Here is a 288,358-nt window from a genome sequence, read left to right on the forward strand (position 1 = left end):
GTTGGCAGCATACAGTTCAAAGTGGGCAGCAGTTTTGAAAAGGAGGGCAGCAGGCAGATCAAATGTGGGCAGCATACGTTTCAAAGTGGGCAGCATACAAGTGGGCAACAGGTGGCCAGCATAATTTTCAAATTGGGTACATACATTTCAAAGGTGGGCATCCCCGATTCAATGGTGGGCACTGGGCATTACATGAAGTGGTCAACATAAGTATTACTCAAACATTTATAGGGGGCATGAGCCTATGTAACAGGTAGTTGTAACGGGCAGCTGCATTTTCCAGTGTGGGCAGCAGGCAGGAGAGGCGATCTAATCCGGGAGGGCAGTAGTGTGGAGATCCTACAGCAGGCTGGCTGGTTGAGGGGAGACGATCAGTGCTGTGAGGTATAAGGTAGGTAGGAGGCGGTAGAGGTCAGAAAGGCATCTAAACACTGTTTGTATAGCTGATTGATAAGATGGGGTAGCAGGCATCAGCAGGATTGGCTAGTTGCATGGCATCATGAGGCAGAGCTCAGTTAGGTTTTATAACGATGCTAGGCTTTTATAACGATCCCTGTAGGAGCTAGAATCTAGTTTAAATTATTAACCATATGCCATAAGTTCATTTTTGGTAATGCACCAGTTTATTTGAAAGACAAAGTTATTACCTATCAGCCTAAAATAAATCTGAGATCAGCAGAAGGCTGCTTAATGGTATCGCACCGGGTAACACGAGCCTGTGGCTTCAGTCAGGCTTTTCACACTCAAGGAGCCAAGGCATGGAATGCCTTACCCTTACTACTGCGTAAAACAGAAAACCATCTTGCTTTTAGGAAGCAGCTGAAAACGTATCTTTTTAATTAGTATTATTATCTGTAAGCAGCTCTCTTGTCACCTATCTGTTTCTCAGTGCCTGGATGCCCACGGGCTTTGGCGCGGTATAAGTATAGTAACATGACATAACATAGTGGGAAGAAGCAATACTTGGCCCAGAAGCGAATGTCAACACTACAGTTGTGTGGAGCCTGATATGCTGACGAGAAGGGGCATCTAGTGTAAGGCGGGTACGCCTGACATGACAAGCGCCGGGAGTCTGAGTCGAGTAGCTGGGTGACTAATGTCTGGTGAGGGTATGTTAGGGAGCTCAGATTACAGTGTATGCCGTCCATATGGCTAGTTAGTAACAGACATAAGTTAATCATATGAATCAACATTACCAGTTCGTAATAATGAAGAGCGATAATCACGGCAGCTCATATATACAGATTCATGTGGCACACAATGAGATCATAGGAGGCAGATGGTCAGAGAGCAGCGGGGTCCTCGTTCGGCGCTTGGACGCGAACGTGAACAGCCACCAAGGGCTAGGAGGAGGTTGCGAGGCAAGAGTAGAGTGCTGTAGACGGGGAGTTTAGTCTTTGGGCAGGTAAATGTACCTTGGCGTAGGTGGGTGATGAATGTAGAAAAGGTCCTGGGTGAAACAGCCAAATCAAGGGGCTTGAAGAGCAGAGTTTCTGGCTGACGGCATGTACGGCTGTGGACAGGCTATGGACACGAAGCAGCCTTGATTCCTGGGCCTTGGAGACATGGGTCTACTTACGCCTGCCGGCAAGTGATTGGTTCAGAAATTGCACACCGTAACCAATCAGTGCCTAGCTGCACAGCCTGGGCCTAGTTAGGCAGAAGGTGCAAAGGCAATATGCCGGGCGGCCATCTTGGAAAGTGCAGCCTTGTGGTGCACAATGGCGAAAAGAAGGTACAGGTGACTGTACTATCAGAACAAAATCACGGATTTGTGATAAATAGTGGTAGGAGTGCTTTTCTCAGTAGCATACTTCAGGAAATGCAATTCGCAGAATTTTCTTGCAGAAATCTGCTGCTTACAGTATTAAGGCATAATAAGCCACACACTTACCATGTATGTGCTGATCGTCTCGCTCTCTTCTCCTGGAAATAGCCACTGCTCCTGCAGTGGTCGGACGGAGCTCCTGCTCCTCCGAGGGGGCTGAACAGATGATTCTCAGGCTATTCTAATTAGACTACACACTTAAGCATGGCTTTGAGAATGAATGGTCTCCTGCCCCTACTCTCCAATCACTCTCCTGACATGCAAGTACTAACACCCCATCCCGATTTCAATTGCCTAAAAATGTATGCTTATGAATGCATGATGCAGCTTAGCTGCTGTTGCATGGAGGCCCCGCGGCCCAGTGCACGCGGGGGGCGGGCATAGAGTGAAAGATGGCTGCGTGGCCTGTGTTGCAGCTCTGGCGGGAGCTGAATAAACACACAGCACACACTGTGATGATCTGCCCGGAACTGCCTCCCGTACTCGGGGGCGGGGCTTTTATTGGAGCGCCCTGCGTCACCGCGTAGCGGGACGCAGGGCGGATGCAACATTCCTCCTTTATTTTAAACAAAACAACAATAACACACATGCACTAATATCAACTCACAACAAATACCCAAATGTCAGAAAACCACCAAGTCCTTACTGTTCATAATCTACGGGGGCTGACTACCACACATAGTCATTGAGCCGGGCAGGAGGTTTTGTAGCAGTTCTCAGACCATACCGCCGAACTCAGGGGCTAACCCCCGCTGACCCAGTGGGTGGCTCACCTTCACTGTCCGGGTCCCCCATGTCCGGCTCGCTCAACTGTTCCCAAGTTCTGTCACCCGCTCCTGCCTCGTCCTGGATGGACACGGGCTCTTCTTCGCTGGGCTGAACTTCTTCATCTTCCTGGTGGCACTCGCCATCGGTCCACAGATTCCGTGGCACCGCCTTGAACCATGACGCATTTCTCATCACCTGGCGGCGTCCTCTTGTCACAGTCACCATGGTTCCTTGCCTGCCACTGACGGTCCTTGGGAGCTCTTCATACCTGGTGTCCAGTTTCGACTGTTGGATTACGCAGCATGACCACTTGGTCACCCACTTGGTGATTGGATGGCCTCCCCCTCCTCTTGTCGCTCATGTGGACGTTGGTGCTCTTTCTCTGTGCGCTCTTCGTTGACCTCATCCGGGGTCCTGCTAGGATGATGCGGAATCGAGGATTTGATGACTGTTCCAAACATGAGGTCCGCAGGTGGTATGCCTGTCGTGCTGTGGGGGGTGACTCGATAGTTCTGTAGGAAACGGTAGAGGTCAATCTTCCACGGGCTGGCATTCGCCCTCGTCACTCTTAGCACTTTGTTTATGGTCCTCATGAATCGTTTACATCCCCGTTTGCCTGTGGCCACCTCGGCATGATGTGATGGTATTTTACATTGAGTTCATGCAGATACTGTTTGAATTCCTCCCCCGTGAAGGGGGGCCCATTGTCACTTTTAATGGAGGTTGGCAGACCATGGGTTGCGAACATTTTCTCTATGGCCGGGATGACCACCTCCGCTGCTGTGGATTCAACTATTTCGACTTCTGGGTAGCGGGAGTGGTCATCGATTGCCACCAAAAGGTAGAGGCCTTCCCGGAGCTTGCAGAAATCAATGCTAATGGCCTCCCATCGGGCGCGGCCACGTTCTTCTGACAGAATTGGTTCTGGTTCCGGTGGGGCCCCAGTTACCTGGCAGGGTAGGCACGTGCTTATGAGTGTCTCAACCCAGTCATCGATCTGTGGGAACCATACCCTGTGCCTGATCCGAGCTTTCGTCCGTGCCATCCCTTGATGTCCCTTGTGGGCTAATGCCACTATCCTGTCTTGTGTGCTCAATGGGATGACGATGCGATTTCCTCTTAGCAGCAGTCCGCTCTCGGTGATTGACAAATCTTGCCGGACGGTGAACATGCCGGATATAAAACCTTTCGTTTCCACCGTTCTGTTGTGTGTGTGCTTCATGAACGTCTTCCAATCGCCTGAAATGATAGCATCCTTCACTAGGTCACAGCAAGGATCTCTGTGAGTCTCCGACTCAATGTCCTCGATGCTGACGGCCTTTGGCCTCATGGCGCGTACCACCTGGCATATATGCTCCTCGGTCTCTTCGGCCACTTGGACTTCTTGTGGGGTTGCCGCTCGAGGATGCCTTTAGAGGAAATCTGCCGGGTTTCCGCTGCCCGGCTGGTAGACCAGTTCAAAGTTGTACTGCTGAAGGTGGAGCAGCCATTTGGTGATCCTTGCCGGCGGGTGTGACGGCGTACCCATGAAAATGAGTAGTAGGGGTTTATGATCAGTGATCGTCGTGAATCGGCGTCCATATAGGTAGAGATGAAAATGCCGACACCTCCACAGCACGGCGATGGCCTCCTTTTCAATGTGGGAGTATCTCTGTTCTGTCGCCATGAGGGCTCTCGAAGCGTACGCGATGGGCCTTTTTTTCCCCTCTTTAGTTACTTGCATCAGGATGGCTCTGAGCCCTACTGGGCTCGCATCCACAAACAGTTCTGTGGGGAGCTCAGTGTTGTAGTACGCCATTTTTGTGTCGACGGACAGGGATTCCTTGATGTTTTCGAAGGCCTCCTGGCACTCCTGCCCCCACTCCCACTTGGTATTCAATTTGGTCAGTTCGCGTAGGGGCTCAGAAAGAGTGGCCAGGTTTTGGATGAACCTGCCGCAGTAGGTGGCCATGCCCAGGAAGCTACGTACTTCAGTGGGAGTCATTGGCGGGCTTGCGGCCTGAATGTCTGCGACTTTCTGGGGATCAGGGGAGATGCCTGTGCTGCCGAATTTGTAACCAAAAAAAGTGATTTCAGATATGAGGAATTTGCACTTTTCCCTGTGGATGGTTAATCCAGTGTCTTCTAGCCTGCCCAGTAGGGTCTGGAGCCTCTTGAGATGTTCTTCCCTGTCAGGAGCGTGAATCAGGATATCGTCGCTCACGTTAAGGACACCGGGTATGCCCCTGATGACTTCTTGAATGGTTTGTTGAAAAACTCCGGCCGCTGACGATATCCCGAAGCTCAGGCATTTGTACCTTCGCAGCCCTAGATGCATTGAGAAAGTCGTAATGTAGCGAGAATCCCTGTGAAGTTTGAGCTGGTGGTACCCCGCCTTCAGATCGACTTTGGAGAAGACACACGACCCTGTAAGGTCGGCCACGATTTCATTGATCGTCGGTGTGATGTGGCGTTCCCTTTTAATGGCAGTGTTCGGGAGACGCATGTCTATGCAAATCCGGACTTTTCTGGGCTGTTTGGGCTTCCTTGTTACCACCATTGGAGAGACCCATGGTGTGGGCCCTGTGACCTCCTCTATGATGCCGGCATCTTCCAGTGCTTTGAGTTCTCTCGCCACTTGTTCCAGCATGTGGAATGGTGTTCTCCTGTGCCTTACTTCTCTCGGTTGTACCGATTCATCAATATGCAGTCTGATGGTCTTGCCTTTCAAACACCCTATCCCGTCTTGCAGCTTGGGGTATTGACTTAAGATGTTTTCCACCTCTTTTACCTCATCGACTTGGCAGATGAACTTGACCACCCCCAGATCCTCTGCTGCGTCCCCACTCAGAAGGCTCTCGATCCCCGCCTTCACGACGTAGATTTTCGACCATAGCCTGTTTTCGCCATGGACCAGAGTGGTGCGGAACCTGCTAATGACTGGTAGGGGCTTCTGGCTGCGGTACGCAAACAGCAGTGTGTCCGTGCTCTGGTTGTGGTTTTAGTGTCTGGAATATGCTTGTGGGCATGACGTTCACCGAGGCACCCGTGTTGATGGTCATCAGAACCTGCTGGTTTTGGATGGTGACTACGCACTTACGCCTTCGGACAGTCTTTCTCTGTGGTGCTTGACCTTGGTTCAATGCAGACACCAGGTAGATCTTCCTCCCTTTTCTGTCTTTTTCCTTACCGAGGTCATTGTGCATGCCCGAGACATCATCGCTGTCTTCCTCCATTGAGGAATTGGCTGCATCGACCCTCCAAGCTGGGCTGCGTTTTCTTCTTGGTCGCGTTCTTTTCCTGAGGGTTCTGTGAGGGCTGTGCCGTGGTGCCCACTGACCTGCATACTTTCGCATAGTGGTCCTTCCTGCCACATGCTCCGCATGTGGTACCTTGCGCGGGGCAGTTTCGTCGGCCATGTCGCGGTCCACCACACCAACCGCATTCCGTGGGCCCTGGGACACGTGGTTTCCACCGGTTTTGAGCGTAGCCACCGCCAACCTCGTCCCTTGTGAATTGTCTGTTGGTGATCTGGGACACCATAGTTGTGGTGAGGGCGGGTTTCAGTTTGTGTAGCGTGGCCCCTATGTTGGCAGCCCTGGTGTGTGCCAGTTCCCTTTGTCATCCCAATTCGAGGATCCATTGGAGGGGAATGCCTCTCTCACTAAGCACCATCCGCCTCAGCTTTTCCGATGCCATTAATGATTTGCCTCCGGATCTCTTTCTCGACGTTGGTAAATTCACAGGACATGGCCAACTTCCTTAACCGTGTGTGGTAGGCATCCAGTGTTTCATCCTCTGCCTGAATAGTAGTGCAAAATATGAATGTCTCATAGTCCGGGTTTAGTTGTGGGAGGAAGTGTGCCGTTAGGGCATCTTTTGCACTCAGATATGCGTCCTGGCCATCGTCAACGTTTAGGGAATTGAAAATGCGGAGTACCTCATCGCCCACGCTTAGCAGCAGGTGCGCCTTCATCTTCCTAGCAGTCGTTATGTCCTTGCATTCCATCGCCATTTCGAACTTTTGGATCCATAGCTGCCACCTGGGTCCACTTGACGACGGGTCTGTGAAGGGGTCGAATGGTTGGACGAGTGCCGATGAACCTCCTTGTGGGCGAGGCTGTGGTGATGACATTGACAGGTTTGCCGCGATTCTTGATGGCGTGCCGGGTCCAGGGGTGGATGTCCCGGTCGCCATGTCGTAGTGCACTTGTTCTTCCTCGGTGCGGGTCCTTGGGCGAAATCCGCAGATTGTACCACTGCGCAGTGGTGGCCAGATCCAGTGCTCACCTCATGTGCTCCCGTCAGGTCAGGCACGTTATGCCAGTTCCAGGCCTCCCGTGAATTTCCCTGGTGCTCCAGGTTCCTGGGGAGGTGGATGGGGGACCAGGTGCTTCCACGTCCGGATGGGGGAAGGGGAACTCCCTTCACCTCGTGCCTGGTGGATGCTGGTGTGTTGCATCTGCCCTTGGTGAGCGGATGGCACCGAGAGAGAGAAGGACATTTTTTTTTTTGGGGTGGGGGGTCACGTGTGTGGCCCCCCCCACCGGGTGTCCAAAAATGTATGCGCGATGGTCGTGGGCCACCTGCATTCCGTTGTTCGCCGAGCGCGTGTGTCTTACGAGCTCCACCTCGTCGCCATTGTTGCATAGAGGCCCCGCGGCCCAGTGCACGCGGGGGCGGGCATAGAGTGAAAGATAGGCCGCGCGCCCTGTGTCGCAGCTCCGGCGGGACCTGAATAAAGACGCAGCACACACTGTGTTGATCTGCCCGGAACTGCCTCCCGTACTCGGGGGCGGGGCTTTTATTGGAGCGCCCTGCATCACCGCATAGCGGGACGCAGGGCGGATGCAACAGCTGCTAACAAAAAAAACATTTTACATTAGTAATAACCAGGCAATTGTTAACTGCTCACCGTGTCTGTGCACTGTTCTGTCCATCAATGGCTCGTGTTCCTCTTATCAAACATGATGAACGGGAGAGGGGTGATCGCTGGAGCCTACATTTATAAGTGATATACGGGCGGAGAGGGACCTAATGGGGTTTCATGTGTTTTCTTAAGATTGTGAGAGATGAAAGGAACCTCGCGGGTAGACTTCCAAGATATAAGTTCTGTGTTTGGGTATGCTTTGATATGGGTGAGAAGTGGTCGTCATGAATCACAGCCCTACAGTTCTCGCAAGAAAGCCCTCGGACTCGGCAAATATGTTTAATATTGTTGCGAGCTCTGTCACTAACAGGCCAGGGGCAGACAGTGGGTTATCCAGCTGCAGCTGATAAAGGGGTCATTTAATGGTCCCCTCTGCATCTCGGAGTCAGAAACTGTTTTCAAATAATATCTAAGTGTTGGCCACTCTGTCAGGCCTGCTGAGAATCAACCACATGTTGGCCTGTATCTGACTGTATCACCAGTCCAGTATCACTGAAGGTGATCAGGGATATTTCCCTGGCCTAAGCTCCATTTGATTCACTCAAGGCGGGTGGGTGGAAGGATGGAGAGATGGAGCGAGGGTGGGCGGGGAGGGGCCAAGGGGGATGTAGCCATTCTTACTAAAGTATTAAAAGCAATCTAGGAGCCTACCAGTGGTCACATTTCTCCTACCAGAAATGTGATTTTCTTGTCTTTCAGTGACAAGTATAGCACAGGCAGAAATGTTAATAGTTGCCTTCTAAATATGGGTTGCTTCTGAGGTCAGTAAGCTAAGCCGTCCCCCATCCTTACCTTGCGGTATTAGTAACTCAAGCACAACTTCGCAAGTGCGGCTGTATTCGGCCAGCCCAATCAAACACCCTAACTCTGACTGTCTGTGCACATGCACTGAGGAGGAGGCACGTGCTGTTGGGTCAGGCATGGGCACTGAAATCCAACAAATGTTGCTTTTACGGCCCGGCATCCGAGGCTTGCTTGCATAGATCCCAGGAGGGGCTAGTCTGGATTTGCCCAGCCGCTGCAGTGTCAGAAATACTGCTCATACAGAGCGATTACTGGAGAGTCTGACTATTTAAGGTAGCAGCACTTTACTTTATTACCAAACATCAATAATTAAATTATGTATTATGCATTGATGACGACTATGATGGTGTTGTTGGAGTTGTACTGCTGACGCCCGCTAGAGGCTGGCACCTCAGGCAGCCGCCTGCACTGCCTGATGCAAAGACCGGCCCTGCCTGGGGATGTCAAGAACAACGATACCCCAAGAGAATCATTGAACACGCATATATCAAAGCACGGTTATGCGACAGATCGAGCCTCCTCATAGCATCTAATACTGTCAAGACGTCTGACTCTGAGAAAACAGTCACACGACTCATACTAACTTTCAGTACTGAGGCTCAATACATCAGATACATACTCAAAAGAAATTGGAAGATTCTATTGGCTGATATGGATCTATCAAATAGACTCAATGCTAATCCACACATCAACTTCACAAGGAATAGCTCCATCAAGGATACTCTTATCGGTAGCTTCATGAAACCTGAAAGGAAGGGAGACAACAGGATGTGGTTGCATGACCGGAGAAAGACATTTTCCAAGTGCACTAGGTGCAGGATCTACCAATATGCATGTAACTGTTGTTCTTTCATAAATCCAGTCCTGGGACTCAGCATTCCCATAGCCGATAAAATCACATGCAAGTCTATGTGGTGTACGTCCTGCGATGTACATGCAAGAAATAGTATGTTGGGAGCACCAAGTGCAAGTTAAAAGTCTGCATAGAGCAACATGTCAGAGCGATCATCAAGAATGATACTAATTATCCCCATGCCAAGTATTTTGCTGATTTTCAAAAAGGCTCCTTGGAGGGTTTTAGCTTTTTTGGCATATGCAGGATTGAAATTGGGCAACATGGAGGGGACAGAGAACGCACCCTCATACAACAAGAAGCACATTGCATCCTGGACTTTGAGAGCAAATTTCCCAACGGTCACAACATTGATGAGGAGCTGTACACATTCCTAGGATAATGATATACCTTTGATTGGATTGTCACCAGTGCCATTGCGTCACTGAAATTGCTTCATAGTTGTTAATTATTAATTTTTGTTCCCCTTAATATTAATGTCCATCCCACGCAAAACTGTATTTCTCTTATTAATGTTCTTCTTTTTCTTTTTCTGCTTCTTCGACTTTCACTTTGGATACTGATATCTGTCTGCTTTTGATTTGAGTAGGCATATTTCTTCACTTAGTCCTATTTAGAGGTAACACTCACATCATTACGGTATTATGTACAAGGGTTTCTTCTTTTTATACTTTATTTGTTTCTATATGTATTGAGGATAACCTTTTTATTTTTTGTCACTGGTGATATTTGGTTTCATACTTTTCCCCTTATCGTAGTCACTCATTTTCGTTTCTCTTCTCTCGTTTTCCATTCCTTGTGTTGTGTTTATTTCTATATAGGAACAGGAGCTGGATTGGCCATATGCTTGCATTGTGCGTTTGCATTATTGTATCATTGACGAGATGAAATGCGACACCTGTCAGTACAGTTTTATTCCACCCTGTACATGACATCATGCTTTGCATGTGCATCACCCCGTAGGGTTGTCCAGTATTTCTCCCATTAGGCAGTTATAGGTCCATGCCATAATGGTCCATGATATCATGTTTTGCATTTGCAAAACCGTGTGGGTTGTCTAGCATTGCTTCCATTGGGCAGATATTGGTCTTTGCACTGTGCACTTGATAGCCGGCATGTTGGGGTCTTTTTGCCAGCATACGTTTTTAGCCATTATGACAGTGTTAGTGACATGCAATGGGATTCATACTTTAAATGTTAATGTGTGCTTTTGTGGTTCGATACGTGCTTGCATTAGCCCTTTTTATTATGCCACATGTTGCACAGCACCATGCACTTTAGACCAGCATTCACTTTGAGAGCATTAGCACTTTATTATTATGCCGCATAGTGCACAGCACAATTGCACCTTGGAGCAGTTTCCACTGGGAGTATGCCTCGCCGTGCACCACTTCGGCAAGTTATTTTCCGCAGCCCTTTTGAGGCTCCGATATGATAATGTATAGGCATTTTGCATCTATGCTACATGGTGCCCAGCAGTTGGCGTTGTAGAGAAGTATCCATGTTAGGAAATAAAAATGTTACTAATTCCCTTACCCAGCTACACCTCCTCGCACGATGAAGTGTATTATTTGCATGTGTGATGCTCCACAGCTTATGAGGATGTTGCACTGTCAGCACAAAGGTCCTGCACCATTATTCTATTTTTCATCGAATAACACCATAAAGACCCTTGGGGTTGAACCAGATGTCGGCTGACCACCTTTCACAGACAATGGGGGTCATTACGAGTTGGGCGGAAAGGGTTAACGGTCACCGGTAATGATGCCGGTGCCGGTAAACCCTTACGGCCCTATTCCGAGATCCCTTAGCGGGTCCCAGCAGGAACGGCTAGTCTGACTATCCGTTCTCTGCGGGTCCCGTTAAGGGACCTTGGATCTAATAACAGGCCCGCAATTTGTGGGGCCGTTATTAGCACCTTCCCCATTCCCATTGAGCCCTATGGGGGCTCAAATGGGAATGGGGAATGGTTTACTGAATGAGGACTTACCGGGTCCTCCAAGGTCGGAATGACCCTGTAAGTCCCCATTCAGTCAAACCGGACCCAGTTTTGGACGCAGCCATGGTGCTAATAGCACCATGGCTACCTCCAAACTCGTAATGACCCCCAATGTGTCTGGACCATGTTCCAATAAAAACACACTTGTTAAAACCACAGCAAAATGCGTCAGACCCTTTTATACAAAGTAGGGTCATATTGGCATACTCTAACTGCAAGGTAACCAGGACTCTTCTACAAACTTTTACTATGAGCAACTACTTTCTTCACTCGTCACTCCTCCCATATATGTTCACGGGTTTAAAAGGCAGTTGATGTGATCAATCGATGTGCAAGTCGCGAAACACGTTATGCTGGCGAACGTTCAGATTTTACTGCTTGTGGGAATGCCATGTGCTGATGGCTTTTACATTGTTTTGGATGCGTTAATAAAGGCTATCTTCCACCATTTGGACTCCAACTCCTGTATGCTAAAATTGCATCTGTTGTTTCTTCAGCAGTATTCTGACATATCTCTCTAAAAATATTAAAGGGAAAATGTGTGTATGTCTGTCCGAAATGTTCAGCATACTTCCCAACATGCTTCAGACCTGAAATGTGCCATGTGGGTAGGTTCCATGGTGCAGACAATGTAAAAAGTATACAATATACATGTTTTAAGAGGTCTGCAATTTTTACCCCTGCCATATGTGGATATATTTGTGTGTCTGTTGTAAATGTTCAGCATACTTTGCAACATGCTACAAACCGGAAGTTTGGAATGTAGGTAGGTTCCATGGTGTAAACCATGTCAAAAGTATAATGATAAGCAGTCTGCAATGTTTACCCCTGCCATATGTGTATATATGTGTGTGTCTGTTCGAAATTATCAGCATAATTACCAACATGCTACAAACCAGAAATTTTGCATGTGGTTAGGTTCCATGATGCAGACAATGTTAAATGTATAAGATATACATATTTCCAATTATTTTCTTTTAAAACGTCTGCAATGCTTACCTCTGCCATATGTGGATATGTGTGTGCATGTGTCTGTTCAAAATGTTCAGCATACTTCCAACATGCTACAAACCTGATATTTGGCATGTGGGTAGGTTCTGTGGTGTAGACAATGTAAAAAGTATACAATATACATTTTTATATTTATTTAAACGTTTTTTTAAAGCGGTCTGCAATGCTTGGACATGTGTGTGTTCGAAATTTTCAGCATACTTCCCAACATGCTACACTCCTGAAATTTGGCAAGTGGGTAGGTTCCATGGTGTAGACAATGTAAAAAGTATATATTTTATAGGTGGTCTGCATTGCTTACCCCTGCCATATGACTCTGTGCTGTAGTTCTGCTGCAGTTCTATGTAAACTTCAGCAGTTCATTTATGTTGTTTATGTTTTTTATTAACGTTGTTTGATGTATATGACTTCATGATGTTGTTGTGTATGTTTTTTATCCACTTATGTGTCAATAAATTAAGTTGAGTATACTTTGACTGACCCATACCATTCTTCATATTTGATTAGAAAGATGGTATTGCCAGTTGCATGTCAATGATGCTTTCTCTAGCTATACGTGCAACAATTGGGTAGTTTTTGGGGAATTTGCTTATATTTGACTAGCACAAAAAAACACTCCTGTCAATGGGAGTTATAATTTAACGGCCTTTTATCAAGAGCAATAACTACAAGTAGAGAGTTCAAACACCAGTGTGTTCGGGTCCAAATGTTGTTCAACCTCTACTTGTCAGATATGGCTATCTGTCTAAGGGAGACAAACACCTTTCCCCCGAAGAGTGGGGCGTTCCATCGTAAAATGGCTTATCTACACAGATACTCTTGTTTTATATCAAGATGCGCTTAGATAGGTTTGCAGAGAACACAGGACAGAATTCATTAGAAAATAAAATCAAATGAATTGGAAAGTAACATGTTAAAAATGGAGAGGCAGCCTGATTCCAGGTGGTGTTTGCAAGGTGTACTAAGTTAAATAGTGCCTTTTTTAAATCAGGAAAACCCTTATTTTAATAAAACATCTTAAAACTAATCCAGGGATTTACTATTCCTCTTGAGGATTGAACGAGAAAGACGGCAGAACCACTTTCTAAAACAATTGAGGGAATGTGTTAATGAATTCATTGACGATCTGGATTGGTATTTAGACATCACCGGCCTGCGAGAAAATGTACAAGTGAAATCAAAGAGAAAGTTAAAAAAGGGGCTGGATTAGGAATATTCTAAACATTACTGACAGCTCATGTGTCAGAGAATGTATTACATTTACACCATGCTGTGGAATGAAGCAATGTTATGTTTTCCTCTTCCCAGGTCACAAACCTATGATACTATTTATGAAATCTCACCTGAATCTGTCGAAAAAAGAAGTGATATTGGGTGTGTGAAAGAAGATACCATGAAGTGAAATCATTTGAAGAATATGAAGATTTTTTAACAAGGAGATGGTAGAGACCGTAAGATGCATTGTAACAGAGTGCTCTGAATTGCAAGATTTTAGAATTCATTATTTTAAGAAATGTGTACAAACACAAAGTTCTTGGGTACGGATTTCGGTGGTCAGTCAAGTGTCGAAAAAAAATGTCGAATGACAAAAATGTCGAAAAAAAAATGTCGAAAAAAAAAAAGTCGAATCTATTTTTTTTTATTTATATGTATTTTTTGGGTTTGGTAAGTATAAAAAATGGGTAAAATAAAAAAATAAAAAAGGGGTTTGGGGGGGAACCCCCCCATTTGAAAAAAAACCCATTTGAAGAAAATACATTGAAAAAAAAATTCGACTTTTTTTTTCAACATTTTTTTTCTACATTATGACTTTCGACATTTTTGTTTTCAACATTATGACTATAAACCACGGATTTCTTTTGGCATTTGGATGGAACTTCCATTGGTGAAGGATGTCTGCAAATGTCTGTCCTGTCTCGATCCAGTGTCTCAGTGCACTTATAATGCCTTGCATACGTGAAGGTGGAAGGGCTAAACAGCATTTCTATCCTGATTGGTTAACATGACATTTCCATAAGGAATGCGTATCAAAAGACTCATTAGGAATGCAAATCCTGTGCTTTATGCCCATCTTGGGAACCATTGACCGCTCAGTGTTGGGATGCAACAATGGTACCCCGCTGACTATGCATGTTTTCTAGCAGCATGGGCTGTGTGGGCACCTATGGCTGATGGGAAACTGCCATTTGTGACTGGCACTACTGAGAACCCATGTGTAAAAGCCAGTGATGAGCTCAGCAGCCTTATATGTCCTGGAAGAGTGAGTGCTATATATAGTCATGAATTCTGCGTGCCTTGTAAAAGTGAGGGGGCCTGCAAACTAGGGGTGTACTGAATAGTACATTTACTATTCGGCCGAATACCGAATAGTTAGCCAAAATATACGTCCGAAGCCGAATAGTGAGCCGAATAGTTGGTTAACTCGTAGAAGTTTCTGTTCAGGGACGGTTTCTGTGTTGTCACGCCCACGTATTGTGTGTTCATGTATGTGTGTACAGGAACTAATGGCTAGGCCGTGGTGTGTGCTTTGAATATGATTACATCTGAGATAAGTGCTCCTGAGTAAAAGAGTTGGTGGTGAGGGAGGGTCCAGAGTGGCCTGTCACAAGGAAAAGTGTCATAGGGGCAATGCTTACAGGAAGAGAGTCTGTGGGCAGCAGCAATAGCATGAATACTCTCAGGGTACAATGCCAGCAGGAAAGTGGGGAATGCCTCCAGACACCATACAAATGCAAACGGCCAATAAAAACATGAAAATGGGCCAGGCACAATGTGATCAGTGAATAGGTTTTGAGGGGGGAAAAATACCAAGCAAAGCCTGAGAGGTGACAACCGGCAAGACATTGGTCAGATGGGAATACCAGCATTAAATGGGTCAGGGGGCAATGCCAACACAAAGAGCATAACAATTCAGAGTGTACTACCAGCACAAGCAGGGTGAGGAGAAAGCATGGAAAAGGACCGAGGACAGAAGCAGCCCGAGAGCAAGAACAACACGAAAAGGTCACATGTCCATGTCGACATAACTAGAAGCAGAGAGCACTAGTACGGATATTGGGAAAGGTACATTCCAATGGCAAAGCCCATCATTTTGGCTTTTGTAGACTGAACATGTTTTCAGTGTTGACAGGTGTCGTCATATAGGCATATACTTGCATCATTAACCAAGTATTGTCGTCCTTGTTTGCTCAGGTACGAATTCAATTCATCACACGCACTAAAGTACTATCATTACTTTCCATGTATTGACATGGCTAACTCTACTCGCATTGTATGACCATCACTACCCTCATTCGTCAGACAGTTTATTTAAAGGGCTAAAGGCTGCCAACACACCAAAAGCCACCCAAACTACTTTCTAGCCAATTCAATCATTTGCCCAGGAAAGGAAGTTTCTCAACAAATGCTCATTTTTGCCATGAACAGGAAATACTTAGAGGTCCAGATGTAGTCCCTTAATGGAAATATTCTTGGGGGTGGGCCGGAACGAAAAGTAGCCCAAACCTGTCCTCAAGCGGCCCGGTAATACATTGTGTGAGCGAACGTATTGACCAAGACCAGTCCCCCTAATGTTATACCATCTCATTGTTTGGGAAGTGAAATGTGAACTGCCGCTCAGTCCTTAATCAATTAACATATTCCTGCATTCCGATTTGCCACAGCATTTTTGCATACACCCACTCACCCATCCATTTTTCAAAGCAATAATGTGTATGTTCACAGTATCTTGATGATTTAAAGGTGGACACTTACCTGATGCCGCCTCGATCACCGTCTTTCCTCGATCCTCTTCTGGTCGTCTTCTCCCGGTCTCGGTGCACTGTCCCAATGCTTCCGGGTATTTGTCCCTGCAGCAGCCAGTAAGCCAACTGCTTACTGGCTGCTGTTGCTTTCCCACGGTTTTACTTTCTAGGATTGGCTATCGTCTCTCACACCTAGAGAAGATAGCTAAGCATAGAAAGAGGACTTAAAAAAAATGTATTTTTTTTTTAGCTTCCGCTTTGAGTAAATATTCCAGAAACATTCGGCCGAAGCCGAATAAGTATTTTTCTGCTGAAATTCGGCCGAATACTTACTCAAAGCCGAAGTTTGGTACACCCCTACTGCAAACCCACAGCCAAATCTGGCTGTATATCTGAATAGTGGCTGTGATCCTGGATGTAATCCACATCAATGGGAAACCCTTGAAAAATCTGTAGAAGGATTGAAGGGGCAGTGTTTAGGCAGCAACCAAAGGCTTGACGAGATACAATTCTATAATTGGGAGCTGAGTTGACATCCAGCTCTTAAGATTCCTATCCAGCTCGAGGATGAGTTCCCTTATCCTTTCTATCAGCAGAAGCTGAAATGGGGTAGTAACTTATCAAGGGAAGAACAAGCTGACGCAAGACACATTTTGATCAATCTCTGTCTGCATGAATTCTTCCAGGTCTTTTTTCTGTTGTGAATCTCTAGCAGTGTTTGTATTCACATCTTACAGAGACCAAAGAGAGGCCATTATGATGCACTGTTCCCTTGGCCCGTATAGACCAACCACTTTATAATCTATACAGATCCTTTGCCCAGAGACTCTGTGTTGTCACCCCTGTAGGAATCTTGACCAGAGAAGGGATCCACATTGGAACCCTGAGCAACAACAGCCATAAATATCTGCAACTTCTGGCTGTGAGATGATATTCTGGTCTTCTGTGATCTGAAGAGTGCAGCTTCCAGTCCCTGTGTGATCCATGTGGCCATCTCAAGCATCCCATTGTCAACAGAGTTTAGAGGGAACATATGAAGCTGCCACAGAAATTCCGGAGAACAATTCAAAGGCTTTTGTGAAGAGAGTTGGTACCACAATGCCACAAGAACCCTTTGAACGCCTGAACCTGCTCAATACATCTAAAGAAAATATAACATGACATTTCTAAACTGAAGCACTACACTAATACAAGAAGCATCAACCAAACTGCTGGCAACTGCATCGAGAACTTTGTCTAATGGCATCTTCTGAAAGTGCCTGAGCCCCAGTTCAGCTGTGTAACATTGCACAGTTCGATGAATAGCCGCACCAGTTGAAAAATAAATGCGTGGTCCTTATACTGGGAACCTGGAATCCCAAGTCACAAACGGAAGCACACGGAAGCACTCCATACTGCACATCTGGAATCCAGTTCCCAGTCTGCGGTCTGTGACGGGAGCAGCTGCAGCCAGAAGTAGGTAAGTTAGGAGTTTGGGGGGAATGGGGCTGGGTAAGACTTCACAGTGGTGAATGGATATAGGGAACCCACCCCGAAAGGGATCGAGATTGGGCTGGGAACAAAACGCCACCCTGCTGGTGCAGCCTTTTTCAGCCTGGAATCTGCAAGGATGGCCTTTTGTTCTAAGGTCCAAAAGATAGCATGAACGAACTGTCAGCAACATGTCACCTTTGTGTCTATTGGTAAAGTGTGGGTTACTAATACAAAGGGAGTCCCAGATGCACAATCCATAAAAGTAGCAACCAGTGAATGCCTTCATAGGAGTGTTATTTTGTGAACACTGCAACAATCAAGCAACTGTTGCAGGACCGCAACGCTGGGTTTCTATGCTTTACCTGTGCATTTCCCGCTAACCCGCGTTACTTGCTCTTGTAGATATTCCCATGCTTCCCTAAATCCATTCTATTTCCATATATTGTGTTTATGGCTTCCCACATAACACTCCAAGCAATGTGCTTTGGCTGTCCCACCACAGCTATCCTGGGTGAGCAGGGAGCAGGAGCTGTTCAAGAGGACCCAAGCCTCCTAAACTTGCTGAGAGCCCTCCCCAGGTGCCCAACACAGTGCCTGGTGAGATTCCTTCTAGTCACATCATTGTGCATAAGCAGATTTTAATTTCAGCACGGAATACAACGCAAATGATTCAGATCGCAAATTCATTAAAACTGTCCTTCTTTAGTCTTAACAATGAAAGGGAGACTGGGCCTGGACATTCCATCAGACCCAGCGGTATGGAGCCCAAGTATCCCCAACATGCAGGTTTGCACTGTGAGTGGCTTCCATTGGCTCCTCTAGCCCAGTGGCAGATGGCAGTACGGGGGTGGCGGCATGGTGGCCCTAAATCCTCAAATCTGTCCCTGCTATAAAAAGGGGCACATAAAAGTGCTCTGTCTGGAGTTTACAAATACTGGCCTCACCCCTGAATCATTCTCTACATGTTTTTTAATATGTATTTTAATGACAACATCCACTTGAAATGGGTGCCTATTAAACTATATGTTGCTACTCTGACTGGAACATATGGGTTTGCTTAATTCAGCCGGGAATTAAATGTATTTCTAAAATGAACACACGGCAGAGTAATTTATTATGACTGCATTTTGAAAACCTCCTGGGTGCTGCATGTTTAATTGGAAGAGGGTTGACTTCCTATATAAACACTGCTACACTGCAGGGGTAGCACTGCTCTGACAGCCAAGTCAAGGTACGGATACTCAGTACAGGAAGCTGTACTTTCTTCGTCCACATCTGTGCAACATGCTCGCTCACAGGGACATCTTGCTTAGGAATGGCAGCCCCTCTGAGAACTCGTCTTTGGCCAGTGACGTACATGGGCTTCTCGCGGCCCATATCAACAATGGCGGCTTCACGTTTCCACTTAGCACAGCTGTAGTGCTGACTCTGCTGATGTGTGCAATGAGTTTAACTACAGTGTTGGGGAACATTTTGGTTATTGTGGCCTTTGCCGTCGACGGCAGTTTAAGGAACCACAGCTGTTATTTTCTGCTCAATTTGGCAATTTGTGATTTTCTTGTAGGTAAGTTATGGTCTAGACAATGTTATGTTTCTGTGTGGTTATTCATCTGCCATTTATGGACACTTAAGATTAATGAAACTAATGTATGTGAATTAGATATTTCTGTGACATGTATTCTAGTTGCCATATTGTGTTTCCCAAAAGTGATTTCCACTTGCCGCGCATATGTTTTATCATTTGTACATTTAAAAGTCTGTTACAAGGAGTGTTTTCATTATTTTAAATGTCCCTGCAAACATGAGTGATAGTTAACCACATTTCTCCATAGGATATGGTCACTTTTTCCAATAATTCTAAAGAAGCTGCACCGTTCTCCATTGATTGATGACTAAACTTGGCACATGGAGAATGAATAAAGTAGATTAACAAGGTGTCTATTGTATATTCGGACTCTTGTAAATCTGACTTCATCTCTGATTAGTGTGAAACTGAAGTACATGTGGGTTTACTTTTATAATGTGCACCAATGACCTTTTCAATGTAGATTTAATTAATCCCGCTGCACCATTCATCTTGAAATACTTGCCATAGCAAGCAGAGGCGGACACGTACAGTGCACTGGAATCACCAGCCTTTGTGTTAGCAGTGCTGCACGTCCTGGGGAGCACTACACATGATAGATCATCGTCTATGATTAGCACTTCAGAGACTCTGGCATATGTGTGCATGCAGGACGTTGGACGGATCCCTCATTAATTAGCAAGACCTGCATTGCATGTGGGCATCGAGGACCACCGTTGGAACTGCAGTGTGCATTTGCGTGACCAGGCACAGGAGCACTCTCAGGGTGGGAAGTTCTCACCCACCACTTCTGCTGGAATTCTGGGCCTCCTCACAGTATTGGAGGGAGGAATGTAGGGCCCTATCAGCTCGCTGGGAATCCTCCCTCAGATGCTGGGCTTGGGTATGCATCTTTGCAAACCTCGACTGCACGACCCCAGCCACAGCACTAGGACTTGCAACGGTGACTAATTGGGGTGGCTTTCAGAAAGGGAAAAGTCCCACCACTCATTAGGGTGTCCCCTGAGATCCTCCTGCTTAAATACCTGCCACGATGGTGAGTGATGAGGCATGTAGCCAACTACACAGAACCTACCATGGGTAGACCAGTTCCTGGGTGGTGTGCATTCTGTGGTCGCTGGGCTATGTTAAGCCCACAGCATACGTCACAACGTTAGCACATGGCCAATGCTTTTCCTTATGTAATAACTTATTACACTAGACACTGGTCCCTTACGGATCAGGGCCGTTTCACTGTAGGTGATAATCACTCTCTTTCCTGTCTTCAGAGACAGTGCCACATAATAATCCTTCATTAGCATGACATAATGTACCCACTGTAACTGCTATTTTGCCTTTCGATCGCCCTCTCATCAATACCATCTATAGGACTGGCTGGCTGGCAGAGCAATGTTGTCAGGTTATGCTGGTTGCTTGTACAGTATTGTAAACTTTTTAAAGAGACCTGAAAGCACGGAAGGAAGGAAGGAAGGAAGGAAGGAAGGAAGGAAGGAAGGAAGGAAGGAAGGAAGGAAGGAAGGAAGGAAGGAAGGAAGGAAGGAAGGAAGGAAGGAAGGAAGGAAGGAAGGAAGGAAGGAAGGAAGGAAGGAAGGAAGGAAGGAAGGAAGGAAGGAAGGAAGGAAGGAAGGAAGGAAGGAAGGAAGGAAGGAAGGAAGGAAGGAAGGAAGGGAGGGAGGGAGGGAGGGAGGGAGGGAGGGAGGGAGGGAGGGAGGGAGGGAGGGAGGGAGGGAGGGAGGGAGGGAGGGAGGGAGGGAGGGAGGGAGGAAGGAAGGAAGGAAGGAAAGAAAGAAAGAAAGAAACTGGCAAGGTACAAGGGAGGGATTGAGAAAATGTTTGAAAGGAAAAAGGCATACACAAAAAACAAGAGGTTATGGAAAGAGGGACTATTGCGGAAGATGAAGTAAGGGAGGAATGGGGAAAAGAGAGGATACAAAGTCCAGTAAACAGAACTGAGAAGGGAAAGGGAAGAAGTGGGCATAGGAGGGAAGAGGAAGAGATAGAGGAATACAAAAATAGGGGCTTAAGAGAAGGGAGACAGAATCAAGGAAGAAGGTTAAAGGAAGGGGGGAATTCGCAGGCACAGTTAGAGAGGAGAAGAAAGAGAGCGGAGAAGAAGAAAGGAAGGAAGTTGGCAAAAAGGAAGCCGGGTAAGATGTGCGAGAGCAAGGGAGGGAAAATGTTCGGGAAGGTGTTGGGGTGGGAACAAGCCATTTTATTTGATTTGAGTTATTTATAACGCGCATGTCCGGACAGATTAAACTGCATCTGGGCGCAGGTGATTCAAAATAAACTGCAATTATTTCGATCAATGAAGGGAAGATTGGAGGAAAGGGAAATATGAATAGCGCCTGGAATGCCATAGGCTCAGATAGGCGCGGGGGCAGACAGAGTAATAAACCAGCATGTGACATGAGGCCGAGTCTCCCTTCCACTCCTAGCATTGATCGAACATGAAGTACAACCCATACACCCGAATAAGATTGATCATGAGTAGTATGACAGTCGGAAACAAAACATACATGAATTGCAGAAAGCGGAGTGAATGATTAGTAGTTTGTTTCTGTGCCCGACCTTCTGGGAATATTGACACAGAAAGTGGCACACAGTGAGTGGAACAGGGGTGGACTGGGATCCAAAAGAGTCCACGGAAATCATTTTCAAAGTGGCCCCATATTACACAGTGTCGGCAAGCCCAAGCCTTTTCCTATGAGATCATTTGGAAATAGAATAGGCTGGCACATACAAGAGGCCCAAGCTGCAGAGGCCAACCAGGAAAGCTTCACTGTTCTCTACAGGCCAGTCCACCCCTGGAGTGGAATGTGGTGAACATGTCACCTGAAGACCCACCTCATGCTGCTCCGTCTGCTGATGCCATCTTATAGAGGTTTTCTGTGCTAGAGAGTTAACAGCATATAGGTGCAAGCGTTCAATAAAGAACATTACTAACTCTAGAGTAACTATGTATACGCTATCCAGCACTTGAAGCAGGCGTTGAACATTTCTTTCCCATTAAGGTCTGGCTTTTCCCTGAAGTTAAATTGCTTAGCTTCACCTATACCATTTTAGTGATGATTTGCACGGTTAGGGCCTTATTTACAAAAATGTTTTCAATGGGAATTTCCCATGTTAAAAATATTTGTAAATCAGGCCCTTAATGTGTCTACAGGGGAGAAGCACTGAGACACCCTCTGCTTCAATGTTTAACCAATGGAGACTGATGGCATTGCAAAACACTAGCCCGTGTGATCACAAAGAGAGAGTGGGGAGCTACATGTGTGGTCAAGTAACAGTAGAAGAGTAAGCAACAAGGAGAAGCAGTAGAGCATGACAGATTGGGAAACCAGAACATGGGTGAGCTGGCCGTGGAAAAAGGCTAAGGGGGTTAGAACAGTGGTGGCTGGTGTATCATCGGCAACCAGGCACAGCCCTTCACATTTTCGAGACTCTCTGGGTCCCACAATTGGATTATGGAATGAATGTCATTCACTTGTTCAATGATGTACCGGGTGCTGCAGTGCAAAGTCTTTGGAATTACAAAGCATCTACACATATTTCAACTCTTTGCAAATACCAAACCAGTTGGGCCCAGTCACCTTGCACAGTCCAGTGCATGGGCTACAGGTGCGGCCATTGCAAGAAAGTCCAGACATTAATGCACGTACAGCAATGTGCAGAAAATCAGAGAGACCTGGGGGCCAGCAATGGTGACATTGAAGTTTTTAATTGTGTTTTATGGTTGTCAAAAATATGCAACCTCATAAAACACATTGAAGAGCTCATAATCTCTCTCTCTCACAACCTCTATTAGACAGAGGGTGGGGGTCAGAATGCTGACTCCAACACTGGTCTGATTCAGAGGGGGGGATCGCACGAGAGAAGGGAGGAAAATGGCCCTTCACCCCGGGTGCAGCTACAAAAGGAGTGTTGGTATACTGAAGGGAAAGAGAAAAATAGAGCACCGCTCCTGTGATCAAAATACATGTAAACAAATGTTCTGAGGATTGGGTGCGAGTGTATTGTGCTGTGAAAGTCCTAACGTTTCATTTGGTTTGAAATCACTCGATTTGGACAGCACTACGAGCTGAACTCTTGCTGCTCCCCCTGCTTCCTGGAGGAGGCGGGGCTCTACACGGACACGTGACACATCACGTGACTGCCTCAACCCACAAATTGCTGGCCCAACCACCCGAGCGGCACTGTTCTGAGGTTTGGGTGCAAGTGTATTGTGCTGTGAAAGACCTAATGTTTCATTTCGTTTGAAATCACTCGATTTGGGCAGCACTGCGAGCCGAGCTCTTGCTGCTCCCCCTGCTTCCTGGAGGAGGCAGGGCTCTACACGGACAAGTGACACATCACGTGACTGCCTCAACCCACAAATTGCTGGCCCAACCACCCGAGCGGCGCTGTTCTGAGGATTGGGTGCAAGTGTATTGTGCTGTGAAAGACCTAACGTTTCACTTCATTTGAAATCACTCGATTTGGGCAGCACTGCGAGCCGAGCTCTTGCTGCTCCCCCTGCTTCCTGGAGGAGGCGGGGTTCTACACGGACATGTGACACATCACGTGACTGCCTCAACCCATAAATTGCTGGCCCAACCACCCGAGCGGCGCTGTTCTGAGGATTGGGTGCGAGTGTATTGTGCTGTGAAAGACCTAACGTTTCACTTCATTTGAAATCACTCGATTTGGACACCACTCCGAGCCGAGCTCTTGCTGCTCCCCCTGCTTCCTGGAGGAGGCGGGGTTCTACACGGACATGTGACACATCACGTGACTGCCTCAACCCACAAATTGCTGGCCCAACCACCCGAGCGGCGCTGTTCTGAGGATTGGGTGCGAGTGTATTGTGCTGTGAAAGACCTAACGTTTCACTTCATTTGAAATCACTCGATTTGGACACCACTCCGAGCCGAGCTCTTGCTGCTCCCCCTGCTTCCTGGAGGAGGCGGGGTTCTACACGGACATGTGACACATCACGTGACTGCCTCAACCCACAAATTGCTGGCCCAACCAGCCTTGCGGCCTTGAGCCCTGGAGGCAGTAAGGGCTGGAGCCGCTGTTGTGCTGTTTGGCTGTGACCTGTGAGTAAATTGGTCTGGGCTCGAGAGCTGTAAACACATTTATACCAGCTTCTCCAGTATTCAGGGTTAGGGGTGGAGAGTCGGACTCTGGCAGTTCCATAAGCTGTCGGGCGTTCCCTACCCTGAGACTGAGTGCTTCACCGGGTTCTATGGATGAATGAATTTATTTTTAAATTATTTAACTTGATCTTGTTCTGATAAAAGGACATTCTTAACACTAATACACTTTATACTATATTTGTTTTCACACTTTTCTATTTGACACGCATAGATCCATTTTTACTTGCAATTTCTAATTTTAAGAGTGCTTTCGGGGCAGTTTTAGACTTGTTTGATGTTGTTTCTGGTTTCAGTGCAATATTCTACATATTAGTGTTTACTATCTTATTGACTGCTTTATATGCTATTTTTTGTTTATCTCTATTCTAACCGTTATATACTGAAACCTAGTTTTATAGTTTAAATTCCTTATTGTCATCCCTCTACTCCCCCTATCTATCCCTGGGTTTTGGTTTTGTCTGAATGACACGTAAGGGACTTCGAAGTCAGACAGCTATGCAGGCTTCTCTTGTCTCTACTCCTTCTGCTATGGGAAATCTCCCTTCTGCTTCGCCAGTCACTATTGCTTCAGATGTTTCCATCCCTGCTGCTTTGGGGAATTCACATCATGTATTAGTAGATGTTCCCCCTGATTCCTCTCTCCTAAAAACCCTGGCTCAGGCCCAAATTCATGCCAGGGATAGGTCTGAGGTATTTAATGCTATGGGTATTATTCCACGCACAACAGCCTATAACAGTTGCATTTTTATCGGGAAGGAAGACATTTCCATGGACACACAGGAAGAGCGCCTAGCAGCCACTATAGCCTCTAATCTTGAGGAAGGCCTTAGTTTACCAAGGGTTAGGGGCCTTATGGATCATTCTAACAACAATATGGTCAATAGTGTGCATTCAACCCCTGCTCAATTATATCCCAGGACGCCTACACTGCCTGGTATGGTGGATGACTCTGTAGCTAATGCTACAGACACATCGGTGGTGACAAAAGAGGTTGTTGATCGCCTTTCCCCTCCTGTGGTCAATGGGAACGATGCTATTCCCCCCACTAAACTTTTGCCAGTGGTTTATTCCTCTGTTAGGGGTGTAAATCATACCTCCTCTATTCATGTTAATCTTTCTGCCAATCTAGCTGGAACTCCCAATACTCCTACAGTGAAATCCATTGTGTTTAAAACTCCACTTAATAAATCCTATAATCTCACCCCTAAAACAAAATCTAATTTGAGTACCCAAGGGAAACCTATTCAAGGGAAAAAAATCTCTAATTTTTTTGGAAAGAGGACTGCAACTAGTACCTTGGTCAAATGTCTACATTCACTTCCTATAGTTGCCACATTGGATCACTCTGATCTAGTCCATGTAGCTAAGATACTAGTGATTGACGACCCTCAAGCTCAGGATATTGATGATATTAGCATAATAGAATGTGCAGATAGGGCAATCGCTGATAGCCATCTGGGTCTCAAATCTAATAATACAAACAATGTCACTCAGCAAATTTGTGACGATTTCTATGTGCGCTTTTATTGATGAGTATACAGAAAAACAAAATTGGCTGAGAGAAAGGGGTCTACTCCCTGACTCAAAAAAGGATCATGGCAGCGAGTCCATTCTGCATCATACTCTTAAAGAGGCAGATGACAGAATTAAACTTTCCCAACCTACTCTTTCGGCTCTGAACATGGTTCTGAGCTCCTTTGTGAGCCTGTATGATAACATTTGGTCAGAGGTTAGATCACACTCACTTCTTCTCTCTGAAATGTATTCCAGGTTAGAGGGCCTTGATAGATTTGAAGAGTTAGTTAAAATTATTAAGGAAGACCACCCTGTAATGCCTACACATGGCTCTGAGCCCATCCTCTCTAACCAGTTAACTGTTGATGCCCATATGGCAAATCAAGGGCTCATTGGGAAAACGTTGACTACACAAGGGGTAGCTTCAGATATGGGTTCGGGTACCATTGTTCCCCGATGCTCGGATCAGGTTATCTGTGATCCTCCTTCGATGATTCCTCCAATGACATCGGAGGGTGTGCGAGAGGTTGTTGGTATGGAGGTAAAACTCCCTATCCCCCACACCAAAATCATTACGGAATTAATGGAGGAGAAAGTCCAAGAGGAGTCCTCAGGCTATCCTCTTAATTCTATTGTTCAAGTTCTTCCCCTTGTAGGGAGGATTGTAGAACTGGCCGAGCCACTTAAGCCTCTTCTGTGGACCCTATATCCATTCCGACTGTAGAGAATACATCTGATCCTCCTATTGACCTCACTAAAGAAATGATATTCCAAAAAGGTTTTCCTTGTATAGGAAGGAAAAAAAAATCATTCAGCAAATGAAGAAAACAAAAAATCAGAAGAATTTGAAAAACATCAATTCATATACTAATCAATTTATTAAAAAACTTTTTCTGGCAAACACTTCAGCTTCTACAACCCCTTCACTTGTTTCCAAGGTGACTGGGAATCTTGCTGAACCTGCAGTTATTGTGACCTTTACTTTACTTTACTTTACTTTACTTTATGCTTGTTACGCGCCGAAAGCCCGCAGGCATCAGGGCGCAGTGAAGCGCAGTTTTGGTCCTTTGCAATTTATGTCTCTCAATAATTCGCTGCGCTAACTTATTGGAAAAGTCTAGTTTTCAGAGCTTTCTTGAAGGTAGCGTAGTTTTCTTGTTGTCTTAGTTGCCTGGGGAGCTCATTCCAGTATTTGGATGCTTTGACGGGAAAGGATTTGCCCCTTCCTGATGCCCGTTTGGCTTCTGGGATGTTTAGGAGGCCAGTATCAGCAGATCTTAGGCCTCTACGGGGGGCATACCAGGAGAAGTGCTTCTTAAAGTAGGCAGGCGCCTTTCCAAAGAGGCATTGATGGACAATCGTTAGCGCTTTAAATTTGACTCTATCCTCGATTCTGAGCCAGTGTAAGTACCTCCTACTGTCTATTATATGGTCCTTTTGTTTCTTCCTTTTAATGATGCGGACGGCATCGTTTTGCATGACCTGGCATTTAGCTAGCTCCCTTTTTGATGCTCCCAATAACAGCGCATTTCCGTAGTCCAGGCGTGATACCAGAATAGCTCTGGCGATGGAGGCTGCGTTGATCTCATTAATGTATGGTCTGATAGCTCTTAGGAGACGCAGGTAGTACAGATTATTTTTATATAAGTAACTAACCTGTGCGCCTGATCCCAAGGAAGCTTCGACCATCATTCCTAGGGTTTTTACCTTGGGTACCAATGTTATGGCTGCATCTTTAATACGGAAATTCTTATATTGGGGATCTAGCTTGGACCTAGCTCGATTCAATCCAAATATCATTAATTCCGTTTTGGTGTTGTTTAGGCACATCCAGTGCTTCTGCATCCAGGTGTCGATAATATTATAAACTTTCTCGATCTGCGCACTGTCCACAGCATGGTCTCCTGTTAACCCAAATAGTAGCTGAGTATCATCAGCGTAATTGGTAAAAATCACGCCAATTTTTTCTAACAGCGAGCAGAGGCTTCTTATATAAAGGTTAAACAGGAGAGGGGACAAACTGCACCTTGGGGAACTCCAAACAGTATTGGGGTTGCTTCGGAGAAGTTTTCGCCCCAGTGTATTCGTGCCATCCTGTCCTTCAGGAAATAGGCCAACCGGGCCTGTGCTTTAGTTGAGCACACTACAAGTTTATCCAACGCTGACTGTAGCAATTGGTGGTCTACTAGATCAAATGCAGCGCTGAGGTCGAGCAGCATGAGTAACCCAGTCTTCGCTTTCTCTGTCAGTTCTAGCATATGTGTCTGTAGGTCTAGCATTGCGGACTCTGTACTGTGGGCCGCTCTAAAGCCAGATTGTTGGTCATGTAACACGTCTGCATTTTCAACATGTTTCTGCAGCTGATTGGTTGCAATTTTATCTAAAATTTGTAAGATAAAATTGGAGTTGGTAATCGGACGGAGGTTATTGGGGTCCTTGGGATCCAAGCCTGCCTTTTTTACGAGCGGTGTGATGGTCACTTTTTTTAAGTCCTTCGGGACTACACCTTCTAGGAAGGAGGCATTGACTAGCCTTGTCAGTACCGGGGCAAAAAGTTCTTTGTTATCCAGGATGATCTTAGTGGGAAGAATGTTTTCAGCGCAGGAAGTGGGTTTCACGCCTGCCATTACCCTGCACATTTCTTCCTCTGAGACTTCTGCAAAGCTAAAACTTTCCTTTCCTACGGATAGGAGTTCTTTCTCGTCGGGGGGCTCCAAACTGGTGTTATCTCTAGCCAGGATTATATTGTTCCTGGCTTTGGTTATTTTTGCGGCAAAACCCTCTTGAACCCTTTCACAATCCTCTTTAGTGGGGATGTGAGGAGGGGAGAGGATTTTGGGCTTTTCTATTTCCTTAAGAATATCAAAGAGTTTTTTGTCGAGTTTGGGGCTGCCTCGATTTCCATGTTGTAATAATTTGACTTTGCCTCTCTAATAGCCTTCCGGTACACTTGGTCGGCACGTTTCCAGTTCTCTCTGTCTGCCTGCGTGTGGGTATTATGCCATACACGTTCTTTGGCGCGTTTACTCTGTTTGAGCAAATTTATATGTTCATTATACCATTTCGCCTTACAGCTGTTTTTCCTAACCATCTTGTTTTTAAGAGGTGCATATTTATCGATCATCTCTTGTATGGATTTGGTATATTTAACTAACATGTGTTCGCAACTGTCGTCTACTAAAAAAGAATCCTCGATCTGGAGTAGGCACAGTTTTAACTGCTCAGGACCGATTACCTTAAAGTTTCGGTTTGTGATTTTCACATGTGGGTTCTCTAACAGCTTGATTGGAGAGTTTAGGGTTATTTCCAATGTCACCAAACTGTGGTCAGACCAGATACATGGCTCTGTCTTAATCTGAGAGGAAACTAGGTTATTGGTGCAGACCAAGTCTAACTGGTTACCTTGTGGGGTGGTGGGTTCCTTATTTACTATTTGAAAAGACGAATTGTGCAAGTTATTTTGCAGAGCAGTAGCCTCTTTGTCCTCAGGGTTTCCTCTCCATCTATTCATGTCCCCTACTAACAAGGAGGATGAATGATCAGAAACCGGTTTGCTTAGTTGCAAGCCTAGTTCACTCTCAAAATCGGAGGTCAGGGAAGGGGGTCTATGAACAACAATAATGTTAAGGCAGTCATTAGGTGTATGAGTCAAATTTAGCTGCATGGTGTCACATCTACTGCAGTCAAAGTTAGCTTTAAAAAGATGGAACACATCTTTTGCTATAACTGCTACACCTCCACCTTGCCCCAACTCTCTGTTTTTGTTATATAGAATATATCCTTCTGGTGTAGCATTACTGCCAGTTGGACATATAGGGTCTTTGAGCCACGTTTCCGTGATGCACATAATATCCAAGCCTCTTTCTAGGATGAGATCATGGACACTATGAGCATGCTTGTTCAAGGAACGCGTGTTAAGTAGCCCTATTTTCACCATAGGCGAGTCCCGTGAGTGGTTTACTTTCACTTTCAAACCACTGCACGGCATAATGCTTTCCAGCTCAATTAACAGATTAACCAAGTGCTCAAATGAGCTAAGGTAATTAATGCACTTACACTAATCTGATCAGAGCACAGGCGCTTATTTGCTTATTATTATCACCAGTAAAAGAAATGACAAGGGTTTAGGAAGGACTCACCTCCCTTTCACCTCCTTCACAGACTGCAGCAGACTGTGCCTGTCCGTGCGCGCCGGCGCGTTCGCGCTGGGTTTCTAGGAAAGTTGGAGTTGGGAACTACAATCCTACTGGGGATTGTAGTTTCTATCCCAGATAGCGCGTGTGTGGAAAGTAACTTCACTTTCAATTGCCAAAACAAACAAACATGAGTACTGCAACACTAATTCTAGATGGCCTAAAACTATTCAAACACTTCCTAAGTTGTTAACAGGATTTCTTGATACTTTTAAGCAACAGATTCTGAAATTCAATACAATTCTAAAATAATTAAAAATAAGTCCTATGGGCAACGAGTAAAATGCTAAAAATTACAAAGACCTCTATTCCCAATATGGTGGTCACTCCGGCCACAGTCAATTCACTTCCCACTACATTAGTACTATCTAGCTCATCTGACGCTTTGGTAGATGGCCCTACCACCATCAATACTGTCCCTTTAGAAGTGGGGCCTAATACTGAGGGGGTTGTGGACATTTTGGTCTCCAGCCCTTCTACAATAGTTTCAGCTTTACCAGAATCTACGTCCACCAACGCTTCAGCTGAATCATCCGCCAATACTATTACCAAGCCGCAGGATTCCTCCGCAGTTGGTGAAATTCTAACTATTCCATCTAATTCCATATCTGGGGAGGATTCTCGTCTTCCAGAGACCACTATCGCGTCTATCACGGCAAACTTGGTTAATATTGACATGGTTAAACATCTATTCCAGGCGCTACATGTTCCTAAAATTGCTAGTGGGGCAGTGCCTAATTCAATTATAATCCCATCTCAGGATGGGGCTCCATCTACTCCTTCTTTATCTTTGGACCCCCTTCTCCCTGCCGTTACTGAGGGTCATCCTGCCAATATCGAGCCTACAATGAGGGACTGTGGTATGGGAGCACGATCAGTGGGGGGTCCTTTCGCACCTAACTCTCTTAATTTAGCTCATTCAAGTATGTCTAGTGTTGGCCCCGCCATGGGCAATGAAGGTGATCGTCCTGGGCCTGATTTTGCCCATTACAGCAATTCTTTCAATTCATGTGAAAGATTCCCTGTGGGTCCAAACGCAATCCAAAATAGGTCTATATTAAGGGGTGCAAGGGGCACCGACTTGGAGGCTCAGTTTACCAAAAAGATCACTGATTCTTTACCTCAATTAGCAGAAGTGAAAGACCCTCTTGATATTCTTCAGCTTTCAAGTCTCTGGGGTCAAGACATGCCAATCTGTCTTAACCGTGGCAATATTTTAAAGATTTTTCACCAATTACCCCCGCCCTCTCTCATCTCTAGTTATGACATGGATAGTATTTTCTTTCCTATTCAGGGTCGGGTAGATGTTAGTAATATCGTTCTTAAATCAAGAGTGGTCCTGGAACTGATTATGGGGCATAAGGAAGGGTTAAGGCAACTTTGTTTTGAAGCAAACCTACTAGAATCCACTCAGTTTCCCAGTAACAATGGAGGAGGTGCAGACTATAAGGGAAACCTCACTATGGTATATCACCCGGAAAGAGTTCCACAGCCCCAACGGAGGCAATTTACGCCCAGATTTAATGGAAACTCTCGAAACTGGGCACAGGTTACCGCAGGTCTGTGGAAATGAGTACCATCCGATTCATTCGGAACTTTCTACCAAGGTTTCCCCCTCGAATAGTTTTGCGTTTCTATCTTGGAATTCCAGAGGTAATTCCCATCTCTTTACGAATCTGGACACTGTAACTATGATTAGGGCATCACACTGTTTTTTTCTGCAGGAAACCTAGATGCTTTCAATTCCCATTCTAGATGGATTTGGTATCTTTTCTCAAAATGCTAAACCTAGTTTGGGAGGGAGGCCCTCTGGGGGTCTTCTTATAGGAATTAGAACCTCCTTTGGCTTTAGGAGTAAGGTTCTTCCGGATATGCCTTTTGGCATCTTGGCCCTGGATGTTACTTCTCTTGATTTAATGGTTTGTCTCCTCCTCATTAACATATATTGGTACAAGGGAATCTCTGCACTTGAGCCGTTTCTACAAAGGTTAACGGATATGCTTTCCTGGAGATCTCTGTACCCTAGAGGGAAAGTGATTCTTGCAACTCTGACTGCTCTATTTTTTCTGAATCCAAATATGACGACTTGGGATTGGCTATGGAGGATGACTCTCGCCCAGGCCTGAAATTTGTACGGGGCCGTCTTTGGAATTTCGCTTTGGATTCGGTTGTTCTAACCTTTCTTAACAGCTACTATGATGCCATTAACTTACCTTGTCCTACCTGGCGCAGATCCTTATCAACATCTCCTCTAGACTATGTCTATGTAGATCATTCTCTGTCTCCTCTCTCGTCCGAAGTCGAGGTCTCTTTTAATTCATGGAGTGATCATGGTATTCTCCGGGTTTCATTTGTCTATCCTTTTCCCATCAAGTTTCTGCCCGCTGGGGGTCCAAGCCATCTCCAAACAGTGGGATAAGGGACAGGGGTACGTTGGTCACCTATAAATATCAGTTTCCTAAATCGCAAACTGATATCTTCCTTTAATCATACCTCTTTCTCTTGGAAATTAGCAGTTTTCAATTCAGTTTATTTTGATAGTTTCCTTAATGCTCTTCACAGTAGTATTCATGGCCAGCTTAGGAAGACCGTTTTAAAAACATCTCACCCTCATAGATTCGATCAAGAGTTGGCTATTGTAAAGGCCCTCACTCGGAAACGTATTAGAGGTGTACAAGCTCTAGACACTGAGTGGGTTGATAAAAAAATAAAAATTAAAGCCATCCGCCAAAAATATAAAAATTACTGTAACTCAAGAAAAGCTATTATGCTACAAAATGACTCGGAACATATGCTGGCAGTACTAATCAAACGAAATCTGAGGGCATTCTGGGTTACTTTGTCCAGCCTAGACGATGTGGCGGAGGCCGACCAGTTGAATGCCATCCCAGAGGTTCAGTGGGTAGCGCATTGCACTGAATTGTTCGATACAGGGGCTGAGGGATTAGAATCTTGTCCTTCTGGGAAGAATTTGTTTAAGGACTCCTGGAAGCCTGTAATTGATTCTGAGATAGTTTTTGGACTTATTTCTAAAGCCAAGAAATCTAGGGCTGCGGGGCCTAATGGCCTAACTAACAACACATTTAAAGCTGAACCAGATCTTTGGGCCAACCTCCTCTCCTTACTTTTCTAAGACGTTGTTAATTCTGGGAATGTACCCATTAGCTGGCAAACCGCTCACATTGTGCTCATCTTTAAGAGAGGCTCACGTACTTTGGTCAAAAATTATAGACCTATTTCTCTTATCGATGCGGACTGCAAGCTTTTTGCCTCTATGCTTCTGTCCCACCTTAACGTCTGGATTAAGGAAAATCATATTCTCCCGAAACAACAAACAGGTTTCAGGGCGGGCCACTCAACTAATCTTAATGGTCTCATCATAACTGCCCTACAAAGTTCTACCTGGGGTAAATATGACGGCTGTCTCTACGTTGCTTCAATTGATCTGTCAAATGCCTTTGATTTGGTAATTAGGTCAAGACTCTGGGAAAAGTTAACCAAATGGGGTATTCCGGCTGGCCTTCTTACTCTTATCATGGCAATGTATGAAAATTCGGGGGTCCATATTGGGCTCGACTTGGCAGGAACTCTTTCTAGAAGGATAAGGACCCGTATTGGGGTGAGACAGGGTTGCTCTTTAGCACCCTGTCTTTTTATCCTTTATATGGCAGATGTGGGCGACTTTTTGGGAAATACAGGCATGGTAAGCGCTAAACTGGGGGATCTTAGGCTCTCATGGTTGGCATATGCCGATGATTTTCTTCTCTTCGATCACACTAAAGTTGGACTGCAGAGGCTCATCTGTAAATTTGAAGAATACGCTATTCTTAATGGGTTGAAGATCAATCCGAGCGAAATCCGTACTATGGTCTTTTCAAAGGGGAGAAAAGGGAATAACAAAGTATGGAAAATAGGTGGTGAAAATATCATCAGAGCACACAAAATCGTCTATCTTGGATTTCTTATTCTGGCTCAACCCTCGGCAATTGAACTTAGACGATTTCTTAGGCACAAACTGCTCCCACTTATCTCCCAATCCATAAGACTAGACAACAAATATTGCATGTTCTCTCTCAAACCTGTAGTAGACTTTTTTAAGGGTAAGGTCACCCCAAAGCTACTTTATGGAATGGAACTTCACTATTCGGCACTTTTGACTTTTTGGGACTCTCTTGAGGGTATCTATTGGAGGAAAATTTTGAAACTGCCAAATTCTATTCCAATAGTAGCCATAAGATATGAACTAGGGCTAGTCCCATTGCGAGCCAGGATTCTTTGGAGGGTCCTTACTCTTTTTTCAGTTCTACTTTCTCCAAAACCCGATACCCTCTATGCTATTGTGGATCATATGATTCTCTCCCAGGGACCTCTGGATCGTAATCTTTATCTTAACGCATTCAGTGATCTCTGTGATAAGACCCTGTCAGATATTTTCACTGATAGGGACACTCTGCTAACGAATCCCAATAAGGTTAAGGAGTGTCTTTTTAGTCATGATTGGAGTAATACCATTGAAAAACTGCATTCCTATCCCTCTCTTAGAGACCTACAATTTGACCATAAGAAAAGAGGTCTGTTGTCTTTTATTCTGACTCAATTCCCTAATCGATATTATCGTTCACTTCTCCTCAAACTCAGATGGAATCTCCTTCCCACCTTGGAAGTCTTACAAAAAAGGAAGGAGTTTTCTGAATTAGATCTTACCTGTCGCGTCTGCAAAATGTTGGGGGTGAGTGAGACTTCTTGGCATCTCTTTCTAGAATGCACTGCTCTGACAACTCTAAGGGACAAATATTTAGCCAGATTCAAAATAACGGGTCAATTGGGGGCTGATAATCTTATCTGGTCACACTGTCTTGCTATTACTAATATCAAGGATGGACTTGCTGTGGCGGGTTTTATTAAAGCTCTAGATTTGTATGCCCCGCTTTCATGATTATGCATGTTTACATGAAATTTTCAATTCCTGTTTAGTTATTTGAAGCTCTATTGTGTATTTTCTATATTTCAAATTTCTATGTCGAATTGTTACTGCATTGAATCTTTTAAATGTGTCCCTTACTTTCTGGAAATTGGAAATATGTTTTTAATATGTTTGTATACCAAAAATGTGGATGTAACAAGTGTTTTTTTTTCTCTTTTGAACTTTTTTGTAAAGGTTTCTTTGTAAACCATATACAATAAATAATTTTTAAAAAAGTAAACAAATGTGTTCAAGCGTGTTGTGCTTGTATGTGGGCATGTATGAGTTTGAAAGAGTATGCGTGTGTATACTTCTGTGTGAGAGCTTGAATGATTGTGCATCTTTGTGTGTGTGTTTGTATGTGCATGCAAGTACGTGTATCTGTTTGGTGAGGGAGGGGTATAGTCTGGTGCTCTCAACAACTTCCCTCCCAGTGACCTTGCCTGTGGCAATCACAGGGAAAGGACTTGATAAGAGAAGTGTGTGTGGAGTTTGAGAGATGCAAGCAATGTAATGCTGTGTGGCTCCGTAGAGCTGGAGCAACTCTTGGCCACTCCGACCACTGGTACATCTGTTCCTCCACATAGCCCTCAGGGAAAAGCCTGCATGGACAAGGGCTTGTGGAGTTTGGGAGAAGGAAGCATCGCAATGCCATTCATTGGTCGGACTGGAACACCACTAGACCACTCCTACTGCTGGTACATCTGTTCCTCCAGATAGTCCTTGCAGCAAAGCCTTCTTGGACAATGGTGTGTGGAGTTGGGGAGTTCAGTGAATCGCCTTCTTGGAGCCTGTGAGGAAGCTGATATGGTCCTACAGGTGCTACATGTTGGATTGTACCTATTAGTTTGAGCCAACCAGGTTCTGTGTGGCACTGTGCGGATTAGCAGTGGTTTAACTGCATTTAATTCTGCAGCTTTATTCAGCTTCACAGGTTGCCTGCCTCTGCTCCTCATGTGGTGCTGGAGCGGTGGAGACTGTTAGCTTGTACACACCGTTGTGTGGGTGGGCTGCCGTTGCAGCCTTGGTGCGAGACGTCCAGGACGTAACGTCAGCGGAAGGGGTGGGACGAGGGAAAAGTTGCAGCAGTTGCCGCCTGTAAATGAATAAAGCAGGTTGTGTTCTGACCCGGCTCCTGCGTATCATTTGGCCTAGCAACCTGCGCGCTTGTGAGTCCCCTGGCGGGGACCTAACAATGGCGATGAGCGGGCAAGTGACCCACCAGCGCTGTGTCTAGGTCTGCAGCCGAGCAGTGTAGCGCGTCGGCGCGCCTCGGACATGGTCACAGCTGGCAAGCCGTGCTGCGCCTCAGGTTCACGAGGCACCGTGGAGCGGCGCAGTGAAGCACGCAGCCGTGGGAGGGGCCCAGGAGATCCGCACCCACTCCCCAGTGCAGAGAGAACAGCCCGCTTCCCAGCGTGGCTCAGCACACCAGGAAACCACGCGCAGCGGAAGGAGCCGAGGCCAAGAGGGCCAAAAAAAAAATCAAGGCATCACGCGGGTAAGCACCGCCCATGCCCAGTGACTATCGTGCGCTCCACCCAGCACAAGGAGCCTGCCGCTCAGAAGGCACGTGTAACTCCCCCACGTGCGGCCAAAGAAGCGGAGCACCGGCACGGGCAGAGCAGGAGACTGAAGCCCCAGCCCATCAAAGGTGGGGTGGAGAGAACACGAGGAATTTAAACCCATAATTCACGCTCTCAGAAAGTGGGAAAAACACCGAAGCACACCACAAGAAGCAGCAACCACCCACCACCAGAATACAGGGTTTCAGGACACCAGCCATAATGTCGGACTCAGCGAGCACCACAGCCTCATCCTCAGGAGGAACAGCAGCAACAGCAGCAGCATCGTCGGGATGAGCTGATGCCACACAAGGCAACAACCAGCCCACACAAAATGAAGGGGGCACATCACAAGTCATGCACATGCCAAACCCCTTTGAAATACGGGACACCTCAAATCTTTGGCTCCGGGATTTCAAATGTTTACGCTGGTGCCATAGGTCTACAGACGATACAACGATACAAGACTAAAGAATACACTATTTATGGCAGTGGGACCGGCAGTGAGAGACATTGCGGGCGAACTACTTAATGTAGACACCGTCACATATGGAGAACTACATGCCAAATTGTCAGACTATTTTGCACCACACACGAATGTTGATTATGAACGCCACATATTCCACACGACCAAACAAGAAAGAGGAGAGTCCATAGACAACTTCGTAATGCGCCTTCGCATTAAGTTGAAAGACTGCGAATTCCACAAATACTCCAATGAAGAAGCGCTCAGATCGCAAGTGATGGCAGGATGCCTCTCGCAACCATTCCACAAACAACTCCTACAAAAACAGAGATCCCTGGAAGAAATCCTAGCACTGGCCCGCATGGAAGCCACAGTTGACTCACAACTGGACAACCTAGGCAAAGTGTCCTTACAACAACACGTTGAAAACACTGAAACAGTCAACAAATTTTACTCAAACCCGACTCAAGGAGGAAAACGCCCCGAGGCCACATGCAACAAATGCGGGTACGAATACCCCCATGCTGGGGAATGCCCGGCCATAGGACAGCAATGCGCCGCATGTGGGGGCATGGATCACTACAGGGCCATGTGCAAAAATGCACCGATACACACACCAGGCAAACCCCGAACTCAGGACTCGGGACAGGCGCAGATACATCCGCCAGAGCTTACCCAGGTCCAGAGGGGAGACCGAACGAAAACCCACAAGGAGAGAAGACAGCGATCGGAAAAGCCACTACACTCGGGAAGACAGACGCTCCTCCGAGGACACGATACGCTCACACAGAAGGCGTTTCGTAAGATACATTGAGACACAGTCCTCCACCAGCAGCGACACCCCATTGTCAGAGGAAGATCAAAGGAAGATGGGCCACGACAACACCGCAGCTACCCACCACAGCCCCGTACTGACACTACATGTGAACGACACCCCGTTCATCAGCGAACAAGCGTCTGAATCGCTTGCGCCGCAGCCAAAAATCAAGAAAGCCGCGGTGGACATCTACCCCTATGGCACTCATAAGGAGCACACAGCAAGGATCCCGTTGCACATTCTAAAAACCGAAGCTAACAGCGGGTGCATTCTAAGCTTCAGAACAGCTGTAGAAATGGGACTGGGACACATCTTAATTCAATTGATTCAATCTTAGAACCACTCTCCATTTTTGCTGATCACTATTTGAAAGGACATGTTCATAAAATGCGATCCTACCTCAAGGATTCTAGAGATGTCATAAATAGTTATGAGAATTTGGACTTTGACTCTACCAAAAATCTACTCATAGGCCTTGATGTTATCTCCTTATACACTAACATCCCCCAACAAGCCACATTGGACACCATCGAAGAGATACTCCTGACCCATACAGATCATGATCCGGTCCCGACCTCATTCATCTTATGGTGTGTAGAACTCGCACTGAAATGTAACTACTTTGAGTTCAACGGGAAATTTTACCAACAAATTGAAGGTACAGCCATGGGGGCCACCATGGCTCCGAGTGTGGCCAACCTTTTTGTGGAAACATTCGAGAAAAAACACATTTATAATGACGATAATCCTTTCAACAGTAACATCACGAAATGGAGTCGTTATATTGATGACATTCTAGTACTCTGGAAGGGCACACAGGTTGAGGCCAATAACTTTTTCACATGGCTAAATAGTCTGAATCCCCATTTAAAATTCACTATGACTTCAAGTAATGAGTCGACTGATTTTTTGGATCTCACTATCTTTAACCAAAGGGGAGTAATGAAAATAAAACCATTTCATAAATCCACAGACAAAAACTCCCTTTTGGATTATTCTAGCCATCACATTAAATATCTACGTGACAATCTCCCTTTTGGTCAATTCCTCCGTCTCAAAAGGAATAGCTCTGATAAAGAAACCTATGAAATGGAAGCCTCCATACTCAGTAAAAAACTCAGACAAAGAGGTTATCCTAAAAAGTTAATTAAAAAATCAGCTAAAAGGGCATTCAACAACAATCGAGAAGCCCTACTTGAACCCAAACCAACTAAACCTAAAGATGATCGCATTGTCTGTGTGACTACCTTTACGGACCGGAGCTTGGAAATCACCAACATCATTAAGAAAAACTGGAAATTTTTCAGGACCACTACTTTACCTCTCTCCACACCAGTGTTTGCTTACAAAAAAGTACCACTATTGGCAACAGAGTTAGTAACAGTAGACTAAAATCAGTTAACACCATGGAACCCAAATTGACCACATTATGGGGTCTCCCTGAAGCCACCGGGCATTACCCCTGCGGTACATGTGGAGTTTGCAAATTAACAACTAGAACAAAAGAAGTTGATGTTGGCCTATCTAAGCTCTGGACCCAAAAGAGTCTCACCAATTGTAATACTGATTACGTGGTGTATATGATTACATGTATATGTGGTTTGCATTATGTTGGGAAAACAGTGAGAAAAGTCAAAACACGCATCATGGAACACCGGAGCTGTTTGAAAAACAGAACTGAAAATGCCCCTTTGGTGAAACATTTCAATCTTCTGAAACATAAATATGAGGACTTCACATGGACGGTCCTTTTGGCCCTGAAGGGAACGAATAATACAACACGGGAGAAGAAACTATTGAAAATGGAGCAAAAGATGATCTTTACCCTTCACAGTGATGAGACGGGGCTCAACGAGTCGATTGACTGGTACAACATCTAATAGCCTCCTGTCACCCAACAATAGTATGTTTCTAATATTTGTGTAACATACTGCCTTTTACCCCCGCAGATCATTTATGTTGATTCTGGTTGTATTTATTTAGGCTCAATATACTTATCATTTTTAAGATCCAGCAGCTGGGTGTCTTTTACCTTGTCACCCGAGTTTGCAGGTTATATCTGGTCCCTCTAGTTATCAGTATCGCTGATAAATTAAGGGTCTTTTGCAGTCCCATGTTTCTAGTTTTACCTCTCCACTCCAAGATGGCCGCTGCTCTTCCCCTATTCACGGTACCGTTTGGTGGTTCCGACATAGTTGGAGGACTTCTCATGGTTACCTAGACTACCAGGTAGCACCGGCCGCTCTGGGTAGCCACTGAACACTCACTACAGGCTCCTCCGTGCGCGATAGATCGGGACACTTCTCACTCCCGCAGGTGGTAAGTGTTATGGGGTTCTCTTTACATAGATTAACGGTTTGCGGGGACCGCTCATTTGCTCTACTCTGTCTTTGAGTAAACGCGCCGGAACCTTACAAAATTTGCTCTGTTTGTATTTCCCTGCATTAGTGCGGACCGCGAGGTTTCACCATCCCCGACCACTGCAGGTAATAAACCAATGCTGTGCCCTTCACTTCCTTGCACGCTAGAGCTCCACTTTAAGTCACCGCGGTAGTCCTTCTCCTTGGGGAGCCACTCTGCACACCCTGCACTTTCTGACTTAGTGAAGTATAATGTATGCCACCCGGGCTAAGTCCTAATGCGAAGCCCTTCCACCTTTCGCGTTTTCTAGGTTCACTGGACTTTACCTCTCTTTCGCGTTACTGGGTCTCCTACCCCCATACAATATGAGCTGCGTGCCTATAATTCACCCCCTGTAATTGCTGTTGCACTGTATGTACTAATGAGCTTTGTGAGATTGAAGCTGTCTTTCTAGCTGAAATGCGTTTTTTCACTTCTCTCATAGGGTAGCGATGTTCGAGCGCCCACCCGCACCATGATAGGTAACTTTATCCTTTCATTGCTGCCGAGCTCATTTTTACGAGCACCCCAAAGGACTGAGTTATTTAGAAGCTAACCCTTTGATGATTGTTTTTTGTCTCCCACAGGTGCACCTCTAGTACCTGTGTTTTAACTTTGTCTCCATATACACTGACACATCTTATACCTGCTGATGGCTCATAAATATTTTGCTAAACCAGAAGCGATTGAACAATCTTTCCCGAAACTATTCACCGGCCTTGGGAAACTAAAGAACAGGAAGGTACACCTTCACATAAATCCACTCATCAAACCCGTGGCCCAACACTACCGAGGGACTCCGTTCAATATTCAAAGGCAGGTGGAAGAGGAACTTGACAAACTAATCAAAATGAATGTAATTGAACCCGTATCGAGACCCACACCCTGGGTGTCACCCATCGTCCCTGTCCCCAAGAAGTCACCGGATGGGTCCATACGCCTGTGTGTCGACATGCGCAGAGCCAACATCACCATTGAGAGAGAGAGTCACCAGTCACCCAGGATCACGAACAGGATCCATCTCCTCCAGCAAGAATTTTCTCAAAGCTAGATTTGACGAAAGGTTACCACCAAATTCAAATCGCGCCTGAATCTCGATATATCACCACGTTTGTAACCCACCTTGGCCTTTTTCAATACAAAAGACTCCGTTTTGGCATCTCCTCTGCCGCTGAAATCTTTCAAGAGGAGATTCACAAAGTGATTCGACATGTCCCAAACTGTTTAAAACTATTCAGACGATTGTTGTGCCTTGGGGAAGCCCTGTGGTGGTGCGTGGGCCTCCCAGGGTCCGGACGCCAGCGCGCGCCGGCAGCGCGCAAGAACACACGCCGGAGACGTCTGCTTGTTCCGGTGCTCCGGCGCGAACTGCCCGGGCACCGCCTTTATTAACTAGCGCGCATGCGCCGGCCCGCTGTGCCGCGCATGCGCGCTTCGTGTACACAACATCCCTCCTTTTCCCTCAAACAACAAACACACTAAACAGGGGAGCCAACGTGGCTCAAATCAAACTGTACTTAACAGGGTTCGTTACTCAGGCTGCCGAGTCCATGATGAAATCTTGGAACCTTTGCGGTGGACGGCGTCCTTCCCTGCGCGGGTACCTGGGCGAGCCTCTCTCAAGGTCTTCTGGCCCCCCGGGGTCCCCAGGCGGTTCACCGCCTTCCTGCGTTGCCTCTGCTGCTTGCCCTTCGGCAGGACTGGTCTCTTCCTCCGGGGCCACGGGTCCTATGCGCTTAAAGAAGGACGCGTTTCTGGTTACCGTCCCTCGCGCATTCGCACTCGTGACCATTGACCCTTTGACATGAGTTACTCCCATTGGCTGGGTTTCGTAAGTCATCGAGAGCTTCCCTTCCGGTTTCCTGTTCCGGACTAGGACGGTATCTCCTACTGCTATCTCTTTTCCTGGCAGCCTCCTCCTTGTTGTCTCGCTCTCGTTTCTCGCTGCTCTGTCTGCTGTCACCCGTGCGCTGTCGATCACCCCTGGGCGTCGGTCTCCAGCCTCGGGTATCAGCCCTCTGGGTATTCGCTTGAACAGTGCCTCAGCGGGTGCGATTCCGGTGGATCGATGTGGGGTGGACCGGTACTCACGGAGAAAGTCGATTAGGTTGTGTCGCAGGTCCTCCCCTCCATCGACAGAGATACGGAAGATTTTGTTTAGTGTCCGCATGAAACGCTCAACCTCTCCATTGGCCCTTGGCCATAGCGGGGTTACCTTCCGGTGCTTGATACCTCGTTCCGCGCAGTATCTAGCAGACCGCTGTCCTTGGAACGGCGCTCCATTGTCCGAGCAAATCTCAAGTGGGAACCCATGGGTGGCGAAGATTTTATCCATCGCCAGGATGGTGTGATCGCTGGCGGTGGATTCCACGAGTTCCACTTCCGGATACCTCGACCACTGGTCGGTGACCACCGGGAAATATAGGCCTCTTCCTGTCGAGCCGAAATCTGCGTGCACCGTTCCCCATGGCACGTTGCTCCGCTCCATGGCCTGAATGGATGGGCCTCTTTCCACAGGACTCGTGGCCTGGCAGGGGATGCAGGTCCTCACAAACTCGGCTACCCTGTGCTCCAGATTGGGGAACCAGACCTTCAGCCTGAGACGCGCCTTCATCTTGGCCATGCCCTGGTGCCCTGTGTGGGCCCACTGGCGGACCCTCATGACCAACGACCTGGGGATCACAATCTGGTTCCCTCGCAGAAACAGGCCGTCCGTGGACACCGAGAGCTCGTGCCGAGCTTTCCATAGCAGTTGTAGGTCCCTTTGTACCTCGGGGTTCTTCCTGGCATTGTTTAGAAGGATGTCCCACCACTCTCCTGTGGCCACCGCCCTTTTCACTCTTAGGAACGCCTCGTCGGAGTTTGAGTCGTCCGCAATGTCCTCTCTCGACAAGGCCACTGGCAGGGCTGATTCAATGACGAGATGCACGGCGTCTCCAGCGTCTGCCACCTCTACGGGATTCTGGGTGTCCCTCGTGCCAGGGTGGCGAGAAAGGTAGTCGGCTGGGTTATGGGTGCCTGGGAGGTAAACTAGCTTGACGCCGTATTCAATAAGGGACAACATCCATCTTTCGATGCGGGGAGGCGGTTTGGATGACGTTCCCGACAGGATAGGAATCAGGGGTTTGTGGTCCGTAATCACGACGACGGGTTTGCCGAGGATGTAAATTCTAAAGTGTTTGCACCCCCACAGGATGGCCAGGGCTTCCTTTTCTATCTGGGAATACCGCTTTTCCGTGTCGGTGAGGGCTTTGCTGGCATATGCTATGGGCCTCATGACCCCTAGTTCGTCCGCCTGCATGAGCACTGCCCCCAGTCCCACCGGGCTGGCATCGACCACAATCTCCGATTCCCGGCTGGGGTTGAAATAGGCCATAGTCTCCTGCTCTGACAGGGCTTCTTTGATGGCTTTGAAGGATCGTTGTTCAACCTCCGTCCACTGCCAAGTCACGTCATTCCTCGTGAGTGCCCTCAGTGGTTCCGACAGAGAGGCTAGGTCTTTGATGAAACGGCCGCAATAGTTGACCATCCCCAAGAAGCTCCGAACTTCCGCCGGTGATGTGGGCGGAGGCGCATCCCGTATGTCCCTCACTTTTCCAGGGTCTGGGGATATGCCCCCCGCATGGAAGGTGAACCCAAAGAATTCCAGTCGGTCTTTGAGGAATTCGCACTTTTCTTGGTGCAGGGTCAGGCCCACCGCCTGTAGTCTCTCAAAAGTCTTTTCTAGCCGTTTAAGGTGTTCAATTTCCGACTTTGCGAAGACTAAGATGTCGTTGGACATGTTAATGACACCTTTCAGTCCGGACAGGGCTCCTCTGATGGCGTTCTGGAAGACCTCTGCCGCGGACGAGATTCCGAAGTTAAGTCTCTTGTACTGGTACAACCCCTCATGAGTAGTGAATGTCGTAATGTACCTCGACTCGGGGTGTAGCTCCAACTGGTGGTACCCAGATCTGAGGTCCAGTTTGGAGAAGACTTTGGCACCTTGGAGTTCTCCGACGATGTCGTCTAGAGTGGGTGTGAGGTGACGCTCCCTTCTGATGGCGGCATTTGGGAGCCTCATGTCCACGCAGATCCGTACCGCCCCCGGCTGTTTCGGCTTTGGGGCTACCACAATGGGCGACACCCACGGGGTGGGGCCTTCCACTCTTTCAATGATGTCCCGGTCGACCAGCTGTTGCAACTCCTCTTCCACTTGGGCTCTTAAGTGAAAGGGAATCCGGCGATGTTTGAGGGCTGTCGGCCTTACGGACTTGTCGATGTGTAAGCGAACGGGCTCTGCTTTCAGTTTGCCAATGCCATTGAAGAGAGTTTCGAACCCGTGCAGCATGCTTTTCAGATCAGCGTGGTATACCCCAAACGTAAAGTGGACAATGTCAAGTGCTTCTGACGCCGCACAGCTCAGCAAGGAATGTGGGCTGACGCTGGTGACAAAGAATCTTGCTTTGATGGTGTTTTGTCCATGAGAAACCGGGGCAATGAACACGCCTTGGATGGGAATGGGCGTATCCCCACCGAATGCGTATATTCGTGCCATGGACGCTGACAGCTCCGGTGGGCCAGGCAGGGCCTCATAATGTTTGGTGGCTAGCATGCAGACCGAAGCCCCAGTGTCATTGAGAATGAGGGTGGGGACGTCATCGATGTTGACAGTGCATGTGGGTTGCCGCCTCGTGCCAGGGCCTTCTACGATGCTGGAGATGAAGAAAACTTCTTCCTCCTCCTCTTCTTCTTCTGCGATGTCCAGGTCCTGCAGGCCCTGATCGATCGAAGAGATGCCTCTCACTCTGCGAGCGCCTCCCCGTCCAACTCTCTCCGGTGCTCTTCCTGCCGCAACAGGGGAGGCAGCCCGGCACATCCTGGCGTAGTGTCCTGGTGTGCCACACCGGCCGCACGTTCTCGACTTCGCCTGGCATTCACCGCTGTGGGGGAGGTCATACCCACAGTAGGAGCACGATGAGGCGTTGCCTGGCGTGGGGGGGGTATTAGGCCTTCTCGACGCCCACCTTGACCTCCCTGCTGCTGCCCGCCCCACGACAAATGCGTCTTCGTCGTTCTTCGGTCGCGTGGCAGCGTCCATTTTCGCACCTCTGGCTTCCGCTAGCTCATGTGCTCTTCCCAGGTCCAAAATTTGCTGGAGGGTCAAGCCAGGTTCTCTCAGTACCTGCCTTCGAAGTTTGCCGGAGCTGTACCCCTGCAGTAGTTGGTTGCGGACCATTTCTTCCTCATCGACCCATCTGCAGGGGGTCGCCAGGTGTCTCAGACGGGCACAAAATTTGTCTAGGGGCTCGTCGTCTAGTTGCCTTTCGGCACCCATGACAAATCTATCAAAATCCACGTTAGCCATGGGGAGGAAATGGTCTTTGAGTGCCTGCTTGACTGCGTCATACGTGACCACGGGGATGACGAGGGAGTCATAGATCTTGTGGACTTCTGCGCCTGCCGAGTATATCATAGTCGCGATTTTGGTGTCATCATCGTTCACCCCTGATGCCCTGAAGAACATATCTAGTCTCTTGACCCACAATAGCCACTTTGGGCCCAACTTGGAAGGGGGGCCAGTAGTATCGAATTCAGGCATGGGGGCTAGGGAGCTGCGAGATCTGCGGGGGATTGGGGCAGCGGCACCCTCATCGTCGGTCTCTTCTCCCATTTCTGCGTCAGGTACTCACAGTTGTCTTTCTTGAGAGAAGGGCGGCTTGTCCTGGTCTCGTGGTAGTATTGGGGTGTAGAACCCCACTTCTTTCTTCTTAAATGCCACAGCCCTGCGCCTGCAGGACTGTGGGTTTTCAAAAAATTGTCTGTGACCCCCAGCACAGCTGGTATGTGGCGCACGAGCACCCTTTCGGGCCGCAACCACTGCCGCCGCGTGTGAAGAGGGGAGGAGCAAACTCAAAATGGCCGCCGGCGCTCTGCGGGTCCGTAATACGGAAGACTCTCCGTCTCTCCGAAGCTGTCGGAGCACGGAAGCAGTCCGTACCTCCTCGTCGCCAGTGTTGTGCCCTGGGGAAGCCCTGTGGTGGTGCGCGGGCCTCCCAGGGTCCGGACGCCAGCGCGCGCAGGCAGCGCGCAAGAACACACGCCAGAGACGTCTGCTTGTTCCGGTGCTCCGGCACGAACTGCCCGGGCACCGCCTTTATTAACTAGCGCGCATGCGCCGGCCCGCTGGGACGCGCATGCGCGCTTCGTGTACACTACAACGATGTTCTAGTATATGGCAAGACACAAGAGGAACATGACATGGCATTACACAGAGTGTGTCAGGCACTGGAGGAAGCAGGACTAACGCTAAATAAAGCAAAATGCCAGTTCTCGAAGGGATCACTAAGACTCTTTGGTCACATTTTCTCGGACAAAGGAATGAGACCATATCTGGAAAAGTCAAGGCACTCAACTCAGCCACCCTCCCCCCCGTGAACACGACGGACCTGCGCTCATTTCTGGGTTTGGCCAGTTACTGCTCTAGATACCTGAAGGACTAGGCCACTGTGAGCAACCCATTATGCCTGCTCACGTGCAAAGACACACCATTCGTATGGTCAAAGGAGTGCCAAGAGGCATTCAAAGCGATCCGAGGTGCCATATCGCAGGCGGAAGACATGGCATACATACGACGCCAGCCGAGACACCGAAATAATTGTGGACACCAGCCCCGTAGGACATAGCGCCATACTGACCCAAAAGGACCCAGAAGAACCCAGAAGAACCCAGAAGAACCATGCAACATCCACATAGTGGTGTATGCCAGCAGAAGCCTGAAGACCACGGAACAGGCGTACTCGCAAGCGGAAAAAGAAAGCCTGGCAGTAGTATGGGCCTGCAAGTATTTTCATCTGTTTCTGTTCGGCAAGGAATTCATGATAGTCACAGATCACCAGGCACTGCTCACCATCTATGGCAACCCCAAAGCCAGGATGCCGCCAAGAATAGCCAGATGGGGCCTACGGTTACAAGACTATAAATTTGCAGTAAAGCACCGACCTGGGAAAGAGGAAAACCCTGCGGATTACCTTTCCTGTCATCCAACGGCCTCAACCGCGTCTCAACCATCGCAGACGCATACATAAACTATGTCATACACCACCTTCAACCGCTGCCAGTAGGATGGGCGGAGCTGTCGGTGCAGTCGGAACTAGACCTAGCACTCTGAATTGCAAGGCACTGCCTGCAGACAAACAAGAAGACCCTCATGAGACAGCAAGCAAGGGCAGAAACGGACACGACACAAGAAGACGTCAAGTGGCTCGACCAAGACCGAGAGGAATTAACGGTGGTAGAGAACAATGTACTGCTGAAAGGCTGCAAAGTTGACGTCCCAAGAACTCTCCGGGAAAGGACAGTACACATAGCCCACGAAGGACACAGAGGGGTGGCTGCCACGAAGCGCCTTCTCTGCCAAAAGGTGTGGTTCCCGCAGCTTGACCGCCTGGTAGAAACCATCGTGGGAGGCTGCCACATCTGTGCACAAGTAGCCCCACCTCCACACCAAAATCCCTTACAGGCGTCACCGCTACCGAACAAAGTGTGGGAGGAGCTCGCAGTAGACTTATTTGGACCGCTGAACGATGGCACACATGTGGTTGTGCTCATGGACGAACACTCACGATATCCGGACACGCAGATCGTGGAAAGCAGTGCAATATCAAGCGTCATCCCAGCACTCGATCGAATGCTATCAGCGTACGGAATTCCCAAGGTCATAAAGTCAAACAACGGTCCCACCTTCATAAGCCACGACTTCCAGCTATATGGGGTTTCAACACCGAAGAATAACCCCTCGCTGGCCACAGGCAAATGGCATGGTCGAAAGATTCATGTCCAGTGTCAAGAGGACCCTACAAATTGCCCATGTTAAAAAGAAAAAATTTGAGCAGGCTCTCAACCAACTGCCCAGGGAATATAGATACACACGCCATAGCACGACGGGAGTATGCCCCGTGGACCTGCTATTCCGGAGGCCGATCACCATGAGGTTACCAGAGGATCCGAGACCAAAAGAACCAACAACTCTGGAACAAGAGGCTAGAGTAAATGATGAAGCAAGCAAGGCAAAAGCGAAGGAAGTCACCGACAGGAAGAGATGTGCCAGCGAGAATTTAATGCAACCAGGTGACGAAGTATGGCTCAGACAACCAAAAAAAATCGAAAAGAGGAAGCCACATTCGCACCCACCCCCTCATCGTAACACACAACAAAGGTACCATGGTTACGGCACAGAGGAGTGACTGCTCGTCGGTGACCAGGAACAGCTCGCATTTCAAAGGCATCATGCCGCACCAGGGAGATGGTTGGGAAATGGACATAGACAGTGAAGATGACAGAATCCATGAAGAACCCTACCAGGGAGACGGGGAAGAGTCGGGAAGTGAAGCAAACACCTCAACACCCGCGATGGAGAGGATGACCCGAGCAAGTCTTGGCATCCCCAGAGGAGCCGCATGAAACCACTTCGCCTCATAGAAGAAATGGGGTAAGAAGAAAGACAATGGCCTCGCATGTTAAAAAGTGGGGAGATGTTAGCTGGTCCACACCGTTGTGTGGGCGGGCCGCCGTTGCGGCCTTGGTGCGAGACGTCCAGGACGTGGCGTCAGCGGAAGGGGAGGGACGAGGGAAAAGTTGCGTCAGTTGCCGCCTGTAAATGAATAAAGCAGGTTGTGTTCTGACCCGGCTCCCATGTATCATTTGGCCTAGCAGCCTGCACGCTTGCTAGCTAACTAAACCACTTTTGAATCTAGGTGATGCCCACTGTACTCTAGCTAACTGTACTACCTGGAATCTAGGTGCTTCCCACGGTATTCTAGCTAACTGTACTATTTTGAATCTAGGTGATGCCCACTGTATTTTAGCTAACTGTACTACCTGAAATCTAGGTGCTGCCCTACTTCATTTTTTAGCCAATCTGTACTATCTGATCCAGGTGCTGCCCGCTGTAGTCTTTTGCCAAGGGTACTATTTGAATGTAGGTGCTGCCCCACTGCATTCTTAGCCAACTGCACTACTTTGAATCTAGATGTTGCCGTACTGCATCTTTAGTAAAGGTACTCCTCTGAATCTATGTGCTGATCCACTGCTTCTTAGCTCAAGCACTCTACCCTGAATCTAGAAGCCGCCCCAGGTTAAGTGTCTAACCTTGACCCTAGAAGTTGCATTACTACACTTCAGCCTGAGTGATCTCGAATCCAGCTCTCCTTACTAGCTCCATATCTGAGGCCACCAGCACTGTGTATCCTCGTAACCAGAGAAAGAAAGGACCTAGGCTAGTAAGCCATCGGTGTGGGCTGCACTCCTATTTTACCCAATAGGGTTTAAATCATTTGTCTTGAATTATTGATAACAGTAGAACCATGTTCCAATAGTTTTTCTTCAAAGTGCTTTTATTTTGCAGAATTATCTTTTTGTTTATATTCTTTCGTTCTTTAAGGTAACGAATGGTTAAACTTCACCAATTCGTTATATGCTGATACATTGGCAAAGGAAGAATAACCTAGGGGTAATGCATTTCGGAAAAATAGTATTTCCTTCTTCAGAGCCAGGTTACATTCACAAAAATCTTACTGTTAGAACATTTAGAAAAACATCAGGTATGTATGCATTCAGTAAAGCAGGGTACCCACATTTGACAAACATGTACCTATAACACAGAGAGAAGAGAACATCGGATTGTCAGTGAATTATATGAATAACATTACGCATATACAATACAAATTAGTTATCGTTATACCTAGGTTCCGAAAAATTACTTTAGTAAAGTCATTTAGTTTATCCGATTCCCATTATAATTCACTACTCCTCGTGATGTTATCAAAAGTGTAACTCCAGTGACGGTTTGCTCGAATCTGTGCTCCCGTCTTCCTGTGCATATCTATCGTTTCTGTGGCAGCGTTGATACTGAAATGGTGGATCGCGTGCACGCGAAATGGCCATATTGGTGTGGGCTGATGCCGATTGTTGTGGAATTGGGCTGCAAACTATTAGCAGATTATTGGAAGTAAAATGATGTGGAGCTATGTGTTGGAAATAAGAATGGTATTGTCAGTGAAGAGAAAACCTCTTCTACGGATAGTTGCTACGCTTACGGCAACTGTTTCTGTTAATGTTAGTGTAGATCAGCAAAGTTATGGGCAATGTCTATAGTTAAACAACTGAGGATAGTAAGCCTCTAAGGGAAAAGCTAAATCAACGATTAGAGTCATTAAGGTACGTGCTGAGTAGCTGTATAAATCACTTTAAGCAAATTCAACATGTTGATGGACAAACAAAAGATAAACCACACACGAACCAAGGCATATGTCGAATCACATTTACAAGACCTGATGCTTATGTATGTAAGGCGAACTGTAAATGCCAAATTAAGGCCTCCATAAATTACACGGGGTAATTTGCACTAAATTCATATTCCTCTGCAGGTCATATAGTGCTTTGTTGGTGCGTTGATCGAAGGTACTCGGATGCTCAAAAATATCATGTCCAGAAAACAGATTGATTGGTTGTGTTATAGAAAACAATTAAGGTTGAACTCCTCATTCATTCCTCGAGGTAAAAATGCTTCCAGTCTATCAATCCAAAAGGATTCTCTTTGTTGTCTCTTCTTCTTGGTATCCATGGAGGTATTCTCAATAACTTCTAATACCTGAAATTTGATTTGTGAAATGTTGTGCTTTTTTTCATTAAAGTGTTTAGCTACTGCTGAATTTGTGTTCTTGTTTCGTATGCACGATTTGTGCTCATTGATGCGAATGCGCAGTTTGCGTCCTGTTTCCCCCACATAATACAGCCCACAAGGACAGCGTATGCAGTATACACAGTTCTCTGTGTTACATATGGCGTAGAATTTTATCAGAATTTTCTCTCCTGTGTATGGGTGTAGAGCAAAACAACCTTTTATTACATTGTTGCAGTTGCTGCAGTTTAGACACGGATACGTGCCAGTTTTTTTTGTTGAGCCTCTTCTTGGTTTATCATCACGTGTGTTCACAAGGAGGTCTCACAGGTTGTTGGATCTCTGATATGCAAATGTGGGTGGATCAGTAAACAGATCTTTAGTTCTCTCATCTTTGGTGAGAATTTGCCGGTGTTTGTTGATGCACCTCTTGATTTGCATACTCTGGGTTGAAAATTTAGATACATATACCAGAGATGGTGATGTTCTGGTGTCTTTAGGCGTCAGGGTGCTTAGTCTTGTTTTGGATGCTACTTTCTCTGTGGCCATTTTGATATCCTCCCCGGGATACCCTCGGTTCTCTAATTTCTTACTCAATTTGGTTAGTTCTTGCTCAAACTCACTCTGGTCGCTGATGATCCTCTTGAGGCGAAGCATTTGTCCATAGGGTAAATTACGTAAAGTGTTTTGCGGATGAAAACTCATCCGGTGCAGTAAATTGTTCCTATCTGTAGGTTTGGAAAAAAGAGTTGTTGTGATCTGTTGATTATGTACTTTGACTTGTATGTCGAGATAATGTATCCCTGGGTTCCCTATTTCAGAGGTGAATTGTATCCAGTGATCAAGGCTGTTGATAAATTGAAGAAATTCATCCAATGTTTCTCTCGTATCCTGCCATATACCGAAAATATCATCGATATATTTTACACACAATTTGGGCTTGTCCTTCCACTGTGCCTTTTCTAAGATATTCATCATTTCAAAGCGTTACATGAAGGCATTAGCGTAGGACGGTGCCATGGGTGCACCCATGGCTGTGCCTGATGTTTGGATGTAATAGTCATTCTTCTATCTAAAGTAGGAGTTTGTTGAAATGATAATCAGAAGAGACATTACAAATTCTTTAGCTGCCCCTATCTCACCTTCTTGTAAGAGGAGCCTCTCGACCGCTTCTTGACCCATGTTATGAGGAATACTCGTGTGGAGGCTTGCCACATCAATTGTAAATAGGATGTCGTTCTCAGACAACTGTGTCCTTTCCAAAATGTTCAGGAAGTGTGTGCTATCCTTGACGTAAGCTTATGTTTTTTGTATTATCGGGTTGAGAAAGATATCAATCTAGGTGCCGAGTGGTTGCAGGATACCCCCTGTTGCCGCCACTATTGGTCTTCCGGGTGGGTTTATCAATCCTTTATGTATCTTCGGTAAAAGATAAAAGTGTGGAATAGTTGGTCTCGGTGTCTGTAGGAATGCACTGGTTTTCTTTGTGATCATTTCTCTTTCTTCCGCCCTGGTTAAAAGGATTGCCAGATTATTGCTGATGTCATTGGTAGGGTAATGCTCAATTCTCAAATAAACGGACTGATCATCCAGTTGTCTTTTGCATTCTCTTTCGTAATCCTGTGTGTTTAGTATCGCCAATGCTCCCCCTTTATCGGCTGGTCTTATAGTTATGCTGTAATCAGAGTCTCGATTGCGTACTAACGCCATTTCTCCTCTGCTCAAGTTCTTCTTTTGTGGTGTTCCATATTTGATTTTCTTCAGGTCAGAAATTACAATGTTTTCAAAAATATCGATTGCAGGTACACTGGTAGGTGGAACGAATGTACTTTTTGGTTTAAACTCAACAAATTCTGCTGGTTCACGTTCATTTGCTTCGTGTTCCATTTCTGAAAAGAACACTTTTAATTTCAATTTTCTGGTTAATTTATGAAGTTCGATCTTGGTGTTGAATAAATTGGTGCCAAAAGTTGGTAGGAATTTTAGACCTTTTTGCAATACTGCCTCTTCTTGTTGACTCAGTATGCGTTGCGAGATGTTGACCACTAACTTGTTCGAGCTTGGTGTTGTGTCTGTACCCCGGGGCCTTTTCCTCTGCCCCCTCATCGTTCGTTTCCTCTTTGGTTTGCGTCTAAAAAAGTAGAAGGATGAGAGGATGAGAAGTGGTATGGCTTGTGCCTGGTCTTGTGAACCCTCTTGCACCGTCCTCTGTTTCTGTTGTTGTTGCTGTTGGAATATGCCCGTCTCTGCTAGAATCTGTGTCTGAGCTGCTATTGTCTGAGTTGGGGTTGGTGTTCCTTGGACGTTGTGGTTGATTCTGATATTTGTCTGCCCAGGTATAGACTTTGTCCCGTAGATAGTCGAAGGTGTCGTGTCTAAATTTCCTTATTTTCCTAGCTTCTAAATCTGTTGTATAGCTTTCCAATTTCTTTTTAATGTCAATCAAGATGTCCTTAAACGTGTCCGCGCTTGTGAGTGTAGTGATCTCAGCTGTGAGATCCTTTATTTCTTGCTCCAAAACTAATAAGTTTGCTGACAATTCTCTGATAGTCAATAGAATTAAATCCAAAGAGCACTTATTGAGAATCTGTTCCAATTTCTTCACAAACTCTTTACTTTCTTTGCATAAGGTAGGTTTTAAACCGATTCTAAGTCCTCGTGGAATTCTCTGTGCCTTGTAGTAACGTCCTAAAGTTACTGCGTGCAGCTTACGGTTGATGTTTTTCCTGATGGCATATTCTAAGTGTTTGATCTTTTTGTGTGGATCAGTATCCTGTGTGGTTGGCTTCCTTTATGAGTCCAAGGATTTCATGTGCCTCTTCAGCTGAGAATCCTAATGTAGTTGCTCTTACTTCTGTTAATTTCTCAATTTCATCATACGACAAATCTGCGTGCTACTCCTCAATTGGTAACACGGAAGTGGAATAACTAGAATTGAAGAATGGGAGAGGGTGCACAGCTAGTTTCTTTTGTATTTGTTGAATTGATATATAGTTAGTGTTCACTTCAATTTGCTTAAAAGGGTGCAGCCCATTATACAGTGCCTCCGTGTCGGGCACACATTATGTGCTGAGAAAGAAAGGACCTAGGCTAGTTAGCCATCGGTGTAGGCCGCACTCCTATTTTACCCAATAGGGTTTAAATCATTTGTCTTGAATTATTGATAACAGTAGAACCATGTTCCAATAGTTTTTCTTCAAAGTGCTTTTATTTTGCAGAATTATCTTTTTGTTTATATTCTTTCGTTCTTTAAGGTAACAAATGGTTAAACTTCACCAATTCGTTATATGCTGATACATTGGCAAAGGAAGAATAACCTAGAGCTAATGTATTTCGGAAAAATAGTATTTCCTTCTTCAGAGCCAGGTTACATTCACAAAAATCTTACTGTTAGAACATTTAGAAAAACATCAGGTATTTTGATATATCTGGTTTGGTTTTAAGTTAATTTTACATTTTGATATGGTGGGATATGGGGTATGGTATGAAATTCTGCTGTATTGATTCCTGCTATTGTATATTTTGCAGTTCAATGACTTATGATGATGATACTGCTTGTTGAATATTGTTGAAAATGAGAAATAAAGAGTTGAAAAAAAAGAAAAACATCATGTATGTATGCATTCAGTAAAGCAGGGTGCCCACATTTGACAAACATGTACATATAACACAGAGAGAAGAGAACATCGGATTTTCAGTGAATTATATGAATAACATTGCGCATATACAATACAAATTAGTTATCGTTATACCTAGGTTCCGAAAAATTACTTTAGTAAAGTCATTCAGTTTATCCGATTCCCGGATACAATTCACCTCTGAAATAGGGAACCCAGGGATACATTATCTTGACATACAAGTCAAAGTACATAATCAACAGATCACAACGACACTTTTTTCCAAACCTCAGATAGGAACAATTTACTGCACCGGATGAATTTTCATCCGCAAAACACTTTACGTAATTTACCCTATGGACAAATGCTTCGCCTCAAGAGGATCATCAGCAACCAGAGCGAGTTTGAGCAAGAACTAACCAAATTGAGAAAGAAATTAGAGGACCGAGGGTATCCCGAGGAGGATATCAAAAATGCCACAAAGAAAGTAGCATCCAAAACAAGACTAAGCACCCTGACTCCTAAAGACACCAGAACATCTCTGGTATATGTGTCTAAATTTTCAACCCAGAGTATGCAAATCAAGAGGTGCATCAACAAACACTGGCAAATTCTCACCAAAGATGAGAGAACTAAAGATCTGTTTACTGATCCACCCAAATTTGCTTATCAGAGATCCAACAACCTGAGAGACCTCCTTGTGAACACACGTGATGATAAACCAAGAAGAAGCTCAACAAAAAGAACTGGCACGTATCCGTATCTAAACTGCAGCAACTGCAACAATGTAATAAAAGGTTGTTTTGCTCTACACCCATACACAGGAGAGAAAATTCTGATAAAATGCTACGCCACATGTAACACAGAGAATTGTGTATACTGCATACGCTGTCCTTGTGGGCTGTATCATGTGGGGGAAACAGGACGCAAACTGCGCATTCGCATCAATGAGCACAAATCGTGCATACGAAACAAGAACACAAATTCAGCAGTAGCTAAACACTTTAATGAAAAAAAGCACAACATTTCACAAATCAAATTTCAGGGATGAGAAGTTATTGAGAATACCTCCATGGATACCAAGAAGAAGAGACAACAAAGAGAATCCTTTTGGATTGATAGACTAGAAGCATTGTTACCTTGAGGAATGAATGAGGAGTTCGACCTTAATTGTTTTCTATAACACAACCAATCAATTTGTGCTCTGGACATGATATTTTTGAGCATCTGAGTACCTACGATCAACGCACCAACAAAGCACTATATGACCTGCAGAGGAATATGAATTTAGTGCAAATTACCCCTTGTAACTTACGGAGGCCTTAATTTGGCGTTTTCAGTTCGCTTTACATACATAAGCATCAGGTCTTATAAATGTGATTCGACATATGCCTTGGTTCGTGTGTGGTTTATCTTTTGTTTGTCCATCAACATGTTGACATTTCTTAAAGTGATTTATACAGCTACTCAGCACGTACCTTAATGACTCTAATTGTTGATTTAGCCTTTCCCTTAGAGGCTTACTCTCCTCAGTTGTTTAACTATAGACATTGCCCATAACTTTGTTGATCTACACTAACATTAACAGAACAGTTGCCGTAAGCGTAGCAACTATCCATAGAAGAGGTTTTCTCTTCACTGACAATACCATTCTTATTTCCAACACATAGCTCCACATCATTTTACTTCCAATAATCTGCTAATAGTTTGCAACCCAATTCCACAACAATCGGCATCAGCCCACACCAATATGGCCGTTTCGCGTGCACACGATCCGCCATTTTAGTATCAACGTTGCCACAGCAACGATAGATATGCACACGAAGACGGGAGCACAGATTCGAGCAAACCGTCACTGGAGTTCCACTTTTGATCGAGCGCGTGAAGCATTCACTAGGTAAGCAGCCTCCGCTTTCACATAGATAGGCACACGATAGAACAGACCATGTGCGGTTGCAGCTAAACACATTACATTACTTTCTCTTGCAGCGTTCTGCGAACGAACGTTAACAATACAACCTCACGCTCGAATCGAGTAGTATATCCATCAGCCTCAGGTCAGTGACACCACAGGGTGGAGGTGGATGACTAACTAGACACTACCTGACTTTTCAGACATAGGAATAAGCACCCGGTTTAACACGTCACCATGTTATTTAACATCACGAGGAGTAGTGAATTATAATGGGAATCGGATAAACTGAATGACTTTACTAAAGTAATTTTTCGGAACCTAGGTATAACGATAACTAATTTGTATTTTACATGCGCAATGTTATTCATATAATTCACTGACAATCCGATGTTCTCTTCTCTCTGTGTTATAGGTACATGTTTGTCAAATGTGGGTACCCTGCTTTACTGAATGCATACATACCTGATGTTTTTCTAAATGTTCTAACAGTAAGATTTTTGTGAATGTAACCTGGCTCTGAAGAAGGAAATACTATTTTTCCGAAAATGCATTAGCCCTAGGTTATTCTTCCTTTGCCAATGTATCAGCATATAACGAATTGGTGAAGTTTAACCATTCGTTACCTTAACCTTAAAGAACGAAAGAATATAAACAAAAAGATAATTCTGCAAAATAAAAGCACTTTGAAGAAAAACTATTGGAACATGGTTCTACTGTTATCAATATTTCAAGACAAATGATTTAAACCCTATTGGGTAAAATAGGAGTGCGGCCCACACCGATGGCTAACTAGCCTAGGTCCTTTCTTTCTCAGCACATAATGTGTGCCCGACACGGAGGCACTGTATAATGGGTTGCACCCTTTTAAGCAAATTGAAGTGAACACTAACTATATATCAATTCAACAAATACAAAAGAAACTAGCTGTGCACCCTCTCCCATTCTTCAATTCTAGTTATCCTCATAACCAGACCATGTTTGGCTGGCTCGCTGCTATCATGTTCCCTTTCTGCGTCACGCTGGACAACGTACCTTGTAGCAGCAATAGCTACATAGCCTACAAGAACGGCCTAGCCAAATTTGGCTGTCCAAGACACCACCCATCCCATGCCCCACAGCCTTCCTACCACCCCTGCCCTCTTCCCCTCCCTCTCACCACCTGCCCTCCACATCCCCCAAACTGAAGACCAAGTCTCTGGACACACCCAAGCCTCCTGGACCGTCTTCCCCCTTCACCCCCGTCCTCACAGCCCACAACAATAGACTAGGCACTAGGCTCCCCATTACAATTAGCAGGCCCATTGCCAAATCCTACTCCAAAACCAACAAGAAGCACAAGGCACTTAATAAACCCTTACTACTCCCTCTAAAAGGAGCTTTACTCAATGTTAGATCCCTTGCTGCCCACCCGACTGAAATCGCTGACATCATCCTAACCAACGATCTTGATTTCCTAGCATTAACAGAAACCTGGCTTCATGAAGTGTCCGGCCCACACTTATCACTAGCCATCCCCGACAACTACTCTATCCTCAGAGTTGATAGACCTAACGCTAGGGGAGGAGGCGTAGCGATCATTTCCAAAACTTCCTTAGACTTCAGATCAGTCTCCTCAGTGTCTCGCACATCCTGCGAGCTACTTACAGCCAAGCTGCAAACCTCCCCCACAAGTACAATCACATTTCATCTCATATATAGACCCCCAGATCCCCCGGGGTCTTTGAAGAAGACATCACATCCCTCATTGCTGAAAACTCCAAGCCATCAGCACAAATTATGATCCTCTGAGACCTCAACCTTGGCTATCGCGACCCCAATGACGCACCTGCTGCATCCCTAGCAAATGCCCTAACAGAACAGGGCTTTGCACAACTCAATATCCTCCCCACCCACCAGAAGGGCAGAATGATCGATTGGGTAGCGAGCTACAACTGCATCACAATCTGTAAGGACCCCCAACCCCTATCATGGACGGATCACCACCTCATCCCTCTTGAGATCAATACTAATCATGTGATACCTAAAAAGTGCCCCATGGCACTAGCCTGCCCCACTAGAAACAAACGCAACATCAAGGCTGAGGCCCTACTACCCCTAGTCCTACCCACCCTCAATGCACTCTCAGACAATGCTGATTTAAACCTATTATTTGACACCTTCAATGACTCCATGGAAAAGGCGATGGATACCATTGCCCCACTGAAACTACGTAAAGATAAAACAAAAGCTCATCTGAACTCATGGTACACCCCCGTTACTCAGAAAAAAGAAAGCTAAGGCACAACTCACATGGAAAACTAAGCCTTCTGCTGAAAATAAATCAAACCTTACGAATATATCCTCATTATATAAGAGTGAGATAATTCGCACCAAAAAAGAAATTTATAACACCAGGATTGATCAGGCAGGATCCTCCACCAAAGAATTATTTAAAATTCTAAAAGAACTAGAAAATCCCAATCCACCTTCAGAGACCTGCTTGAAAGACAAACCTTGGGGCACAAGCATCCAAGACGCCCTTAACAACAAAATAACAGGACTCCAAACTAAAATAAAGGACAAACGCCAACAACTCTCCAACAACATGTTTACCAACCCTGACGCACCAACGCCCACGGACGCCAAATCGGGCTTCACTTTCAAGCAAGTAACTATGGTAGAAGTTCAAAAAATCATCACCTCCTTAAAACCCTTGAACTGCCCAGATCATAAAAGGAGACAGCTGTCCCGCCCAGATCATAAAAGACGCAGCTAGAGACCTATCCCCCTTCATCACTAAATGTATTAATCTATCATTCATCAACAACTCAGTCCCTAGCAACCTAAAACAATCATAGGTTCTCCCACTCTTGAAAAAACAATCACTACACCCAGCCATACCCACCAACTATAGACCCATCACCACAGTCCCTTTCCTACTAAAATCCTAGACACAGTCGCCTACATCCAAATTCAGCATTATCTGGAATCCAACCAACTGCTAGGAATACGTCAATCTGGCTTTAGACCTGAGCATGGTACAGAAACTGCCCTTGTTGATCTCAAAAGTCAGATTGATGAAATCAAAGACAAAGGCAATGCACTCCTCTTAGACCTCTCAGCAGCCTTCGACTTGGTCGACCACAAAATCCTCTGCAGCCATCTAGCATCCGCAGCTCACTTCTCCTCCTCTGCTGTCACTTGGATAAACCATGCGGGTCTTCTCCATTACAGCTGCAGCTGACCCCATCCCCATCTCTTGCGGGATCCCACAAGGTTCCTGCATCTCCCCCACTTTGTACAACATATTTACAAAGCCACTATTTGACCAACTGGACCATCTGGGTGTCACCTACACAAATTACACTGATGACACCCAGATACTCCTCACTATCTCTGGCAACTACCATGAAGACGTCACCCGGATTAACAAAATATTCTCCATCATTCAGGCATCGATGGCCTCTCATGGCCTCTGCCTGAATGATGAGAAGACAGAGCTCCTCCTTGTCGGCTCTCCTAGTAACTTGTCTAAACTTAACCCTAATTACAACAACATCATCATCGATGGTCACACCATCCCTATTGCCAAAAGCGTGAAAACTCTTGGCTTTTACCTTGATGCCAACTCTAACCTCTCCAATCAAACCAACATGATAGCCTCAGCAACCGCCTACACCAGCAAGCTTATCAGGGCCATTAGACACTTCCTATCACCTAACAGTTGCCTCACTCTTGCTAGAGCCCTCATACAGTCCAAGCTGGACTATTGCAATAGCCTGTACCTAGGTGCCAACCAATCCGTAATTAACAAACTACAGGTTCTTCAAAACAACACTCTACGTTCAGCACTCAACATCCCGAGGCTAGAGCACATCTCCACGACTAAGAAATCATGCAAATGGCTCTCCATTCGACAAAAAATTGACTTGAAAACCATTTGCCTCACTTACAAGGCTCTGAATCACCTAGCCCCACCTTATCTCACCAACAAATTCACCATGAAACCTGCTGTTAAAACCACTAGATCCTCCAACACCTTATGTTTGGCAGCGCCTAGATTCTCCTTAAAAAGAGCTGGAGGCCAGCTTCACAGTACTTGCCTCCCTCCTCTGGAACACACTGCCACTCAACATTAAAGCCATTGAATCCTTTCAGATCTTCAGGAAACATGTTATCGGCTGGCTCCTGAATAAAGAGTAGCCCCATAGACCCGTAGCTCTCCTCCTTCTGCTCAAATATGTCTATGATCTCTGCTAACATTTGCTGTACTTGTAATTGTAGTACCCCGCGATTTGGGTGTACACCCCTCTACTACTTAACCATGACTGTATATTCTGGAACTGATGTACATTGAAACTGTATATATTATAATATGTAACCGTCTTCTTAAGTGCCCCTCTACCTACGGGTTTGGAGCGCTATACAAATAATAAAAACAAACAAACAAACAAACAAGCAAACAAACAAAAGCAGTGCTTGCTGAAAGAAATCCGAAATCTGCTTTTAAATATTTTCTTGGTTGCTAAAAAATACAAAATGCTGGTCCCAAACACCCGCAAACATTCAATCTTTTTGTTGGGTGCCCCATGCTATGGAATACAAGGAATTATTGTGCATTTGCAATATCCAGGAAAGTTGAATTGGTCACAAAAACACCCACAGCCAGTTTGCCTGCCTGGGAAAGCTGTCACAATCTGGGCGCAGTACCATCGGCCGCCTGTGACTGTTTCAAAAGCCTATTTTAAAACTGTAAAAGTTGTACTACTAAGATCTAATATCTCAAATCTAAGTGACTTGTTATCAAGAGCAAACTAGGTTGTCACTATTTAAACTCCATGATTTAGAGCCTAGAATCAGTGTTCTAGATGTTGGTTTTAGAAATTGTAACTTTATTTTCAACAAAGAACAATGTAACAATTGACTTTAAAGTAAGCTGGATTCAGCAAAACTACAAACAAGCTTCCTCCACTGGGGAAGATGCCTCCCTTCTGCTTCCCACCAAAAGGCCAGGAAATCACATTCAGGTGTTGATGAAGAGAGGAGGAGATTTGGGATGCTGCTCCTGGGAGAGACAAAGGACCTTCCTGGGCTGAAAGGATATGCAGATTAAGGTGTCAACAGTGCTCTCTGCCAGAGGAAGAAGGGCGGGTTTGCTATTGAGCTACAAGAAACCTTTGGAGGCGGAGATAGAACGTTTTGTTGATTCACAAATGGACAAAAATCAGATTTATAATAAGACTGATAATTTGTTGTGGACAATTGTTAAAAAAATAAAAACCCCAGAGTTCCGAATCTAAATTTTGGGTGCACATTTTAAGAGGTGCCAGAACTCTGTGCTATGTTCCGGGACATAACTGTAGAAATTGTGGTTTTATAGCAAATGCATTGATGTCAGAAATATGAAACTTCGCACACGTATGCCCCTATGCAATGCGCACATGTGTACCAAGTTTGGACAAAATAGATATTGTATCCTGGACAAAAAGTGCGAAGAATTGTCAAATCCAGACCCAAGTTCCTACAGAGACGGGGCTTGGATGAAAACTTGCTCCACAAAATATGTGATCTAGATATGCTATTGCTATCAAGTTTGTACAATTGTGAATATGTATTATATGAAAAGTAGATTTCATGTACAAAAACAAAGGGGAGTGTTTTCCTGCCGCATAAACCACATCGGCATGATGACACTATGTTTTTTTCTCCAATCAAGGGAGAGGAAAGGCCCTAGTCAATAGAATACCTAGGGGGTGTGCTTGGGATAATCCAGCATACCCACCGCTTTAGTAAATACATAAATAGAGACAGTTGAGGGCTCACAAAGACAGACACATTCACCCACCAACCAATTGCTGGCGGAGCACTTTGCAAGAGAAATCCATATTCCAGACTCCAGATTCCAGAAACTTTGAAAGCAGAAAGGCCCATTTCCAAAGCTGAACCATTCTCAGCTTGGCCTTTAAAAATCCAGAAACCAGATTTTACCTCAGACATCCAAGGGGAACCAAAGAACAGCCTGGCTGTGCAGTAGCTGCTTTCCTGCTAAGAATTATTGACAGAATCCAAAGATCCAACCCAGTAGAGCCGTGCTGTGACCAGATAGCTCTGAACCAGAACCAGAGCAGATCCAGTCCAGTCCCACTGTGCAATGTCCAGAGCGCCTTGCTGTCCAGAAATCTTGACTGACCTGAATCCCTGACGGTTCCGTCCAAAAATATATAGTGAGTATCCCTAGTATAGGACTGTCACTAGCATATGTACTGTCCATAAGTCATCCCTATCTAACCCCGTTCTCTTTCTATCCAGAACTGCATTGTTAGAATATTTTTCTCTTGCCTGAACTCTCCATTTCATTCCCTGTTATCTTCTGTACTAGTAGCGTTAAAATAATTTTTGCACTGATATATTTTCTGAAGAAAGCGAGCGTCTCGGCAGGCAAAAACCATCCGGTGACGTCCTTGCATGGTGGCTGTGCTGTCGTGTAGTTAGCTTCTTCATAGTCTACCCCTAGTGTAAAGAAACCTTGTTTGTAATTTTAAAAGTGCATTCTTGTTTTGCAATTTCGCCTCTTTCTGAAAAAAAAACGACCTCCAGAAAAACCTCCATAACTTCTTCACCGTTTATGCTAGAAACAAAATTTAAGTGTCTACGTGAAGCTAACATCCTAACCGCATCTCAATATATGTTTCCGAAATCGTGCTTAACACACGCGGCAAAGTTTGCCGCAAATATTTCATTTGGTTAAGCCCCCCCTCACGATTTGACTTTTTACCGCCCGTCAAGGGGAAGTCACGAGATTGGGATGTTCAGTTTTCTTTTTGGTCCAAGTGGAAAAAACATTTTCTGCTTCTCCCATCAGTGATGGATCGACAGGTTCTCCTCGCCGGTTCCAGATGGAAGTGTCTGGAGTGATACCCCAGGCCCCTTGGATCTTTCCTCCTGGTCCCCGAGTGGTCCTCCTTGGTTTTAGTATCCATGGTTTCAGTCCTAGGATGACAAAACAGAGCATATTTGTAGACATTTGCGCACCACTATTCATGTAGTGGGGCAGACACATACATTTTGACATATCAGGACAATCTTCTTTTCTGTTTACAATTGTTGCTAATTATAACAGATGGAATAGTTTTATGGTTGGAATTATAGGGAGCTGGAATGTCCCCCTCTCAGTTTCCAGATGAATTCTCTAGTTGCTGCAGAGTGTGCCTAAAATGGCAACACTTCAGTTGGTTGATATGGACCCACTTATCTTCCCCTTCTGACAAACTGCCTTTGGGGATACAGATTTTGTAGGCGACTGGTGAGATTTTGTCTACAATTTCAAAAGGACCCCTCCAGCTAGGCAAACATTTGCGCTGTTTGGCCTGGTTCCTTTGGAAATTGTATAAGTAGACCCAGTCCCCTACTTGGTATTCTTTTCTAGTAGTCTTTAGGTCATAGTGGGTCTTCATACTGTCTGCAGATCTTTCTAGATTTCGCTGAGCATAGGCAAAAGCATGGTGAAGGTGTTTTCTCAGATTTTCAACATACTCATAAGTTGTGGAGGCATTCATCAATGTCTGCTCTTGGGTCGTGTAGAGCAGATGCTGGGGAAGCACCATCCTTCGTCCAGACATCAGCTCAAACTGTGACATTTTTGTTGCAGAAGAAGGGGTAGATCTGATGGCCATCAGGACAAGAGGTAATCAAATGTCCCAACTTGGCCCAGAATCTGCCACAAACTTTCTAATACGCTCACAATTTTCTTGTTGTATCCCTCTACTACACCACTAGAGGCTTGCCGGTAGGCAATGTGTAGTTTCCTTTTGACCCCAAGTATCTCCCACATCTTTGTCATCACTTTGCTAGTGAAGTGGCTACCTCGATCTGACTCAATCCTTTGGGTAGTCCAAAACGCGAGAAGATGTGGTTGATCATCAGGGCAGCTACTGTTTCTGCCTTGCAATTTGGGGCCGGGAGACATTCCACCCATTTAGTAAACAAGCATGTCACGGGCCCGATAAAATTGACTTGGAAATCTGACCAAGGCAGTGTCATTCCCCTCTTTTGGAGGGGTGCATGGTATGTGAGGGATGTTGGCTGAAGTTGTGCACGCACAAGACACCCCTTCAAGTATTGGTTGAGGTCCTGCCCCATGTGTGGCCAGTAGGCAACCTCTCTTAAGATTTCAAGTGTTGTATGAAACCCCCTATGACCGGCTATGGCCGCATCCTGGGCGTGAGTTGGCATCAGGCTTTGGAATGAGGTAGAGACCACCCACTAAGCATGGCCAGCTGGGGATCTCCTCATCAACAAATTGCCTTGGATTCAGAACATTTTTGGACATGTCATCAATACTCTGAGGTCCTCTTTCCCTATGGAATCGGTATCCGTCAGGAGAAAGTTCTCGGGGTCCTCAATGTGTTGATAAAACTTACCAATTATTGGATCCCCTTTTTGAGCCGTCATCAAATCAGCATCTGGGGTCTCCTTACTCCATTGTGCAGTTGAGAGTTCATTGTGAGCATTTGTCTGGGACCTAGTGATAGCAGCGACCTGGATTTCCCCCAACAGGGACTCGATCTCAAGTAGATCCCCTTGGATGGCTCCGGATTTGGCCAGCTTATCAGCTAGGTCATTTACAGTTTTGTCTGGTCCCTCTACTTTAGAATGACCCTTGATCTTTTTCCAGTAGATGGTCATCTCATTCGGGGTGACCATATCATCAATATTTTGGATTAATTTTCCATGTTTCAATGGTTTGTTATTAGCACATAGCATGCCTCTGGTTTTCCAGTTAACAAGGTGCTCCACAAACCCGTTCCGTACATAATCCGAATCAGTGATTATGACCTGTTTGTGGAGTTGGTGTTGGACAGCAGTGAGGATGGCTTTATGCACAGCCATCAACTCTCCCACTTGACTACTTTGGGGACCGATTTTGTACCCAGCGGAGGGTTCTGGGGCATCATTCACCCATGCATTCCCTACGCTGGCCACAAGTTCTTTTTCCTCGTTGTTGTCAACATTGTAGGAGCACCCATCGACATAGACAGTGGGCATTCCCCTCACACTTGTCTTCTTCAAAGACTTTGTGTGGGGAATTAAGGTATGCCTCCATGTTGTCCTTGATTTTAAGACTTCCGTCCTCGAGACAGTTTTCTCTGGCACAATCATGCAGACCTGAGCGAGGGGACTCTTCTTGTTTTGGTCATATCTGACCTCCACAGGAAAGTCTTGCATTGACTGAATCCAGGAAGTCATTTGGGAATTACTCACATTTCTGGGCCAGATTCTGTCACTTTGGAGATATTGCAGAGGTTGGTGTGGAGTCTCCACTATGATGTGTTCCCCCTGGATAAACGGGCGGTAATTCTTCAATGCCCACATCGTTGCCAGGAGTGCCTTCTCACAATCGTTGCATTTTTCCTCCACAGAGGATAAAGTTTTATTCGCATAGGAGATTACTTTATTGACCTTGCCATGCTTTTGATATAATACTGCAGTCAAGCATGTATTTGAGAATCTTGTCTCCAAGAATAACTCCTTGTTTTTGACAGGGTAGGCTAGGCAATGCGCTTGTGAGAGGCTTCTTTTGAGTTGTCTTACTGCCTCCGCTTGTTCTGGACCCCACTCCCACTTGACCCCCCCTTCAAAAGAGGGATCAGGGGCCTTATGATCTCTGCGTAGTCCTCAATGAACTTTCTGCTGTAGTTAGTCAGTCCAAGGAGGCTCCTTAGTTCCCGCATAGTTGTGGGGTCTTTTAATTTTTGGAGTGCTTCCACTTTCTTCGCAGGATGTCATTCCCTAGTAAACAAGGTGTGCCCTCTGGAGTCAAAACTATGACTGGGATGCTTTACCTTGTGTCGCCCAATTTTAATGTCCAAATCCGCAGTCCCCTCGACAGGAATTTCCTTCCTGTTGAAGTTCTGAAGTTGTCCAGGAAGAGGGGTGAAAGGAATTTGGTATTTCTCTCCCCTTCCCGAATTCAGTTGATCAAAGGCTCTTTTTGACAGAAGGGTAGCTTGGGATCCAGTGTACACCAGTGCCAAAATTGTACACTGCCCCTGTATTTGGACCGGGGCATAAAATCTTCCCTCCTTCTCCTCAAGGGTGCAAAGATAATGTATATTTTTGGAGAACTGGTGGGTTAATTCTTGGGTTTGGACACTGACAGGAAGGTGATTTGGGCAGGATTCTGTTTGGAGTCTTGGGAATCTGAAAGAAAGAGTTGACAGCTAGATATGGGGGAAGTTTTGGGTTCCCCTGGTTCTGATTCTGGGCCACCCCCCCTTTTTTGGAGGCAGTCACCAGGATGGGTTTGAACCAGGGGATTTCTATGCTGATGATTCTGGGGTTGGATGATGGGCGGTGCTAAGTCAGTCCCCGCATCTAGCCAGTCTGGATTGGGATCCTTTGGGACCCATTTTTCTTTGGGAGGAGTTCCCCCATCTCTGAAGGAGAACATCCTTTTCCCAGGATCCTCTGAGGACCCCTCTCCTTCAAACTGGAAGACTTGTACCTCCTCCACAAAATGGGTCTTTTGGGGCTCTTTATTTCTCCTACCCCCCCTGCTCCTTGGGTTGCAGACTTTCAGGGGCAGGAGATTTTGGTTCCGGTTCCTGGGTTTCCAGGGTTTTTTTACAAGTGGGGAAGGAAGCTTCCTCCAAGGCTTTACACCCCCTTCCCCTTGTGATCCGGCAGCCCTCAACTGTGTCAGAACATAATGGATCTCCGTTATGTGTTCCTCCACAGTTGAGCTTTTGACTAAAACATCATCTACATAAGCCAGGTAACGCCTTTCACCCAGGTCGGGCATGGCCTTGTGTAGAAAAATGTTAAATTCATTGCCGGAGTTGATGTATCCGAAAGGAGTCCAGGTCCATGTGTACTGCTGCGCCCCGAAGGTAAAGGCCAGCTTATATTGGTCCTCCCTACTGACAGGTACAGTCCAGTACCCATTGGTCAGGTCAATTGCAGTGAATACCTGTGACCCCTGGATCTGGGCCAGCCCTTGGTCAATGTAGGGAAGAGGCCATCGGGAAGTATGGACCCGTTTGTTGAGCTCCCTAAGGTCGGCACAGAGTCTCCACTGGCCATTTGGCTTCAAAATCCGCAGCACCAGATTATTGAAGGTGATGTGGACTGGACGAATTATCCCATGGGACTCAAGGTTCTTATTGATTTCAGTAAGGAACTCCATTGATGCGAGAGGCAAGCGATATTGCTTCACAAACACTGGAGTCATGCCAGGGTCCGTGGGAATTGTTGTTGTGTGGATGTCGGTGTGACCACAGTCATATGAGTCCACCGCAAAGAGATCTTGAAAATGTAAGAACATTTTTGCTTTTGCTCCAGAGTCTCACATGCATCAGCTAGGTTTACTCTCTCTTCAACCATATGCCTGAAACCTGGAAAGACTTCCGGTTTTGCTATCTCAGCGGCCTCCTCCAGCTGGGTACAGAAGTCCCTGGGCAAAGTGCTGATTTGGACTAGTGGCTTCAGGTGGGGACGGCAGTCCTCGCAGACTTGGAAGATCACCTCATCCCTCCAGAAGTCACAGTTCACATCTTCCTTACCATAAGGGCAGGAAGTGTACACCAGGAAATTTCCCCCATACCGGGTAAAGGTCCTGTCTGGTTTTGTGTCATCATCACTATCACTGTCAAAGCAGTCCTTGGGGATTGGTCCTAACAGTTCATTACCTAGATCCATGGAAAAATGTCGGTCATCAACCGCCATTCCAATAATGGTGCCTGCAGCTAGATTGATACTCTTTAAGTCACTGTTATCCACCTCTATTGGAATGGTGTCATCTTCTATGTTGATTAGTGGTGTTAGGTTTACCCCCAACCCTTGCTGTTGGATGTGAGCATTAAGATGAATACAGGGGTCAGTGTTTTTCAATTTCTGTCCTCTTAACTTTCACTTCCAGGGAGAATTGTGGGTCCTTTCTGGGATGGTGACTTCCTCTCCAATCTGAATTTCAACTGCATAAGGCAGCAGTTGAGCTGACCTAAATGCTTTCTCGGGGTCATCAAAGCCCATGGGATTACCCGCTAATCGGGACGAAGCTTTGAAGTTTAGTAGGTCCAAACTAATGGCAAAGCGATTGAGAATGTCACTGCCTAAGTAAAATGCGGCAGGGACATCTCGCACGACCCAACAATTATGGACTATGCTCTTGTTGCCTATGGAGATTCTGAGCATACACCTGCTAGGCAGGAGATGTTTGGAATTGGGTGTTTCCAGGTCCATTTCCCATTTGTATATCAGTTTAAATGTGGGAATGGTGGGATCTTTTGGGAGTTTGTGGAACATGGCTTCGCTGATGAAGGTCTTACTGTTGTTCAGACACACTCGGGCGAGAACAGAATCCTTCCCTTCATTTAACTGAATAGGGATGAACAACTGCTCTCCAATTTTCTGAATAGCAGCCAGGCTTTGAGCTGATTCTTTCTGGACTGTAGGAGTGGGATTTTCTGATTGTGAATTTGTAAAGAATTTCAGAGAGTTTCCTTCCAGTGTGGAATGCCACCTTAGACTGGAAGGAAGGTTGATTTTCAGAAATAGAGAGGACCCCCCATTACCAGTTTGCTGTCCTACTGCTATTACTGTCACATCTGGGATTAGGTTGTTCTGGAAGTGAAATTCTATTTGGTCAAGTTTTTGTTGAACCATGTGGCATGTGCCGTTTAAACTAACATGGTTGACACTCTGTTTCAACTTTATTGGTCGGTTAGTCTGGGTCCAGAGGACCTTGTTTACACAATCTATTTGGGGTGACAACCTTCGCAGGATGTCATTCCCTAGTAAACAAGGTGTGCCCTCTGGAGTCACAACTATGACTGGGTGCTTTACCTTGTGTCGCCCAATTTTAATGTCCAAATCCGCAGTCCCCTCGACAGGAATTTCCTTCCTGTCGAAGTTCTGAAGTTGTCCAGGAAGAGGGGTGAAAGGAATTTGGTATTTCTCTCCCCTTCCCGAATTCAGTTGATCAAAGGCTCTTTTTGACAGAAGGGTAGCTTGGGATCCAGTGTACACCAGTGCCAAAATTGTACACTGCCCCTGTATTTGGACCGGGGCATAAAATCTTCCCTCCTTCTCCTCAAGGGGGCAAAGATAATGTATATTTTTGGAGAACTGGTGGGTTAATTCTTGGGTTTGGACACTGACAGGAAGGTGATTTGGGCAGGATTCTGTTTGGAGTCTTGGGAATCTGAAAGAAAGAGTTGACAGCTAGATATGGGGGAAGTTTTGGGTTCCCCTGGTTCTGATTCTGGGCCACCCCCCCTTTTTGGAGGCAGTCACCAGGATGGGTTTGAACCAGGGGATTTCCATGCTGATGATTATTGGGTTGGATGATGGGCGTTGCTAAGTCAGTCCCCGCATCTAGCCAGTCTGGATTGGGATCCTTTGGGACCCATTTTTCTTCGGGATGAGTTCCCCCATCTCTGAAGGAGAATATCCTTTTCCCAGGATCCTCTGAGGATCCCTCTCCTTCAAACTGGAAGACTTGTACCTCCTCCACAAAATGGGTCTTTTGGGGCTCTTTATTTCTCCTACCCCCCCTGCTCCTTGGGATGCAGACTTTCAGGGGCAGGAGATTTTGGTTCCGGTTCCTGGGTTTCCAGGGTTTTTTTACAAGTGGGGAAGGAAGCTTCCTCCAAGGCTTTACACCCCCTTCCCCTTGTGCCTCCTCCCTGGGAACCGGTGGGTTGTCGGGGTTCTTCCCCTGTCATTGCTCTGGAGCACCAGGTCCTGGGTTTGAGGCCTTCTGCACCGCCATGCTCATCTGAGTGTTCTGTTGAGCCCTCAGAATGCGACCCAGATCCTGTGCCATGTTTGGAACCTGTGCTCTAGTTGGTACACCCGCTATGGCTGGTACGGGGCCCTCATGTCTCCCCTGGGTTGATCCCGGGAAGGGTAGCTATCCCTTCTCCCAAAATACCCCAGGTGAGTAAAGTTTGGGTACCCCTCCACCCTTGGCCTCCCCTCTCCCGGATTGGGGTGTCTGGGCTCAGGAAAGTGGGGAAAGAAGGATGGATTGATTTGGGGGTTAAAGTTTTCTGGGTACCTTGGGAAGAAATTCTGTCCAGTATTTGGGGGATTACTGCACTCCTGGGGCAAGTGAGGTGGGAAGTTCCCTGGGTTAGCTGCTGTCTGGCTGGATCCCCCCGACCCTTGGGCTGGAGGAGTCCATACATAACCCAGGATGGGACTATTGCCCTTGTAGCGAGGGCTGATGTAGTCAGGGGAGTTAGGGATCCCATTGGTTGGGTTGCCTCCCTGGCTCCCTATTTGTGATAGGCCCGAGGGCCTTCTGGGCTTGGGGTTGATTTGATTCTGTGCAGGCAGGTTTTTAGGCCCGTCATCTCCAAATCCAAAATGGGGGCAACCTTCACTTCCGCCACTTTAGCAGCAGCAGGCGTGTTGGTTGTTTTGGGGTTTTGGGATTATTTTTGTTTTCCACAGGCTTTTGCAACTCATAAATGTGTGTGGCTTGTTCAATGACCGAGTCTACTGATCTTTTCTTGTGAAAGTCTCTCACTAGCTGGGTCATGATGTACTTGGGGAGAGCATGGAAGAAAGTATTTACAAACTCTTTGCTGTCAGTGCGCACCCTCCTAGTGGTCTGCGCAAAGGCACGCTTCAATTTTTGAACAAATTCTTGTGGGGCCTAATCTTCCCCACACTGCAAGTTATAGGCTGCCTTGCGTGCCTCCTGAGGATTCCTGTGCACAGAAAAGTGTTTCAAGATGGCCACCCTATAGGTGGACCATCTGGAATGATTCTGGTCCTCCAGCCCTGCAAAGAAGCTGGAGTACTTGGGAGAGAAGGTCTATTTCACATATTCAATACAGCTTTGGCTGTCCTTCAAATGGAAAGTTTCCATTATTTGTTCAAAGAGCTCAAGGTGCTCCCAAACTGAATATTTTGTGTTCTTATGATAGGGCGTGATGATGCTCCTAATGGCCTTTATTTATTTTAGGGGATTCTTGAGCAAGGCCCTCTTGACCTTGTTGGATTTTTTGGTTCGGGTAACCCTGGTCCACTCATCCTCTGACTCAGAGGCACTGCTACCAGAGGTACCTGTCTGGTCTTCTAGGCTCTCCCGGATTCTGCGAGCTTGGGAATGGCTGGCAGAATGTTGGGGCCTAGTTCCTTGAGTCCTGTGGTGCTCAGAGGAGTCGCCTGATTCCTCCTTGCCCCCAGGATTTGCTGAGTACCTCCCCACTGCCCTAGCTGGGCAGAGGTTTTCAGGATGCCCTTAGTGGGCCTACTCTCATGGAGTTCCCCTCTAAATTTTACAGCACTTGGGAACCCATACCCAGATGCCCGCCCATCCATTCCTGGGAGGTGCTGATCTATGAGCCCCATATTCCTCATTGAATTGAAGTCTGCCATCCCCGTGGCCCTTAGCTCATGTGCGCCAGTGGACATGGGGGTGGCAGAGTCCATGGGGTTGAAGAGATGAAAGCCTCTGGAACTAGGGTTCCTGGGTTATGCTCAGGTGTTTCCCTTTCCCAGCGGACTTCATCTCTCTCAGTCCCTGCTCCCTGTTGCCATGCAAGAACCTGACCTTTCTGTTCCTCTATCAAGGCCTTGCTAGTCTCTATCAATTGTTCTTGCATGGCTACCTGTCTGTGGAGCCTGTCATTCATTGTCTCTCTGTGCTTCCTGTGTCATTTTAGAGTACTGGGCCAATTTTTGCTGCAATGGGTTACCTCCTGAGTCCTGTCCTTACTAGCCTGGTCACTTTTTTCCAGAGCATCTTCCATCCTCCTGGAGTGCTCTATTAGTTTTGTGTAATCTTTTTGGAGCTCATCCAGTCCCTGAAGGGCCAGGTGATTTTCCTCCATCTTATCTTTTAAATAACTAATCTCCTGGCCCAAGGTGTCCCTTCCCTGAATAAGAGTATGCCTCTGTGCAGCCAGGTCGTCCCTTTGCTTTTGGAGTGCACAAGCTTTCTGGTGCTCCTCGTCAAATTCTGACTGGGTGTCAAGATCTTTCAGGATTAATTTATTATTCTCTTCTTTTTCTTGGTCTAGGCGGTTTTGTAGGTTAACACATGCTCTATTAAAAAGTATTTGCTGTTCCAGCTTTTTCTAGCTCTGCAGTAGAGAGTCCAAACTTTCTTGGCACTCCTTCTGCAGCGCCAGCACTTTGGTATCCTGCTCTACCTTCTCCTGCTGCAGGATGTCCATATCTTCTTTTATTTTTATCAGGTACTGCCTGGATTCATTTTCTGATTCATGGCTCTTTTGTAGCCTTTGCTCTGCAGAGACCAGATCAGTTTGGGCCTTTTCTAATGATTGTAGTTGCTTGTTTGCCAGATGTAGGTTCTCAGCATATCTCTCCTGTATTGCTCCAATGTGGAGGTAGAGATATGCCGCTATTTTGGCGATCTTACTTTGCTCTTCTTTTACCTTAGGGGCCATATACAGTTCACTCAGTGCCATATGTAATGGATCTTGATCTTGCCATTTATTTAATCCTGTTGCAGTGGACTGTTCTTTAATTTCCTGCAACCACACATTATGATACTGCTCTGTCCATTCACCCCTGACAAATAGTTTGTGCAGTAGGTTTTCTTTTGCCATATTGATTTCTACCAAGGTCGCCATTCCTGAAATATTAATTTCCTTTCTGATTTACAGAAGTTTATTTTATTTTTGCAAAACAGACCAATTCCTTAGAGCGATCCCATTGAAGGGTGCTTTTCACAGTGTAACACAGGGTTTATGTACCCAGTTAGTTAGCACGCTGTATTAAGCTGTCACAAGTGGTATGTCTAATTCAGAAATCCCGGCCACGAGCCCTCAATCTTGTAAGTGATTTCAACCCGGCACTTCACCTAAGTCAATGCCTAGCGTGTGATGCACAGCTGAAACCCTTAATTAATTATTTGTGTCTATAAGTTCTTTTATTTCTGAACGATGTACCACTTATATCACGCCCCTCTCTTTGAATCCCCCCACCCCCCAGTCACACTGAACCAGGAATCAGGCTGGTTTGCAAAGTTAAAATATTTATTTTATGGATTGCACAATATATAGCACACTATTTTTAATGGTTAAACAATGATCACCAATACACTAAACAATCTCTTTAATCACAAGGAGTAATGATAGGAAAAATAATGCAGCACAGAAATAATACTTTTCTGTGTGTTCAATCAAATGACAATGTGGTCAATATTTCCCCCTGCACAACCTTCAATCCCCCCAATATACAATATAAAGAATATAGAAGGAGAGAGTACAGGTTTCAGGAATGCAGAATTCAAGCAAATAGTATCAATCCCAATTTCCCCCAGCAAACACAGAGAGAGAAACAGGAATGATTGCAAACTTGTAAAAAATGTTTTTAAAGTTGGCTTAAATCTATAAAGTGTGAAGTAGCTGTGCATTTCACCCGACCTCAAAATTAAGTTTTCTACTTGCTTCTCACTCTCTAATCATTGTTAGGGTTTGTCTGAACCCATACAAAGCGGCTCCCATTAGTATTTCAACAATTTTAGTGATTTAGACCATTTTTAGTGTTTTCACCATTTCATTCAAGCCAACTTTAAAACCATTTTAAGTTCATACGTTTCTGTGCATATACATTGGCGCATTGCCGCAATCTATTCACTACATAGCAAGCCTGTTATAATACTTTGTCTACTTGCGTTGCTGCTTCTGTGCAATTATAAAATAACTTGATATCTACTTCATTATTTCTGTAGCATGATCAGCTTCATCTCGAGCCCTAAATGTTGCTCATCCTTAACACCTCCTCTTTGAAGCCTATAGACTATATATGTTCTCTCGTCTTTGCATCTCTTCTGGGTATGTCAGCTCTGCTCTTTATGACATCACCAGTCTTCCCTTTTGCTCAGTTTTCACATTTCCTCCAGGATTTAATTCAAATGGCCATCATATCGTCATGAATGCATGTATGGCTTTCTCAATGGGAATCTTACTTCCAGGATTCTCCTTGGTATAGGTATTTTACAGGTACTGCACGTGTCTCACACTCTGGCTCCGAACATATAGGCAGCATGGGGGAGGAGCTTCGGGTGGGGGTACTTTGCTCCACCTCTACACTACCCCCTCTGGGCGATTCATCGACCACTCTCTCATCATTCTTCACATCTAGACATCCTTGTCTAAAGAAATGCTTCTTTGGGACCCATATCTTTATGACTCCTTTCAGGCATCCTGCTGATTTCATATACTCATCCTTACTTCAGGACATAAGCATGCATTGTCAACTTAGACGGCAGTAAATCCATTTCCCCACGTACTTCTTGTGGTTCTTTGGGTACAGCATTAGCATCACTATCAGGGCTCCAAGGAATTTGAACATATCTGCCATCCATTGTAGAACCCAAAAAAAGTGATCCAAACCAACTGTCATCAGTAATGTCTTCCACTTTGTCTATCATCTGGACGTGTAGCTTTGTCAGCATCCATATGGCCTCTGTCAAGGTACCATTCTCGTCGTCATTAGAAGGTATGATGGTGCAACATGATTCTCCAATTTTGGCACAAACACCTCCATCCATGGCTGTGATCATGTCCAGGACATATCTATTCTGAAGAGACATCTGTCTTATGGCTCTCAGCTCTTCCTTGATAGCATTGAATCCCTTGATAGGTGTGTTGATTGTCTGCAACAACTCCCATCTGGTTATTTGTAAACACTTAGTATTGGCATCTGTCAGAATCCTGGGCATGAAGTTTATCGTGAATATCGACAAAGTCTTACTAAACAATCTGTGTTAATATGGGATGGAGTCAAAGGCTTCTATGGAGTAGGCTGAGACATAGGTCTCTCTCTTCATTCGATTAAGGAGTTCAGCAGATTTCCTCTTCCTCAGATGAGCATCTGATTTAGGAAACTCGCAAATGTTCAGGTCACTTTTAGGAATCACCAATGCTGGAACATGGACATTCACTATAGAACATAGTCCTCCCCACTCCTTGGGCAGCTTCATGTAAGCTCTGGATCCACAAGCCCATTACTGATCCATTATACTGCTGTTCCGATGCTCATTCCTGGTACGTTAAAGATTTGGCCACAATTCTGATTTTCTCCAAGCTTTCTTGTGCCATTGTTTCTGAAGCACAACTTTGTACTTCCAAAGGCGCTATCTGTAAGGGCCCTCATTTGTCTTTGACCCATGTCAGTAGTTTAGCAAGTCTTAGCCATAATGGTTTGCATACATTTTCTACAATTTCAATAGTCAGTTTGTAGCATCCAATAACTACCTACTCTCTGCAAATAACCACTCCTTCCTCCGATCCATCTGGAGAAAGTACTGATCCCCAAATCTGCATTTGGCCTCTGTTCTTCCATCTTTGGATTTCTCCTGCAGTTGTTCCTGGACTCTCAAGTCTTCTGTTTACTTCCCATCTGATTCCAGCCCCTCTCACTCCAGGCTACTCATATATTATCACATGATTTTTGGTATGGGCTCTTGCTCTTGTCTTTGTGTCTTGAACATAATCATAGTCATCTGGATCGGTCCATTCAGTTTCCCATGCTAGATAGGCTGTTCGGCCCATGAACTGATTTCTTGCTCAGCAAAGTGCAATGTGAGATATGCAATGTGCTGTTTGAACATCTATTTCAATAGCTATGAATATTTTAGACTTCCCCATACTATAAGGCAGGAGTGGACATACATAGCATTCCTCCTTTGCCCACCCCTTTCATGTGCTGATACCACATATTGTTTCCCAGATGTGCTCTGTAGTCTAGATAATCATTCAATTCATGATCTTCCTCCCTTGTACGTCTTGTAGGGCTCCTCCTTGCCTCATGAGCTTGTATGATCATCTCATGAAGTATGTCAGCAGCAAAATTCCTTCTCACTGGGAGAATCATAAACATTGGTCAGTGAAATCGGTGTCTTTACATGTGCTACTGGTTTGGGGACATTCAAATAAGGTCTCCTCCTATTGACATAACACAAAGGTAGCCAAGAATCAAGAAAAACTTGCAAAGCCGACCTCCCACCAAAGGGAAGCCCAGACCTATCTGTCACAGGACTAGGTGCTTTCATATGCGCCACTGGAGTAGGGACAATCACATAAGGCCTCGGCTGCCTTATAACAGCCACTTCCGTACCCTCCTTCTGCATAGTAAGATACACAAGAATTACTGCTTTGTTTGGATGTACATATTAGACAGCACGTACTGTGAGAGAGAGAAGAATAATAATGAACATAATGCATGTGTAGATTATGTACCAGTAAGTCCATTTTACACAGCAATAGCCTCTTGCACGTCGTGGTGCTCTCTTGTTGTTTGCCACATTGTTATTGCTATAATTGTTGCCTATTTTCTACTTTTATTTTTAAGGAAGAAAAAAAAAAACTTTAATCAGCAATCTCATAAAATATTCTGGCAATTGATCTATCTGCTCCATGAGCACCACAAGCAACTGGCTGATGTTAGGACGGTTGATAGGGTTCCTGATGAATACAAAAGAGTCAACTTTTCGCCAAACCAATTGAAGATGTGCTTCCAGAAAATAGTAAAGGTCCAATGCCAGTAGGTTGTGAATGTACTCATTCGAAAAACCCATCCATGTGTTCAAGGAAATGTGTCAGGCAATAAACAGATCTGCCTGCAAATTTCAGGCATCAGCCAATTTATCACAGGTCGATTTCTAGGATCCCTCAGAAATACACTTGTGTTGGTTTGTCATCCAATAATATAAGGATAATCTTCAATCAGGAAATAAAAGACCATTCCCAGTAGTTTATGAGCATCTTCATCAGACAAGACCATCTGTACTTGCTGTACTATACTCTGGTACTTGGAGGATTTGCTCTATGATAGCTGCAAGCAGTCTCCTCACGACTGGACCATTTTCAGGATCTTGCAGAAACAGGTGAATGTCAGTAGTTCTCCCAACCAATGTAGGATACACATGAAGAATGAAGAGAAAAACAGTAAGAATGAGCTAATGAACATTGCCATTAGGCACCACCATGGGCACCTCCAAAGAGAAACTCAGTGAGAACAGAATCTGGGAACTGCTCCCTCTTCCAATCGTCAAAGATAAACTCTACCTCTGGCATTTCCTTTCCCTTCAAGACTTCAATATGTCTCAGTTCAATGTCAACAAGTTCATGTGGCTCAAGAACAATAGCTTTTTCTTTCACCCCTTGTTTAGCAGCTACAAAGAGTGTCTCAAATGAACCACAGTCCAATTAACTCTTTATATGTCTACTGGACAGTCTCTGCATCCTTATTCCTCATCATTTATCTAGTCTGCACATGCTGAACTTTTTCTATGTTGCTTGCTTCCGAACGGGTTTGGGGTGAAGTGGCCTCGCCTGTGTAGATTTTCACTTCTCCCAGGAATATCTGAGCGTGTCTTCCTAGCACCTTGACTGCTGATGGAGTAACGTCCTTGCCAATGAACGTACCGTTAAACCTGGGTTGATGCCATTTGCGGTCAAAGTTCTGGGTCAGAATTTGATCTTCGGGAAACAATGTAGGCAGTAGTAGTTCACTTGATCTGGTTGCTGTGTGGTCTTCATCTATGTTCTGAGACCGACACCCTTCCACTTGACTTGGTCTGAAATGACAAAGATACTTGTAGTCATACATGTTAAATATGCACGTAGCTCATCTCCTAACAATTCTACTATTTTCTGGGCATCACTTCTAGTCCACGATGGAGGAGTGAGAGGCATTCTCATTCACCTCGCTGTTGCTCTTTCATGGGGCGCAAGATGGCCAGAGCCGGGTTGATTCCTCAATGCATATAATGCAAGAGGCAGGCAATGCTGCCATCCTTTTTTGAACGTTAGTTTAATTTGGCTATCCTTTCCTGAAGCAGGCCGTTGAGTCTCTCGCATACCCTGTTAGTTCTCAGGTGATAAGCCAAAGAAAACATTAGCTTTATACTGAGCAATAAGCTAATTTGCTCAAACACTTCATTCACAAAATGTGGGCCATTATCTGATCTTAATACCTCACATGTTCCCCATCTAGGAAATACTTCTCGGACTAAGAATTTCTCAGCGCAAGTGGCATCTGGATGTGTGCATGGACCAGCTTTGATCCACATAGAAAAGGGACACATCCCCACTATCATATATCTATTTCCATTACAGACTTTCAGCATGTCAACATAAGCAATATGTAAATGCTGAAAAGGACCATTTGGTCGAGGTATAACTCCTCTTACTGCTCGCAGCATGTGCCCAGCAGTAAACTTTTGACATACAATGCAATTTACCACATGAAAAGCAACGTGTTCTAACAAATTTGGTACAGACCATACCTCCGCAATAGTTTCTGTGAGGCTTTCCCTAGCGACATGCGCAGGATAGTGTAGCTGGTCCAATGCCACCCTTAACAAGGCTACAGGAATCACCAGTTTACCAGTGCTTTCCTGTCACCACAATGCCTCAGAAGGGGAAAAAGAACACACCCTCTGTGTCCACAGATCTTTCTCATCCTGTGGTGCTCCACCTTGAACTTCCATCAATAGTGTCTTCGATAAGTTATTAAAACGTTCATTTATAATCACCAACACCATTCTTTCATTCACATCAGTCATATCAAAGCTCATAATCTCTGTTGAATATGCAACCCTTTTTGCTGCTTCATCTGCTGCTTGATTCTTAGTGTGCGCTGCGCACTTAACGATTGCAATGGCTACTGGGAGCTATAGTGCCTTAATAAGTCAATCCAATAGAGCTGCGTGTTGCACTGGAGTGCCGTCCGCTCTGAGGAAGCCCCTCCTTTTCCAACATGCTAGCCCTACATGCACTGTCGACATCACATAGGCAGAGTCACTGTACATGGTTACTTCTTGGTCTGCGTGTTTCCTGAGCGTGACAATCAGCGCCACTAATTATGCGGCGTGTGCTGAAAAGTGAGACATAGTCGTATACTTGTCGTTACTTCAAATTTCCTGTTAGCCATGTTCCTTACCACAGAGATACCTGAATATCTTTGCTCATCAGTTTGATCGATCTTTGAAGACCCATCAATAAAGAGAATCTCCCCAGCTGCCAGAGCATTTTCTTTCACTCTCAGAATCTCATCATAAAATTCCTCATAGTTTGAGCAATCATGTGCATGCTGGTCTTCTGCCTGTGGTTCAGCTACAAACGTGGCAGGGTTCCCTGTTTTACATCTTACTATTTTAATTGCTGGATTCGATACGACCACCTCATAAGTAGAAGCTCTTTGAGACATCAGTGTACCTTTAGGTTTTTCCAAAACAGCAAATAATGCATGTTCAACAAACATCGTCATGGAGGCTTCTCAATAGCGAATGTAGAGGTTGCCAAAGATTGTTTGCAGGCGAAGTGACCCCTCATTACTGGGTCCAAAATCCCACTATAATATGCTAGAGGCTTATACCCCAACGTAGTTCTCTGCGTGAGTACTGCCGTCATAACCGTTCCATTTGAGTGCAAAAATAAAAAGAATTCCTCCGAATAATTCGGAATCCCTAACACTGGGGCTGTGCAAATGGCCTTTTTCAGTTCATCAAACCCTTCCTTCATTTCCTCAGTCCATACAATCTTTTACTGACTTGCTTGAGCCTTTTTCAGGGCATGCAACAATGGCCTTGTGTATGAACTATAATCAAATACCCATGCTCTCACATGACTACACTGTCACAAAAGTTGCTGCATGTGCTTTACTGTGTGCGGTTTCACTGTTTTCAGATTTGCCTCAGCCCTTTCAGGTGTGGTTTTATTTCCCTCATGCAAAATGAACTGACCTATGGCAATACTGCAATTTTTGTTTGTCCACCTTATATCATTTCTCGGCTAAAATAATCATTAGCTGAACTGAGTCTCATCTGCACTCTTCTTCTGACACGCTGCAGATCAAAATATCATCTACGTATTGCAGCACAACACTTGGCAAATAAATATTGCTTAAGTCCATCTGCAGGACTCTATTGAAAATCGATGGGTGAGACTCACAGTACCCCTGGGGTAATCTTGTGCTTTTTAACTTAGTCTGTCTGAACGTAAATGACGACGGATCTTGAGAATCTTTATACAATGGCATTGAGAAAAACGTGTTTTTCAAGTCAATCACAGTGAAATATTGCGCCTCAACAGGGATACTACATATGATCGTCACTGGATTAGGAGCTAGAGAAAACTCTGCCTCTACAATCTGATTAATTGGGCACATGTCTTGAATTAAACGTCACAACACACCCCCTTCAATTTTTTCACAGAATACACTGCAGTATTGCATGGTGACTCTGACGTCACTAAAATGCGTTGATCCATCATGGCAAATATCATCTTAAAACACCCTTGTCTGCCTCTCGAGACATAGGATACTGTGGTGTTCGAGGTAAAATTGCTCCTGGCTTCAGTTTGATCTTCACTTCTCCAACCCCCTTCAATAGGCCTACGTGATAAGGGCCCATGGTCCATAAAGAAACTGGCACTTTTGACATGTCTTCATCCAAAATGCAGGACGCTGTCTCACTATTATCATTCTCTATTGGACCTCGCATCGTTCTGCCCTAACCCAATATGTAATGCTCATGTCAAACACCACTTCGTAATCAGATGGGTCATCTTTAAATATGTCCTCATCAGTGACATCAGTTAATATGTAACCCTCTCCAATAGCAATTACTGTGCTCCATGATTTGCCTCTATCATCAAATCCTATAAGCATAGCCAAGACCCCTCGTACTGCAGCTGCTTGTAACTCTAAGGGAAAAATCCTTCCCTCCTCTTCGTCCATGGGAATCTCTGGTTTAAAGAGAAACTCATCATGTATTCTCATGGTATTACCTACTAAACAAGGCAGCCATGTTAGCAGAATACGTTCCACATAATGAAACACTTCTAGTTCTAATGGTACCCCTCGTATGGCTATGTGCCCCGTAAATGCCATGATAAATTAATTCACATTTTTAAATAATGTATTCCTGGCATTGATCACACTATGCCTTCATCAGCAAACAAAATTGTCATATTTAGCTTCATCATTAAATCTCGACCCAGTATATTCACTGGTGTCTGATTTGAATACAACAATGGAACAGACATATTGCATTCTCCTATAGAGACTGGCAATTCTTCAGTGAAAGGAACTCTACTTGTAGCTCCTGTGAAACCTTGAGCATTCCTGGCATTACCCAATAATAAACTTTTTCTCTCCCGTATACATGAGCGAGTTCCATCCGTGTCTACCAAAAAAGAAAAAGATCTGCCTCCTATTGTGACGTAAACCCTTGGTTCCTCTTGGGGATTTGGCATTACTGATAGTACTGAACAAATCATGTCACCCAGTGAGCTGTCCTATTGTTGGTACATGCTTATTCCTGTGCCCGTGAAAGGATTCCCACCCTCGAAGGTGAAACCCCCTATCCTAAGAGTCAATAACTGTCCCGTGTTTGCGCTGTGCTGTATTTGCATGGGTGCATGCTGTGACTGCCCTTATGGCAGATTCAATGGTGCTTACTGTGGTTACAAGGCATGTTGCATTCTCAGCGCTTCTGCTTGATACACTGTCTGATCTTGGGCAAATCCATCCCTACGTTGTGGGCTATAAGCAGGTGGATAAAGGCCCCTCCCTCTTGAGAAAGGCCAATTCTGCACATTCCCTTGGCTCCCACATGTAAGTTCCCTTGATTATTCTGAAAACCTCCTCTTCCGCTCTTCCGCTCAGGTTTCCTCTTCCGCATGGTATAAAGCCATTCCCTACTTGATCGAACTGCCATTGGTAATTCACCTGTGGCATACCTGCTGATTGCTGTGATCATGACCCTACTCCACTAGTTAACATTGCCCCTTCGATTGCAGCATACTTCGATAGCTTTTTCTTTACCAACTTAGCCTCCTCAAGCTTCCTACCTTCTTCTTTCTTTTGTCTCTTCTCCTGCAACTATCGGCAATGATGCGCAATTGTCAATTGCATTTCTGGCCATGGTTTTTTCTCCATACCCACCGGCTTCTTGAGCAGTCTCTGCACCTTGTCTGCCAGCCCTTGACATAATATATGATTGAATACAGCGATAGATTTCTTTCACGGTTTGTGCGTTTCCAAGCTCCACTGCTCTTGGAAATTCTGAATGTAAATAAGCGGATCCTCCCCTTCCTGCATCTTATGTGTCATTATAGCTCCCATATCTGACATATCAGGATACTGTACTCAAAGCACTTTCCAGACTGCCGCTCTACAATTATTTAACGGTGCTCCATCATGAGCAGTGTTCTGGGCAGTGACACCTGTGTTTCCTGCTCTCAACCAAATGTCATCAGCTCTCTACCCAAATATAGCTGCTAGAAGACCCTTAATGTCCCCTATTGCTAATGTAGAACCCGAGCACCCTGAATTCCGTCCGGTGGGCTAGCAGAATTCCAGTCCAGAAATCTTTGACCAGATCCCTGACGGGTCCATTCCAAACAGTGGTAGTGAGTATCTATAGCATAGAATTTTCCTTAGCAAGTATCTTATTCATAAGTAATCCCATCCAAACCCTTCTATCATATCCAGAACTGCATTGTAGAAAATGTTTTGTCTTTCTTGAATCTTTCTCTCATCCCTATAGTCCTTTGATAATAGTAGTGTTAAAATCATCTTTGCGCTAATATATTTGCTGAAGAAAGACAAGCGTCTCGGCAGGTAGAAACCATACAGAGGCGTCGCTGGGTTGGTGGCTGTGCTGTCGTGTAGCTTGTGGCTTCATAGACTCCCTAGTGTAAAGAAATATTGTTTGTAACGTTCAAAAGCGCATCTTTCATTTGCAAATTTTGACTCTTTCTGAGAAAAACTGACCTCTACTAAAACCTTCATAACTTCTGTACCGTGTATGATAGAAACATAATTTGAGTGTCAAATTGAAGCTAACATCCTCAGCTTTCCAATTCCTTCTAGTTTTTCTGCACGTGTAAAACAGCTGTTCCTTGCACCCGACCTGAGAATTAAGTGTTCAATCTGCTAGTGACTCAATAATCATTGCTAGTGTTTATTTGATACCATACAAAGCAGCTCACACTAGTTTTTAATCCAATTTGGTGAATTAAATCAATTTTTCTGTGTTTTTAACCATCCATTCAAAGCCACATTTAAAATATTTTGACAAGTTGCAATCATTCCTGTTTCTCTCTGTGTCTGCTGGGGGAAATTGGGATTGAAACTGTATTGAGTGTGTATTCCTGAAACCTGTTTTCTCTCCTTCCATCTCTTTATGCTGCGTATTGGGGGGGATTGAGTAGTGTGCAGGGGGAAAGAGTGACATTGCATTTGACTGAACCCATATGCTACATTATTTTTCCTATCCATACTCCTTCTGATTAAAGAGATTTATGATTGTAACATCACCCCATTGGTGATCATTGTATAAATATTAAACAGCCTGCTTCCTGGTTCAGCGAGACCGGGTGGGGGGATTCAAAAAGAGGGGCATGATATAAGGGTACATCATTAAGAAATAAAAGAACTTATAGACATAAATAAATAATTAAGGGTTCCAGCTGTGCATCACACGCTCGGCATTGACGTAGGTGGAGTACCAGGTTGAAATCACTTACAGCTATTCCCGCCTTTGTATACTCTTTTTTTTGGCCTTGTCTTCTTTCAATTGTTTCTCTCTTTCTTTAGCTTTCTTATCCTGTTCGTCCTGATCTTCCTTTTGTCTGACTTCCTTGATGCTCTTTCCATCAAGTTTGAGCAATATCTGACCGCCCATCCATTAATTCTTTACGAGCGCTACCTCGTCAGCTTTATCCTTCTATTTTTTCCATCTTTTTATTTCTCTCTCTATATCTAGAGACATACCTGGTCATTCACTTCTCTCCTTGTCCCGTGGAATTTTAAGGATCACATCTCTTTCTGGAGTCTTTTCGGGACTCTCGTTGCTGCTACATGCAGGCGATGTATACGTCTGGTTACTCTACCCCGTTGCTGCCTTGAGCTCTCTCAAAGGATATAATCCTTCATCTTTCGTACTATCGCCATTTACTTCAGGTGCGGTAGGGGGAGAAGAAGGCTCTTCACCTCCCTCTTTGCAATGGTAAAGCATCCAGTCCTCAGGAGGCGGGTCTTACCGTTCCTTCTGGTACATTTTCCAGAGCTCTAAGCTCGCTAACCTCTTCTTTAACTTTTTTTCCTGTATATGCTGCATGCAAACATGGTGTCATATGCTGCAAAACTACATTGGACAGCGATCCCCCTTGTGGCCATGACATGAACATTTTATCTGCCATTCCAATAGCCCATTCTGCACTGTCCTGCTTAAGCTTGGATGCGTGTTTCGGCAGTTGTATGCACAAGTATGTTAGCGGGGTAATATTCTCCATCATGACTTAGTCACAATTGACTGTCACTACTTACCGTTATCTTTTACACAAATAAATGCTTTCCAAAAAATAATACAATATGAGTGTGCACCAATCATTGCAGCTCCAAACCTCTGTGCCACGTTTACTTCAGTCTACCTATTCACTGAACGTTATCAGTCAACTTATACAAATAAATAATTACATTTCAAATATCAACGTTTCCACCATACACCCTCTACAATATTCGGACAAACAAACAAATTGACAGACTGGCCGGCCCACATATATCTCCGTCAACCCTCCTCGTGACTATTTCTGCCCCTAAAATGACTCTGATGGAGTATGAGCTGTCCTCTTTAACGACCCTTGGTAGTTCGTAGCCTATATATGTCCACTTGGACTTTAGGATGAGCTCCTTCTCAATGTCCTTGACGTAGGTCCCCAGACTAACTATATAGATTGCTCCTCGTCTATATACCTTAAACTGTGACGCTCATAGTGTTACACTATTTTGCTCCTCACCTTTAAATAAATAATAAAATACCCCAATTAACCAACCCTTCGTTACTCTATTCCTGTTATCACTCTTCCCCACTCAGTGCTCATTCAGTTTGCCACCTCACTCAGCCTACTCGCCATTTTTGTTTTCGACTGCCGACCCTCGGGATCGTCTCCTCCTCAACCAGCAGCTTCAACCTTCCTGCCGCTCAGCTTCCTGCAGAAGTCGGGAAGGGATTCTGCTTGCAAATGAGGTACCGTCCCACCTGTACTTGCAAGGTTTTTTAAACTAACGCCTGCTATCTACAGGGAGCTTCATGTTCCTCCAACTAAATGGCGGAGGACGTCTGATATTTCCGGGACCCCAAAGCTTACAAGGTCGATGGATTTTTAACCATCAGCTCTGCTACCATATGAACTGGGGTACCTGACCCAGCCCTTTAAGATGAGATAGCTATACTTTGAGATGGATGGAGATGCAGAATATACTCAAACATCAATAATCAAACTGACTCAGGAAGTTGACAAAGCGCGTCTGTTTTAATATCAATTATCTAAAACAGGGAGTTACAACAAATATCAACATATTCGCTCGATCTTCTCACTAAATGCGTTACATAAAAAAGAAGTTCATATAGTAAAAACTTGTCATCATTGCCGTCAATCTGCGTGGCAAACTACAAAAATCTATTTGAGAAGCTGATGGACTTACAGGGAACATCTAGGTGTACATTCCATACTTGTCAAGAAAGGTGATTGGGTATCTAACATCAGGTGCAACTAAGCCCTCCTCTAGTGCAGGTCACTATGAACGTCATCAAATACACAACGTCCCATTGGTTATACAAACTATAGGGCTCTTTATTACGTGGCCCTCTATATTTGGTTGGCACCCTTGTACCCCTCTGTAATATTCCAAACATGTAAGCAGCATACAGGCTGGCACCCAGGTGCTGGTGACCTGGTCATAACCATAGCTTCCCACCAGTTAGCCTGTCATCTATCATCACTCTTGCAGTCTGCTAGTCAATTAAGGCGTTTAGCTTGGCCTTGGAAATGTCCCTTGCTCTGGAGAATATGAGGGACCATAGGTATATTCTGTCTTCTTGGTTTCGATAAAGTTCGTCCCACTGTCTATTTCCATCTGAACACATGACTGCAGACCATGTTTTTGAGTCTTGCTGCATTTAAAATACTATTAAATTATGAACTGCTGATCTCTTCAATGTTCTCGCTCCTCATCTAAGACAGAATTTTTTTCTTTTCACACATTCTGTAACTGTTGTATGCACATTCATGCCCACTGTTGGCCTTGATTTCCTGGTTTTGGGCCAACCAAGGAATTCTTTGATTTACCTCCATGGTTAAGTTTTCGATTTCTAACTGCGAGACACTGAAAAGCCTTTCTGTCTTCTGGGTCCAGCTCTGCTAAAGTGCGTTCTGTGGAATCATCCATAGTTCATATCTTCCTATGCATATACGTTGGCGCATCGCCGCAATCTATTCACTACATAGCCAGCCTTTATGAATACTTTTTCTACTTGTGTTGCTGCTTCTGTACAATTATAAAAATGACTTGATATCTTCTTCATTATTTCTGTAGCATGAGCAACTTCATCTCGAGCCTGAAATGCTGCTCATCTTTAACACCTCCTCTTTAGAGCCCAAAGACTTGCTCAGTTTTCACACTTAATCTGGGATTTCATTCAAATGGCTATCGTATTGTCGTGAATACATGCAAGGCTTTCTCAATGGGAATCTTACTTCCAGGATACTCCTTGGTATAGGTATTTTCACAGGTACTGCACATGTCTCACACTCTGGCTCCCAACATATAGGCAGCATGTGGGGGAGCTTTGGGTGGGGGTACTTGGCTGCACCTCTACAAATGCACCCCTAACAAGGGCCATAATAGGAGTGAGAATTAATTATTGTGGAAGCCTTCTCGTTGGTGTAACCGATAACAACCTTTCTAGGCTCCAAGTGACACAGAATCATACGGTCAGGGTTGTGGCTGGCCTTAAGCACAGGGATTATGTGATGATAGCCAGGAGGTCATTGCATTGGCTCCCTGTGAGGGAACGCCATAAATGTATGCTGCTAGCAATCACACTCAAATGCAGGTTTGGCAAGAATCCTGTATACCATAAACAAAAACTGTGCGCCAAACAAAATACACATACTCTCAGATCAAGCAATAGCAATCTACTTGCAGTACCACGTGTGAAGTTAGATTGAGCTTGTAAACGCTCATTCAACTACCTTGCCGCAATGTTGTGGAATGGCCTTCCTAACATTCTTTGTTTGGAGACTTCTATTGAAGTTTTTAAGAAAAACTGAAAATCTTTACTTTTACTTTTACTTTACATAACCTGCCTGCTCCATCTTGGTCTCTGTGCCTGATTGTATCCCCTGATTTTAACTCTGCATTTTATTCTTTTTTCTGCTTTTATATTTACTCTTGTGCTTTATATTAGATGTGTGTTATGTTCTTTCAGTCCCTCTCTCTTGTTATCTTTATTTGTTGACGGCACCTATTCATGCTTAAATAAATAAAATGGTAAGAGCACCCCCCTGGGAGGAGCCTGACATGTTTCTTTACGTAAGCTGGAACAAGAATTGTTACAACGCTCGACCACAGTGAATTCTGGTTTAAATACCAGCATTGAATGGGCATCGTTCTTGTATTTTCCTCCTGTGTACCTCAAATGATTGTTGCATGTCCAAGGGAGTTTATCTGCAGGCTGAGGCTCAGAAGCTGCGTGTCGCTGCTCCTATAACCAGTCGCTCCGTAAGTTCAATCTCCTGGAATTACCTTTGAGTCAGTCTTTGCACTATGTTTCTGTGTTTCTGTTTTTTACTGCATTGCTTTTCGCTGCAGTTGGAATCCACCAGAACCCCTGTCCCGGCTCACTCATTCTCCTTCATTTCCAAGTTCTCCCTGGATGCACACCAGTTGCCTGGCGACGGTACATACAACAAAACCTTTGTTCTGTTAAACCTTTTTCCCTTTGCCCCAGTTTCCCTACATTTGCTAACTATTCTGATCTCTTCAGTTTCCATAGCTTCTCACGTATATATCCCCTTACGGCATCTCCCCTGTCCTCCTCTTCACGTCCTCACCAGACAGCAATATTCCAAATGGCAACTACACACTGTCCCGATCCGCTCGACTCGGCTGCGACAAGGTAGGTTTCTCTATTTTTCTCTCTCATGCTGAACTTTATCTGCTTCTGTTACTAAACTTCTATTACCGGAACTCCAGCTCCACAACTCCGGTCTCTTCAGTATGGATCCATTGCATAACAGAACGGGACAAGACGCCCTGGACATTCCTGACATGTCCACTCCAGGGTAATCTCCCTTTCCTTTGTATATTCCTCCTTATCGCCTATCCTGGCAAACCTTAACCGCTTCTCCTCTCTCTATTGCACACAGAGTATGCATTGGGTAAGTCTGATTGCAGAAGAAGAAGAGCCTCCAGAACTTCTCCTCCCATCCAGAATATGACAACCGTCCAACAATCACTAGAAGACAGCACTCCTTCAGGGTTTTCTTCCCCATAGGGTTTCCCTGGGGGTTCTGTTCCCTCCACCCTGAGGAACGGAGTGGGGGGTGCAGGACCACTGGGGATTTCCTTCATTCTCACAGACAGCCCATCTGGTCGAGGTTAGTGCACGTTTCCTTTTGGCTTGAAATTATCTCCGAATTCTTAGCACAATTAGCACAATGTTTGGACAATGATAATCGAATTTCCCGAATGCAAGTTGAAGTCCTAAGGGGTCTTATTAATCAAACCCTGGCCATTTTATTCACGGATTCTTTCAAACAGAAATGTGTTCTATCTAAGAATAATCCTTTTGTAGCTAGTATTTCTTGTTGGCAAGGCTATATAGATGATATAGTGTTCATCTGGTCTGGCTCGTCAGAAATACTTGGGGATTTTTTTGACTGAAAACAACCTATGCGATGATAACATCAAATTCACGATGGAGTTGGGTAAAGAGCAGATCAATTTCTTGGATCTGATCATTAAGAACAGCCAAGGCACTCTTTGTAAAAAATCTACAGAAAGGAATACTCTCTTACACTTCACAAGTTTTCACCCTAGAAGTGTTAAAGATGGTCTACCTTATCGACAGTTCTTAGGTCTGTGACGTAATTGTACCAGTATACAAGGATTATTACCATCACGCAAAATATCTGAGCGTCAGACTTCATGCTTGAGGATACCGCAAGGAATTGGATTCCCATGCTCTAAAGAGGGCATGGTTCACACCGAGGGAGACACTTCTTACTCCCTGCATAAAACCAACCTAGGACAAACTGATATGTGTTTTAACACATAGCACAAGCTCTGTTGCCCTAAAAAAAAGCTAATTAAGAAGTGTTGGCCTCTAATACAACTGAGCCTTACACATGAACCCTTGCTGCTGTTTGCTTTCCAACGTCCTAAAAATCTAAAGGACAATTTGGTACACTCTAAATTTCAAGAAGGTTGGTTTGGTGCTGCCCACTGGGACCCATGCCCATTGCGTGGCCAATTCCCATGTGGTACATGTCAGTTTGTCGGTTTTCAAGGAAGATCAAGTCTTTTGATATTGGGGACAAGACATGGCACCTGAAAAATGTCACAAATGTGGCAAACCCACGAAAGTGGTCTACTGCATTGAGTGCTCCTTTGGTCTCAGATATGTGGGCCAAACAATGCAGGCTGTCCATCACTGACGACAGGCCTTGAATTCGCTGTAAAGACATCACAGCTTTGCTGGTTTCCCATTTCATGGAATTTCAACACTCTGCTGATGACCTATCATGGTGGGTGTTGGACATAGTCAAGAACGTACCTAGCCTGCAATGTACACTGCTCTTGAAAGAGCGACATTGGATATAATGGCTTGGCTCCCAAAAGGGAGGTTTTGAATGATTCACTAGTGCCATCAGTATGAGTTGTCCATTTTACTTTAGTTTCTAATTGTCTCTGCAGTCACCTGGGATCTCTCATCTATTAGTACATTCATTTGCATGTCACCCATTTGGGACAGGTAGATGAGAGTCCTTTCTTCGTGACTTTATACTCATATTGATATTATTCCTGGAGGTAAATGGCACCATCTTGGGATAGCTGGATGAGATTTATTAGCTTGTGACTCTACATTGATGTTGATATGGTTTATAGTCATAATGTCGACAGTCAAAATGTCGAAAAATAAATGTCGAAAAATAAAATGTCGACTTTTTTTTTCAATGCATTTTTTTTATATGGGGGGGTTCCCCCCCCCAACCCCCCTTTTTTAATTTTTTTTTTAATTTTTCCCTTTTTTTTAGCTCCCAAACCCCTAAAATAAATATATAATTAAAAAAGGAGAAAGTCGACATTTTTTTTTTCGACATTTTTTTGTCAACATTTTTGTCTGTCGACATTTTTTTTTCGACATTATGACTGCACACCGTTGATATTTATCCTAGATGCATATGTCTTTTCATGAGGAAGGAGATCACCAACATGTTTGCAGTATTACTTTTATTTCATGTGAGGTACCCACAGGCCCACACGTGGTATCTCTCATTCATTACTGTAGGGTAGTATCTCACTACCTTTTCAATCTGTGCCTATAGGATCAATATTTGGTTCTTTTTCATTATTACTTTATATTACAATCATTAGTTTTACTTTATTAAAAGGACATATGTATATGCCCCAGCATCTGTTCCAGTAGGTTAGCAGTGGGTCCCCCTTCACCCACTGTTTACTCACCACTCCAAGATGGCACCCATGTGTTTTTTTATGAAGCCACTTGAGTCACTTGTCTCACCTCTTCTTTCTTCCTTTCTAGAATCATCCTCTTTCTTTGACTCTTTGTTGTCAGGTTTCCATCCGGGGCGGGGTACTTCATTCCTTTCTGAGAGGAGTCACTCACTTCCGCTCTCACCTTTTCTCTCTTTGCCACATGGTCTCATTTGTGGTATCCCCCAATGCTCTGCCTTGTCCCCCATGCTTTTCAATACCTATGTTCAAGCACTGATCCGCCTCATCCACTCCTATGGGTTTTGCTGCTTCTCGTACGCCGACGACACATAGATCCTGGTCTGGTTGGACCAGGCAGGGAAGTCGTCTGGCCTTCGGGAGTGTCTTTCTGCAGTCGGGGAGTGGATGAATGTAAACTAGTTGAAACTTAATGGGGATAAGACAGAGGTCCCAGAGGACAGTCCTTCCTCTGAACCTGGGCGGTGGTCTTCTTTACTCTGGCCTTCCGCTTTGGGTGATCTCCCCACTCCGATGTCAACTGTCAATAAACCTTGGGGTGCTTCGTTCTTCTTCCCTGTCTATGTCCCCTCAAATAAGTGTGCTTTGTAAGGTGGGTCACATTATGCTTAGAACTCTGTGCAGGGTATTTCTGTTCCTGACTGCTCACTTAAGACCACTGGTGATAGTGTCATTGATCACAAGTTGGATAGACTACTGCAATGCGTTATCTGGCCCAACCTTTAGGGGTCAATCCACCGACTTCAACTGCTGCAAAATCTCACTGCACGTGTGGCAACCAACTCCCGTATGGAGCCCACATTAGTCCAGTGCTGCATGATCTCAACTGGCTTCCGGTTGCCCAGAGAATCAAGTTTAAATCTCTGTGCCTGGTTCACCGGGCAGTGTCAGGACATGGGGCTGAATATTTGAGGGAAAATTCTGCTGCTATTCCCTGGCTTGTCTACTCCGCCCGAGTGTGGTCAATTTGTTGATCATACCAAGAGTTAATCTTTCCTAAGTGGGAGGGTCGAGTCTTTTCGTTTGTAGTCGGCAAACTATGCAATGGCCTCCCCCCATGTCTGAGGGAGATGGAGAACCATCTCTCATTTAGGCGTGCTCTGAAAACCCTTCTTTTTTAGCTGATACTCTGTGCTATGACCTGGACAATCCTTGCGCCAAGATGCCTTCGGGTGAACGTGCGTGCTATAAATGTTTCTAGCCTAACACATTCAATGCACATAAGTTCTGCCGGCAGCCATGGTTAATGCAGAGGGCCTGCCTTTTTTGAAGTGTTTAAGGCACTTAATCTCTCTCCAATGGGCTTTGGACGCTCAAACAGCCATGCATTGACATACACATCCAACCCAGTCAAGCAAAAATATGACTAAACACATGGTTTCAAAATCTGCAAACTAGTATAATCGCATGGGTGCAAACATGTATGTAATGTTGTTATGTTATGTTGGTGATTTTCCACGCAGTTCAGGCATTACTTTGTAATAAAATGACTTATACATATGCTATGTCAGCTATGTGAAGCAGATCAAGGACACCCTGTGAGCTGGGCAGTGGTAGTGTTAGAAGAACATGCACGTCCTATGAATCATCTACATGACAGAACAATAGCGTAGTGGGCTGAGCACCTGCTCGAGAGACATTGGGCCTGATATTCAAAACCATTTTACAATGGCACAATTCAATTGGAAAACGCTTTGTAAATCATGACCATTGTATGTGAACAGCTGGTCACAAGATTAAAATCCTTTTCGACCAGAACGACTTAAACTTGTATTCACTAAACTCCAATAAAAGGAATGCAAATTGAGTTATTTCTGCAATCACTCTTTTGCCACTGGAAGTTTCCCCTCTCCCCTTAAGCACTTCCTTGTGCAGCCCCTCCTGAAGAAACCTTCAGCCGATTCTTCCTGTCTGGCAAACTACCGCCCGATCTCTATCCCTCTATTCCTGGGCAAACTCTTGGGAAAACTGGCCATCTCCCTGCTTACTCTTCAGATTGAATCTGTTGGTTGTCTCCATGACCATCAGTATGGCTTCAGAGCAGCCTGAGGCATGGAAACTGCTCTCATGAACACCCGTGAAGATCTCCTCACTAAACTCCACTCTAGCCTTCCTTCTGTCCTCATCATCCTTGATATTTCCTCTGCTTTCGACATGGTCAATCATGCCACCCTGATCAATCGTCTCTGTGAGAACCTGAGCATCATGGATCAGGCCTTAGCATGGCTGACCTCCTTCCTCTTGGACGTCCCTCTCAGTTCCAACTGGGGACCTTTCTCTCCACCACCTCTCTCTCCACATGTGGCATTCTCCAGGGCTCCAATCTCTCACCCTGGCTTTCTCAACATCTACATGGTCCCTTTTCCCACCTCATCTCTAGCTTCTCCTCTCGATTTCAGTGTTATGTGGATGACACTCAGCTCTTATTCAGGCTCCTCTCTGGCTCCTCTCCTCCCTTGCTCATTCCTGACTGTCTATCCGCAATTCTGGAATGGTGCACCTTCAACTATCTCTACCTCAATGCCAGCAAGACCGAGATCCTCCTCATTGGGAGCCTTGCTCTCGCTTTCCCTCATTCACTCTGCCTGCCCTTCTTTGGCCCTCCCCCTGCACCTTCCTGTGAGGCAAAATACCTTGGGGTCATCTTCGACCCCACGCTCTCCTTCTCTCGTCAAATCACGGACCTATCTAAGAAGTTCCACAACCAGCTGCACCTCTTCAGAAGTATTCCTCCTTTTCTCACTTTCCCGCAGAAGCTCATTGTCTCCAGAGCCTGGGTTCTCTCAAGGCTGGACTACTGCAACAAGCTCTTTCTCAACCCGCCTTCCTCTACTCTACGCCCTATGAAACTAGTCCAGAACCTGCATGACTTGTCCTTGGCCTCAAGCCCAGGGATCGTAATTCGCCAGCCCTGAAATATCTCCACTGGCTCCCGGTTGCTGCAAGGATCTAGTTCCAGACCCTCTCCATTGTCCACAAGGCTTTCTGGGGCCGGTGCCTGCACTACATGCAACTCTCTTCCTAGACATCTTCTTTCTCAAGCCCTTCGCTCAGCTACCTCCAACTCTCTGATGGTCAGCTGATTTTTGAGGCACAGAGTGGGATGTAGATCTCTTTCCTCTGCAGGGGCCTCCCTCTGGAATGGCCTCCCTGACCCTCTCAAACTTGAGGAGGACCACCTCAGGTTCTGGAAGCAGCTCAAGGCCTTCCTTTTCGCTTCTGCTTTCTCTACCTTGCTGACCCCCTGTATGCTGTGCTGACTGGTCGCCTGGCTACCTTCATAACCCAATGGGCACCAGGATCCCGCATGGCCTGTGAAAACCTGCATTGCCTCTGGGCCTCTGTGCACTTAGGGGTTGTATCTGTAACCCTACAATCCCCTGCCTCCTTGCACTACCCACAGCAGACTCCCCCGGCTGCACTTACTCAGAGCAATGCTGCCCTGATCGCACTTCCCCCTTTCCCTCCCTCTGGCACTTCTCCTCTCCCTCTCCCCCCACACTTGTACAATCTGAATGACACAAGGCCTAGTAAGATTGTTTTGTTCATGCTCTCTATGTCTCCCTAGCTTGTCTTGTGCCTAGAGTACAGGCGCATTATAAATGACTCATCATATCATATAATATAATTTAATATTTATTGTCAGCCCCAAATGACAATTTTGTGGTGTCAGCCAGCAGATGCTAAATCAGCTGAGTGTTACTATTGGTTGTCAATTACTGCAGAAGAGCAGTTGTGGGAGGAAGTCGCTGAGAGCCAAGTCACCTACTGAGCCCAGAAGGGAATATATTCAGTAACCTTCCTGAAAAGAAAGTCCTATGCAACCCACAAAGCAATGGCTAATCCATGGTTTATCAGTAGCCAAGTCACTGATCTTGCAGGATTGGAAAGGCTCTACATCTGAGGAGTGAATGGTGGGTTGGAAATGTCTTTGCTTGCACAATTGGAATGTCTGCACTATAATACTTTTGGACAGATGCATCTTCACAAAATATGGCCACCCTTTCTGTATTTATACAATTTTTTAACACTGTCCTATGTAATGTTGGACTTTGTATTTTTCTTTCTGCCTGTGAAATTCTGTTATCCTTCTTTATATTCTGCTGGGCTTGTTTTTGGCTTCAAGTCCTACTTTCAGCGCAATAAAGAGATTAGATTAGATCCCCAAACCCGACTGAGGGAGACCTGGAATGTAAAATAAGTTAGGGTAAGGGAACCCCTAACGAATGTGAATAAAGCTTGGGGAGGGAACCCCTGCAAGTGCTGTGATTGCGAGTTCAGTGCCTGGCTGAGGGAGATCTACGTTGAGTCAGGTACTTTTTTCTTTGAGAGGTCCGAGTCCAACAGAGGGAGACCTACAGGAAACCTTTTTTTGAACTATGATTTATTGAGAGGCCCGGCCTGACAGAGGGAGACCTATGCGAACTTTCTGCTTTAAGAGGTCCCGAGCCCGACAGAGGGAGACCTATGTGAAGATTTAATTAAACTGTAAAAGAACTTTGGTGACCTAGAAAACCAGTGACTTTAATGAGGAAGGCCAGGCGGGTCTCAACTCACATTGTGAACTGCTTCTTGATAACCTGAGCCAAAGTGTGTCATCCTGCCTATGGGTGGGGTGCCTTATTCCGTGCTGTCCAACGTGGGAAGGAGAGCTGACTCGGCCATCTTGATTCTTTATGTTATAACACTGGCTTTTCTTAGCATACATATTCCCCTTTACACACTGTTTGTATAAGAGATAGGGCAGGCATTAGGTTTTGTTTGTATAGGCCATTTTGATTTTGCAGAGACTGACTAGGACTGTGTTTTCTTTATTATTTGATGAGAGAGACTACTCCCATCATAGCTATAGGGAAAAGTAGGCGTTTTTCCAAACCCCACAAATCTAAAAAAGGTTTTGGAAATTGTATCTCTTGGGTCCGTGTCATACTTGTGATACCATGTCTTCCTTACATAGTAATCCACAGCCAAGGTGCAGAGCTCCTAAAAGAGAAAATAACCATCTACCCTCCGACAAGACCTCTCAGATCAAGCAACCACATTTGCTTAGAACCAAAACCATACAATAAAAGAAACATTTAGAGGATTATCCTTCTCTCACCTGGCAGCAATAACCTGGAATCACCTACCAAAAAACCTACGCAACACAAACGACAATCTGGAATTCAGAAAACTACTGAAAACTTGGCTCTTTACCCCAGAAACAGGAAGAAAGGACTAGGACACATGAACCCAATGGGAAACAAGAATCCCAAGGAGGAAACCATGACCCTTAAGTTAATCTTTCCTAACCAGAAAATGGGGGGATGCCCGACCACCCATGTCCACATACCGCTAATCCACAGAGTACACCTAGGTAGGTAAGATCATCACACGGGATAGGCAGGGAGGGATCAGAATCCTCTAACCTAAACATCCCCAACCCTAGGGTGGAGGAATACACTGGCATAAGCAAACTACATATACCACTAGAGTAACATAGAGGAAAACTGCCACTCCTCAACAGGCCTGCCAACTAGGCAGACAAACTACAATTCCAAAGATACTAGATAATCATAGTCTCGTGCCAAGTTGAGTGCTGTTTGCTGGCTCAGCTAACCGGCGGCAGCAACAGCAAACCCTTCACCTAGCAAACCCTTCACCTGTCTAAGCACAAGTCTTTTAGTGTTAGTATGTTTGTGTCACTGGTGCAGTTTTAGTATCCATTCTGCTGTATCCTGCAAGCACCTATCTGCCCTCGGCCATTCCCAGCCTCTTTTATTTTCTCACGCAATTCAATTTGGTTCCTGCAGCCTCTTGAACTGCGATGGCGAGCTTCCTGCAGCATCCGGGAAACGCTGGCGAGTATTCGCTCACTCAGCATATGACCGAATGGGTAACTTTTAAAGGACCCGGTAAGAAGGTGAGACTGTGATAGTCCTATACCCCCGCGAGTGAAGCACTTTGTCCTAAGTAGCGATGTTAGGGATGCGTGTGACCATGTAGTGACACTCATTCATCACGTCGTATACATATAAGCTTAAAGACAGAACCCACATACTGTGCTCAAGCGTATAAGTATTCTAGTGAGGCAACACATATGGTGTAAGACAAGTGTACGGCACAACACCGAATATCAAAGAGTGAAGTGCAAAAACTAAGGCAGAGATAACAAACGAAAATCTGCCAAAAGATTGCTGAGTACCTCACATTGTCGCACCCGATATAATCAAAGCGTACCTGCGAAGTTGAATAATAAGTGCATTCGCCAACTTAGAGTCAAAAAAAATAATACCAGAGTGGATGTGCGATCCGTGCACAATGTATATTACAAAAAATGAGTGTGAATATGGAGAACATTAAACAGAAGATTGCAATGCATGAAACACTACATAATAGACATATATGCATTCCTAAAGTCATCCCTAAACCCAAAAAGACCGAAGCAGAGAATAAACAAATGACTGAATACTGTGGTAAAATTCAATCTGTCTCCGCATCGACTAAGGAATCAATTAGAATATACAAAAAAGGAGTAAGTGAAGAAATCGCAGAAGAACTCACAAAAGATTTGGGTTGCCTTAGCAGCAAATTACTGACAGTTGTAATGTGCTGCGCTACTATACCACAAACCATAATAGATAATAAACATATGAGTAGACATATGAGTACGTTAGAGGATCTGAAAACAGAAATAGTAAATAAACTTGACCCCCATGCGAATAGTTTTCTGCCCGAAGTAAAAACACTTAATGTAAAGCCATATGAGATAGCAGTAAGCACAGTAATACATGATGTAGTTCATGTCAGAACTATAGATAATTAACTCCTACCAAAATTGACCTATCACAATCTAAATTAGTCGAATATGATAATGTAGAATACACAGGAATTGCACAAGAGATGTCCTTTTGTGATGCCAAATATATACTGAATACAAATGATGAGAACACGATAAAAAGTGCAGTCAGTTTCTTTGAAAATCATGCAACTACAATTAAACATAGTTTCGAATTTACGAAAACATTACCATTTCCTAATTCAGGTGATACTACAGAACCAGGCTTACTCAAGATATAAACTCATGTTTATGATAGTAAAATAACAAAGCAATCTGTATTCGAATCTACACCTGCTAAAAAGAAACACGATAGGCGTGCGAGCGATACTGATAACAGTATGTCGTCAGAAGAAATGTGGCAAGCATTAGGACATCTACTTACCATTTCAGTAGCGGAATGTGAGCGGCTGGAAGCCAAATTAGACATCCAATCCTTACTGGTTCATGAAAGCATAAAAAAGAAATCCGTAGTGCTAAGTAATCAAGCCACTAATACGACTAATAGCAAAGGAGTTAACATACAGGAACTGGTTACACCTAATATGGTTGAAATAACTGAGGCAACACATAAGAAACGTAATAAAGTAAGTACACATTATGCTTTCATGTATAACAATAAAATTAGATTACGTAAAAAGTGAACCTACTTGAGGAAAACATCCAAAGAAATGGTTGGCATTACTCAGAAAAGGGCAGGAAACATATCCATAGATACCACAGATATAGACCCAGCATCAACAGGGCCTGTAACTATAGAGTCAAATGTAGCCGCATTCACTAATGATGACATTGTAATGGAATCTGTAGTTGCTAAAGGAATAGGAGTAATAGCTGAGGAACTACCTAAAATAGGAGATAAAATGGCAAAAGGAACTCCAGACAAACGTGGTCAAGGTACCATTTTGGATTTATGGCCCAATACGACTAAAGGAACATCTCCGAAAAAATATGTAGCAGAAAAACAGAACTCAGATAAGTCTGAGTTAATGTTTAAGGCCCTGCAATTCCAACAAGTACAACAGGATACAGAACAAACACTGTTAAATCGCAGAGTTGGAATTTCAATATTACACTCAATAGTACCACTTAGTTAATTGAATACTCAAGATATTCGGTTGGTAGACCAAGTCGAAATGCCAAATCTGTATATCACTAATGTATGCTTTGTATCCGACCAGACACTTGACTAAATATGCACATTTTAGGTAGATTTACTGTGCCTTGGTTACCACATAAAGACAGTATATATACCGCAAGTGAAATTATTAAATGTGTTGAGTGGAGAAGGTGCTCTCCCCAAAAATGATATAATGACTGAAATACCTCCAAAACAAAAAGGAATATCAGCTAGAAATCAAGAGAAACATAAAATGACACTTGTTGAAGAACCAACAGCAACTCAAAAAAAGTGGCAAAGATGTAAGTCTAGAGGTAATTCCAGATGGCTATTGGCATTTTCTATCAGTACATGACTGACAAAAATCAATCACCATTATGTATTCCTGGAACACTAGAGGCCACTCCCACCTATTTGAGGAGGATGGCTTGATAAACTATATGGGTTTACAAGAAGCCTGGCTTATTGATGAAGTCTTATTCGATGGTTGCAGCACCATGCATCAATTTGCATCAAAAGGCAACAAAGGCAGATCAAAGGGAGATTTATTAATATCAGTTCAACCCCCATGGAAGATCGGTCCAATCAAAAGGTCCTTGGAGGAAAGCTATCCTGTCAAAACGTGGTGATCATATTGATAAATATCTATAATGAACCAGGTATGATTGAAACAAAAACTAATGTGAAAGCAGTCAGTGCCATACTTAAATTGTTTAATGACCATTATCCTATATGGTTAATGGGAGATCTTAATGCAAATATTGGCACGCTGCCTTTAAATGAAAATAACTATAACCAAGGAACGGAACTGTTGGAGTAAAATAAAAGAAACAACAAACAGGGACAAGTATGGTATCGAGTATTAGCTGCCAACGGGATGATAAAACTAAATGGTTTTACACTAAATGATAATAGAGCAGCCTTCACACATATTGAAGGTAAATCAGCTTCAATATTAGACAATGTTTTTACTAATAGTAGTGGCTTAGTATTTCTGAAAGATATGGGTATTGTAGGATGAGCAGAAAGCGACCACCTCCTGTTATGTTCCCTATTAGAATTTCCGCTTAACATCAGTAATACTGTGGAATATGAGGCGAATGGCGACATATATATATAAATTAATCAAATAATCACATACAGTGGAACCCACACAATTTTGACAAAGTGAATAGAGCAGTTGCTGAGCTGGTACCACACTTTAATAGCGAGAAGCAACAGAGACTGCACAACGCAGTTAAGGTGCTACATGATTTCACTGTTCTGATGTAAAATATTCACAAAGAAGTAGAAACTAAACATGAATATAAATCGTCAATGGAAAAATCTAATAAGATCTTAACAGCACTCAAAGGCAATGATAAGATTATTGCGGCTAAGAATGTGATGGGTAAAACAATTTCCATGACAATTACGCAGAATACTGGTCAGGATAATGCTTCGATGGTAAAAGTGATAATAAAAGCTGCCAAAAAGAACTATAGAGAGTGGTTGAAAAACCATAAAAAAGAAATTGAGCAAGAAATATGGAAGAAACTTGCCAATACGGCTATTCTGAATAACTCTATAGGAATATGGCAATTACTACAAAGTGATCATACGCGCAACTTGACTATTAATTGCATATCAGAAGCTAGATGGGGAGAACTCATAGCAATGAGATTAGGGCGATCAGATCCAGAAACGGTAGAATACCCTTTGCCATGTGAAAAGTGGAAGTGCAGTGCATCTATATCTGACATAAAAGGTATTATCGAGCGCCTAAAGAAATCCTGAGCCGCGGGTCCAGACAGGACATGTCATTCCCTATTGAAAATAAGCCCAGAGCTATGGGCGGAAGCGCTACACTTGTTATTTTCACAAATAGGCGATACAGCCCACATCCCACAAAGTTGGAAGACTAGTCACATATTGACAGTCCACAAGAAGGGATCATGGGCAAATCCGACAAATTTCAGGATGCTAGCTATGCTAGACATTTCGTCAAAAACTGTTTGCTCGCGTGTTATCGAAAGAACTAAACACGTGGATTAGTGGTGACCTCGGCGATAGAACACTCATGGAAAAGGAGAAATCTAAATGTATATAGTGCATGCATTCATTTCTCCGCCGCTTTCGACACTGTTATCAGAAATCAATTGTGGCAGAAATTAAATAAGTTGAAGATCCCACAGGGACTACTAAAGATGATTATGCTGCAATATTCTGATACCAATGTTAGAGTGCGCTTAGACGCAAGAGTCAAACAATCTAATCGGATAATTACTAGATGTGGTGTGAAACAAGGGTGCATGATAGTGGCCGTCCTTTTTAATCTATATTTAGCGGCTATACAAGAAGAGTTTGCAATCACTCAGGCAAATCCTGTTAAAATTGGTAGCGTAATGCTAAAATGGATTGCCTATGCAGATGATTTGCTAATCCTGGATTACACACCCTTTGGTCTCCAACATATGCTTGATACATTAGCAGCTTATGCGAAAGTAAATGGTCTTAAGATAAACATTGAGAAAAGTAAAGTAATGATATTCACAGTAAACACGAAACCCAAAAAATCTGTATGGAAATTAGAGAATTCACCTCTGGAATAGGTGACTGAGTACACATATCTGGGTCTAATCATTGATGAAAAACTAAATTGGAAACCTCACTGGACAGCGCTCGAATTGCGTTGTATGATGTCAGTTAACGCATTAAGCGTATTTATTGGGAAGAATGGAGGATACTCAGTAACAGCAATACTGACAATATATAAGGCAAAAAATTCGAGCTGTATTGCTATATGCAGCTGTCATATGGCGCCATAAATATGAAAAGTCCTTAGTATCATTTGAAGCGAAAATGTTAAGGAAATTAATGAGACTGCCACAAAACATATCTATTGAGTATATTTATTTGGAATTTGAGGTGAAAAGTGTATGGGCATTTTATGTATGTCAATGTGTGATGTTTTATGATCAATTATATACCCAATCTACGGAAACAATAGTTTGGAGGGCGAGTCAAGTATTGGTACTATGCGGGTGTTACGTAATGGTGTAGAGGCTTAATTTGCCCTATAGGCAAAATTGGTCTGAAAAACTGGTTGAAAAAGAAACTGGAAGAAATAAGCTGGGAACAAAATCTAACTGACCTGGCATCTAAAGCACACAGCAGAGAGTATTGTATAATTGGAATGGAAAGAACAAAATTACCTAAATATGTCATTGCATACCCTAGTATGAACACGTTCCAAACATACCTGCTGCTAAAATTCAATACTTCAGAAGCTTTAGAGACTACAGGAGCTAAGTCCGGTATGAGATATGAAGATAGGCTGTGTAGATTATGCAGAGGCGAGATGATAGAGTCTATACGCCATCTGATAATGCAATGTGGTAGCTTATTCAATCTATGTACACAATAACTGAAAAGATATAATAATCAGATCAATGTTTTAATGATTGATGAAATTTGGCAGAAATTTATGTTGGTGATGATATAAATCTAATATATCTTATAACAATATTTTATATGAAGATTGTGGCAATTTTAAGATGTTTGTTTTAAAATATGTGTGTTATAGACTGAGTAGCTGTTTGACAGGTTTTAGAAGAATTTTTGTTATTTTTAACTGTGACTTGTTTTTAATATTTTGTAAATGTCATATGTATATACAAAGCCTTGTGGCTAAAAGTATATTATCACAAATAAATAATCATAGGTGTTGACCACAGAAAAGCAAAGACAAAGAGGTAAGGAAAACCCACTAACACAATTCTCAACTTTCTGCATACACTTCTCATACAGAAACTCGCACAACCACCTCTCGGCACAGCAACCCGCACACACTTCACCACATTGCAACAACAGACTAACAACACATAACCTGCCAGTACAGCACATGGGAATTTGCACAGACCCGGAAATAACACTTAAGCTCAGCGAACGGTGCAAACCGAATTGAAGCTGCCAACATCAGAACTTTCCCTTTCCCTTTCCCACTACAACCTACTAGCGCCCAACTCTGCCCCTTCTTCACACTTTGTTTTTCATATCCGCCAGAGCTCCTGCAGACCACTCTGTGGTGACGGTAAGCGGCACAAATACCTTTAACATTAACATAAATACTAGCATTACAGATTAAGGGCCTGATTTACAAAAGCCTTTTTTCAATGGGGAAACCACTTTGAAAAACGCTTTGTAAATCAGGCTACAAATTTCCTATTTTGAACAATTTCCATTTGCACTTTGCACTTTCTGATTTAAACAGGAATGGTACCCAACGCACATTATTGTTCACCATGCTACCAAAAGGCGGGATTATGTTTAATTTAACCTAAAAGGAAATAGAGAAGAAGAAGGCAAGTTCTATCTTTTCACCACAGGCTTTGTTAATATACAATAGAAGCAGTGCATAACATGTAAAGTGCTAATAACGGCAGTGCCCTGTATAACAGGAGCAGGACATCCAATATGTATATACAAGATAGACTTGTGTCCACTCATGCTGACTCAAGTGCATTCCACGTTTAATGGGCAAGCTTTTATCGATTTCAAACACCAGCACTTGTATTTCATAGATGCCCAGTCACTGTGTAGGGATTACTTATAAAAAAGGGACATCAAGCAAGTACAATGGCTCCGAATCAAGATCCAACAACAACCTCATTATTCATGTTTAACTGGGATTACTGTCTGAATGGGAAAGCTGCAGAAGTGCTGAACAAACCCATCAGGCAAAGCTGTACCCAAAAACCTAGCTGGAAAAATGCAAGGGGATATATTATAGGCCCAAACACCCCCTCCAGCATCTCTGATAAGATGCTAAATGTATCTTTACGTATGGCTAAATGGGAAGTTGAAACTGACCACTGCGAGAAATGTCACTATGCAGCAGAAGAAAGAAAAAGATTAACCCTCTGCATGCCAGGAAGCAGCGCAAGGGGACAACGCACTAACGAACAGATAAACACTTATGGTGTCCTGAGCCTATTTTACACAGGGGTCTAGAATAACATTATAGACGGAAAGAAAGGTTTTCCTAATATTTAATATATTTTACACAGCTTCTTAGTGATTCCTTTTTTATTATGTTTAATTATTACTCTACCGCAGACAAAATGTTTGTCCTGGAGTCTAACAAGTGGAAAGTGTGTGAAAGATATGTTCATAAGTGCGATAGCAGCTGTGTCGGCCGTGCTTGTGAGTGAATGTATTCAGAACTGTCAATTGTCCTGAGAAAGCGCCATGAGGTGTGAAACGTGAAACGTGTTGGATCTATACACATGATCATCAATTAAGGATAGGGAATGTGACACATGCTTTAGAAAGATTGAAAAGATTGCAGCATGTTTCATGGTTTGAGGTGTGATTGACCTGATATATTTCCTGTATATTTAATGAGCTCAAGGTAGGTTTGATTGCCTTCCCAGCAGACCTCAGCTATAGGACCGCAGACACGTCGCCTGAGCCATTTTTACATTTCTCAACTTCTATTCTTTGTAAAAACACCCTGCTAGAAAAGAAGAAAGCACTGAACCTCGCCCCGGTCACTTCCAAGCCAGGTAATCCTATCAAACATTTCTCCATGGTCCCTTTAGATCAGCTTGTCACAGAGATGGATGTCCGGGATGCAGGGGCTTCAATATTCTCTGTTTGTCAGTATCCTCCAGCAACATTAACCATTCCATTCTCCTACACCACGACAGACATGGAAGCTTCCACTGCTAAATGATGTGTGGAGAGAGACACGAGTTAATGCTCTGGCTTGCTATCCTCTCCCTCAGACAACCTACATCTGGCACATTTGTTCTTTTTTCATCTTGGTTCATTAAGTAATAAATAGGTCAAGTTGTATATTTGTCATACACATAGTATTCTAGTGCACACACTCACACACTGCTTCTCAGTGCTCTATACAAGCAGTTTGAAAATACTTATTCCATAAAAACTATCAGTTACTATACAGAGATATGAGTAATGTTCAATTGTGTGCCATGTGGGTGTGTTAAACAATATTTATTTCCCTTCAAATGAGCATACATGTTGAATACACATATAAATACTGTGACAAAGTCCCCTATCTTAGCTTAAGGACCAAAAGTGGGCTGATCAAAGGGGATACGGGCTGCACCAATCTAGTTTAGATATATGGGAGATCCCCAGACCACTCCAACTAGGTCCCCACACTAAGGCTGGAAGCAGTCAAAGGAACCACCACTCCTACAGACACCTGTGGCTAATGGGAAACAAAATGGGAGTCAAACAGTATCATCAATAGCCTTTTCCCTAGATCACATTCCTTAAAGAGCCCTTACAGCTCTCGGAAAAGACTACAAAACCGAACATAGGAAATCATGCCTTGTTCTTTAGGAAAACAAAGTTGCAACATTTCAAAGACACACACAAGTGTATCTGTAACCTAATGCGCCTAGATACCTGGGGGTTTGGTGCGGTTTATAAATGAATAAACTAAACTAAACTAAGTGAGGAGACATTTTCTATTATGAGTCAAATGTGTGATGCCAAGAGAGACCACAAGGATACAACATTGCACTTGGGCAAAGTAAAACTGGCTTCCATTGTACATGAAAGAATGTAAATAAACAGTCGATTCTCGTACTCCAATAAGCACCTTGGGAGTTATAAAGTTGCAACTCTCCTGAAACGAAGGTGTTGTAAGCACATTAGATAGCCTTGTAAACTTAACAGAGAAGTTCCTGAATCCACATGTTAATACAGCAAAGCAGCACAGGGAGAAAAAGTCCAGGGTAGCAGAGGTTCCAGAGAGACGGGTAGAGAACACACACATGATCAGTGCCATTCTAAAATCCAAAATGGTGGCAGGCCTTACACTACGCATAGGCCAACCCCCTTGCAGCCCACAGAACCAGAAGAAAACTACCCAATCAGAAAGCAGCTCATCCCACATAGCGCAATTGCAAACCAAGTCACTTAGTGCCACAGACAGGGAGTCGACCGCCCTATAAAAAGCAGCCAGTTCAGTCTGGTAGAGTGAGGCATTGGAGAAGGAGCTATTGTAAGCTGTTTGGAAAAGGTTAGCATGTAAGACACTTGTGGGAGAAGAATGGAGTTAGGAAGGAGAATACTGAGGAAGTTGAAGAATGGGTTGCTACTATCCGGAGGAGGAACAAGTGAGTAGGTTGAAGGAGAAGCGTCATTTGGTGTACAAGATGAAAGCAGGTTGGAATAGAATATACCCAATATCATCTGGGACAGAGGACGGGCAGAGACTAGAGGGAGAGATCATTTGACAATATTGGAGGAGGTGTGAGGAGAACAGTTTCATCTAGTTGTCAGAATCAACGGGAATGGTCTGGCAGATTAGGTTGGTGAATGGCTGACGTAATAGGTGGTTGGCGGTATAAGACACAAGACCCTCACCCAGGAAGGCTCTTATGTCAGGGACTATAATGAACAGATTATCCCCCAGTACGCTGATCCTGGAGGAGGAAGGTAATCATAAGGCAGCACCGATCCAGAGTCTGGTCCTCATGCCCTGGAGCAGTAGCCTTGGGGTAAATGCTACAGCAGTTGTTCCAGCTTATGGAAGAGATGGTCAGACTGTTCCCAGTCCAGGATAATTTGGCCTTGGATGTTCTGTACCAAAGGTACTACCAAAGTTGGTTCTGGAACCCAATGTCAAAAGCAAGGGTGATCTCCTGGATTGTATTCACTGGGCAAGGACTGTCCTACCGGGTACTGGGTTAGAGACTCTTTATTTGACAATGATTTTCTTAAAGAAGAGATATCCATTTTTTTCTTTATGTAAATAACCCCTTAAGAACACTATCTTCTTGCTATCCTCTTTGTGTTTCCACTTAGGAAGGATGTGATAACACAGACATGATATACACACATATTGTGAAATGAGATTGTGTGTTGCCACACGATAGCCCTGTATGCACTCCGAAGGAAGCTAGATTCCAAGGCTGAGTTACGTGGGTCTATAGCCCTGCGACCCCCTATAGGGAGGGAATAGTCAGGAATATAGATTAGGTCATACATATAAATAAATTCAATATACTCAAGATTACACATTCAGTATCCTCAACGAGGAAGTAAAACAAATGGTTAGATTGGATTTACCAAACATAAATCTGTAGACTTGACTTCACCAAGAACAGGAAGATCAGTGTCAAAAATAGATTTTTAATTCAAATGATCAAATGATCTTTCTTTAAACAAGTATTGTACAGTTCTGACATATAGCATGTATGTCAAATGTGTCTAATGTAAAACAAATCGTATTGATAAACCAAATGAATAGCTTTTTGTCAAACAAATAGCCTTGGCTTAACGTCAGTTTCAACATGAGTTTACCAAAGCAAACATTGTTTCAGTGAAAATACATTCCATGCTAATCTAAAGCAAATCTAATGACTAGTTTTCACAACATCCACACTTAGGCATATAAGGAGGCCTTTGATTAAATTATAAATTGTCCCAAATAGCACAATGTAGTCTATTCTGTTGCCAAGGGGTTTCAGACTAGGGATTAGTCCATCTTCAGGGCTGGGATTGCTGTTGGTTCCGACTGATCAACATACTCAAAATGTGGGTACCTAGGGGAAAGTATAAAGGAAATCACTATCATTTCAATGTAGAAGCCCAATGTCACATATTGTAACATGGATTTTAGAACTTACAGTGACAGGAATGGCAGATTGCTCTTTCACAAATATTTCTTCTAATTGTTGATTTCAATTTAGCCATGACCATGCTTCAAAGAAAGGTTCCTGACATCCCACCAGCAAACAAAAAATCAGAGCAACCTTTGCCAAAAAAGGTAGAAGCCACACCTTGAGCTGTACCTCCTACATTTCAGGACAGTGAACTTTGTTTTAGGATCTGTGTGCCCTACAACAGTAAATCCTGAATGATTTAGGAAAAGTTGAAAGCTATTAGAGATGTTTTTCTCTGCTATGTGCTCATGCAGTGATACGAACTATAACACAGCTATGCTACAGCTTCTCCTGCAAGCTTTGCCTGCCTTGTTTAACTAGTTATCATGATAGGTGAGCATCCAATGTAAGTCATCAGAAGGGGGTCAGGGTGATTTAAAAATACACTGGAACACTTATAACATGAAATACGAGAAATTGGAGAATGTGCTTACAGTGATGTAAATAAAATAAGGGTTTATATTCTGTGAAGTTAGAATCAAGATGTGCAGGTTACAGAGAGCAAAGCTTTGTTTGGAAAGAGATCTTTTAGAATTCAGAGTAGCATCACTATTCTTTAGGATCTGTCACAAAGCCGAGTGTAATCAATAGAGAAGTGAGAAAGAGAGTTTGGATTAAAAAATATACATTTATTCTCGATCTTAACATAAGTGGGCCAACTCAAGAAAAAATTAAACTCAATAGTGGGATTATCCTTTTCCTATGGTCTAGCAAAAAATGTCTCTGGAAGTTACAGTTCTCAATCTGGGGTCCCTCCCCAGATACATTTCTGATGCCCACGCAGTCCTGGGGATTTAAGTATCCAGAGACTTATTTCTTGTCTCTCTCTTCTTTCTGGTGCCTCATATCCTCTGCTTCTCATGGTTCCTTGTAGGGGAGACCACTTCCTTGGGGACCCAGGGCCTTATGTAAACACGCACTCTAGGCCAGGAGGATGACAGAAGTCAGGCCTGTGTGGCCTTGATGTGTCCCGAAACAGGCTGTTTTTCATATAGGTTTCTCTGAAGGAAGATAAGCCAGATACCTCCTTTCCTTGACTCCACTGTATCAACTAGTTAAGTGACCACGTAATCTACCAGCATGTAAATATTTGGACCACACTCCAGGTCCATCACCAAGGTTAGTGCCATTATGTACCTTTAAGTCACACAGTGCTGATACTTTAAACCCTTGTAATTACCACACTTATTGAATTTTCTCTATAATTAATTGCAGGAGAGATAGAAAGAACGGTTACCCAATATTTATAACCTGAAGAAGGGCGTTTAATGCCCGAAACCCATAGGTTGAGAAGAGGGGACAACGGTCACATTAACACCGAACAATTTATGTCAACTGTAATATTGGCACTCATTTTTTGAATTTTGTAATGAATTCGTTTTTTCTTTGAGAAAGACATTGGGCCTCATTACGACCCAGGCGGTAAGGGGTTTACGGCAGCGTTAACAGCGCCGACCCTTGCCGCCTGATTACGAGGTCCCCTAGCGCCATGGTGCTTTTAACACCTGCTTTTAGCAGGTGTTAAAATCCATGGCGCTAAGGGACCATGGAGTTAATTACGCCACCGTAATTTACGGTGGCGTAATTAACGCCTTCCCCACTCCCATTATGCCCTATGGGGCAAAAATGGGAATGGGGAAGGGTAAATGGGGATTGGGGACTTACCGCCCCGCCAAGGTCGGAATGGGGCGGTAAGTCCGCCAACCACCATGGCGTAAACGTAGTTTACGCCATGGTGGTAAAGTCACGGCCCAGGCGGTAACTTACCGCCTGGGTCGTAATGAGGCCCATTGCCGTATAAAAATGTATATTTAGTCATGTGAAGGAAGAACTTGTATCTTTTATCATTGACACAATCTGTGGAATTAATTGAATTTGTGTATGTTGTAAAATACACATATATGTTTTTTATATAAACTGAGAAATTGAAAGTTCACACTATATTGTTTGAATTGTTTGAACCATTGAAGTACTAATACATATATATATGATGTTTTGCCTTTAATCAAATCAGTGCAACAGAGTTGCTTCATTGCTGTGCCCCAGTTCATAAACTGTGCAATTGCAGTGAATCTTCCCAGTACCAATATTTCCTAGTAAAGCTAGCACTTTACTCTCTGGGAGCACCTAAAGTTGTGTTACAAGTACATTTATTATACTGTGAATTAACCCATAAATTGAAACTTGATAACTTTATTAGGTGTGCATCTCTACTCTCCACTCATCTGTGATCTTGCATTTGTCTACTGAATGCAGTGGGGGTGTTTTTGCAGTGATCCAGAGCTCCACTTTGCACTTGTCAATGATATGCTATGATATGATATGGCATTTATAACACACTTGTACACAAGTGTTTCTAGGCACCATTAGACAAGGGGGGAAGACATAGGGAGGACAAGACAAATAATCCTGCTAGGTCTTGTGTCAATCAGATCGTGCAAGTGCGACAAAGAAGTGCGAGGGGAAGGGGTGGGGGGAAACAGAGGGGAAGTGCAAGGGAGAGGAAAGGGTGAAGTGTGATCAGGGCAGCATGGCTCTGCGTAAGTGCAGCCAGGGCAGCATACCTCTGGGTAAGTGCAAGAAGGCAGGGAGGCTGTAGGGGTTACAGTTACAGTGACTAAGCGAGAGGTAGTCCAGGAGACATTTTTTTTTTTTACAAACGGCAGCTGGTGGGCTGTGGCCAGCACCATGTGGCTCTTTGTTTTGGGAGTGGCTGACTTTCTTGTTCAGGCCTCTTAAAAAAACAGCAGGCTCCACAAATTCAAAAGTGACCCCAAATAAGAAAGAATCGGAATAGTAAACAATTTGTCTTTCTGAAATTCTATACAGTAATTGCTAGATTCATTAAAGGTTTATTTTAGGCAGACTTCAGGGGTTGAGTCACTGATCTTAAACACCTCAAATTCACAATGCAGACAGAAACTTCCAAAAAGAATTTAGAGTAGAATAAGCAGTCATCTCGGACTATGTATCTTGCTTTGCGCAAGCTGCAGTTATAGCCTATTTTTTTCTGCCGTTGTCTCTGTTACGATCATCACAAGACATTCCATCTCGGTGTCCTCTGAAGGTTGACAAAATCCTTGTGCCTAGAAGCTTGTAGAAATGTTTGACCATAGCACATAAGGTGGCCCTTGATTTCATTGTTCCACAATTCATGATTTGTTGTAATGTGTCTATCTTTCTATATCAGTGGCAGGCTGTTCCAGATGTTTGTTTGCATGTATGAGGTAACGAGTGCCCAGAGTCCCTGATGCTGTGTGTGTGCACTGCTTTCCTGCGATACTTCTTTAATACACAGTTATGAACCCTACCAATGGTATGCATTTTGCCAACCTTAAATGCCTGAAAAGTAAATCCATGCAAGCTTGACATGTGGCCAAATTTTCACCAGACCTGCCGATGAACTGGCCTGCTGTTAAATCTCAGTTACCGGTTGTTTGGTATCCACTCTAGAGTGTAATTTGCTTTCTGATTTTGAGAACATGCAGATATGTAATTGCTAATTTTACTACAGCCGGTAAGATAACTCAGTGGGTTCAGCGCTTCATGCTGCAATGTGTGTGAAATCTGCAGGTTGCAGGTTCGAATCCTAGCAAGGCCAACTCAGCCTTTCATCCTTCTGAGGTCGACACATGAGTACCAACACAGGTTGGGTGATATAGTATGTGTATTTGTACTATAAAAAAAGCTAAGCGTAAGTGTTATATAAAAACACATCATTTTCATTTGGCTTGGACATCTGCTTGCATTCACAGTAATTTGGTAATATGGGCCTGTACACACTAATATTAATGATACATATGGTGATCCATAATTGTATGAAATGTATATCACATTACAGTGATATTGTAACCATATTTTTCATAGTGTACTTAGGAACAATGCTAAGTGATGCCAGTTCTGGTGTTTTGAGAAGGGGTGAAAGGTTGTGTGCCATCGCATCCTGTGATCTCACTTCAGGGTAGGGTCAAATGACATAACTTCCTGTGATGCCATCAGAGGTCAAGGGTTTTGTGATGTCACTTCCGCTACCCCTGGCATTTTGGTGAAATTACGTCCCTGGAGTCTCTATTGCCTTTAGAGCACGCAGCTGGCCAGTTTGTCAGAGGATGCGTCTAAAGCCCTCCACTCACTCTCAGCTACCCTGCACTTGCGTTTCAGGGCAGCAAGGTCAGAGTCGTACCAAGAGTTGCAACTGGAGGTAGGTTTCAGATAGATTACCATGACAGGGGGAAGGATGTACAGAGTTTTGGAGATAGAGAGTTGCAGGTGGGAGAGGGCAGTCTCAAGGTGCGAGTCAGCCACAGGAGTAGGAAGAGCAGGTAAAGTAGAGGCAAAAGCGTCCACTGACACTTCATGGGCTGCATGACCGAGAAGGAAGGTGGCAGTGCTGGGGTAGGCTTTGCTTGAGGGGCAAGAAGTTTCAGGCGAGAAGAGAGCAGAACGTGGTAAGTTCAAGAGAGAGGAGTTTTGAGAGTGTTAGAGAGGAGGATGTCTGAGGAGATGGAACATCCAAGATGTGTCCAGCAGAGTGTGTCAGAGCAGAGGGTAGAATGGAAAAGCAGAGAGTGTCGCACTGGTTGTGGAAGAGCCCGGAGGAGGGATTAGAAGCATCCATATGGATGTTGAGGTCTCAGAGGAAGAACTTGAGAGGTTTTAGCAAGGATGAAAGAAGAGAGGTCAGCCCATACTGAGAGGAAGAGGGTGATCTGGCCAGGTGGCCTGTAGATGGTGGCCACAGTCAGAGAGAGGTCTGGAGAGATAGAAAGCCTGAAAACTAGGCATTCAAAGCAGGAGTAGAACTGGGCAAGAATGATAGAAGCAGGGACCCACTCCGGAAAGATCAGGGCCACTCCACCACCGGGCCAGCTGGTTCTGGGCTCAGAGAGGTTCTTCAAGCCCTCAGGGAGGAGAGTGTCAAAACTCATGACAGAGCTGTCCGTGAACTATGTCTTGTGAGAGCGAGGACATCCAGGTCAAGGTCTTCAAGGAGGTGGCAGATGTCAGAGGAATGTTTGACTGCAGAGCGAGAGTTGAGAGAAGCTACATGGCACATGTTGCCACATTTGAAAGACTTCTGGGTAGGGTGCAGGAATGTGGTACACCCAGTGCAGGCGGTAGAAGGGCTTGAGAGTGGGCAGAGGCAGTAGACAGAGGTGGCATAGGGGCCAGAGCGGAGGAGGACGTGGGTGCCAGAGAGCCAGTGGAGGAGGAAGGAGGTTGCAAAGGATCCATAGAGGTGCAAGAAGGAGTGGCAGGAGAAGAGAGGAAATGATGAGATGCGGGAGACGCCTATCAAGAAAGAGATTGGGCTGAGAGCCCTGGTCCATGATGGTACCATTTAGATAGACATTGATGATGGTAATGGAAGATTGGAAAGGGGCCATGAGGACCTCCCACTGAATGCCACCTGTAATGGGAGAGGATGAGAAAGGAGAGAGAATGGAGACCATATGAGGGGTCCATATGTCTAGAGAAGGAACAACAAAGAGGATGTCGGTGAGAGTCTGTCTGGAGGAAGCGCTGATGTGGGTATCAGCGATAGGTAGGTGTGGGTTGGAGACCAGGATGTCCCTCTTGAACATTTTCCTTCAAGACTTAGTAAGAGGAATAGAATAGAAGACAGAGTATCAGTTTGAGAAGATGGAAGAAATTGAGAGCACCATAAGGGGTGCGCAAAGGTAAGAGAGGAGAGTGAGGGAAGAAAAAGAAGCACATCCCACAGCCTCACACCACAGGAAGCATCAGAGAGTGAGGGTTCACACAGAAGAAGGTACAGAGGAGGCAACAAGCAGGTAACGCACCACAGGGGAACACAGGAGCAGTGTGAATGGAAGACAGGGTAGAGGGACAGCGCATTGCAAAAATGCCCAGAATTGGCTTTCTTAAACATATGGAAAAAAGGCCTACTTTTAACACAACAGCAATGCAAAAATGCCTTGATCTGCCTTTCCTAAAAACAGGGAAAAAGGGCCAGTTTTAACAGAACAGCAATTAAAACAATCCCAGATTAGATTTTCCTAAAAGGAGGGAAGAAAGGCCTAGTTTTAACACCACAGCAATGTAAAATGTGACTTACTAGAGAGATGTGAGAGATAGCTAAACAATACAGTTCACTGAGATGCTTGAGGGTCTTGCGATAAGAGAAATAAGAGTAATTGGAGGGGTGGGTAAGTTTAGAGGGGTGCAATGGCTGGCCCCCTGACCAGATTGCATCTATCTTGTCAGTCACAGCAGGTTGACCTGTGCAGGCTTCACACTTCCTTGGCTGGCGCTGGCAGACACCATACAGAGCTTCTTCTGTGGGAGCTGTCCTTTGTCTCAGGGCCCTTAGCCATAGGTGGCTGCAAAGGGCAGTGGGGCTGCCCAACTGGAATCCCTTAGGTAGGGCCCAATGCCCAAGCAAGAGTCAGGAGAGGGAGGGAGGAGGGCAGAAACAAGGGAAACCAGGAAGCAACCTCTACACAGGCTGCTAGGTGGCTGAGCCACAAGTGAGCAGGCAAATTAGTGAAGTTTAAACAACTCAGTGCTGGAGCCCCATGAAGGTAAAACACACACCAAGGCATTTGCATGTTAAATGAGCCGTACAGTGCATCGGCAGTCAGGTTTGAATAAAGCAACACAAAGTACAGCCCAATACCCGACCGGGAGTCCAGGGAGGGAGGGAACAATTGAACCCAGAAAGTGGCTTCTATGCAGGCCGCAAAATGGCTGGGCCACAAGGTAGCAGGCAAACGAGTGAAATTTAAACAGCTCAGTTCTGGAGACCCATTAATGAGCCACACAGTGCATTGGCAGTCAGGATCTAAGAAAGCAATGCAATGTTTACATTGTGCCTTGCTTTCCAGATTTTTGGACAAAATAAATTAGAACGTTTCCACATTTGTCTTTGAGCTATCTGAGGAAAAACAATCTTCAAACATCAAAGCAGTTCCATTAACTTTGCAAATATATCCTTCATGGCAAACTGTAAGGACATTTCAGTGAGATAGCCAAACTGTTGACTCTACTCTAAACTACAGTGATGTATGGATGCTTCAACGTAACAATACTCCCTCAAAACAGGAGCAATTCTGCCCACTTCATTCCTAGGACACCATGCCAGGAAACTTCAAATTCTTCAAATCCAACATTTACAGGTAATCCACACTGCTCACAGTACACCTTTAACCAATAGATCCAACGAATTCCCACCATCCAGACACTCTGCTTCCTCAACGCCATAGCCATCTTCACTGCACACAAAAAAGATAACTCTTGCTACCCTTTTTTCCTGTACACCACAAACAGAAAACCTGATTGGCTAATCCCCGGCTGTCCGTGGACATCTGTAGCGCAAGACAGCCCCTCTACCCTTTTTACTTGTATGTTTTTAACAATCCGTTATCGGCTGCTTTCAAACAGTCAGACATCCATCCACCGATCGCATCCAAAAACTGTACATGTAACCCTATCTTCTCAGTTCAGATGTACTATTGAACTCTCAAACTACATATCTCCTGTTCCTCGCAGTCACCTGCATCAAAAACTACTGTGAAACTCTCCAAGATTTCTATGAACAGATTCAACAACTTCAGCCTTTAACAAGAGATGCTTTCTCTCAAAATGAAACATTTTTAAACACACAGCATTTTCCATTTTTCATTCCATATAAATATCATACTTTCCAAACACTGCTCCAACTACAATCTACCATTGCATTACCATTAGGCCACAGCTTACCTGCTCTTTAAAAACACTTCAACACATTAAAAATACATTGCACCACAAACACAGCAAAGTATCCAACAAAGTAACCATACCAAGTATTATCCTATTTGTTATCTTCGCGAAGAAAGAAATTCATATTCCATAAACACTATCCTCAATTGTACTACAATCATAAATACTGTATACACTTCAATTATATCTTCCCACCATATTACATATACCGTATACTCCCTCTACAGTATCTATAATTACTATACACATATTACTATAATGTGTGTGGCCAGTTTTGATTGTGTATTTCTAGTGCAAGAGTGCTTCAAAAAGATGTTGCCAGAAATGGGCAACATACACCCAAGCACTTGTTCTTAGTCTTAAGATTCCTGCTTGGAATATACCAGGAAATCTGATCATTCAAATAAGTTGAGCCATGAAAGACTACAAGTCACCAGAGTCAGTGCCCAAAACCTGTCTCTGGCAATCAATGGTAGCCATAGTAATTTCCTCAAAATAGATGAAATGTGAACCTGTCGAGGTGTATTGGTAACAATACACTGTGCCGAGTTAAATAGAATTTGAAGCCACTGGATAGATTTCTTGTTTTCTTCAAGAAAAAGGGCATTGCAATAGTCTGTTTTGGTCACAATGATGGTATGAACAATTGTAATACAATCTTTTGTACATAGGATTGGGCGAACCTGTGTAAACATCAATAAACAGTAAAAGATGAGCTAAACACCTGCATTAGCCTGCTGAAGCATAGACATTGTTACACCAAAAAACACGCCTAATGATTTATATTTGTCTGACTTTCTCATATGTTCTTAAGATATACAGATCTGAGGCTGGATCTGGGGTTAGGTGGACAGCATTTTAGATTTGAGCTGATCTGTATGAACTTGTTTCATTTTGGATGGATTCAGACTAATACAATTATCTCTCATACATGTTGCAAAAAATTTGAAACATCTATCCGCACCTGATTTTCCTCTGGCGGCCCTGTTGCTAAAATCTGAGTGTCATCCACATAGCTATGGAATGTCACACCTTACTTTACCAGATTGTTTTGACGAAACTTAACACATGAGTTAAACAAAAGGTATGACAAACACGAACCTTGCAGTACACCAAAAGAAAGTGTAGATGAAAAAGGTTCACAGGGCCTTTTTCTAACAGTTATTGCAAAGTCTATTATGCAAAAAATGAATGGCACCATTCACATTTAATCTGGTTAAATCATAATTGAAAAGTGAGTCTCTCCACCAAGATTTGAAGATCAGATGTATTGAGGGCCACTGACAAACATATTAGCATCAGTTAGCGGCACTCATCGGTTCTAAGTAGATGAAGGAGAGTTTCCTTCATGTGTAGGAAGTTGGTTTCTGTGCTGAGAGTGGGCCAAAAGCCTGATGTGTTTTTTCACAGTAGCATAGTTTTCTCCACAAATAAAACCCTTAATTGAATATAATCAACCTTGTCAAGTACTTTTAGTCAGAATTGGTAGTTAGAACTAGGTTGTTAATTGGAACAAAGGTGACTGTCAAGCAAGGGTTTATTTAAGTGTAGGGTGTCCCATGTTTTTTTTAGATTATCAGGAATGGCTCCCTGTATAAAGGATGAATTCACTATATGTGACTGCAATAAATAGAGAAGACATACCATCCTGATTGGGAGCGCAGTCATCACAGAGCTCCCACAATCCATACTTTATTAGAGGGCCTGCCTCTGTTCTTGGTTGAACAACAGAAATTGAACCTGGAGTAATATCCCTGAGAGAATAAGAAACAGAACCAAAGTGTGTTGTAATTAAGGGTATGCTTAAAGTAGTTAGATACGCGTTGGCATATTCTAACTATATTGGATTTTACAAGAAGTATTGCAGTAACAATGACTGTGATGTATAACAAAAACTATATTTATGTGATGGGGAAAGGGTAATAAAGTATTTATAGTAGAATGTGTTGAGCACCACTGATGTTAGTGAGTAAGGGAGTGGTGGTGTGGTGGAATAAGTCAGAACATTAATATGTTTCGAGGAAAACATTGGCTGTTGTAATGGTGGGATTTAGTGCATAGCCATGAGGCTTATGTGGGTGTAATTGAAAAGGGGTGAGGACCTGTGTGTATGTGTATTAATGTGTGTTAGTAATATGCGTATGGAATAGTAAGTAAATGAAATTGTAGACAGGATAAGGAAAGCATGAAAATCTACACCTTCGGCAGAAAGGTGGCCTCCTCAGCAGTCTACCGGACTAGAATAGCCAACATCACCCTCCTGGCTAGTTTTCATTGCTGGAAGTGGGACGAGCTAGAACAGATTTGAGCTCTCACAGAGCCCCTGAAGTTACAACTTCTAAAAACTGTCAGAAGGCAAGCAGGTGTCTAACTGCATCCTAAAAAACAACCTAGATGCCGCGGACAATGGCGTCCGCATCCTAGCAGAGGGCACATTAATCAAGTGCCATGCCTGGCTGAGGCCGTCGGGGTTCAAACTAGAGACGCAGGCCATGTTGCTCAACTGACCCATTGAACCTAATGTCCTGTGAGGTGAAGTGTCGTATATAGATACGTTGGCATTATACACGTGTGAGCAGGTGGTGAATGGTGTCACTATAAGGGAGGTAATGAGAAAGGTTGGAAAGTATGACATTTATATGCAAAGAAAAATGGAAAATGATGTGCATTTAAAAATGTTTCTTTTTTGGTGCATTTTGTCAAAACTAAAATAAATGCTTATGTACATTTATAGCAGCACTGTGTACAACGTCTTTGTATGAATAAGGGGAATGCAGATGGAAAAGGTGTGTAGAGTGTTGTTCGGTGGAAGTTGGTGTGTGGAAGTTTAATATGTATAAAAGTATTTAGATACAGTGAAGTAGTTAGATATACTATATATTTATAGTATAAAAATAAATGTATCTATGAAAGGGATGGGGTATCAGAATGGGAAACATACATGGGAGGATGTGGAATTTCTATAAAGTCGTAATTGGTGGCGGGAGGAAGAGAGGTTTCATAAAAAAAGTCTTTAATTTATGTTTTGTGAATTTGATTGGAGTGATTTTTGGGGGAAGGTGGACAGGTACAAGTAGGACATTAATGATCAACCTTTCTAATAAAATGACGTTAACATAATATAGAAGTTCTTTTAAGTGTACTGGAAAAAACCTATGAAATTCAGTAAAAAAAGTTGTTAAAGGGATGTTATGGTTAAGTTGCACTAATAAAAACGAATGAAATTCAGTGAAAAAACGTTGTTAATGGGACATTATGGTTAGGTTACACCAATAAAAACCTATGAAATTCAGTGAAAGAACTTAAAGTAACAAGTAAAATTGAAAACCCGCAGAAATTCAACAGTTATGCTAAACCAAGCAACCATAACTCGAACCACCACCAAGAACTGCTAAGACTAACACCAAGGACATCACTAATGACATCACTCTGACTTCATAAAGAAATTATTTATGTTATGTTAGTCATAGGGCTCGCTCCACCCCATGACATAGAGGCCACCAGCCTGGAGGTTTCCATGTCATGGGGTCCCAGACATCAAAAGAAATTGTTTCTTTTTTGTCGTCACTCTGCCTTCCTAAAGAAATTATTTCTGCTACCCTTTAACAGAAATAATTACTTTATGAAGGCAGTGACTTCAAAAAAACTTTTTTTTATTAGAACGAGGGTGCCCTCTCCCAGGACATGTGGTGTTGGGGCCCCAGACTATGGGGCCTGCAGGGGCCCTCGCTACGCCAGTGTGACCAGCAATTATATAGACTGAATCAATGAGTTTAGCTTTCAGTACATCTGGGTAGCTAACCATATTGCTACCTTAATACCGAACACATAACTACAATGGCCAATTGGGTTAGCCTACATAGCTAGTCCCAAGGCTCTGTCCTCAGCCATCTCCACAACAGTAGTTAACTGTATTTCTACATGCATACCTAACACAATATGTTAATCATTAAGTCAGTCCTCACAACAACTGCACTTCTCACCATACTTCTCATTGCATAACCAACACATAGCTGAATGTTCCTCATTGTATGTTCCTAAATACCACACACATAGCCACATATACTCTGTTAGTGCTTTTATCTAGAATTGCTTTCAAAGACAAGCATCTCCAGTAAGAAAATCAGGTGATATGACCAAATGTTGCTCTCAAGGACAGCACAGAGCCACACATAAATGAAATTCCTATCAACCAAAGTGAGACTTCTCTCAACCAAAGTAAATGACCTCATACACAGATGCACAAATTGATGGTGTGTTTATGTGATTTGGCAAGCCTGTGTATGAGCATTGATGTGTGTCACTAGTGAGTTTTGCCAAATAAAATGCAGGCATTTATTTTAAAGGTTCAGTATCGGTCCCATGGAATATTCCGTATACACTTACTGGAAAATGGACACATGGAAGAGCTGCCTGTAAATTGTGGCTTGTTATCGATTCTGCAGTATGCATTTCTTCAGTGTACACCATTCTCCTTGTCACCTATGATCGGTTTCTCTCGGTTACCAAAGCTGTAAGTATCAAGAATATTACGTATAACCTGATATTTCTCCATAAAGGAACTGCTGTTTCACAAAAATATGTGCTTTACAAATAATTTTAAAAGGGATAGGATTTTGTCACAATGTGCTTTTGGAAAGTGGAAAATCATAACAGTGCACTATCAGTGCAGTGAGATAAACAGTGAGCACAAAAACCAAGTCGAGGGCAATCTAACAAAAAATTCTTCCTGGCTGATAACATAGCACTCTTAATTTGTTAAGTTGTTGTTAGTAATTGCCTGACCTTGCCTGACCATAGTAGTGGGACATGTCAGGTGCTTCATGGTTCTTGAAGGGAAGGGGGAGGGTAACAATCCCAGGTATCCTATCTGGGAGGAGAGGGTAAAGATGTTGCAGGGGCAAAGATAATGCATCTCGCCATCAGGTGTCCCACTCCTACCCCCCAAAGACCCCTCACTACTCAGGTAATCCACCCACACTGGTCCACTCCCAGGAACTGGATCCAAAAGCGATGGCTGTGTCCTGGCCACCTGGATGACAGATCCACGGTAACTAGCGGGAGAAACACGTTCTGGTTTCTCACAGGAAGCATAATGGAGGCCACATCACCTCCACGAAATCCCACAGCCTCCCAACTGCCCGTCCTTACCCACTCACCTGCCCGACCAAAGCTTTTTGCTCTTGATTCGGCGCTCCTTCCAACCTCTGACCACTGCCAGTAAAGAAATAGGAACAGGATAAAGAAGGTCCCTTTTCTATTGACAATGGCAAATTAAAATACAGGTTTTTGCACCCTGGACAAACCCTGTTGTGCAAATAGCAGTCACCCTCGATTAGGGGGTGTATAGGGCTAGTGATGGCACTGAGCCCTAGCACCTACCTAGGCTGACGGGCCATTATGGGCCCTGTACACCGACATACGTGTTGGTGCTTTCGTGGACATTAGGTAGTATTAGTATAAATAAGATTACTTTGGTCCATTGTCTAAAGGGCCCAAGAGAATGTGTATGTGTGTGTGTTTGTTTGTCTATATCTGTGTAAGGGGAAGGTGAGGTTGTGAAGTTGCCATTTAAACTGTTTCCTGAGTTATTCTGGGTCTTTAAGTGTTTTTAAAGTCAGTTTCTTCCCAGAAATAGGTGCCTCGTGTGGATAAGTTTCTAGCCCTACTCATTTGTAATCATCTGTTGAATGTTTTTAAATGATTGTTGATTTGAGGTTTTTTGGTCATTGTGATGCTGGAAATGCATTGGAGGGATAGGGCCTCCATGTCTTTGTCCTGTACTCCCTTATCATGTCTGTCTGTTCTGTGTTGTTTTCTGCACAGGATTCCACGTGGGACTCATGGCAGTGCAGCCCTTCCAATTTTTGGTTCTGGTGAACAGAGATCTGTGGGATAACCCTTATGGCACCCATGGGTGGGGGCACAAACCTGTGTGTAGCCCACAGAGCAGGGTATGGGCCTGTGTTAGTTCCATGCTGAATTTGAAAGGTGCTCTGAGTATCCGCCATTTTGGGATAGCCCGGCCGTGCCATAGGAATCAGTGGATTCCTAATAGAAGACAAGATGGCCCCTGTGGCCTTTGGTTTCTATTATCCGTTACCTTGTTTTCTCAAAGTCCTGGGAAGACCTGACTCTGTCTCTTCCCCTGACTGGCTGTTGGCTGTAAGAACCAAATATGATATTGAGGGGAAGTTCAGACCAGGCTGGCTCTAGCCTTCTCAGTGACTGTATGATATGATATGATATGATATGATATGGTATTTATAACGCGCCTATACACAAGTGTTTCAAGGCGTGACGGGGCAAGGGAGGGGGAACAGTGGGAAGACAGACAGCGATCCTACTAGGCCAGGTGTCATTCAGACCGCGCAAGTGCATGGGCAGGGGGAGATGGTGGCAAGTGCGGGTAGGGGGACTGTAGGGATACAGAGTACAGTCCCCAGGTGCGGGGGTTGCCAGGGAGGCAGTGCAGGTGTGGAATTGGCAGGGCTTGGGCCCGAGATCAGAAAGGGTGGCCAGCTAACCAGAGCAGTTTCAGCCAGGAATTTCAGTAAGGGAGAGAAGCAGAAGCAAAGAGGAAGGTTTTGAGGAATTTCTGGAACTGGAGATGGTACTCCTTAAGTTTCAGGGAGGCAGGAAGGCTGTTCCAGAGAGAGGCCCCTGCCGAAAAGAGAGATCGACCACCAACTCGTTTCTTGGAGAAGTGACTGACCCTGAGGGAGTTGGAGGCGGATGAGCGAAGAGCTTGAGAAGGAAGATATTTGGAGAGAGAGAGTTGAAGGTATTGCGGCCCCAGATCCCAGAAGGCCTTGTGGACAATGGAAAGGGTTTTGAACTTAATCCTCACAGCCACTGGGAGCCAGTGCAGAGATTTCAGTCCTGGAGAGATACGATCCCTTGGCTTGAGGCCAAAGACAAGTCTTGCAGTCCTGTTTTGGATAAGTTGCAGAGGGCGGAGAGTAGAGGCAGGCCGATTTAGAAAGAGGCTGTTACAATAGTCCAGCCTAGAGAGTACCAGTGCTCTGGAGACGGTGAGCTTCTGGGGGAAGGAGACGAAAGGAAGAATACCTCTGAGGAGGTGCAGCAGGTAGTGTATGTTGTGGGTACACCCTTGGGGTGGGACCTGGGTGAATGGAGTGTGTGATCAATATGCATTCCATGTTATGGGTGTCTGGTATCTGTGTGTGTGACACAAAGAATGAGACAGCCCTGCCCGAAACTGACAGGAATGCAGTGTGGCGTGCTGAAAGGCTGGGTACTTGCCGCAATCCACATTCCTTGTTGTGACTATCTGGGTGGAAGTGAATGGCATGAATGCACTGTGAGCCTGATTGGCTACCTGCCTGCATGAAAGCCCTTCTGAATGATTGGCTGCCTGAGCCTATCTCAGCAGTGTGAATGAGAGACAGAACTGTACATCTGGGGACCTCTCACTTACCAGAATTGTTCAGAAGCTGATGTTGAAACTTGAAGCTGCTTATCCTTGAAGCCCAGCTGGAAGAAGAAGAATTGCTGCTGCTTTCCTTCATACCGATCCAAAAGCTGTCAAGTCTGTCGACGACTGATCTGAGAGAGGACCTGGCTAGTAGACCTCTCGCCGGCTACGAGGAGAAGCTGTTCTTCATTGAGGCACCTTGGAAGCCAGTCTTGAAAGGCTGTCCACCAGAGATGGGGTCCGCCAAGAAATGTGAAGTAAAGTACGCGCACATCGAGGCCGTTGAAGTCCATTGCCGCCGGTCATGATTCAGAGGATTTCTGCAACCACTGGACACCAGTCGAGTCATGTTGCCCAGAAGCGGGGGCAGCTTGACGCTGTGCTGCTCGACGACCAGAGACACAATGCTCCACCTTTTGCCTGAGAAAATTTAAACCAAGGACTCCCTTGCCATCACCATTGACCGGAGAAAGTGAGGTTGTTGACGAACCGAGGAGAATCCGCCAGTGGGTTTCCTGCCACCCCGAAGTCCACAAAGACGCCGACAAGGAAGATCCAAAAGTCAGCCATGGTTGAGTCACGATCACCAACGCCAACATCCAACGCCGGGCCTACGTTCTTCATAGAGTCATCTTTGCGGCATCAAACTCTTTCATCGAGGACTCTCGACACCATGGTTCACCTTCTTCTAGGACTCAACGCCCTCTGGCTGCTGCTTTAAAGGGAGATCACCCTTGAGGGATCCATCGTCGAACCGTCAAAGTAACTCTGCTAAACTCAGGTACATTGGGGTAGTAGAACATTTTAGCAGGAAACAAGACTATTTTAGATATATATTGACTCGGCTTGTTGATACGCTTTATTTACATGTTTATTTAGATGGGGGATCCTCACACAGAACTGTGTCTAGGTAGCTAGAGTACTATTCTGCCATTTGTTTAACCTAGCCTGTCTTCCTTCCTATGTCTGATGTTGATTCACATTACTATTTGATTTGTATTCCATTGCATCTGTCAGCAGTTGGTGCATTTTAAAGGAGTCAAGAGTGAACTGTGGTACCACATAGACATTGTACCTATTTACCATATCAGATTTGCCAAAGCACAAAGAGTGTTATTGATTTTGATATTTAACCTTATTTGTATACAGAACTGTGTTATCACATAACATAGTGTGTGGACATTCCTTTGTGGGGGCTTGGGGACTACACTGTACTTAAGAACCAGTCTGCATCACATCCTGAGAGCTTATGCCTTGGTTGCTCGTCCATTCTATCATATAGAGAACCTTGGCTGGGGCGCTCTGTGTTTCTACTATGCCATAGAAAGGGCAGGAGTACAGATACCCCACTCCAGTCTTTACAATCATCAGCAGTGAGTACGTCTCTTTTTCATACGGCAGCTTTGTAGTAAAGATCCAACCTATTTGAAGGCATTCCTTCAAATAGGTCGGATGTTTTTTTAAGGGAAAGTTTCGGCACACCATGAAATATACTTTTGCCATGATAAAAAGAATCAGCACAAAAAGGTGTGCTGAGTCACCAGCTTTGAAAATGTCTGTCTTAATTTACATACAGAGGAGCCCAGGCTGTTGTGCACTAGCACTATACTTTCAGTTTCTGTAAACCTTTGCAGTTGTGATGTGGATAAGGACCCTTCCCCATTTTATGGCTGGTCATTATCCCGCAATAATAACCCCTCCCTCTGTCTATAAGGCTATGTAATTCTACTTAGTTTGTAATGGCTCATTTGTTTTAATACATGAGAAAGCAAGACTTAACTTCTTCTGTTGTATCCAACCGTTAAGACCATGAGACATAGAACAACCAGGCATAGACAGAGCAAATCAATATTACCTTTTTTTTGGTTTGGTGATGTAGGTAACACGAAGATATATGAAAAAGCCATGCATAGAAAAAGCTAACACTTATTCACATGCCTATGTTTTGCCTGCTCTCAGCCTTAAGGATAATACAAAGGTGCATATTTGACATTACCAGATTTTTAAATTGAATAGACCAAATCCCTTCTTTTGAGGTATTTGATTGTTTATGAATTGTTCTGACAATATGTCAGACAGAATAAGATAGGGGAGTGGCGCATGAGAGAGAAAAGCAGGGAAAGAGAAAGAGATAAAGAACATAATATACAAGGTAGTCAAGAATTCTAGGTAATCCTGCCGATTGAGTCTAACATTTGTAATATGATACTCTCACTGCATGTCTATTAGCATCAATCCTTTTACATGTTTTCCGAATTAGGGATAATTTTGATGTCCTGTTTGGAATCATTTAAGTTTAGAGCCAATTGAAATGTTGTCAACATGTTCCTGAATACATTATCAGATAGCAAAGTTGCTTTAGATCTTGCCACTTTTTGTCTATACAGTGGAGTGCTCAACCTTATATTTCAAGAGCATAATCAGTCAAACACAGTGAAAATGAATCCCCAATGTGTCTATAATACAAAACAAATTAGTATAGAGAATACATTCAATATGTTACTCTGCTGGTGCTCACCTCTCTGAATTTGTGGCTTTTTAAGCAGAAAGAGCTCAAATTGCTTTTCTATAGTAATCTTATTTTCTTTTTAAAATCTTGCTTATGTATAGAAAGAATTAAGTATCTGACTACTATCTGTAAAGGTGGGTAATTGATTCTGTCAATCTCACTATTATGTGCTTGTTCTTTAAACTTACCTGTATAGGGATCATCACACATTTCTTTCACAATGAGCAGTGTTCGCATTCACCGCCATTTGCAATGTAACTTTTATTTGTTTTTGCACATTATGTCATAGTCCATATGAGGTCATGATGCATTAAATGTCATGCACACCGTACCCGTCATATGTTATCAAACCTTTCCAAAATACATTCATTATTCTCTTGTGCCATCTAATGCGTTTGTAAAACCATGATTGTATTGTGTTATAACATTACATAATTGCACAGCATAACGAGTTCTAGGACCAATTATTTCTTATTCGTGAGTCAGTATCTGACACTTCATGGTATCTTTTTCTGTAAGATGGTACTAATTGTCAGTGTGCCCAAATTCCTAGTTCAGTGCTTATCTAATTAGAAGAATATACATCATTATTCTATAGTAAAGAGAGGAACATTAGTATCATGTTTTGCTACATTTACATGTTGCCCAATATACAATATATGTCACATTAGTTTGTGGGTGAACATGTGATAACATCTACATATTCTATTCACAGAAAAGTGTTCATTTCATGTTCAATATTAAGGCTTTTTTTAACAGTTCGTAATCTTCAGATGATGCTTCCATCGGTCTGAGTATTTCTTTGCGATTTCTGCTTCTGGAGTCCATCTGAATATGCCTCACTCCCCTAATGTGACACCTGCTTTATTCTCCATTTGGCGTTCATGTTGCCAATGGCAAGCCAGGGGTAATTTGGAACCTTCTGTACCGATTGTGCTAATATGTTCTCTCCACATAGAGTTCTTTTACAAATGCATTCAATTATGTATACTACACATTTGGTCCTGCAATTGACGTGATTACTGATATACACAACAGACCCGATTCAAGGCATTTTTTGCACGGTTCAGAGTGACTTTGCACTGCTGAAAAGTGACTTTGCACTGCTGACACAAACCCTGATTCATGGAACTGTGCAAAGTGTATTTTTGCAGTGCAAAGCCAGTGCAAAGTCATTTTGTACTGCAAAAATGACCATGCACTGACTTTACCAGGTTTCAAGTATTACATTAAGGTTTCAGGATTCAGAGGGAAGAGGGGCAGACGGAACAGGAAAAGAGAGAGAGAGAAAGAGAGAGAGGGAGAGATAGAGAGAGAGGGGAAGAGCCGAGAGCACAGAGTAGATTAGGATACAGAAGAGAAAGGATGATTGAGAAAAGGGACATACTATAAAATGAGTACTCAACTTATCAGACAGAATCTTGGACACAGCAGAAATAAAATGTATCAATAAACGTCTTTTGCACCATCTGAGGTTAACAACTATATTGACATTCGAATCGATATGTTCAAATTCATTAGTAAACTCAAACCATAAACTTGGATTAATCAAACGCGGTTAAAATATCAGATGGAATTGTTCACTCCCACAATTAGTGGACTAGGTATTAAAGATATGTTTGGTATTGACATTTCTAGTACGCAACTAATACGAGATCTGAATATAGACTCTGATATGCTAATGGATAGCAAATTAAAAAGTAAATCATTTTTATCACAAATGCTGAATTAGATCCTGTTTGACACGTTCCACCAACCTGTAATTACGTTCCACCAACCTGTAATTAGGGACATACATTAGACGAAGGACTCTCAAAACAAACAATCTAAAAGCTATGACGTCTTTAGTCATAATGAGAAACTATCTTTAAGCTACGATGATATCATCATTACAGAGATGTAGTCAGCGTAAAGGTTAATATTTTAAAAGGCTTTTAACAAATCAGACAAAACAAATTATTACCCTAATTCAATATCAGCTTTATGTCACAAGGTGGCGGTCTTGTGTTTGCAATACAGACAAATGCACGCTCTGTGTATGTGTGACACCGGAACATGGTTTTGACCTGCAGCTGTGTATAGACCAAGTTTTCTGGAAAGCCGATGCCTAAAGGCTCAGCCCTGAGAGGGGTGAGACCCCAAGAGTAGGTCATGTTGGCAGTGAAGGCAGGACATTTTGTGACATCACAGGCCTGAAAATTAGTGGCTACATTTCTTTCTAGCTGAAAGGAGTAACAAATAAGCATTACCACAATATGTTTCCCAATGCACCGACATCTAGTGTGCTTTAGGGCTTGACATTATCTGAGTTTCTATTGTCACAGGTGGCCTCAAGAACACACCAACTCTTAAAGAGTGTTCAAAGCTTTTTATTAACAAGTTCGAATATGATCCCACTAAGGGCCATCCCTCTCTCTTTCATCACCCGTGGTCTTTTCGTTCCCTAGCCTAGATGTCGTTAAATCTCAACATAGTCACTACAGATTGGAAACCCATCCATCTATGTTCTGGCTGGCTAATAATGAGGTCCTAAAGGCAATCACCTCATCTCTCTTGCTCCCTTCAGGAATTATTGGTTGGATTCTAACCTCGGGCCCCACAAGATGAAGACGACCTCCTGACCTCATGCTCTTGTACTCTTTGCCCCGATGTTCACTCCTTACTTTCCCTTCCTTCTACTCTCCTCTCTTCTCTTCCTCTCAAACTCCTCTCTCTCCCTTTCTCTCTTTATCTCACTGTACCTCCAATATTACTCTGTGTACTGTTACTCTCCTTCACTCCCTATTACTCTCCCCTCCACTACTCTATCGTCTCCCTTCTACTCTCTACTGCACTCCCCTTGCAACTCTATTACTCCCCTCTCTCCTCTCTTCTCCACTCCACTCCTCCCTCTTCCCACTGCTCTCCGCTCCACTCTACTGTACTCTCTACTACTCTCCTCTCTACTACTCTCTGCTACGCTCTCCTACTACTCTACCACATTCTCCTCCCAATACTCACCACTACACTCTCCCCACCATACTTCCCTCCACTCCACCCCTCCTTCTCTCACAACCACCCTCCCTCTCATTCAACCTAACTCACTCCCTTACACTACCAGCACCGTGGGTAATAATAAGCAGCGCTCAGATACCTGAGGGTTGGTAGCGCTATATAAATGCCAAATTATTATTATTATTATTATTATTATTATTATTATTATTATTATTATTATATTACCACTTAGTTTCACTCACTCAACATATTTACCATGCACACACTCACAGCCACATACCACTTTCTCCCACCAAATAATACCTCACCCTGCACATGTTCTCAGTACATCTATATTCTCCACCTGGTCTCTCGGTCTGCCTTCTCATCACTTAACCACACTCAAACAATCCACACGACCCATTTGTATCTGGTCCCTCTTTTACCCTCCCTCATCCTCCCATTGGACCTGGTGCCATATGAGTCCCCAAGCCTATACCAGTCACGTTCCTTCGAAGGGGTCATGTCATTCAGGTGTGAGGATTTAAAATGCCTCAGATTTTCCACGCCATTCTCAGCTAGAGTTCTGCAATGGCGGCCGTGAAAAACACAATCATTGTTAAAGTCTGTGTGTGCATGGTCTATGAACACATGTCCACTGGAGTTTTGCAATGGCTGCTCGTGGTAAATACAGTCATCCTCCAAGTTCTTAGCTGCATGGTTTGGAGCTTCCTGGCTGACTATTTGCAGTGTGTGCCTTTTCACTGCCCTGCAATTCTTTGCCCTTTCTCTTGCTGGTGGGTTTCACCGTCCCTCCTCTGTCACAAGGACGTCTGGATGTTGCAGTCCTGGAAGAGAAGAGAAAAGATACTGGCATGCATTTCATATGGCAGGTATGGGGCAATCAAAAGTTGTACTTAGCATTTGTAACCAGACACACAGAGAAGGGAGGAGAGACTGGGGCACTCCAAACTCTCACACCCGGCCTCTGGGGCAGAGCTGGCTCTGGCAAGTACCATGATATCCCCCTACCCCAGATTGACAGGAGTCCCTATACCCCTTAACTGGGTCAGTTATGTCACCCTGTGACACAATTCAATTTCTATAGCTAGCATCTGTCCTACTACTATGGTGAAATAGATCAGGTTTCACATGCACACTGGCTATACACAGATTTTTTTAATTCAGGAGGAGATCTAGAAATCCATGCTAACAAAAGTAAAGGTTAGTAAATAATTAGGTAAACTACAACTGATGAAAGTTTAATATATCAAAAAGGCTGATCCTACGCTGACACTGAAGTGAGCAATAGGAAGGAAAAGGTTGCCTGCAATCATTATGTAAATTATCAAACTGTGTGCAAGAAGCCCATGACCTCAGAGTTAACTAAAAAAAAAAAAAAAGGGTTACAAGTCGCCTACTCCTAGATTAATTGGTCATCCAATTTAAGCAAAAAGAGAGTGGGGAGTCCTATAAATGCATTCATTTTGCTCAATTACGCTCTAGAGAACAACCTTTCGAGTTCACAACCTATATACAATTTTATGATACTACAGAATCATAATTTCCACGTATTCCACAAAACAGTTCATATTAAAGTGGTGAAGTTAACCACATAGCCTCCTTCCTTTATACAAAAAAATAATATTTATTTACATTTTTTTTAAAGCGCTCACACAGCCCGCAGGCATCGAGGCGCTGTTACAGGAATAGTTTTGTTTTTTAGTTGCGTAATTGTTTTTTTTGTCTTAGTTGTGTATTTATAATGCACTTTAACACCCAGAGGTTTCTAAGCATGGACCTGGGAATCGAACCTGTGTGGCTTTGTGTCATCTTGCTACCAACGCCCGCACATTGCCGCTGAGCTATCCTCCCGAAATGTATTCAATGTGTCCGATATTTTCTCATATCTAACATATAAAACACAAATAATATTCATACTCACAATATCAAATTCTATTCAAGTGAGCTTAGTGTTTCCTAAATTGTGTGAAAAGATGTTCTTAAAATCAAAATATATCGTGTCATCAGGGCCTTGAGACGCCTCAGATCATTTCAATTATCTGTAGAGAATTTTGTGTACCTCCACAAAGCACCATGCATTATCATCTACACACACACCTCACGATCCACAACACCAGCAACACAAGCATCCACAGCACATCCCCATCAGTGCGTTTTCTCCATCCAGAACAAGTCCCACATCTATATCCATTTCATCAATGGAGCTCATGTTCACATGCACATTGACATATCTAGACACAGCAAAACCAACATTAGCACCCACCGCAACAGCCATTTCCACACAAACACCCTAAGAGTGTATTTGCCAAACATTGCCTTTCCACAGAACATGCCATTCATGATGTATTCAACTTCAGTAGAGGGGTCGTTATAATTGTGAATAATTATGAAGGCCTTGGGCTTCATCCTAAGTTAAAACAAGCATTGGCAAAGCCAACAGTTTTGGTTTGTGTGAAGGCATGGGAAGGGCTTTTGCAAAGCACTGTCGTAGTGGTAACAATTGACTATTGACGGTAGCAGCTACAAAATGGTGCAAGTACCTGGACATATAATAGAAGTGCCTGGCACATGCCTAATACTTACACACAAGCCAAACTGTTGGTTTTACCAATGCTTATTTTTACATGGCACCCTCACATGGCAATTCCACAAGTATTTAAGCGAAATGTCTGCCAATAAACAGTGTAATGTTTAACGTACAATGCCAAATGTGGTGGGCCATAGCGAGAGGTAGCAGCCCACCACATAGGTTAATATACTGGAATACAGCAAGAGTGTCGAAAGAGGGCAGATGCAGTAACCAACTAATAAGGCCTGCCAAACCCCATGGCACCCAGGACAACATTTTGTATGTGAAGGGTCCTTTTTGTGAGAAAACAATTTGAACTACATATAGGGCCTCATTACGAGGGTGCCGGTCTGGTAACAACAGTTCTGCTTAGCCTACTGGCACCATTGTTACCGGACCGGCACACTCTGAGTCTGCGGGCAGCTGCCATTCTGCCCGGCAGGCCCGACCTGACGGGCGGGACGGCAGCCGCCCGTAGACTTTCTGGGAAGCACCAGCACCGTTATTAACGGTGCCGGCGCTTCCCTCATCCCCATTGAGTCCTATGGGACTCAAATGTGAATGGGGATTTACCTTTTTCCGGCGCCTGACTTCCAGGAACACCGAGGTCGTAATACCTGCCGGTTTTACCAGCACAGCTACTGCCGGACTAGTAATGAGGCCCAAAGAGACTGTCTTATATCTCTTGGTAGTAAGGTTGTCACCAGGAGAGAATGGCAGCCCAGCACCTTAGAAAGGTAGGTGAAGTGTTCAGCTATGGGTGGGCAGAAAGTTTGGAGGCAGGGACTCGTAGGAGGGAGAAAGTTGTAGCAGTTAATCAGGCTGCTCTTATCATGGACCCCTACCAATGGGTTGCAGTCTGAGATCCAAACAACTCAACTAGACGTTCGCACCTACCAGGGAGTTCATAGAATGATGGCGTGCAATTTCAGGAAAGAAGAAATTACTGGCTTCCACCTATCCAATTCCACGACTAATCATCACAAGCCCCCACAGTAGATTTCAATTAAATTATGGCTATAATTAGGGTGAAAAAAAGAAAAGATATCTTATAAAGGGTTTTAAAAGATTCCCCATTTGTAACTTTGTGCGCATATGGGTACAATCTAAATAAAATTATTAAATCAATAAGAACATTAAATGTCCGGCCCATTCGTTTAATTAACAAGACCTGAATCATTGTGAGCCATGCTGTGTCATGGGCCAAAAAAGAAAACTACAACACAACTAATGTACGGACCAAAGCCTACATAGAAAACGTTACACTGATGGGGCCATTAGGGGACCCTCGCATATGGAAACAAGGCACAATCGCCACACATGAACTGATACACCAGACAGGAGGTTGTATTCCCAAAAGCTAGGGTTTATTGCAAAGCAAATAGTCTCAGTTAGCCAACTGGGTCTCACGCCCCACGACGTGTGTCTCCAGACCCCGAGGGACGCAAGAGAGCGAGCATTGTACAACAGTTACATATATACAAAATGGTCATCTCACAATCAGCAATGACATATTCAATACCGCCCATAATGTGTTTCCTTTGAATTGGGTTCGATGATTGACAATTGTGACGAGTATGACACCTTCAGACATTCATTTTAGCAACTGCAATTTCATGAGCCTGCAGACACAATTCTTTGTTTTAGAGAACACATTGCTTCTGTTTTCGCAAGCAAGCTGCGTGCAGGGGAGAGACACATTCCAGGCCTTGCTATCTCCTAGTTTCTATTTGTGTGCTAGGGTTCAACTCGCTCTCCAAGGCTCTAGAGGGCTCAGGGAAGGGGGAGCATAATTCAAGCCATTAATTGTTTGTTTCTACCATTTCTACCGCATGAGCGAGACGGGCTGGCACCTGTGTAATGATTAAATGCCTTGTTGCTTACTTCCAAGGATTTGTGAGTGAGGAGACTGGGCATTTCTGTCTGGGTCGCCTGCGTTATGTTTCAACAAGTATCTTGCGGCCTTGCTCTATGCATGAACAATAAAATAATAGTCGAGCAGAATAAGCTTTCAGCAAAGCAGTTTCGACAGAAAGCAAGAGGAGAAAGTTAAAACACAATGGCGATTTCAATCACATCAAAATGGCCACACTTTAGTCAAGCTGATAGATGCGTATTTCTAATACCGAACACATGAGGCGGTTGGTCTTCGGCCAACAAAATACATTGCCTCCATCATTTAGGGGTACCTACTTTTTTCTGGACTGACAACACCAACTAATTAACTGCCAATAAGTCGCATCCTACTCACTTTATATCTGAACAAGCTGATACCTGACTCTTTCTGATAGGTCTCATAAGCCACAGATAATAAAGATAACAAAAAATGTTTGCAATGAATCATGGTTTGAAATTCCCAGTAATGTATAGACCTCAGTCTGCTGTCATGGACTTAAAATCAGACCGGGAACTCTTAAACTGGTATTACTAAAATTATCTTAATGTACATGAGCACGTTCTAAAATCAAGAGTTATACCTCATTAGTAGTGGCCTGCATTAGCAAGGACATAGCCACATACATATATCATACATGCAGTAACGTTTGAATCACTGTCCTATCAGTTGAAAAGAGTGCAATATAGTAGAAAAGCCCCCAAAAACAGACAAAGTAAACACACGTATGTGGTCTAAAAATTGGGACTAAGTATTCAAAGAACTAATCTTTGCACCACACAAATAGGGAAAACATGTTAAAGAGATTTGTCATAACAGTGGCAGCTGAAGATGCAAAAGCAAGATTGGTTTCTATTTGCCGAAGACATTTTCGCAAAATCAAAGTCAGGCAGCAGCAGCTTCAAAATCGAGGTTATCCAGTTGATTTTCTCTTTTCATGGTTTAAAGTGGCACTCAAAAACAGCAGATTTTAATAAACTTTGGAAGTTCTGGAATAGCGGTAGCTAAGCACCTTGCTGCAAGGCCGGTCAGCGGGCGGAAATGGGAAAAAGTTGGATTCTGACAGTGGCAGCTCGTGACTTCCAAAGTTGGAGGGGCACACATTTTTCCGGTCGAATCTGGGAGCAAGCGATTGCTACGAACAAGCCCACCCCACACCAAGGAGGTGTCGGGGGTTCTCCCACACGAGAACATTTTTGAAAAATGCCTTCCAAAATGTGCAATTTGCTGTCCAAACCCACAGAAATGTGACATAAACAAGAGTAGATTTTAGTAACTAATGGTAGTTCATTATTCTTACATGTGCAAGTGTGATTGTGTATTTTACAGCAGCTTGTATTGAGAATAGCTGGTACCATGTATGCATAAATAAATTCATTATACAGATAATCATTAATGATGGAAACATATCATTTTGTCATGCTGTTACTGGCATTCATCATGCAACGGCGTGCCAGGCCATTCGTCTGGTCAGGTGTGCCTTCATTTAGCGGGGAAGATGCGTGCTTGCACAGAGATGTATTGCCTTTCCAATATTAATCCACGCAGGGTCAGAGTCTCTGACCCTGCGTGAAAGTTATGGTTTATAACAGGAAGCAGAATCCATTTGTAGCATAAACATCGATGTCAGAAATGTGTAGTTCAGGTCAGGATTTGTGAATTTCCACTCCAGACAACCTGGGACACTAATGCATGCAGACATGGACGGATTAAGGCCTACAGACTGGTACGTAAAAATACACAGGCATGTGATTTCATGTTGAAAGAATGGAAAAAGGCACATAGCCAGGGGTCCTAAAAATTTAAGTGGGGGACACATCAACAAACGCAATGGGATGTGACGTCACCCGAAATTAGCATATCACTGTGAAATATGCACATTTCATTAAATTGGCTTTGCATAACCACCCAAATTGAACATAACGAATTGCCTTTCATAAAATCAACACACACAAAAACCAAGAGAGGATATTTTCTTCTAATAGTGTTTTTGAAAACTTTAAAAGGTGTGCATGTTTTAACCTCCCTGAACCAATACAACTGTTTTCCCTGGGACTTGCAGTACCGAAATGGGATATTTCACCTTTAGTTGTTTGGTATTTTTCATCAGGTTATATAGTGCAGTGGAGAAGTCTCCGGCCTACAAATCTGCCGCTTGCGGTTTGATCCTCGAGGTCTGCATAAATTCAGAGAAGATATTGAATGTTTCTCATTTTAGCTGTGGGGATTGAGTTCACCCTCTGAATAAAGTGGGTGGACTCCGCCCCCCCCCGTACCCTCGACTTGAGCCCTGCACGTAGCACAGTTCCTTTCACCGGTCATGCCCGGCTGGCCGGCTCTGACCAAGATTAGCATACATTCAGGGCTGGCACAGGGCAGGCCCAGTCGAAGCAGGAGGGCTCGGGCTGTTCTTGAAGCCACCCTGCCCGGGATCTGTTTCACCCCCAGGCCACCTGATGTGCACAAAATGCTGGTGTGTGGGCCAATTTGGCCCAATCGGGCCAGTTTGATGAGTTAATTCATGCTGCACTGTTTGCCAACACTGTACGGTGGTGAATCACCCACTTAGCATCTGTCTGGATTCCCATAATAATTATGTAAACTGCAGGCCACGTCATCAAGAAAAGGAGATTGTCACTACATCGGAAGTTAACAAAAGGGCATGGACTTCCACCTCTACCTGAAATGTAAGAATAACTTGAAAATATGATGTTACAAAGAAGAAAGGAGGGTACCAAGGACCTCCAGAAGGTGTAGCACTGATGCTGTCATTGTTGTTGCATTGACAGCATTTGCATGGATCAAGGTGATCTAAGTTAACAATCTCCTAAGTGTTGTGAGCACCAAACAACAATTAGCAAGAGGCTGGACTGGCCTATAGGGCCGCACCAAAAACACAACATGCTGATGTGTGTGCGCCAGTTTTTTGGGCCAATTTGGGCTAGTTTGATGAGTTAATTCACTCTGCGGCTAATAGTTTTGACCAGTGTTGCTGAATACATATTCGTTAAAATGCACAATTTACATCAAACTTTGTAAAAAAAATTCCCCGTTGGTCACTATTCAAACAGTGTCACAAAAAGAAATGAATATCCATTTGCAACTGTGTGGGGCACTTTTTCATTGGTGCCCCGCCCCGTCTCCCGATATGTGCTTGGGTACGAGTGAACTCTAGGAGCCAGAGGACCTACATTCTGATTCGGAAAGCAGGGCCCCCTAGAGTCCCAAGCAGCCCAGAGGTCACACTGGATACCCAAGCCCACACTGCCAGGGCTCTCCTGTCCTGAGCCGGTCCTGCTATGGCTGGGCCTGCTGGTAATAGAGCAAGCGTGCATTAGCCCCCATGCCACCAGGGCTCTCCCATCATGGGCTGGGCCTGCTGGGAGCAACCCCCTGCCCGGAACAATAGTAGTTCCTGCCCGTGGCCTGCCCGGCCTTCACCAGGATTCCGAGTGAAGGCCGGGCGGGCTGCGGGCACAAGTAAGCACGCAAGTCACTGCGTCTTGCAGTCTGCGAGATGTGGGCTGACTTGCTGAGTGCCATGAAAAGTTCAGTAAACTCTTAGTCTTCATCATGTTGTATGATTACCTTAGTAGAGTTGGCGATGGTTAGGTGCACTTGAAGTGGTGGGTCTGGGCAGCTCGGAGTCCTCCTTAGTCCTGCAGAAAGAAGTCTACCAGACGCACATGAGGCAACAAGAGAATTAACACTTGTGTGCCCATGACACGACCCCACTGATACCCAGATTGCCATTGGCTGGCAAACAGCCAATGACAGTCCATTAAACAACCTGCTGCTACGCTGCTAGCTTCAGTAGCCTGCCATTGCACTGGTGCGCTGTTTGCGCACAATTATAATAGTGCGGGCCCACCCCTCCATTGCCCCGCCAGCCTCCTGGATTGAGGATGGGTTACGTAGAGTGTGTGGAGCTACGAGCTCCTCGCACTCTACATTGGGGAAAAGTGGGACGTGTCTCGCTCTGAAGGGTGGGACGGCAGCGTTGCAGCAGGCCCAGGCCAGCACATTGTTCCTTTACTCAACATTGCAGAGCGGCAGATTAATTATTCATAAATAATTAATTCATATACCCCTCTGCAACACTGATTAGCTGCTACACTGCAGAGAACCAATGTTCTCTCTGCACACTCTGGGCGCCCTACGTGATCGGCCGCCACTGGACTCTGGGTATTCTATGGCTAGAGATGGGACATCACAAGAAGAAGACTGACACATGGACTGTAGAATAAAGGGCAGATAGTACACAACACAGACATATGGCCCGCCACACTCTAATCCCTCACGATTAGGAAATGAAGGACTCATACCAATTCACCCAGCAAGCAGGGAAGCTGGCATGCATTCCCCATTCTACTCCAAAAGATGAAAGGCTGAGATTGCCTCGGATCGCAAAACGTGACCTAAAGATTACTGAAAAATCATAGCAGAATGTGCATTAACACACTGCCTTATCTTGGGGCTCTTCTGCTGTAGCCCGCACCTGCATTCGAACCCACGGTCGAGATGTCACACAAAGATCACTGGAGCAAACGTGCAACCTACGGATCTATCTTTCAAGGGAAATCGCCATGACAGGTAGGGCTGCCCCTAATTCAGGCTCTTGTACCCCCTCAAGGCTGCGCCTTGCTTGATGCCTTGCCTGCCAGCGCTGCTGCTGCTACCCGAACAGCGAGGAGAGAGGCTGGCAGCGTGGCATGCTCAAATGATGAGTCATGTTAGATGGATAGTATTGGCATTCCGCCAATTTAGGCTGCTTTCCTAAGTTTGCTTTACTTATCTCCTGTGTAACAGATCATGCTTAATTAAATGCTCTTTGGTGCGAGATATTTGGTTCATATGAGTTTGTCTGTTAAGGCAACATATACTAATGCTTGTGTAAAAGCTTCCTGCTAATGAGCCTATTATGAAGTTACATATAGGGCTAACTATACGATATAGGGCCTGATTCATGGAAGTGTTTTATAATGGCGCATTGCCATAGGAATGGATCAAGCACATACTTTGATCTATCAGACATGCATAGTAATGAGTTTACCCCTGCCTACGTTTTATTTTCGTGAGGACATTAGTAAAGGCATTGTGGTTGTGATAACTGTATCTGTTGTAGCCTCCAAGCCTGTTGAGGCAATAAGTTCAATCATTCATTGTATACACCAAACAATAGTTATATATTTCCGGTATGAGCTAGAATTAGCACCCAAGTTTTTAGTATGCATACCTTTCATCTTAACATATGGTTTTTCCTATCAATTGTGACTTTCAAGAGCTGAGAGGAGATAGTTCATTGTGGGGACATCCCTGAGTATGCAAGGATGGAGCAATTATCAAATACGTATGGCATTACAAAAACGCTGTGCCTGTTTGCTCTTAAAAAGGAAAGGCTCCTGTGCTACTTAAAAAGAGATCCATCATATAACATCGGCATGTGTCAGAGCAGCGTGTCATTACAGACGGCTGTTGCATTTCAGGTTCGCGGCCTACGCGCGGGGGCTGGCATCGCGCGTGTAGGCCGCGCGGCCCGTGGCGCAGCTCCAGCGGGAGCTCTGAATAACTCACACCCACGCTGGATCGTCGTTTGCCCGGAACTGCTCCCCGAACGCGGGGGCGGGGCTTTTATTAAGGACGCCCTGCGTCACCGCGTAGCGGGACGCAGGGCGGAACACAACATTCCTCCTTTATTATAAAACAAAACAAAACACACACAACTCAAACAGCCGACCAACGGCCAAATCCAGCATAAACGCTCAGTCTTCAATACTCCGCCACCTTGCCATCGGGGTTCATGGCACTATTGCACCAGCTACCACACATAGTCACTTAGCTTGGCTGGCGGTCTCGTCGTGGTTCTCAGTCGGTATCGTCCTTCGCGGGGGTCCTTCCCCCTTGCTCCAGACTCGGTTCCATCGTCGCTGTTCGGGTCCTCGAGGCCAGGTTCATCCGCCGGTTCCCAGCTTCCATCCCGCGCTCCATCCTCCTCAGGGATGGCCTCCGGCTCTTCTTCGCAGGGTGGATTGTCCATGCCTTCCCGAGGGCATTCCTTTTCAGTCCATAGTGTACGGGGTATGGCTTTGAACCATGACGCATTTCTCGTCACTTGGCGGTTTCCTCGTGTCACAGTGACCATGGTTCCATGCCGGTTGCTGACGGTCCATGGCAGTTCCTCGTACCTTGTGGCAAGTTTTGACTTGGAAGGGTTACGTAGCATGATAACCTGGTCACCCACTTGATGATGGGACGGCCTCGCTCTCCGCTTGCCACTCATGTGTTCGTTGGCATCCCTCCTCCTTCTCTCGGTGCGTTCTTCGTTCACCGTGTCCGGGGTTCTGCTTGGGTGATGCGGGATCGAGGATCTGATTACGGTGCCGAACATGAGGTCCGCCGGCGGTATGCCGGTGGTACTGTGAGGCGTGACCCGGTAATTTCGGAGGAATCGGAAGAGATCAACCTTCCAGGGGCTGGCGTTGGCCTTAGACACTCGGAGTACTTTATTGATAGTTCGCATGAATCGTTCTACGTCCCCATTTGCCTGGGGGTGTCTTGGAGTGATGTGGTGATATTTCACATTGAGGTCCTGTAGGTACCTTTTGAAGTCCTCTCCCGTAAACGGCGGGCCATTGTCGCTTTTGATCGAGATGGGTAGTCCATGGGTTGCGAACATTTTCTCTAGGGCCGGAATGACCACTTCAGCTGCTGTGGACTCTACTATCTCAACCTCCGGGTAGCGGGAGTGGTCATCGACGGCCACCAGCAAGTGGAGGCCTTCCCGGAGCTTGCAAAAGTCAATGCTGATGGCCTCCCAGCGAGAGCGGCCCCGTTCTGCCGATATGATGGGTTCCGGGTCTGGCGGCCCCCCTGTTATCTGACAGGCTAGGCACGTTGTGATGAGTGTCTCGACCCGCTCCTCGATCTGGGGAAACCATACTCGGTGCCGAATGCGGGCTTTCGTCCTTACCAGTCCTTGGTGCCCCTCATGTGCTAGGGCCACTATCCTGTCCTGTAGTTTGAGAGGGATTACGATGCGGTTTCCTCGAAGTAACATTCCACCTTCCGTGACTGACAAGTCTTGCCGGACTGTGAATATGCCTGACAAAAACCCTTTTGCTTCCGCTGTTCTGTTGTGTGTATGTCTCATGAAAGTCTTCCAGTCACCGGACAGGATGGCATCTTTCACCAAGTCGCAACACGGGTCTTGGTGTGTTTCCGCCTCGATTTCCTCGATGCTCACCGCTTTGGGCTTCATTGCTCGCACCACTTGGCATATGTGTTCCTCTGTTTCTGTCGCTACTTGGATCTCTTGTTGAGTGGCCTCTCGCGGATGCCTGGATAGAAAATCCGCTGGGTTCCCGCTGCCTGGTTGGTAAACGAGGTCGAAGTCATATTGCTGGAGGTGCAATAACCACTTGGTTATTCGTGCCGGAGGGTGTGCTGAGGTTCCCATGAATATTGGTAGGAGGGGCTTGTGGTCCGTGATCGTCGTGAAGTGACGTCCATATAGGTAGAGGTGAAAATGCCGGCACCCCCACAGCACGGCGATGGCCTCCTTTTCGATGTGCGAGTACCGTTGTTCGGTCTCGGTGAGGGCTCTCGATGCATACGCGATCGTTCTTTTCTCCCCTTCCCTCGTGACTTGCATTAGGATGGCACCGAGCCCCACGGGGCTGGCATCTACGAATAGTTCTGTAGGCAGTTCAGTGTTGTAGTAGGCCATCTTGGTGTCAGCTGAGAGGGAGTCCTTGATGTTTTCGAACGAGTCCTGGCATGTTGGCCCCCATTCCCACTTGACGTTGGCTTTCGTAAGTTCCCGCAGTGGCTCAGATAGTGTGGCCAGGTTTCGGATGAACCTCCCGCAGTAGGTGGCCATGCCTAGAAAGCTGCGCACTTCCGTGGGTGTCATCGGAGGGCTAGCCGCCTGGATGTCTGCGACCTTCTGCGGGTCCGGGGAGATGCCTGTGCTGCCAAACTTGTATCCGAAAAACGTGATCTCCGTTTTGAGGAACTCGCACTTTTCCCGATGTATTGTGAGCCCAACCTCTTGTAGTCGGCCCAGGAGGGCGTGAAGCCTCTTGATGTGTGTCTCTTTGTCGGGGGCGTGAATCAGAATGTCATCGCTCACGTTGAGGACACCAGGGATGCCTCGGATGACCTCCTGGATGGTCTGCTGGAACACCTCCGCAGCTGATGATATTCCAAAGCTTAGGCGTTTATACCTCCGCAGCCCCAGATGTGTAGAGAACGTTGTTATGTATCGAGAGTCTCTGTGGAGCTTGAGTTGATGGTATCCCGCCTTTAGGTCAATCTTTGAAAATATCTTCGACCCTGTGAGGTCAGCCACAATCTCGTCAATTGTTGGGGTTATGTGGCGTTCCCTTTTTATGGCAGTGTTAGGGAGACGCATGTCTATGCAGATCCGCACCTTTCCAGGTTGCTTGGGCTTCCGTGTGACTACCATTGGGGAGACCCACGGTGTGGGCCCTGTGACCTCCTCAATGATGCCCGCTTCCTCCAGTGCCTTGAGTTCCTGCTCCACTTGTTCCCTCATGTGGAACGGCGTTCTCCGGTGCCGGACGGCTTTCGGCTGCACAGTCTCATCAATATGCAGTTTGATGGTTTTGCCTCTTAGGCAGCCTATGCCTTCTTGCAAGTCCGGGTATTGGTTAAGCATCTGCTCGATCTCCATTTCTTCGTTGATATGGCAGACGAATTGAACCACTCCCAAGTCCTCCGCAGCGTCCCCACTCAGGAGGCTCTCAACACCTGCCTTCACAACATAGACTTTGGACCATAGTCTGTTCTCCCCATGTTCCAGTGTGGTGCGGAACCTGCCAATCACCGGCAGGGGCTTTCGACAGCCGTATGCATATAGCAGAGTGTCGGTGCTTTTCAGCTCTGGTGGAGGGCTTAGAGTCAGGAAGATGCTCTCAGGCATTACGTTCACCGAAGCGCCCGTGTCGATGGTCATCTGAACGCACTGATTTTGGATGGTGACCATGCATTTGCGCCTTCGGGTGGCTTTTCCTCGAGGTCCACGGTCCTGGCATAGTGCAGACACTAGGTATACCTTCCTTCCTTTCCTGTCTGTGTCCTTGGAGGGGGCCTGCAGCATTGCCGAGACATCGTCCCCTTCATCCTCCGTAGAAGAGCTGGCCACTGCGACCCTTCTGGCACTGGCTTGCTTCTTTTTCTTGGTCGCGATCTTCTCCGGCTGGTTTTGCTGAGGCTGTATGGGGGTGTCCGTTGATCGGCATACTTTCGCGTAATGGTCCTTCCGGCCACATGCCCCACACGTGGTGCCTTGCGCAGGACAGTTGCGACGGCCATGTCGTGGGCCACCGCACCAACCACACTCAGTGGGTCCTGGAATACGCGGTTGCCACCTGTTTTGTCCGTATCCGCCACTGTTGTCGTCTCTCGAGGGTTGTTTGGTGGCGATGCGGGCCACCATAGCCGTGTTGAGAGCAGGTTGCAGCCTGTGTAGCGTGGCCTCCATGTTGGCCGCTCTAGTGTGTGCCAGTTCCCTCTGGCGTCCTAGTTCAAGGATACGCTGTAGGGGGATACCCTTCTCGCTGAGTATCAGGCGCCTCAGTTTTTCCGAATAAATCCCGTTGATGATCTGCCTCCTGATTTCCTTCTCCACATTTGTAAATTCACAGGACATGGCTAACTTCCTCAGGCGGGTGTGGTACGCATCAAGGGTTTCCTCCGCTGTCTGTAATGTGGTGCAGAAGAGAAACGTCTCATAGTCCGGGTTCAATTGAGGGAGAAAGTGATCGGTGAGGGCGTCTTTTGCGCTTCGGTATCCATCTAGGCCATCATCAACGTTCAGCGAATTGAAAATGCGCAGTACCTCATCACCCACACTGAGTAGCAGGTGTGCCTTCAGTTTCCTGGGCGCAGTGATCTCTTTGCACTCCATCGCCATCTCGAACTTCTGGATCCATAGCTGCCATCTGGGTCCGCATGACGACGGATCCGTGAATGGGTCAAACGGTTGGACCAGTGTCGACGAAGTGCCTTGGGTTCGAGGTGGAGGCGGCGTCATGGACAGGTTTGCCGCCATTCTGGACGGCGTGGAGGGCCCAGGCGTGGATGTGCCGGCCGCCATGCTGGCGTGTACCTGATCCGTGTTGTCGTGGGTGCCTCCTACAGCCACCGATTCTGTGCTGCGACGTCTACCTGCCTTGGAGGTGCCGCTGTGCCCAGGCACTCCCCACACTCTGTGGTGCTGCTCTCCTGTGGTGGATGGGAAGATCTGTGGTCTTGGAGGCAGAGCTCATTGGTATTTGAGAGAAAACGAAAAAAAAAAAAAAAAATTTTTTTTTTTTTTTTTTTTTTTTTTTTGGGGTGGGGGGTCACGTGTGTGATGGCACCCCCACCGGGTGTCCAAAAATTAAGCCGCGATGGCTGTGCGTCGTTGTGGTGCCTTCAGGGCACCGAGCTTATTGTGGAGCTCGTCTCTCCTCGTCGCCATTGTTGCATTTCAGGTTCGCGGCCTACGCGCGGGGGCTGGCATCGCGCGTGTAGGCCGCGCGGCCCGTGGCGCAGCTCCAGCGGGAGCTCTGAATAACTCACACCCACGCTGGATCGTCGTTTGCCCGGAACTGCTCCCCGAACGCGGGGGCGGGGCTTTTATTAAGGACGCCCTGCGTCACCGCGTAGCGGGACGCAGGGCGGAACACAACAACGGCTATGCCTGGCTGCTGTATAGAAAAGAGCCAATCAATGCTCTTCATGAGAGTGTCCATCATTAAGCAGTGTGCCTCCAAGAGCAGCGATTAGGTATTGCATGATGTCTTGAGATTCTATATATAAGCGTTTACCGAAAGTTGTCAAATACAGGGGCAAGAACAAACGTACCACCGCAAGCCATGTACGGAAATCTCATATGGTGACGGGGGCCATATTTCTAATTGTTAGATTAAATACTAGGATATGCGTGCATGTCATGCGTCCTGACGTTAGGCCCCAAGTCATTATGGACACAGTATTCCTATTATGCTTTATGCATTATGGTGGAGTTGCAGTTCTATGATGCAACTCATTTCCGCATTGACTCTGATAAAGAGTGAGGATAAAAATGATTGGGTCCAGTGTAACCGGGATGGTGCGAGCCTGCATTAGGCATTGCAAAGTATTTTATTTGTTTATTTCCATTTTCTGATGCAGCATTGAGAAATATGCATATGTGTAACTTCAGCACCTTAGAAAAAACAGAAAATCAAGTGCTCCATTCTTCATTTATACAGGATTACAGTGCCCATTCCCCTCCCTAAATAAGTGTTTTATGGTAGAAAGTCACTTGTAAAGCAACACACACCCCCAACAGAAGACAGCACGTTCACAAACAGCAATGAACTAATGTTGTAAAATAAAACTGACCCTCTTTTTACTCAAGCAAAGGCAATAAAAGGGAACTGCAGGGTGAAAACCAGAGCGAGTGCACACACCATATAACAAAAGAAATGAACATCTTTACTGATCGAATAATGAAATAAAATGGCTGCCCTCCGTACATAAACACAGACTGCAGGACCAATGGCATCCTCCTGACATCATTATCTGCACATCCAATCAGGTCATGTTTACATCACAAGACACTAGAACACCACCCACAAATCAGTATATGGACAATTTGAAAGCCATTTTACAAAAATATGTATTTTTAAAAAAAACTCTTTATTTTGAAAACCAAATACATTAACATATGGAACATAACTTAAAAAATGCAGTACATATTTTCAAAAGCATCAATCAAGTCAAATACCTTTTAAATAACATTAACAGATAGTTGATGCCATTTTGGAAGTAAAAATGGCTGACAAATTCACCACACAGTAGAAATTCAGCCAAAGAGTGCAAAAAGAGGTGTGTTGTGGGTGGAGATATGCAGGCATGGGAGGGAAAACCTATAGATTTCCCTTAGCGATGGGCGTTAAATTGGTGAGACACATAGCCAAACTACTTAAATCCATCCTCATATGTCAACCTGCATTGAAAAGCCAGAGCCACCTAATAGCCAAAACTAAAATGGGTAATCCAGATGTGGACCCCTTGCTCTCTGTGCAATGGAGACACAGTTTCATAGTTTCATCTCACTGGTGATGCACAGCAATGCAGAAACAAATTCCTAGAGTTGTTGTTGTAACTCTTATTCAGCGGAGAATATCCTACTATTTTGTTGCAGGGCTATCCTTGTGGTTGGGAGCAGACTGATATGCAAACAGATATTTCTCATCCAGTAAGGCAATGTCGACTGAAGCATGATTGTGGACTCTCCTGAAAGGACACCTTTGCACAATTCATGCCAGGTTCATCCTGAGTAGGCATTAATATTTTGGCTTACATTTTATTTATTTATTTTCATACATACATGGAAACAATCTCTTGTCACAAAGGGTCATACAAAAGGTAAAAAAGCAGATAAACGGGAGGCAGTGAGCCTCTTTTAATGGGGAAGAGTTCAAGTGGCATGATGACCGGGTTAGAGAAGGGGTCTCTTGGATTTATAGCAGCAGTAAAATGGTGGACAAAGTGCCAGCGGGTAGGCAGTCTAGCCAGCTAAGCAGGAGTTGTTATCTCAAATTATTAAGTGCTAGTGTAGTAAGTAAAAGAAAAGGAAAGTCCAGCTAGTAGTGAGTGAAGGTTTGCATAGTAAAGCTGGGGAGGTGAATCAAAAGGATATATCAGAAGTGTCATGATGCCTACCCCCGGGCATCCGGATCGAGTCCATCAGCCCCAGGAGCAGGCATCCAGATACTTATTAAAACCCCAACAGCCCCAGCTGGGGGCTGTTTGGATTCAGTCCTGGCGCCTTAGGTGCCGGGCTCATCATAGAAATCAGTCCTGGCGCCATAGGCGCCAGGCTCATACACTTTACTTACCTTATGCAGACCATGCTCCAATGAGTCCAAGCCAACATGAGGCCTGGATGGGACTTTTTATTACATGGACTATTTTTCACTCGGGTGTGGTTCTGGGGAACTTCTTACCTGGGGCTACTTTGCAGGCTATTTAAACCACGCCCAAACAGCAGTCCATCCTTCGTATTATTCTGCATCCAGCAGTGTAACGCTCACCGTGTCTGCAAGTCAACATCCAGTCTTCTGCCACGCCCGCCTCAAATCCGGAGCTCCTAGACAAAAGGAAAAGAAAGGAGAAGAGGTTAAATCACGGATATTATTTGATTCCTTACCTGATTCCGGACCCAGCACATCTTCGAGCCTGGAAAGGACATTATTTCAGCACGCGTCGCTTCACCAGCAGCAACGCCACGTTATACTGACCAGTCCACCGCATCTTTTGACTCGGTGCTGCCTCCATCATTTTCTTCGTCGAAACCCAGCACCTGGGGGGAAAACAAAAGGAATAACAAGGTGAACTGAGTAAACTGACAAAGACAATCTCTTGCCACCATTGGCTTACCTGCTTTATCACCAGAGGTATTATCCTTTAATTCGCCGCATCTTCCTATGCCGCACCTATAAAGGGAGAGAAAACAGCAAGTTAAACTCATGCATCTTTTACCGGACAGTGTTTGGTAATAAAGACTCTTACCTGAACGCCATCAGCTGCCTCCAGGCAATATTCTTTTGGACCCAGCTGCAACCTAACGAGGGAATGGAACAAGAGTGAACATCGGACATATTGAACTCTTTGAACTTTATAGACACTGGAGTCAATATTCCTCCGGAACTCCTCCAGTACCTTCAAACCAGTGAAGTAACTGGTACCTACGTGCCCCTGCATGCCATGCAGGATGGAGAGCTCATCATTTAAAAACATAAGGTGAGGTTACCAAGAGGGGACATCGGAGGTGTTTAGTGAGGAGAACGGGAACAGTTGGGGGGACATCACTAATGTCCACGGGTGGCTAAATCCCTTTCTCCACTTGCAGGAGAATACTTCTACGAGTCCAGCAGACAAGATTAGGCGGGCCAGTCCAGACTGTCATCTCTGCACTACCCATCACGTTGGTGGAGACCGCAGCTGCCTGGGTCCGATTGACGCCCCTGTGGGAACCAGGTGAGCGTAACAGAACACAAAGCCTATCTACAAATCCCCACCCGAGCGTAATGGAGACCTCAGAAACCGACCAACTAGCCCAATTGTTAGGGGAACTTAGGGCAAAAGTGCACTCCGCGCGCCAAGAAACTAACGCCCTCAGGAGAGAATTGATTGTGTCAAAGGAGCGCACAGATGATCTTACCAGACAACTGCTGCAAAACCAAGCCGGGCAAACACCACTACCTGGACTTGGGGGGAATTCAACCCCTGTTTCATCGAGCAGCCCTGTGCAAGTGGTTCTACCAGGGAGCATTCCTTTAGCTCCACCCGAACGCTTTGCTGGGCACCCGAAAAGGTTCGCCGTGTTCATGAACCAATGCTGCTTGCACTTTTTATGCAGACCAGGAGCTTTTCCAAACGACCAAGCCAAAGTAGCCTTTGTACTGTCATACCTTAGTGGCAGCGCAGCGGATTGGTCAATTCCATTAGTCAACCAGGATGACCCTCTTCTTCGGAATTTTCAGGGTTTTCAATTGAGCATGGAAAGACTATTCACCAGACATTCACAGGGACAGGCCCTGGATAACAAACTTCTATCCCTACGACAAGGAAACCAGGACCTGCTAACTTATATCGCAACCTTCAATAGGTTAATGGTGGAAACCGGATGGCCAGAGGTAAAGCGAATTACATTATTTCATCGTGGACTTCGGGGTGAACTCAAAGATGTTTTGGCCCAAGTTGTGAACCCACCTCAGGATTGCGCAGAATATATAGACTTAGTGGTCCAGCTAGACCACCGACTTCAGAATAGAAAAGCCGATCGAGCTAAGTTTGAGAATCGGGTATTGGTTAAACCCAATGTTACTCCCAAAGGAATAGATGCATCAGAACCAATGCAGATCGGGGGGTTAAGGGACTTCTAACTCAAAAAGAAAGAGATAGGAGACGACAGATGCAGTTGTGTCTGTACTGTGGGGCCTCGGGACATTTTCTAAGGGATTGCCCTATAAAACCATCCAAGAAAGTAGTTGGAGTTGCTGATAGAAATCAAACAGGGCCTGATTCGGGAAACGACCACGCCCGACAAGCATAGAGGAACGCTTGCCGAGCTTAAATAAGGACACTCAGACCTCCGACCTAATAATACCAATGGTCTTTATTGATCCAAGGCAGCCATCACATATGCACGCAGTTAGGGCATACATTGATAGCGGGGCCGTAGGAAACTATGTGGACCACGAATTGTCTTCTAGGATGAATCTACCTCTCTGCAAAAAGACCACTTCGGATGTTATCACCACAGTCGATGGAACTGAAATTGCTTCTGGGCCTGTAACTCATTCCACCACAGAGATGACACTGTTGGGTCAAGATGGGCATCGAGAGACTATTGTGTTTGACTTAATCAAAGCCCTGCAGTTCCAAATAATACTGGGGATACCTTGGTTGGAAACACATAATCCTTGTATTGATTGGCGAGAGAAGAGAGTAATCTTCCCGGAATGTGCACACACATGTTATCCGCAAAAAACCTTGAACAAAAGCCTGGCCACAGTCGCTAATCCAGCCATGCAGTTACCTCAGGAATATCAAGAATTCCAGGATGTTTTCCAAAAAGAACAGGCAAACACCTTACCACCTCATAGATCATATGATTGTCAAATCGACCTCATACCTGGTGCACAACCTCCATGCAGTAGGATCTACGCCCTTACGGAACCCGAAAACTGTCACCTACGACAATACTTGGACCAATACCTTGCTAATGGCTTCATTCGTCCATCTAAGTCCCCCGCATCTTCAGCTTTATTCTTCGTGCCCAAAAAGGAAGGTGACCTCAGAACGTGCATAGACTACCGCACATTAAACCAGATCACGGTGAAGAACAGTTATCCATTGCCTCTGATCCCCTAACTACTAGACCAAGTAAAGGATGCTTGCATCTACACTAAATTAGATCTCCGAGGGGCATATCATCTGGTACGTGTAAAGAAGGGCGACGAATGCAAGACCGCTTTTCGCACCAAGTACGGATTATTCGAATATCAGGTGATGCCCTTCAGGTTGTGCAATGCACCAGCAGCCTTCCAGTATTTTATGAACGATGTCCTTCGTGAACTCATTGACGTCTGTGTTGTCGTATACATAGACAATATTCTAGTGTACTCCTCCTCAGAATCAGACCATGTTAAGCACGTTTGTGCAGTCCTTGAGAAACTACGCCAGCACAAGTTATATGCAAAATTGGAAAAATTAGTTTTTCATGCTACAGAAGTTGAATTCTTTGGATGTATCCTGACTGCAAAAGGAGTCCGAATGGACTCTCGAAAGGTGGACGCAATTCTCAAGTGGCCATCACCCAGTTCAGTTAAAGGGGTGCAAAGCATGCTTGGATTTGCTAATTTCTACCGCAGATTTATTCCTGACTTTTCATATGTTGTACACCCCATCACAGCACTTTTTCGAAAAAACAAACGCTTCTGGTGGACCAAAGAGGCTGAAAAAGCCTTCCAAGAACTGAAATTGAAATTCACGTTGGCACCTGTCTTAAAGCATCCACGCCCCGAGCTCCCATACATAGTTGAAACCGATGCATCCAGTTTAGCCATGGGGGCTGTCCTGTCCCAGAACGATCCGGAAACCGGTCAACTTCATCCAGTAGCATTTTGGTCCAGAAAGTTCTCGGCCCCCGAATTAAACTATGCGGTTACCGATAAAGAGTTGTTAGCCATCAAATCCGCCTTCAAGGCTTGGCAGCATTATCTTCTCGGTGCCAGGCATTCCATTACTGTAATCACCGATCACAGAAACTTGCAGTATTTAAAAACAGCCAAGGCCCAATCATCGCGTCAACTTCGATGGGCCTTATTCCTTGCTGAATTCGATTTCGTGATCACTTATCGACCAGGTTGTAAGAATGGTAAGGCAGGCGCTTCATCCCGAATTGGGATGGAATAAGCATATTCGAACCCGGAACCGGTACCTATAATTCCTGAACAAAGAATTCTTGGGATAACTACTCTACAGACCTTAGAATATATTCATTTAAAGATCCAACAACTTTCGATTCAGCAGCCCTGCAGGACTGGGTTAAAAAGGGCCAAGATTATTCAGTTGTCAATGACCTACCTTACTATCAAGGGCGTCTATATCTACCCCACAAGGAACTACAAGAACAAGTCATCTCCAACTACCATGAAGCTCCGATGGAAGGTCACCCAGGTATTGCAAAAACCGAAGCTAAAATTAAGAGACAATTCTGGTGGCCCACCTGGCGAAAAGATGTAAAGTCATTTGTACTGTCTTGTGGCATATGCGCCCAGAACAAAAGTCAAAAGAAGAAACCAGCTGGTCTTTTACAACCTTTAGATATTCCACCCACAACATGGCACACTTTGGGCCTCATTACACGGTAGGCGGTGAGCCATGGCGCTATTAGCGCCATGGCTCATGCCGGTAAAATACCGGCACCGCCTTGGCGGAAAGGGGATTTACTGCCCCATTCCAAGGTTGGAGGGGCGGTAAATCCCCCTTCCGCCATTGCCCTTCAGCATTCCCATTTCCGCCCCATAGGGCTCTATGGGAATGGGGAAGGCGCTAATTACGGCACCGCAATTTTGCGGTGCTGTAATTAGCTCCGAGGTCCCTTAGCGGGTTGGATTTTAACGCCTGCAAAAAGCAGGCGTTAAATCCCCCAACCCGCAAAGGGACCTCGTAGTAAGGCGGTAGGGATTTACCGGTAACGGTATTTTACCGGTACCGGTAAATCCCTACCGCCATCCGTGTAATGAGGCCCTTTGTCTTTAGACTTTATTACAGATCTACCGCCATGTAATGGATTCAACACCATTCTAGTTATTGTGGATCTTTTTTCCACGATGGCCCACTTTATTCCTTTAAAAGGATTACCTTCTGCTTCAATCTTGGCCAAGGAATTTCTCGAAAATATTTTTCAAATACATGGATTTCCTTCCGTATTGATCTCTGACCGAGGTAGTCAGTTCATTTTGCCATTTTGGCAGAAGTGTTGTCAATTGGCACAAATCGATGTAAGGTTATCAACCAGTCACCATCCCCAAACCGATGCTCAGACGGAGAGAACCAACCAGACTCTTGAACAATACCTACGTTGTATGCTCCACCAAACCGAAAGTAATTGGAAGGACATTTTATGGATTTCTGAATACGCATACAATAACTCTGTACATTCAGGAACCGGACAAAGTCCCTTTTATACCATGGGCCTCATCACGAGTTGGGCTGTAGCCCTTAAATGCGGTGGTAACGGTATTACCGCCACATTTAAGGGCTGGTCCTATCACAAGTTGGGTGCTAAATCGGCCGTTTTACCTCCAGCATTTTTCTGAAGGTGAAAATCCATGTTTTCGGCTGTGTTACAGCCGGCTGTATTAGCCTGCAGTATTAGCACCGAAAATTCCCCATTGAAGCCAATGGACCCATTCAGGAATGGGGATTTACAGTTAAGGCCCAACCCATAATCCGGTGGTAATACCGCCGGACCGGTCGGAGCAAATGCTATTACAGTCGGCGGTATTACAGCCGGGAATACAGCCCAACTTGTGATGAGGCCCCATATATGGACATCATCCTCGAACCTCAGAACTCGATTCGCCCCAGCATTTAGAAATGCGGGCAGTAACTCATCTGCATTCTACTATTACACAAGCTTTTAAAGAGGCAACAAAACATTTGAAACAAGCAAAAGAGAAATACAAGAAAAATGCTGATCAACATAGAAGTGAGACTCCACCATATCGAATCGGAGACCAAGTTTGGCTGGCTACAAGACATATACCTCTGAAAGGAACTCAGACTTTTAATCCTAGATATTTGGGACCTTACACCATTAAGGCCATTATCAACCCGGTGGCCGTCAAATTAGAATTACCCTCTAATATGCGGATTCATCCTGTCTTTCATGTTTCACTTCTAAAACCAAGATTAACCAAACCACCTGACCCCATCCTAATAGATGGAGAACCTGAATTCGAGGTAAAAAACATCCTGGACTCTAAAATGGTTAAATCAAGACTTTTTTATTTAATCGACTGGAAGGGTTACGGACCACAAGAAAGGTCATGGGAACCTAGTGACCACGTTCATGCTCCTCGCTTGGTGAAAAAATTCCATCGGGACTTCCCAGACAAGCCAGGGCCAAGGGGAAGAACAACTTTAGGAGGGGCCTTGGGGGGGAGTGCTGTCATGATGCCTACCCCCGGGCATCCGGATCGAGACCATCAGCCCCGGGAGCAGGCATCCAGATACTTATTAAAACCCAAACAGCCCAGGCTGAAGGCTGTTTGGATTCAGTCCTGGCGCCTTAGGCGCTGGGCTCATCATAGAAATCAGTCCTGGCGCCATAGGCGCCAGGCTCATAGACTTTACGTACCTTGTGCAGACCATGCTGCAAATGAGTCCAAGCCAACATGAGGCCTGGATGGGACTATTTTATTACAGGGACTATTTTTCACTCGGGTGTGGTTCTGGGGAACTTCTTACCTGGGACTACTTTGCAGGCTATTTAAACCACGCCCGAACAGCAGCCCATGCTTCTTGTTATTCTGCATCCAGCAGTGTAACGCTCACCGTGTCAAGTCAGCATCCAGTCTTCTGCCATGCCCGCCTCAAATCCGGACCTCCTAGGCAAAAGGAAAAGAAAGGAGAAGAGGTTAGATCACGGATATTATTTGATTCCTTACCTGATTCCGGACCCAGCACACCTCCGAGCCTGGAAAGGACATTATTTCAGCACGCGTCGCTTCGCCAGCAGCAACGCCACGTTATACTCACCAGTCCACCGCATCTTTCGACTTGGCGCTGCCTCCATCATTTTCTTCATCGAAACCCAGCACCTGGGGGGAAAACAAAAGGAATAACAAGGTGAACCGAGAAAACCGACAAAGACAATCTCTTGCCACCATAGGCTTACCTGCTTTACCACCGGAGGTATTATCCTTTACTTCACCACATCTTCGTATGCCGCAGCTATAAAGGGAGAGAAAACAACAAGTTAAACTCATGCAACTTTTACCGGACAGTGTTTGGTAATACAGACTCTTACCTGAAGGCCATCAGCTGCCTCCAGGCAATATTCATTTGGACCCAGCGGCAACCTAACGAGGGAATGGAACAAGAGCGAACATCGGACATATTGAACTCTTTGAACTTTATAGACACTAGAGTCAATATTCCTCCGGAACTCCTCCAGTACCTTAAAACCAGTGAAGTAACTGGTACCTACGTGCCCCTGCATGCCATGCAGGATGGAGAGCTCATCATTTAAAAACATAAGGTGAGGTTACCAAGAGGGGATATCGGAGGTGTTTAGTGGGGAGAACGAGAACAGTTGGGGGGCCATCACTAAAGTCCATGGGTGGCTAAATCCCTTTCTCCACTTGCAGGAGAATACTTCTACGAGTCCAGCAGACAAGATTAGGCGGCTCAGTCCAGACTGTCATCTCTGCACTATGCATCACGTTGGTGGAGACCGAATCTGTCCGGGTCCGATCGACGCCCCTGTGGGAACCAGGTGAGCGTAACAAGAAGCGAGTAGGTGGGCCTTTAATTTGCTTTTAAATACATTGATGTGGACTGTGTTTTGAACTGCAAAGGGGAGTGCCAAGTGAGCAGAGCAAGAAGAGAGAAAGATAGTAAATGAGAGGAAGAACATGGTGGGCCAGAAGCCACAAGGTTGATGAGGAGGCAGAGCGAATGCTGCAAGACAGTTTATATGGGTTGATAGAAGATGATCGATACAGCAGTGACTTATCATTGGTGAATTTGTGAACTAGTAGGAGAAATTTGAATTTGGCCCTGTTTTGCATAGTTAGACAGTCTGCCTGCTGGTGAGAGGTGGAGGTAGGGAAGAAGTGAGGGAGTTCAAAGAGAGTGCTGGTAGCAAAGTTAATAATCTTGTCAAGGGGACAGAATTCATAGTTTGGAAGACCAAAAAGGATACTGGCACAGTAGTCCACTGTAGAGAACATAAGAGTGGTTAGGATATTTTTGGCAGTTTTGAAGGGAAGGCATTCCTTGATTTTCCTGATATTTGTTCACATTTTAGCGATGTTAGCAATGTTAGAGAATGTGTTTGAAGCGTTGCAGATGACACCAAGGTTTTGAGATGAAGAGGAGTAGGGAAGAGTGTCAGGGTGGAACTGGATATGCATGGGAGGGGAAGAGAGAGGTAGAATTTGGCAGGAAAGAAAAACACCTCTCTTTTGGAGGCGTTCAACATAAGCGAATGTGATGCCACCCAGTATTAAACAGCAGGGAGACAGTCTGAGATTTTGGAAGATCGTTCATGGAGAGTTCAGGAAAGGAGAAAAAGAGTTGGTACGAGATCCTCATGGAGGAAGTAAGTGTTCAGATAGTAGAATTGTACAGGCTGAACAGGAGGGGACCCAAGATAGAGCCAACGGCAAGCCGCGGCTTATGACTTCACTGCTGATCTCTGTGTTTCACAATAGATCACATTATTAGTAGTATAGGCTAGACACTACTTTTCTTCACGCAAATGTTACATGGGGCACAATCTATAGGATATTGGCAGCATGTCAGACATCCATAAAATAATTGAATCAGAATATATAAGTTTAATCGGTTTGCATAATATTGTAAATTATGTCAGTTTATGCAAAGCTTTTGTCTGGTTCATTAGGATCTGTATAATGCTGACTCAAGTATCAGACAGCACAAGCATGATTATATTGGCATTGTGCTTAGGATACATGCATCATCCTTTTGGACTAGGTCTCAGAAGGGCTGCATGCGTGATATATTGTCACTGTGCAGAGAAGGCTCTGTCTATAGGGGATGCACCCAAATTGATTGTAAGATTAATAAATAAGCAACACATTTCATTATATTTTGATTTTTATTGACATCATTGAGGGAGGGTTGGTTAACGAGCTAGCCATGGTAGCCCCTCATGGGATTGATCATCCAACATTTGCACCAGTGCTGATAATTGAGCAAATTAATTTGCCCCAGTTTAGATAAATGTGCATTATGGAATAGGGCAAATAGGTTTTGCTCTAATCCATTTAATCGAAAATATATTTTCTGGCCAAGAAACTTGATTTATTTACTATATTTGCAGAGTAGTTTAAACGAAAATGCAGTAAACATTTCTTTTCATGTTACAGAGCAAACACAATACAAAAATAGTCAGATGAATTTTTGCACTTGTGCAAACGTGTTTCAGTTGATACAGATTTAGAGAAATGTTGTTTCATTCACTCCATATTACCTATGCAGTAAAACTGGTGCTAATAATTTGCGTAATTCTTGGCAATGGTGCAAGTGGTAGAAAATGCTGATTTTGGTGGAATACAAGAGACATTATTGAGGGCACAGAGGTGAGTGTTCTGCATCTTAACCTCTTTTTTAACAGCAGCAAGTAATTTACACATTTTCAAAACCTTTCCCCATTTCCAAGAAGTACATTTCCTATAATGCCCTCATGGCCACAGTGGCAGTCTAGTCATTATTGTTACTTGTAGCCATAAAAGAACATCACCACAAAGCTAAGCCATCTTTTTCAACTGCATTGACATATCCATTCAACATACTACTAAGTCGATGCTGTAAAATTTGTTTGAGGTTTTGATCACAGGCATTGTGCCTTGATGGCAAGTTGATTGGCTGCGTGATAAAAACAAAACCAATCTCCTGCTTGAGCATATTGAGCAGTAGGCTGAAGGAGGAGTTTGTGCTGAGCCAGCTTGTTTGAACGGGTGCCAAAAGCACAAAACAAGCAATTGAATTGATTTGGGGGAAGAGAAACGAATTTGAGGGTCCCCGAAAAATGATTGGAGGAGGTGGCTGTGATTACAGTCAGTGGCAATTAGTGGCAGGTTGATTGACTCTGTGATGCAACCCACCAACTGCTTGAGCACACTGTACATTACAATAGGCTGGCAAAGGAATTTGTGTTGGGCAAGCGTTGTTTAACAGACACACTCAGAAACAAAGCAAGCAGTTGAATTATATTTGGGGTAAGAGAAGATTTTGGGGTACCAAAAAAATAGCTGGAGGCGACGGGCAATTAAGTTCAGTTAATTGGCTGTGTGACACAACATGCTTGAGCATATTGAGCAGTAGGCCAGAGGAAGAATTTGCGCTGGGCCCGCTTGTTTGAATAGGCACACTCACACATAAAACAAAGAGTTAAATTGTTTTTGTGGAAGAGAACCTTTTGGGGCTAGGGCTGTCAGTGTTTGTGGTTTTTGAGGTAAATATCATCACTAATTAATATGTCCTCAGAGCCAAATGCCAAATGTGGGAGTGGGAGAGCAAGGCAGTGTGGAAATGTTTCATGGTTCACAGCTGAAACATGATGCTGCTGCAATTGAGGAGATTCACACATCTTGCATAGTAATGTAGTAAAACATCATTCAATAAACACAATTTGCATATCCACCAGTTCTACAACATATTATGTAAGGATTCAAACTCTGGTTGTGGGTTTGGAGAAAGGTCCTTCCAGTGTCATCTGTGGCTCCTGTATTTCTGCCAATTCAGTACAGGCAGCCCAAACCCTATGTTCCCTAAAATCAGAGTCTGGAACAAGTGGGGATGTATTTCATGATCCCGCGTTACATCAGAGCTCTGCGACATACACATCCAGGCTCTGCAAGGGTCTTTTGAGGTGCCAGGTTAAGAGACTGATTCTGAATATGTGGCAGAAGGAGCAGATGTTCTTGGGGGGAGTTTCGATTTGCAGCTCTCTGCAGTAGGTGAGAGGCAGCAGAGCCTTACCCAATTGCCCATATTAGAGGAGCAGGATGTATGCTGATATATTGGTCTCTTATTAAGTGGGCACCCTGATATATTTCCCCCTGGCATACAATCCCACACCACAATTCTGGGGACAAGAAACAGGATAATTTAAAAACCAATATTGTGTTTTATTAAAATAGAATCAATGCAAATGTTATTTACAGCAGGGGAAGTCACCACAAGAAATCAGGTATTTGTTACTTGAGCTTGATTGCTCAATTAAACGTGGCCTGCCTTTGCCAATCTCAATAAACACAATTATACTCATAAATAATACAAACCCACCTCTAAAGAACACTTAAGTAAAGAACAAATAAGTCTGTGACCAAAATATTCATTTTGCATTTACAAAACCAGATTCACTCAATAGAGGACCATTTCAATACATTTAATTTTCTCCAATATCAAAAACAACTAATGATACCAGAGCAAGGTTGCATAGAACAATTGCATTTATAAGCATATATCTACTATCTACATTCATTTGCCCTGGTGTAAATGTGGGTTTATGAGTTTCGAAATTATGTACATGCGATTTAAATACAGGCACAAATTAATTTAATCAGAATTTTGGTGTTTTTGGTCTGAAAGGCAATTCTATCAATGTAGACCCCACAGGATGTCAGTCCACTCACTCAAGATACAACAATGGTTTTGTGATCTTCTACAAAGGATGAGTACCCCTCAGGGACATCATTTCACTGAAATGGCAGGGGTAGCAGAAGTGACATCAGATGACCCTTGACCTCTGATGACATCACAGGACATGATGTCATTTGACCCCACCCCCAGGTGACATCACGGGAAGTGATGCCACAAGACCTTTCACCCCTTGACATGACTGGAAGTGACATCACAGAGCATTGTTCCAGTACACTAAGACAAATATGGTTACAATATCACTGTAATCTGACATACATTTCATGCAAGAATGGATAAGCCACAATATGTAGCATTAATATGAGTGTGCATAGCGCCAATACCGTAAGGCAATAACGCACTGTCAAACAGCCAGTGACAAACTGTTGCTGCTGCTACGGAAAACAGTCTATGAATAACCAATATAGTGAGAAACACTGAGAGCAACATATACCCAGAACAAAACTTCACTTTTATTAGTAGCTTTCTTATGTCTCTGTAGGTATTCCTTGGGTGCAGTGCTTACAGTACTATTGCCAAGGAATATCCCAGGCCCAAAAGGTTTGCTCAGTTTTTGCAATTTGAACTTTGTAAGATTTACACAAACACAACCTTCACAGTTCCTAGACAATCTAGGGTTCACTGTTCTGACAAAACAGGGTACATATTTTAAGTTGTAATCCTCTAGCCAAGCACACAAATCCACTTACCTCTCAATTCTCTACATGTGCAGTGCTCACCCTTACTTACCAACAGTCAAATTATCACTAGGCAATGGCCGTGAACAATGCATATTTTGAGACCTGTGTTGAAAATGGTAACCCTTTTCCAGAGGGAAGAATGTAAAACTGAACAGTGTTTGGGAGACCATGGACAACTGGGGCACCTGTGTAATTATTAGTCCTAGTGTTAGATACAAGAGCCATATGCAGCACCTATAACCAATCACTTTCAGTTTGTAGTCCTCTGGGCAACTGGCCTGACTGCAACACCACCCATTGGGCACCTCCGAATGCCTTTGCACTTTTTTCGTTCTTCAGGACAAACACTGGAGTACCTAGTACCACAAAGAAGGATGGCGTTACAAGGAGTTAGCCTTGATATTAAACAGTCATGCAGTGCCCAGCAGTGAAGGGGAACAGTTGAAATGCCTGTCCTGCTGAAGTGCACACCAGTAAACAGCCGTGATTTCCTTTGAGGCAACAATGACACCTCTCCAGTTCACTCTCTCGCTATTAGCGAATGTCCACAGCCAGTGTTTGGCATAGAAAGAGTGATTTCATGCAGGCTTTGATATTTATTATTATTATTATTATTATTATTATTATTATTATTATTATTATTATTGTTATTATTTTATTTTTTGGTTGTTTTGTAGGATTTATGGGGGTTCATCAACCTGCAAATTCAGTGTGTGGAATCTTGTTTTCTCCTGTTTCTTATTAATTTTAATTGGGGCGGTATTGCTACCCCCACAAACTCACTCCTTATGCTGTTTTGGGACAATGTCTAGTTTTTCCAGGAAGGTGAACTATCGTGATTCTGTCACATTAATGATCCCGTCTAATGAGAGTTTGGGGGGAGCCTGCCCTGGGGAAGTGCTAATGTATGGATAGTGTTTTTCATCTAATGGTCAGAGTTCCATGTTGTTGGAATATATGCACTTTTTTTTACAAGTAAAGTGATGCATCACTTTGTATATGAAAACATTCCATAAATAAATGTACAGCCAACGAGACTCGAAAACTAATGTACTATGCCATCTTAATACATTTTGGTCCAATAAAAGAATGTTAAACCTTGATTCCCGAAACCTGTATTGTTGAATGTGTGGGCTAACAACTTGCCCAATGCATGGCACATCAGTTTGATCAATGCAATTTGAAAGTCAAACTCACAGACCATATTTGCTACTGATTCCTCTCGGAGCATGCCATTGCAGCTGCAGCATGTGTTGGGTATTAACCAAGCTGGGTTTTAGCAGAGGAAAATGCTGAAAAACTGCCTCCAACAAAAAATGCCTAATTTAACAGCTACCCCTTGAACTCTCAAAGTTACTCTTTTGGTATCTGATTGTAAATTGAGCCAAATTATACATCTCTGGTGTGGTGGACTGTTAGGCAGAAACCTGTGCAGTTCCCTTGGGGAACACTGCAAAAGATTTAAGACTACAGGTAGAGCAGTAAACCCCTTTGGTAGCAGTCTGTACCACCCAGATTTACCTGGTAGCTGTGGCTGAGCAGCCAGACTTCTCTCAAGAAGAGTTAGGCAGTATGTAAAGTATACACAATATGTACCAAAACACAATAGCACAAGCAAACACTGACCAGAGCTTGGTTTCAAAAGTATATAGTTATTTATTTAAAATACACATAAGTTAAAAACACTCTAGCAAAAATATAGTAAAAGCACTTCAACACAGTTATAATGAAAGTAGATTCAATCCTTTCTCCTATCTAGACAACTCTAGGTAAACACCACTTAATTAAAACAGAGGTGAGTGCTTAACGTTAGATGACACTCTAGTAGTTTCCAAGAAAGGGAGAGAAAAAGCAGAAATGGGTTAGACACACCACTCTAAGGTCCAGAGCACTTGCAATAGGCTTAAAGAAGAATAAAGTCACAGGTGAGCAAAAGTCACTAGGCAGGGCCCACTCTTAGAGTAGCCGGAGCGAAAATGTGCCCAAGATCACACTGTTAGTTAGAGATTCAAAGTCTTGCAAAGAGTCAAAAAGAGGTTAGAGTGGCTCAGAAAGTTTAGCCAAAGTGTCCCAGGCACTCCCAGGTTCGAAAGCCGGGGACTAAATCTACCCCGTACAGTCGGTAGCAAGGGAAGCCAGGCAGAACACAGTACCTTAAGCGGAAAGGATCCTCCAGCGGTGGCAGTTGTTCCAGGCAGTGGCAGCAGGGCTCGACGTCGGTCAGGGGAGAAGAAGTTCTCGCTGAAGAGCAGAAGAAGAGGGTCGTTGCACTGCCCGGGAAGAAACCAGCCGCGGAGTCCTCCGGTTAAAGGGTTGGTGCCGACTTTCGCGGTATGGGGGTAAAGTGTGGTATTCCGGTTGCCGGGGTGCTTGGCACAGGCAAGGCGGCCACGAGATACCTCAAAGAACGGAAAGAAGGCGAAAACTGGTTGTCCCCACCAGTCAAGGGAAGGAGCCACTCCGTTAAGAGTTCTCCTCGGTCGTCGGGAAAAAGTGGTGAGACGGTTCAGCAGGGCTCCACCGGGTGGTGTCGTCGAAGCAGGTCGGCTCAGCTCTTCCCTCGTCGGATTCTTGGTCCTGTGGCGACTTCTGAAGTCCCAGTCCCCAAAGCCCTGCTTTTATGCAGCAAACCCCCATTCACCCAGCCTAGCTGTCACTCAACCATGCTAAGTGGTGAGCCGGGCGGCTCACCACTTGGGCCAATCAGGACGGAGTGCGACTTGAGTTACCAAGGTAACTCAGTCCAGGGTGCCTAAATCCCCCTCCACCCCTCCTAAGTACCCCAGACAGAGTGGCACCACTTTGGAGGGCTTCTGTGGAGAAGCCCGCCAAAAGTGGAACAAAGGGCTCCACTTTGGGTCAGAGTTACAGAGGCGAACACCAACGCCATTTTAGAATCAAGTTTTGGCAAAAAGTCCCAACCGGAGTTATAAAAATAAATATATAAACCGGCGGTATGTTTAAGGCTACCGTAAATAAATAATTAAATGTGTTAGCCTAAAACAATGGGAAATCCCATAGGGAAATATTCGCGGTCGAATATAAAAAGTAGTTTCCACTGCCACCAGCCAAAACTCGATCAGGGGGGACGGAGACGTGCCCCCTCGACTAACAGACCCTGGGGCAATCGAATTGCCCCAGCCAGTACGTCCACAATATGATGGTTTGTACTGGTTCTGTTCAGGATTCAAGACTAGCAAAGTCTTTGGTGACTTTACATGCCCTGGGAGACAGTAGTCAGTCCCAGGGTATGGAGTCTATGTTGGGGAGTCCCTAGGACACCCCTGGGTCACGGCACAGAGGGTGCTGTGTGACCCACATCACAAAAATACATGAGGCCCTATGGAGTAAGAGACCCCATAGCCCATTCAACACAAGGTTTAACCAAGAAAACACACTTCAACATGTCCAAGAGTGAGGGTAAAAGAGTCTCACTCTTGGCAGGAGAAAAAAATTAAACCCCAGAAATCCAGCAAAGCTGCTGGGGGACTCACTAGGTAGGGAAATTCAGCCTAAACAGAGAATTCTCCCTAACACTCGCCCCCCCCAGACTAAGGGACAGGAGGATTTAATCCACTCCTGGATGAACCTCATACCTCTAGTCGATGATATACATCCTAGAGAGTCCATCAGCATTTTGATGGTGACACCTTGACCTATGTTCAATGGAGAACTCAAAGGTTTTCTTTTGCAAGCTAACGGACCTACAGACCCTTTGAGGAACATCAGTCTTTTTGTTATAGGGGATCTGGTTGACCAGTCCCTCAGAAGTTGGTACAACTTCTGAACCTATGTTAGGCTTTTTCAAGGGGTCCTTATAAAGGATTCCCTTAGATCTAGAGGGGCCTCCAAGGTTCCTCACCACCTCTCTTGTGGGAGCAGGTTGGGTCTTAGGCCTCTTGGTTGGAGGGGTTGGGGTTAGGCAATGTACCTGCTTCCCCTTCCTCTTAGATCTACCCTTACCTATTTTAGGAGTTTCCCCCCTAATATTAGGATTTGAGTTGGGGTCTTCAGTAGAAGGTCCAACAGTCTGAAGGTTTTTGGCCTTAGACTTTTCTTTTCTGGTTTTCCACCAGCACTGAGAATTACCAGTTCTCTCAGGTCCAGATAGGGGCCTAGTTGGTCTATCCACCTCTTCCTCAGAAGCAGGGGGAGTCAGAGACTCTGAGACTAGGGGAACAATGATGGAGCTTGGTTGGGGCGCCCATGTTCCTAGCATACTATCCTGAAATGTGCCTGGGTTAGAGGTCAACTTACTAACACCAGGGCTTGTAGTGGGGTTCTCAGTAGAGGGTCCCACAGGCTTAGAAGGGTCCTTCAAGGTAGCCTGTCTAGCCAATTTGGTTAAGTTCTGCTTCTCCATACTGGGAGGCCTGGGGGTATGTGACACTACTCCTAGAGTTCTTAGGTCATTCCCTAACAGGACCTTCCCAGGTACCTCAGTCTGAACACTGACAGGGATCCTTACTGTCATGTTGTTACATTGAATGAGGGCTGGTAGAATAGGAACCATTTGGACAGGGCCTCCAGACATCTTAGTGGGACCTTTGGGTGCTTTGGCCACATCCTCAGGTTGAAAGAAGCTTTCATCCACTACTGTTCTGCTGGCCCCAGTGTCTCTCCTGGCAGGAGTATCCTGGCCATTGACAAGAACACTGTCCACATAATACACCTTAGAGTTAACAGGTAGGGAGTTATACACAACCCTATTCTGGGGACTAACCAGACCCATAGGCTCTAAGTTTACAGTTGCTTGAAGACCCAAGGGTTCTTCAGCAAAGAGTTCAAAGTGGGCACTAGCCATCTGTACTTCATCCTCAGGAGTGAAGGCTAAGGAGACTGTGCTGATCCCTGCAGGTTTACCCTTGCACTTGGGATCTCCTTTGATATGGTCAGTACCCTGACAGACATAGCATTGTCCAAATGCTCTCTGGAAGGGTGGCTTGTTCTGACCTCCTTCTGGCTTGTGGCCAGAAGGTACACTAGCCTGATTCGGTTTACCCTGGGGCTTACCCTGGTTATTTGGTTGTTTGTGGCCCTCTTGGGTATGGGAGGTATTAGAATTCTCTTTGGAGTCCTTTTTAGGCTGTTTCTCCCCATCCTTCCTCTGAGTTACCCCAGAATCCTTGGGAGTGGCCCTGTTGGCAACCCACAAGTCAGCAGCCCTAGCTAGCTTCCTAGGATCCAATTCCTGTGAATCAGCCAAGTGCTGTCGGAGCTCAGGAGAGCAGGCATCATAAATTGACTCCAACATAAAGAGATTTCTCATCCCCTCATAAGTGTTCACCTTGTAACCCTTAATCCATCCCTCTAAGTTTTTCAAACATTCACTCACCCAGGTAGCCCAAGGGGTACCATCATGCTTTTTGAGGCTCCTAAACCTCTTAAGATACTGGGAAGGGGTCTTCCCAAACCTAGCTATCAAAGCTAGTTTCACACATTCATAGTCCTTCCTATCCTCCTCCCCCATCTCCATTACCACATCAGTTGCAACAGGGGGAAGCCTAGAGAACAACCAGGTGAGTAAGTCATTTCCTGTGATGTTCTGGAGCCCATGATTATATTCAAACAGAGACAACCAATCCAACACATCCAACTTAGGCTCATACATACCAACCAATTCTTTAGGCATCCGGGGTCTTTTAGGACTGGAACTTCTAGAGGAGCCAGAGAGAGAAACATTCTCAACAGATAATTTCTTCATTTCTAAGTCATACTTGAGCTCCATTTCCCTTAGCCTTAGTTCTTTGTCAGTTTGAGCATTAAGTTTCTTATACTCCAATTCTAGCTTCATTTTCTCCAGTTCAAAGTACTGAGGACTAAATGTGGGACCTGGTAAAGGTCCAGTAGGCACAGCAGGTAGAGCAGGCAGAGGCCTAGGGGGGACAGTTACAACAGCCTCACCCTCCTCTTCTGACTCTTCCTCAGAAACATCAACATTTTGCTCCATGTTAACTTCAACACTGTCATCTACAGTTGCTGGAGTGGTAGGTTCCTCTGAACCATCACCCAGACTTTGGTTAGCTAACAATCTTTCAATCAGCTCCATTTTCTTGCCCTTAGTCAGGAGATCCTTATGTTTACAGAGCACTCTTAAACAATCAGCAGTTTTGGCTGCAAGGGACTCTTGACTATAGCTTTCTATAACTGACATGTTAGAGGTTTTACTCTTTCAGTGCTAAGCTTTGTGGTTAGTTGCACTAAGGTATCTAAAGCACAATAAAATGTATACTCAATACAGATCCCACCGCTGTACACCAGTGTTAGGCAGAAACCTGTGCAGTTCCCTTGGGGAACACTGCAAAAGATTTAAGACTACAGGTAGAGCAGTAAACCCCTTTGGTAGCAGTCTGTACCACCCAGATTTACCTGGTAGCTGTGGCTGAGCAGCCAGACTTCTCTCAAGAAGAGTTAGGCAGTATGTAAAGTATACACAATATGTACCAAAACACAATAGCACAAGCAAACACTGACCAGAGCTTGGTTTCAAAAGTATATAGTTATTTATTTAAAATACACATAAGTTAAAAACACTCTAGCAAAAATATAGTAAAAGCACTTCAACACAGTTATAATGAAAGTAGATTCAATCCTTTCTCCTATCTAGACAACTCTAGGTAAACACCACTTAATTAAAACAGAGGTGAGTGCTTAACGTTAGATGACACTCTAGTAGTTTCCAAGAAAGGGAGAGAAAAAGCAGAAATGGGTTAGACACACCACTCTAAGGTCCAGAGCACTTGCAATAGGCTTAAAGAAGAATAAAGTCACAGGTGAGCAAAAGTCACTAGGCAGGGCCCACTCTTAGAGTAGCCGGAGCGAAAATGTGCCCAAGATCACACTGTTAGTTAGAGATTCAAAGTCTTGCAAAGAGTCAAAAAGAGGTTAGAGTGGCTCAGAAAGTTTAGCCAAAGTGTCCCAGGCACTCCCAGGTTCGAAAGCCGGGGACTAAATCTACCCCGTACAGTCGGTAGCAAGGGAAGCCAGGCAGAACACAGTACCTTAAGCGGAAAGGATCCTCCAGCGGTGGCAGTTGTTCCAGGCAGTGGCAGCAGGGCTCGACGTCGGTCAGGGGAGAAGAAGTTCTCGCTGAAGAGCAGAAGAAGAGGGTCGTTGCACTGCCCGGGAAGAAACCAGCCGCGGAGTCCTCCGGTTAAAGGGTTGGTGCCGACTTTCGCGGTATGGGGGTAAAGTGTGGTATTCCGGTTGCCGGGGTGCTTGGCACAGGCAAGGCGGCCACGAGATACCTCAAAGAACGGAAAGAAGGCGAAAACTGGTTGTCCCCACCAGTCAAGGGAAGGAGCCACTCCGTTAAGAGTTCTCCTCGGTCGTCGGGAAAAAGTGGTGAGACGGTTCAGCAGGGCTCCACCGGGTGGTGTCGTCGAAGCAGGTCGGCTCAGCTCTTCCCTCGTCGGATTCTTGGTCCTGTGGCGACTTCTGAAGTCCCAGTCCCCAAAGCCCTGCTTTTATGCAGCAAACCCCCATTCACCCAGCCTAGCTGTCACTCAACCATGCTAAGTGGTGAGCCGGGCGGCTCACCACTTGGGCCAATCAGGACGGAGTGCGACTTGAGTTACCAAGGTAACTCAGTCCAGGGTGCCTAAATCCCCCTCCACCCCTCCTAAGTACCCCAGACAGAGTGGCACCACTTTGGAGGGCTTCTGTGGAGAAGCCCGCCAAAAGTGGAACAAAGGGCTCCACTTTGGGTCAGAGTTACAGAGGCGAACACCAACGCCATTTTAGAATCAAGTTTTGGCAAAAAGTCCCAACCGGAGTTATAAAAATAAATATATAAACCGGCGGTATGTTTAAGGCTACCGTAAATAAATAATTAAATGTGTTAGCCTAAAACAATGGGAAATCCCATAGGGAAATATTCGCGGTCGAATATAAAAAGTAGTTTCCACTGCCACCAGCCAAAACTCGATCAGGGGGGACGGAGACGTGCCCCCTCGACTAACAGACCCTGGGGCAATCGAATTGCCCCAGCCAGTACGTCCACAATATGATGGTTTGTACTGGTTCTGTTCAGGATTCAAGACTAGCAAAGTCTTTGGTGACTTTACATGCCCTGGGAGACAGTAGTCAGTCCCAGGGTATGGAGTCTATGTTGGGGAGTCCCTAGGACACCCCTGGGTCACGGCACAGAGGGTGCTGTGTGACCCACATCACAAAAATACATGAGGCCCTATGGAGTAAGAGACCCCATAGCCCATTCAACACAAGGTTTAACCAAGAAAACACACTTCAACATGTCCAAGAGTGAGGGTAAAAGAGTCTCACTCTTGGCAGGAGAAAAAAATTAAACCCCAGAAATCCAGCAAAGCTGCTGGGGGACTCACTAGGTAGGGAAATTCAGCCTAAACAGAGAATTCTCCCTAACATGGACGACTGAGCATAATATAGTCTGTTTATAGTTAGGAAAGAGATCAGTGGGTGCTGGGCTGGAGGGTCAGTGTTGTGCGCAGATTATAGTTCTAGAAATATGATGACGTTTGTTTTACTAGGTAAAAGAGTCAGATGAAAGCCATGAAGTGTCCAGAAGTCCTTTGAAAGATGTTTTCAATTCTGTGAAATTGAAGGAATTTGAGGGAAATAAGTTCCAATAAGGTTACAGTATTGCCAGTTTAAGGTTCGGCTCTGTACAACATGCTTTCTGCAGAAGGGGACTAAAGTATTTTTCATTTAAAGAAAACTAATTTTGGTAATCCTTTGAAGGTTGTAGAGTCTACCGACCAAACTCAGTGTGTGTGCCCTTCCATGAGACTAGCTTTGATCACACAAGTTCCACCTACCCTCCTCTCCCAATACAAGCAGCTTCCTCTGTGCACTAAGTGGGTGGAAAAAGGACCAGAGGGCTCGAGAGCCGCTCACAGCCAGTTTAAAGAAAGTATATATTTTTTTTCGATGGATTATTTATGTTGATTTATGCCACACACCGATACCACCCAAGGGCACTCTCCAGGTGCTCACATGGATCTGCAAAAAAGAGGACGGGTTTGGTTAGTGATGGAAGAATGGTAGGATAGGTCGAGAACCAGGAGAAACTGGTCTCTGTTTGTGTTGGCTTGCAGATCGTAGGTTGCGTGCACTGGCTGGTGTATCCATACGTGTATGGTCCAATGCCTGGGATGTTTCTATGTGACTGTTTGTTATGTTGCAGTTTGCGTGTTTTATTTGTAGTTAGAGGTGTTAAAGGTTGTGCGCACTGGCTTGTGTGTCCTTATGGGCAGGGTCCAGTGTCTGGGTTTGTTGTAAGTGTGTGTTGCTTGTCTTGGTTGTCTGTTGGGGTGTAGGTTGGCTAGCCCAGTGGGCGTGTATAGTGTTTGGGTGGTGTGTTTGAGGAAGTAGAAATGGGATGGTAGTGCTTTGACTGCTCACTAAATTCTTCTATGTGGCTAAGCACACTACCTCATCTGTTGTGACAAATGACTAACCTTCATAATTCTATCTAAGTGTGATGCATAGTCAGTCTTCACAATTCTGTCTAAGAGTGATGCATGATTAATTTTCACATTTCACTCTAAGTGCGATGCATGGCTAATATGTACATTTCACTCTAAGTGTGACTCATACTAAACTGCACAATTCTATTTGAGTCTGATGCATGGTTAATCTTCTCTAAGTGGGGCTCATGGCTAAACTTCACAATTCTATCAAAGTGTGACAATGACTATTTTTCACAGGGGTAGCAAGGGAGACAGCAGGGGTCACAGCTAAAACAGCATGGGCCGCAGCTCTGACCCCTAGTGACCCCCAAATGACATCCTTGGTACCCCACCCACTTCACTTCACAAACTGAATCACTGTGGAAAATCAAGAGTGAGGGGTGTATTTTTAAATTGGGATTGTTTTCCATGGGAATGGTATTAGGATAGCTAACTGCCTTTCAGCTACCCATTCACTTCTTTGTATCCGTGGTTTTCACAGATCACACACTATTAAAGCATTTCTTCATTGGGCTATGGTACAGACTCTTCCTATCACAGCTCAATGTAACTATATCTGTGAAAGCACGTTGGATACTGTTTAACTTTCTCTTAGAAAATGCTACTCTGTCAGCACTGGGAAGCATTCTCTCTTTTATACAGCACAGACAGCACAGACAAAATTAAAAGTTTGTATTTATGTAACTGTAATCTCCATCAGCTTTAATGCAATGAAGATGGGATGTTATTGAAACTAGCAACTAAAATATCCTATTATTTCTAGGTGAGTGATGTATCTGCCTCTGTGCTCTGGGTGCAGAAATGCAATTTCTTCTACAAACTGTTAAACTTCACTTAGGTTTAGGTACAGAGAGAAGGCACATTTGCATTTCACACCAAATATTAAGGTATTCTCTTAGGAGCACCCACTAGTAGGAATTACCTCTCCATTTCCTTGCACCCCAGAGATTAACCATGATAATAATTCTGAGGGTTTATGTAATTATATTTGTGCACTTTTCATACTCACTTTGAATAGTTGTTCTATGGTGCTGAGGTAAAATTGGCCTCATGAGTTTTCTTAAAAGAACTCCCAGTTGTGCACTCCTTTCCTCATGAACAAGGCCCAATTCCACAGTCCATGTCTAATATCTGCACTCATCGATTTGGGACAGGTCTTTTCCTTCCTTGTAGCTTTTAGTTCCAGAGTCACAATCCTATCCCCTGCATGCTCCAATTTTTAAAATGCTCAATATGCACATGCTTATGTCATGATTATGTCACAGATTTTGACGGGCAGAGTTCTTCTATTGGCTTATAGATTATAGACACAACCTCTCATTGGTTGATTTTTATTTCTGTACAAATGAACAGAAAAGGTGACATATCTGCTCTTAATATTCTTAAATAAAAAATCATACATTATTATATAATTCTTGGTAACAACCAGGCACCTCAATGGAACATAGATTACTTTAATCCTCTGGCCTAGACACATATCTAGGAATGCCGAAGGCGTAATATATTTGGTCGTAAAGTAATGCATATGAATAATTGTAAACATTTTTAGCTCAGTGTAGAACATGTAATGCTTACCCTGCCCAATTGTTTTCCAATCACTGCCCTGAGATACGAGCTGGGTTTAACATCAGTAAATGTTTGGTTCAAGTGGAAAGGGCTTTCCTTCTGCAGAAATATATAGAACCCCTCAGTTCACTCCCTTTTTTAAAGACTTAAAAGAAAGTATGAAAAGCAATAGCTTAGGCCTTTTGAACACATTTTCAGAACTGGGTGACTCCATCCTCAATGATTATGAACATATGGTGAGAACGTTGACCGAAAATTCAACTCAAATGAAAAAAGCCTTGTTCTGGAAAGACTGGATGAATACCATTGAAAGATGCAAAATAATAAGATGTGCAGAAGAGTTTCCATTATAGATAAACCCCTGGGAGTTTGTCCCAGATATATGGACACATTTCCAAATTCTTATTGGAGGGGCCAATTTTTGTACTTCAGATTAAATTTTATTCCCACAGGATAAATTCAGCAAATTCATGTTAAACACACTACAATACATAATTGCTGTGTTATTTGTAATAATGAAGATTCTGTCCAAACCATAGAGCACCTATTAATCAAATGCACATCCCTCCAGAATCTGGGATTATTGATTTTCAGCAGATTCATTCATAATGATTTTTAGTTGTCAACACAAAAGATTTGGGGCAGGGTATCAAGTGAAAATAAGACAGCCTTGACAGCCTTAAAGTTTCTGGATGGGCTTAATATGATCTTGATTAGCTAATAATGATGTTTTTAACAATAGTTTAACAATAGTTTGCTTCTTGTTTTTATAATTCTTCTATTACAGCACCAATCATGTTATAAACTTGCACAAGATTAATATATATTGGATTGCTTTTTAACTATGTGTTATGGGAAATTACCATTTTAATCATTAGTGATTGGTCAGTCACATCATCTAGTTCCATGTATTTTAATTATGAAGCTAGTCTATTCTATCCTTCTGAACCTAATACAGTCATGGTAATGAAATCTCAGTTTATGAAACAGACAGCATTTTGGGTGTTTGATGATTTTTGTGGGACTTTGGTTTTTGATTTTCTTCCCCTTTCGTGTAACACAGTGTTCTTGCTGGCTTATCTTACTATGTGATGTTACTTAAGTTAGTGTCATTTGTATTGGTTTGACATTTTAATGATGTGTAAGGTTAATTTGAATTAACAAATTCACAAATAAAAAAAACAAAAAATGAATGACATTGCCTGATGTGTTTGTGTCTTTAAGTAATTTATTGAGTATCATATCAGTAGCTTCAGAGTCACACTGTGAAGGCATACTTGAAAAGAAAAGATGTGAAAACATTTTTTGACTGATAGACCAACACACAGTATCGTACCTATCAAAACTATAATTGAAATACAGTTTGAGGGATTTTTGTCCAAGTATCTCAGATACAAAGTAATGATTTTATGTACCAGGTGTTGACCAGAATTTTTTTGCAAACAACTTCAAGTCGTTGAACAATGTGCCAATAGTACAGCTTCTCAAAGACAATACAATATTATTACAAAATTATATCTACCTTGATTGCACAGCCCTTAAAACACAGGGGATTGAAGGCATCTCAATAGTAGCAGGTACATTCTTTAATTTGAGTCAGATAAACATTTCCCATGAATAGGCACGAGGAACGCATATTGTGAGGAAACCAAAACCAGCAAAGGGAGGTTCGGGGGTGGACTTCCCTGAGACCATTTTAAATGCAAATGGTGCATTTTATATGAAACCTTCTGTTCAAAGCAGCATTTTCTGCTGCATTGTCCAATGCATTTGCATAATGATTGTGCGCAAAATATAGGCCAGTATTCTTCCAATGAAACAAAACGAAATATGTTTGTTTAGTTTTTGCTTTATTTCGGTAATTTGTACCATAAAAGCCAACATATAAAACAACAAAACATTACATCAGAAACATCAAACCACAGGAACGCAGTAATGACCATAATATAAAATCAAAGAAAATCACAAGGATCTACAGCATAAGGAATCATAATCTAAACACCATTATTTTCTGCCCTCTCAGATAACTTTTGGTCGGCAATAGTCTTTGGAAAGTGCCAGTGTGCATAAGGTGCATTGTATTTTGCAGGGTACATGTACATGCTCTATATACTTAACAAACTACAATCCCCATAGGCTGCGCCACGCTATGGATCAGAGCCCACGCAATAAACACTACCATGACCACAATGCAACTGTAACAATGGCCATGACTCCTTATAATGTGCCTCCCACAGGCTTGAATATGATCACCGCAATGTGCAATTCTTCAACCACAGCCATGCCACCCACTGATGTAAATGCTACTTTATCCATGTCTAGGACCCTAGAAAATGTGCCCCCCACTACCGCTAATGTGATTACCGCAATGTGCAATTCTTCTACCACAGCCATGCCACCCGCTGATGTAAACGCTACTTTATCCATGTCTAGGACCCTAGAAAATGTGCCCCCCACTACCGCTAATGTGATTACCGCAATGTGCAATTCTTCTACCACAGCCATGCCACCCGCTGATGTAAACGCTACTTTTTTCATGTCTAGGACCCTAGAAAATGTGCCCCCCACTACCACTAATGTGATTACCGCAATGTGCAATTCTTCTACCACAGCCATGCCACCCATTGATGTAAATGCTACTTTATCCATGTCTAGGACCCTAGATAATGTGCCCCCCACTACCACTAATGTGATTACCGCAATGAGCAATTCTTCTACCAAAGCCATGCCACCAACTGATGTAAATATCTCCCCTGAACCCCACCTCAAATGTGCTCTTATCAACGCCCGATCCATCAATGCTCACGCCCTAGATATCCACGACCTCATCACCACCCTTGATCTAGATCTTCTAATGGTCACTGAGACCTGGCTACACGAAGCCTCAGGCCCCGCTCTATCCCTCACTCTCCCACCCGGCTATGCCATCACGAGACAAGATCAATTGACCACCGGAGGCGGTGTCGTTCTCATAGCCAAAGATTCGATCACCATCAGAAAGGTTGACAAAACTATAAACAACAACAGCGACTACCTTTAATTGAAACTCACTATCTTGCATCAATGCACCATTACCCTACACCTCATCTATCGACCACCAGGCCCCCTGGGAGACTTCCAGGCCTCACTCACTCACCTCCTGGCTGACAACCTAAAAAAGTCATCCAAAGTCATTCTCCTTGGGGACATCAACCTAAGCCTGAATGACACCAAATACCCTGGTGCCAAATCACTTGACACAGCTCTGGCCACTCTAGGATTCGCCAACACCATCACAGACCCTACTCACGCACTAGGCAGATCATTAGACTGGATAGCCCATCACAACTGCCCCCTCATAGTCACAGGCAATACCCCCACCCCATGGTCCGACCACCACACCATCACCTTCAACATCCCGACCTCCTCCCCATCTCCCCCCCAAACCCTTACCACCAGCTCTCACAAGAAGTACCCGCCAACTGACCAAAGGAAGACTCTTACCCTTCCTACAGGTACCTGCCTTTAGACCCCCCTTTTCCAATGACCCAGAAACCCTTGCCAAGAACTACGACTCTGCTATCACGGCAGCAATCAATGCTATCGGCCCACTTAAGCCGCGCAAAACCAAACCTACCTGCCACACCAATGCTTGGTTCACCCAAGACTTTCACAAACTGCGCACAGACAAGCGAGCAGCTCTAGCTCAATGGCAAACATCCCGTGATGACAAAGACAAACTTAACTTCAAATCCCTCGCAAATGAATATAAGAAAGCCATCATCAAAGCCAAATCATTTGAAGATAGAATCTCCGAGGCCAAATCAAACACCAAGGAAATGTTCGCCATATTCAGGGAACTCGAGACCCCTACACCAACCCCTCAAAACTTCACCAAAGATAAAGCATGGTGTGACGACATCCAAACAGCCATGCGCAATAAAATCAGCTCACTCCAAGCCAAAATTCTAAACACCAAACTACCGCTCCCCAACCCCCCCACCCCCTCCAACCCTGCCCCTCTCCTCACCCACAAATGCTGCCTCTACCTTCTCTTTCAAAACCATTCAGGAAAAAGACATGATCAACATCATGAAAAACATCAAACCCTCCAATTGCAAAGGGGACCCCTGCCCCGCTTCCATCATCAAAGACTGCTCAGACACCCTTGCTCCTTTCCTAACAGCCTTCGTAAATGCCTCCTTCACCACAGGGAGAGTCTCCTCATGCCTCAAGGAAGCATGGGTCCGAACTCTCATAAAAAAACCTACACTTGACCCCACCTCCCCCAACAACTACCGCCCCATTACCATAGACCCATTCCTCCTCAAGATTCTAGACAAGGCAACCTACCTGCAGGTCCAGCACTTCCTTGAAGAATATAACCTCTTAGGACTGAGACAAACCGGCTTTTGGCCTAGGCACAGGACAGAGACCGCCCTACTCGACCTCAAAAACCAAATGGATGACGCTAGAGACCAAGGCAAACCTGTCCCACTCCTTCTCCCCGCTCTCTCTGCAGCTTTCGATCTTGTAGATCACAACATCCTCTGCCATCACCTCACCTCCACAGCCAACTTCTCCCAAGAAGCTACCACTTGGATCACCTTCTTCCTCCAAGGCAGAACCATGCAGGTCTTCTCTGATCTAGCCACTGCATCACCCACCATCATGCTATGTGGTGTGCCCCAAGGCTCCTGCCTCTCCCCGACATTATATAACATCTTTACCCGCCCCCTCTTCCTTATCCTTGACGCCATGGGCATCTCCTACACCAACTACGCTGACGACACTCAGATCCTCCTCACACCAACAGGTAACTATGACACTGACTGCGCAACTCTTAACAACATATACAACACAATCCAAAGGTGGATGGCTATCAACAGCCTTTGCCTTAACTCTGACAAAACTGAGCTCCTTCTCGTAGGATCCCCCGACACCCTCAAGAAACTTTACTCCCAGTTTTGCCACTTTACCATTGACTCAATCAGAATTCCAGTACTCGGCACGGTAAAAACGATAGGTGTCTATCTAGATTCCAGCCTATCTATGACCAGACAAGTAAACGCAATCACCTCCTCTGCGGCTTACCATGCAAAACTCCTCAACGCAATCAGGCCTTTTCTGTCAAAAGACACCTGCACCAACGTAGCTAGAGCCATAACTGGTTCCCGGCTAGACTACTGTAATGTTCTCTTCCTAGGGACCTCCAACAAAAACCTTGAGGAGCTGCAAGTAATTCAGAATAGCGCCCTGCGCGCTGCACAAGGCATTGCCAAGAGGGAGCACATCACCGCTGCCAGAAAAGCATCCCATTGGCTCCCCATAAAGGAAAGGATTATATTCAAGGCGCTAAGCATCACCCACAAATGTGTCCATCTCTCAGCCCCAGCGTACCTATCCCAGAGAATCCACCCAGTCGCGTCCAAAAGACCCACCAGGACACCCTATGCCAATATGCTCTCCGTGCCCAGGGTAAAAAGAGCTAGAGGAGGTGGCGCCAGCTTCCCCTACCTTGCCGCACTACATTGGAACACCCTCCCCACCTCTCTGCGAGCTGAACCCTCACTGACTGCCTTCCGCAAAGCCATGAAAACTACCTTGTTCACCTAACCAACCTCTCATGTTTAAACTTTAATGACTAACATGTATGATGTACCCTGTTGTATGATTCTCCTTATCGCTTGACACAGGATCCTGCCTCACTGTAACCCAAGGCACAACCTATACCTGTACCTATAACTAAGTTCCCTTACAAGTAACAGCGCCACAATGCCCTTGGGCTGCCTGCGCTCTATATAAATGTAATAAATAAATAAATAAATCTTCTTACAAATGTGCAACAGGCAAAAGAAACAGCACATGAATATTACCCCTTTAGTAGGATCAGTCTACTTGTGGGCAGCGCTAGCCTGCTTTAAAATCCACCAAAGTGCTAATCTGCATAAGGGAGATTCCATATAAGTGGGCCCAATATCGATGTAATAATCAACTTCATACAATTCGGAGAGGAAGATACCTTCAAACGGTGTTACGCTCACCTGGTTCCCATGGGGGCGTCGACCGGAACTGGGCCGCTGTTGTTTCCACCAGCGTGACGTGTAGCGCCGAGATGACTGACTGGACTGGCCCGCTCAGCCTAGTTTGTCTGGCTCGCAGGAATATTCTTCTGCAAAGGAGAAGAGGAATTAACCACCCGTGGAATTGAGTGTCAACCCACCTTCCCCACTCCCGTTGTCTTCCCACAGATCACTCTTGATGTCCCCTCCTTAGTCTCACCTGATGGTTTGGAAGGATGAACTCTCCATCCTGCGTCGACCGCAGGGGCGCGTTGATGACCAGTTACTTCACTGGTGTAGAGGAATTGGTGAGTTCCAGTATTGACTCTAAAGTCCAATTGTTCATAAGAGTTCAAATGTCTGATCTTCACTCTGTCTGATTCCTTGCAGGTTGCCGATTAATCCACTCGAAGATTTCCAAATGGCAATTGGTAAGATTCAGGTAAGTCTATTGTGGTTTTCCCCTTAGAGGCCGGGGTACGGCGATGAAGCAGAGTTGACTGCGCCGACCCGAGATGAGCTGAGTACCCCCCGTGGCAAATCAGGCAAGTCCTTGGGAGTAGCTTGTATAGCCTTAGAGAGTCCCCTTGCTCACCTTGCTGTCTTTGTCTCCTTAGGTGTCGGAGGGCGGCCGCGAGATGGAGAGAGCGTGATGGAATGCTGAAGTACCGCCAAGCAGGTGAGTTCAGCGCGGCGCCGTAGGAATGCGAAGCGATGCTTCAAAGACTTCTGTCTTTCAGCTCCGTGGCGAAATGGATCAGGATTCAGGTAAGGATTAAAGTTAAAACTCCTGTTCTAACCTTTATCCTTCTTTTCTTCTTGTTTCAGGAGTCCCAGGACTGAAGCGGGCGTGGCTGAAGACTGGAGCTGCTGAAAACACGGTGAGCGTTACGCTGCAGCAAGCAGAATAACGCGAAGCACGTGTGGCTGTCTGAGCGTGGTTTAAATAGCCTTGGAAGAAGATCCAGGTAAGTATTCTTCCACAGCCCCACCCAAGTAACAAAATAGTACCTTCAGTAAAATAGTCCCTCCTAAGCCTCATTTGGCTTGAGTCTTCATGCAGCATGGTCTGCCTCAGGTGAGTATGCAGCATGGTCTGCTTCAGGTAAGTTATCAATAATGAGCCTGGCGCCCATGGCGCCAGGACTGACTTTATCTTTATGAGCCTGGCGCCATGGGCTCCAGGACTGCACCCAAACAGCCCCTAACTGGGGCTTTTGGGCATGCTCCAAGTGGCATGATGCCTGCTTCCGGTGCTGCTGGGCCTGGTCTGGTCTTCCGGGGGCAGGCATCATGACAAACGGGAATGGTCAATTTAGGCACTGAGTTAACCCCTGCAACTCACCCTAGTGTCCTAGAGTTATTTCACAAATTTTGAACTTCCTCGCCAAGCCCTAATAAAGTACCACCCTGTTGTGAAAGTAGCGAGTCAATCTTTAGCTGCTAGGCAGAGTGCTATAGCCTCAGTAGTGGTAGTGACTGAGCTCAGGACAAAGAGAGGTTGTAATGATCCTTTCCTAAGGTCACCATAGTTGGGGCAAAGGAGTAGTAAGTGGACCATGTCTTACCTTGTGTCAAAGCAGAAAGGGCAAAATGGGCTAACATTAGTATTTCACCTAGACAGCAAGGCTTCTAAAGGATGAATACCCAAGCGTGCTTTTATAAACAGAGGTCTCATCTGCTTTGGGTACATTAGGTCCATGTTGTCTTCATAGGCCTGATCCTGCATGATGGACCAATATCTATGAAACTGGGATGACGTCTGCAGTCTCCTTCAATTTTTTGCTTCTATTGCAGCCGCAAGTGCACGCCGGACATTACGCTTGGCATTACCATTGATAGTACCCGGGTTGACCCAATAATCAGAAAGGCCAAGTGCCTGAAATTCCTTGCTTAAAAATGATAACCATGGCAGGCTTGTTGCACTTTCCTGTGTCATTACATGCCCTTCTGCCCCCCAATATTTCTTATTAGTCCACAGCCTTAGTCAGTGAAAGACTGGATGTGCCATGCACGCTTTTGCAATAGGCTGTAAGTCTAACGCAAGGGCAATCTGAACATTTTGGGCAGTGTGTGTAGGAACAGGAGGTTCTTCAGGAATGTATTTTCTATAACATAGAGTTGGAAGGAATTAAACCAACCCCACAGCTCAGCAATGTAGATGGGCCCTTGTCGTGTCAGGAATTTGTAGGCCTCTAGGGAAGCACGCACTGTTCCACCCCCATTCTCTGTGGAAAAGTTGGCTATAGCACCACTGCGGTGTGTGAGCTGTGTGTGAGCAGTTGTGCAGTTCAGTGGCTCACAGAGGAGGAGTTTTTGTCCAGGCAGGCTGTTGTTCGATTTTGTGCCTGTGGCAGTGGTTTGGCATTGTTATTGGCAGCCTGGTGGGTGCCATAATGGGTAAGCACTCTTTATAAGTAAGCAGATATAGTTGCAGACTTGCACCTCTGTGCCAAGTCTGTGATTTGAAGATTTGGTGATAAAGGTCCCAACTTGCTGTAGAGGCGGCATCGTTGGCTTAAGAAGAGCAGTGTGAGGAGTTGGTCGCAGAGTTCTAGCTGCAGTCTGCTACCTGATACCTGCTACGGTCTTTCTACCCTCTTTAACTTCATCTGAAAAAGGAGGAGGAGAATCTTTAAAAGTTCCACATCCCCGCAGAGCAGCCACGGAGTTGGTCGCAGAGTTCTAACTGCAGTCTGCACAGTCTCCCGCAGGTGATCGAAAAAGCAAAAAAGTGCACCTGCACCCCTCGACCCCCGAAGAAAAAGAAATGGATGTAGAGGTGAGCTTGAACAACTGCAGTGATGCAGACAGCCACCCAACTCCATTACCTTGGACACTTGGTTGCTCCCACTGCACCAGCAAGACATGGATTCCTCACACGTCACCTCGGCTCCAGACTTGGAGTCCGCAATTGAGGTGAGTGACCGAACTGCTCGCAGCACCCCTGTTGACTTTCAAAGCGCTACCATTAAATTACGAACACCCCATGAACGCATGCACTTACACTGCCTGAAGTGTTCCCAGGAACATGTGCACATAATCCATTTGATGTTTCAGTGAAAGTAACTGCCAGTAGCTGCTACTCCGCTGACAAATGAATGCGCAAGCAATATTGACTCTGAGCTGACACACCACAGCAGTTTACGGGAACTTGCATTCACAACAGGGACGACTAATAAAGTTCAGCCTAATGCCCCAGAAAACATCATGGAATTGAGAGCTGGATCTGACTGTGTGAAATCCCAGCGCATTCTTAATCACACTCTACCAAATGAAGGATTTGCATTTACAAGAGTTATGACTCCGACAAATGCTCCACTTATTGACCGAGAAAAAAACCTGATTCCGCAGTCAATACATTTCAGCCCTTCAACAAATTGGGTGTGAACATGTTCAGGAAAATCATCAGACTGACACCTGCAGAAACATTGTGCACCCAAAAGGACCCTGCTACACAACGAAATACCGCCAAATCAATATGGCAGCCAACGGGCCTGTCCATCAGTAAACCTCCATACCATCAAAGTTTTCATAATGGGAAAGCCCACCAGCAACACAAAAAAAAACTGGACCTGGAAATCCAACAAAGAGAAGGAGAAATTAACTAAATGTCAGTCAACATCCTGTGTGATGGAATGGCATAGCACTCATTGAAGAGAACACAGCAAAGCCACCAGCTCAGGATGCATTGCTCCAGAATACAAACAAAGTGCTGAGAGCAACTAAGGAAATATGCTTTTCATTTTCACACAGCTCCACTATTGTGAATGGGGAAAACAGAAGCACACCATTAATTGGTAATATGACACGTTCCCCAGATATAGAACGAGTAACATCGCTCTTGACTCAAAATAACAGCACCAAGACAACCAGTCTGAACAAACGGAAAGCTACCGTTAGTAGACTAATTACCGCTGAGGATGAGTACAATTGTGACCTACTGTTGATAAGACCCAGCAAATAGATGAAGGAAACAACCAAAAGATCCCTCAAGTTACGGAAGACCTTAAAGATGCGAAAATGATAGCAATCCTGTCGGTCACTCTGGCACCTTTCATGATGTTTTATGAAACCATCAGTTAAAAGATCAAACAACAAGGATTACAGCAATCCAAAACAACTTGGATAAAAGTGTGGCGCAGGTAACAAACATTGTGCACAGTATACTCAATACCGTCATCAAAGAAAAACATGAGAGACGCATCAAGAGGCAAAAACAACTGTCAATAATGCTTAGGCTTTCAGGAACAAAATTCAACTAAGACAGACACAAACCTCACAAATGATTCAATAAAAACCATGAATACTGCAGCTAACAAATCTTACCGGGAGAAGAACAACGTCACTGAGAAAGATGTTACTGAGAATACCACAATCAATGAACTCCATGGGGAGAAGAATTAAGTTATTGATTTATCCAAGAGGGAGGACGAATAACGCATTGACCTTGAAGTCACTCTTAATAGGGAACCAGAGAAGAGAATACTAGATTCACAGGACAAACAGCAAGAGTCAACTAATGGCAGGGAAACAACCTCACAAAAACAATATGTTATTTTTACACAAAGAAAAGGGAAAGAAAACAGCATAACCTCCCATCAAAAACGACAGGGTAGACCTAATAAATCTACAAGACGAAACATAGAAAAAATCGCAAATGATGAAACCATGGCAAAGGAGACCCAAAATTAAAAAACATCAAAAAAGGGAAATATAGCCAATCACAGACATTTATAAGAAACCTAGTTTTGTCAGAGGATCAGACAGACACAATACGAATGAAGAACATAAATCAAACATCTCAGGATGCTGAGTGTGAACCACAGAAAAGAAGAACAAATAAAGATTTCACAGAAACAACACCAAAACAGTCAAATACAATTGAGGAAGATCTTTTGAATATCTCTGTATACACTATGTCAGACTGAGAGTATGATATATGTGAGAAGACCATTGAAGGAAGCGAAGTGGACCAACAACCGATAGCTACTCACTTGGCTCAAATAATTGCACCAGACAGCTCCAAAGCAGTAAATGCTACCTGCTCAAAACCAGAAGCCTTACAAACCGAACTCAAAATTACATCCAAAGAGTTGTCAGGAAAGGTCAATTTCACACCACTAAACCAACAAGAAAATGCTATAACTTTAGCCAAGGAATCCTTATGGACCAGGGAAGAACTATAAAAAGACTGTATCAAACTGTGGAACAAAAAGGATAAATCTTCATCCCACTTTCGAAATTACTCAAGGGGGAATTGACCTGTTGTACTCTAGAAAAAAGACATTTTGATCAGTTCGCCTCTTTCTGTCTGAAAGAACTACCTATTGGAAAAGAAAGTCTACTTACAATACTCCAGCTCTAGTGGTCAACACTAACCATAAACAACAATTTAGGGTTGCGCATTCTAAGGTGGTGACAGATGACCCGGACAACTCTCTGCATGAAAAGCCTCCCACCTCAAAATTATCAATGGTCCAATTGGTGGCTAAGAGCCTGTTTAGAACCTTGGAACAGAAAAGATGCGACATAGCAGTAGGATGGGAGAATAATACTCATGCACAAACAGATTTGAAGCAACAATTGTCTAGATCTAGGATGATAAGAAATAAAAATCAAGAAAATATCTCACTAAACTTGCCTCATCTACTACTGAAATAAATCCTCCATATGGATGATGGCCTAATAATGAACAGAACTAATGTCGTTGGATTACTGCACCATATCCCAAAACTAAGAGCAGTAACGACAGAGGATTTGATAATAATTCACTTCCCAGAAGAACAAAAACATGACAAGGTTCTAATATATCTGGCCTCCAACTTAGTCAAACAACTGTTGGCAGAAGCTCCTCATCTGCAACCACTGGGCTTTGATTTGAGAGAACCCAGTCCAGCCTCCCACGATCGAGACAGCACTCCCAGAGAACATTTAAGGGTGCAAATTACTGAAATCAAACATAGGTCACAAAAAGTGAAGTAGACATTGATGGAGACTGAGTCAGAACCTCGGCAATCTGCAAACAAGGAAAACCGATGAACAATCACCTTGAGAGGAAGAAGTAATGAGATTGAGAACACTGCACAAAGATTGTACCACTAGAATACTAGAACTGGTTGGCTGGCACACTGACCCTCAACAAGGAAGAATCCCAGCCCAAACCCGACACTAATAACAACATAGTGTTGGATAGTTGGAATACGAGAGGGTTCAGGCATCTCTTTGGAAAGGGTGAACTGGCCCACAACCACTTCAACATCATCTGTCTTCAGGAAACTTGGATCAGGAAAGCACCCGTTTTAGAAGAATATTTAGTTTATCTGAACGCAGCAGTGAAGGGATTGAAGGAAAGACCTATGACAGGCCTACTTCTCGCACTAAAACAAGAGCCTGGTATAAAGATAATATCACGGCTAAATCCCACACCAAATATCCAAGTAGTGACATTGCAAGAGGAGGGCTTAAACCACAAAACTCTAAAAACAATGGTCTTATTCAATTTATATTGGAATAGCAAATCACCAGGTGCAGAAAGCTTCATTAATGTTATAAAGTACCTAATAGACACCTTGGTGCTACAATGAACGTATCCAATTCTGATGCTATGTGGTGATTTAAATATTCATTGTTTCGACGCTCACCATGCCATATTGAAAAATAGAACTGCAAACTTGACAGCTGCAGAACAAAGGAGCCATGATTGATAAGAAACATTGGCTGAGAGGAACATCAATCTGCTGAATGGCCAAACAACTGCAGATATTCCCCGTACAGTGACGTGGAAATGAGGAAGTGACTCTAAAATCTTGGATTACATCTTCACTTCCGACAATATGACACCTTAGATTAAATCATTAAAGATAATCCAAACCACCCAAAGTGACCACAACATTCTGAAACTCACTTGGGAAAGCTCAGTGTGAGTCATATTATCCACACCCATTAAAGGTATCGGAAGGATGTAACAGGCTGATCATATTTCCATCTAGAATCAACCAGATGCTGGAAAAAGATCATACAGTTGAAAGTCTGGATTATTCGATAATGCTGACTTTATTGAATATAGAAAGCCAGGAGCAAAACACACATTCATCAATTCTCATTCCTATGACAAAGAAGTGGGTGCGAAAAAACATCTATTAAAAGCAACTCTTAGAAATCTAAGACGCAATGGGTCGCAAGAAACAGCCAAAACTGCACTGATGCATATGGGAATATAAATAATGACAGAGTGAGATGCAGAATTAATGCTCAAAAACATCTTAGTGAAGAATACTCATGATTTATGGCATCTTATCAATACTATAAATACACCACAACTGGCACTGATCATCAACGCAGTATCTGCGGAAGTCTGGATAAAACACTTCACCATTTTATTCTTGAATGACATACACCCAGAGAGAAAGGTAACAGAAAAATTGGAAGCATAGATCCATGGACCTTTGAAACTACAAGGGATGACATCTTAGATTCTCGAGCCCCAGTCCCTGATGGCATGACCAACGCGATGTCAAAGAGAAACCCAGACCTGTGGCCAACATTCCTAAGTGAACTATTCGAAAATATAAAGAAGACCAACAGATTTCCATTATCCTGAAAAACATCTGTTGTGGTACCGATTTTTAAAAAGGGGCTCAGGTCAGACCGAAAAAACTGCAGGCCAATAGCACTCTTGGATGTAGCGGGAAAAATCTTTGCAGCCTAATTCAGAAAAAAACAGGCAAATTGGTCCACCGAAACTAACTCCTTTGATATGCTACAAACAGGATTTGTTAAAGGAGTGGGAACTTCATTGAACGTACTTTTGATTAACATCCTAAAAGCCTGAACAAGCCTGGGAAAACATAAGAAGATTTACCTAGAGTTTATAGACCTTGCAGAGGGTTTTGATACCGTAGACCATGCTAAACTATGATCCAAATTGGAAATCTGGAACTGCCATAAAGAAGTGAGGGAGGCCCCAGGTGACTTGTACTCTGGAACGTTACTACAAGTTAAAGTAAAGGCGAACGAACGCCTTGCTCTGGCAATTCATACCAACGGAAAAGGTCTTAAAGCAGGGATGTCCCCTAGCTCCAGCCTTTTTCAACTTGTTCATATCAGATGTCCAAAAGACATTAAACAGGGTCAGGAACGTCTCATCCACAATTGACGGTTGGAGCATAAACCGCCTACTATATGCAGAAGACTTAGTCGTAATAGATAAGACCCTGATTGGGTTACAAAGACAAATGGATGCTCTACAGGACTATGTTACATCAAATGGTCTATAGATCAATCCGGAAAAATCAAAAGCCTTGATAATTGGACCAACACTTGATGTTAAATCGCGCAAATATTTGTTTGTTCTTAAACAACCAAACTTTATCCCAAGGTCCTGACTGGTCTTTTTGGGGATGTGTCTTAAAACAATTGTGAGGGACACTCCGAGAGAATCACTTTTGTGGAACAAGGCAAAAAAAACTGCCATCACAAGCCAGGCTGATACATAAAAGACACTGCTGATTCTCACTGATACCACTAATTACCTTCTATCGGATGAAGTTCATCCCAATTCTGACAAATGGAGCTGAATCTTTTTTTACACTACCTGCGAATATATGGCCAGCATTAGAAGGCATCATTTGGAAGACTGTCCTTAACATACCCAAAAGCATGCCAATACAAATGATTGAAATGGAATTGGGCTTAACTTCACTTTACGCAATGTTGGTATGGAAATATTTATCCCTTTACAGGAAAGTTATATCACCAAATCTACTGAGAGGCTTCAAAGTGGTAAATGGAGCAATTAATACAGGCTCTGACCCTATATTGTAAAAGTGGAAAGACATCTGTGAGGCGATAATACAGAAACTGCAGACATCCAACGAGACCCTGACAACGAACCCGATTTGGGACAAACAGAAACTCTGGAGACAAGACTGGATTGAAACACGGAAGCAGAGACAGATGTTTAAACTGTTTTAACAAACTCCGCAGGAAACAGGAGTATATAATGTCTTATCTAAGTACCTTCAGAGGTTTCCAAATAGTCACTATCACACTCAATTTCTGCGATTTATATTGAATCTGTACCCGACACAACAAATCCTAAGAACAAATCCTGAGAACAAGGGCGCGTCCGCCTAAACCGAATCAAGATTGCAGATTGTGTGGACTGCGAAACTCTAAAGAAATTTTGCATCATTTGGTGCTGTTTTGTCCTTTACTTACTAATCTCAGAACGAATATGCTGGAACATTTCTCCAAGAGAAACCCTTGCTTTTTGCGGATGAGTGGTGGACTAAATTGATACAGGGAGAAAGAATATCATTGACCATGGTGCTGGTAAAATTCTTAAAAGAAATGTTTATCTTTATAGAAGTATTAAGGTAATCAGATATACTGTTAATGATTTAACTTTCAGACACAAGGAGCACTAACTGTGAACATATTCATCGTTCTGAACGTATGCACAATAATTGAAGGTCATGAGCAAAAGGTTTAATTTAGGCCAAATGCTTATAAAATTAAATTAATAGCACCACTGTACCTAGCTATGGTCAGTCCCACCTTTGCCGACTGATCCCCACAGGTACAGTCTTCATCAAGTCTTAGTCACAAGTAATCATACGTTTTGACATGCTCAATTCGTGCTTCACCCAGGGCAAGGTTAATTCTAGCTGTTTTTTCCCTGTCTTTCCTCTGAGGACCATGGCATTGCTTATCTGGATGTTAATTGTCAGGCCATTTTCCCGGCAGCAATCCGCAAAAATGTCCAGCTGGCGACGCTGTCCCACATGTGTCAATGACAATAGGACTGCATCGTCAGCAAACATCAGGACAGGGATACTATCTACTGCCAGTAAAGGAGCATCAGTAGGAGTTTTGAAAAGATTGCTAATTACTCCGCTTATGAATAGACAGAAGAGTAGGGGGCCAGGAAACAGCCCTGGTGCACCCCATCTCAATTTTCACCCTTCTAGACAATGCCCCATCTATACCACAGCGGATCCTTGCACCATTGTGCAGATGTTATAGCTGAATGGTCCTTGCACCATTGTGCAGATGTTATAGCATTGTGCAGATGTTATATCTGATGGAATTGGGGATACCCAATTCCATCAGAATCAACCATAGTCTTGCTCTAGGGACAGTGTAAAAACCATATTTAAATCTGTAAAGATGGCATAAATGGGTATTTTTCTCAGAGTGACATACTTAGACTCACAGATTAGGCGTAGACTCAGGCACTGGTCCACCATGCTGGTACCCTTTTGAAACAGAGCCTGCAAATGGTTCAGAACTCCTGTCTCCCAGACCCAGACCCAGGCCTCCAGATGTCTCTGCACAGCCTTTGAAAAAACCTTGCCCCCAGCATCAAGAAAGCTGATCGGCCTGTAATTGGCAGGGTGATTTATATCCCTCTTCCTGAAGATGGGGACAATGACAGTCCATGTCCAAGAGACAGGGGGCCTGCATGACAACAAAACTACATTAAAGAGTCTAGTGAAAAATGGTACCCCGATAAATGGTTAGTTTGCAAAAAAGTCAACTACGGCCATATCCGGGCCCAGAGTCTTCCCTTTTTTTGGCTCTCCAGGGCCAGCTTAACCTCCTCTTCCTCAAGAACTAAGTGTGATTTACCTTGCTCTAAGGCAAAAATATTCCAGTCAACTGCCCCACAGGCTATGCTCTCCAGTTTTCTGTTTTTATTGCATTAGCAATAATTTCCAAAGACCCTCCTGGTATTCTAGTTTCTTTTATTTGGTGACCCAGGCATACTTCTGCGCTTCAAGCAAAGGAACTATCCCCTCTGTTTTCACCAATTTGGCCTACCTTATTAGAATGCCCTTTGCCCTATGGCAGTCGCCATCGCACCACAGTTTTCTATGGTGGGATTGGCTCACGATTGTCTTTGACTGTTTGGCGAAAATACTCTCCCAGATTGCTCATCTAACATGAATTTCAATTACGGCTTAATTTCTTGCATCCTGCACAGCAATTGCGTCCATAAGGGATGGGAGGATAGAGTTGTATCTCACTGGCAAGGCAGCCTCCAGATTGACCTTAGCCCACTCTATTGTGCACCTTGCATGCCCACTAATAGTCTGGCCAACAGCTGGCGTGCCCGCCTTTTCCACCAAAACCCCCAGCAGCATTGCTGTCACTGCTAGTGTTAGTGGATTATTATTGCTCTTGTATCTAGTATTAACTCTAAAATAATGGAGACCAAGCTTACAGATTCAGCAGGATGTAATCTATTAGGCTGGAGCTATTTACGTAATGTTTGGTTTTATTTGCTGCTGAATCCCCCAGGAACCTGCCATTACAGGCCCTCAAGTTGCTTGAAATCACTTTTGCAGTGACTTTTTCAGAGTTGTTATATTTTCTCTAAGGTCGTGGGGGCACCAACTCCCTAATTTCCCATGATCTTTCCTGAACTTCCAGCAAGCCAGCCATGATCTCCACTAGCTCATACTGCAAGTTAAAGTCACCCATTGAAGAATCTTTAGGGTTTCACCAGATTTAGACGTCCCCTTCTCTATGCATGCTTGTAAATAGCTAAATAAAGTGGTCCCCCCAAATGCTGCCTCCCGGTTATACAAGTTGATTAATAGGATATTTGTTTTATCTAGCCTTAGGATATGAAGTTCCAATATGTTCCTCGGGCCAGTTTCGATGACCTTTATATCCCTGTAGATCGATGAATGGATCCTTAAAAGTAGTGCCCACTTGGCCTGCCTCCCCTGCCCTTTAATGCAAGAATTGAAAAAGTTGTGTAATCCTGGATACATGGATCCCTCAGCACCAATGTCTCCTGAAGCCGAACAATGTCCTGGTTCTGGACAAAGGACACCCATGGCTTATCTTGCAGATGGCGGTTAAGCCCAGCTACATTCCAGGATAATACTTTCACCTCCACTGTCAGAGTAATCATCCCTCCTTTGATGGCAGAATATCTGACACAAGAAAACGATTTGTCTTAAACTGAGGGCATGTTGAAACCAAGGTGGGGCACCCACCCCATCAATCTTTTTCACTTAAAATTGAGTTGTCCACACCATGAGTATTGCCATTTGTCTTTGCTTGAGTTGCATTCATTGGAATAGATGCCGGGATAGATACTGCTCTTCTGCCGGAACAGGAAGGGAGCACAGGGCGGACAGAGGACGCCGATCTTGGGACCCAGGCAGCGGAGATTTATTACCAACACCCTCTCTGGCCAATACAGGTGGGGCAATAGGACTTTGAGGCAGGCTGCCAAATACAAGAGGACCTGATCTTATACCCTTAACCTGCTGGAATGGCCCTCTTCTCATATTCACACATGGAATTAATTTTTCGATTTTAGGACAGACTAGGGAGATTGCTATTCCCAGACCCAGAGGCGGGAGGGTTCTCTGTTCCACAGCTAGAAGACCCTCCCAGAAAGTGCCCGATGCCAATTGCACTTCTCCCTAGTCTCTGTCTGAATCGCCTACCTTGCGCTCACAGGCAAGACTGTCCTCTCTAATAATAGAGTAACAACATCCCTTTGTTCTGGTCCAATGGGTCCGCTTATTGATTAAACTATCCCTCGATTCGTCATGCCCTGCCTTCATCTTAGGTACTTTAAGCAAGAAGAAGAAATGTCCATTTGATCGCGGCTTAGTGTATTTTCGCACAGGATTTTTTGATAGTAGTAGCTAGGGAATTGAAAGGTCTATTCAGTGGGTGATTAGATCCATGGTCTTTGATTATCTGCACTATATTGATCATGGAATCCCCCAATGGCCTTACAGTCAGTGGGGCAGCCATTTGGTATTTTGTAAATTCTATATTGGGCATGCCCTGCCTTGTTTCTTCCATCAGCCTATGTCCCTCCCCCATAGTCTTCACAACACTCTTAAGTTTCTCGAGTTCAAGGAACATGGCCCTGTAGTCCTCCGGGGGTCCCTTTACTGTAGACTCCAGGCAGCTACAACGCAATCACTTGGGACCCTGAAAATGCCCACATTCGATCAGAATCCGGCCCATTTTAGTGCCCCCATAGGCGTCCTCCTAGTGGCTTTCCAAGACTCTGATGAGGGACTAACCAAGTTGATAAGAGGATTAAACCCATTGGATGTGGGGACATTTAAGACTATGGTTGGCGAAAATGTCACCAAGCCTACACATTCAAGGACCTTGGTCACCTTCATGATGTCAATTTTGGCTTCACCACCCCAAACACTGACATACAGCTCTACAGGGACATTATGCCTTTTCTTTAGAGTTGGCGAATAACATCAGTTGGTGCACTTTAACCCTTTTTATCAGTTTCTACTGTTAATTGTGTTTCTGACTAATCCAGACTTTATGGGGTCAGTGGATGCAAGGCTACGTAGGGACAATTATTCACCGACCAGTCTGTAATTTAAGAGTAGGGGTTTGAGATTCTGTGTTAGCCCATGCGCATTTCAAGCATGCAAAACAGTTGCATGCAATTTTTCATCAATAATTTACATGGGACGGACAGAGTTTCTATGCAGCGAGCACCATCCCAATAGAGAATGATATAGATGCTACCAACTATCAGTATCAAGAACATTTGTTGATACATTGGCTTAGCCCAGAACATGGACTGCAAGATGATGTAGAATGTTCAACTTTGACAAATCCACACAACTGTGAACTACTTACCAAGACCATAAAGAACCACAGAAATGTGTTCAAATAGAACCTTCATTAATACAAGACTAAGGAACAAGTCTTTATGAATTATTATTATTATTTTTTTTTTGACCCCCACGTTGTAGTGAAGTGTAGGAGTGGGGTCCCAAAAATTGATTGCCTCGCCCGCTCTCACTGCCACACGAAGTGCAAGTGACCACGAGCAAGTCAATCCTTGAAAATATTACACGTCTTTATGAATTTTGACTGCACATTTCTACACTATGTATATACTGCACATCATTTATGATAACCACACAATGTTCTAAACCAATGTACTAGTGCCTTGAAAAAGCCCAAGACAGGGCTTTTTGCCCAAGACAGGGGGCAACAAACGCAGTTATGTTGGCACAAACTATTGATACTGTTGTAAATCCCGGATGAAAATAATCTGGAAAAAATGATATTAAAACCAATGAGCCGGTTATCAGTAGCTAGTGTTCTTTTGTAAATTATTGATGAAAAATTGCATGCAACTGTTTTGCATGCTTGAAATGCCCATGGATTAACATAGAAACTCAAACCCCTACATTATACTTTTTCCCTTCTTTCCCTTCCTTCTGGGCCAGGCGGTTGGGAACCTCATATTCTGGGAGAATCTTGCCCACAGACACAAGTGCAGGGAGGCGAGTGTTTCAGCTACTCAGGCTCTCGTGAACCATTTTCTGCATATCTTCAAGGGATACCAGGGCCTTCAGGTTATACCTCATGACTGCCAATTTGCCACCTATCCTAGAGGGTTCCAGGGAAACCCCACTTGTGTAAATTTGCCTTCCACAACAATAGCACAATTATTAGATCACTTGAAGTCACCCACCCTCCCACTTTTCCTCCTGTTAAAAGAAACCTTTTCTCTGCAGTGATCTTACTTGGCAAGGGTGTGCCGGGTCGATGTCATTTAGTAAGGAGGCTATTTCGCTAATCGGAGCGTTAGCCCCCTCAATATGTGAGGCCAAGATGGTAGGCCTCTTCCCGGGCTGGGGCTATGGGAGAGATTTGACTGCCTTACGTTTGAACATAGTGCAGGGCCTCAATGGGGAAACCCTATTTACCCCACGAATAGAGAAATCTGAGGTTCTGCACTGAGATGGAATACAAAATAGAATAATATAAGAAATATAAAAATTCTTAAAATTGATAAATGTTAAGAAACCTATATAAAACCCTATTCTAAAAATGAATCACCATCTCATTCTAGTTAATCCAGGTAATCTAGCGTATTACTCTAATTGCAAGAAACAGATCATTGATTGAAAAAGAGTTGATTAACTGGTTACAAATAAATATTAGACTTAATGTGCACAATCCTGCGTTTTAAAATGTAAAATGTAAAATCAGTAGTCATCATTAGAGCACCAGATGTTCCAATCTACGGCCCCCTTCCACAACTACCACAAACCCCTTCAGGCCAGACCAGGTGAGGCACTCTCGACTGCTTGAGGGGCAGCCAGAGTCCCTCACCCCTCCCTGGCATGTATCTGCGACAAGTTCTTGGTCGTTCAAAGGGGCTCCACCAAATTATACAGCTGGAGCTCGGGCTACGTGCTAGAGCCCATTCAGTCAACAGCGAGTCAGATGCTTGATATAGCAACCCAGCCTCAGAGTCTCCGAAATACATTATGTCAAAGTAAAACGTACACAGATGCAAGGTTCAGAAAAACCTATAAAAAAGACAATCAAACGTGCATGAAGAATTCAAATAAGGTAAAAGTCATAACATATGCCTAACCACAAGTCCACAGGGTCACAAAACCACAAGTCCACTGAGTATGGGGGCAAAGAACGCCTGATCGGCTTGTAGGAAAACCAGAGACTGACTCCCGACCTTTGAACCACCGGTGGTGGACCCAAACCCGAGTTCAATCTCAGTCTCAGTCGGTCCAGGGCTCTGATTACCTCAAATTAAACGTATGTTAGGCAACTAATATGATAGTCCAATATCAAGCACTATTCAGAGAGCAGTGGTTTGGTCCTCTCAACTGACAAAGTTGCAAGTTGCCGGCTAGTCAACTAATCAATTAGCTGAATGGCGTGTGGGTCCAATAGCAAACAGCACAATAAAAACAAGGGAACAACCATAAAATGTTAATTGGTTTTTCTGCAGTTGGTTTGCATGCCACTCCTGCAGTGCTGTATGTATCAAGGACACAACAATCTGTTAAGTCCCTCCAAGCCACTTCAAGCCACTCCAAGCAGCAAGCAGTAAAGGACGAGCCACCAGAGCAGTCAGAGGGTGAAACAAAATGTAAGGTGTAGCAGCAATTTCTTCCTGGACATGTAATCGGGCAATGGTCTTCCTGCCCAACTGCTGCCCAAGCTCCAAATACTCCCCTTCCAGCTCCTTGCATCGAACAGCCATGACATCAAACAGCCACCTTTTGTCCAGACGGGCTTTCACCACTCTGGGCTGCTTGTAAAGGTTTTGAAGGGGGAGGGCGGGTCTCACACAAACACAGGTGTGACTGGTGCAGCCATGGCAGCAAACAGTTGCCCTTTGTCCAGCTGGGCTTTCACCACTCCAGGCCGCTTGGAAAGGTTTTGAAGGGGGAGGACATGCCTCACACCAACACAGGTGTGATTGCTGTGGCCACAGCAGCAAACTTCCGCCCTTTGTCCAACCAGCTTTTCATGCTGGGTGTGCCCATACATGTCCATGCTGGCTGAAAACAAATATGCCAGTATTGCCATACGGACATACACATGTTTGCTTTGGACATAATGCCTGTAATACTAAAAGAAAATATTCCCATAATGGCTCTGCCAATATAGAATGCCAAGCCACTGTAAGAAAACATGTCCACAGTAGCTTCTGCATTGTAGGCCAGTATGGCTAGGTAAGAACATGTTGATATAATGTTGACAAATACCACTGCCACATAAGAATACTCATAATCATGTTGACTTTGGCACAATACCAGTAAAAATACTTTGCCCACTCTAAGCAAACACACCCACTGCCACTACCAATGAACACCATCCCGCATAAGAACACTCATGTAGGCTTTATCCATACTGCCAGTAAAAATGCAATACCCATTGTAAGGAAACATGAACATGCTGCCTGTTCCAATTAACCTCCTCTCACATGAGAACATTCTTCATGTTGGCTCTACTCTAATGACTCTAATGTGAGTGAAAATATGCCATGCCATTGTCAGAAAACATGGTCATATTAGCTAATTCAATGTTCGCCAGTATGTCTACATAAGAACACTCATCATGTTGGCTTTGTCCATAGTACAGCTTGTAAAAAAAGGCCATGCCACTGTAACAAAATAGGTACATGTGAATGAGAGAAAGAAAGGGAAACAGGCAGAGCAAGGAAGAAAAAGGGGTGGCAGGAGGTAAATAAAGATGGTGGTGGTATCAGAGGGGCAGATAGAGGGGTACAAAAAAGGAGAAATCGAAAAGAGAGAGAGGAATTGAAAAGGAAGATATAGGGTGTGCTGTACAGGGGGCAGCACTGACATAAAAAAGTAAGACACGCAGAATGAGTGAGTTAGATAAAGGGAAGAGGACAAAGAGAAAAGAACAAAACAGAAATAGATGGAGACAGAGTGTGAGAAAGCAAAAACATGTAGGAGGATCACTAGAAGTGGGTAGAGTCTTGTAATTAGAATGTGGTTCAGAGAAATTGGAAGTCATAGGATGAGCATTAGAGGGAAAGAATGAGAGAATGAGAAAGGTCAGAGAGAGACAGAACTGGAGCAAAAAAGAATGAGGGACAGAAGGGAGAGAAAAGAAAGAGACAATAGCGAGATCGGAGAAAGAAGCGATCAACAAGACACAGTAAATCACAGATATATTTCACATGAGTTGCAATAATATATTTACAGGAATAAACAAATATGAAACAGTTTATCCGAGAGTCTTTCATTGTTGGTATTTGGGGTTATGAATTCAAGCGTAGCACACTTTTGGATCAGGGTTTCCTCAAAGCATGCATGACATATGTGCTGGCCACATATTTTATTACTGTTCTCTGGATGGTGATCTCTCCATGCCTGCTTTTATCCTCTGGTGCTTTCATTGCTCATGCTCCTCCCACTCTTTGGATACAAAGAGTAACACTCCCATCCTGCCACTTCCCCTTTACTCTCGAACATACTGCTACCCTTCCCTTTCTGTTCTTCTCCGAAGTGCATCTCACAGCTAACTCTGTGTCTGAAAGACACATATATTGTAACTCTAACAAGAAACTGGTCTCAGACCCAAATGCTGGCATCGTCATTAATTCTAACAGTAGAACAGTTATACGCCTCCTTTTCAGAACCCCTGAATCCTCTCACCACACTCAGTGGATGTCAAGAAACCTGTTTATGGACATGCAGTGACTTTGACGTCCACTAGCAATAGACTTCATGCAGCTAATGGTACCAAATAAACAGAACAGATGTTTAGGATGTGTTGTTCTCTTTATAAAATTAGAACATTTGCAATTCAGGGTCTAACCATGAGCAGAAGCTTAAATTCCATGTTTCCTTTTAGATAGTCCCACTATTTCCATCTTTCTAGATAATTAGGAAGCCTGGAATGCAGGCTCTAACTGCCCGTAAATGCTTACATTTCCATTTCAAGCTTCCATTTCTGATATATACGCATTGGGCAAGAATACATGGATATGCTGCTTCACAGAAAGGCCCAGTTGAGGCTGCTTTTCACCCTGTAAAAGCTCTATTAGTGTTAGAGTCCTTACCACTGGAATCTACTGTGTGATGGGTAAGCTTGTGCCTCTACAGAGGCCCGCATCTTTGGATTGGGACCACTAACTTGGGCCTCGGTCACCAACCACACAATAGAGCCCTCTGCCATTATTTTCTTCTCTTTGGAAAACTGTGGAACCCAGGCTTTATCCACCACAGTAGAAGCCTGAATTCTGTGCTCCTCCTTTGTTCTTCTTACAGCGTTCAGCTCTCTAGCCAGTCAGTAAACTTGGAAAGGTGGCTCTAACTGCCTGCAAAAGCTGCATTCAGAGCATCCCTTCTGATGTGCTCCTTTCTTCTCTGTCCAAGGAGACACAGGTAAGCTGTGCTACAGGAAGGACCTAGTAAGGCCACTGCACAAGCTCTCATTGCATTTGCATCCTTACCCCAAACAACCACCTCAAGCAAATCACCTCCCCTACTGCTCAACTGTGCCCTCATCAATGCCCGGTCGCTCCCAGCCCACGCCCTTGACATTCAAGATCTTATCACCACCAACAATCTTGATCTCCTGGCAATCAGTGAAACATGGCTCCAGGAAGCATCTGGACTGGCATTATCACCTGCCCTCCCCCTGGCTACACCATTTTTAGGGAGGATCACCCTCATTCCAAAGGCGGTGGAGTCGCCGTCATAGCAAAAGACTCTATCCCTATCAGAAAGGTGGCTAGGACAAGTGAAAACAACAGCGACCACCTAATCCTTAAACTCAACCCCTCCCCTAGCTGCACATCGTCTAGCACCCCTGGGACCCACAACAGACTTTCATGCCACCCTTACTCACCTTCTTGCAGACAACTTAAAAAAGTCATCCAAGGCCATCCTCCTAGGAGACTTCAACCTTGGCCTAAATGACTGGAAAGACCCCCAGCCAACTCTCTAGACAGAGCATTAAGAACCCCATGGTTCAAACAAGCTATCTCAGACCCCACTCACATCAAGGGTCGCACCCTTGATTGGATAGCCCACCACAACAGCCCTGTCACCATCAAGGCTAACAAATCATTTCCCTGGACTCACCACCATGTCATACTTTCGATATCACCATGGCTAAATCAGGCCACCAATCTACGATCCCCCCCTCCCGCCAGCTCTTACCAGGAGCGGCCGTCAACTCACTAAAGATAGACTCTTACCCCACCACACAGTTCCTGGCCTCAGGCCACCCTTCTCAAAAGACCTATAATCTCTAGTTCAGACATTTAAATCCATCATCATACAAGCCATAGACACCATCGCCCCAATCACTCTAAGGAAAGCCAAACACACCAAGCACTCCAAATGCATGGTTTACCCCCGATCTCCTTGAACTTCGCACCAAAAAAAGAGATGCACTCTGCACCTGGAAAGCCAACCCTTGTGATACCACTAAAAACCATTTTTTAAATTTTTTTAAATTTTTTTACTTTACTTGTTTATAATCTTAAAAGAAAAAGATTTTTACAAGGAAGTGTTTTGTTTTGCACAGTGCATTAGTAACAGCAGTAGCGTAGGATGGAGAAAAAGAATAGAGGTCGAAGATAGAGTTGCATTTGAAAATAAAATTGAATTAACAAAGTCGTGTTCACACAGAACAGAGACAGCCAAACGGTAATAGTTCCTCCTAGATTTTTTGATTAATTAAGGTAAACAGAGTGTAGTAAAGGAGGGTGGACACTTAAGTGGACGGTTGAACAATTTGACGCATTGGCTGTAAGCATTTTCAAAGATGCTTCAAACATTTTCACTGCCGCTACAGTGAATCTGGATGCATCCCCTGCTATCAAGCGACACCACCAGATTTCTTTTTCTCTAATGTAGCGTCCCCAAATAGCAGAGTTAGGTAAGCGTTCCGGAGGTGACTGGTCTTTTGGCAGTTTATTAACAAATGCTTTATCGTTTCTGGTTCTGTTTCGTCTTCACATAATCTGCATTTGTTTGACTTTGAGAGTGCGCGAATTGCATGGATTTCTTGTGTGGGTACTAGATTCAAACGCATTCTCATAAATGTTCTCTGAAAAACTTTGTTCGAGAATTTAGAGCAATATGCTACTGGCGCTTTCAACTTGTTGGCAGTTACTTTTTCACAGGTTGCTATCCAATCGCTATACCCTAGCTTTGTCTTTATTCTTTCTGGGTTTGTAATCAAATCTTCTCAAAATCTCAAAAAAAATACAAACTAGCCATCATCAAATCAAAGCCAAAGCCACCTCATTCAATACCAGTATAGACTTAGCTAACTCCAACACTAAGGTGATCTTCTCCATTTTCATGGAATTAGAAACACCTATCCCTCCCATCCCCCTAAACCCATCTCAAAAGATGAAGCCTGGTGCAAAAGCATCCAAGATGCCATGCTCAGCAAACTTGACACATTACACTGCAAAATCCAAGCTAACCAACAGTCATTCAACCACCAAGCACCTCACATCCCTATTGACACGTCTGAAAACTCACCCCTTTTCTCCTTTAAAGAAGTCACCGAACAGAAAGTCATGGTACTCAAGAACTCCATCAAACCATCAAACTGGACATTTGCCCAGCTACTCTCATTAAAGAATGCACATCCACCCTTGCACCCTTCCTCACTGCCTTTATTAATGCCTCCTTTTTAACTGGGCTTGTCCCAGCCTCCCTGAAGGAAGCTTGGGTCAGCCCTCTCTTAAAGAAACCCACACTAGACCCAACCACACCAGGTACCTACAGGCTCATAACCACTGTTCCCATTCTCTTAAAGATTCTAGACAATGCAGCCTACCTGCAAGTCCAACAGTTCCTTTAAGGCAACAACCTTCCCGGTCTCTGCCAGACTGGCTTTTGCTCAGGTCACGGAAACGAAACAGCCTTACTAGACCTCATGAACCAAATGGACGATATTAGAGACTCTGGCAAACCAGCCCTGCTACTCCTCCTTAACCTCTCGGCAGCCTTTGATCTCGTCGACCACAAAATCCTGTGCCAGCACTTCTCAACGTCTGCACACTTCTCACCCAATGCTACAGCATGGATCACCTCATTCCTCCAAGGTAGTGCCTTGAGTGTCTTCTCAGATCTAGCCAGCGCACACCCCAGCACCATCCAATGTGGTGTCCCCCAGGCTCCTGCATCTCGCCAACCTTGTAAAACATTTTTACCAGGCCACTCTTCAGCATCCTCGACTCACTATGCATCACATATACAAACTACACCGATGATATATAGGTCCTCCTAGCACTTTCGGGAGACTACGAAACCGACTCCAAAACCCTAAACGTGTCTACTCCACGATCCAAATGTGGGTAACACCGGCTAAATGGAGACAAGACGGAACAACTTCTAATCGGGTCATCAGAAACACTAAAGAAACGTGACAACAAATACAATATCTTTACCATAGACAACATACCAATTCCAGTTTCCCAGGCTGTAGAAACCCTGGGAGTCTACCTCGACTCCAAGCTCCCATTGATAAGGCAAGTAAATGCCATTGCCTCGTCAGCGGCCTACCACTCCAAACTCCAAACTCCTCATTGCAACTAGACGTTTCCTTACAAAGCAAAACTGCCTGACTATAGCCAGAGCTATAATTGGAGCCTGATTCAATTACTGCAACACCCTTCTGGTCTGGACCTCCATAAAGAACATTGAAAAACTACAAATTGTCCAATATAATGCTCTCTGGGCTGCCATTGGTATCCCTAGAAGGAAACACTTCTCAGCTGCCAGGAAACACACCCATTGGTTACCCATCAAATAACGCGTCATAGTCGAAACACTCTCCATCATCCATAAATGCATCCACCACGCTGAAACTCAATCCCTGTCTCGGAGATTCACTGGACCACACACAGGAAGACCAATTAGAACCCCATACACCAACCTACTCTCAGTGCCTATAGTCACAAAAGCAGGGGCGGGTGGCTCCAGCTTCCCCTTCATCGCCGCAAACCAGTGTAACTCCCTTCCACCCAACCTCAGAGGTATCTCCTCCCATTTAGCCTTCAGTAAGGAAATCAAAACATGACTGTTCATCTGAAATCTCCCAGTATCTATCCACAGGGCTCTAAATGTATTGAATTGTCCTGCATGTAACACTGCTTCCTATCCAAATGACTTTGTCATGTATATAGTATGCCACCCATGTAACCTGCTCCAAACCTGCTACGCCTCATGTAACCAGTAGCATGTAGGAACCTGTAAATAAGTCAGTCTCTTGTAACAGTGCCTCGATGCCCCAGGGCTGCTGGTGCGCTTTATTAATGCAAATAAAAAATTATGCTCTATTTTATATTAGGTGACCTTTGACTTGTTAGGCCCCCTCTTATTCGGCTTAGGATCACTATCAACGTGGCAGTGATCTACCACACAATAAAGCCCCTTGGTGTGGACTCCACTGTTTTATTGCAATACAATACCTTCTCGTTTGCCATGCGAAACTCAGGCATTTGCACAGATTACTTGTTTCAAGGTTCATCATTGCGCATCACTGACACAAGTTACTTTTTCCTTTTTTTCTGACTATACAATGTGGGGTTACATTTGAACTTTTTTTTAATTTCTACTGAAAAAAATCCAATGTAATGCAGCTGCACTGTAAATTGGATTGTTTAATTCCGATTTCCTGTTGGCAGGTGGTCATCGCACCTATTTATTAAAAGGCCGGTAGAGAGTTACGAGGAAACTGCTGCCCGATTTCTTTATTAGATGCGGTAGGAACAATCTTTGCCAAAATGGTTTTGAACCATTTACAGCAATGGGTGGATGGCTACAGTATTATTAACCACCCCCAAACCGGGTTTACATTAGGTATGAGTACCATTGACCAGAGCTTCCAGTTAATTTTAATAATGCAGATTTATACAGTACTAAGGAAGGTCAGCATTATGCGGTTTTGTCGACTTTAAGACCACCTTTGATAGTGTCCCTCGTACTCTCTTGAGGCAGGTTTTAAGCAAAAAAGGGTATCCCCAAACAACTTTTGGCAATAATGAGTCAGTTATATTCCGAGAATTCAGCAGTGTTCAGGTCGGGCATGGGCGGTGAGGTAACTGCCGAGTTCAGGATTGAAAGAGGAATGTGACAGGCCTCATCCTTGCTCTACTCCCCTAACATCTATATAAAGGAGGTCATGAGTGAACTGGCTGGGAATTGTCTTGACCCCCCTAAATTGGGGGACGAAAAGTTCCTGTGCCTTATTTCTGCTGACGATGCCATGCTGCTGGCCACCTCCCCTATGGGATTAAGGCATACCTTGAGCTGCTTTACTAACAAATGTAAATAATTATGTTAAGAACTTAATAAGAGAAAAAAGAAGGGAGTGACCTTTCGACCCAAACATGCAAGACTTGCAAGCTAGTAGCAGAGGTTCACAGATGCCATCTTGAGCAGGCTCCGTTTTATGAATACTTCGAAAATCTGCTTCCATGAAAACAGCCCTGGCAGGCCCAGCTCATTAAATCGCATACCTCGCTGGAGAAAATCAGTGGAGGAATCCGTAAATTTGCTGCATGGTTGTAGATCAATGTCAATGTCCCAGCATCTCTTTATGGTGTCGAAATTTGGGGTTACATTAATTGTCTGCACCTGGCAACAGAGAACACATTTCTTAAGTAATTTCTGAGACTTCCCAAAAGGACGCCCAATACGTCTCTTCATGTTGAGTGTGGTCCCGGCACAATTTCTGATGTTGCAATTGCAATATTTAAACTCATACTATATTGGTCAAGAACTTGGAGCACCCCCGAATTGGTGAAGCATAGGTAGTCTTTATCTTACATTCTCTCTATCAAGGGTGGTCGTACATTACCATGTTAAAAAATAGCTTTTAGCTCTAAATTTGCAGAGCGTGTGGGAGGATGCGCACTCCTTGTGAAGGGGGTGTATGATTGTGTTGTCTAAGACAGCGAAGGAGCTATCTTGGCAAAGACTAGAGAACTCCTCCAATACATTGAGCACAGGACATATCTATTTAAAGGTTAAACAGGCTCCTGGGTTTAAAAAATATCTCAATGTACCTATCTCACCGGTTGCCTGTGCCTTATTTTTGGAAGTCTGCATGGGTATTTTAAAGGTGTGGAAATGTACTAGCAGCTGAGGCAATCAGGATATTATTTTCCTGGTTTGCAGCTCTAGTGTTGAAACTGTCATCCATGTCTAGCTGCTTTGTAATGGTTATAGAACATAGAGAGCCCATTAGCTCCTCCCCATGTTTAGAGCTGCTAATATCAATTTTCCTCATGAAGCAATGGCCTTCTGTAAGGCATCTGATGACTCTAATGTTGTTTTGTGTTCTGCTAAATGTATCCACTGTGCTTAGTTGAGAAGGAAAAATCAAATTTCTCCAACAATTGTCTGAATATTACTATAGGCACTTGGCACTTTTATGCTAATTGTTAATATACTAATTTGGCATGCTTTTTCATGAACTGTTTTATATATGATTTTACTATTGTGTCTTATCTTGAGTATTTACTGTTTTATCTTTTGTATTGATATGTATCGTGTGTTTGTATGTTTTTATAATTATGTGTCTCAGCTGACGAATTATGTCGAGTAAAGTTGTATGAGGATGATAATTTGGGTTGCAAGTGATACGCTTAGCACGTTTGCTTCAAAGTTCAACGGCAACTTTATTGTTTTCGTTTCTAATCCTGACCTTGTCATGGCAGACCATGCTGCAATGCTTGCTACATTGCAGAGTGGTGTGAGAAGTACAGCATCATCAAGGCTACAGACTGTGGGATTGTGGTTTCCATGTGTTAAAATCGTGGCAAAAATGGCCGTGGACACAAAATATTGCGGTAAAAAGGCTGTGGTTTTGCCGCCGCAATACATGTAAAGGATTCAGGGGACACCCCCGCAACCCCTGGACCCATTATACCATTTAAGGGTGGCGGGGGACACCCCCGCAACCCCTGCTCCCCTCAAATGGTATAATGGGGTACACCTTTACCGGGTCAAACCCCAGCATTTCTGCCGCAATTTTTTGTACAGGCAACATTTTTGCACGATTTTATCACTGCTTACAGGATTGTGTACATACTCTCAGTCATGAAATGTATTTATCATTATTTTTCTCTTGTGACGTTCTAACTACCTTAGCCGCTCATGCAGAAATACTCGATAAAACATAACCATGTGTGCTTAATGAAGTGAGTGATGCTATTTTGACTCATGTAAATGGTTTCCACAGGGCTTCGGGGTCCCTGATGTTGTGAAGGGTTGGTGGCTGGTCTCAGCTTTCAATATACATCAATGAATGATATTATTGAATCAGTTACTCGGGTCACTTGAAAGAGTGACAATAGTTAATACAAAAATGAATAAGCAGCAAATAGGTTAAATACTACTACAATGTGTTATTTTCGTGATGTCTTGAGCATGGTGTCGGAATTTGAACGTCTTATCTAAAACACATTTTCTTCTTTTACAGGTTTCTTACAGCGTCCAACAAAGAGCAAGCAAAACGACCAGCAAAGTATTCATCCAAATGGGGGCCACGTGGGTAGTGGCATTTCTGGTTTCTGCTCCAGCGATAATATTTTGGGATATTGTAGTAGGACATAGCAGTTTGCCTGAAGCAACTTGCAGTTTTGAATTTAACAATTCCTGGTATTTTCTGATCGGCTTATCCTTGTTGGATTTTTATGTCCCGTTCATTAGCATTGTTTATTTCAATTTGAGCATCTACTCCAACATTAGAAAACGAAATAAAAAGCGCCTGAAAAGCTTGAAGCTGCAGAAAAAACCTGAAAAGAAGATTTTTTTCACCCAAGACAACAGTCCATCATCGCCTAGCACTGGACTTAATATTCAAATGAAAGTGGGTTCACTTTCACTATATTCTACCAAAACTCCCAATCAAATTGTGCATGCTGGAAATGAAACATTGGCTATTAACTCAGTCATTAAAGTGAACACAGCGCAGCCAATTAGCCCTGAAACTTTGGCCAAGGTGATTACTACCCATACCAACTCAAAACTGAACAAGGATATCAAAATTGCAAAGTCCCTCACCATTATTGTAGGTGTATATTTTATTTGTTGGGGCCCCTTCACACTACTTTTTCTTACCCGAGCAATTTGCCAAGGACTGTGCTTCAATTCTTACCTGTACGATGTTGCATGGTGGCTCCTGTGGATCAATTCCTCTATAAATCCCTTCTTATATCCTCTTTGCCATAAAAAATTCAGACGAGCATTCATGAAAATTCTATATTATAAAATGTGAGCTATATGGAAATTGTTTGAAAACACTACAAAACTATTGGGCTGTAAATTAGGCCAATTAACATGGTTGTCAGAATATGATAGCGATGACTATACGCTCAAATCTGACCACGTGTGAGTTTGAAATTGAATGAGTAAAACTTTAATCTAATATATATGTGTATATATATATTTATTTATTTATTTATTTGTATTCTATTTCAGCATTGTGCTGACCAACAGAATTTCACTACAGAATTGCATCATAGTTTTGTGTGCGTAACAACCAGTTAAATGGTAGGTAGCTCTCCTCTGAGGGTGGTCATGAGTTGGTGACAAAGTTGGTGGATTCGTTTATGGCACTTGGGTGATCTGATGATGAGTGTCCATTGACCATTCAAAACAGTGCCTCACATGAAGAAGCTGTTGTCTAGAAGATATATGTGTGTGCCCAGTGATCACATCCCTGACATGTACTTTCACACCTCCTTTTTCACAAACACTTGTTTTTTCCTTCCTGGCGTGTCTTTTATTAGTGTGCCCCCATATGTGCATTTTCTCCCTCATCCCCCAACTTTATTTGCCTCCACAGTTCATTACATGTTATTTTGTTAATGTTACATAATTGAATTTTCTCGAAGATATTTGTTAAATGAGTTTTGTGTTATAGACAACCTACCCGTTAAGGTATTGCCAATGGAGGTGGAGACCATCTGAATGGAATGGAATATTTCAGGCCCTGCCTACAGCTAATGAAGTCAGCTATGGCTTTAACGTAGGAGTGCTGTGGTTTCCGATCTATATCTGCACTTACTTATTATGGCATATTGACCCTATGTTGCTTGATCTGATGTTATAGATAGAATCTAGTGAGGGACACACTTTTGTAGGTGCTTAGATCCATTGCTCTTTTGGCTTTTCATTTGGTAGGTGGCATTTTGAACTTAATGCTCTGCCAGTGATGATTGCATCTATATATGTACACATGGGACAACAGCAAAGTGCTTAAATGATTACATCTCTGACACACCTGTTATATCCGCAATGCCTGTGTATTGATATTCTCATGTCTTGTTGCCTTTCAATCTTTGTGGATCTCTAACTCCAAATATGGAGTCCCTTCTACCGACTCTTTCAAATAGTTGTGAACATTCCAGACCACCATCTCCATTTCGGAGGTGTTGAGACTGTATCCAGAAACACACCACGCCCCCTTTGACAGAGTATATATTGAAGAGATGGCCATATCAGGCTGAGCCGGTTCAACAAGCACATCATTGTATTAAAGGAGGAATTTAGACTCCTTGTTTTGCAGCACACCAAGAGTGAAATCGAGGCGTATCACAAAGAGCATCAGGGAAACAGAACAACCATGGCAAATCTCTCTAGGTATATGTAAGTAAGCTGATGTCTGACACATAATTTGCACCATGCATCTGAGATATGTTTACAGGCTTGCAAATAAATAAATAAAAACAGCGGAATTGTCTGAGTGCTTTTTTTCCATCACGAAAGACCACAGCAAATTGAAATAGTGAAAGAGTTACAGAAGAAATCAATACTATCAACAAGTTAGTAAGATCATTGCTATGCTTACCTGGCGGAAAACTGTGCGCATACCTATATGTGACATCCAACAGGACCTCTGCAGCTTCAATGAAGAGAGTTTCTGACCATCAGCATTAACAAGTCAAATCAACCAATGGGATGTTCTATACAGTGATTCACGTTTTCTTTTGAGAAATGTGCAGATCATAGATTATCACCAAGAGTCAGGTTTTACTGTTTTTTAATACATTTGTTATACAGCTCCCAGGGAACTTGAGAGTGAGCCCTCCAGAAAATTCAATTTCCCCCCTAAGGCAGACCACCAGATCATGCAGGCTTCCCCGGTGTTAATACCCAGACGGCTTTTTTAATTTCTTATGGATGATTTCATCACTCAACCCATTGTGGGAGGCAGAAGATAGGGGGTGGACATTCAAATGCTCTTGTTTTAAATCTGGTGCAGCAGTATCTTCTTCACAAAACAACTTACGATAAAATATTTTACAAAGGGTGGCTAAAATTGTGCAAAGATCCCTATTCAATATTTGATCTCCTTTTCTGATTCTTTTAACCCAATGTTAGGCTCTTTGCTCCCAATTCTGCTGAGCAAGGACCTTTCCAAACATATTATTGCGTACATCAATGCTTGGTCAATTCTGCTTCAGTATGTCATTTACCTTCACACTACGAAGAACTGTAATATCTTATCTCTTATTAACTATCACAAATCAATTGCAGTTGCAATTTCCTTATCTCCCCAAAAGATAATTTAATTCTCGCAGATTACACTTTTGAATATGGTGATAGTATGATATCACAAGATGTTTAATATATCTTTAATATAAGCCTTCAAACAGCCTCATAAAATGAAAACAATAACTGTTACCTTATTTATTTTCAGAACATACTCAATATGCTGGTCCACCTAGCTCTGTGACTGCACTCAAACCAGAGGTTTCACATTTAAGCTCCATTTCCAAGGTCAATTTAGACAGTAGAGTATCCTGACAAAGTGACAATTTTATATTGGGCCAGTGTTTGTGCAGATATCCAAAAGGATGCATAACACAAACCTATCTTCAGATACTGTTTGGCAAAGCTGGAAAATAATGACTATTCCCTTCCATTTTGGTATCTCCAGATAACCGCCATATAACCCAGATTAGTGAAATAATCATAGCCCTTACAGATTGTAGTCTTTTTACATGTAGCACAGCCAGAATTTAGATCTAATATTGTACCAAAGGAAAAATGAACTCTGCACAGCACACCCCCTTCTTTGCAAGGCCCCTATTGCATATGCAACTCCATATGGGGCACACGGATCATCATGATTAGCTACATAAATTGACTATACAATAAAGCAATGTAAATCTGAAGTATTTTTATTTTTTATTTTTTTATTTTTTATAAGGCTTTATTTGGTTTTAGCATTTGAAAACCTTTTTCCTTGGTTATTACAGTAACATTATTTACACTGTTGACAAATGATATAAATGAAATAAAATAATATCCTCATCAATCGTATTCTCATTCATTATGTACTTGTTTTTTGTTTTTGTTTTTAGGTTATTAATGTTCTTAAACATTTCTAACAAGAGTTTCACCAGGGCTAACGTGAGTCACATTTGTTTTCCTCTCAACAGCTCCAACCACCATTCTTCTGTTGTTCTTCCCACATAGTCCTTAGTGATTCCAGCCATTAGTTGTTTTCTGATTTCATCCATTTCAGGGCAAAATAGAACTTAAGGGGTAATTCATAGAAATCAGCGCACAAGTGGCACACGCGGCTGGCGCACAGTGTGCGTGTGCGGCAGTCTGCGCCAGCCGCGTGCGCCAAACCCATTTCAGCGCACAGCGTATCCATGGATTTCAACATCCATAACCAGCCGTGGCGCAGAGTGGCGCAGCGACCCTGCAGCAGCGCCAGTTATGCCCCCAACCCCGCCCCGTGCGCCATGAACAGCGCACAAATCCGGTACATGGTGCAAAGGCCAATGGACCAGCATACAGCCCCCCAACCACGAAAACGTGTGGAAAACTCCCCGCGCACACCCCAGAATACACGTACCCGCTCGCGCCAGCGAAAACGCATGTAAAACTCTACGCGCACTCCTCTGAATACACGTACCCCGCTCGCGCCAGCAAAAACGCATGTAAAACTCCCCGCGCATGCCCCAGAATACACGTACCCTGCTCGCGCCCCATAAATTGCGTAGAAAAAGCACCCCCCTGTGGCGTGGCTGCCTGTGGGCCATGCCAAGGGTGGATGGGGTGCCTGCGTGTATTTGGAGGCTGCGCAGGAAGTTTCACACGCGATAGGCCCTGTGCGAGTGGGGTACGTGAATTTGGGGGGTGCGCGGGAAGTATCACATGCGATAGGCCCTGTGTGAGTGGGGTACGTGTATCTGGGGGTTGCGCGGCAAGTTTCATACACGATAGGCCTTGTGTGAGCGGGGTACGTGTATTTGGGGGGTGCGTGGGAAGTTTCACATGAGATAGGCCTTGTGCGAGCGGGGTAAGTGTATTTGGGGGGTGCACGGGAAGTTTCACACACGATAAGCCTTGTGCGAGCAGGGTACGTGTATTTGGGGGGTGCGCGGGAGGTTTCACATGCGATAGGCCCCGTGCGAGCGGGGTGCATATATTTGGGGGGTGTGTAGGAAGTTTCACACGCAATAGGCCCTGTGCGAGCGGGGTACATGTATTTGGGGGTGCATGGGAAGTTTCACATGCGATAGGCCTTGTGCGAGTGGGGTACGTGTATTTGGGGGGTGCGTGGGAAGTTTCACACGCGATATGTCCTGTGCGAGTGGGTTTCATGTATTTGGGGGGTGCGCGGGAAGTATCACATGCGATAGGCCCTGTGTGAGTGGGGTACGTGTATCTGGGGGTTGCGCGGCAAGTTTCATACACGATAGGCCTTGTGTGAGCGGGGTATGTGTATTTGGGGGGTGCGTGGGAAGTTTCACATGAGATAGGCCTTGTGCGAGCGGGGTAAGTGTATTTGGGGGGTGCACGGGAAGTTTCACACACGATAAGCCTTGTGCGAGCAGGGTACGTGTATTTGGGGGGTGCGCGGGAGGTTTCACATGCGATAGGCCCCGTGCGAGCGGGGTGCATATATTTGGGGGGTGTGTAGGAAGTTTCACACACAATAGGCCCTGTGCGAGCGGGGTACATGTATTTTGGGGGTGCGCAGGAAGTTTCACACGCGATAGGCCCTGTGCGAGAGGGGTACGTGTATTTGGGGGGTGCATGGGAAGTTTCACATGCGATAGGCCTTGTGCGAGTGGGGTACGTGTATTTGGGGGGTGCGTGGGAAGTTTCACACGCGATATGTCCTGTGCGAGTGGGTTTCATGTATTTGGGGGGTGCGTGGGAAGTATCACACGCGATAGGCCCTGTGCGAGCGGGATACATGTATTTGGGGGGTGCGCGGGAAGTTTCACACACGATAGGCCTTGTGCGAGCGGGGTATGTGTATTTGGGGGGTGCGCAGGAAGTTTCACATGCGATAGGCCTTGTGCGAGTGGGGTACGTGTATTTGGGGGGTGCGTGGGAAGTATCACACGTGATAGTCCTTGTGCGAGCGGGGTACATGTATTTGGGGGGTGCGTGGGAGGTTTCACACACAATAGGCCCTGTGCGAGCGGGGTACGTGTATTTGGGGGGTGCGTGGGAAGTTTCCCACGCGATATGCCCTGTGCGAGCGAGGGAACGTGTATTTGGGTGGTGCGCGGGAAGTATCACAAGCGATAGGCCCTGTGCGAGGGGGGTACATGTATTTGGGGGGTGCGCGGGAACTATCACATGCGATAGGCCCTATGCGAGTGGGGTACATGTATTTGGGGGTGCGCAGGAAGTTTCACACGCGATAGGCCCTCTGCGAGCGGGGTACATGTATTTGGGGGGTGCGCAGGAAGTTTCACACGCAATAGGCCTTGTGTGAGCGGGGTACGTGTATTCTGAGGGGTGCGCAGGGAGTTTCACACGTGATCTGTCAGTGTCGGTCTTCCCGGGTGTGCCCCCGTCCCAGGTCCTGCAAGCAGCCGACACCATAGGGAACTACCCTAGACCCCTGGGCATGCCCTGCAGGCAGCCCATTCACCCTGGGCATGCCCTGCAGGCAGCCCATCCACCCTGGCCATGCCCCGCAGGCAGCCCATCCACCCTAGACATGCCCCGCATGCAGCCCACATGGCACCATGCACTCGTGAGCCCCAACACATGTCCCACCCACCATTGACGGGCACCTGCCAGCAGGCCCTGACACATGTCCCCTTCACCCCACCCACCCACATTGACGGGCACCTGCCAGCAGGCCCCGACACATGCCCCTCTGCACCCCCACCCAACCAGCATTGACGGGCACCTGCCAGCATTCTCTGACTCATGTCCCCCTGCACCCCCACCCACCCACCATTGACGGGCACCTGCCAGCAGGCCCCGACACATGTCCCCCTGCACCCCCACCCACCCAGCATTGACGGGCACCTGCCAGCAGGCCCCTACACATGTCCCCCTGCACCCCCACCCACCCAGCATTGACGGGCACCTGCCAGCAGGACCCAACTCATGTCCCCCTGTACCCCCACCCACCCAGCATTGACGGGCACCTGCCAGCAGGCCCCGACTCATGTCCCCCTGCATCCCCGCCCACCCAGCATTGACGGGCACCTGCCAGCAGGCCTCGACTCATGTCCCCCTGCACTCCCACCCTGATGGAATCCACCGGTGCCGTCGTGCACGTGCCCTGCCCGATGATGCCGGCACATCCTCCATCTGCTGGGCTCCAGTTGGTGGGGTGTCCACCCCTGCTGGACCTCTGACTCCCGACTGTGGCAGGGATGTGATCTCCACCGAGATGGCTGCGTTGGACGGGGCAGGTCCACACGGGGCCCTGGTGGAATCTGGGCCAGAAGATGGCACGGAGAACAACTGGCGCATAGTCTGCACAGAGGAGGAGAGGGCCGCCAGAGTGCCCGACACATGTACGAACCCCCCGACCAGTGCCCCTCCCAACTGGGCCACATTGGCACACAGCTCTTCGTGATGATGTGCATGGTCCCCCCAGGAAGCACGCACATCATCCTGAATGTCACACGTGCGCTACACAACACCAATCAGGACGGACTCCATATGGTCACGGTTCTCCTCATCCGCAGGTAGTGGAGTGCCAGATGACGTGGGCCTCCCCCTTACCTGCGGACGGGCCTGGGACGGGGCATCCCTGCTGGTGCATGGTGGTACAGTCACAGGGCCAGGGACAGTGACATGCACAGGCCCGTCCTCAGCGACCTGTGCTGCCTCCTGCCCATGGCCCTGGACTGCACCACTTGCACCAGTGGTACCACCCCCACCAGGCCCCATATGCGGGTCAGTAGCGGCCTCCTCCTCCTCTGTGTACACCACCAACCTGGATGGCTCTGCACCATCTTACGCCATCGCAAGCCCCTGTGGGGGCTCACCCACCCCTTCTGCTGCAGCCGTAGTGGCAGACGCGGCACCAGTCCCCTCGCTCTCGGATGATGGTAATTCCTGGGAGGGTGGCTGGGCCTTGCGTCGCCGGCCGGTGGAGGCATCTCCGCCGCTTTGCTCCATAAAGCCGTCTCCACCCTCTTCTTCACTCGCCGCTGTGTAGAGGGAGACATAGAACACAAGCATCAGGGTACTGTACAATAGTCCCCTAAACAGGAAGCAATAGCACATGAGTGGCACTGTCATACATCACTTCCATCATGTCACTCCACAACACATGGATCAATGCAGACAACACACATGCAGAAACAGGCACGGCGCATGCAATCAACATTTGCATCCATGTCCAAGGGACTCTATTAACATACAATGTTGAGTTTAAACTCACATGCATCATGGGTCATACTGATCACATGCACACACATCACCGTCGGCTCATGCATCTGGCCTCGTACACCAGAGACACAGTGGATACAAGGATGACTAGACTGCATCAGTGATTCAACACCTCATCACAGACATGTGTCATGCATCCATGGCGTCTCAAAGTCACATAAACGCTACTCAGACACACAGACATGTACACCATGTCCATGACAGCCGCACCCATCTCTCACAACCCATCCATGTCCAAGAACAGAGACAGGCATGCATTCATGTGTGCATTCCGCATGCTGCTCCGCATGTTGCATTGTAACACATGCACCATCCATATGGTTCATGCATGACTCGTCTCACATGCAGCACCATGATGTCCCTGCACACACACATCCATACATGGCCTATGTCACACACACAGGCAAGTAGCTAACTACCAGCACACTGCAACATGCCCTGTTTCACACAGCAATGCATGGCCACTTACCGCTCGACTCCAGACGGGTCTGCCTCTGAAGAATCTGGACGTGGAGCACTGGGTTTATGCGTTCCAGGACCCTCGTCTGGATGTTGGTCAGGCGGACCCGGCACCCTGCTGTATCCTCTGCCTTCAAGAGGCACCGGGCCTTGCTGAGGGTCCTGGACCTGAAGTCCTCCCAGCACTTCTGGACGTGTTGCATGGCACGGGCTGCCACCCCCTCCACGTTGATGGCAGCCACAATGTCCTTCCAGATCCCCTTCCGTCCTTCATAGTTGGCACGTGAACTTCCAAAGAGGGCATCATAATGCCCCAGGACTTGCTCCACCAGGATGCCAACTTCATTGTCACTGAAGCTGGCAGCCCTCTGCCTCTCTGCTGGGGGGTTGCCACTGGTGCCAGATGGTGTTGTGTTGGACCTGGCAACCCCCGAGGCAGGTGTGGGTGGGCTACTGGGTCCTGGGGCTGGGCTGTGGAGCGATGTCATACCAGTCAGGAGTCTTCTGTTCCAGCAGGGGTGGTCACAGCAACTGGACCCCTGCAGATGGCTGACGTGCAGGCACTAAATAGCAGGGCACATGGGCAACAGGCAGGCAGGCAGCAGCAGATGGCAGGTGTGAGCGTGCTCGGGGATCTGGGGGGCAGGAAAATGGCCTTCTGGGCAGGAGCGTAGTCTTCCGTGTGTTGTTGCGTGGCCAGCTTGATACGGAGTGATTTTGCACGTGAAAAAAACGGGACGTCAGCGTGTAATCCGAGGAAAGGCCCTAAGCGCATAAGTGATGTGACGCACGCAGGCGTTTCCCTCAGCACGGGTTAAAGGTGAGCGGGGCCAGCAGTTCGCCGTACGTGCCTTTTGTGGAGCCCGACGTGTGTGTTGCTACTTTGTGTTGTTTCACGCACCATCACAACTTCACAGCGGATCAAGGACGTATCCCTTCTTTTGTCGGGGGTATTGGCTACGCATGTTTTTCATTATCACGCAAGTCTGACGGTGAGTTGCGCATGCTATTTTTCCCACTGCGTGTGCCCCTGTGTATCGTGTACCCATTTTCGAGGTCATAGTAGCCTGCGTGTCCCACGTGTATGTGATTTTCGTGTCCCTGGGTGCCACAGCGTACTGCGGGAGGTTAATTCCACACATGTGGGCTACCGCGGGTTTCGTGCACGGTTTTACTGCAGTTTTGTGGTGCCTGAGCGTTGCGTGACCCGTCACTTCATCACCGGGGTCACATACAGCCTTGCAGGTGCAGGGGTGCTGTCAACATCTTGTATCCCACCCCCTTCACCCCAATTGCCCAGGACAATTGTCGTGTACACCTCCCATTGGCACTACTACATCTGTGCCGGCACTACTCCATCTGTGCCATGGCTGGGAGGCCATGAAAGGTGAGGGGCACCTCAGCTGGGCATACTCCACGTGGCGGGTGTAATCAGGGACGTGGCAGGGTTGACCAGGGAGTAGGGGGACTCCAGGGTGTCCAGGATGGCTGTAGAGGGGGAAGAGGCAGGGGTGCGCCAGCTCGGCATGATGTTGTGCCACGTGTTGGTGCAGTCATGCCACCACCCCCTGCGGCTCCGGGAGATGCAGTTCTTGCATCTGGCACTGGCGCCCATATCCCCCGGCAGTCCGTTTCCTCGACTGCCATGGGCCCAAGGGTAGTGGTAGCTGCAGGTGCAGCTGTGGACACCACCACCCAGGCTCAGGGTCTGCCAGCGCAGGCTGCGTTGGCACTTGAAGAGTCCATGGAATATTTCCAGGAGGTCATGAGGCACACCGTCAGTGCACGCAGGGCTGCCCTGACCGAGCCACGTGTCCCTGGGGCAGTAATGTCATCTGCTGCCCCGACCAGCCGGGTGTTGGCAAGTGCAGGGGCAGATGCAGCCGACAACACCCCGGTTGTGAGTCTACCAACCAGGACAGTCCCGGTCAATGACCCTGGCACAGTGGATGTTGCTGCGCAAGGTCCATTCCAGGGCACCCAGCAGCCACTGGCGCAAGTCAGGGCTTCACTCCATGTTCCACCTGCCACTCCCTCGGCTCATTCCACCAGCACCACTGCCCATACTGATCAGGGTGGCATTTGCCAACCAGGGTCCGGACCAGTGTCCAAGAGGAGGAAGGTTGCACCTGCAGTACAGGCTGGGACCCCAGACACAGCTACAGCCTCCGGCACGTCAAGGAAGAAGCCTTTCTGCAAGCAGGAAGTGGAATTCCTCGTGGACTATGTGTGGGAACACAACCGTGACATGCTAGTGGGGCTGAATTTTCAAACTATGGCTGCCCATCGTAATACCCACTGGAAGCAAGTTGCGGATCATGTGAGTGCATTTAGCCATGAGGTGCGCACAGCGCAAGAGTGCAGAAAAGGGTTGGGATGACCTCAAATGCAACACTAAGGCGAAGCGTGGCTCTAATTACAACATGACTCTGGTGACTGGCAGTGGGCCACCACCTGAGGAGGAAGATCTCACTCCGCACGAGTCACTTGTTGCGAAGTTCATACCAACAGGTATGGTCGAAGGAGTGGGAGAGATGCAGGACTTTGATGCCCCGTCCAGTGAGTGTTGTCGCCTGTTCGTCGAGGACATGTGTGTTTTGCTTGTGTGATGTGTTGTGCTTGACTGCCACTGCATGTCATGTGTACATGGTTCTCATGTGCAAGTCATGCAATGCTTCACTGATGCGTGCCTGCTGTGCAGGATAGTGGACATGTAGAGCAGACAAGGACTGTCTTCACCACCACACTTGCACCCTACTCACATGCTAATCACCCAGCTGCCCCTACAGTCCATGTTCCAGCTCAATGGCCCTTCTGCATGTAGCCTGGGGTGTGTTTCCTCTCAGCACTGGGACTATGTCATTGCATGACTGACGTGCATGTGTCCTCTGCATGTATGCGGGTAATCCATGTAGGCATGCTCCCTTGCCCCTCCACCACCCCTGCACCCCAATTTCAACTTTGCACAGGTGTGCATCATGTTAGCGTACTGCAATGGCCTGTTCAAGACACCTGTGCACATGCAAACTTCCACCAGCCAACCTGCCAGGCACATGCAGTGGGGTACATCCTCTGCACTTCATGCAGGGTGTCTCACTTGGACTGTGCAGATGGAAGATGCTCCGCAGGGACATGAGTTCCCATTCATGCTCCATGTGTATTCCATGCATGCCCCTATGTGTCCTTGACTGGATGATCATTGTAGTGCGTGTCCAGGATGACCTACATTTCTTTGCATTTGATCATCCATTCCATGCCCACTCTGGCTCAGTCCTGCATCACACACATGTTTAGGGTGTCACAGTCTGTGGGGGGCACAGGCCTCCCACCGTTTCAGGCCCACTGACTCTGTTCAACTGGTGTAGCGGCTTCTGCACACATGGCTGTACTACTAAGGGTTCATCATGTGTCCTGTTTTCTGTCCTATCATCATCTGCTGTGTTGTCAGTTCACTCAGATGATGCAATTGATGCTAGCCGCCACTGTCTGCCAATACACAGGTCTCTGGTCGCCCTTTCGCTGTCATGCAATGCATCCCTGCATTTTCACTTTAGGGGGGTTTGCTTGTAGCCATGCAACACATTGCATGCACATTGCACATGATGCCTGAACTTGCCTTCTCACTGCCTTCAAGTTAATTGGTACACATCATGATGTACTTGTTCATGTAGATAGTGGATAACGTACACATGTTCTGCACTGCATCAACCCACTTCAGAGCTGTGTTACACCGTTCTACATGCCTACTCCCTGTTGCTATGTCAAAGTGACCTGGCATGCATGCCAGGTTCACATTTGTGTGTGACATGTCTGCTTCATGTGCTGGCTGTCTGTGTGATGTCTATGTGTGTGTGTCTAATATGCTTTTGACATGTGTACTAATGTTATTTTTTCTCCACTTTTCAGATGATGACGCAATGGAGCCAGAGGATGGTGTTGTTATGCCAGGCGCAGGGTTGTTATCACAACAGCAACCCGGCACAAGTGGGGGTCATGGGGTGGTAGACCACGAGAACCCACGTGTGTTACAGGCCATCTTGTCTATGGCTGACAATAAGTCCAGCCCAGATGACCACTCTGACGTCGATGTCGAGTTGGATGTGCATCAGGTCCATTTTTCAGGGGTGAGTGATTCTGATGTGGATGCTCCTATGTCCGCGACACCTGCACTGAGGGGCCAGACGGTGGTGGGACCACCGCCTGTGGTGGATCGGGATGCAGGGTCACCCTCCACACCAGTTGCTGATGTGCCTGGGCCATCACGTCGATGGGGGAATGTAGTCCTGCAGCGGGCAAAGCCAATCTATCAAGAACGGCCAGTCCTTGGGCCCCGCAGGTGTTAATCACAGCAACACGGTGGCCACGCGCCACAGAGGTATACTGAGTGGGAGCAAGAGATGGCTGCCAATTCAGAACGCCAGGGGGCAGCAATTGATAACATTGCTGTGAGCATGGAACGTGTGGCCCAATCCGTGCTCCCCCCTGCTAGGCAGGTGCTTCTCCAGCAGCGGGCGGCACAGTCCACGGCCCGCTCGCTCAGACTGGGCATGGCGGCCTCAGACAGGGCACGCCAGGCTGAAATGGTGTCTTTGCATTTAGCAATTGCTGCTCACGCAGAGGCACACATGGAGGCCCTGAGGGTTGAGTATGATTCCCTCAGATCCACTCTTGGTGTGCTCTTGATGTCCCAGAGGGAGCGGTCAGAGGAGAGGTTTGCGCATCTTGAGCGTACCATCTCTGCTGAGCTACGTGCTTGCCGGGAGGTGCATCAGTTGTCCAGCCAGGCCACGCAGGAAGAACTCCGTGTTACACATGTTGCCTTGCAAGAGGAAGCACGCGTATCACGGGAGGTTCTGCATGCTGACCTACGTGTCATCGCCACACAGAACCAGGCTCACCCGTCCGGCAGAGTTGCTGCCCACGAGGGGCAAGCTGCGCCTAGATGTGGTCAGGCTCCTGTGCCACTTCAACCTTTTCAGGAAGAGGCTGACTCAGATGAGATATCTCCCACACAGGTCGGGCTGTGTAGGTGTTGAGCCCATGGAGGGTTTTTTTTGTCTCAACATCATTGCATGTGCATGTTGAGGTGCACCCTGTACCTCCCCCCTCTTGGGTACCTCCCCCCCGGGTCATATGTGGCCATTTTTGATTTTTCTTTTTTAGTTTAGTTAGTTAATATTGTGTTTGATAGTTAGTTTAATTAGGTAATATAGGTTTTTCATAGTTAGTTTAATTAGTTAATATAGTTTAAAATTGCTTGTCTGTTGTGCATTCATGTGATAGTGTGGTGCTTTGTGGCTTTTGAAAGCATCCACTGTCTGTTCCAGCTGGGCCCTTCAAGCTTGTCTCGTGTATGTGTTTGCAGCTTGGGGTCCTGATTTACATAGGCCACTCCTCCTTCCCTTATCCATGGGCTTGCTAGGATGGTTCGGTGTAACAAACTATTACACAAGGGCTTTGGACTTTCGTCATAACTGTGGCCTATCTGCTGCTTTACTACTTGTGTTAACACCCCTAGTGAGGATTGGTTGTGTTTTATCCACCCCATTTCTGTAATCAATTTGGGTGAGTACATGATTGATATCTCCATTAATTGATGTGGATTGTGATGTATGTTCTTTTCTTGCCTGTATATGTGCTTGATGTACTTCATGCTGTAGACAGTACCCTGCACCCTTTGCCTGTCAAAGTCACACTGATCGTGCAAGGAGTTTGGATGTAGGTCTGTAACCTGGCCCAGTGACAACCAGCATGAAGACACACACACAGGGAACTTTCCAGCCTTGTTAATATCTTTTATGCCCTTTCTGCAGGAAAAAGAGCATCCAGACTACCTTTGCCAGCAGACACAGGGCCAAGTTATGATGAAACCTGGCCACGTTCGGTGGTGCAGACGTGCGCATGTGTGCGCAAGCAGAAGCACAGGGCTTGTGCTCAGACGTCCGACACAAGCAGACGTGTTTCCAGGAGCTCCAAGCAAGGTGAGCAGCACAAGTGGCCACACCGCAGCCAACCTTCCACCAGGCCACTTGCACATGCATGCTAAGTAGCACCAGTGCTGGGGAGCTTTGCCAGGCATTGTTGGAGAAGCGCACAGTACAGCTAACATGCATTGAGGGCCAAATGACAAGTAGCTTTTCAAGTTGTCAGGGGCACACGCAGGGGCCATCGAACATATCCCGAGTCCCTCTGCTCCATTGAAGCAGAGTTATTAGTGCAGTAGCATTCCTAAGCAGAAACTGATGCAGCGCAACGGGAGACCCAGCGAGGCACAGACTCGTGTGCAATGCATATCACTGGCATGTGCAAATTGACACGTGTGCTACCTATTGAAATCTGCGGATGCCAGAACACAACTTGTACTGAAGTCGCACCTCGCTATACGCGTCTAGCTGCTCAACCAGGGACCATTGTATGATGTGTGATTCTTGACGCATTGGTCTTCCATTTCCCACGCGCCCACATGCGTGTGCCTTACTGCTTTGACCGTGTATGAACAATCACGGGGGCAAGCTAACGTATGGCTACAAAGCAGCAGACAAGAGTGTTTGCTTGTGGATGAGTCACTTACTTTTGGGCATGAATGGTGTTGTGTGTGTGTGTGTTTCATTTGACTCATTTGGTACAATGTGCATGATGAACATTTTTTCTCTGATTGAGTATGTGTTATTGTCAATAGTTGTTTTTTGTATTTTGCCTACTTTCCCTTGACAATCCTACTCCCCTCTCCTGCCCCTCTTGCCGGTTATCCTGAATACCAATGCCTGTCCGAACAACATATCCCTGACCCTCCTTCCCCGCCGGGGTCTCAGAGGCCTGTGTAAGTTTGACCTTACAGGGGCCCAGACCACAGAGGGGGTGGTTGGTTCATGCCACTCCTGCGCCTGGACACCGGAGTTGTGACACTACCCATCAGTTGTTGCATCATCATTGTATATTATGTATCGAACATGGTACCCATCCTGTTGGAGCATTGCTGAACTATGCTACCTTGGTTGTTCTATCATTGTGCTTGGACATGTGCTTGGACATTTTCTGCTACTTCAAGTCATCTACTGGAGACTCTTCCATGGTTTTTTGGTGCCTACAGGCTATTTCCCTGGTTTGTGGGTTTGGCTCCTTGGAGTTCTCTGCGATTTGGTATTTTTACCAGTCAAGGTGGCCTCTGAGGGGGCTGGCCCCTATTTACACGCAAGGTGGAAAATGGAGACCAAGCTGTAGGGTGATCCTGTAGCCAAGTAGACTTGAAGGAAGAAGGCTACATACCCCAGACACAGTTGTTCAGTAGGTCATGGTGATGTGTAAATGAGGGAGGTCCTTTTGTTGTTGGACAGTTGGCTTGGGCTACAGTGTTTTGGGCACTCTGACATTGTAATTGTGGGGTACTATGTACATGATGTGTTCTGTTGGTCAATGCCTGTTCCTCTGTTGTCTTTATTTGTCAGGTGTCATGGGATTGGTGTGGTTTGACATGCTGGGGTGTACACATGGGCAATGTTCACATGTGATGTGTACAGGACACTGAGGTTCACTTGATTTCACATGCATGTATTGAGTGCATGTCCCTACTGACACACACAGTTGCACAATGATCCACCACATGTGCAACCACCCTTCCATGGCCACAGGTGCACACAGATTGCCTTCTGGGGCCCACTGTGTCCCTGCAGCGCATGATCTATGACCATTTGAGGATCCTGTACATGCGTCAATTGGTTATTTATTTAATTAGTCCTTTTCATGTTATGCTCAATGTGTATCTGCAACTGTTACGCTCACCTGGACCCCACAGGGGTGTCGATCGGACCCGGACAGCTGCGGTCTCCGTCAACGTGATGCGTAGTGCAGAGATGACTGTCTGTACTGGCCCGCCTAGTCTTGTCTGCTGGACCCGAAGAAGTATTTTCCTGCAAGTGGAGACAGGGATTAGCCACCTGTGGGTTTTAGTGATGGCCTCCCAACTGTTCTCGCTCTCCCCCACTAATCACCTCCGATATCCCCTTAGTAACCTCACCTTATGTTTGTAAAAGATGAGCTCTCCATCCTGCATGTCTTGCAGGGGCACGTAGATACCAGTTACTTCACTGGTTTGAAGGCGTTGGGAGAGTTCCGGTAAGCATTGACTCTGAAGTCCCAGGCGGGATTGGTAAGTATCAAGTTCAAAGAGTTCAATGTGCCGATGTTCACTCTTGTCCCCTTCCTTCCTTAAGTTGCAACTGAGTTTGTGAGAAGAAGGTCTCGTAGCTGCTGCTGGCGTTCAGGTAAGAGTCTGTGTTACCCAACGCTGTCCGGTAACTATTGCATGCGTTAACGTGTTGTTTTTCTCCCTCTTTACAGATGCGGCATATGAAGATATGGAGAATAATACCGCCGGTGGTAAATCAGGTAAGTCTATGGTGGTAAGCGGTATTTGTTGATTCCCTTGGCTCACCTTGTTATTCTTGTGCCCCTAGGTGCCGGAGTATGGCGAAGAAATGATGGAGACAATGCCGGATCGAAAGATGCTGTGAGAACTGGCGAGTATGGCGCTGTGCTGGAGCTGGCGAAGCAACGCATGCAGGACTGATGTACTTCCCAGGTCGGGAGATGAAATGGATCCGGAATCAGGTGAGGAATTTGAAATAAGTTCGTTTTCTAACCTTGTCCTTTTCTTCCTCTTTATTCTAGGAGCTCCGGATTCGAGGCGGGCGTGGCAGAAGACTGGATGCTGGCTGCAGGCACGGTGAGAGTCACGCTGCTGGATGCAGAATAACACGAAGCATGTGCTGCTGTTCCGGTGTGGTTTAAATAGCCTCCAAAGTAGTCCCAGGAAAGAAGTTGGACCACACCCGAGTAAAAAAAAGTCCCTGTAGTAAAATGGTCCCATACAGGCCTCAGGTTGGCTTGGATTTATTTGCAGCATGGTCTGCATGAGGTAAGTTATGTCTATGAGCCTGTCGCCTAGGGCGCCAGGACTGATTTTTATTATGAGCCTGGCGCCTACGGTGCCAGGACTGAACCCAGACAGCCCTTAGCTGGGGCTGCTGGGGTTTTTGTAAATGTCTGGAGGCCTGCTCCCGGGGCTGATGGGCTTGATCCGGATGCCCGGGGTAGGCATCATGACAGCACTCCCCCCCAAGGCCCCTCCTAAAGTTGTTCTTCCCCTTGGCCCTGGTTTGTCTGGGAAGTTCCGATGGAATTTCTTCACCAACCGAGGTGCATGAACGTGGTCAACAGGCTCCCATGACCTTTCCTGTGGTCCATAACCTTTCCAGTCGATTAAATAAAAAAGTCTTGATTTAACCAACTTAGATTCCAGGATATTCTTTACCTCGAATTTAGGTTCTCCATCTATTAGGATGGGGTCAGGTGGTTTGGCAAGTCTTGTCCCGGGTTGAACTGGTTTCAGAAGTGAAACATGAAAGACAGGATGGATCCGCATATTAGAGGGTAATTCCAACTTGACGGCCACCGGGTTGATAATGGCCTTAATAGTGTAAGGTCCCAAATACCTAGGATTAAAAGTCCAAGTTCCTTTTAGAGGTATGTGTTTTGTAGCCAGCCAAACTTGATCCCCAATCTGATATCGTGGAGCATAGCTTCTATGTTGATCAGCATTTTTCTTATATTTCTCTTTCGCTTGTTTCAAATGTTCTGTTGCCTCCTTAAAGGCTTGTGTAATAGTAGAGTGTAAATGACTAACTGCAGGCATTTCTAAGTGCTGAGGCGAATCAAGTTCTGAGGTTCTATGGTGATGTCCGTATATGGTATAGAAGGGGCTTTGATGGGTTCCAGAATGTACTGAGTTATTGTATGCATATTCGGAAATCCATAAAATATCCTTCCAATTGCTTTCGGTCTGGTGCAGCATGCAACGTAGGTACTGTTCAAGGGTCTAGTTGGTCCTCTCCATCTGACCATCGGTCTGGGGATGGTGACTGGTTGATAACCTCACGTCGATTTGCGCCAATTGACAACATTTCTTCCAAAATTGTGAAATGAATTGACTGCCTCGGTCAGAGACCAATACGGAAGGAAATCCGTGTATTCGAACAATGTTTTCGAGGAACTCCTTGGCCAAAATTGAAGCGTAAGGTAATCCTTTTAAAGGAATAAAGTGGGCCATCTTGGAAAAAAGATCCACAATAACTAGGATGGTGTTAAAACCATTACATGGAGGTAGATTGTTAATAAAGTCTAAAGACAAGGTGTGTCATGGTGTAGGTGGAATATCCAAAGGTTGTGAAAGGCCAGCAGGTTTTTTCTTCTGGCTTTTGTTTTGGGCGCAAATGCCACAAGACATCACAAATGACTTTACGTCTTTTCGCCAAGTGGGCCACCAGAACTGACTCTTAATTTTCGCTTCAGTTTTTGCGATACATGGGTGCCCTTCCATCAGGGTGTCATGGTAATTGGAGATGACTAGTTCTTGTATTTCCTTGTGTGGTAAAAATAGTCGTCCTTGATAGTAAGGTAGGTCATTGACGACTGAGTAGTCCAGGCCTTTCTTTACCCAGTCCTGCAGGGTTGCTGGATCGAAGAGTTGTTGGATTTTTGAATGAATATCTTCTAGTGTCTGTTGAGTAGTTATGCCAAGAATTCTTTGCTCGGGAATTATTGGCACCGGTTTCGGGTTTGCATATGCTTCTCCCATCCCTATTCGGGATAAGGCATCTGCTTTGCCATTTTTGCGGCCTGGTCGATAAGTGATCACGAAATCGAATTCGGCAAAGAACAATGCCCATCGAAGTTGTCGCGATGATTGGGCTTTGGCTGTTTTTAAATACTGCAGGTTCCGGTGATCAGTGATTACGGTAATGGTATGCCTGGCACCAAGAAGGTAGTGCCGCCAAGCCTTAAAGGCAGATTTGATAGCTAATAGCTCTTTATCGGTAATCTCATAGTTTAACTCAGGTGCTGAGAACTTTCTGGACCAAAACGCTACTGGGTGAAGTTGACCAGTTTCAGGATCCTTCTGGGACAGGACAGCTCCCATGGCTAAACTGGATCCATCAGTTTCTACTATGTATGGAAGCTCAGGGCGTGGATGCTTTAAGACAGGTGCTGATGTGAATTTCGCTTTCAGCTCTTGGAAGGCCTTTTCAGCCTCTTCGGTCCACAAGAAGCGTTTGTTTTTACGCAAAAGTGCTGTGATGGGGTGTACAACATGGGAGAAGTCCGGAATGAATCTGCGGTAGAAATTAGAAAATCCGAGCATGCTTTGTACCCCTTTGACTGAACTGGGTGATGGTCACTTGAGAATTGCGTCCACCTTTCGAGAGTCCATTCGGACTCCCTTTCGAGTCAGGATAAATCCAAGAAGTTCAACTTCCGTAGCATGAAAAACACATTTTTCCAATTTTGCATATAACTTGTGCTGGCGTAGTTTCTCAAGGACTGCACGCACGTGCTTAACATGGTCTGATTCTGAGGAGGAGTACACTAGAATATCATCTATGTATACGACGACACAGACGTCAATGAGTTCACGAAGGACATCGTTCATAAAATACTGGAAGGCTGCTGGTGCATTGCACAACCCGAAGGGCATCACCTGATATTCGAATAATCCGTACTTGGTGCGAAAGGCAGTCTTCCATTCGTCGCCTTTCTTGACACGTACCAGATGATATGCCCCTCAGAGATCTAACTTAGTGTAGATACAAGCATCCTTTACTTGGTCTAGTAATTCGGGGATCAGTGGCAATGGGTATCGTTTTTTTACCGTAATCTGATTTAATGCGCGGTAATCTATGCACATTCTAAGGTCACCTTCCTTTTTTGGCACGAAGAATAAAGCTGAGGATGCAGGAGACTTGGAAGGACAAATAAAGCCATTAGCAAGGTATTGGTCCAAGTATTGCCGTAGGTGAAGATTTTCAGGTTCCGTGAGGGCGTAGATTCTACTGCATGGGGGTTGTGCACCGGGTAGGAGGTCGATTTGACAATCGTATGATCTGTGAGGAGGTAATGTATTGGCCTGTTCTTTCTGAAAAACATCCTGAAATTCTTGGTATTCTTGAGGTAACTGCACGATTGGGTTAACGACTGTAGCCAGGCCTTTGTTCAAAGTTTTCTCCGGGTAACAGGTGTGTGCACAATCTGGGAAGGTTATTCTCTTCTCTCGCCATTGTATACAAGGATTATGTGTTTCCAACCATGGCATCCCCAGTATTATCTGGAACTGTGGGGCTTTGATTAGATGAAACACAATAGTCCCTCGATGCCCATCTTGACTCAACAGTGTCATCAATGAGTTACAGGCCCCGAGGCAATCTCAGTTCCATCAACTGTGGTGATGACATCCGAAGTGGTCTTTTTGCAAAGAAGTAGATTCATCCTTGAAACCAATTCGTGGTCCATATAGTTTCCTACGGCCCCGCTATCTATGTATGCCCTTACTGCGTGCATACGTGATGGCTGCCTCGGATCAAGTAGGACCATTGGAATGATCAGATGCGAGGTCTGAGTGTCCTTCTTTAAGCTCGGCAAGCGGACCTCTACGCTTGTCGGGTGTGGTCGTTTCCCGAATCAGGCTCTATGTGGCTTTTAGCAGCAACTCCTACCACCTTCTTGGATGGTTTTGTAGGGCAATCCCGTAGAAAATGTCCTGAGGTTCCACAGTACAGACACAACTGCATATGTCGTCTTCTTTCTCTTTCCTTTTGAGTTAAGGGTCCTTTAACCCCCCGATCTGCATAGGTTCAGATGCATCTGTTCCTTTGGGGGCAACGTTGGATTTAACCAATACCCGATTCTCGAACTTAGCTCGATCAGTCTTTCGGTTCTGAAGTCGGTGGTCTAGCTGGACCACTAAGTCTATAAATTCTGTGCAATCCTGAGGTGGGTTCACAACTTGAGCCAAGACGTCTTTGAGTTCTCCCCGAAGTCCACGATGAAACAATGTAATTCGTTTTTCCTCCGGCCACCCGGTTTCCACCACCAACCTATTGAAGGTTGCAATATAGGTTAGCAGATCCTGGTTACCCTGTCGTAAGGATAAAAGTTTGTTGTCCACGGCTTGACCCTGTGAGTGTCTGGTGAATAGTTTTTCCATGCTCCTTTGAAAACCCTGAAAATCCCAGAGAAGAGGATCATCCTGGTTGACTAACAGAATGGACCAATACGCTGCGCTGCCACTAAGATATGACAATACAAAGGCTACTTTGGTTTGGTCATTTGGAAAGGCTCCCGGTCTGCATAAAAAGTGCAAGCGGCATTGGTTCATAAACACGGCAAACCTTTTGGGGTCCCCAGCAAAGCGTTCGGGTGGAGCTAACGGAATATTTCCTGGTAAAACCACTTGCACAGGATTGCTTGATGAAACAGGGGTTGGTTTTCCCCCATATCCAGGTAGGGGCGTTTGCCCAGCTTGGTTTTGCAGTAGTTGCCTAGCCAAATCATCAGTGCGCTCCTTTGAGACAATCAGTTCTCTCCTGAGGGCATTAGTCTCTTGGTGATCGGCATGTACTTCTAATTGGGCCAGTTGGTCGGTTTCCGAGGTTTCCATAACACCCGGGTGGGTATTTTTAGAAAGGCTTTGTGTTCTGTTACGCTCACCTGGACCCCACAGGGGTGTCGATCGGACCCGGACAGCTGCGGTCTCCGTCAACGTGATGCGTAGTGCAGAGATGACTGTCTGGACTGGCCCGCCTAGTCTTGTCTGCTGGACCCGAAGAAGTATTTTCCTGCAAGTGGAGACTGGGATTAGCCACCTGTGGGTTTTAGTGATGGCCTCCCAACTGTTCTCGCTCTCCCCCACTAATCACCTCCGATATCCCCTTAGTAACCTCACCTTATGTTTGTAAAAGATGAGGTCCCCATCCTGCATGTCTTGCAGTTACTTCACTGGTTTGAAGGCGTTGGGAGACTTCCGGCAAGCATTGACTCTGAAGTCCCATGCGGGATTGGTAAGTATCAAGTTCAAAGAGTTCAATGTGCCGATGTTCACTCTTGTCCCCTTCCTTCCTTAAGTTGAAACTGAGTTTGTGAGAAGAAGGTCTCGAAGCTGCTGCTGGCGTTCAGGTAAGAGTATGTGTTACCCAACGCTGTCTGGTAAGTATTGCATGCGTTAACGTGTTGTTTTTCTCCCTCTTTACAGATGCGGCATATGAAGATATGGAGAATAATACCGCCGGTGGTAAATCAGGTAAATCTATGGTGGTAAGAGGTATTTGTTGATTCCCTTGGCTCACCTTGTTATTCTTGTGCCCCTAGGTGCCGGAATACGGCGAACAAATGATGGAGACAGTGCCGGATCGAAAGATGTTGTGAGAACTGGTGAGTATGGCGCTGTGCTGGAGCTGGCGAAGCGACCCGTGCAGGACTAATGTACTTTCCAGGTCGGGAAATGAAATGGATCCGGAATCACGTGAGGAATTTGAAATAAGTTTGTTTTCTAACCTTGTCCTTTTCTTCCTCTTTATTTTAGGAGCTCTGGATTCGAGGCGGGCGTGGCAGAAGACTGTATGCTGGCTGCAGGCACGGTGAGAGTCACGCTGCTGGATGCAGAATAACACGAAGCATGTGCTGCTGTTCGGGGGTGGTTTAAATAGCCTCCAAAGTAGTCCCAGGAACAGGTTCCCCAGGACCACACCCGAGTGAAAAATAGTCCCTGTAGTAAAATAGTCCCATCCAGGCCTCACGTTGGCTTGGATTTATTTGCAGCATGGTCTGCATGAGGTAAGTAATTTCTATGAGCCTGGCGCCTATGGCGCCAGGACTGATTTTTATTATGAGCCTGGCGCCTACGGCACCAGGACTGAACCCAGACAGCCCCTAGCTGGGGCTGCTGGGGTTTTTGTAAATGTCTGGATGCCTGCTCCTGGGGCTGATGGGCTTGATCCGGATGCCCGGGGGTAGGCATCATGACAGCAACACAATGGCTGCTCACTGTGCTGTGTGCTGAGCAGTGTGTTGCAGGAGACACACACAGCACACAGGTTTGGGAGTAGGGATTTTGCCTTGCCCAATGTGCATGTGAACAGGCATTCAGTGTTATGTTCATGCTACGACTGGTGGAAAGCATTTGTGTTTGACTTGGTATGTGTGGGAGGTTGTTGGTCATTCGTTTAATCTGATTCCATATCAGGCGCCTTTGTCTCGAGCCACTTTCCATTCATCACATGTCACTTTGTATCTTATTGGTCATGTGTTGGGCTTTTGCTATTGCATGCCATGTCATGGTGTGTCAGACAAGGGTGATGTGGGTTGGGATGGTTTGGGTGACATACCAGGGATTGTCATGGCCCTGTTTTGCAGGGGTAGGGGTGTGATACTCACCTTGCATGTGTTCCTTTTGGTCACACAGGATTGGATAGGTTTAAGTAGCTAGGGATGCACACAATGTAGCACTTCCATGGCAACATTCTCAGGGTGGTAAGGTTGTGACAGTTGACTGTCTCTTTGTCATCATCGATTGTCACCTGGTATGTGCCGGGCCTGTGTGCACTCCGCAGGGGTGGGAGTTTAGGTGAAAAATGTGGCCACTAGCTGGGTCCGGACTGCCTCGCCACGTGCCCTATCCCCTCCCATGGGCAGCGCCTGTGCCTGTGGTTGGGGATGTGGGGGCACCACCATGTCCACCGGTACACCCTGCCGTGTTGCAACATTGTGCAGGACACATGCTGCCACAATGATCCTGCACACTACTGGGGGTGCATATAGTAGCTGCCCGCCAGAGCTGTCAAGGGAGCGGAAGCGTGACTTGAGCACTCCAAATGTGCACTCCACTATGCCCCTGGTTGCAATATGGGCAGCATTGTATCTTACCTGGGGTGGTGTGGTGAGGTTCAAGATTGGCGTCATCATGTGGTTGCTCAGAGGGTAGGCACTGTCCCCTGTGGAGGTGATAATGGTTGTGATTATTAGGGTTTGTGCATTTGTCTGTGTGTGACATGCATGCATGTGCACAGGCAATTGTACTCACCTAGGAGCCATGTGTCGCCATGCTGCCCAGCTTCCAGGGCCCGGCTCAGGGCGGGCATTCTGTATATGAAACTGTCATGGGTGGAGCCAGGGTAGTTTGTATAGACAGAGGTGATGATTCCCTTTGCATCGCATACGATCTGCACGTTGATGGAATGCCAGTGCTTGCGGTTTCGATAGATGTGCTCAGTGGCCCTAGGTGGACGTAGGGCCACATGAGTGCAATCTATGGTACTGAGCATTTTGGGGAAGTGTGCCACCCTGTAAAAGTCCTGGACCACGGCCTGCCTTTAAGCAGGTGTTCTGGGCATGTATATGTGCCTGCGGACTGAGGGGCACGCAGTCATGATTACCAACACCTGGTGTAGGCAGCGTGACTGCGTGGCCTGTGAGACCCCCCCCCACTATGGCAGTTGTCCGCTGAAATGACCCAGTGGCCCAAAAATGCAGGACATTGAGCACCTTCTCCAAGGGGCTCAATGCTTGGGAGCACAGGGTGGGGGATGTAAGGTCATCTTCCCACTCCCTGACCAGGTCTAGGATGATACAAGGTGGAAACCTATTCCTGCCATAGACCTGGTCATCAGGCATCCCAAAAAGTCTAGTCCGGGGGGAGAAAATGCGGGCCCCGGCTATTCTCCTCCTCCTGCGTTGTCTCACGATCAGTGCTGCGACAAATCGGGCATTCATCGTAGCTGTATATACGTGTTTGTTGTTTGCGCGCACTTTTATACTGTGAGCGGGGACGCTTCTGCCTGCCTTCGTGTGGTGGACGTGTTGACGCTTGTGCGCGTCTATTAGCGTGTGTGGGTTTCCGTATTTGATTCCATGAATACGTGTTGTTCGCGTGAGTGTGGGCGTTCCGTGTATTTCCCTGCAGTACTTCCCCAGTTACACCTTCTTTTACACGCGTTGTTCCCCATTCCGCGTGTTACGCCCCCGTGTCCCGCCCCCTTTTTGGTGTGTGCGCCGACGTTGTGCGCTTTCCCTGTGCACGCCGCGCACGGCATTCGGGATGTTGCAATGATGTGTGCCCATGTGCGCCACGCACTGATTTGGCGCACATCCAGGGGAAAACAAGCGCAGGCCCTTCCTTGAATCGCAAGCGTGCGCGTGCGCGTGCGCTTGCTTTTACACGCTTGCGCCAGCTTGCGCCAAGATTTTTGGCACACATTTGTTCCATGAATCGGCCCATAAATGTTTAAATGACTCCACCGATGCTTTGCTTTGGCCTAGTCTGCAGTGTGCTTTCTGCTTTTGATTTGACCTTGCGTTGATTATTTCTCCTGTTGGAAATAAGTTCAGCCTAAATCTCATATATTGGTCTCTGAACAGCCAGTTTGGAAATAGCTCCAAGTACTTCGGTAAGGTGTTTAATTTTCTGCTTTCAAGGAACGGTTTTCCATACATTTTTAGATCTTGTCTTTCTTGTTGGGTATTGATCTAGTCCAAGGTGTATATTTTCCGCTTGATCTTATCTGGGTTCTCCATTAGCGTTTGATCTGTTTCATCCAGGTCTGCAATAATTGCTTGGCATATTAATTTACATTCATGCATTGTCATTTCATTGTTTAATGTGATCGCTTTCTTTAGCACTGCAAAACCACCTTGTCAGGGGGTCCAGGCATTTGCAATAGAGAGCAAGCGATTTCCAGGTTATGGTCGCCATCATAGATGTCAGGTCTAGCTCCATACACAGTGCCTGGATTGGTGTACTAAGAGGGACTCGCATAACTCTTTTCCAGAACATTCCTTCGATTAGTGCCCAGTTTTCTGAACAGAACGAAAATATAGTTTTTGCATAGTATGTTAAGATGGGAAGGGCCTTTAGTCGATACAATTCTATGAGAAGTTCTAGTGAGAACCTGCAGTATCTTTTCATCAGGATTCTTCCTTGACTAGCAATGTGAAAACATAAAAATTGATATGAGGCTGGGAAGCCCAAAAGAAACACACCAACACAGGTTACAAAGGACATACAAGTGCTTTATTAAAAAGCTACAACAGTTACCAAAGTCAATTGACAAACGGATAGCTATTCGGCTCTCAGAGTAACGTAACGAACTTCAACGAGGGTTCGATGCATTAGTAGAGAGACCGTACATTCGGAATACTTGGGCTTTTATATCCTTTATCCAGCCCTTGGCCAACCCCCTTGCGGGTTAACCATTCTTGGGATCAGGCCTAGGGTTCCTTGCCAGGTCAATCCTATAATGTATGCATTTTGATCAGTTCCGCTGATACAGTTGTTCATTTACACATAGGTCAGTGATAGGACAAGGTCTCAGTTCGCGACCCCGACAAGTGGCCTGCAGGCATATTAATTATTCGTGTGTGCGGAGGTCACAACGGCCAGAATCTCACTCAGAATGTTATTCAGCCTCCATTTTGATGTTCAGGGTGACTTCCACATTACAAGAGAACCTAAAATGGCGGCTAAATCCAAGATGGCAACATACATTACTTTTCGTTAAGGTCAAGACCTTGCCGCGGAGTCTATTTACATGATATTTTAGACAATTTGGCATAGGCCAATACACATTCAATTACTGCGATAGGAGGCATAATATTATTTCAATTCCAACAGACCCTCCTTTTGGCCTATGCCAAGTGCTAATATCATTTCTATTACTTTTGCAAATAACTCCATGTATTGTCATCCATACATCCCGAATCATTGTCTGTAATATCTATAGCCATTAGGTCGTTCATCAGAACCTCTTGTAACACAAACTCTTTGGATGCTGTATCTGGGGCATATATTCTATGCCCTATTGTGCTCACTGCTTGGGCACAACATCCCCCTAGCATTCCACATGTACTCGGAAGACATTGAAAACAGCAACAAAGGAATAGAAGGATCCCCAAAATAACCAGAATAACAGAAAGCACCTTCCAACCCCAAGATCGTAAAGAATCCCAGAACCAGGTGCTAAGATTCCAATCTCCTACAGGGATATGTACTTCAGAACTAAGAATATGCAAGTTCTGTATTGCTTTAAAAATTGTCGGCGAGGAATCTGGTACGAAAACACAGCAAGCGGACCCCACCAATTTGCATACTCCACCTCGTTCTGCCAAAACGACATCTAATGCCATCCGATTTTGGAGTGCTACCAATCTTATTACTTTTTGTTCTAGTGTCATATTGTAGAGTATGTCCGTGGTCCGGTTGATCGTTCTCTCCAGTACCCTTGCTAATCCCCTAATGTTCTCAGAGTTTGTTATTTGTCCCCAAAAGGGCACAACTGATTTTGCTATATCTCCCAATACTTGCCCAGGGGTATCTCCGTTCTTGTCCCGCCGTGGGCGAGCCTTAGAAACCTCCAATGTACTAGCTACAAATACCCCGGTTAACAGGATTCCTAAATAACAGGTTCCCTGCCAATCCTTGGCCAACCAGGGAAATGCTAAACTACCACAAACAAAATAAACAGGCCCCCCCTACATACAGAGGCCTGTTTTCTCCAGTCAAATTTACAGTGTTCATACAACCTTCAAAATCTCCCATTGGCCAAGTGCCATTTCTTTGTACACAAAAGGGGACCGAATCAGGGTTATGATTTTTAGAGTAAGAAGGAGGCACGGCGTCCTTATTGCCTATCGGAGCCATTTTAAAGGAAATTAAAGTTTGAAAAGGAAGAGACAGTTTATCAGACAGCCTAATAGAAGCAACATTAGGTTTACTTCTATCTGCAAAAAGCGAGCATCCCAGGGGAGTTAATTCACGTTTCTCGAAATCATTCAAATTAGTTCCATCAAAGTTCCCTGAGATGCTGTCATTCCAACGGCCAAAGAATAGTGCTCTAAGAGAGGCATAGCAAGCAGTCGTTAAAGGTAAAGGGTGAATATACCATCCTAGCCCCTTGTTCCCATGTTGCGGTAAATAAGTGCAAATCCAACAATTAGAGTGTTATTATGATACTTTTGTCTATGTTGGGAGTCTCTAGGGGACAGAGTGTGTCAAAGCAGTTGGTACAATCTCGGTCGGTAGTAGAGGTTTTAGAGGATAGCTTTCTTCAAAGTACCAAAGTCCTACAGCAGTAGTTGCAAAAATAACAATTATCATTATCAAAACACAGCAATACGTTTTCGGGGCCCAGGCACATTGTTCATTGTCCAAGTTGGTCACCCCCTTATTCACAAGTCCAGTGCGGGGAGCAGCAGTGGAGGTGGTAGGCATTGTAGTTCCTCAATCGACGACCCCAATGTTCGTTGCTGGCGACGCTACGGTCGCGTGATTTCTTAGCCCTTCCCAACCCTAGCCAGCAGAATCCCTTTTCTTCCTGTTGTTCAACAGAAACTTTCTTATACAAAAGAAAACTTTCAATCACTTCTCTTTTCCCAAATGCACGGAAAAACCCGTGCCGTAGTTCTATTTTCTTCGTCGAAGGTTGTACCTGGTGGTACCCAAGATTGTTTGATCCGAAAACAAGGCGTCGTCACTTCCTGAGGGAAGCGACGTATCGGAGGTGACGGAAGTCGCAGAACTCGAAACAATGTTTTCCGGAAGTGATTTTTCAAAAGAGTGCGGAGACGAAATGGACTGTTCCCCAAGCTCCACAGGCTCAGATAAATTCTCCAACGCACTCACAGCGCTGTTTGCTACTCCAAGATCAGGGACTGTAGCATCAGCGAGGGGATCTGCTTCTTCTGTAACGTGTGGCGTCAGGTGAGGAAGTTTCTTGACATGCGTCGCGTGGATCCAGTGTTTCTTCCCAGCCACCCGCACTGCTGTCTGGGTGACCAACAGCACCTGGAAGGGTCCCTTCCAACGAGGAGCGAGACAGGAAGACCTTTCGTAGGCCTTCACTAGGACCCAACATCCAGGCTGTATATCGTGTCCTGGGCCCGTGAACCGTACAGGTAAAGCCGAATACACCTGGTGATAAATGAAATACAGATTTTTAGTTAACTGGTTACAGTAGTCTACAAGCAATACATTTTCCACCTCTCTCAGGGTTTTAGGTTTTGGGAGACCCCAAATGTTAGCAGGTCTCCCCATCACTACCTCAAATGGAGAAAGCCCAGTCTTAGTTTGAGGTGTGGTACGCTTAGCCAATAATACAATAGGTAAGGCATCTGGCCATTTCAGTTTGGTATCGGCACATGTTTTTGCAAGCTTATTCTTTAAGATACCATTGTGTCTTTCCACCAACCCTGCATTTTGAGGATGTCTAGCTGAGGGAAATCGCTTCTCAATATGTAATGCTGTGCATATCTGCAAAATTATTGCTGCAACAAAATGAGGACCATTGTCTGACCAAATTACCCTTGGGAGCCCAAATCGAGGAAAGAATTCTTTTACCATAATCTTTGCAGTGGTCATGGCGGTAGCATCTTTAACGGGGAAAGCCTCGACCCATTTACTGAAGGCACAAATAATTACAAGAACATATTTCAGATTGTTACACCGTTCCATCTCAATAAAATCAAAGTGAATGACCGCGAAGGGAACAGAAGGGGGCCAAAAGCTTCCCCTTGGAGTTACTGTCCCCTTACCCACATTGTGCTGTAAGCAGATCATGCAGTTCCGAACATGGCGTTTTGCAGTCTCCAGAATCTTGTTATTCACCCAAACTTGTTCTAACATTTTCATGATCTGCTGAGCACACACATGTGTAGGACCGTGTGCCATCGTAACCATTGCCAGTACATATGAATCAGGGAGCAACCATTTTCCTTCAGATGTATCCACCCAACACCCATCATCATCTAGTTTCCCCATTCCTTCGGCCCACCTTTTAGATTCTTCTACTGTAGCATCAGTTTGAATATCCCGCACAGACCCAATACCTTCATCCATTACATAGGCATCTTTTGTTTCCCTTAGCGCATACATGTCTGTGCTAAGGTCTGTAGCCGTTTGCCTGGCTATCAGGTCCGCAAAGGCGTTCCCTTTTCCCACATCATCTATGACCTTACGATGTGCTGCACATTTCATGATCGCTAACTGCCTAGGGAGCGAGAGTGCCGAGAGCAATTGCACTATCAAGGGGCCATGCTGAATCTTGGTCCCATGTGAGGTCAGGAACCCTCTTTCCGACCAGAGCCTCCCAAAGTTGTGAGCCACCCCAAAGGCGTACTGGCTATCAGTATATATATTTACTATACGCCCTTCGGAGAGTTCACAAGCTCGGGTCAATGCTATAATCTCTGCGGCCTGCGCGGAGTTATGCGAAATTCTCTTAGTTTCAACAACTTTACTCAATGTAGTAACTGCGTAAGCAGCTGTAGATGTACCATCTGAAAGTTTGAAGCAGGAGCCATCACAAAACAGCTCCCCTTCTGCATTGTCCAAAGGAGTATCTATAAGATCTATCCTTCCCTTCGTTTCTTGTTCAGTGGTATACAGACAGTCATGTAATTCTTCGTTACCGCAAACAGTGTTTTGCGGGAAAGGTAAGTGTTCAGCCGGATTAAGAACACAACACCTCTTAATTTGAATGTGCGGGGCAAACAGAATTAATTCATACCCGTGCAGAGGTGAGGTGTTGCGTTTGGGTTTTGTTCAATAGGATATCTACAGAGTGAGGTACCATCAAAATCAAATCATGGCCTAGGACCATTCCCTCACTCGGTTTTACAGACGCGGCAGCAGCAGCGACAGCTCGCAAACATCTTGGCAAAGCGCATGCGACAGGATCAAGGGCGGAGGAGTAGTAGCCGCACGGCCTATTCTTCCCTCCGTGTTCCTGTGTTAACACAGCCAAAGCACATCCATCACATTCATGCACAAACAACACAAAGGCCTTGTCATAATTTGGAGTACCCAGAACCGGTGCAGAGCATAACGCGGTTTTGAGAAGCTCAAATGATTGTTGATGTTCCGATTTCCACAGCAGTGGAAGAGAAATGCCCTTCTTCGTCAAAGCCAACATCGGTTTTATCACTAGCGAAAAGTTCGGGATCCACAACCTACAGTAAGAAGCCATACCTATTAAGGCTCTGACTTCCTTCTGTGTATTTGGTACAGACATGCCAGAAATGTGTTTTATTCTTTCAGGTGTCAATCATCTCCCCTCCTTTGACAGGAGGTACCCTAAATAGGCGACCTCCTGACAACAATAATGAAATTTTTTGAGCGAAGCTTTATGACCATTTTTTGCTAGATGAACAAGCAACAGTATAGTGCCTTCCATACAAGCACTTTCAGAGTCTGCAGCCAAAAGCAAATCATCAACATATTGAAGCAGTGTACAAGTAGGTGGCAACTCAAGGGTGTCGAGCTGCTCTTTCAAAGCTCTACTATAAATGCTTGGACTTTCAGTATACCCTTGAGGTGCCCTAGTGAATGTAAATGAGCGTCCCCCCAAGGTGAACGCAAACAAATATCTACTTTTCTTATGTATAGGAATGCTAAAGAAAGCATTTTTTAGATCCACAACGCTAAAGTGCCTAGTCGTAGCAGGGATCATTGTCAATATCGTCGTTACATCAGGCACGATTGGAAATTGTGGGGCGACAACTCTGTTAATAGCACGAAGATCAATTATGAACCGGTATGGGATTGCATTGTCGCCTTTCTTATATACAGGCAAGATCGGACTGTTACACAAACTACCTGTAATCTCCTCGATCACCCCACGATGCACAAAATCGGAGACAATGCATTTTAAAGCACGCTCGCCCTCAACTGATATTTTATACTGCGGAATGCGTGGTAGTTTAACTCCATGTTTCAAAACTATTTTAACGGGCTTAATCTGTAGTACCCCAACATCATTGTCGTCAACCGCCCATAAACATTCAGGGACAATGCTAAACTCAGGAGGTAAAGGTCGAATCAGAAACTGAGAATTAGGAAGTTGCTGTGGTGAAACCGTCAGCCGTACTCCATCACAGGAACAATGAATTACTGCATTCAATTTCTTTACCAAATTCAACCCCAGCAAATTCTCTCCACAGTGCGAAGTCAGAAGAAAAGGGCAATGGTCCGTAAAGGGACCCAAAGAAACAGACACCGGTGAAGAAACCGGACAGACAATTGGTATACCAGAAAACCCTACGGAAACATTTGTTTGCCCTGACAGTGGAATGTTTGGAACCCGAGAATGATCAATGGAGCACTTCTGTGCTCCAGTGTCTATCAAAAACTGGTGTTTCTTATTCCCTACTAATAATTCAACGTAGGGGCCTTTCTGATTAATGGGAATAGGTGAAGGTTCCAAACCCTGCTTCGGGCAGTCCTAATGAAATAGAGTATCGTCAGAAGGAAGCTCTTCAGAAAGGTAGGCAGCAGAAGGGTGATCAAATATGTTCCTCGAGTCCACACTCGAGGTCTGATTTTCCTGTGAAAAAGGTTGCTGAGGATCTTGCAAAAACTTACCTCTATCAGGGCCCCCTGCTCCAGGGCGGCCCCTTGGTCGTCTACCCATACTCCCAAACGCACTGTTTGACCTTTGTCGAAGGGCGGGGCACTGTGCTCGCCAATGACCTTCCTGGCGGCAATAAGCACATTGATTAATATTCACAGAACCCAAAGGAGCATTTCCTTTTGGGACATACTGACCTCTGGTCTGTGTCATGCCTCCTCTGGGGTTTCTAACAATTTGTTGTAATAATACTTTGGTTTTCAAATCTCCCTTCCTCTTTTCTATTTTCTCCTTCTCATTATTAACACGGTTCTCATAATACTGAGCCATGTGCAAAACCTCAGATTGAGATTTTGCCTGCCAAGCGCTCTCAGAGGACATAATCTGTGACTGGATGTCGGGCAACAATCCACGCACGAATTTGTCCACAAACAACCTTTTCCCAGACTCTGTACCCAAATCCTGCCCACCGAAGTCAGAAAATACTTGCTCGAATCTATTAAAGAATTTGGTGGCGCCTTCAGTTTTCCCTTGAACACAGGCCGTAAACTTGTCCCAAATAATTATTTTCTCTGGAATTATAGTTTTTAATTTTGCGACAATTCTATCAGGCAAAGTAAGTATTACCTCTGGTGGTTTCTCACCTGCTGGTCTTTCCCCATCAATCCTAATCATATTAGCCCACGTATCTCCCAACCCTGGCACATCGTCTATTGTCCGAACCTGCTTCCATACATCTACGGGTAGGAGTACAGGGAATAGCAAGTCAATGGGCCTCATTCCGAGGTTGGAGGTAAGGGTTAATGGTCACCGTTAATGGCAACGGTGACCGTTAACACTTACCACCATATTCCGAGTTCCCTTTTGCGGGTTGGCATTTAACGCCTGCTTTTAGCAGGCGTTAAATATCCAACCCGCAAAGGGACCTTGGAGTAAATTACGGCACCGTAATTTACGGTGCCGTAATTTACTCCTTCCCCATTCCCATTGAGCCCTATGGGGGCAGGAATGGGGATGGGGAACCGGTACGGTGAATGGGGAATTACCGGTCCCTCCAACCTTGGAATGGACCGGTAATTACTCTATTCACCATGCCGGATTTCCATGGAGTAAATAGCTCCATGGTTGCTTACCATGGTGCTATTTACTCCATGGATAGCGCCAGCCTCGGAATGAGGCCCAATATCACTTAAGGTGAACACAGAGGACTGTAAAACGGACTCTATCTCTTTGTAAAACCCCGTTGGGTTTTTCCTGTTATCGGGAACTGATTGTCTAATAGTGTTCACTTCCTGTCGTGAAAACGGGACGTGAACGAATTGTGATACATAATGTGCAGGGATATCCACAGTGGGTGCACCAGTCCCAGCGTTGGCGGGAATCTCAACCTTTGGGACAAAGGTCGGAGGAACCTCTCTCATAGGCAACTGAGATATAGGTACCTCCGGCCGCTTACTAAGCAACAGAGCCAGGTCGAGCGCTAAGGCAGCCGAAGAAGTGTCAGGCGAAAAAGCCCTTTTACAAATCCCCAACAATTCTATGGGGCAACTAACCTTCTTTCTTACACATTCGTCTTGCAGGTACTGTACCATTACCTGAATTACCTTTCTTTGCATTTCTACTGTATACTGACTATACGTGTCATATACTTCATCTGGCGGAATCGATGAATCCGAGATCCATCGAATCGCATCTTTGGTACAAATTCGTACTTCCTCAGGTGCCGATCTACGACACGGAAGGAACCGTTTCTGTACATACATACTAACGTCTTCGTCATCCTCATCTCGTGACTTTTCAAAGTCCTTCCTATACCAAACAATTTTTCAACATGACCATATACTTTCTGCTCTGTGTCCCTCGAAAGTGCCAAAACATTTAGATCTCTCACCCCTTGTGGAAGATCCGAATTTTGTAATATAACCCACATCAGACATAAATGAGTCCCCAAACCTTCGATAAAAACATTTTTCTTGGGAAAACTGTTCAAATTAGATAATGTGGAAAAAACATTAACTTGATCACCTTTCTCCATACAGTGCTTAGCCCATGCAAACAATTCCTGTTTCTTATCTGCAGAAACAGTATTACGAGTGACGATCTTTGATCCTGCACCTTGATCAACTTCAGTCAATACGGGACCACTCAGGAGCAGAGGTGCAGGTAAATTTAATAAAGGTGCAACTATCGGCGCAGGAGGAAGGGGCGGTGCGATAGGTGGAGGAACAACAACTAGAGGAATAGGAACAATAGGTTGTACAGGTCGAACAGGAATAACAGCAGGAACAACAGCAGGAATGGGCAGAGCGCCCAAGAAAGGATCATACGGAGGTGGCGCAGAGGCACCAGGCCTGCGTTTGTTTAACAATTTTTCAATAAATTCTTCGGAAACATGAAAATCTTTAGAGGGGTACATTTTCTGGATTCCAAGTGAAAAAGCCCTATCCATATTTTTAACTGATTCTGAATGTTTTTCTTTATCATATAACAACGCTTTTTGGGCATTTGTTTTATGATGGCGTGCATGTTTATCCCTACTTTCAAGCTGCTGTAATGCTTCTTTTTTCCAATTCTGTAAAACATCAAAGGCTGCAGGTCTAGCCTTCTTTTTTAGCAAGACCGATTCTAGGTATTCAATACGGGAGATCTCAAAACTGCCATTGATTGGCCACTGAAATTCGTAGGCATGTCTGGTCTGTCTGTGCCAAATATCATTAAATACTATACTACCAATGCCATACTTACAGTACATAGTACATGCCGGCGACCCCTCCTGTGGTGCCGGGCGGCTAAATTCCAAAGATTGTCGATCGCTGCGGAACAGAGCCCTAAAGCAGCTAGACAATTTCCCAGGCATTTCACAAAAAATTGGTGTTACCTGGTCAATAATTGTGTCTGCAGATACAATACGCCAAATTCAAATTGTCAGGGTTAAATTAAGAGCCGGGCCACGAATGCACCTGACCAAACCTAAGGAGGACCGTACGGTTTATCAAAGAACTTACCTAACGAATTTTACCTTGTGTTTGGTGGTTTCGACAAATCTGCCCGCCTCAAAAATGGACCCTCGTCAAGATGCCGTGTCAGACCACATGACTATCGTCCAAGGATCGGATCGTGCAGCGCTGCCGAGGTATCGCGTCTGATTAGTTTCTATACTCCACCTGCTCAGTGATTTTCCAACGAATGAGGCAAACACCTTGCCGACAACATCTAATAATGCAATCGGCCGGTAATTGCTTGGCATTGGTCTTGAGCCTTTAAAAAAAATCATAATTATCACTGCAGACTTCCAGGAAATTGGGACTTTCTGCTTGTCAATAATATGTGAAAATAACAGCATTAAGATCTCAGCCCATTGATCTGGGTTTTCTTTTAGCAGGGCATTCATTAGCCTGTCCGGCCCTGGGGCTCTGGACTTGTTCAATTTGTGGATCGCTTCTCTAATGGTCTCATACTTAATTTGGAATAAGTTCTGGGTATTTTGACCCGTTTTTTGTTTGATTGTTTTGGTCGAATTTGGGTAAAACTATTTAGAGAAATGGGTGATCCAACTTTCGGCTGTAATAGAGTTGGACACCAACGCGTCTTGTGGTGTGTCTAAATTGTTGATGATAGACCAAATTTGGTAAGTATTTTTCGACCTGATGTTGTTTAGCATTGCCTCTGCATCATCACGAATGATCATTTTTTTGTGGATTTTCCTCCAATTTCTGTATTTTTGTTTTATTTTGTTAATTTTTCTTTGATCGTTGGATGGTTACTTCATTTTTTAATGCTCTTATCTCTTTGACCTTTTTTTTCTTTTGTTCCGCCTTTGCCAGATCGAAAATATGTGTATATGGGCAAATTTTGGTTGATTTGTTCTTCCTTTTTTCATCTCAAATGATTTTAATAGAGCTGTATACACCACTGCACCTGGAGATGTTCTATGTTCTTTTGACTTTATAGCGTTTTCCAGGTTTTTATATAGATGTGGTAAGTGGTTAGCTCTTATCCTTAATCTGTTGCGTTCTGGCATTGATATGACATGATATGGCATTTGTAACGCGCCTATACACAAGTGTTTCAAGGCGCGACGAGGCAGGGAGGGGGGAACAAGGGGAAGACAGACAACGATCCTACTAGGCCAGGTGTCATTCAGATCGCGCAAGTGCACGGGTAGGGGGAAGGGAGAAAGTGCATGGGGAAGGGGAGGGGGGAAGTGCAGTACAAGGTAAGTAGAATAAAATAAATAAAGGGCCAGCTGGTGGCAAGTGCAAGGTAAGTGCAGACAAGTGCTGGGAAGGGGGGGCTGTAGGGATACAGAGACAGTCCCGCAGTGCAGGGGTTGCCAGGGAGGCAGTGCAAGTGGTGAGTGGCTGGGCCCAGGACTGAGGTCGGTGAGAGTGGCCCAGTTGCAGATTCGGTGCAGTTTCAGCAAAGAATTAGCAGGGGAGAGGGAGAGAGAAAGCAGAAGCAAAGAGGAAGGTTTTGAGGTGCTTCCGGAACCGGAGATGGTTCTCCTAAAGTTTCAGGGATGCAGGAAGGCTGTTCCAGCAGGAGGCCCCTGCCGCGGAGAGAGATCTACCCCCAGCTCGTTGCTTCGAGAAGCGGCTGACCCTGAGGGAGTTGGAGACGGATGAGGGAAGGGCTCGGGAAGGAAGATATTTAGGAAGAGAGAGTTGAAGGTATTTAGGCCCCAGGCCCCAGAAGGCCTTGTGGACAATGCAGAGGGTTTTGAACTTTATCCTCGCAGCCACTGGGAGCCAGTGTAGAGACTTCAGTCCTGGAGAGATACGGTCCCTGGGCTCGAGGCCAAGGACAAGTCTCGCAGTTCTGTTCTGGATGAGTTGCAGAGGGCGGAGAGTGGAGGCAGGCAGATTAAGATAGAGGCTGTTACAGTAGTCCAGCTTTGAGAGAACCAGGGCTCGTGAGACAGTGAGCTTCTGGGGGAACGAGAGGAAGGGAAGAATACCTCTGAGGAGGTGCAGCTGGTAGTGTGACTTCTTAGAGACGTCAGATATATGAGGAGAGAAGGAGAGTGTGGCGTCGAAGATAACCCCAAGGTTTTTTGCCTTGCAGGTAGGAGCAGGAAGAGGGCCAAGAGAGGCCGGCCAGAGAGCTGCAGGGAATGAGGGAGTGGGTGTGCCGATGAGTAGAATCTTACTGGCATTAAGGCAGAGGTCATTGGTGGCACACCATTCCTGGATAGCAGACAGACAGTCAGAGATGAGGGAAGGAGAGGAGGAGGCCGAGGGTAGCCTGAAAATGAGCTGGGTATCGTCCGCATAGCACTGAAAGTTGGGGCAGAGAGCGGCGATGCGGTGGGCAAGGAGTGCCAGATACTGGTTGAACAGCCAGGGGGAGAGATTTGATCCGTGGGGGACACCACAGGTGGAGAAAAAGATGTCAGAGAGGAAGGACCCCAGTTAGACCTGGGATGGTCGATAGGAGAGGAAAGAAGTCAGCCACGCCAGAGCCTGATCAGTGATACCCAGGTTATCACGGAGACGGTTGAGCAGGATGGCATGGTTGACAGTGTCAAAGGCAGAAGAGAGATCGAGCAGAATGAGAACACACGGAGTGTTGGAGTCGAGGTTCAAGAGCAGGTCCTCACGGATGTTCAGGAGAGCAGTTTCCGTGCTCCTGGCAGCTCTGAAGCCAGATTGATGGTCATGAAGACTGCCAACAGATTCAGCATGGAGGTTAAGCTGGGAGATGGCCAGTTTCTCCAGGAGTTTGCCCAGGAAGGGAGTGATGGAGATTGGGCGATAGTTAGCCGGGCAGGAGGGGTCAGAAGAGGGTTTCTTAAGAAGAGGGTGCACAAGGGAGTGCTTAAGGGGGATGGGAAGACTCCAGAGGCGAAGGAGTGGTTGCAAAAGTCAGCCAGGGAAGGAGCCAGGGAGTCGATGTGGTCCTTGATAGTTTTGGAGGAACAGGGGTGAACCTGTTTAGACAAGACTTTCATAGATCGGACTTGTCTGGAAACCTCGTTAGTAGAAAAAAGGGGAAAGGCAGAGAAGGAGGGAGGAGGGTTGGCTGCAGAAGGGCCAGAGGAAGAACCAGGGAGAGAGGGAGGGAGGTGATAGGAGGAGAGTGAGGACAGGATGTCCTGAGTTTTAGAGATGAAGTCAGAGGCCAGTGCAGTCCAGAGGGCCTGGGAGGGGACAGGAGAGGTAGAGACTGCAGCAGGGTTGGCAAGCTCCTTGCAGATTTTAAAGAGTTCGGCCGAGTTGTTAGATGCTGCAGAGATGCAGGCTTGGATAAGGGCTCTCTTCTTGGTGAGAACGGAGAGACGGTATTGCCTTTGGAGCAGGCGGCAGGCCAGTTTGTCAGAGGATGAACATGAAGCACACCATTTCCTCTCTGCCACCCTGCACTTGCGTTTAAGGGTGACGAGCTCCGAGTCATACCAGGAGTTACATTTGGCTTTGGGCTTCAGGCGGATTCTCATGACAGGGGCAAGGATATCAAGAGTATCAGATATAGCAGAGTGGAGCATGGAGAGGGCTGTGTCAGGGTGGGAGTCAGCCGAAGGGGGGGGGGTGGAAGGTGGCAGCGAAAGCCTCAACTGACACACGCTTCATGGGTCGGATGACCGAGAAGGTGGGTGGCAGTGATGAGGGTGGCTTTGCCTGTGGGGTAGGGAGGGTGAGGTGGGAGGATAGGAGAAAGTGATCACTCCAGGAGAGAGGAGTGGAGAGAGGGACGGAGAGGGGAAGGTCAGAAGAGATCAGAGCATCAAGAGTGTGCCCTGCAGAATGAGTAGGCCCAGACGGGAGAATAGAGAGTGAGAGAGAGTCGCAGAGGTCACGAAAGAGTCCTGTGGGGGGACAGGAGGCATCCAAGTGGATGTTGAAGTCACCAAGAAAGAGGAGTTGAGTGGTTGAGGACAGGAGTGAGGAGGAGAGGTCAGCCCACTCAGAGAGGAAGGAGGAGATTTGACCAGGTGGCCGATAGGTAGCCACGGTAAGGGAATGGCTAGGAGAGAGAGAGAGATGGCAGACAAGGCATTCAAAAGAGGAGTAGGTCTGCGTAGGAGTGACAGTGGCAGGAATCCACTCAGGGAATATAAGGGCTACACCCTCCCCTGCACGGTTGGGCCTGGGCACGGAAAGGATCTTGTAACCGTCAGGTAGGAGTGTGTCAAAGCTGGTGACAGAGCTGGCCGTGAACCATGTCTCAGTGAGACCGAGGACGTCAAGGTCCAGTTGCTCAAGAAGGTGACATATATCAGAAGAATGCTTGATTGCAGAGCGATAGTTAAGAGTGGCAATGTGGAGAAGGTTGCCATCCTTGAAGGACTTCCGGGGAGGGGTACAGATCAGAGGTACGCCCTGTGGAGGTTTAGAAGAGGGAGGTGAAGAAGGAGCAAGAGAGGGGGCAGGGAGGGAGGGTAGAGGCAAGGTAGCTGAGGACAGAGGAGGAGGGACAGCAGGAGAGGAAAGGAAGTTGATGAGGCGTTGGAAGCGTCTATCAAAGAGGTGAAGGTTGGCCTGAGGGCCTTGGACCAAGACGGTCCCATTAGCGTAGACATTAATGATGGCCTTAGAGGAGTGGAAGGAGGGCAAGAGGACATCCCAACGGGTGCCATAATTAATGGGAGAAGAGGAGAAAGGAGAGAGCAGAGAAACCATATGAAGGGTCCATAGGTCAGGCGAAGGCACGAAAAAGAGGATGTCAGTGAGAGTTTCCTTGGAGCAGGCACTAGTGTAGGTGTCAGCGATAGGGAGGCCTGGGTTGGAGACCAGAATGTCCTTTTTAAACTTTTTCCTACCAGATTTAGTGAGGAGAGCAGGATAGTCAATAGAGAAGCAGTTAGAGAACATAGGCGAGATAGAGAGCACCATGGAGTAGGAGGGAGTGGGGGGGAAGACAGACGATACGAGAGCACGCAGGCAGGAAGTGAGCGGCAGGCACTAGTTTACCACATTCAGAACAGTGAGTGCGTATTAGGTACAGAGGCCACCTAAGTTTGAGAATCCTGCGAGGGGAGAAAAATCCCTGGTTTACCACATTGCAGAACAGTGAGTGCGTATTAGGTACAGAGGCCACCTAAGTTTGAGAATCCTGCGAGGGTAGAAAAATCCCTAGTTACCACAACTGTGGGACACAGTGAGGTGAAGACACCATGCGAAAGAAGTGACCAGGAATAGATGGGGTGGGTCGGGAGAAGGTGGAGAAAGAAGTACAGGCGCCTGGCGTCCGCTGCGGACACCTGCAGACACACAGGGAGCCGCAACCGTAGGAGCCGCCCTTTGCCTAAGGGGCCCTTAGCCGAGGGGGCTGAGGGCAGGGGGCTGCCCAGGAAGGGGGTGGATATAGGCAGAGCAAGGAGGGGAGGGGGGTGTGGGCGGGCAGGGAGGCGGGAAGGGAGAGGAGGACCAGGAAGTGGGAGGGGGGAAGCAGGCACAACAACGCGCTCAGAGCGCGAAAGCAAATTAAAACTTTCAGCAACAAATAAACTCACGGAGGCCCGCAGGGCCAGGCAGGGCTTCCCTTAGCCTGCAGATCCCTCAGGCTACCGGCGACTGCTCTCCCACGCTCCGATGAACAAAGAAGCGAGCGGGGGGAGCAGCCGTCGAGTAGGCCAAGAGGGAGGCAGCCAGGCAGCCAATCAGAGGGGGGGTGGGCGGGCAGGGAGGCGGGAAGGGAGAGGAGGACCAGGAAGTGGGAGGGGGAAGCAGGCACAACAACGCGCACAGAGCGCAAAAGCAAATTAAAACTTTCTGCAACAAATAAACTCACGGAGGCCCGCAGGGCCAGGCAGGACTTCCCTTAGCCTGCAGATCCCTCAGGCTACCGGCGACTGCTCTCCCACGCTCCGATGAACAAAGATCATTTGGGATCTGCATTATAAGACTGTGCTATACGCTGAGAAGTACAAAGCCAACTCAGCTCTAAAAGGTTATGGTTGCTTTGTAATTTCTCTACTTCATGCATTGTAGTTCGGAACCTCGTTATGTTATCTGATATACAGATGTAATCTATTATCTGTCCTCTTTTCTTTCCTCTCCATGTTATTGTTCCTTGTTTGTCTCCTGTAGGATGGTCAGTCATGATTTGTAAGTTCCTTGCTGTTATGGCTCATCTCAATGTTATGCCTCTCTTTCTTGTGGCACTTAATCTAGCAGGATCTTCATCTGTGTCATAGCCGTTGGTATTCCAGCAATGGGCGTTTAGGTCTTCACAGAGTATGAAATAGTGGTTATTCAATTTTTCTCTGTATTTGTCTACCAATAGAATGATTTGTTCTGGAAAGCTACACAATTCCTTTTTTCTGGATTCCAGTAAAGATTTATAACAATTAAGATTATTGAATCTTTTTTCAATTTTACGGCAAGTATTACCACCAACATTTGTATGTAAGGGTTTGGATTGTTTGTTTCAAGGATCTCAAACTGTAAAGTGTTTTTAATTGCTGTAAGTAGACCAGTAATGGGTCTGCCTCTGTCATGATGCCTACCCCAGGCCATCAGGACCAAGGCCCTCAGCTCTGGGAGCAGGCATCCAGACATTTGTTTAAACCACAGCAGCCCCGGCTAGGGGCTGTCTGGGTTCAGTCCTGGCGCCTTAGGCACCAGGCTCATCATAGAAATCAGTCCTGGCGCCATAGGCGCCAGGCTCATAGACTTTACTTACCTGATGCAGACTATGGTGCAAAAGAGTCCAAGCCTACATGAGGCCTGGATGGGACTATTTTGTTACAGGGACTATTTTTCACTTGGGCGTGGCTCTAGGGAACTTCTTACCTGGAACTACTTTGGAGGCTATTTAAACCACACCCGAACAGCAGCACATGTTTCGCGTTATTCTGCATCCAGCAGCGTGACGCTCACCGTGCCTGCAGCCCGCATCCAGTCTTCCGCCACGGCCGCGTGCCTGCAGCCAGCATCCAGTCTTCTGCCACGCCGGCCTCGAATCTGGAGCTCCTAGAATAAAGAAGAAGAAAAGGACAAGGTTAGAAAACAAACTTATTTCAAATTCCTCACCTAATTCCGGAACCATGTCATCTCCGGACCTGGAAAGTACATCAGTCCTGCACGCGTCGCTTCGCCAGCTCCAGCACGGTGCCATACTCACCAGTTCTCACAACATCTTTCGATCCGGCACTGTCTCCATCATTTCTTCCCCGTAATCCGGCACCTAGGGGACATAAGAAAAAACAAGTTGAGCCATGGGAATCAACAAATACAACCTCTTACCACCGTAGACTTACCACCGGCGGTATTATTCCATAACTCTCCACATTTTCATATGCCGCATCTGTAAAGAGGGAGAAAAACAACACGTTAACGCATGCAATAGTTACTGGACAGCTTTGGGTAACACAGACTCTTACCTGAACGCCAGCAGAAGCTACGAGACCTTCTTCTCACGAACTCAGTTGCAACTTAAGGAAGGAAGGGGACAAGAGTGAACATCGGGCACATTGAACTCTTTGAACTTGATACTTACCAATCCTGCCAGGGACTTCAGAGTCAATACTTACCGGAACTCTCCCAACGCCTTCAAACCAGTGAAGTAATTGGTATTTACGCGCCCCTGCAAGACACGCAGGATGGAGAGCTCATCTTTTACGAACATAAGGTGAGGTTACTAAGGGGATATCGGAGGTGATTAGTGGGGGAGAGCGAGAACAGTTGGGAGGCCATCACTAAAACCCACAGGTGGTTAATCCCTGTCTCCACTTGCAGGAAAATACTTCTTCGGGTCAAGCAGACAAGACTAGGCGGGCCAGTCCAGACAGTCATCTCTGCACTACGCATCACGTTGAAGGAGACCGCAGCTGTCCGGGTCCGATCGACAACACTGTGGGGTCCAGGTGAGCGTAACAGAATGTGAAGCCTCTCTACAAATACCCACCCGGGTGTTATGGAAACCTCGAAAACTGACCAACTGGCCCAATTATTGGGGGAACTTAGGGCAGAAGTACATGCCGCTCGCCAAGAGACTAATGCCCTCAGGAGAGAACTGATTGTCTCAAAGGAGCGCACGGATGATCTGGCTAGGCAACTACTGCAAAACCAAGCTGGGCAAACGCCCCTACCTGGATATGGGGGAAACCCACCCCCTGTTTCATCAAGCAATCCAGTGCAAGTGGTTTTACCAGGAAATATTCTGTTAGCTTCACCCGAACGCTTTGCTGGGGACCCCAAAAGGTTTGCCGTGTTTATGAACCAATGCCACTTGCACTTTTTATGCAGACCGGGAGCCTTTCCAAATGACCAAGCCAAAGTAGCCTTTGTATTCTCATATCTTAGTGTCAGCGAAGCGGATTGGTCCATTCCATTAGTGAACCAGGATGATCCTCTTCTCCAGGATTTTTAGGGTTTTCAAAGGAGCATGGAAAAACTATTCGCCAGACACTCACAGGGTCAAGCCCTGGACAACAAACTTTTATCCTTACGACAAGGTAACCAGGATCTGCTAACCCATATTGCAACGTTCAATAGGTTGGTGGTGGAAACCGGGTGGCCGGAGGAAAAACAAATTACATTGTTTCATCGTGGACTTTGGGGAGAACTCAAAGATGTCTTGGCTCAAGTTGTGAACCCACCTCAGGATTGCACAGAATTTATACACTCAGTGGTCCAGCTAGACCACCGACTTCAGAGCCGAAAGACTGATCGAGCTAAGTTCGAGAACCGGATATTGGTTAAAGCCAACGTTGCTCCCAAAGGAACAGATGCATCGGAACCTATGCAGATCGGGGGGGGTTAAAGGATCCTTAACTCAAAAGAAAAGAGAAAGAAGACAACAGATGCAGTTGTGTCTGTACTGTGGAACCTCAGGACATTTTCTACGGGATTGCCCTACAAAACCACCCAAGAAGGTGGTAGGAGTTGCTGATAAAAGCCACATAGAACCTGATTTGGGAAACGACCACGCCCGACAAGCGTAGAGGTCTGCTTGCCGAGCTTAAAGAAGGACACTCCAACCTCACATCTGATCATCCCAATGGTCCTACTTGATCCCAGGCAGCCATCACGTATGCACGCAGTAAGGGCATACATAGATAGCAGGGCCGTAGGAAACTATATGGACCACGAATTGGTGTCAAGGATGAATCTACCTCTTTGCAAAAAGACCACTTCGGATGTCAACACCACAGTTGATGGAACTAAGATTGCCTCAGGGCCTGTAACTCATTCCACTCCAGAGATGACACTGTTGAGTCAAGATGGGCATCGAGAGACTATTGTGTTTGATGTAATCAAAGCCCCACAGTTCAAGATAATACTGGGGATGCCATGGTTGGAAACACATAATCCTTGTATAGATTGGCGAGAGAAGAGAATAACCTTCCCGGATTGTGCACACACCTGTTACCCGGAGAAAACTTTGAAGAAAGGCCTGGCTACAGTCGTTAACCCAATTGTGCAGTTATCTCAGGAATACCAAGAATTTCAGATGTTTTTCAAAAAGAACAGGCCAATACATTACCTCCTCACAGATTATACGATTGTCAAATCGACCTCCTACCCGGTGCACAACCCCCATGCAGTAGAATCTACGCCCTCAGGGAACCTGAAACTCGTCACCTATGGCAATACTTGGACCAATACCTTGCTAATGGCTTATTCGTCCTTCCAAGTCTCCTGCATCCTCAGCTTTATTCTTTGTGCCAAAAAAGGAAGGTGACCTTAGAACGTGCATAGATTACCACTCATTAAATCAGATTACGGTAAAAAAACGATACCCATTGCCTCTGATCCCCGAATTACTAGACCAAGTAAAGGATGCTTGTATCTACACTAAGTTAGATCTCCAAGGGGCATATCATCTGGTACGTGCCAAGAAAGGCGACGAATGGAAGACTGCCTTTCGCACCAAGTACGGATTATTCGAATATCAGGTGATGCCCTTCGGGTTGTGCAATGCACCAGCAGCCTTCAAGTATTTTATGAACGATGTCCTTCGTGAACTCATTGACGTCTGTGTCATCGTATACATAGATGATATTCTAGTGTACTCCTCCTCAGAATCAGACCATGTTAAGCATGTGCGTGCAGTCCTTGAGAAACTACTGCAGCACAAGTTATATGCAAAATTTGAAAAATTTGTTTTTCATGCTACGGAAGTTGAATTTCTTGGATTTATCCTGACTCCAAAAGGAGTCCGAATGGACTCTCGAAAAGTGGACGCAATTCTCAAGTGGCCATCACCCAGTTCAGTCAAAGGGGTACAAAGCATGCTCAGATTTGCTAATTCTACCGCAGATTCATTCAGACTTCTCCCATGTTGTACACCCCATCACAGCACTTTTGTGAAAAAACAAACGCTTCTTGTGGACCGAAGAGGCTGAAAAGGCCTTCCAAGAGCTGAAAGTGAAATTCACATCAGCACCTGTCTTAAAGCATCCACGCCCTGAGCTTCCATACATAGTAGAAACTGATGCATCCAGTTTAGCCATGGGAGCTGTCCTGTCCCAGAAGAATCCTGAAACTGGTCAACTTCACCCAGTAGCGTTTTTGTCCAGAAAGTTCTCAGCACCTGAGTTAAACTATGCGGTTACCGATAAAGAGCTATTAGCCATCAAATCCGCCTTTAAGGCTTGGCGGCACTATCTTCTTGGTGCCACGCATACTATTACCGTATTCACTGATCACCGGAACCTGCAGTATTTAAAAACAGCCAAAGCCCAATCATCGCAACAACTTAGATGGGCATTGTTCTTTGCCAAATTCGATTTCGTGATCACTTATTGACCAGGCTGCAAAAATGGCAAAGCAGATGCCTTATCCCGAATAGGGATGGTAGAAGCATATGCAAACCCGAAACCGGTGCCAATAATTCCCGAGCAAAGAATTCTTGGCATAACTACTCTACAGACACTAGAAGATATTCATTCAAAAATCCAACAACTCTTCGATCCAGCAACCCTGCAGGACTGGGTAAAGAAAGGCCCGGACTACTCAGTCGTCAATGACCTACCTTACTATCAAGGACGACTATTTCTACCACACAAGGAAATACAAGAACTAGTCATCTCCAATTATCATGACACCCTGATGGAAGGGCACCCAGGTATCGCAAAAACTGAAGCGAAAGTTAAGAGACAGTTCTGGTGGCCCACTTGGCGAAAAGATGTAAAGTCATTGTGATGTCTTGTGGCATTTGCACCCAAAACAAAAGACAGAAGAAAAAACCTGCTGGCCTTTTACAACCTTTGGATATTCCGCCTACACCATGGCACACCTTGTCTTTAGACTTTATTACAGATCTACCTCCATGTAATGGATTTAACACCATCCTAGTTATTGTGGATCTTTTTTCCAAGATGGCCCACTTTATTCCTTTAAAGGGGTTACCTTCTGCTTCGATTCTGGCCAAGGAGTTCCTCGAAAACATTGTTCGATTACACGGATTCCCTTCCGTATTGGTTTCTGACCGAGGTAGTTAATTTATCTCGCATTTTTGGAAGAAATGTTGTCAACTGGCACAAATCTACTTGAGGCTATCAACAAGTCACCATCCCCAGACCGATGGTCAGACGGAAAGGACCAACCAGACCCTTGAACAGTACCTACGCTGCATGCTACACCAAACCGAAAGCAATTGGAAAGATATTTTATGGATTTCCGAGTACACATACAATAACTCTGTACATTCAGGAACCGGACAAAGCCCTTTTTATACCATATATGGACATCACCCTCGAACCTCAGAACTCGATTCGCCTCAACACTTAGAAATGCCCGCAGTTAGTCATGTGCACTCTACTATTACACAAGCCTTTAAGGAACCCACAGAACATTTGAAACAAGCAAAAGAGAAATACAAGAAAAATGCTGATCAACATAGAAGTGAAACTCCACAATACCAGATTGGGGATCAAGTGTGGCTGGCTACAAAACATATACCTCTGAAGGGAACTCAGACTTTTAATCCTAGATATTTGGGACCTTACACCATTAAGGCCATATTCAACCCAGTGACCGTCAAATTGGAATTACCCTCTAATATGCAAATTCATCCTGTCTTTCATGTTTCACTTCTAAAACCAGTTCAACCAGGGACAAGATTAACCAAACCACCTGACCCCATCTTGATAGATGGAGAACCTGAATTCGAGGTAAAAAATATCCTGGACTCGAAGATGATTAAATCAAAACTTTTTTATTTGATCGATTGGAAGGGCTACGGACCACAAGAAAGATCATGGGAGCCTAGCGACGACGTTCATGCACCTCAGTTGGTGAAAAGATTCCATCGGAACTTCCCAGAAAAACCGGGGCCAGGGGGAAGAACAACTTTAGGAGGGGCCTTGGGGGGGAGTGCTGTCATGATGCCTACCCCCGGGCATCAGGACCAAGGCCCTCAGCTCTGGGAGCAGGCATCCAGACATTTGTTTAAACCTCAGCAGCCCCGGCTAGGGGCTGTCTGGGTTCAGTCCTGGCGCCTTAGGCGCCAGGCTCATCATAGAAATAAGTCCTGGCGCCGTAGGCGCCATGCTCATAGACTTTACTTACCTGATGCAGACCATGCTGCAAAAGAGTCCAAGCCTACATGAGGCCTGGATGGGACTATTTTGTTACAGGGACTATTTTTTACTCGGGCGTGGCTCCAGGGAACTTCTTACCTGGACCTACTTTGGAGGCTATTTAAACCACACCCGAACAGCAGCACATGCTTCGCATTATTCTGCATCCAGCAGCGTGGCGCTCACCGTGCCTGCAGCCAGCATCCAGTCTTCTGCCACGCCCGCCTCGAATCCGGAGCTCCTAGAATAAAGAAGAAGAAAAGGACAAGGTTAGAAAACAAACTTATTTCAAATTCCTCACCTAATTCCGGAACCATTTCATCTCCGGACCTGGAAAGTACATCAGTCCTGCACGCGTCGCTTCGCCAGCTCCAGCACTGCGCCATACTCACCAGTTCTCACAGCATCTTTCGATTCAGCACTGTCTCCATCATTTCTTCGCTGTAATCCGGCACCTAGGGGACACAAGAGAAAACAAGGTGAGCCAAGGGAATCAACACATACAACCTCTTACCACCATAGACTTACCACCGGCGGTATTATTCCATAACTCTCCACATTTTCATATGCCGCATCTGTAAAGAGGGAGAAAAACAACACGTTAACGCATGCAATAGCTACCGGACAGCGTTGGGTAACACAGACTCTTACCTGAACGCCAGCAGCAGCTACGAGACCTTCTTCTCACAAACTCAGTTGCAACTTAAGGAAGGAAGGGGACAAGAGTGAACATCGGGCACAATGAACTCTTTGAACTTGATACTTACCAATCCTGCCAGGGACTTCAGAGTCAATAATTACCAGAACTCTCCCAACGCCTTCAAACCAGTGAAGTAACTGGTATCTACGCGGCCCTGCAAGACACGCAGGATGGAGAGCTCATCTTTTACGAACATAAGGTGAGGTTACTAAGGGGATATCGGAGGTGATTAGTGGGGGAGAGCGAGAACAGTTGGGAGGCCATCACTAAAACCCACAGGTGGTTAATCCCTGTCTCCACTTGCAGGAAAATGCTTCTTCGGGTCCAGTAGACAAGACTAGGCGGGCCAGTCCAGACAGTCATCTCTACACTACGCATCACGTTGAAGGAGACCGCAGCTGTCCGGGTCCGATCGACAACCCTGTGGGGTCCAGGTGAGCGTAACAGCCTCTTGGGCCTTTAGGTGCTGGATTCAGGTTTACAGAATATCCATCTATTGTTGGAGGGGTGTGCAACCATGTCTCTTTAGACAGATGATATCATGGATCAATTTTGATGGAACTTTACAAGGGTACAAATGAGTAAACCCTCTTGTGTTCCAGCTTGCTAACATTAGGGGTGCCTTGTTGTTTAATTTTGGATTCTATGCATTGTCCATTTGCGTAGCTAGCAGCCCAGCCAACCATCTCCAGTTTTCTTCTGTGCCTTTTTCTGAGGTCTGTGTCTTTCAGGCAAATTTTCGATCGTCATTTCTAAGGTTTGTTGTTAGGTCTCCTGGGCGTGCTCTCTCTTTTTTATCTTCATAGCTCCGTTTGCGACCATTCAGTTCTGTGGAATCTTGCTTCCGCTGTGTCACCGGCTCGGTAATCTGTACCATTTCATTTGATTTGGTTAGATCGAAAACCATCAATCTCCAGGCTTCCTCCAGAAGAATGTGTTTAATGAGTGCACTAGATAAGTGAATAGTCACTCTATCCATTCTATCATCTTCTGGAAATTCGATGGTTATCAGATCTTCACTGGTTAACAGTCTCAGAGCAGGCAGGTGATGGAATAGCCTGATAACATTAGCTCGATTTAAAATTAGACTGTCATCAGCAGGCATTATTCTTTCCAAAGTTATACACAAGGATGGTTTGATTTGAGCTCCTGTGTCCTCATGTGACAGTCTTACAGATTGTAACTCTTTATCTTCTACTTGGATTCCTTTTCGTTTGATAATTCTCAATGGAGATATCACGTAGCAGTCGTTCACGGGTTGGGATCTTTTGCACTCTCTTTCGTCTGGGATTGATGCATGATGCGGTTAGTGTTTTGATCTTCTCTGCTGTTACTACTTTTTGGTGACCTCGTTCTTGAAGATTTCCTTCACTCCTTATTTCCCCTGCTCTCGGGCTTGAATACTAGGTTCCTGTATGGTTGAGTTGTTGCAGGTGTCTCTGCATGCTCCTGAATTACTGTTAGTAACCTTGGATTCTCTTCGACATCTTCATCTTTCAGGCTATTCTGTGGACGATTGCTCGGTCGGCCTGCTGATTCTTTTATGTCTTTCCATTTGACTCCATCAGCCATTGTTAATCTATCATGTTGTTGAAGGTTTGCGGCCAAGGGCCCCAGTGGTCGCCCTGTCCACCTGGGCTTTCGGGCCTCATCATAGTCATCTTCGGATTCCAATGATGCAGAGTCGCATGATGATTCCTGATCTTTTGTAGACCTTATGTCAGACTGGTCCGATGTCAGGATTGAATAGGTTGATAAATCCATAAGGTCTCTGATTGATGTGTTGGTGACAGGTGTGATGTCGTTGGGGCTCTTGTTCTCCGGTAATGCTTCACACAATGTATCTTTTTTTGTAATTGGTGTTATTTTGTTTACTTTGGGAAGTGTTATGTTTTTGATAAACATTTTACTTCCATTTGATTTCTGTTTTGTAGCCAGGTGTCAATTATTGCTTTTCTTCTTTTGAGTACACTTCTCATCAACTTTGCTTTTTTTCTTTGTCTGTTTTTTCATCGTTGTTTCATTGCTTCTTGTAACTTGGGACGATGTGTGTAGGTTGATCTTTGGTGTTTTAGAAAAGATAGCACACATCTTCCTTGTTGAATTATTTAAGTTTGTCACTAAGGATTCTCTTTCACTGGGAGTTTTCATTTGATTGTTAATCATTGCATCTGTGTTAGATAGGTCATCTTTGTCATTTACCATAGCCACCTTGTCGCTTATTGATTTGTTTGATTCAGATTCTCCTGGGGGGGATGAATGGAAGTCAGGTGCACTACCAGGGACTGCCACGTTTGATTGATTCTCTGAGTCTGTAGTATCAATTTTTAATTCCCAGATCAAAATCCAGGGCAGCTGTGACCATTGTGCTTGACTTTAAATGAAACAAACGAGATTGGCAGTATCCACATTTCCAAAGATTTTTTGCTCATAAGGAATCTTGGGCTATTTGTAGGCACCAAATATCTTATTCATTCTCTCAAAGCTTCCCCTGACCGCTGAACACTGGTCAGTTTTTATATCAAAACATGCAATTTATGTTCACATTGTCTATACTCACCAATTTGTTTTTTTAATCTGTTTGCCAAGTGGCTCACCTGTAAAATAGAACTTCCTCCACGTACCAATTAGATATGTCCCACCAAATAATTATTTATTTCAATACAAGGTTATATTTAAATTGATCATCCATCCCAAGATAACACCTTAAGTGCCAATTTATTTTCGTCCCCCTGTGTTCCCCCCATGCCCTACTCCTCCCTAACCCCCTACTTCAGCTGCCTCATCATTCCCTTACTCGGGATACTGATCTTCTTTACTAAGACTTATGTATTTTGCAGGAAAGTACTCTATGACCCTGATCCATCCCATACTGCCACACTCACTTTGCGATTAGCTTTTAAGACTGACCCGAGTAAGAATAGGGAGCTAGCAAATGGAAGAGTTGGTGGAAAGAGGAAAGTAAAGAGTTGAACCTGAAAATCCTGATTGTCTTAAATAGTCTTTTTGTTCCCCTCTCGCAATATCCCTACTATTTTGTAAGCCCCTCTCCAAAAATGTAAAGTGTGTCTGAATTTACCATTCAAATTCACCATGACCTTCCACATAAACTGTTCCTCTGGCTCTATTTGAATCATTAAATTCATTGATTTCTAGGTACAGAACATCTATGTGACATTTTGGAAATTTCAGAGGTGAGCAGAAAATGTGAAATGTTCTCTGCCGGTGATGTTCTTTTTTTAAGTTAAGTAGGTAATCAAGGGTTTTTAAAGAAAAACAAACAGTGTAAATAACACTAGATCCTTCTGTTCTTATCTTATCTGGAAACAGTGGAACACAGTGCATATGACGTATCTCCTTCTTCAGATTAATCTCAGTTTCTGGGTCTAGTAATATCTCCTTAAAATTTGTTGTTATACGTTCTCTCCGATATTCCTGTCCACTTTCATCTCAGGAATTCCAAGTCTATGGAGTTCCTCCTTTGATTTCTGATTTTTAATTGCTGAAATTGCTTTTCCAGACTATCCAGATGTTTCCACATTGAACCAGATTCTATCACTACTCTAGGTAGTACAATTGCCAAGTTGGTGATATGAGTTTCATGAACTCAGACTGCTCCAAGAGTTTATCTATGTTGTTCTCACTTTTACCCAGAGAAGATTGGCCTCCATAATTACATTGAAAAAAACTGCTCATCAGCAAGGACTTCCAGATAAGATACCTAGGATTATTTTGGAATAGTTTTACTCTTGTCTATTCTATTTTGCTGTTCCTGTTTTTATGGCTTCCTATGGGATAGTATTTTGAAATGCTAGTCTATTCCGCATGAATGCTTCTGCAAAGAATGTTGGTGTGATCACTTGAATTAGTTGTTCATTGAAAAGTGTGAGCGGGTTGCGATAGAGTGTTCCAGTGGGTGTCCCTCATATGGAATTTAAGAACTTACCTGCTACCTGTAAATGGAATTAAGCAAAAGAGAATGCACTTACCTTAACAAGTATACAGAGACTCTAGTGCTTATCACTTAATAGCAGTAACTTGTGTTACTTCACCAACATAACTAGATTGTCCGGGTATTGTAATTCCACAACCTTCGTTGGGCTATCAAATTGATATGCTAAGCACTGAACCATGTTCTCGCAATGGATGTTAGTGCAGGCTTGATCATTCATATGCGGTTTAGTCTTTCATTGGTCAACTGCATCATGTGTCAGCTCAGACTACCCCATTATAATGAATCCCAAATAGATGATCCCCCATGTTTGTTGCCTTGAATCTATTTGTGGTTTCCTTCCCCCACCATCTGAGCCCAGCACCTGAGGAGGTGTCTTTGGCAAACCCTTCACAATGGCTGCTAGCTCCAGAAGAATGGAAGTCAATCCTTCACAATAAAAAGGTACCCCTCCTGATTGCTGTGATCCATTTTGGATGCTATCCTTTCCTCTGGCTATAGCCTATCGCAATACCTCCAAAGCATCTTCACAGATAGCCCATTCCTTTGTGGAGAATGGGCTCTACATTCTTAACTGTCCAGGAATTGCAGTTGGGGTTGAGATATCAGTTTTCCAAGCTCCTTTGGCTACATAGCACAACCAATTTTCAGAGGTTCCATATTGTTCAGCAGATTCAGCAGGAGCACGCTGTTACGCTCACGTGGTATCCACGGGGATGCCACTAATCCCTGGTTGGATAATTTGCACTCTCGAACCCTCTCCCGGTTCCTTGGTAATGCCTCTGGTTAAAGATGGGTCTGCAATATAGGAGAGCTGGATTCAATACCAGATTGTCTTTATGTTTTCCCACCTCCCTTGGCCTCAACTCCTTCCTCCCCCTTGGGCCTTCTCCTCACCTTAATATTGTAAAAGGTGGATTCTCCGTCCTACTCCTCGTGGCAGGGGTGCGTAGATGTGGGGGTGAGCAGCGACCAAGGTACTTCACTGGTGCAAGCCCCCCTGTGGGAATCTAGGCCTGCTGCGACTCTGTAGGTTTGCTGCTTTACAGTCTTTGTATGCAGTTCTTATATTCCTCTTAGTTCGAATAATAATATCTTGCTTCTTTCCTTTTAGGTATGGAAGGTATTTTGGTGTTGTCATGCAGTTTGAAGATGAGCATGGGCCGTTAGGCGAAAGCACGGTGTGCGCGATGCTGTCCTGTGAGTAACGCGCGATGCGCGTCGCTGTTTCACCTTTTATATTGCTAACCTGTGTCTTTTCTCTCCTTGCAGGTTGAGATGTTCCTCGTCGAGCGCCGTAATGTTCCAGCAATGATACTGACCAGGAGATGACTACCAGTCAAGAATTGTGTGGCTTTCTTCATTCGGAAGGAAACGTGAGTAAACACTTACTAATGCTATCTTTCTTTCTCGTCTTTACAGGTTATGGTATTCCAGGATGCATGCAGTGCCGGATGATGAAGTTCGTACCTTCAGGTGAGTGGAACTGAAGTCAGTGATGGATTGAAGACAGGATATTGTTCCAGGTAGGTTTTGTAGCATTCTTTCTCTCCCTGCAGGTCCTTGGTTTCAGGTAAGATGGCATCAAAGATCTGGACACGGTGAGCGATACGCTGCCCACAGCAGAATAACGCAAAGCATGTTCTGCTGTTTGGGTGTGGTTTAAAAAGTCTCAGGTAAAGTAGTCCAGGTAAAATAGTCCCAGGCCTGCCACACCCAAAGTAGTCCAGATAAAGTAGTCCCAGGTCTGCCACACCCAAAAGACTAGACCTCATAGCTCAGTTCCTTGTAACTGAGCTATGTGTGTGCCTCCATGTTGGCTGAACTCCCCCAAGTTAAGTAGTCCCAAGTAAATATTCCCATTCTAATGTTGGTCTTCATGATGGTTATGAGCCTGGCGCCAAAGGCGCCAGGACTGACCCCAAGAGAGTCTTGGATGAGGTTTTAAGGCCTTTGACCTGACCCTAACTGGAAGGCCGACTTGCCAGTGAGGGCCAGGGGCAAGGGTCATGACACATGCCTGGCCTGTTACAACCCTTGTTTATGTCATCTGACCTGTTTCCAATTATATTTCTACTGTATTCTGAAAAAAGAATCCCCAGGTGTGTCAGAAGAAATGGAAAATGGTGGGCCTTTTCTTAGTTGTTCCCAGAACAGTGAATATAAGCCAGCATCAATGGCCCCAGCGGCTGTTAAGTGGTTTGCCGCTTTCTTGTGAAGACATCATAGGTTTGTTGGGAGGCAGATGAATACGGCATCCATAGCTTATGCCCCCCCCACCCAATACTGCACAGGTGAGAGGCGTTACTCGCTAAGAAAACCGTACCGCCCTTATCCCAGACAGGTGCTGCCGAACTTAGAGACAATTTAGGGGCCGATTCATGGAACAAACGTGCGCCGAAAATCTACGCGCAAGTAGGCGCAAGCAGGCGCAAGCGGAAAAAAACAGGCGCACGCGCACGCGTGCGATTCATGGAAGTCCCTGCGCGTGTTCACCGCGCGATGTGCGCCAAACCCGTGCATGGCGCACAAGTCACTGCAACATCGCGAAAGGCGTGCGCGACGGTGCGCGACGCGCACAGTGAAAGCGCACAACCTCAGCGCACACAGCAGAAAGTGGGCGGGACATGGGGCGTAACGCGCGGAATGGGGAACAACACGCGAAAATAAGGGCGTAACTGGGGATGCACTGCACGGAAGCAGAGGTAACGCCCACACGCACACGAACCACACGTATCCATGGAATGGAATAGGGCAAACCCACGCACAGCCAAAGCCACGCACAAGCTGAAACACGTCCGCCACACGAAGGCAGGCGGTAGAGTCCCAGCGCATCAAAAAAGTGGCGCCGCGGGAAGTAAAATACGCGATTGAGCGGGGTACGTGTATTTCGGGGGTGCGCGGGAAGTACCACACGCGATTCGGCCTGGTACGTGGATATCAGGGGTGCGCGGGAAGTTCCACACGCGATTGAGCGGGGTACGTGTATTTCGGGGGTGCGCGGGAAGTTCCACACGCGATTGAGCGGGGTACGTGTATTTCGGGGGTGCGCGGGAAGTTCCACACGCGATTCGGCCTGGTACGTGGATATCAGGGGTGCGCGGGAAGTTCCACACGCGATTTGGCCGGGTACGTGGATTTCAGGGGTGCGCGGGAAGTTCCACACGCGATTGAGCGGGGTACGTGTATTTCGGGGGTGCGCGGGAAGTACCACACGCGATTCGGCCTGGTACGTGGATATCAGGGGTGCGCGGGAAGTTCCACACGCGATTGAGCGGGGTACGTGTATTTCGGGGGTGCGCGGGAAGTACCACACGCGATTCGGCCTGGTACGTGGATATCAGGGGTGCGCGGGAAGTTCCACACGCGATTGAGCGGGGTACGTGTATTTCGGGGGTGCGCGGGAAGTTCCACACGCGATTCGGCCTGGTACGTGGATTTCAGGGGTGCGCGGGAAGTTCCACACGCGATTGAGCGGGGTACGTGTATTCCGGGGGTGCGCGGGAAGTTCCACACGCGATTTGGCCGGGTACGTGGATATCAGGGGTGCGCGGGAAGTTCCACACGCGATTGAGCGGGGTACGTGTATTTCGGGGGTGCGCGGGAAGTTCCACACGCGATTCGGCCTGGTACGTGGATATCAGGGGTGCGCGGGAAGTTCCACACGCGATTTGGCCGGGTACGTGGATTTCAGGGGTGCGCGGGAAGTTCCACACGCGATTGAGCGGGGTACGTGTATTACGGGGGTGCGCGGGAAGTTCCACACGCGATTCGGCCTGGTACGTGGATATCAGGGGTGCGCGGGAAGTTCCACACACGATTTGGCCGGGTACGTGGATTTCAGGGGTGCGCGGGAAGTTCCACACGCGATTGAGCGGGGTACGTGTATTTCGGGGGTGCGCGGGAAGTTCCACACGCGATTCGGCCTGGTACGTGGATATCAGGGGTGCGCGGGAAGTTCCACACGCGATTTGGCCGGGTACGTGGATTTCAGGGGTGCGCGGGAAGTTCCACACGCGATTGAGCGGGGTACGTGTATTCCGGGGGTGCGCGGGAAGTTCCACACGCGATTTGGCCGGGTACGTGGATTTCAGGGGTGCGCGGGAAGTTCCACACGCGATTGAGTGGGGTACGTGTATTTCGGGGGTGCGCGGGGAGCAGCACACATGAATTGCACGTGTGGGTCCTCCCAGGTGTACCCTCTACACCCTCCACGGCCCCTGCAGGTGGCACACACCACAGGGGCCTACCCAGCACATGTCCTGCAGGCACCCCATCCACCATGGCCATGCCCACCAGCCAACCCACATATCAACTAGCACTACTGCCCACCAACGCATGTCCCCCTGCACCCCCACCCCCCAGCAGTGCAGGGGCAGCCTCAAACAGGCCCCCACTCATGTCCCCCTGCACCCCCACCCCCTAGCATCCAGGGGCACCCTCCACCAGGCCCCCACTCATGTCCCCCTGCACCCCCACCCCCTAGCATCCAGGGGCACCCTCCACCAGGCCCCCACTCATGTCTCCCACCCCCCAGCACTGTGGGGCACCTGCCAGCAGGCCCCCACCCATGTCTCCCACCCCCCAGCACTGTGGGGCACCTGCCAGCAGGCCCCCACCCATGTCTCCCACCACCCCCACCCCCCCAGCATCCAGGGGCACCCTCCACCAGGCCCCCACACATGTCTCCCACCACCCCCACCCCCTAGCATCCAGGGGCACCCTCCACCAGGCCCCCACTCATGTCCCCCTGCACCCCCACCCCCTAGCATCCAGGGGCACCCTCCACCAGGCCCCCACCCATGTCTCCCACCCCCCAGCACTGTGGGGCACCTGCCAGCAGGCCCCCACCCATGTCTCCCACCACCCCCACCCCCCCAGCATCCAGGGGCACCCTCCACCAGGCCCCCACACATGTCTCCCACCACCCCCACCCCCCAGCATCCAGGGGCACCCTCCACCAGGCCCCCACCCATGTCTCCCATCCCCCAGCACTGTGGGGCACCTGCCAGCAGGCCCCCACACATGTCTCCCACCACCCCCACCCCCCAGCATCCAGGGGCACCCTCCACCAGGCCCCCACTCATGTCTCCCACCCCCCCGCACTGTGGGGCACCTGCCAGCAGGCCCCCACCCATGTCCAATTCATGTTCCCCACCCAACATGTCATCACAGTCCAGATCCCTGGTCTCTATGGTCAGCCCCCAAATGCAAAACACCCACCCGAGTATTGCATCCACCCACTCATATTCTGCAATTACATCACAGAACACCAATTGCAAGTTCCAAAACAAACACATGTCCCTCACATACACCCAATGGGTGTCAGTGAATCTCAAAACACATAACATGAAATGCATGAAAACAATGAGACACCACACATTGAAGTGCAACAAATAAATAATGTATTAAAGGAAAGATGAATAGAAACAAAAATGAAGAAACTGAAATGTGAATGGAAAAAATGAAAAGAAGCATGTCCGTCCAAAAAAAAGAAAAAATCAAAGAATATAGAAATCCAAAGTAATGTACTACAAAGTCAATGTCCACCAAACAAAATCCAATGTGAAAAAAAAACATAAGCCATTGATCCATGGATAATGTTAAAAAATAAAGTATGTACAAGTCCACAACTATGTACAAAGCAAGAAGCCAGGGTCCATCATCCCAACAAAATAAAGGAAACCTAACTAACTACACTAACCAATAAAAAAAACTATATACAAAAATGTGGCCAATGTCCAAAAGGTCCAAATGAAATAAAAACAAAAATGAAACTTAACACTACCTACATAACTATGTACAAGGGCAGCGGGCTAGTTCCACGGCTCACTTCTGGATGTGCCGGGCCAGGGCATCATCGAACTCCTCCTCTATGTCCCGGAGGCGGTCCTCCTCCATGGCCCCGAGGGTCCGCAGGGCCGTCGACGTGTCCACCTCCAAAGCCCTGCGGATTGCCTCGAGGCACTCGACCCGCCTCAGGGCCCTCTGCATGGAGTTCTCCGCCCTGACCATTGAGAGCCGTGCCTCTTCCGCCCGCTGCCGCTCCGCATCTATGGCGTGGCCCAACCGCTGCCACACGGAAGACACTTTTTGTCCTGGGTCCTCCTGCCCTCCGGCCGATGCCTGCCCCTCCGATGTCGAAGGCCCCGAGCCTTCATGGCTCCCACCATGGAGCTGCTGCTGCTGTGCCTCTGCCCCTGCACTGCCTCCTGCTGCCTGCACATCCTCCGCCGGCTGGGGTGCAGTCGTTGACGTGGCCACCCCTGCTGGACGTCCGACTCCCGACTGTGGCAGGGATGCCTCCTCCACCAGCCTGGCCGCACCGTCAGAGGCAGCTCCACAGGGCACCCAGGTGACTGATGGGTGGGAAGATGGCACAGAGGACGACTGGCGCGTAGGGGGTCCAGCTGAGGAGGGGGTCGTGGCAAGCCCCATCAGACGGAGGAATCCGGCCTGGGTGACCTGTCCCAGCAGGCTGACGTGGTCAACGAGCCATTCGAGATGACCTGCAGTCTCTTCATGAAAAGACTGCAGGTCGCCTCGCATGGCCCGTTGACGCAACGCCACTCCAGCCAGGACAGGCTCAACCCGGGCCTGGATAGCCACGTCCGCAGGCAGGGGAAGGCCAGTTGACGTCAGCTCATCCCCTGCCTGAAAACTGGTCTGGACATGGGCATCCCTGCTGGTGCAAGATGATGCAGGGACAGGATCAGGGACAGGATTGCACACAGGCACCTCCGCGGCGGCCTGTGCTGCCTCCTGTCCCTGGTCCTGCACTGCACCACTAGCACCAGTGGGATCCCCACCCCCAGACCCCGTCTCCGGTGCTTGCACGGCCTCCTCCTCCACCAAACCCCCCACCAACCTGGATGACTCTGTGCCATCTTCCCCCGTTGGGCCCTGTGGGGTCCCAGCTGCCCCTTCTGCTGCCGAGGAGTCCAACTGCAACCTCCGCCTCTTGGACCTCCCCCCGGCAGCTGCGGCCTGGGACGCGGCACCGGACTCCTCACTCCCCGACGAGATGACAACCTGGGAGGGGAGCCGGGCCTTGCGTCTCCGGCTGGCGGTGGGATCCCCGCCGCTGTGCTCCACAGCACCTTCTCCGCCCTCTTCATCAGTTGACGCTGCAGACAGGGAGAAACAAAACACAGGCATCAGGGCACTGTACAATGTACACATACACACATGAAAGTTGTACATGAGTGGCATTGGCAAACCTCTGACATGTCATCACAATCCCCAACACACATGTCATTACAACTTGCACACACGAGCCATACCACAGCCATGTTGCAACTGCCAACATCATCCATACACATACAACAGCATCAGCAGGCAAAGGTGAGCCAGACATCACATGCAACACAGGAAGTGCACCACACATGTACACACACCACCACACTTGCATGCATGTGTACACCTCTGCTAAGTGTCGCAGTGTTCAGACGGGCATCCATGTCACATCTGCCAATCAGGCTTCCACATACCGCTGTCACATGCATCCATGTTGCATCACTGTTGCACCCTTGTCAAATACACACACATGCACATGTACACAGCGCTGATACAATCAGCTGAAAACAACATACATGCGTGACATCACGGACATGTCTACTCACATACACATTCATACAGACTTGTGTGCCCACACAACTGCATTTGGCATGCAAGCCCACACACACAGGCACCATCCATGTCTCACACATTACAGCCCTCGCATGTGTCAGCCCCACGGCCCTGTACACCCGCACCCATACTCGACCCCATACAAACAGATGTGCAACCTGCACACTACTGAACAATCACCACACGCACTGCTCACAATCAGGATGCATGTACACTCACCGCTCGACTCCAGACGGGTCTGCCTCTCAAGGACCTGGACGTGGAGCGCTGGGGATATGTGTTCCAGGACCCTCATCTGTTCTTCCGACAAGTGGCCCCGGCGCCCCTTGGCATCCGCTGCCTTCAAGAGGCGCCGGGCCTTGGTCAGGGTCCTGGACCTGAAGTCCTCCCAGCGCTTCTTGACATGTTGGAAGTCGCGGACTGCCACCCCCTCCGCGTTGATGGCAGTCACGATGTCAGTCCAGATCCGAGTCCGTCCTTCCTTGTCGGCGCGGCAACTTCCGAAGAGGGCATCATACTGGCCCAGGACTTGCCCCACCAGGACACCAACTTCGGTGGCACTGAAGCTGGTGCCCCTCTGCCTCTCTGGCCGGGGGTTGTCAGTGGTCACAGATGGAGTTGGCCCCGACATGACAACCCCAGAGGCAGGAGTGGGTGGGCAACTGGGTCCTGGGGCTGGGCTGTGGAGCGATGGAATCCCAGTCGGGAGTCTTTGGTTCCAGCAGGGGTGGTCACACCAACAGCACCCCTGGCTGATGTGCAGGCAGCAAATGGCAGGGCACGTGGGCAGCAGGCAGTCAGGCAGCAGCAGATGGCAGGTGGGAGCGTGCTCGGGGCTCTGGGGGGCAGTAGTTCGGCCTTCTGGGCAGGAGCGTGGTCTTCCGTGTGCTTACGCGTGGCCAGCTTGATACGGAGTGATTAGGCACGTGAAAATTCTGCACGTCAGCGTGTAATTCGAGGAAAGGCCCTTAGCGCGTAAGCGCGTCTGCACGCATACGCATTTTCATTGGACCAAAGGCCCTCAGCGCGTGAGCGCGTCTGTGACGTGACGTGCGAGGGAGTATCCCTCATTGCACGTGATGACAGTACACACGTGGATCCCAACCAATCGCGTGTGAAAGTTCACGGGACCCCGAAACACACGTACCCCGGCCAATCGCGTGTGGAACTTCCCGCGCACCCCGAAACACACGTACCCAGGCCAATCGCGTGTGGAACTTCCCGCGCACCCCGAAACACACGTACCCCGGCCAATCGCGTGTGGAACTTCCCGCGCACCCCGAAACACACGTACCCAGGCCAATCGCGTGTGGAACTTCCCGCGCACCCCGAAACACACGTACCCAGGCCAATCGCGTGTGGAACTTCCCGCGCACCCCGAAACACACGTACCCAGGCCAATCGCATGTACGCTCGCTGCCCTCCGATCACACGCGATGACACCAGAATACGGGAAACCAACGAGTCCGCCCACACGGAGGCGTCCCGCGCCCGCGCCCAGCATAAAAGTGCGCGCAAACAACAAACGCGTATATACAGCGACGATGAATGCCCCATTTGTTGCTGCAGTGATTGTGGGACACCGCAGGAGGAGGAGAATAGCCAGGGCACGCATTTTTGCACCACGGACAGGCCTTTTTGGGATGCCTGACGACCAGGTCTACGGCAGGTATAGGTTTCCACCCCATATCATCCTAGACCTGGTCAGGGAGTGGGAAGATGACCTCACATCCCCCACCCTTTGCTCCCAAGCATTGAGCCCCTTGGAGAAGCTGCTCAATGTCTTGCATTTCTTGGCCACTGGGTCGTTTCAGCGGACCACTGCCATAGTGGGGGGGGTCTCACAGGCCACGCAGTCACGCTGCCTACACCAGGTACTGGCAATCATGACAGCGCGCCCCTCAGTCCGCAGGCACATATACATGCCCAGAACACCCGCAGAAAGGCAGGCCGTTGTCCTGGATTTTTTCAGGGTGGCACACTTCCCCAAAGTGCTCGGTGCCATAGATTGCACCCATGTGGCCCTACGTCCACCTAGGGCCACTGAGCACATCTACCGAAACCGCAAGCACTGGCATTCCATCAATGTACAGGTGGTATGCGATGCAAAGGGAATCATCACCTCTGTGTATGCAAACTACCCTGGCTCCACCCATGACAGTTTCATATACAGAATGTCCGCCCTGAGCCGGGCCCTGGAAGCTGGGCAGCATGGTGACACATGGCTCCTAGGTGAGTACAAATGCCCTTGCACATGCATGCAAGTCACACACAGACAAATATACCAACCCCATTAATCTGAACAATTATCACCTCCCCAGGGGACAGTGCCTACCCTCTGAGCAACCACATGATGACGCCAATCCGGAACCCCACCACACCACCCCAGGTAAGATACAACGCTGCCCATATTGCAACCAGGGGCATAGTGGAGCGCACATTCGGAGTGCTCAAGTCACGTTTCCGCTCCCTTGACCGCTCTGGTGGGCAACTACTCTATGCACCAGCAGTTGTGTGCAGGATCATTGTGGCAGCATGTGTCCTGCACAATGTTGCAACACGGCAGGGCGTCCCGGTGGACATGGTGGTGCCCCCACATCCCCAACCACAGGCACAGGCGCTGCCCATGGGAGGGGACAGGGCACGTGGCGAGGTAGCCCGGACCCAGCTTGTGGCCACATTTTTCACCTAAACTCCCACCCCTGCGGAGTGCACACAGGCCTGGCACATACCAGGTGACAATCGATGATGACAAAGTGACAGTCAACTGTCACAACCCTACCACCCTGAGATAGTTGCCATGGAAGTGCCACATTGTCTGCATCCCTAGCTACTTAAACACAAGCTATCCTGTGCAACCAAAATGCACACATATGACATGTGACATGACATGAGCCATACACAAGTATTACAAGGCACAATGAGGCAGGGGGGGGGAACAAGGGAACACAGAGAATGGTACTACTAGGCCAGGTGTCATTGTGATTGTGCAAGTGCAGGGGTAGGGGGAAGGGAAAAGTGCAAGGGGGGGGGTGGAGTCCAGTACAGGGGAAGTAGGCCAAACAATAATACATAGGTCGCCTGGTGGCAACTGCTAAGGTAAGTGCAGACGAGTGCTGGGAAGGGAGGGCTGTAGGGATAGAGAGACAGTACTGCAGTGCAGGGGTTGCCAGGGTGGCAGTGCAAGTGGACAGTGGCTGGGCCAGGGACCGAGGTTGGTGAGAGTGGCCCAGTTGCAGCTCCTGTGCAGTTCCAGTGAAGAATTCTGCAAGGGAGAGGCAGAGAGTAAGCAGAAGCAAAGAGGAAGGTCTTGAGGTGCTTCCTGAACTGGAGATGGTTCCCCTCAAGGTCAAGTCAGGAAGTCGGTTTGAGGGGGAGGGCCCTGCTGCGGAGAGAAACCTACCCCCAGCTAGTTGCTCTGAGAAGCGGATGACCTGGACATGCAAGGTGTGCATCACACACACCTGCAAAACAGGCCATGGCCATCACTGTCATGACAGTCAAACCCTCCCAAACATCAACATGACATGGCAAGCAATACCCATACACCGACCCAGTAACGATAAGGTACACATTTCCATGTCCTAAATGTACAGTGGCATCGGACAATGATGCCTGACCCGGAATCCGATGAAATGACAGACCAACAAAATGTCCCACCAAAAATAAGTCGATTCCTAATGCATTACAACTGTCGTAGACGTAACATCACAATGAATGCCTGGCTATATGCACATGATGCATTGCAAAATGAACACTGCAGCTCATGTGTGCAATGTCCTACTCCTGCATCACACTGCTCAGCGCACAGCACAGTGAACAGCCATTGCGTGTGATGCACACCCTGAGCATCACATCTAAGTGACAGACTACATCAAACATCAAATTAGGCATGTACTCGAACCATAATCGGTCACAGAACATGTGCTGGCGGGACACAGTGGCCACCAGAAGGCAAACAGTGTACACGTGGATATGCAAGGGTGGGAGCACATGGAGTGCATCCGAGTGCAAGTGTGTGGTTCTGCAAGGACATGCACTCCACATATGCATGTGCACTCAAGTGACCATCAGTGTTCCCTACACATCACATGTGAACATCCACCATGTGTACACCCCAGCATGTCAAACCACTACTATCCCCTCGCACCTGAAAGGAAAACACAACACATGAACAGGCATTGATCAGCAGAACACAACATGTACATAGGACAACAACATTACAATGTCAGAGTTCCCATCACACTGCAGGGCAACGCAACTATCAACAACAACCCCCCCCCCCTCGCAAATGACCATGACCCACTGAACAACTGCACCTGGGTCATGGAGCCTCCAACCCTCATTCCCACCTGGCCACAGGATCACCTTTACCCTTCGTGTCCATCTCCCACCTTGTGTGTAAAGAGATGCCTGAACCCTCAGAATCCACACTCATTTCCAAATTCACATAATCCAAGCCATGAAAAGGAACCCAAACACCCTCCAGTAGATGACTTGACATAGCAGTACGTCTCAAAGGCCAAGTACTACCACAATGATGCAACAACCAAGGTAGCACAGCAAAACAATGTCACGACTGGATGTGAGACATGTGTGGTACATGACATAGGATGATGCACCATGAATGGATGTGTACTGTCACAGATCCCCTGTACAGGCGCTGGAGTCTCATGAAACAACCACCCACACCATGTCCCGGGTGCCTGCAAGGTCAAACTCACACAGGCCCCTGAGATCCTGGTGGGGAAAGAGGTTCAGGGATATGCAGTCTGGACAGGTGTAGACACACTGGATGACTGGAATGCGTGGCAGGTGAGGGGAGCAGGAATGACACATGAAACCAGGGAATGCACGAAAATGTACAACCTGCATGAACACATGCACAATCCAAACAAACTTGGACATCATTGTCATGGCCTTCTGTAGTCCAGGCTCAGGAGTGGTACGAACCAACCACCCCCTCTAGGGTTTTGGCGCCTGCAAGTTCGGGGCTTACACAGGCATCCGCAACCCCAGTGGGGAAAGAGGGTCAGGGAACATTGCTTGGATAGGCATGGGAAGCAGGAACACCGGGTAGAGGGTACAGGTTTCGAAATTGCATAGGATCAAGGGTGATTAGGGTAAAAAACATACCAAATAGGACCACACATACATCCATGCATCAGTACACTCCCCAGCAAGCCTATGCAGGGCAGTTTGTAAGAAAATACAACAAGACACTTAGCTCTGGTTTTGAGTGCTGGCCTCCTGCCTGCGCACTCTCAGGTCCGGTTACAGGAGCACTGCAATGCTGCAAAGAGAGACACAGTCAGCAACCAGTACATGCCAATTACCCAAAAACACAACACAAAACATGCCCCATAACAACATACACCTCTACAAACAGAAAATCTGTGCTCCATGCTTCGTACCCATATATAACATCAACCCTGTGACGGGTCATTCACAGTCAATGCAGTAAGTCAGCCGCTGGTGGGTGCGTGGCAAATGGAACACCAATGTGTCACAATTCACACAACATGCAATGTTCCCTGGGTAAGCAGACAGACCCATATGGCAAGCCATGACTACAGATCAAGTTGCGTACCACCATGACCAAAACAAAGTTGCCAGTGCATTTATCATGAAGTACGTGGAATAGACATGCACTGCACCCGAGTATGTCCCTTGCTGTATGTCCCTGTGAGCTGCCCCTTTCCATGTCTTGGAAGGCTACATGGTTGATACAAGTGCCTCAAAGAACCTTGGTGTACCGCAGGGTATGTGCCACTGCCCCCGCATGTGTCCCAGACAACCCTACTATCAACAGCCATCAGTCCACAAACACATCTGAGCTGCATTCTGTGCTTCAACACCAATATTTGTCTAAGCTCACCCTCAGTGCTGTGACTAAGCCTGCACGTGCAACTCGCCTGGTGCAAGCTTTGCTGTCTCGTGGCCCCCCTGTGATGCTCACCTTGCCTGGAGTTGCTTGGAACATGTCAGCAGTTCTAGGATGTGGGTCTGCAATCACTGTAGCTCTGCTTGTGCACACATGTGCATGTGGGCACCAACAAACGGGTCAGGAATTAGGTCGTCCAATGGGCCATGTCTGCTGGCAAAGGTGCTCTGATGCCTCATCCCCCTGCAGAAAGTGCATGAAACACATGATTAATGCATCAAAGTGATCTGTGTGTGTCTCATCAGGCATCTCATTACTTGACCATGTCAGAGAGTCACATCACAAATCACACCATCAGTCCGTCTTTCACCTCCAAAGTGTGGAACACTATCTACAGCATGACTTGCAACAAGCACGTGTACAGGAAAGATATGAAACATAATACACAATGCATAGCAATCAATGTCCACATTAATCATGACACGCCCCATCTAGCAAAAGCTGAACAGTGGACAATTACCCATTAAATCATCCCCACTAGGGGTGTCAACACAAGTCAAAAAGCACCAGACATGCCACAGATATGACAGTCCAAAGCCCTTGTGTAAAAATCTGTTACACCGAACCATCCTTGCGAGCCCATGGATAAGGGAGGCAGGAGTGGCATATGTGAGTCAAGGTACCCAAGCAGCAAACACATACACAAGACAACCATGAAGGGCCCAGCTGGAACAGACAGTGGATGCCTTCAAAAACCACAAGGCACCGCACTGTCACATGTAAGCACAATAGACTACAAATTTTAAACTAACTCAACTATTAACTAATTACACTAACTAAGGAAAACCTACATTACCTATTTAAACTAACTATCAAACAGAAACTTAACTAACTAAACTAAAAGAAAAATCAAAAATGGCCACATACGACCCGGGGGGGAGGGGAGGCACCCAGGAGGGGGGAGGTACAGGGTGCTGCTCAACATCCACATGCGATGATGCTGAGCCAAAAAAAAATACCTCCATGGGCTCAACGCCTTCACAGCACGACCTATGTGGGAGATAGATGGTCGTCCGAGTCTGGCTCATCCTGGAAAGGAGGACGTGGCACAGTAGCCTGGCCACGCCTAGCCGCAGCTTGCCCCTCGTCGGCAGCAAGTCTGCCGGACAGGTGAGCCTGGTTCTGTGTGGCGATGTTACATAGGACTGCATGCAGTTCCTCACGTGATACACGTGCTTCCTCTTGCAAGGTAGCACGTGTAACACGGAGTTCCTCCTGCAAGGCCTGGCTGGACAACCGCTGCACCTCCCGGCAAGCCTGTAGCTCAGCCGAGATGGTGCGCTCAAGCTGTGCAAACCTCTCCTCTGCCTGCTGCCTCTGGGACATCATAAGGACACCCAGAGTGGATCTGAGGGAGGCATACTCCTCCCTCAGGGCATCCATGTGCGCCTCTGCGTGAGCAGCAATTGCTTGACGCAGAGATGACATTTCAGCCTGGCGTGCCCTGTCTGAGGCCGCCATGCCCAGCCTGAGTGAGCGGGCCGTGGACCGTGCCGCCTGATGCTGGAGTAGCACCTGCCTAGCAGGGGGGAGCACAGATCGGGCCACACGCTCCATGCTGTCAGCGATGTTCTCCATTGCTGCCCCCTGCCGTTCTGAATTGGCAGTCATGTCTTGCTCCCACTCAGTATACAGCGGTTGCGCGCGGCGACCGCGTTGCCGGGCTTGACCCCTGCGGGACCCAAGGACCGGGGGTCCTCGCTGTGTTGGCACCGCCTGCGGCTGCACGACTACATGCCCCCGTCGACGTGATGTCCCAGGCACATCAGTGACTGGTGTGGAGGGTGACCCTGCGTCCCGATCCACCACGGGCGGAGGAACCAAGACTGTCTGATCCCTCAGTGCAGGGGTCGCAGACAGAGGAGTGTCCACATCAGAATCACTCACCCCTGACACATGGACTTGATGGTCATCCAACTCAACATGGACGTCAGAGTCGTCATCAAGGCTGGACTCATAGACAGCCAGAGACAGGATGGACTGCAGCACTTGGGGGTTTTCGTGGCCTACCACCCCACGACCCCCACTAGTGCCGGGTTGATGTGGTCTTACCAACCCTGTGTCTGGCATGACAACACCATCCTCTGCATCCATTGCGTCATCACCTGAAAAATAGAGAGGAAAGGGTCAGTACACATGTCAGAAGCACACAACACACACACACACACCGACAGCAAAGGCATCTGGCAGACATGTGACACACAACATATGACCTTGCATGCATGCTGGGTCTACTTAGAATAGCTTCTGTGATCAGACCTGTTGAAAGGTGGCAGTTTGCATGGAAGTGGGTCTATGCAGTGCAGAAAATGTGTACGCCACTCACTACCTACATGTACAAGCACTCCATGGTGTGTGCCAGGAAATGTGAAGGCAGTGCAATGTCAAAATCAGACATCACGTGCATTGTGTATTCAATGTGTACCATGTCTAGAAGGCAAGCACCCCTCCACCCCAGTACCAAAGCAGGGATGCCTGGCATGGTATCAAAAGGCTGACCATACACCTGTGTATTGACAAGCAGTGTTGACTGGCATCAACAGCTTAATGTGATTTCAATTACAACACTGCAAATGATGCTGGGACAGTGGGCAGGACACATGATGGAAGATCCGGAGGCCGGCCACGTGTGTAGAAGACACGACAGGAGTTGGACAGAGTCATTGGCCATTGAACAGGCTGAGGCCTGTGAGCCACACAGATTGTCAGAGCCTAAACATGTGTGCAACGCAGGACTGAGCCACAGTTGACATGGGGAGGCCGATAATATGGCAGGCAATGTATGTAACCAAGGACTCATATTACAGTGATCATCCAGTCAAGGACACATAGGGGCATGTGTGCAATGCACATGGAGCATGAATGGGCACTCATGTCCCTGCGGGACATCTGACCCATGCACAGTACAAGTGGGATGCCCTGCATCGAGTACTAAGGCTGTACCACACGGCATATGTCTGGCAGTTTCTAAGCTGGAAGTTAGCATCTACACAGGACACATGAACATGAAACTACACATTGGCAAGAATGTAGCAGACCAGTGCAAAGGTGGAACTGGGGTGCAGAGTGGCGGAGGAGGGGCAAGGGAGCATGGCCACATGGAGTCCCGCATGCAGGCAGAGGAGACATGCATGACGGTGGCATTGCATTACTTACACATCAGAACCATGTACAGGTCACATGTAGCAGCAATCATGCACAACACATCCCACATGTGAAACACACACGTCCTCAACAACTACGCATCAACACTCACTGGACTGGGCATCAAAGTCCAGCATCTCTCCCACACCTTCGACCAATTCTGGTGGTATGAACTCCGCAACGAGAGCCTCATGCGGAGTGAGTTCTTCCTCCTCTGGTGCAGGCCCACCGCCAGTCACCAGAGTCAAGTTGTAATTTGAGGCACGCTTGGCCTTAGTGCTGCGCTTGATGTCATTCCAGCGCTTTTTGCACTCCTGCGCCGTGCGCACCTCATGGCCGAATGAACTGACATGTTCCGCCACATGCTTCCAGTGGGTGTCACGTTGGGCAGCCGTAGTCTGACTATTGGCACCCACTAGCATGTCACGGCTGTGTCCCCGCACGTAGTCCACGAGGAAGTCCAGTTCCTGCTTACAGAAAGGCTTCTTCCTCGACGTGCAGGAGGTCGTGGCTGTGTGTGGGGTCCCAGCCTGTGCTGCAGATGCAACCTTCCTCCTCTTGGACTGTGGCGCAGACCCTGGCTGGCTAATGCCGCCCTGACCAGTATGGCCAGTGGGTTGGGTGGATTGAGCCGAGGGAGTGGCAGGTGGAGGGATGACCAAAGGCCTGACTTGTGTCAGTGGCAGCTGGGTGCCCACTAATGGACCCTGCGCAGCAACATCAGCTGTGGCAGGGTCATTGACCGCAACGGTCCTGGTTGGCAGACTCACAACCGGGGTGCTGTTGGGTGCATCTGCCCCTGCACTTGCCAACACCCGGCTGTTCGGGGCAGCAGATGACATGACTGCCCCAGGGACACGTGTCTTGGTCTGAGCAGCCCGGCCTGCCCCAATGGTTTCCCCCCTGGCCTGTTGGAGATCTACCAAGGGCTCTTCAAGTGCCAACGCAGCCTGCGCTGGCAGACCCTGAGCCTGGGTGGCGGTGTCCACAACTGCACCTGCAGCTACCGCTACCCTTGGGCCCGTGGCAGTCGATGGAACGGACTGCCGGGTCATATGGGTGCCAGTGCCAGATGCAGGAGCTGCATCCCCCTGAACCACAGGGGGTGGTGGCATGGCTGCACCGACACATGGCACAACATTGTGCTCAAGTGGCGCACCCCTGCCTCTTCCCCCTCTGTGGCTGCCCTGGACACCCTGGAGTCCCCCTACTCCCTGGTCACCACGGCCACGTCCCCGACCACGCCCGCCACGAGGAGGACGCCCAGCTGAGGCGCCCCTCACCTTTGGTAGCCTCCCTACCATGGCACAGATGTTATAGTGCTGGCACAGATGGAGTGGTGCCAATGGGAGGTGTACAGCACAATTGACCTGGGCAATTGGGGTGAAGGGGGTGGGAAGCAAGATGTTAACAGCCCCCCTGCACCTGCAAGGCTGTATGGGACCCCGGTGATGTGTTGACGGGTCACGCAACGCTCAGGCACCCCAAAACTGCAGTAAAACCGTGCACGCAACCCTGCAGCCTACGTGCGTGGATTAAACCTCCCGCAGTACGCGGTGGCACCCAGTAACACGTATAACGCGTACGCGTGGGACACGCAGGCTACGATGACATCGAAAATGGGTGCGATACACAGGGGCACCCGCAGTGGGAAAAGGAGCGTTTGCGACTCACCGTCTGACTAGCGCGATGCAGAAAAACACGCGTAGCCAATACCCCCGCCAAAAGAAGAGATACGTCCTTGAGAGCTGTGAAGTAGATGGCGCGCGAAACAACTGGAAGCAGCAACACACGTCGGTCTCCACGAAAGGCACGTACAGCGAACTGCTGGGCCCGCTCACCTTTAACCCGTGCTGAGGGAAAACGCACGCGCGCGTCAAGTCACATGCGGACGTGCACTTTTTCACGTTTGATTACGCGCATTACACGCGGACGTGCAGTTTTTCACGCGCGCACGCTTATGCATGGGCCCTTTCCTCCTATTACACGCGGACGTGCAGTTTTTCACGCGCGCTTACGCGCATTACACGCAGCGTGCAGATTTTTCACGTGCCTAATCACTCCGTATGAAGCTGGCCACGCGAAAACGCACGGAAGACCGCGCTCCTGCCCAGAAGGACACTTCACTGGCCCCCAGTGCCCCAAGCAGCCTCCCACATGCCATCTGCTGCTGCCTGCCTGCCTGCCTGCCTGCTGCCACCGTGCCCTGCCATTTGGTGCCTGCACATCAGCCATCTGCAGGGGTCCAGTTGCTGTGTCCACCCCTGCTGGTACAGAAGAGTCCCGACTCAAATGACATCGCTCCACAGCCCAGCCCCAGGACCCAGTTGGTCAGCCACTCCTGCCCCTGGGGTTGCCATGTGGAGCACATCCACATCTGACACCAGTTGCAACCCCCGGCCAGAGGGGCAGAGGGGCAGAGGGGCACCAGCTTCACTGCCACCGAAGTTGGTGTCCTGGTGGAGCAAGTCCTGGGGCAGTATGATGCCCTCTTCGGATCGTCCCGCGCCAAGAGGGAAGGACGGGAGAGGAGGCGGAGGGGGTGGCAACCCGCAACATCCAGAAGGTCAAGAAGCGCTGGGAGGACTTGAGGTCAAGGACCCTCATGAAGGCCCGGCGCCTTGTGGAGGGGGGCCGGGGCCGCATGAGTTCCATCCAGTTGAGGGTCCTGGAACGCATACACCCAGCGCTCCACGCCCAGGTCCTTGAGAGGGAGACCCATCTGGAGTTGAGCGGTAAGTGGCCAAGCATTGCTGTGTGAGACAGGGCATGTTGCAGTGTGCTGGTTGTCTGATACCTGCCTGTATGTGTGACATAGGCCATGTACGCATGTATGTGTGCAGGGACATCATGGTAATGCATGTGCGACCTGTAATGTGTGAACCGCATGGTTGTTGCATGTGTTTGAATGTGACATGGGGAGCCCTGTGCAGATTGCACACATGACAGCATGGAAGTCTCTGTTCCTGGACATGGGTGGGGGCCTGGTGGAGGCTGCCCCTGGTGGCTGGGGGGTGGGGGTGGTGGGAGACATGTGTGGGTGCCAGGTGGAGGGTGCCCCTGGATGCTAGGGGGTGGGGGTGCAGGGGGACATATGTGTGGGGGCCTGGTGGAGGGTGCCCCTGGTGGCTGGGGGGGTGGGGGTGCTTGGAGACATGGGTGGGGGCCTGGTGGAGGCTGCCCCTGGTGGCTGGGGGGGTGGGGGTGCTTGGAGACATGGGTGGGGGCCTGGTGGAGGCTGCCCCTGGTGGCTGGGGGGTGGGGGTGGTGGGAGACATGTGTGGGTGCCAGGTGGAGGGTGCCCCTGGATGCTAGGGGGTGGGGGTGCAGGGGGACATATGTGTGGGGGCCTGGTGGAGGGTGCCCCTGGTGGCTGGGGGGGTGGGGGTGCTTGGAGACATGGGTGGGGGCCTGGTGGAGGCTGCCCCTGGTGGCTGGGGGGTGGTGGTGCTGGGAGACATGGGTGGGTGCCTGGTGGAGGCTGCCCCTGGTGGCTGGGGGGTGGGGGTGCTGGGAGACATGAGTCGGACATGGGTGGGGGCCTGGTGGAGGCTGCCCCTGGTGGCTGGTGACTGGGGGTGGTGGGAGACATGGGTGGGGGCCTGGTGGAGGCTGCCCCTGCACTGCTGGGGGGTGGGGGTGCAGGGGGACATGAGTGGGGGCCTGCTGGGGGGTGGGGGTGCAAGGGGACATGTGGCTTGGCTGGGGGGCATGCCCATGGTGGATGGGCTGCCTGCGGGACATGACCAGGGGTGCAGGGTAGTCCCCTGTGGTGTGGGCTGCCTGCAGAGGTCGTGGAGGGGGTAGAGGGGAGACCTGGGAGGACCCACACTGGCAATTCACCTCTTCAACTTCCCGCACACCTACGTAATACACTGCCCCACTCGCACAGGCCCAATCGCGTGTAGATTTTCTCGCGCACCCCTGAAATCCACGTACCCAGGCCAATCGCGTGTAGAATTTCTCGCGCACCCCTGAAATCCACGTACCCAGGCCAATCGCGTATAGATTTTCTCGCGCACCCCTGAAATCCACGTACCCAGGCCAATCGCGTGTAGAATTTCTCACGCACCCCTGTAATCCACGTACCCAGCCCAATCGCGTGTAGATTTTCTCGCGCACCCCTGAAATCCACGTACCCAGGCCAATCGCGTGTAGAATTTCTCGCGCACCCCTGAAATCCACGTACCCAGGCCAATCGCGTGTAGAATTTCTCGCGCACCCCTGAAATCCACGTAGCCAGGCCAATCGCGTGTAGAATTTCTCGCGCAACCCTGAAATCCACGTACCCAGGCCAATCGCGTGTAGAATTTCTCGCGAACCCCTGAAATCCACGTACCCAGGCCAATCGCGTGTAGATTTTCTCGCGCACCCCTGAAATCCACGTACCCAGCACAATCGCATGTAGAATTTCTCGCGCACCCCTGAAATCCACGTACCCAGGCCAATCGCGTGTAGAATTTCTCGCGCACCCCTGTAATCCACGTACCCAGGCCAATCGCGTGTAGAATTTCTCGCGCACCCCTGAAATCTACGTACCCAGCACAATCGCGTGTAGAATTTCTCGCGCACCCCTGTAATACACGTACCCAGGCTAATCGCGTGTAGAATTTCTCGCGCACCCCTGAAATCCACGTACCCAGGCCAATCGCGTGTAGAATTTCTCGCGCACCCCTGAAATCCACGTACCCAGCACAATCGCGTGTAGAATTTCTCGCGCACCCCTGTAATACACGTACCCAGGCTAATCGCGTGTAGAATTTCTCGCGCACCCCTGAAATCCACGTACCCAGGCCAATCGCGTGTAGAATTTCTCGCGCACCCCTGAAATCCACGTACCCAGCACAATCGCGTGTAGAATTTCTCGCGCACCCCTGTAATACACGTACCCAGGCTAATCGCGTGTAGAATTTCTCGCGCACCCCTGAAATCCACGTACCCAGGCCAATCGCGTGTAGAATTTCTCGCGCACCCCTGTAATACACGTACCCAGGCTAATCGCGTGTAGAATTTCTCGCGCACCCCTGTAATACACGTACCCAGGCCTATCGCGTGTGGGGACACCCGCACACCCCTGAAATACACGCTCCCCGCACTGCGTTTGCTGCTGCCCTTTGCGCTGGATTGGGGATTTTGATGGCTTTTCCCTGCGCAAGGGGCGTTCTTGGGGGCGTAACTGACGCTGCTGCAGGGTCGCTGCGCCACTCTGCGCCACGGCTGGTTGTGGATGTTGGAATCCATGAATACGCTGTGCGCCTGAATGTGTTTCGGCGCACGCGGCTGGCGCAGCCTACCGCACGCGCACACTGTGCGCCAGCCGCGTGCGCCGCTTGTGCGCCGAATTCTATGAATTGGCCCCTTAAACTGAGGATGGCAAAAGTAGTGAAACTAACATTATAATCTTGTGCATGCATTAGATAGGAAGCAACTGTGCACTCAACATGAAGAACATGTACAATAGGTAATATATGCATTTATACTTAAAGAATACTAAGATAACATCCACTAGACATGCCGATGTATAAGCTGAATGCAACATGAAAGACTAGCAAATACTGCTCACTAAGATAGAAAAACAGGTATAATAGGGCAGCTATCTTCTCCAAAATGGAAGCTGTTGCAGGATTTTAAAATAAACGAAGGCCCCAGGACTTCTAGAGAACTCAAAATGCTAAAATCACCGGAATATAGATCCACGCAAAGCTCAGACAGAGCTCAGACAGTAGCTAACAACCCGAGTCAAGGTTACAGTGGAATAACTCACTGCCTGTGAGTTATGCTCTGAACTACCTGTTGCCTATCCACTTATTCACAAATGCTCTACCTAGCTGAGCCTTCAGTCAATCTCTGTTGCTTCTGCCTATGTCTCACTCCCCATATTTCCCTTTTATTGCATTGTGTGCCTTCCTTAATATTTCGAATCTAGGTTTGTTTTCTATCTCCACACCCCCCATTTTGCATTGCATTGTGTGCCTCCTGTGCTCAAGTGTTCGCACTGTATATTTTTGCTCTCTCTTGGCTACTAGGCCACCTGGTTGAGTTCTTTATTCTTTTTCATTGCATTGTGTGCCTTTCTTAATATTTCGAATCTAGGTTTTCCATCTCCGCACCCCCCATTTTGCATTGCATTGTGTGCCTTTATTAATATTTCGGAACTAGGTGGGTTTTCCATCTCCACACCCCTTATTTTTCGTTGCATTCTGCGCCTTTCTTAATATTGCCTTTCTTAATATTTGAAATCTAGCTGTTTTCCATCTCCACACCCCCATTTTGCATTGCATTGTGTGCCTCCTGTTCTCAAGTGTTCCCACTGTATATGTTTGCTCTCTCTCAGCTACTAGGTCACCTGGTTGAGTTTCTGTCTGCGCAGAGCAGCCTCTTGTTCTATCTTCTATCCTCCATCCTGTATTCCTACACCACCCCTATGGCACTGATCATCTCCCCTATCCATTCTAACTGCTATACTATCACCCATCCCCTTCTCTCACAAAGTCTGGAAGGAAAACATTTTAAAAAGATTTCTTGACCACTAACCCCGGTCTACCCATTGCAGACACCCAGGTCAGCGCAACTTTCAGACAGATTGCCAATGATATCCTCCTTTCTATCCCCTCTCCAGATCTCTGGACTCCTCATCTTACCTCTACCTCTCTCTCCTGTCTTATCATCACCCATTAAGGTTGGTACTAGATGGGAAGCACTCTTGGCCGGCTTCTTATCATCCAGATGAATCATTGATGTCTATCGCAATGTCACTATCATGGCTCAAGGTCCTCAACCTAACCTTTTCCTCTTTGACCGACTCTTGCCATCTCTCATCAATTTCCTTTCTGTGCCTGCTGCACCTAATTCCTCTCTCTCTGTCCCTCCTCCTCCTCCATTTGCTCTGTCCCTCCTCCTCCTCCATTTGGGGATCACGCTCCTCTACGCCTCACCAGAAAACCTTTAAAGGCAGAGACCTGCTTCACCTGGCTATGCTAAATGCCCGCTCTGCAATCAAACACTCTGCTGACATCTGCCTCCTCCTTGAAGACCTTCACCTCGGCATCCTTGCTCTTACCGAGACATGGTTCAAGGCCAGCTCAGTCCCTTCTCCCTGATGGCTACAAGATCATCCCTAAGCCGTGCCCCAACCGTGATGGCGGTAGGGTTGCCCTGATCTTCCCTGAGTGGGTCCCTTCTTCCCTTATACCTACCCAGCCATAATCCTCCTTTGAGAGCCTGGTCTGCAAGGGGGTAATCTCTCCTTCCACCTCCTTGACCATTGCCACTACCTATCAACCACCTGGCTCCATCACACTGTTCCTCTCAGAATGGATGTATTTCTCTTCCTCTCTCCTGTCATCTACCTTTAAACCCTTTAAACTCCTTCTAGTAGGTGACTTCAACATTCACCTTGACTCCTCTATCATGGCTACCACTCTCTTCTGTGACCTTTGCACCTCGCTCTCCCTCTCCATTCTCCATTCTGGTACTACCCACTCGGCTGGACATACTCTCAATGCCTTCATCCACACTGATCTTCTGCTCCCCCCTCTCATCACCTCTCTCTTCCGGTCAGACCACGTCCTCTTCTCCACTCACTTGGCCCTCTTGGCCCCCTGACATCACCTCCCCCAGCTGTGCCATCCTCGGTCTCGGACATCCTCCCATTGAAACGAGTATCAGCTGCTGCCTTCGCATCTACCTTCATCCACCCTCCTCCAACTGCAGACTCTACCGCTGATATTGCTTTTAGCAACCTCCGCCTCGCCATCAAAAACACTTTCGATATCCTTGCCCCAGTCATGAGGATTCTCCTGAAACATGCCTCCAAGCATAACACTTGGTACGATTCTGCTCTAGAAGCCCTGAAGCACAAGTGTAGAGCTGCAGAACGGAAGTGGCAGACCTCAAGCTCATCTTCTGACAAATTGCCCTGCTGCCTTCTCCAAAGCCAATATCGTCACTCCATTCGCTCCAAGAAGAGGACCCACATCCAGGCTTGAATCTCTGGTGCATCCAACAACACGGCTGAACTCTTCAAAATCTGCAAGGGACTAGCCTATTCCCTCTCAGGCCCTCTGCACTGCATTGACCATCCACTTCACTAGTATCAAAAAGGGAGGTTAGAGTCAAAGGCTACCCTAGTCATGGGCGTGAGAGGGGAGGTCAGGTAACTGTAGACCGTGGAGCTAGAGACTGGCTAGCTCGGGTCACGGGTAAAAGATCACCAAAAGTTTAAAAAGTGTGTGATTCAATTTTTCAACAGAGAAAAGTATTTCATTCAACATTACATGAAAGACGTAGATTCATAAATAGGCAAGTGCCTTTAGGTAGCACGTTTATATATGCATATGGAAATATATTGTGGTATGCATAATGATGGGTTAGTAGCATAAGTGACAATTATTCCTTGTATTGCTGCAGCGCCTTGGTGTAAAGCGCTCTATAAATCAATAAATCAAATCAAATCAAACATAAATCATGTAGCAATACATTAACATTGTCGACAAATTGGTTGATGTCGTTTCTGGTTCTGTGCGTAGTAAAAGGAGCAGTGGCTGTTGAGATGGAGCAGCACTGCTTGTGGGCACCAAACTGTCTTCAGGACAGAAATGTAAGGTCAAGATGCTGTTTGCAGAGGATGGACGTGGGCCCAAGGGTTAAAACTGGAATTGATGGACTTGGTGATTTGAAAATTCCATTGATTTGGCGAATTGTAAAAGAAGGTGACCTACCAGGGTTATTTTCTAAACGCCATGGGAAAAGACTTAGTAAAGGATCAGCTGCTGGTAAGTTTGTGCAGCTGGGGAGCGGTCTGCGGCGTCAGACAGCAAGATCTAGAAGGAAATGTCCAATGGATACTACTGGGTGCGTGACATATCCAAGAGATATATTGATGGTGCCTAGTTATTTCGGCTTGGGGACCGTGAGTGGATCAGTGACCATTAGCGGATGGTCGAGGTTTTTATTTGTGAGGTGATTATAAACAATGGTGTCATTTTATTTATTGTGTCTCTGTGCAACCATGCTGAATGGTGGAAGGCGCGGCCACTTTTGAAGCCACAGTGGTTTAAGGTAGATCTCTGGCATCCGAAACACGCTCAACAATGGCAGAGCTGATGAGCCGTCTATTAGGCCTAGTCAAAGGAAGCTGGAGAAGTGACTAAGGCATAGGTGCCGATAGTGTGCAAAGTGACCAGGCAGCAAGGGGAAACATTAATGATCGCAGTGGCTGGAGCCTCGGTGCTCGTAGGGTGATCTCAAAACAAAATATTGTCAAACCGTGTGGAAACGGACAAACGCTGACCTCTCCTGCAGAGCTGTGTCCATCGGGTGCTCGTGTGATTGTGCACATGTATGGTGGAGTAGCACTTCTTTAAACAAAAAGGAGCTTCTAACGCGCATGTGCTGGTGGCTAGTGTTTCAGACTAACGTGCTTTATTACGGACGCTGATCAGTGTCAGACGTTCGAGCCTCTGGGGATGTAGGCACCACTGCGAGTAAATATTTGAAAGGCTGTGATCTACCAGCAGCTGGTTGTTGTGCTCGATGACAAGGCATGACTGGACACATTGGTATCCACGGGATTTGTAGTTCAAATTATGATGCACACAACACACACGTTTTTTGTCATTGTCTGATAACATAGTGAAGCTTGTATGGGCATTCAGTTTGTTGTGATACTTATAAAATTGTTTTGTAAGGGCACAGTACATAATCATCCAGGTAATACTTTGTTAATGATAGCCATTGATCGCATATGTGTGTTAGGTATCGGTCAATACTAACACAGGCAGAAAAACATTGTCAAAGGTCGCCATAGATTCTGCATGCTGTTATGGCTGGTGGCTTTCTGATGACATGATGTGTCTTTGACATTCAATTATTTTAAAAGTGTTCTTTTTGTCAAACATATTATAACACTTTTTAAACTCCATTTATGACAAAAGTGGACAGTAAATAATCAAAACAGGCAATGCATTTATCAATGATGATCGGAGAAATAATGTTGGTGTTGCAGTCAGTAATAGGCCATTGCTGAGAAATTACAAAACACATTTGGCATAGACTCAAGCCCCCGGCGGGGGTGCAGAGCGAGGTCAAAGTTACATGATCATTACTGGGTGAAAAACAGAGTCCACTCGATGGAAATGTTTAAGCTGTGATTTACGGAATCTAGGCAGTAAATCCATCTCTGCTCTAGTTTACGTAGAGCCAAATCTCGATTCCCCCCTCGAAATGGGTTTCTTGCTGTTTGGATTACTGCCCAGAAGATGTCGTCATGGGTGTGATTTTTGCCTTAAAATGAGCCACTAGGGGTTTGTCATCTATCTGGTTCTTCACACGTGATCAGTGTTCACAGATACATTGTCTTATCTCTCTTTTGCATTTCCCCACGTATATAAGATTGCAAGGGCATCTTATAATGTAGATGGACCATTTTGTCTTGCAGTTAGTGAAGGAGTTTAAAGTCCAAAGATTGCCTTTAGGTTAATTGTTTTTATATTTGCGGTTAGGGAGCAAACAGAGCTATTAGCGGCATGGCTACCCCCTTACCGGGTACCGGGTCCGGGTTCCTTAAATTAGGAATTAACGGGCCATTCCAACCTTGGAGGGCCCGGTAATTCCTCATTCAAAGAACCCGGACTCGGTACATCCCCATTCCCATTCGAGCCCCCATAGATTTTACTAGGCAACCTTAGAGGGTCCCACGAGGCGACCTCGTAATAGGGTGGTAAGGGGTTGACGGCTCCAGCACCTTTTCTGGCACCGTTAACCCCTTACCGCCCTACTCATAATGACCCCATTGTCTGCTGACTCTTGTTGTTTCCTGATCCTGGGTGCAGAATATCTTGCAGATAAACTCTGCATCTTCCAAAGTGCACTGCACTGGTCCACCGGAAATCTTGGAAACAGAAGATCAACTTTTTAGTCTCCTCAACCTTTCCACAGTCAGCATCATGAGGCACCAGCAATCACTGTAAATAACACTGCTCCTCGCTTCCACCCTCCCCGTGTCACCCTCAACAATAATTTCACACAAGAATAAGGCATACGGACCTAGCACTGGGAATGTAAATAGCCAAACAGCAGGGTGTATTATATTGTGGACCATGGAGATTGCAGAGAAAAGTGGGGGGACTTGTGGTGAACAGAAGGGTACATTTCAGAATATAGCAGAGAGATTTGCAGGCAAAAATAGTAGGTTTTATCAGAAGCATTGGGGAAATTAGCATGAAACATCATGCGTATTTGCAGAAATAATAGAGATTAACAGGGAATAGCAGGGCAAGTTCCATGGAACACATGAGAGAAATGGAGGTAAACCCTGGAAGATTTGTAGGAGATGTAAATAGACCATCAGTGAAATGGGAAGAGCAAACACGTGATATTTACTGGTAGGAAATTTCAGTTAGATTGTAGGGGATGGACAAGAAGATCGAAAGGAAACATCCAGCAAACATTTGGAAGTAAATGTCAATAACATTTGCAGGAAAGGTCAATGAAATGTGGGCATTTGATGTGACCTTCCCCTTTTCTAATTTAGGGAAATTACATTCTAGGACATGTTTTGTGGTGGTTGGTCCTCTCTGCTTCTCTTCCAAAATGTTTTTGGCATTTACAATTACTTGGTTTCCCACCTTGCAGCTTTCTGATATGTGGGCAAATGCCTCATCAGTCACATGTTGAAGTGCAAGCAACGCTCTCCCTCACACATCCACCATAAAGATTTCTAACATGAGTTGTCACTTCAGAATCAGGGACAGAGAAGTAGGGTAGAGTGTGCCGATTTCAACACTTCCAGACAATTTGCAGGTAATATCAGAGAGATTTGCAGCAGAGCATTGGGGAGATGTGAAAGATGTATCTGGGAGATTTGCAACATCAGGAAGAGCAACTAAAATAAATAATTAATAACATATGCATGAACCATTATTGAAGGTCACATAAAGATAATTTGAATGTGGACTATTTAGAAGGAGCAATATTGAAATAGAGAGCGAATGACAGCTTGATGTGGAGGGTGTGTTGAGGCAAAATGTTGAAATGTAATTGTCATTTCGGGGAATCAATCACAGGGCACATTTGAACAATTGGGAGATTTCATCAGTCATGCTGAGCAAATATGATGGCTCAGTGGGTTGAGCACTTTTGGATGCTATTTGTGGGTGTGAGTGTGTGCGTGTGTTTAAGAGAGTTCTGAAGAGTAGAGGTTAGATTTTCTGAAGGGCAGACATAACGTTTCCATTGATCGGCAGCATACCATACTATTACAACGCATAAAAACATAAAATCTCCCACAACAATCTAAATGCATATTCATAAAAGAGGAAGAGCTCCACATAAAATGCATAAATATAAGCAACTAGACTTCCAACAAAGAACATGATTTAGATAACGAAACCAAAATGCTTAACATTTAAGGGAAGTACGGGGAACTGGAGCATCTATTCCTTATCTGTCAGCTTTTCATCCTCTTGAGAACTTTTTGGTTGGAAAACCTATTATTTAGGGAATATGAAACTGCTGAACGTGGAAAATATTGTTAGCAAATGCTAAACACGGTTATTTGAATTGAACATAAGGCCCTTTTGGCATAACCATGAGAAACATATAAAGAAGCATAGGTCATTTTTTGCTATAACTGTGAAACAGCTTTTGGGGATTACTCAAAAGATTTGGAGGAATCAAGTGAGATTGTTGAAAACACTAGGAAGATTTAATGGAAATGGCAGGGGGATTTGGAGAGACATTTAGCAAGTTTTGGAAACATCAGGCAGAAAACATTGACAAATTTTGGAAGGCTCATTAGTGAGATTTAGGACAAGCATTACTGTGAACTGTCTTTTGCACAGATGCAGAAGGAATTATGTGCCATTTTGAGGTGATTCGAGCCCCCCTTATTTTTTAAGAAAAATGCTGTCTTTCATATTAAACAAGAATGTGGAAGCCCCTCTCATGAGATTGAACATGGGTCAAATACCCTGTTCTAAAAAAAAATTCTTCCACTCAGGGAGGTTTACAAGCAGCTTCTAGCTCACTGCACCCCCACAGAGGAAATATATCATTTGCATATCAGTCTTGTCCCTCCCCCAAGGGTAGTAGATCACCAAAATGCTAGGCAATTCTCCTCTGAACAAGAGTACCATCAACAACCCCAGAGATGTGTTTTGGCTTTATTGGGCCTCCTTAATGAGGTGGAGCTATGCCTTTCCAAAGCACAGTGAGCAAGAAGTCCACATCTGGATTACCCTGGTTTACTTAGGGTGAAACCCCAAGTTTTACAAATTAAACAAGAATGTGGGAGCCCCTCTACATAGAATGATATGATAGGTTATTTATAACACGCTTAATACAGAGAGTTTTGTAAGCACGGACTGGGGGATAGAACTGTCATCTTGCTTCCAAGGCAAGCATGTTGCCCCTGAGCTATCCTCCTGAAACAAGGAACATTTGACAATTGACAATGAACATGTGTCAAATATTTTGTTCTATGGAATTTATTTAATTCAGGATGGTTTATGCCCACGTTTTAGCTCACTGCACCCTTCACAGAGAAAACAACCATTTGCATATCAGTCTGGTCCCACCCACAAGGGCAATCCAGCCGCGAAATGCTAGGTAATTCTCCACTGAATAACAGTCTTATTGTGAAGGTACTCCATACCTTTCTCTCAGTTTTTCCATGTTATTCCTTGCAGCATTCACACAGTTATCCAAACACATCATTACACACTTGCCACCAGAAAAATACCCCCCAACCCCACCCATTGTTTGCAGGCCCTTATTGCAGGATTCCAACAAGAGGTTTCACACTAAAATAAGGCACAAATCTGCAGGCCATTTTATATAAAAATACAAACTAACTTGCAGGGAAAGTCGGTGAGATACGCAGCGACCATTGGGGAGAAATGATAGGAACATTTAGGGGCCTACAAGGAATGACAGAAAAATGTGGAGATAATCTCATGGAGATGCAGAATACATGTGTGAGAAAAAACCTAAAACATGTGAATGACCCATAGCGAGAGTTGGCGATCACAGAAAGATGAACATCTGGGAGGTGTTCTGGTCAGGAAGCCTTGGATGAAACACTGTGAACATGTAAAGTGTGCATCAGGTAGATTTGGTAAGGCCATCATTTGCATCTCGAGTCAACAGTTAGCAGAATTATGGGGGGGGGGCATTAAGGTGGCCACACATGTGAGTTGGGTTGATTATGCCAGTATCTATTTGTGACCTGCGGGTCAGAGGTTAATTTCCCAGCTGAGCTGCTATTTACAATGTTATTATATTGCAAAGGTGCAGCGTGGTGTCATTACATTTAGATGGATCATTGGGTTGATTTCACGAGCATCTGGGATATTTGAAGTGAACACTAGGCAGAATTTGCGGAAATCTGATGCACAGTCCAAATCCCTCTGCCATCCATCTCACGTGGCCACAACCGCAGCTGTAGATCATTTCTCCGGTGCATTTTTCGTCTTAGAGTAAGATACCTACAGTCACTATTATATTAGGAATATAAAACCTATAGATATCACCATACAAAGAAAGAACAGCACTTGGTAAGCAACTTACTCCTGGAGCCTGATAGTGTGCAATCACAGTGGGTGCATGCGTGCATTGGGGAGTATACTTGTCTGGCTGCCCATATGCATGTGCATTTATAAGTGTTTGACCATATGTAAGAAACCCCAATCTAACTGTTTAAGGGTGGGTGTCTATCGATTAATGCGTGTTTGTGCTGTGTGTTTTGTATCTGAGGTTATCCTGGTATGCCTCTGAATAAGTCAGTATATAGTAGCTGCCAGGGGCGCCGAGTACGGGGGGGCTCTAGGGCCCGAGCCCCCCCTGGCAAAATCAAGTCGATGGCCTTTTCCATCGATACTGCATCACTTCTCTGCGGCCGGGTATAATCGCGAAAATGTGCGATTAAGCCCTCCCCTCTAGGACTCATTGGTGTATGGTCCTGGAGGGGAGGTTTTAGGCGCAGCGGTATTCAAACTGTGGGGACCCCCCTCTGGCGGGCCGCAGCCTCATGCCCGGGGGGGGGGCGCGCCTCCACAGTTTGAAAGAAAAAAAAAAAAAGAGTCTAAATGACCAAAGGGTCGGGCTGTTGCTTCATTAACAAGCAGCAGCCCCATCCAAGGCCCCTGCCACACATGCTTAGTGCGACAGGGGCCGGGCCTTTGTGAGAAAAAGTGCACACCTTCCTTTGCCTTGATGATGGTCATCCCGGCAAAAGAATGTGGGCTTTTTTTTGTCTTCATGAATAGGCTCCTAATGGAGCCTGAGCCCCACAAAGGCCCGGCCTCTGTCGTACTATGGGTGGTGGCAGCAGGGTCGGATTGGCCCCTGGCCAGGCTGAAATCGTCCCTGTGTAGTAAGGGCCGGTTTCAGGCCATGCATGGGGCGGTTTGAAATTTTTTTGGGGGAAAAATTCATTTTTTTTCACATTTAATTTTTCTTTTTTTATTCTTCAAAAACCTTTCATCCTTCTTGGGTCGAGTACCAACACAGATTGGGTGATATTGTATGCATATTTGTTCTATAAAAAAGAGCTTAAGGGTAAGTGCTATATAATACCATATTATCATGTGGCCTTGGACGTCTGCTTGGAGTCACAGTAATTTGAAAATATGGATCTATACACACATATTAATGATACGTATGGTGATCCATTCTTGTATGAAATGTATATCACCTTAGTGAAATCATAACCATATTTTTCGTAATGTAGTTTACTTTTGAACAATGCTATTTGATGCCACTTCCTATTTTGTCAAGGGGTGAAAGGTTGTGTTTCATCGCTTCCTGGGATGTCACTTTGGTGTGGGGTCAAATTACATCACTTTCGGTGATATCATCAGAGGTCAAGTGTCGTGAGGCGAGGGGTGGGTCACTTTTTTGAGGTGAGGGGTGGGCCACTTTTTTTTGGGTGACCGGGCCTATTTCTTTTCCCAGTCCGACCCTGGGTGGCAGCAGTGGTGTGGAACTGCCCAAGTGTCACAGAAGTGCTAGAACATATTTGGGCACAGGCACCTACTGTTTTACAAATTAAGCACTTGGTATACACATGCAGTTGCAATTAAATATTCATTAAAAAAGTATGCCCTCAAAGTATGCTATCACAGAGAAACGGGGACCCCAAAGCCAGTTCAACTACCCACTCCCAGCTGTGCTACTGAACAGGTAGATGTAAGTCGAGAGCCAACCAACCACTTTCTCTTATCTGTGCTACTGTACCATACAAATAAGGGTGAATCGCTCTCCTGCAGCCTCTCTCCCAGCCATCGATTCTTGATGATTTACTGGTGCAGTCACAAAAGAAAGATTTTTTGGGGGTTCATTTTGTTTACAAAAGTAGCGCATTGCTAAAACCCCCTGGCTGCCAGTTCATTGTCCTTGGAGCGTCCCAGGCTCCCTACCCCCTGAAAGCCACCAACCTTGGGTGCTGTTTTATAACAAATGAAAGACGCAGACAGAACAATAACTGTGTGAGTCAACTGAGAGATGAATGCACTCATGCTCCATTCAGAGAGAGGCTTTGAAAATGTAGCTCTGACAAATCAGAGAATCAGGGGGGCAAAGAAGCACTGCACAGAAGTCTTTTTACCGCCCGTCCTGGACGTCTGTTTCTTGCACTAGTGCTATTAACGCGTGCAGCTCCAAGGTATAATATTAACAACCAGTGTTTGTGGGTAAAGGGCCTGCATAAAGTCTCTATTTCAGAGCCAGAGTCAAATGATGAGGTTCTTGTGGCAGAATGGAGTTCCAGGCCTCTGTTTGGACGCCGGGTTCTGTAACCTTTAGCTCTGCAGATGTGTTGGACTACAATGCTTATCAGCCCCAGCCAGCATAGTCAATGGTGATGGATCATAGGAGTAGGAGTCCAAAACATCTGGAGAGCCCTATGTTTAAAACCCCTGGCTTTAAGGAACAGGAAGTAAAATAATCCATGAAAGTAACAGGAGTATGACGTTCCTGGATCTACATGGGTAGAATAAAAGTAGACTAGAAGATCAACAGCCTGGGGGCATCAAGTTCATGTAGGATGAAATGGTGGGGGTCTGAGTCACCTGAGGAGATAGGGGTATCTTACAGGTCTGAAACCTGGTAATCCACTTTACAATAGTTCTATTTTGGGCGGTATGGTGGAGGAAATAACTCCGCTTCTTGCTGGAGGATTTTCCTCCACCTTTGCCCTCAAACTCATAGTTGGGCGGTGCGGTAATGTGGCTCTATAGGGTATTACCAGTGTTGCCAGTCAGAACTCATTTACCTCAGCAATGTATTCAGTTCTCTGTTTTTTGTCCTGATGCTTAAAATGTGTGATTTGCATTACAAGCTTTGTGCCGCAGACTGCTTACACTCTAAGCGGGGGAGAAGTTAGGTCTGTGGGGACTGAGACGGCAGGACTTTTCAAACATTTGACACGAGGGGCCTTCAACGAGTCTTGGGGGGGCATCACCTCCCACGGGATATGGTACAGTATAATTACTTCATTGCTTTCTAACACTGGTTCCTCTACATCAGCCTCTTGCTGACATAGAAGGGTTTATAGCTGTTCAGTGGGCTGGAGGAGCCCGGAAAACTTAGAAATAAAACCACAGCTTTAAAAATGTTGTATTTATGTTTGAGGTAGCTTTTGAAGCGACCCAAACATAAATAAAACGTTATTGTGTTTGAAAACGCTGCAGTTTTTCTTTCTAAAATTGTATTAAGAGTTTCATAGAAAACTTCATGGACCTGTTGTTGAGATATTTCATTTGAGCTCTCAACTAGGTTTCTTTCGTTTTCATGATGTTCAGCAAAATGTATTGGTTTGTGCTTGCTGTCACGGTAAAACCCAAATATTGTAATTCATTTATGATGTCTAGTTTTTGGTTATTCAACCACCAATTAAAGATTGTTCTTTTGATTTAAGTGTGCAAAAATTGATAAATGTTGTTCTTACCCGTATTGATAACAAGGTAATTTTTCAAGGTGTATTCATGAAAGGCTGCCAGTAGCCTTTTGAGCCCAATTTGTGAAGTATGACATTGTCAGCATAAGAGATGCGAAATAGACTCCATTTACTTTAGTGGAAATTAAGACTGTGTTTCCAAGCTCCCATCCCATATCTGCTGTATAGACTGAGGGCAAGTATGCACAC

The 288,358-nt window shown here is 46.0% G+C and overlaps 1 protein-coding gene across 1 annotated transcript; it reads left to right on the top strand.

Moving 5' to 3' along the window:
• The first annotated feature begins 18,672 nt into the window (after positions 1-18,672).
• Positions 18,673-204,413, top strand: LOC138498271 (histamine H3 receptor-like). The gene is made up of 4 exons (XM_069622110.1): positions 18,673-18,952; positions 119,436-119,602; positions 200,495-201,085; positions 204,387-204,413. The coding sequence occupies exons 1-4, from the start codon at positions 18,673-18,675 to the stop codon at positions 204,411-204,413; spliced, it is 1,065 nt and encodes a 354-aa protein (XP_069478211.1).
• The last annotated feature ends 83,945 nt before the right edge of the window (positions 204,414-288,358 follow it).

This window comes from Ambystoma mexicanum, chromosome 5q (assembly GCF_040938575.1).
Source record: "Ambystoma mexicanum isolate Mex_15411 chromosome 5q, UKY_AmexF1_1, whole genome shotgun sequence".
Lineage (NCBI taxonomy): Eukaryota > Metazoa > Chordata > Amphibia > Caudata > Ambystomatidae > Ambystoma > Ambystoma mexicanum.

Bases quoted from the DNA above. Each gene is read 5' to 3' on its own strand.
- LOC138498271 (XM_069622110.1), top strand. From the start codon at position 18,673: ATGCTCGCTCACAGGGACATCTTGCTTAGGAATGGCAGCCCCTCTGAG. The intron at 119,603-200,494 runs GTAAGTATCAAG...CTTCTTTTACAG, and splicing joins TTCTCTCGGTTACCAAAGCT to GTTTCTTACAGCGTCCAACA. The intron at 201,086-204,386 runs GTAGGTGTATAT...TTTTGTTTTTAG, and splicing joins CAAAGTCCCTCACCATTATT to GTTATTAATGTTCTTAAACA.